Source organism: Poecilia reticulata, chromosome 15 (assembly GCF_904066995.2).
Source record: "Poecilia reticulata chromosome 15, P_reticulata-male-v2, whole genome shotgun sequence".
Classification (NCBI taxonomy): Eukaryota; Metazoa; Chordata; class Actinopteri; order Cyprinodontiformes; family Poeciliidae; genus Poecilia; species Poecilia reticulata.
Genome location: NC_088844.1, coordinates 5,565,638 through 5,782,537, shown reverse-complemented (window position 1 = coordinate 5,782,537; position 216,900 = coordinate 5,565,638). Strand labels below are relative to the sequence as shown.

At 39.1% G+C, this 216,900-nt stretch overlaps 5 protein-coding genes across 16 annotated transcripts; 3 read left to right on the top strand and 2 right to left on the bottom strand.

Moving 5' to 3' along the window:
* Positions 1 to 4,797: 4,797 nt before the first annotated feature.
* On the top strand, positions 4,798 to 82,664 carry ltbp1 (latent transforming growth factor beta binding protein 1). 4 transcript variants are annotated; one of them, XM_081616108.1, is made up of 29 exons: positions 4,806 to 5,631; positions 14,464 to 14,534; positions 25,113 to 25,437; positions 34,472 to 34,623; positions 38,363 to 38,533; positions 45,507 to 45,713; positions 46,493 to 46,794; positions 48,756 to 48,858; positions 51,459 to 51,518; positions 52,454 to 52,576; positions 54,766 to 54,933; positions 57,139 to 57,312; positions 59,721 to 59,804; positions 60,005 to 60,130; positions 65,098 to 65,217; positions 65,702 to 65,821; positions 66,496 to 66,618; positions 67,544 to 67,669; positions 67,849 to 67,977; positions 68,980 to 69,108; positions 72,928 to 73,065; positions 74,165 to 74,326; positions 74,693 to 74,782; positions 76,669 to 76,797; positions 76,888 to 77,028; positions 77,818 to 78,000; positions 78,650 to 78,811; positions 80,737 to 80,886; positions 80,967 to 82,664. In XM_081616108.1, the coding sequence occupies exons 1-29, from the start codon at positions 5,291 to 5,293 to the stop codon at positions 81,131 to 81,133; spliced, it is 4,476 nt and encodes a 1,491-aa protein (XP_081472234.1). In that variant the 5' UTR covers positions 4,806 to 5,290; the 3' UTR covers positions 81,134 to 82,664. The 4 variants fall into 4 exon arrangements, with proteins under 4 accessions (XP_081472236.1, XP_081472234.1, XP_081472233.1 ...); XM_081616107.1 differs by having other exon boundaries at positions 4,807 to 5,631; positions 59,718 to 59,804; XM_081616109.1 differs by lacking the exon at positions 54,766 to 54,933 and having other exon boundaries at positions 4,807 to 5,631; positions 59,718 to 59,804.
* Positions 82,665 to 85,357: 2,693 nt separating this feature from the next.
* rasgrp3 (RAS guanyl releasing protein 3 (calcium and DAG-regulated)) lies at positions 85,358 to 114,140 on the top strand. Of its 6 annotated transcripts, XR_535491.3 has the most exons (18): positions 85,358 to 86,102; positions 94,621 to 94,772; positions 94,897 to 94,999; positions 95,276 to 95,338; positions 95,627 to 95,758; positions 97,462 to 97,609; positions 98,705 to 98,878; positions 101,292 to 101,408; positions 101,599 to 101,877; positions 102,133 to 102,213; positions 106,009 to 106,122; positions 106,237 to 106,352; positions 109,080 to 109,227; positions 109,956 to 109,992; positions 110,182 to 110,331; positions 112,360 to 112,730; positions 113,663 to 113,734; positions 113,811 to 114,140. XR_535491.3 is itself a non-coding variant. In XM_008428993.3 (17 exons), the coding sequence occupies exons 2-17, from the start codon at positions 94,703 to 94,705 to the stop codon at positions 113,681 to 113,683; spliced, it is 2,124 nt and encodes a 707-aa protein (XP_008427215.1). In that variant the 5' UTR covers positions 85,358 to 86,102; positions 94,621 to 94,702; the 3' UTR covers positions 113,684 to 114,140. The 6 variants fall into 6 exon arrangements, 5 of the variants coding, with proteins under 5 accessions (XP_008427215.1, XP_081472601.1, XP_008427216.1 ...); XM_008428993.3 differs by having other exon boundaries at positions 113,663 to 114,140; XM_081616475.1 differs by lacking the exon at positions 113,663 to 113,734 and having other exon boundaries at positions 85,359 to 86,102.
* Positions 113,894 to 145,875, top strand: LOC103476546 (cadherin-1-like). 3 transcript variants are annotated; one of them, XM_081616472.1, is made up of 22 exons: positions 113,894 to 113,978; positions 114,346 to 114,453; positions 116,072 to 116,384; positions 117,737 to 117,809; positions 118,460 to 118,537; positions 118,827 to 118,956; positions 121,879 to 121,967; positions 122,316 to 122,486; positions 125,833 to 125,967; positions 126,143 to 126,298; positions 126,560 to 126,707; positions 133,822 to 133,994; positions 136,528 to 136,656; positions 138,746 to 138,931; positions 139,592 to 139,842; positions 140,252 to 140,394; positions 140,748 to 140,839; positions 141,540 to 141,672; positions 142,502 to 142,723; positions 144,584 to 144,714; positions 144,916 to 145,059; positions 145,203 to 145,875. In XM_081616472.1, the coding sequence occupies exons 5-22, from the start codon at positions 118,487 to 118,489 to the stop codon at positions 145,413 to 145,415; spliced, it is 2,697 nt and encodes an 898-aa protein (XP_081472598.1). In that variant the 5' UTR covers positions 113,894 to 113,978; positions 114,346 to 114,453; positions 116,072 to 116,384; positions 117,737 to 117,809; positions 118,460 to 118,486; the 3' UTR covers positions 145,416 to 145,875. The 3 variants fall into 3 exon arrangements, with proteins under 3 accessions (XP_081472598.1, XP_081472600.1, XP_081472599.1); XM_081616474.1 differs by lacking the exons at positions 113,894 to 113,978; positions 114,346 to 114,453; positions 116,072 to 116,384; positions 117,737 to 117,809 and having other exon boundaries at positions 118,117 to 118,537; positions 118,842 to 118,956; XM_081616473.1 differs by lacking the exons at positions 113,894 to 113,978; positions 114,346 to 114,453; positions 116,072 to 116,384; positions 117,737 to 117,809 and having other exon boundaries at positions 118,117 to 118,537.
* A 532-nt stretch (positions 145,876 to 146,407) lies between these two features.
* On the bottom strand, positions 146,408 to 163,577 carry LOC103476549 (cadherin-1-like). Of its 2 annotated transcripts, none has more exons than XM_008428996.3 (17): positions 163,143 to 163,577; positions 161,868 to 161,976; positions 161,209 to 161,297; positions 160,138 to 160,344; positions 159,812 to 159,934; positions 159,318 to 159,473; positions 158,835 to 158,982; positions 155,280 to 155,452; positions 152,928 to 153,056; positions 152,504 to 152,689; positions 151,641 to 151,891; positions 151,260 to 151,402; positions 150,170 to 150,261; positions 149,891 to 150,023; positions 149,376 to 149,597; positions 147,864 to 147,994; positions 146,408 to 147,433 (listed from the first exon to the last, which is right to left on the bottom strand). In XM_008428996.3, exons 1-17 carry the CDS (start codon positions 163,188 to 163,190, stop codon positions 147,359 to 147,361), a joined length of 2,415 nt encoding a protein of 804 aa, XP_008427218.2. In that variant the 5' UTR covers positions 163,191 to 163,577; the 3' UTR covers positions 146,408 to 147,358. The 2 variants fall into 2 exon arrangements, with proteins under 2 accessions (XP_008427218.2, XP_008427217.2); XM_008428995.3 differs by having other exon boundaries at positions 149,376 to 149,600; positions 163,143 to 163,576.
* Positions 163,578 to 170,084: 6,507 nt separating this feature from the next.
* Positions 170,085 to 196,099, bottom strand: cdh1 (cadherin 1, type 1, E-cadherin (epithelial)). Its single transcript, XM_008428998.3, has 18 exons — positions 195,739 to 196,099; positions 193,207 to 193,312; positions 192,688 to 192,776; positions 191,306 to 191,503; positions 186,936 to 187,070; positions 186,606 to 186,761; positions 186,221 to 186,368; positions 179,869 to 180,041; positions 177,380 to 177,508; positions 175,475 to 175,660; positions 175,057 to 175,307; positions 174,767 to 174,909; positions 174,428 to 174,519; positions 173,325 to 173,460; positions 172,774 to 172,992; positions 171,295 to 171,425; positions 170,935 to 171,084; positions 170,085 to 170,847 (listed from the first exon to the last, which is right to left on the bottom strand). Exons 1-18 carry the CDS (start codon positions 195,787 to 195,789, stop codon positions 170,635 to 170,637), a joined length of 2,706 nt encoding a protein of 901 aa, XP_008427220.2. The 5' UTR covers positions 195,790 to 196,099; the 3' UTR covers positions 170,085 to 170,634.
* Between the last annotated feature and the right edge of the window lie 20,801 nt (positions 196,100 to 216,900).

Sequence of the window (216,900 nt, the reverse complement as noted above, 5' to 3'; positions counted from 1 at the left end):
AGCCCCGTGGTAGGGACACTATGGCAGTCCACTAGCTGCTGCTGGGCATTTTGTGTTAAAAAAATGTTCAAAGTTACAAAAATTCTGAGGTGCCCAAGTTGAGATCATAATTTGGAAATAATAGCATATGAAGCCAAAGGGGAGGTGCAGGGACAGCCTCACACCCAGTTCAATGTGTCAACTATAGAACTAGGTCAAGCCGTCTTTACTGTCACCGTTACTTGTAAAAAAAATCTACTCAAAATAAAACACTTAGCCTGGTGGGGGGCCAAGTAAAGCCTGGTGGATTGCCAGGCTTATATTACACTGGGAGAAACCCTGGGTTCTGTGTCCCAGAGAGAAGTTTGTTTTGATGACACACAAGAGCAGAAAGCCTTGTGAGGATGTTGAGGTTGGCAAAACTCCCTGACTGACATCAGCTTGAAAGGTCACTTGGTGAGGAAGAAGCCATTAATCTCAAAACAGACAAAGTCTGATTGTAGTTTTAAGGTCCTAATTTTTTGTCTTGGTTTTCCTATAATGACAAATGTTAAATTTCAAGGAAAAAGCAGGAAGTGTACAGCCCTAAAAATAATTTTGAAGTATTGGGTGGCAGCATTATTTTTTGATGCTGGAATGTTTACCGTCACAAGTAAGGCAACTTATGTTGGACTATGGAAGCAACATCTCAACCCGGAAGGTAAAGATTGGACCCAATAGGGTTTTCCGAAGAGGCAATGACTCAGTATACAACCAAATTAGTTAGAAAAGTCACAAGCACCTGATCTCAAATTTACCTTTGCACATAATGTAAATTTGGGTGATTAACCAGTTCTGTCAGGAGGAATGGGTCAAATCCATTATAATCTTCCAGCAGTCAGGCTGCTCTCTGAGCTCCTCAGTTCCAACACAGTTAGATCCACTTCCACCTTCCAAAGCTTTGGCAGGAGGAAGCTCTCTGGATCTCTGTTTATTGGATCATGTATGTCCATAGAGCCTCTGCCTCTGCTGCCAAGATAGACGGTACTGCAGCTGACTGATAAAGATGACTGCTTTTTGTCTCGGGTCAGATTACACAAGAGCTATTTATGAAGCCATTATGCAAAACCGAAACAGGTCTTATTATAGCATGAGGAAAATAAAAACCGTGCAACAAATAAATCCTGAATGTTGCTTCAAGTCGACAGTTTGAGCCATTTACTAAGGCAGATCTCAGCACAGCAAACTCTGACATCCAGGTAAGGTTCATTAAGTCCTTAATTCAAGCCATTTCATTCATCGCCACATTATATCTCTCATAAAGCACGAGCGACTAATCTCCTTATTATAATTTAATTTCCTGAAGGCTATTCTTGGATAAATCAGGTGAGAGTGATTTACTGCGGTTCTGTCATCGTCCGGAGGAGCGCTCCAATAACAGGACACAAAGCTTTGCCTGTTCTGCTTCACGGTACCTCCAAAACATTCTTGATGTTCCTCAGAGTGTTTCAGACATCCTCACGCTCAGATCCTTCTGTACAGCAGGTGAAAGTGGGAGGAAGGCCAGTTAGTGCCGGACTATCTATGCTTTAAGGAATCCAAATAAGCCTTTATTGTCATTGTACAGAAACATCGTCCAAAGAACAAAAAAAGGACAGAGGAACAGCATAGGTAGACGGGAGCCTGAAGCTGCAGCTATTGTGGGAGGTGCTGCCCTTTCTTTAGATGAGGAAAAAAATTATAAAATGAGGACAAGATGAGGAAAAAATAAATACAATTTCTGCTTCCATCAGGAGTCCATCCAATATGTCCCAGTTGTGAGTAAGATGTAGAGCCAGGGGTGAAAGTAAGCTGTTTTTGGTTTGTAAACATGACGGTAGTAGTTTTAGGCGTGTAACACCAACAGATAGACATAGCTATTGATCCGTGCTATGGTAGGAAAATCTGACAAGGTACAGATGGTCAAAACACTGGCAAGAATTTAAAACTACTTTCACCCTTGTGTAGAGCCACAGTAAGCAACGATCTCTCTCTCTCTTCCCTGCATCTACAACTACTTCTCCCATTGTTTATAGAGGAATTTTGTCCCATTCCTCCCTCAGCTAATAAAATGTTTGCTGTATTAGTAGAACTGTGTTCAAAATAACAGCAGCCTTTGAAACTTAAAGCTTGAAATTATTCTAACATCCTGTCTTTCAATACATTCAAGTTCATCAGGAAGACTTTTTTCATTCTGCTCCAAGAAAATGTGAAGAAGAAATTTCAGTTTAAGAAGATATTTCCAATCTAAAGAAGGAAATAAAAAAAAGAAAAACTAGTCTGCACAAAAAAACATCCCGGTATCACTTTCTTTACAAAAATATTTTCTGGATGAACTGAAAAAAGATTCCTCTTTTGCATCCAGATTATTTTGGATGCATCCCAATGGTTAAAGTCACCTCACCTGTTGTCTCCGTAATGTTATCACTATTGGTCTGGAACCAAGATGGTGTGACATGATGTATTTTATATATCATTAAAAATGCTGTATTTAAATTATCCATGATCCCTAGTATGCCATAAATAGACATACAATATGAGGATTCGAGGCTCAAAGTTTTAGAGCAATCTGTGGAGGAGATTCTTTTGTATCCTTTCATTTGGATCTTGCAAGGAAAGAAGAGTGAGTTTGTGGGGGAAAAGGAAACTTCATCTCCATGGAAACAGGTCCGCATATCTTTAACCTAACTGAGTATGTATTTAGATTGAAAAAAACGTGACTGTGCAGAATTAGCTTCAATACAGGCTGTAAACAGGATTTATTCATATTTCATTAGACAGTAGAACTGTCAGCAGGAAACTCAGAAAATTCTGAGCGTATCTCTGGAGGATGATTTTCTCCAACATGTTTATTATGAACGAATTTAGTCTCTGAGCCATTAAATGAACTCTCTGACCACATTTAAAAAATGAAAAATATTTCATCATCTGATTGCAGTCTTCCTCTGAGGCATGCTGTATCTTTCTACACTAGCTTGGCAAAGCGCTTGTGCTGCCTCTGTCTTATTTCCCTAGAAAGCTGTGACCCAGTCGGTCCTGGCTTCTGCTTACACTCAACCTTCAGGGTTCCACGTCCAGCAGCTGGGCCCACCGCCAAGATCCGCCTAACATGCTTCGAACTATCAGGAAGCAAACATGGAGGAATGTGCAAACAGGAAGTTGTTTCCTTAAAAACTTTCTCATGCGGCCTAAATAAGATCACATGACATCACAGTGATAACTGTGAGAGGTCAGCACAAATAAGACCAGTTTTCAACCAGGAAACATGGCTGTCCTGACTGTTCTATTGAAAACGTGCCTGTATTTTAACTACTAGATTCTTCCTTCACTATGTTCTAGTCGTCTAGTATAAATGGGATGCGAGCACAGATGATAAGCCAGTTGACATCCAGAGCTATTGCTGATGCAAAACTGTACTCAACCATTAGAAAATTACCAAATCACTGCTTTACAGAATTAGGGATGGAACACATGTATTTGTCTTACATTTCAGATTAACATGACTTCCCAGAAGTGTTACAAAATTCTAAATTCTAAACCTATTTATTCCTCCCCTAAAGCCTCTGCTATTCACCCTTCTGCCTGCCCATCTGTCTCCAATGGTCTGGTAAAGAGAGAGGTAGAACGCTGGAGTCAGGTAACTGGAGTTCTGGGGTTCACCAAGCCGGTGTCAACAAGTTTTGTGGAATTTTAAAATAGCTTTTCAACCTTGGTCTTAGTGAGTAAATCCTGCCTTAATGATATTGCCAAAGATCTGTTGTACCTGTCACCTACACACTCTAGACAATCGACATGCAACTTTGGAGTGTCACGTATGTTTTTTATGCATTAGAAACATAGAAATTAAATATGTTTTTATTTCTTGCTTTTTTTTTATCAATAAACAAAGAAAAACAAAATAATTTGACAATAAATTTGATCCATCAGCTTCTTTTAGTATTTCAGAAGTTAGCCAATATGCAACCCACAGGGGATTTGGTTACCAGTTGTACCTGATTGTAGCCTGGTAAAAACCAGGCCCTTGTTCTCCTACACCTTGTGCTTCGTCGTGTACCCTGCTGAGGTTTACCCAATCACTGACGTTTGCCTGTGACATATGGAACTCACCAGTTCAACGCTATGAAGCTTACCAGAAATTGCTTTCCCCCACCGCAAAGAAAGAAGTGCAAGCCGAACAAGATGTTCATTTGCCTGCGTTCCTCTGTTCCTGTCATCCTGCCGAATTTTGCTACCTGCAGGTCTTTCCTATCACCTGCTGCCCATGTCATTATTCACCTTGCCTCTGTGTGTATGTAGCTCCCTGGATTCATTGGCCTTCACTGTCTCCTTCCATGACATAATCTGATTTCCACCACTGTTGTTATTCCCATTGTTTTGCCTGTTTCTGTCCTGCATTTCATACTTGGTCTTCAATAATATTCATTATTGAAGATTTTTGCACTTCAATTTCTAATAATATTTTAGTATGTAGAATATTAGTGTTTATTAGAGTGAGGACTGTAGAACCTTTCTATCACAATATCAGCATTGGCAATTTGCATGACACTTGAGTTGTTGACTCTTTGCCACATGAAACGTTTTAGAAAGAAAATAATTTAAAGGGAGGTAAATGAACTACAGCAAACACTATCTGGAAGTGTCTGTCTGTCTGTACCTGCTCAGTCTTGACCCAGTGAACATTTTTCAGTGACGTTTCTTGGGAAGAAACCCACTCGCCAGTTATTTTTTGCTGATTTGCTGGGAGTTAGTATCACATTACAGAGACATGGACGCATGTGGGTAGGTGGTTTGATGGGGTGGGTCCGGTCTGTGTGGGTGTGGGCTTTTGGTTCGGTCCGGGTCCCCTGACACTCCTGGGCCCCTAAGAAACTCCCAAAAAGCGTTCTTGGGGTTAGCGTGTAGGCTCCCCCTCCTGACGTCATGTCTGGAGGCAGGCTGCGCGCGCCCCTGCTGACACCGTTCACCTCCAACTGAGGAACTTTGCTGGAGTTCTCCTCTCAGCTTCTCTGGCTGCAAACCGAGTCAGGCCGTGTTTAAAGAAGACAGGCGGCGCTTCTACAGCCCAGAGTTCTTCTGGCCGTACATGTCCTGCTTCATTTAAAACTTTTTTCTAATAAGCAGACACTTTCCTCCCCCCCCCACCAGCCCCTGGAGGAACGGTAACTTTGGCTGGAAGTCGCTGCTTACCTGAACATACTGAGGAATACCCAAGTTTCCCCGGCTCGCCTAAAGTGAAAGGAGTTGGAACCGGACTCAGACTAACTTCTTCTCCTCTCCCCGGACAGTTGTGGACATGGTTTGGGTTATATGGGGCCTCCTCTTCTCCGTCGGCTTGTTCCTCTCCCCTGTCTGCGAGTCGGTGGAGCGGCAGCAGAGTCGCAGCAGCTTCAGGAGGCTGTACGTGCTGCAGCCCGGGCCGGGGTCCGGCCCCGCTTCGGCTCCTGGGGAAGGCGGGGTGCGCCTCAGCTCCATCTCTACACGCCACGGCCCGTCCGGACAGCCCATGGCTTATAACGTGGATCTCACGGGAAGCTTTGGCAGCCAGGTTCGGAACCGCAGGATGGGGAATCCAGCGGCTCCAGCCCCACAACTACAGGACCAGAACCAGCAGAACCAGCTGATGAAGCTGTCCGGGTAAGAGGAACTAAACGGAAAGTCCAGGACTTGTTTCCAGCTTTTTACCTTAACCCACACAGTTAGGAACAGCATCTAACACTCCAGGGGAACAGCTGTGCAGACTCATGGATCGGTACCGATTAAGTTTGTTCCCGTTTAATTCTGATCAGAGCAGGAGCTTCAAAAACCCACAATACTGTTAACGCTGCATTTCTCTGATTACACCAACTATATTTATACTAAATTATATAAATAAAAAGTTGCTTTTTCAGCGTCTCACAGCAGACCATCTCTAATGATCACACTACCGCACGACCGTCACTGTGTGAATGATCGGCAGGCCAAATACCAATAAATCAGATTTCTGTTCAAGCACTTAAATCTTCCATCTCCATCTTCTTTGGCCTTTAATTGTATCAACAGATGATTAACCCCTTAATGCCCGAATTGTACAAAACAAGAAAAGGCCATTTGTTTTTCCTGTCAAACAGATGTTTTTAGTATTTTTAGTTGACATTATGTAAACATTACACTCAGCATTAGTGTAAATTTCAGCTATGATGCTTATTAGCTCCACCAGGAATGAAACAAACAGACTGTTTATTCTTAGTATGCTCACTTTGTTGATGCTGTTATACAAAAAAAAAAGACTTTGAACTTGAATCAAAATATGTTTCTGAACAGTTTTTAAAATAATGCAAAATCTTTGCCGTACTGTCCAAATAACTCCAAGCCTCTTTTTTGCAATATTAAATCATTAATCCATTATCTAACGCACTTATGCCTTTAGGTGCCTTTAAGGGAAGCTTTTATTCCCTGAATATAATAATAATAAATACAATTATATCTAAATTTTTTATAGTACCATTTAATATTAGTGTTGCTCATTTTAATTCCTCAAATGCCTAGTGTGTCCAAAAAGCGTCACACCCAAATTTAAAAATACCTTTTAGCATTTTGTTTACATGTTTTAATTAATGATGAAATGGGGATAAATGTTGCCATCCATACACATTCTGTAGGATTCAAAACTTCTGGCTCAATCAAGGAGCGTGCAGTTTTTTTTTCTTTAAAAGGTCTTTTAAAGAAAAAAAACCTGTCTGTCTGTGACAGACTGGTGACCTGTCCAGGGTGTACCCCGCCTCTCGCCCGGAACGTTAGCTGGAGATAGGCACCAGCAACCCTCCCGACCCCACTAAGGGACAAGGGTGTAAAGAAAGTGGATGGATGGGTGGTTTTTATGATATTTAATTCCTGACTTGAATGTCACAGTGCTAGTATGTATTATTTGCTTCTAACATCAGCAGGTCAGACCTTAAAGAAAAACATTAAATCAGTATCTTCTGGTAAAATCCCAATCGGCGTGTCTGTAGTCTGCATGGAGCTCTCCTGTGGTTCAACCTGTGTGACTTTGCTTGGGCTTTCTGCACCTGGCAGGACAAATATTTGACTTTTTTCACATTTGCTCTGACAAGTTTCTATGTATTTTTATTTTTTTATATATATATATTTTATTTTCGTATTTTTAGTATTTTTACATTCATTGTAAATGTCATGATTTATGGTAGTTGAGTGGTGAGGCAGATGCAGTAGACCCAGGTAATGGAGAGTAAATGGAGATTTAATGATGAAAAATGCAGAAATCCAGGCAGCACAGAGTGAGCAGAGCTAGTAGCTAATCTCTGGTAGTAACTGGTAATCAACTGACAGCAGGCAAGACAACTAGACAAGCTGACAAGGACCCAACAAAGAACACAGGTGGGTTTACACAGTGAGACAATCAGGGGAAACAAGGAACAGGTGTACTCAATCAAGGGATGGCTGGGACAACACAGAGACTCCACAGAACACAGAAACCTAAATAAACACACAGAACAACTCAAATCCTCACAGTAAATCAGATTCTGCTGTGAGCAAGCTGCTATCCAAAACTATTTTGTGATGTTTAAATACAAAACCAGCTTCCGTCAGGGTGGGAACCTTTTTACTGTGTAGGCTGGATGGTCTCAGTATGATTTTATGATCCACTTGAGAAAAATATTCAAACATGCATTTAATTACGTTTTTTAAACTGGAAAGCAGAGATTATAACATCTGCACTGCTAAAATAACTTGGTAATGAACAGCCACTGATGTTTTTGGTGGGCCTGCTGCAATAAGCAATAAATCTATGAATCTGTTTCTCTTTCTACCGAAAATTGGATGACAAAACTCTTCAGTCCGGTGCTCTGGTCTCAACTGCTCCATTTTTCAGGGAGAGTTTTGTCTATAGAGATTTATTTGTTGTTTTCTGTTCTGTTTACTTATTTTGGATATTTAAAATGTCTTCCAGTTTCAGCGTTAGATGTTCATTAGAATTTAAAGTAGATTCTTCTTTGAGAATGTGCCCCTGCATTATCATGCGATTTTTTAAAAATTTATTTATTCATTCATTTCATTTAGTACAAAAAAAACAACCTAACACGTTTTTTGATATACTAAAAAATACATCTCAATCCATATGTATTTCAAAATTTTAAAACAAAATGAAATGAAAGGCGGCAGAAAGAAGAAAAAAATCTTATAATATCTGCCCCTTTTTTCTCAACTCTTAATCAAAACAGGGGGAAAAAAATGGTTATCTTCTGCAACAAAAAAACAAGTCAGTCGTCTATCTCAATTAAACAATGTTAATATGAGCTCACTTTATACTGTTTCATACTTCTTCAAGAATCCAATCTTTGACAATCTCTTAAACATGTACAATGATTCAGCATTTTTAACATCATTTTGTAGGTCGTTCCACAATTTGACTCCTTGAATTGAGGTGCATCGTTCTTTCAAACTGGTTCTGAATTTGGGTTTCTTAAAAATCTGTATCCTCTTAAGATTATAACAGCTCTCTCTTTTTTTTGGATGTTTGAGGGTAATGTGTTTAGGTGTGCCTTATACATAACTAACAAAATATTATAATCAACTAAATCATAGAATTTCAATAACCTCAATTTACAAAACAATATATTGGATGGATATTTGCCATGTTTTCGGGTAATAACTCTTATAGCCCTTTTTTGCATGCCTTTTTTGTATTACATGCCTTTCCCCATACCTCATATATAATTATAATTATTATAATTATAACATCTCAAAAGTCTTCTCAAAACAACAGTATTTTTGCTTATCGCAGTAACTTCTGGGACAATTCCAACAAAATTTGTTATTCTAACAGGCCAAGTAATTGATAGTTTTTAAATACTCACTTTACACAACATTTAAACTTTTTGCTTTTGGTAGAGTAACACAAGGATAACCTGCTGATATCCAACTGTTGATAACTGGGACTATCTGCTCAGGCAGCCAGAAAGTGTGTTTTTTGTTGTTGTTATTTTTTGTGGCCATAGATATTTCAAAACATCCACATTGTCTCTTGCGAGAGAGGGAAAAAGTGTGAGATGCTTGATCTTTCAGACAGCTAGCTTCACAGCAACATGTGGGGGAAGGACAGTCGTCCAGACTTTCTCTGACATCTCATATTTAGTGACACATATGTGGTTTAGTGAAACCATATGAGCTCTGTGGTAGTACATTTTTGTGGTTTGGAAGTGTAACTTTTGACTCTCTACCCACCTGTAACCAAGGCCAGCCCAGTTCTGCTCTAGCAACAATCTGAAAAGTGATTTTTATGTAGCGTTTGGTTTGTCACGTCGGTCATGATCTGTATTTTCAGTCTTGCCAATCCACAGCTACAGTAGGCAAATGGAAATGAGAGCTAATGAGACGCTAACAAAGTATCTGAGGCCGTGTCCAGATGCTGGTGGTGCGCCTGCGCCACAGCTGCTGGGTTTGGTTGTCTGGCTGTGGTTCAGGCTGTGGTACCACTCTGCTAATTTAAACTAGTGCTGCCACTTTGATTTCTATAGATTTATATGCACAAAGCCCATTTAGGAAAGATCAATTCTGTTATACGTTTTCTTCAAAGTAGTCCAGAAAGGTGAAATGCTAAGCGCCACCTGGTTGCTGCCGTTGGATTTATGAAAGAAGAATGGATCTGAAAATTTGAAGAGGAACATTTTTCACTTAAAGAATTCCAAGTTTCTGTTTCCAGAGTATAATGGAACCAGTCTTTGGACTGGAACACTGAAGCTGGCACAATGGTTTCTTTGAACACCTCCAGTCTCTATGGCGACCATGCATCTAGAGAGTCATTTTTCTGGTGGAAAACATACAATTATCCAACAGTCCAAGAAAGCATTGCTCCTTCTCCCCTTCATAGTTCAGTCTTTAGAATTAGTTTTCATGTGTTGCTTGATAGTTATAAAAAAAAAATAAATTGTAATAAAATTGATGTTGAGCCAGACATGAAGGAACCCTTGAAACATAACTCTAAATTCTTTTGAATTTCATCATTTAATCAAGAAAACGCAGTTTTTGCATTTTGTTGCCAGTACTTAACATTGTTGAACATGTAACAGTCTTAATTGTGTAGTATCTCTTTAAGACATTCTAGTATCTCAGATGACGTCATGTATGCGTCGCTGTTTCTTTTTAGAGAACGTCTGAGAAACCTGCTATAGTTGGATACTGTAACAGTCGTTACAAATTGTTACAATACCTGGACTGAAAAGGACATATAACTCTCTTATGTTGGTGACGTTACAGGTTGCTTTGAACTCTGCTTATTTCATGTGCGAATGTTTAGCAGCCGTTCAACCGGGCTTGTAAGGTTGGTGAAGAGCGTTTTATTAAAGGACAACACTGTGGAATTCTCAGTACCAGTGTAGTTGTGAGTTTCTAACCGTTCAGTCAAGTCTACCGCCTCCTCTCCTCCCTTAAACACAACCTGAAGCATTACAAACAGATTACCTGGAAAAAATAATTAGTTATACAAACCAGATTCCAAAAAAGTTGGGACACTAAACAAATTGTGAATAAAAACTGAATGCAATAATGTGGAGATGGCAAATGTCAATATTTTATTTGTAATAGAACGTAGATGGCAGATCAAAAGTTTAATCTGAGTAAATGTAACATTTTAAAGGAAAAATATGTTAATTCAAAATTTCACAGTGTCTACAAATCCCAAAAAAGTTGGGACAAGTAGCAATAAGTGGCTGGAAAAAGGAAATTGATCATATAACAAACAGCTGGAAGACCAATTAACGCTAATTAGGTCAATTGACAACATGATTGGATATAAAAAGAGCTTCTTAGAGTGTCAGTGTCTCTCTGAAGCCAAGATAGTAAGAGGATCACCAATTCCATCATTGTTGCGCAGAAAGATAGTGCAGCAATACCAGAATGGTGTTACCCAGCGTAAAATAGCAAAGACTTTCAAGTTATCATCATCAACCATGCATATCATCATCAAAAGATTCAGAGAATGTGGAACAATCGCTGTGCGTAATGGTCAAGGCCGTAAAACTCTACTGGATGCTCGTGATCTCTGGGCCCTTAAACATCACTGCACCTCAAACAGGAATGCCACTGTCAAGGAAATAACAACATGGGCTCAGGAATACTTCCAGAAAGCATCGTCAGTGAACACAATCCACCCTGCCATCTGCCGCTGCCAGCTGAAACTCTACAGTGCAAAGAGGAAGCCATTTCTAAGCAAGCTCCACAAGCTCAGCCGTTTCACTGGGCCAGGAGTCATTTAAAATGCAGTGAGGCAAAATGGAAGACTCTTCTGCGGTAAGATGAGTCACAATTTGAAGTTCTTTATGGAACACTGGGACGCTATGTCATCCGGACCAGAGAGGACAAGGATAACCCAAGTTGTTATCAACGCTCCGTTCAGAAGCCTGCATCACTGATGGTGGGGGGTTGCACGAGTGCTTGTGGCCTGGGCAGCTTGCATGTCTGGAAAGGCTGCATTAATGCAGAGAACTATGTTCAGGTTCTAGAACAACATATGCTCCCATCTTGACGTCATCTCCTTCAGGGAAGACCTTGCATTTTTCAACAACATAATGTCAGACCACATTCTGCAGCAATCACAACATCATGGCTACGCAGGAGAAGGATCTGGGTGTCCAGCCTGCAGTCCAGATCTTTCACCTATAGAAAACATTTGCGCATCATAAAGAGGAAGGTGCGACAAAGAAGGCCCAAGACGATTGGACAGTTAGAGGCCTCTATTAGACATGAAGTGTAGAGCATTCCTCTTTCTAAACTTGAGAAACTGGTCTCCTCTGTCCCCAGACGTCTGTTGAGTGTTGTAAGAAGGGGAGATGCCACACAGTGGTAAAAATGGTCTTGTCCCAACTGTTTTGGGATTTGTTGACGTCATGAAATTTTGAAACAACATATTTTTCCTTTAAAATTATACATTCTCTCAGTTTAAACTTTTGATCTGTGATTTGTGTTCTATAGCGAATAAAATATTAAATGTTGTCACCTCCACATCATTGCATTCAGTTTTTATTCACAATTTGTGTAGTGTCACAACTTTTTGAAATCCGGTTTGCACTTACCAATAGGGCTGGCTAACACATCAATAACAATCCCTATTACAATAAATACATGAGCAATGTCAATAGATATGTCTGATAGTTCAATAGTTTACTGAACTCCAATCCAGAACCACACAGCATTCTGGGAGATGTAGGCAGAGGAAATGCTTTAGCTGCTCAACCTCTCATGGCCAGACAAGCTAGGTGAGTGTCATCAGCTAACTCACTCCTCTTTGGTAACCTAGCAACAACCTTTTGAGTAGCTTGGTTCATGTTTTGCCATTGTTCCTCATAATGGCTTAAAAAAAAACAATGGCATGGAGTAAATGAGCATAACAGCTTGAGACCAAATTGGGGGTAATACAGGTAATGTCCCCAGTTTGGCAATATTCCAAAACAAAAGTAACCTAATGATTATCGATATTGACTGATATAAAACAATATCGTGATACATTTTTCAGCCATATTGCCCATCACGTTTAGACAGACTGAGGTCTCATTAAAGACACAAATGTCAAAGCAAGCACATGGCACAGTGCAGGTTTTCACAACATGCAGCACAAAAATAGACCAAGGATTACTTCAGCTCAATTTAAACTAGTCTCGGCTTCTAATAGAAAAAAAGTTGACAGTTCAGGCCCAGAACTGAAACTGGTTGAAGTTTCAGTTGATCAACTTAGACTTGAACTGCAGCTTTAGAGGAAGATTCAGTACAACTATAAAAGTTATTTCAAGTAATAGTAATGTGATTAAAAACAAACCTCTCTACACAGATGTCTTTATTATTCCCTTCATACAAATCAATCTGATCCGAAGTTTGGTCTGAGGAAGCTGAAGCAAAATGACTGTGACATATAATACAGTAGCATGACCACAATGACTTATTCAAGGAAAGTAAGTTTCATTTTGATTGCTTCAGTCTTTATCCTTAAATTTACTTGTCTACTTGTATATCAGTTGGTTAAGTTGTGCTTAAGCTGAAGCATAATCTTTCCTTATTGGAGACGCCCATCACTAAAAACCAATAATTTGGTCCAACATCTTTCAGTGTCCTCAGTCAGTCAGCCCTGCTGACAGAATCTAGCAGCTCACGACTGTTAGATTCTTATCTGCAACCAGGCATATCTAACCTGGAACAGGGTTGTAATAAAAATCACATACTAAGCTTATGAATGTCCATTCAGATGTGACACAAGCAACAGAAATAATTGGAAAATGGAAAAGAAACAGCCTTTCAACAAGGAAACAACAGGCAGCATGAACCCTGGATCTGCAGTGCCACATTAACAGGAAGCAGACTGTTGAGCAGGTACAACATGAACACACCCCGCCAGATATCTGCAGCACCGTGGAAGCTGGTAATGACCCCGACAAGAGTCATTTGCTGGCGATGGGGGCGACAGAAACTCCCAGCTGTACCTTACTCACTTATCACACACTAAAACATTCTACCAGACTGCAGACTGAGCAGCTGGGACCAGACTGCTGGACCACACACAGCCTGCTGCTGCTTTTTCCCTTCATCTTACTCTCACTGAAGACTTCACATGAAAAAATGCAACTGGTACCACCTGGTAAAACGATTCAGTTTACAGGCACACTGGGCACAACCGTAATACTTGCTTAATATTTTTGAACTGTGCATTTCGAATGGAATGCGGAATGTACTGAGCTACATTCACACCTGGCAGTCTGGTAGTCACTAGTGAATCCTCCTCTGAACATATTCTGATCAGGTGTGACTGCTGTCGTCCTTGAGAATGAATCCTTTCACAACAATATGAGAACTGAGAGTTCTTGCTGGTAAAAGTTTTACTAACGGTTCTAAAAAAGTTCTGAATCATGATGGGGCTTAGTTCTCAACACGATGACACTGTTTTTTGTTTTATGTTAAAATAGTCTTTATTAAACGACAGCATGGTTAATATATTTATGTATTTTTTTTTATTCTGTGCTTATTTTAATATACTTTAAAAATCAGCCCCATCTTGCATCCACTAACATTGTGTCTTTAATTACCTACTGAATGGAAGTTACATCAGAGTTCCTGCTTACTGAATCCGGTAAGCATCTTTCTCTGACTTAAAGTCTTAAAAATCTTTCACGACATGCCTTGTGAACTGAGGACCATCCAGTGAGATGTGAATATGCAATACATTAACAATATGCTGTAGAAACGGATCCTGTCATGTGTAAGTCAGGTCAGTACTGGTGAACTGAAATTACATCTTTGTGAAGCTCAAAGATTACACAAGCAGAGTGAGGTGAAGTTTCTCGGTGGACTTAAAACACAACACTGCTGTTGACAAAATGCTGAACAAATGACCATAATTCTGCATGAACGAGCCGATGTTCCTCTGTGCTGGTGTTGTTGTGTGTTTGCAACAGTGTGACTTTCTCTGCTTGTTTTGGTGTGCAGGGTGAATGTCTGTGGAGGGCAGTGCTGTCACGGCTGGAGTAAAACTCAGGGATCGCAGCGGTGCACCAAACGTAAGTCTACACTAAATCCCCTATTAGTATGTAAATGCTGTTTTTAATGTACATAGCATATGATTTACAACATCTCTGAATAAATTTTAACACTGATGGTCATTACTTCAGTGGATGTGTCTTTGACAGATGGAAGAAATAAAAAAATCAAAGATCCTGATCATTGTGGAAACGAGCAAAGCTTTCACCTTTTGCTGTTTTGTATAATAGTTTGGGGTTGAGTTAAACTCTAAAACATTTTTAGCAGAGAGTTAAAACTGGATTCTCTGTTTTGCACGTAATGTTGCAGGTCTTTAAAACAAAATTAGGGGAAACACTTTTTAACACCTTTGTAAAACCATCTAATGTTCTGCTGAACCAAAGCTATCTGCTTTGTGAAACAGAATAATAATAAATGTTGACCTCTGGCAACTGATCTGTTAAATTGTTTTTCATTCACACCTTAACTCACACCTTACAGTTTCACTCTTGGGATTAATAAACATGGTTTATTAACCCCAAAATGTGGTCTATTAAAAAAGTGAAATTCAGAATAATAAAAATAGAAAAAGGGAGAAAATAAAATGGATTTCACGGGGCCCTACAAAAGACCTTTGCAGGAGCTGCAAAAACCCATAGCTCAGGTTGGAGAATGTGGACTTTTTGTAAGAGTAGCAAGAAGAAGGATGTTATTGAAATGAAGCCATGAGAGGTTCTGTTACCAGAAACCATTTAAAAGATCCAGCTGGAAGAATGTGCTCTGGTCTGTCAAGAACAGCTTTGTTGGCTTACACGCAAAAGACTGACTGGTGGAAAACAAACACCTCATATCCTCCTGATCACACCATTCCCATCCTAAAACACTGTGGCAGTAACTAGTTGTACTGCAACTTCTCTGCTGGAGGTGGTGCAGCTGAGTTCTCTAAGCTCATTTTTGGTTGATGTCCCATCTACTGCTAGTTTAGCACTACAGCACCCTCTTTAGTTGAATTTTTATCCATCCATCCATCCATCCATCCATCCATCCATCCATCCATCCATCCATCCATCCATCCATCCATCCATCCATCCATCCATCCATCCATCCATCCATCCATCCATCCATCCATCCATCCATCCATTTTCTTCCGCTTATCCGGGGTCAGGTCGCGGGGGCAGCAGCTTCAGATGGGACTTCAGACTTCCCTCTCCCCAGCCACTTCTTCCAGCTCCTCCGGGGGAATCCCAAGGCGTTCCCAGGCCAGCCGAGAGACATAGTCCCTCCAAAATGTCCTGTGTCTTCCCCGAGGCCTCCTCCCGGTGGGACGTGCCCGGAACACCTCACCAGGGAGGCGTCCAGGAGGCATCCTTACCAGATGCCCGAGCCACCTCAACTGGCTCCTCTCGACGTGGAGGAGCAGCGGCTCTACTTTGACTCCCTCCTGGATGACTGAGGAAGTCATCCAGGAGGGATGACTCCCTCAGTCACCCTATCTCTAAGGGAGATAGGGTCAGAATTTTTATGTGTAAATCATATAAATTGTTCTATCATAATTGACAGCTGGAGCTCCTTTCCTGGCACAATGCACCGACTAAAGAGGCGGTGTTCGTTCGGGGTTTCACAGGCCAGTACCATCTGCTGTTGGTCAGGTGGAATTAAATCTCACATGTAAGTGCCAGACTTTGTAATAAGCCAAAAACATGTTGGAAAGTAAGAATCTTTGCTGCTTTTTTCTATCGTCTCAGTCTTGCTCCCAGCCGCCTCACACACTGTTAATAAAAATGAAGTAAGTATGTAATAATATTGTATGTGACTCTACAAAATAACTTATATAGTTCACTTCATTATTTACTGTTCAGTCACACATAAATGGCATATACAGTCATATTACATACATTTGAAAATTATTGAAAAGTTTATATATTTCAGTAACTTAATTCCCCAAGTGAAGCATATTAGATTAATTCCACACAGAATGATCTGTTCTGACTCTCAGCTTATAGTTAATGAAAACATGACATTCAGGGCTAGAATATTACATCAGACTAATAAAAATTATGTTTAATGCAGAAATGGGGGTTTTATAAAAAACATTTATGCCTGCTTAAAGGTTGGTATTTTATAAAAGGTACTTTTAAACTTACAAACAAGCCTCATTTAAGGCATATTGTAATTGTTGGAGATGCTCTTGTTCTTGCAGAGACTCTAGATAGTAAAGGGAGGCATAAAAGCCAGTGATAACTTTTACACTGAAAAAAGTATAAAAGCTACCATCATCCATGATCGCTGCACCACCATCCACGTGTGGACGGTCAGTTGTGTTGTGTCCTCATGTGACCCCTTTGAAACAGAATCGCCCCCTAGCCCCTGTTGTCCGGCATGTTTAATCCTACTCTGCTGCAGATACAGGAGATTTACTGACCGTTCTAAATTCCTCATAAACATCAGACTGTTGGTCTACATCAAGGCTCGCCAAGTTTCCAGTGCTTCTTGGCTTTTCAGCCACTGCTGCTTAGTTCAGCCTTCATAAGAACTTCATTTGCTGTTTGTCTGCCTCAAAGGGAAAATCCCTTCAAGCAACAGTTTTGCTTACATTTTCCATAGATGCCATGGACGTACCTGCCGTGTTGCTGAGGTGTTAAACTGCCACCACAGGCTAGCTGTTTTTTATTCCCAGGCAGCATTGTTCAGGAGAACTGCAGCAGGGAGCTGGCATCAGGGTGTCTGCAGGATTGCTGTGTGGGATTATGTGCCAACCGAGGAATATGAAAAGGTCTCAATTTGACTCATTTTAAAGCAAATGAGGATTTAAAAAAAGAAATAAGTTTTGGGGTGTTGCGTGGTGCAGTGGTCAGGCCGGGCATACACAGAGGCTGCAGACCTCAGTCCTGAGTTCCACTCTGACCTCGGTTCCTTTACCGCATGCCTATTCCTCCATTTTCTCTGCCACCACCGCATCTCTCCAAGATTCAGGTTAGGACTTTGGCTAGGCCACTCCAAAGACTTATTTTCAGAGGTGGACTTGCTGGTGTTCTGCATCGTTGTGCTGCTGCAGAAGCCAAGTTGCTTTCCGCTTGAGATCACCAGCTGATGACCGGACGTTCTCATCCAGGAGGTTTTGGTTGACAGCACAATACATGGTTCCACTTATTCCATGAAGTCTTCCAAGGTCCCAAAGCAGCAAAACGACCCTAGACCATCACACTGCCAACACCATGTTTACTGTTGGAATGTTTTTATGGCAAATGTAATGGGACACACAGCTTCCAGAGAGTCCAACCATTGTCTCATCAGTCCACAGAATGTTTTCTAAAATTCTTGGGAATCATCAAAATCTGTTCTGGAAAAACTGAGACCTGGGAACTCTGCCATGCAGGCCATTTTTGCAAAGTCTCTCTGTCCTGGAGTGGAAGTAAGACCTCTGACCTTAACTTAGCCAAGTGAGGCCTGCAGTCCATTGGGTGTTGTTGTGGGGTCTTTAGCGACCTCTTAGATGAGTCATGGCTGCATTCTTGGGGTAATTTTGGTGTAGCAGCTTCACCACTGTTCCACGTTTTCATCATGTATGGGTAACAGCTCTCACTTTGGTTCAGTCCTAAAGCTTTAGAAATGGATTCATAAACCTTTCCAGGTTGGTAGATGTCTATTTTCTATTTTTTTCTGAATTTCTTTGCATTTTGGCATAATATCTAGATTTTGAGGATCTTATTTCACGAGCCTGGGTCTGGCTAGAGACAGTGAACTCAATGTGATAAACCACAGTTATGTTTTAACAGCGGGAATAATCCCTTTTTAACACAGCCATGCAAGTTATTTTTTCTCCATTAATAATTAACTCCATTTAAAAACTGCATTTTGTGTTTACTTGTTTAATCTGTGACTAATATTTAAATTGGTTTCATGTACTGAAACATTTAAGTTTGACAAAAATACATAAAATCAGGAAGGGGGCAAACGCTTTTTCACACCACTGTATTTTGAAAACTAATCTTATGAGAACTGAAATCATTAAGTCAACATTTTATTTATAATTCAGTCTTTGTGATATTTGCACAGACTGATAGTGGTAACGTAATTGGGAGACTGTGCAGCAGCTCTAAGACAGATAACGATCATGTGAAGACCACACCACGCTGTGAGGCTGTTCACATCTGCAACAGAAGTTGTGTCATTCTTTTAAATTCCTTCGGTTATTTAATCCTATTTGCACAAGAAAGCACAGAGATTGTCTTTTGTGCAAAGTAATGCTGCATGACTGTGCATGTGGGAAACAAAAATGCATCAGTCAGCAATTTGCAGTTATAGAATTGTTTTATTGGGTTTTCCTGCAGATCTTTTCGACTGCACAGCCATTACCTTTGTGTGTAACTGCAGTGGTTGATTGTCGCCCTCACACTTACCTTTTATAATCAACTTATTTTGTTACGATTTTATTTTATGTGTCTAAATCTAATTTTGACTACCTCTGTGGAACTTATCTGAAGAAAGCTGCTGATGTTTGGTTTATACTAGGGTCACATACTGAGGTAAGAAGCACCTAATGTGATAAGCAAAGCATATACCCGCCCCATAGCGAACATTACTGCGGTTAACCTCATTATTGCTCGCAGTCGTGATGTTCTAGGATTTGGTTTCATTTTTATTTCATCACCTACATCTTCCCTCCACCTACACTTGGTTTTTCTTCAAGTGGAAGAAAGTGGAAGACCAGGTAGCTCAGATTTGTTTTCCCAAACTATGCGACAAAAATAAAATAAAATTGCTGATAAAGCCATGTGCTTTAGATCCACGTTGCTCATCAGATTCAGAAGCTTATCTAGAAACTTTCCCATGACTCCTCCATATTGGTGGGAGTCATGCAGCGTCAAATAGTTGAATTGGATGAAATAATAGCACTTTGTCAAATTGGCCTAATTTATGTCATGAACATGTTATTGACAAAAAAGCTGTATGTGGTGGAACTGAAACAGTTGTTTTAAAGCTAAATAATGTATGGATTCCAGCCATACGTTAGTTGGCTGGAACGTCTTGTTGACGTTGAGGAAAATTAAAAAGTATTCTTTCTTTCAGAGTTTTTGTAGAGGTTTTGAGTCAGACTATCTAAGATAGTTTGGGTTTTAGTTTCTTTTTTTTTATTATTCAACAGAACTATTACTCCCAATCCTTCAACACAAACGTATTGAAAACCATTGATCTAAACCAGACCAGAAAGTACACTCACTGACAAAAACTGTTTTAAACCAGTTTAGGCTCCCAGCAGGAACAGCATCAAATAGACTTCAGTGGGACTCATCTCATGCTTTGCTTGGACTCAAGGTTTGCTGAGGACCACAACCTTCTCTTTCTTCTGTTTTATAATTATATTTCAAATAGACTACTTTTTTAAAAAAGGTTTATTAACTCTAGTGGCCTTTATTTGATAGTGAATTGACAGGAAAGAGGGTAATGAGAGAAGGAGGCATGCTGCAAAGGTCACCAGGTCGGGAATCGAACCTGCGACAGCTGTGTTAAGGACTAAGGGACCTTATGTGGGTTGTGCTTAACCTCTGCACCACCACAGCACACCCAACTACTTTTTATTGTCTGTGGTGTTTTCTGTGTGTGTCTTGGTTATTATGTGACATCATCAGAGTATAGTCTTTAACAAATGAAGAGCTTTATTTATTTATAGATTTTTAAAATTTTTTATAAAGTCACTCTTGTCTGGTGGGAAGATAAGCATTTCCTCCATCAGGAGCTTTAATGAGACACAGAAATTCTCAACAGGCGCTCTTATTTTTGGGTCTATCTGAGCTCCTGGGGGGCCGGCAGTGACTCATAATATGGAATTCAATACCTCATACATTGATGTCATATCTTTCCCCCTTCTACCTACTTTTGAATTCAGCAAACATCTGTCCTCGCCACACACAAGGTGAAACAGGCTGTTGTATTTGCTCCAAAGTCTGAGCAATTTTCCCTCCTGTTCTTAAGAACATCAAGCTGTTGTACCAGGGCAATGACATTTAAAACAACCATCAAAAGTGGCTTGATGCATTTCCAGTCTCAAGCTAATTACCAGTCCATACTGCTTCCCCATCACTACCAAGCTGAGCCTTTAATGTCGCTGACCTGAGAGACTGGGCCCAGCAGCCTGAGGGTGGGTGGGGAAAAATATTTACATTAGACGGAGAAGAAAGGCTTCAACCAAGGTGGAACAATTTACAGCACTGTTATTTCAAAATATTAATGTAAAATCAGAGGGTGGATTGGGAGTTGTGGGGGATCCACAGCAATGAGGTCATTTTTAATTTTTGAGGTAATCCTGTTGTGAAAGATGGGTGTAACCCAACTGTCCTGAAAACACAGACATACATTCTTGTTGAGCTGCAGCTGCATCTAAAACTTTAAATGTTATACCTTTCAGTGTCTGTCTATCTCTGCATAGTTTTAACCTTGTTAGCATATCCAGACAATATGTGTGGATTATTTCCAGAGACCAAAAAAAAAGAAAAATCTCTCTGAGGTTTGAACTATTATCTCTTATTTGAATAGAAGTCAGAGAGCAGAGGGTCAAACTGCCCCCTGTTGTTTCGACCTGCAGTTTTTTCTAACATATCTGGACATCGGCATTTTTTAAAACAACATTTACCGATACTGAAGAATTAAGAAGACTTGAAGATTTTCAGTAATGAACAAATTATCTAAAGCATTCATTTATTCCCACAGATAAATCAGGTTAGGCACATTATGATGAAAATATCATCCATGTCCACTTATCCTTAACTGGAATACACAGACTCAAAAAGAAGCCATTTTGCTGAAAGAACAAAATCAGGACGGCAATTACACCAAAACGGTGCAAAAAATATATACGTTTTTCATTTAAGATAAAAGAAAAAAATATTAAATATTAAAAACCTTCAAGCACAAATTATAAGATAGTGCCACCTAACAGCTGTCAGTCCTGTCAGGGATTCTTCACATCACCAGTCTGAGAACTTTGCATGTTTTAAAACACTTTTTGCTATGCAGCTGTGTAAGAGCTGCACTCAAACATGCTGTGGTGCAGCATGTTTGAATTTTAATCCTAATGTGCCTTGTAACTACAGGCCAATTTCCAAATTACCTTTTTTGTCCAGGATTTTAGAAAAGGCTGTTTTTAATCAACTGCAGACCTTTTTAAATGCTCATAGTGTTGGCGAAGAATTTCAGTCTGGTTTTAAATTCCACCGTAGCACAGAGCCAGAACTGCTAAGAGTTCTTAATGATGTCCTCTTAACTATTGATTCAGGTCGCTCAGTTGTTTTAGCTCCTTTAGGCCCAAGCGCTTCCTTTGGTACGGTCAATCACAGAATTCTTTTATCAAGCCTGGAGAACACTGTCGGTCTCAATTGTAGTTTTAGTGTGGTTTAGATCTTATCCGGTCTTTTGTTTTGTGTCTATGGGAGAATATTCCTCTTCTCCAAAAGCCATTTTTTGTGGAGTACCTCAAGGATCCATTCTTGGTCTCAATTTATTTTCTCTATACATTGTCACTGGGTTCTACTTTTGGAAAGCATAATATTTATTTTTCTTGCTTTGTGAAAAACACATCTGCTGAGCTCGTCATCCAAACTACCACACTCCAAAGAGAGGTTATAAACAGCATTAATGGACAGCATGGAGAAGCCTTGTTGTGATCATGTGACGGGGGAGTGTTGGAGAGGGTAGAGATTCTTAAAGTGTCAGATGATGCAAACAGGGTTTCCCCCAGTGTATTATAAGCGGGACACCAGGCTTTACATTCCCTCAGGCTAAAAGCTGTTTATTTCAGATGGTTTTTTTTATACACCAGTAACAGTAACAGTAAAGATGATTACTGGTTCATAGTCGATGCATTGAAATGTGCTCAAAGGGGGTGCACACCCGTTGTACCATTCCTGCACCTGCCAGTTGCCCTCACACACTGTTATTTCCACATTTGGATGCCTGTTTGTGAACAATAATGAATTATTGTCTTAACAGACAAACATTTGTTTGGACTCAGTTGCACAAATAAAGATTTAGGGTCTATGATAAATATTTTATTTTAGCAATACTGTTCTTTGCTTACTATTTTTAAACATCTTTTTTTGTTGCAATTACTGTAGGCTACTGTAGGCTGCACAGTGGCGAGGGTTGGTAGCATTGTTGTCTTGCAGCAAGAAGGTTCTGGGTTTGATTCCTGGCCTGGGGTCTTTCTGCATGGAGTTTGCATGTTCTCCCTGTGCATGGTGGGTTCTCTCCGGGTACTCCGGCTTTCTCCCTGACTGTCAGGTTAATTGGTTTCTCCAAATTGTCCCTAGGTGTGAGTGTGTGTGTGTGCATGGTTGTGTGTCCTGTGTGTCTCTGTGTTGCCCTGCGACAGACTGGCGACCTGTCCAGGGTGTACCCCGCCTCTCGCCCGGAATGTTAGCTGGAGATAGGCACCAGCACCTCCCGACCCCACTAAGGGACAAGGGTGTAAAGAAAATGGATGGATGGATGCAATTACTGTAGTTATAGTTGAACTATGCTGATGAGTGTGTATGTGTTATAGTCCTTAAAAAGCAAACTGAAAGTGACCAAATCAGGACCCAGCAGGTGAACTTTCAGAGAATATTGAAAACCATTAGGTTCCAAAAAGACTGACTGGTGCAAACCAAACCAAACCAAAGAGGATCTGTGCTTCCAGATCTCCTCAGAGTACTCTGGTTTATTACTGCTGTATTCTTACACACACTTAGACACACTGCTGCTCTTCAGTGGGAAATTGCCTCATACAGGCTACAAACCCAGGGTGGAGTTTCATTGCTTAATTACGCTGGAACTTCCCACCCTGCTTGTAGCCCATATTACAGTTCATATTCATTTTTGAAAAAAAAAAAAAAAAAGTAACGCTATTACTTTGCACACAAATACTGTACGCCAAAAATCCAGAGCGTCTCAATGGTTGGACTGCTTCCTGTGGCGGGTGACTGTGGGGAAAACTGGAACACGTTTATCAGCTTTGATCAGACTGAGGCTTCAGAAAAGGAGGAGCCCAACTGCAGAGGGAGTAACTTTGTTCATTTGCCAGATGTCTCTCAGCAGCTATTTAGTTTTCCCTTCATTAATCATTTTCACAAATCTCAATGCCACCAATTAGGCTAACAAGCCCACTGTGGGGTGACACACCCCTGTGGGAGAGAGAGGAGGGCCTAGCTCTTTCTGAGTCATTCCTCCTGCTGACTTCAAGCACACAGTCATACCTTTTTGAGGTTGCTGACTTGAAAGGGTGTTTTCCAGTTTTCATTAAAATCATTTCATTGAATGCTTTGTGTGGTGAGGAGGTTTCCTGAATCCCTCCCGGGTTAGTACAGGAGTTATGGCTTTAGTTAGGAAATGACTGAATTTTAGACATTTGCAATGAATAGTAAGAGGTTTTGCAGGCGGCTATCTTTTATCTCCTTTTCTTTGTTTAGTAGAACCAGTGTGTGAACGTCTGCCATGTCGTCTGGTGAGATTGGCTTTGTAGTTGAAAAATGGATACCCCTATAATCTGCCTGGGGAGAGTAGAGCTGCTAGTAATTGCAGACTCTATGCTAGTCTCCCATGACACACACACACAGATGCACACATAAGCCCAAAATTTCATAACAGGTACTGCATAGCTACAATCAGTTAGTAGTAGTGGTTATGATTTCCTGTAGTGAGTTTGAAGTTGTGGGATCTATGCTTTTCATTAATCAGTAGATGAGGACAATTTCAGAGATGCACATAATCCGGTTCGTGTTAAATAAATAAGAATATCATCAAAAAGTTGCTTTATTTCACTTTCTGAGATCCTTTCAGACACAAACCCAGCAGGCATTAATCAGCATCAGAAATTATGAGTTTATGATGAATGCGACCATCCCAAATGTAGGAAACATCATGGAAAGGGAACAGGACAAAGCGTCCAAATATATAGGACTCATCTAAGAGCTGGAGAAAGCCGGGTGACCCCCAGACAGGAGAAGTGGATCAAACAGACACCTGGAAAAAAATGATCAGAGATCTCAGAACAGCACAGATTTAGGGACAAGCAGAACATAGTGTATAAAAATCACTTAAGGTCCTAAGTATCCAGATATATCATAAATCTGCAAGGCCTGAATGCATGACACTTGAAATATAGCGATTCATCATATTGTGCTGTTCTAAAAATGACTAATGTATATTTTCCAATGTATTAGTAGAGTATAAAGAAGTCAGACAACAGCGTATATCACACTGATTAAACGGTGAGAACACAGCGAAAGTACATGATGGATAGGAAGGAGAGCTCCCAGAATCTCACTATTATTACAAATTATGACAGCGACAGCAGGTCAAATGGACAACATGATTTAGGAACAGTGGATTAATAAATAGATTTGGTTTGTTTGTATGTACCTTCATTTTCAGAAGATTTGAGGAAGACCTTTATTTTGCTTCATGTAAAATCAAACTGGTTTTATCAGTGGAAAGTAAAGCTGTCCATTTGTATGGATTGTATAAAATCATTGTGAAAGTGTTTTGTATCTTGTAATTTTCGGTGGATAATCTCCTACCATCCTGACTCAATCTCGTTCGTTCTTTTTCTCTCTGCTTCTGCTCTGTTTCCTTCCGTATTGCAGCCAACTGCTTCCCTCCATGCCAGAACGGAGGAATGTGCCTTAGGCCCCAGCTCTGTGTCTGCAAACCGGGCTCCAAGGGGAAGGCCTGTGAGCAGACCCCGGTGCCAGCTCACTCCAGCCCAGTGATGCCTGGGAACGAACCCACCAATGATCACACTTACGGTCACACCAATGGAAACAATGTGGTGCCACAGAGGCCCATACCTCAGCAAGTGCCACCTAACAGCTACACCTCCACTAATAACTTGGCCCAGATGAAGTTAACTGTCAAGGCGGGCCCCCAGTTTGTCAGACCCCAATACATCCAGCATCATATCCAGCAGCAGTAAGTATTGCTCTTTGATTTAAGCTTTATTATGCCATGTGCCCCCTGTAGTACTTTACCAACTTCAACACTTTCACTTACTGACTTGTCGAGAAATTCACTGTAGTCGTCCACTGTTAAACTTACTGCTGAAGTAAGTGCTCACAGTTATGTTCAGTTACATACTGCAAATTCAGATTTGCGGTATGTAACTTTCACAAAAAAAATTAAAACTGTCACCATGGTGTGACAGTATGATATGAGACAGACAATCTCATTCAATGAGAAATCCAGTTCCTCCTGAAGTCAGACACCCAAAGCAAAAAGTAATGCCTAAGGGGTGAAGATGATTGTGCAGGTTGTGTTTCCATTAACAATTGTTTTGTGCTTATTTTGAAGTGTAGCATTAGAAAATTTAAAATAACTTCCTCAGTTTATGATTTGCTGTGGTTTTTGGCTTTTCCTCAAAGAAAGTTGATGTGCAAAAGGGAAGAACTTTGCTGAATAAGTTCTGACGTACTTAACTTTCCCACCCACAGGTCTGTGCCTTATGAGAGACATGAAACTTAGAGAAATGCCTAAGTTTAACCAACCAGTCCGGTGGTGAGAGCCTTTGCTCTGCGTAGACTGGTTGTTCTGTTTCAAACCAGTAATGGAAGCACTCCTAATTTGCATTTTCTATTTTTTTTTTTTTGCAACATCTCAAAACTTTGTTTGAAATTTGTATGATAATTGGCAGATTTTTGACAGAATTACTGCAAGAGTGGAAGGATTTACTAGATGTTAATAAGACCTACTGTAGCGTATGATTTGGAGATAGTGGCACAAAAAGGACAGCGGAGCTGAAGACGTTCAGGTTTAATCGGAAGGGATTAAACCTTAGGACATGGAGAGGGTTAGTATGGCAGAGGGGGCAGGATGAGATGACAGCAGAAGATTTGCTGCTGTGACCCCTAAAAAACACAGCTGACAGAAGAAGATTAAATATTGACAGGGAATTTATGAGCTGGTATGTAGAAAATAATTTACAGCTCAAAGCCTTTCTGTCACAGACGTCGCCTCCTGCTGACATCAGGCTTCATCTCTGGATTTCAGCATGGTGTCAGGTAGGATGGTGAATACTGCAAATGCAAGCTAGCTGTTGCTAATAGAAGCACAGAGAGTATTTAGTTCAGTTTTTTATAACCTGGGCTGTCTTACTAAGGTTGACCTGCCAACTCATTTCATCATCCATCAGGGCTAAAACAGGCTCCCCGCTCTTTCACACATGGAGCTGAAGTGCTATTAGCTCCTGCTGCGGTTAGCTGTTGGTTTGTTTTGACTGTAAGTAATGCAGATGAGTGGAGAGTGTGCACGGTGAAAATGCTCCAACATCTTGTCAGGTCCAGTTTGTGGACGTAGTGGGTGCAAAAGCAATTCCCCACTTTTCTGCTCCGAGCCGGTTTGTTAATGGAAACATTGTCAGGGACCCGACGCGGTGTCTCATTAATGCTGGCACACATCACATGATGATGTGAAGCATGTGGATGAATGTGATTTCTGTGTTCTGAGATTTCTTGGTTTTGTACAAGGCACAAATAATCGCTACCAGATCTGGTTGAAAGCTGCTCCTTGTTTGTAGAGAAGATTTATTTCACACAGAGAGCAGAAGTTCCCTGTGTTTTATTGTAAAAAACTCCAGACAATAACTGGTAGAAAACTTTTCCTCGGGATAATGTTTCAGTCAGGTAGTAAATTCTTGGCCAGATTAAAGTGTCCTGTGTTACATTTACTAACTTTTTAAAATCCGTCTTTTGCAAGAAAAGTTGTACAATAAGTGAGTGAACAGCTGTTTAACAAGGTCTGGGACAAGGTTAGAAACTACAGTAGCTGTAGAGTACTGAAGTGTTTTTAGGGTTCAGTTGGGGTACTCTCACACCTGGTAGTCCAGAAGACTTGGTTCGATTGGGGATCAAAGTCGCAACATTTGTTTCTTGTGGTGGTGCTGCGCCAAAAACCACTGAAGGAAACGACACAAAGACCTCTGGAGAAGACACAGAGCGCAACCTTCTTCTTCAGAAAATATAAACATAAATGCAATCGCATCAGATTTTAGTGGTTGTTTTGTCTTTGGCAAAAGACAACAAGCCTTTTCTCCCGCTAGCGCTAGACACGTGTTTGTTTTGGCTGTATTTACCCAGAATGCCCTGTAGTTGGCTTCCTGCTTTCGGAGTGGTCTCCAGCCTGTTTGGCATTCACGCATTCCCTCAAACTGCATCAGAGTTCACTTCAACCGAACTGAGACTTAGTTTTGTAGGCGAGCCAGAGTTTGTCTACTTTAATTGCACATTCACACTTCAGCAAACAACTGAACTATCTTAGGCAAAGGATCTAAAGTTTGAACAAGGCTGGTGTGAATGCACACTTAGTTTTACAGTCGCTTTGGTACATTACTAGCAAAACACAAAATACAAATCTTTATATTAAAAATCCCCAACTAAAATAATTAAAAATAACTGAAGCACCCTGAGGAATCACAGGTACAGCTCAGTGCCCAGTAGTATATTCCTAGCTGGATTTTTCTGTGACGGCACAAAAACTTACAATTTGTCTCACCTGCAGGCCTCAAAGCAGGAACGATGCAGAGGTAGTAGACAAAAATAAAGATATTTAAGAAAGTAAACCAAATCTTGAAACAAAGACATGAACAGAAACCAGGACCATGAAGGAGACAGCAGAAGGAATCTATAATGAAATACAAATGAATGTACATAAATACTAAATCCTGGCAAAGATCTGAACCCACATTCACAAATATTCTCAGAGTCCTCTTGCAGATTTCCTGTCTTTACCTAAAAATTCCTGCCAAGGAGTCCTGGCTTCAGAGGGATTCAGTCAGCTGCTGTTGACCTCGTTGCTAGGTGTGGTTGACCTCGTTGCTAGGTGTGGTTGACCTCGTTGCTAGGTGTGGTTGACCTCGTTGCTAGGTGTGGTTGACCTCGTTGCTAGGTGTGGTTGACCTCTTGCTAGGTGTGACATTGACTTCTAGGAACTGTGATTGGTTCACCCTATTCTTCTACTTCTGTTTAATGGTGTTTGGCAAACAACGTAATGGACCACTACTGTCACCAACTTTTAAAGAGGTGTGGACCACATCCCAACACTCCAGGCCCTAAAAAAACCTCATGTCATTGTTCATACAAATCACATAGCTTTAAAAATAGAATATGGCCTGATAACTTTTACGTCTTTTGTCTTTTTGAAATGATCAGTAGAGTTAATAGACTGCTGCAGATACTAAAGAAATGTAAAGAACAGTCGCTCTTAGTTCTTCAAATAGAACTTGTTTTTATTTTGGCTTTATCTGTTTAATATACAATGATAAAAAACATTTGAAGTTAGACTTAAATAAATTCATAACCTGGTAAAGAACAAATGCTTTTTATTTTGTACTAGTGTCCTGAAATTGAACAAAGGTGTACTTTCTTTTTACGATAACTACCTATTGCATATATGTCTCATTCATTGAGAGTTTCCTCTCGGTGGTCCAAGAGTAAGTTGAGCCTGTACATTACTAACATTTGGAGTCATTTTTCAAACAATATTTTGTTTCTAACTCACTGGTCAAGGGAATAAAAAATGTTTGGCCAGCAGTTAGGAAAAAGAAGAAAGACTGTGAACTGAAGGGTGAAGAAAAAATGTCCAAGTGTTTTGTGTCAGCACAAGCATCAACAATTATCCTGAGCTATTGGTGGCACTCTAATCCAACTCCCATTTGGTTTTGAGTGGTTATGAGGGTGAATGTGGTGAAGAATGCTTCTCAAAGATCTCCGTCCAGTCCATAAATCATGGGTGACAAGCTAATGATTTTGTAATGGCTGTCACTTTGGTTCAGCTGCACGAGTCAAATCCTACAGCTCAGAGTATGGGCGCTCATTCATTCATTAAAGCTGAGAACAACCTGCTTCTATCTCCCACCAGAATAAAACATTGACTTGTTGCTTGATATGGCCTGCGGCTTTAGGACAATTATTTGTACAAAAGTCTCAAGCTGCAGAGTTGGCCTTTCATGAAAGCTGCTCAGTAGTGCTGCAAAGATCAGTCCAATTTTAAAACAGAAAATCTTTTAAGAAATCTGGATTATAAAAACTTGACAAGTGTATGAATTTTTGCTACGATGACTTCTTCCTCCTCTTCTACCTCTTGTTTAACAGTGGTCAGTATATCCAGTTTTGGTGCATTTCTGCTTCTTGTGATTTCATGTCTTTGATGGGATTCAAAAATAAAATTAAGCCATAAATGAGCTGTATTGTTTAGAAACTATAAAATATTCAGATTGAAATAATTTGTTGGCAAAGACTATAAACTGGATAACTCCTTCTTACTGGAGTTCTTGATCTCTAACACTAACACGTCCGCCTATATAGATACCATTTATACTTATCAACATGGCCGTCAATGCTTTATGTGGTTATAAAATGATACAAATTTGATTTATCCTTAACAAGTGATCTCGCAAAACCAAATGGCTCCTCTAGGCAGTGCTTTACTTCACATCTCCAGTCCATCTGATAAAACACTCAGAATCTAATAAAACTTGACTTGACATACCTTTACTCTTGTTTTCTAAATTATATCTACCCACTAAATAATTTTGGAATTTTTAAAAATTACCTATTCAGCTTTTTAAAGTTACCTATTCAGGTAATTCAACTTTAAAAAGCTGAATAGGTAATTCAACTTTTTAAAGTTGAATTACCTATTCAACTTTAAAAAGCTGAATAGGTAATTTCAGCTTTTATATATATATATATATATATATATATATATATATATATATATAATATTTAAGCTATGACAGCACATGTAAAACGGTGATGGTGAGGTGAAATTTTGACATAGCATTTTCCACCAACCCCCATTATTAAAAATCCAATATGGATGTCACGTAGAGACTGTAGTGATGGCCACACCATTAAAAAACCTGTCAGTTTCTATCTATTTATGAACCTGTTCTTTTAACACAGCCCCACAAATCTAGAGAACTATGTTAGACAACAGAGTAGCTTATAATGTTACCTTGGTCACAGGACTCAGCAATTAGAATAACATACTGGTTTGGAGAGTTGGCCCTTCCTGTTCTGACTTGACTGTCCATGGTTGCATAAATTTAGGTCCATAAAGACAAGAATGAGCCAGTTTAGTGAAAGAACTTGACTGGCCTGTGAAGACCAGTCAAGTTCTGATAGAATCTGATAGAAAACCTTTAAGAACGATTAAATCTGAGAATTCAGGCCTTCTGGTTCAACATCAGTATGTGACCTCACAGATGTGTTTCAGACAGAATGGTAAAAAAGCAAAAACAAACAAAAAACACACTTCCCAGAAGAGCCGAAGCTGTTATAGCCACAAAGGGATTGCTGCCATTACATTACACCCTATGGATTAGAAATGGGTGGTCATTTAATTTATATGCCTGAAGATCGATTAGTGGGTGTTTTAGGGAATAATGTGCAGCTTTTTCTTAGTTGTGAAATCCAAACCTGCTCCATGTGGGAGAAAAAAAAATCCACCCAGGGTTATCCTTAGTGTCTTGCATCAACACACTTATACCAGGACTGCTGAATTAATCTCTCAAGGGTTTTTGGTCATATTAGGAAGCTGGATCATGTCAAAGACCTTCAAAAATTGAAGAACTCTGAAGAACTCAACCAGGCTTTCAGTGAAACAATGAAAAAACTGACACTTCCTCTGTCGGTAGCTTTGAAGTGTTGAGATCATGTTGTGAAGGGAATGGTTAGCTTGTAAACTGAGGTAATAAAAACAACCATCTGTGCTTTGTGTCTGAATATAGAATCTTCCACCATCATACCGTAGGATCCTAGTCATCGCATGCCCATAATGCACTTGTTCTTGCATTTGATCACCCGCAGTAGCCATGTTTCCATCAATGTTTTTTGAAGTATTGCATTATCGTTGATGGAAACTGCTAAATTTGAAGTAACTTCCTCAGCTCCACAAAAATGTTTTTATGCTTGTTTTAGTAGAGTTAATGCCCTAAAGGGGAGATGGAGATACATTTGCTGAATAACAGAATATTTACCTCACATGACCATGACCAGCTGTTTCCATTAGTCATGTGTAAATTTTTTTATCAGCTTGAAACATCACCAGTACTAGTTGACATGGCAAAACAATGACAACTTGCCCAATGGCAACACATTCCTGAGAACTTCTCTCCATTTCTGAGATGTGTGAACCAGGCTTAGTTTGCAACCTCTACTTCCTGTTTATAGCCACCATGTTTAGTGTCAACATTTGATGAAATTACACTTTACATAGCCTGGTTGATTAGTTAAATGCTTAATTTGCATATTCTTTTTCACGACATTTTTAAAGTTTGCTCAAAATTCACACAGCAGTGGGATGGAAACATAGCTAGAGTGATGTGTTTTTCAACTTGATTAAGACTCCTTGTCTACTATATCAACTCCTTTACCAGAAGTTGTATCCTTAGAAAACTCAACATGTACGCTAATGGACACCATCACACTTTACACATGGGTTAAGACGAATAAAAGTCCCTTTAAACACACTGACACTATGTAGTCATATGAATGCTATTATCATACAGTACATACTATTGTCATATGCATTAAGACAATTCATAGATGGATTGTATTATATCTGTGACAGTTAAGAGCAGTGAAAAGTACAAATCAGTCAGATGGCTACAAAACCTCAATTTATATAGACCAGGATTTCATGCAATTTCATGCAATGCAATTAAAGTCTGAAACACCCAAGTGAGGTGAAAACTTTTTACATGCATGGAAGCTGTCACTTTCTGTGGAATTGGACTGTCATAATAATAGCATATGAAATGTGTTTAAAGAGTTAAACCTTCCTGTGTTAGGTCAAATATTCAGATATAAAATATAAAACGTTCTCTGATGTAAACGTATGGTCTCATAACCTTTGTGAGGTGAGTGGATTTGTGGAAGAGTGTTGAGATTAGAGTTGTCAGAGAATCTCTGTATGTTTTCCACAATAATGTACTTCCTCTTTTGTTTGATGAAGGGATGATGCACACGGCCAGTCACTGTTCACATCCTCATCCACTGGCAGCGGCGCAGGTTCCCCCGAACATGGGCTATCACTCTTTCCCACCATTCAGACTGAGACTGATCTCTGTAACTAAGTTGAGATAAGCTGCTTATCTCCATTAATGTCATGAGTGCATGATCACAATTCAGAGCACATGGTCCGTTTGGCTGAGCAAAGCCCTGGCATCCAGAGTGCAGCTAACAGTCAGTGTGTGTAAGGCCTGTGTGACCTGACTGAGAGGAGAAAGAGTGGGAAACACCTTGTAGCTCTGTATGGGCTTAACGCTTAATAGTAGAGGAGGAGGATGAACTCAGACGCTAGCTGTGACCACCAACAACTGGCCTAATGTCAAAAGGTGCTGTATGTAACCATATTTCAGTTGAGCATACCTAAATGTAGATAATAAAATTCAATCTGGTCCCTAAAAGGGTGTAAATAAGATCAAACACAAGCCAGACGTACAACTTAAAATCACCCGCTCATAATTCTCTAGATTCCTCCTTGACACAGTGAGATGCCACAGAGTTGAAGAGAGTCTTGTCAGGGCCTGAACCTCTCTAGGAGGAAACAAATATGTATCTTGTCACCTCTGTACAAAGGTGACAGGCTGTACCTGGCTGAAAGTCATATTTTAGATCATGAGTTTCAGGAGGAAGGGAGTGCAGATTACTGACATCTGTTGAATGTGCAGGAAGTTTTTCTGCCAGGATATCATTAAAGCTGTTTGCTTTGTGAATTCACTGCAGAGACGAAGCTACTAATATGCTAAAAACATTCTGTGGAAAAAAAGGAACATTATTACTTTATAGTATAATCTTTAAATGTGATCTTAGCAATCATAATTTCCACTCAAATCATGGTAAATAAGGGACAAATAGAAATACATACACAGTAAAAGATGTTGGACAAGCAATTAAAATTGCTCTGTTAATTTAACTGGTGTCGCAGAGCATTCAGACAAACCTGGATGGAGTGATACTTAACTGGACCTTTGGTATGTCCATGACTCCTCAGCTCCTTAGCAGCTGCTTCCTCATACCATTCTAATGTATCCTTTGTAGAACATATTGCTGAGGTTCTGTTTGCTGGATCTTGTCAGCTTTCTCAGAGTTAATAGATAAAGCTGATGTTGATGTAACCTGGTCACGTCCTTGTTAAAGGTGCAGATTCACTCTAAGCATGTCTTCTGCTTCACCTACAACATATTTGCAAGTTCTGCTTTATAATGGAGTCATTGCTGCCGCCCTCAACCCAAAAAAAGCCTAAGGTTTTCACAGTTTTAAATAGAAACAGTTTGCATTTTATTGACATGTCTCACCTCTTATGTTTTTGATTAAATCCCTAATTAACGGGTTTCTTATCTCTTACTTTTAGTCTCTTATTCTGTCATACGCACGCACGCACGCACGCACGCACGCACGCACGCATCACACACACACACACACACAGCAACCTGGCATGGTTACGGGTTTTGGTATCTGACCTTAGATGCTCCACTATGTGTAAGGACTGAGCTCTTAGCTTCTGTTCTGTCTTTGGTCCAGATAACTTTCTAAATCCTAAGACTGAACAATTAAGCATGGTGACACTGCTGTTGGAAGAATCAGAAGAATTTAGCAACTCTTGACAAAGTGATTATGCAGTAATTGATGATATCCAACTCATGGTGAAGAACTGCATTCTTTAAATATGGAAAAGTCTCACTAAATGGAAGTGTTGCTGTCGACTGGTCACTGATCACAGCTGTGAGTGCAGCTCACAGCTGTGATCTGGGAAGTGTGTCCACTGTCACAACTAAAACACCTGCTTTATTCAGATTCACTGTTTATGTTGTTGAGGAAAATCTACATGTAACTTAGTTTTGTTTATGTTGCTCTTAAAATTTGTTCTTTTTTGGTATCTCTATGCACTCGTAAATGGATTATCTGCTTCTGTTTATTTGTGTTCTTATTTTAATTTTTTTTTCCAGAATCCGGCCGGTGCCGATCCACTCTGGACAGAACCAGCAATACGTCATCAAGCCCAAGTACTACCACACACACACCACACACACACAGATGCATGTTCAGCCCCAACCTGAGCGCCCCATCCCTCTGACGGTGGGACACAACTCTATCCATGGTGAGCAGGTCCTCTTCTGTCTGCTTTTAGTGTTTTGGTTTGTTTTATACATGAAAACTAACTTTCAACAGGAATTTCAGACAGTTTGCTTTGTGCTTTCTAAGCTGCTGCTCTTCATAAATCCACCACACAGTGTGATGTCTGTTGTTTTTAACGTTTCAAAAATTTTGACAAGTATTTTTGATCAAAGATTGGTACACTGCAAACAGGAATTGTAGGGAGGATTTATGAACACCCGCAATTAGATTTTAGATAGAAATTGAAACCTGAAATTGAAATTGGCCTGGGAACGCCTTGGGATTCCTCCGGAGGAGCAGGAAGAAGTGGCTGGGGAGAGGGAAGTCTGGGCCTCCCTTCTGAAGCTGCTGCCCCCGCGACCCGACCCAGGATAAGCAGAAGAAAATGGATGGATGGATGGATGGATGGATGGATGGATGGATGGATGGATGGATGGATGGATAGAAATTGAAAAAAAAAAACTTAATTGGGCCACTTCAATTAATTTATTTGCTGTCTAAAATAAATTTGAGACAAGTCAAGACCTTAAAAAGAAGAAACATACTTCTGTTCTGTTGTACATGACTGTCTTTTGCTGTAAACAATCATCCTCCACTGTGAAGAGAGAAGTTTCGATCCAAACTAGGTGGCTATTAATCTTAGTTCAATATTTGGAAGCGTGGCCAACACGGACTCAACAGCTTCGTTCTCTCCCTCCACTGCCATTGCTAAAACTGCAGGCGAACTGCAATTCTAAAATAGTGCAGAAAATTAACATCATTGTTCACAACTTCTTCTCCTTCTGTTCACTGATTGGCCCGGTAGAAGTTCTACCAGAGGAATACAGCTTAATGTGAGGAATCCCAGACGGAGATGTGAAGGGAAATGAGAATCAAGCAGACTTCTATTGGAAAAAAATGGCCAGATTAAGACATAAAGGAAGCATCTTTACATCAGTCATGCTTTGAACTGTGGGAGGATCTCTGTCTTTCCTACTTGTTTTGTTATCAGCTTTAAGATCAGGACACTAACTGAAGCCTATAGACACTTGGCTGTATCTTAGCCTTTTTACAGTTTCTTTGAGCATTTTATTGTCTGACCTTGTAGTCTTTCTATGTCCACTATTGACAATATTGGCAGAGGTTCACCGTATTTTCACTTGTACCTTATGTTTTCCCTGTTGAATGGTGGAGTTCATTTTTGCTGATGGTAAGCGTAATTTGTTTCTTGGGTCTTTGATGATGTCTTTCCCTTTTTGGCATTGTGTTAGCACACACCTGTACCTGTAAGGTGTCACCTTACAGAAAATTTTATCAAACTGGTCACACTTGTTGATTATCAATTACTCAAATTCAACTTCTAAAGCAATAAATGCACTAGAGAACACCAGACACATTTCTTCCAGACTTCTGTAAAGGGATTTCTCTTTGCTTTCTCTGCTCGCTGCAGACTGGATGGATCTCATTGTGATCCTTTCTGTTCTCAACTTGGCTGATGTCTGTGTTTTTGTCTGAGATACTCTGCTGACTTCCTTTCCATATGCTTGACAAGGCTGACAGTCTGCAGGAGGCGTGTGCAAAACCTACATAGTTACAGATGTGAAATCAGTAGATGGGGAAGTTTTCTCATTGCTGTGGTCAGAAGTATTTCTGACATGTTGTCACTAGGAGAGCACAAATCTGCCTGGGGAACTGCTGACACACCTAATTATAGCTCCATATTTTTCATCTAGAGAAGTTTAGCAAATTTCAAAGACAGAATTTAGTACGAGAGATAAACACGACTGTTCTGATTGTGTCCCAACCAGTCAGCTCTGTCTCCTACAGATGGCCGAGCTGACTTAGCCAACAAAGATGCTGGTAAATGTTCACTCATTCTCTCAGTTTTATTTCAAAATGGCTACAGTCCTGTGGGAAAGTATTTGCCCCCTGAAAAGGTGCTGGCCTGTCTGTGCCAGACCCAAAACTCCTACAGCCATCAGCTTCACTCCACGATTGTGCTGTGAAACAGCTGAAAGGCACAAACAGAGCAGAACACACTGGAGTTGAGACGAGAGAAAAATAAAATAAATAAACTGATCAACACAGTATTTATTGGGATTTTCTACTCTTTACCCCTTATTTTGAAAGAGAAACAAGAACTCCACATACAAAGCTTATATTTAGCCAATAATTGCTGGTCTAGATGCAAAAGAAGTGTAAATAAATGTAAATAAATAAATTAACAAATGTTAATGAGCATGCAATTATTTTTCCACTGAAGATGATTGAATTTAACAAAAAAATTAGGTAACTAATTTAGTTACATATTTTAGAGATAAAAATTCCAAAATGATTCAGTAAGGAGAAGACCTCTAACTCCAGTATGTAGAGATGAAGAGTTGTTAAAAAAGCACTTTGTTTGATTTATTCTGAGATTTCACCTTAACAAGTACTTTGTTTCTACGATTGTTCATTAAACATTAATACTTTTGTTCCTGTTAGGATAAATATTAGATCTGACTAATAATTTTCAAAATAACACACAGCATCCAGTTTGCTTTTTTCCACGATGATGAAGTGTTAAAATAGGCTTAAGAACAAGCAGTACAAGTTTGAAATCCCAGCCGACAGCAAACCAGACTAAATTACATGCGTTTGATGAGGAAAAGTTTTTTAGACCTGACAAAAACCCACTGGAAAAAAAACAACAACCTCTGGCCTTGAGAATAATTAGTGATTCCAGTGTGTGTTATGAAAATCATTTGGTATGTTTGGCCTGTGTGTTGTTCCAGTAAAGATCTCACCTGTACACATAGTGTTTAAATCATGGAAGTATTTCCATAGACATACGTTGCAGGCATCCTCCTGTAAATACTGCATAATACTGGGTAAAATGTTCCTCTGGCTGCTCGACTTGATTCCATAATTGTGCTGTGAACCAGTTGACAGGCGCAGACACAGCAGAGCTCCGTGGAGACAGGGTTTTGGACCCGGAACACAGAACCCAGGAATCAGCGCAAAGGGAACAGATTTTTAATAACGCAGAGAGACGGGAAGATAACAGAGAGAATTAAAACAAAACTTAATAGAACAAAGAACACTTTGATGCTAAAATGGGCAGAAAGACAAGCTGTGAACTAACTCTGAGGTAGATATTATATGCCTTCAGGTATCTTTTCTTCCAGCCTTTTGTTGTGTGGGCTAGCATTCTTGAGGGTGGGGAAAAGACGATGCAGAAGGAGAAACAAGTCGATAAGCTCTTCCCTGTCTTATTTCCGGCTTGCTTTCAGGATGAGCCGTTCAGTCTTCATGTGAGATGAAGAAGTTCTGAGGATAGTTAGGCAAACCTGAAATAAAACCAGATAGAGGGAACAGGCACCAGAAGAACGAGAAGTGTGCATACAGGGGCAGAAGTTGCTCATCGTTTTTGTCCAAGTCTTCTGAGGAAGGATTGGACCACAGCCCAGAGTTTTGTTTGTTAACCTCACCCACATATTTTCTTTTTTCCTTGCGTCTCATTCACATTTCGGAGGCGCTGTTGGATTAAGTGGAGAGGGAGGAGTAACGCGAGCCCTTTGAAGGAGGATCCACATGCTGAAGTTTTTCAGAAATGTTAATGACAGCATAGTTTAGTTCACTGTTTTGACTGGAGTCTCGGCAGTTCTGAGGGACCAGATTCAACCGGAGAGTAATTCGGCTGCTTATGGCTCTAACAAGACTCCTGCTCTCCCTCCTCCTGGTTTGTGCCGTTTTGTCAGCAGCACTGGGGAACCAAACAGGAAGGATCAAGGTGGTCTTCACACCCACCATCTGCAAAGTGACCTGCGTAGGAAGCAGATGTCACAACAGCTGTGAGAGGGGAAACACCACCACCATCATCAGTGAGAACGGCCACGCCACAGACACGCTGACAGCGCCAAACTTCAGAGTAGGTAGGTGATCCTGACTCTGGCTGCTTCTGGTTTTCACCGTCATCAGCGATCATTGTCTTGTCTCTAATCATAAAACAAAGGTTTACCTCAACGGAAGAAAAGTATTTGAATTGTGTGGACGTTGCTCAGAGAATTTGTGAATGATTGCCGGTCTCTGATGTCGTAAAGCTGTGAGATGCCAACATCGATTTTAACTGCTTCGGATTTCTCTTTTTAAGAAACGAGTGCAACAACTTTCAAATATGCAAATATAATCTATTTCTACTTTTTGCATGGATCAAAAACTGAATTGCCTTTATGAAAAAGTGTCTGTGAGACAGTAACTGACAAGAGTTTACACAGCTGCCTCTAAAGGAATTACTGAGACTACAAAAACAGTAGTTTTTAGATTAATCTAAAGCAAATCTTTCATGCTAGACCACTCAAAGCCCCCAGCATAAGGAGTTGTTTTTTATTTGCACACCTCAAAATATAAAAGTGCATTCTGCCAAAAATATATATTTTTTATCAGATTAATTTCAAATAATAATAATAATTTTAAAAAATGGTCATACTGTGCTAGAAAAATCATTGTTTTACTTTCTGCAAATGCGGGAGCTTTAAACAGCCTTACTATCAGGACCAGAGGCGAAGTCACACTGTGTGTGAGCTAGAGCAGTCACTGTTACTGAAGAATTGTATTATTAGTTCAAACCATGATAACATTACGAATGAGATATCTTAAACAGTCTTAAGTGTTTTATGTCAACCATTAGTAAGATTAATGCAAGTTGCCTGGTTACCTGTTCTGACTGTGTATGCTGATTCAGGTGGCCAGCTATGTTTTGGCAGCATCTCAAAAGAATCAGTCTTAAAAGTTTCTATATTAGTCATGACTATGCCACTGCTCAACAACATAAGCAGCAAGTGTTCCGTGTGCAAAGAACCAGTCAAAGTTCAGCTGCGACTCACCTGTTTTTCTAAGTTAAAGAAGCCAATATACAAGCACACAATGTCAGATTTCTGCACAAAGTGACAGTAGAGGACTGAAAGAGTATTTATAGAATGGGCATATTGGTAGCAGCTCAGTACATAGTACCATATATCTGATTCTATATCCCTTGCCTTCCCTGCATTACTTTGGAGCAGAATGCTTTAGATACTACCTTTATTCATTTGTTATTTTGTGGCACTGATAATAAAAGGAGGAAATGTGTTTTTGATTGTGGGTGTGAGTGGTGACTGGATTTTTCTCCTCTCATTGTGTCCTTGTGTCTGTACTGTGACATGTTGGCATAGATGTATTCACAATAAACAGTAGAGAATTGGATAGAATAGCATTCTAAAAGATCAATTTCCAGATGTATTTGCAGGCATGTGAAAGAATTATTCATTTCTGAAGAATTTTTCCTTTGATCGCATGACGAGGCAGACTGAACCAGACTTTCTGAGAATTATTTACTCACCAGCTGCCACAAGAAGCTTTACAACCACAGAGGATCTCCTTTGGGGTCAGAGTTGGGGGCCTTTGGATGGGATGGGGGTTGACTCTGGAGGCTGACTAAGTTGCTCCTCCACTTCTATACCTGATGAAATTATAGTTGTTATTTTTGGTTGAAATGATCTGGTTTCTAGACAGTCGTGAGCAGCGACCATCCTGAAGCTGACTCTATCCTGAAAGTTTAAACCGAAGATCCCATGAAGCAGCTTCAGTGCTGTGGATGCCATTACATGCGAGTACTGTTGCATGGATTCAGCAAACTCTGTCTCAACCTGCCTCTGTTTGAACAAAGGATAGCTGAGTGTTGGAGCAGAACAAGCTGAATTCTGCTCTGACTCAGCTGAACAAATGATTGGGCCTGGATTAATGCAAGGTTTAAAAACGCTGTTAACCCTGCATGAACCAGGGAATTAATTCCTTTCATGTTAAGTTCAATTTTACTGTACCAAATGTAATGCACAACTAACGTCATTAACAACAGCTCTAGTGCATCACTTCTGGGTGTACACATTTTCCGTTTTAAGTTGCCATAACTTCATGTTCAAGAATAGAAAATGAGAGCCATTAAAAAAAACTAAGACAACATTAAGTGAATATCATAACAATTATTATCATTTAAGATATGCCAAAACTGTTAAAGTTTGTGGAATAGAGTTCACAAACTCTTTTCCACAAATAGAGTTTCTGGAAACCATTAATGTGTTTTTGTGTCATTTTGATATATGCTGTTCACTGAACTGTTTATTCTTTATAATCTGAAATATCTGCTTCTTACTGAGGATTATTAAACCAAAAGTTCAGTATTCTGTTTGATCATATATTCCTTTAATGATAAATCCTCTTGATAATTCACGCAGCTGTCCTTAGACATGGCGTGGTGCAACTGTTTATCCAGTAATTGTGTAGACATGAATCTCCTCTCTAACAGAAGAAGAGCACAGTCTGACAACCTATGCTGATCTGATAGAACACCGGACAAATTCCGAACATTTGTGCTCTCAACATTTCTCTCCAGAAGACTTTTGTCATTTGTACGAGCAAAACTGGCAAACTCTCTAACAGGTGTTTGTTACCTTAACGAGCTAAAAACAAATGTTGTGCTGACAATTTTTTATCCACAAAGCGCCTAAACCCTGCTGCCGCTGAGTAGAGAGCGAAAAAATCAGGGAGAAACATCAGACAGTGCAGGAAGCTCTTTTAAATATTAACAGAACTCTGCGGCAGTAGAATAGGCAGCACTACTGCTGCCCCGTTTACGTCCACACAGGGAGACTGGTCACAGAGCTGTAGAAGTACTTACCAGATCACACAGTCTGACCAGAGGTATGTGCCATTTATTGTTTAATTTTGGAAGCTAAAGGTGGCAGGAGTAGCAAAACACCAGCTCCTCTTCCTCAGTTTGGTCCTCCTCAACTTCATTACCTCTTGAAGATGTTTTCCCTCCAGGTTGATTCCTACAACTTTGATTGATTTGAATGCACTCTAGTTCAAATTAAAAAAGCTTAGTGACGTTACTCAGCGCTGTTTTGGCTGGACGGATCTAGAACGGTTGGACCATTATGTCATTTACCCAGAATACATTGCAGCGTGAAAAACATGGCAACGTTCACGTGACAATATTTTATTAAAATTAATAAAAACTAAACTGATTACAGTATTATTAATGTATTGCTTTTACATCTAAAATAAGTAGTTCTCAAATAAAGTGTATTTTTACAACTAATCATGGATCCTTTTAAGGGACTTTGCATATTATACTATTAAATCAAAAATGTGAAGTCAATCGGCCTGTTGCTCTTAAATAATAGAAGATTCAAACATAAAAGTAGTGGTGATGATGTCTTTGTCTCTTCCTCTAGTTCAGTGGTTCTTAACCTGGGTTTGATCGAACCCCAGGGGTTCGATGAGTCGGTCTCAGGGGTTCGGCGGAGCCTCTGCCGTGGAGGTAAAGACACACTTGTGTAAAGTCGTGATGACGCCCCGCTTTGCCATCACTTGCTGCAGAGGATCAAGTTACATTGCTTAGCTAATCATAGCTGCGGAGGAGCGCTGATTGAAGGAGTTCCACTGTCAGCATGAATTTGAACTTGTGTCTTTAATTACTTCAGCAAAGCTCACAGTTTTTTACCAAATTCTGTAGCTTTCAGTGTACTTCTAAATCTGCTCCTTAGTCGCATCTTTTCGGGGTTGATACTGCCTCTAGTGGTGTTGGGGAGGTAACACAACTATTATAATTACATTACTAAATCAGAATACCCCAAAGTCTTTATTATTTATTATTCATTTTTCATTCTCTTAAGAATGTAGAGCTAATTAAATGATCTAAACAAGACCTTAAAGTGGTTCCAGTTTCTCTCGATGGCCAACCTGTTGAAACTGTGGCAAATTTTAAATACCTTGGGCCGTTCCTGGACAGTCAGCTCAACTTTGCTGAAAACACTGACTATATTTTGAAGAACTGTTCTCAGAGACTCTACCTTTTAAGAAGAATTAATGATCTATGTCTTGAATTTGGGGGGGAAAAAAATCATATTTTATTTATCACTACAGAAGGGTTCAGTGAATGCACATATGAAACTGGTGGGTTCGGTACCTCAAAAAAGGTTAAGAACCACTGCTCTAGTTACTAAGCTCTGGAATAAATTTCCAGCCAACATTAGAGCCACTCCAAGTATGGGCTTTCTTTTTCAAAATACATTTTAAAGATGTATGTCTTCAAGTCACCATGTTGCAGAGAACGGTTCTTTTTTTCAGTATCATGGACATTTCAAGGACATCCTCAGCTCTGTTTTTCCTCCAGGTTAAACCACCTCTATGCTACCTAGACACGCTACATATCCTGGTCTTAATGTTTAGATCCACACTGCACTTTGCATATGTTCAGAAGCAAAGGTGATGACTTGTGTTCCTGCCCAGGCTTGCTCTTGTTCCCCCCTCTCCCTTACAGCCCTTCTCCCTCTTTCTGCCATCTCGCTCATCTGTTTAAAAATGAGCAGAACTGAACCAAGACAATGGTTTATCTGAAATCCAAACCGAGCTAAAGGGAGTGCAACAAAATAAATCACACTATGTTATCATACTTTTGTTATAAGAGAAAAGAGGAATCTGAAATGAGTCGTGATTCACTGAAAGCAAAAAGGTGGATCTGGTTGTACTCCCTTTTAGTCTCTAATGTTCTTTACATCTCCTATCAGAGTTGTCATGACCACATGCTCTGAAAGATCAAAAGTGAAAAAGTTTAAACATAACCTAATAATTAACATGGTCTTCTAATATTCATCCAAAGTGATCACTGTACAGTAAACCTCCATTTTACACCAGATCTTGTGAGCCTGTAGACTGGTTTGATACTGAGGCATTTAACCTGATAATCAGATGAAGAATGATAACAGTGGCAGCCTAGTTCTTCATCCATCCGTCAAGTGTTTATTATGCTTTAAAACCTGAGGACTGTTGCTTCTCTGTTGCATTCAACAACTTTCCTGTCAAACATCCAAGTCTATTGATGGAGGCCAAATGTGTTTCCTCTGTAGAGAATTTAGAGGGAACTGGGAAGACGGTGGAAACCTGATCTTTACTTCAATTTATCTTCCACAGGATCGTGCTTGCACTGAGCCAGAACCTGTTATAATCTTTAAAAGTCATCTTGAGAAATGGTTCTTCTGGCTTTCAGGGGGGCTTTTAAACATTTCTTTTGACGTTTTAATGGATTTCCAGTCCAACCGTTTTCAGAAGGAAGCTAATGTTTACAGCTGTTCAGAGAGTTAATGTGATCCTGCTTCAAGGAAACTTTGTGTTCGTGATGGCTGGGCCTGCTCAGCACAAACAGGCCCAAACAGGAAGTTTGTGCTGAGCAGCTTGTATTCCATAAAACAAATAGATTCCCTAAAGTAAAACTCAATAGTATCACAGTATCAACACACAATTTTAAAACGGAAATGTAGAACCTCTAAAACAAGAGGCATCAATTGTTATATTGCTGTTGCTAAAATAGTATTCACAATAATGTTGTGATGCTTATTGTTATTTGTGTTTTCAGACACAGCCACAGAATGACAATGAAGGAAAAGAATGAGTTCTGACATTTTATGTAAAAGGAAAATCATCCATTTTTTATGCCTTTAATTGCTCCATTTTGTATCTGTTGCTACATGGAGAACGAAGTGACCCTTAAGCAGGAATTGTGTTTTTAATGTATAATAATAATCTGTCGAATTTTTCCTTCTCTGTTCATAAACAGTCATCAGAAAAACTCAGCTTTGTGAAAGATCTGAAAAGTATTTATTTTTCTCCTGGTATCCTGAATGTTTCTAATTAAATCTGATGATTAAGTGGTGATGAGGGTCATGGTTTGGACAGGAAGCTAATTCAGTGATGCCTTTGATGACTTGGTTTAGTCTGACATGAGTCACAATGACTGTGCTTCTGTGTGTGAATCATTTCTCACACTTACCAGACACTTTCTGTCTGGTAAGTGTGAGAAATGAAACGGCGAGATTGGGGTGAAGCTGGAATCAGTGTTAAACCACGTCTGGTTTGGCTGTTTTGTCTTGAACCTCATCGGACTCTGTTAGATAAGTCAGAAGTAGAAACTTTATATGTTTATATCTGACCTCTTGTTTGGTATGTAATAATTATATTTCTGCAATTAATGGCTGGTTTGTCTGTTTTCAATGTAGCATTTTCTGTTTGTACATGCAGTGTTTGGGAAAAGAAAGTACACCTTTCTTATCTTCCAGTTTTACAGTTTTACATGGGCAAAGGTAATATGGTTTGTGCCAGAATTATTTAATTCCAATGTTGTTAAACAAATTTGAAATCAAAATGCTAACACTGTGTAAGAAAACTAAGTACACCCCATATTTTTGGCAACTCTTGAACTACCAATGACTTCCAGTAGTCATTTTTGGGTGACTATGTCAGCCTCGCGTGTTGAGGATTTTTGGCCCACTCTTCTTTTTAGTTATTTTAGTTTATTTTAAAATCACACCACTACATTTTACTAAGAGTAACGTCTGGACTTTGACTGAACCATTGCAGCACCTTTAGGCCTTCAGTTGTAGACTTGATCCTGTGACTGACATCATTGTCTTGCTTTGTAGTTGAGCAGATGATCCCATATTTGACTCTATAATACGTTGATATACGTATGAGGTTGTGGCTGTCAAGGTGGCTATAAGGTGCTGACTGAGGAAGCTCATACAACCAACCGTCCACCACCACATTGCTCCAAAGTGGTCAAATCCAAACATTGATTTCATCTATCTTCTTTAAGAAGTCTTGCTCTTACAGAAGCCTTGTGGTCTTTGGACAGAAATAAACTTTTCTTGTGGTAGCTAAATGTACCTCCTTAATTATCAGCAAACAGTCTTTATTGTGGATGGTTGTCAATATTAAGAGACATTTACTCTATCAGCTCTTTATTTTTTACTCTAAGAGGATTGTTCTACCAACAGTTCCTGCTCTAACATCTTTTTTCTGTTGTGTCCTCAGTGGTGTGTCACCTGCCGTGCATTAATGGTGGTAAATGTAGCGCCAGGGACAAGTGCCAGTGTCCCCCGAACTTTGCTGGCAAGTTTTGCCAAATGCCCATTCAACATGGACACCAGCAGCACCAGCAGTCGTCTGTGGCCTATGGCCAGGCTCAGATTGTCTCTACACATACCCTGCCTCTCACATACAGCCATGGACAGATGCCTGGTGAGTAGACACTACTGTTATGTCAGTTCTACTTTTAAAAACTGAGTGCTTTGTTATTTATTTCAACTCTTGATTTGCAGACCATTCCTATGTGATTGTGAACGAAGGATTTTAATGATTCATTCTTTAGTGGTCCAAATCAACTATGTGAAGTGCAGCTTGTAATGACCAAAGCCTTCTGTTTCCAGAACTGGAATAAAAATAAAAATAAAAATCATTTAATTTTTTTTCTCTCAAACTTTAGCCATTATCAAAACATTAGTATTTTTTAAATGCTATTAACTTTAAGGGATTCTCTTTTCTGTTACCTGGTTAAATTTCTAGTAGAGCTTTAGAAGGTCTGTATGTTTCTGTGTCCACTACAGTTATCTGGTATAGACAAAAAGGATTATGGGTAATTTAGTTGATGCAGCCCCATTTCCTCACTTTGTCTCACTTTGCTTCCTTGTAAAAAAAAAAAAAAAAGATGCATCCCTGCTGACCAGAGCCATCTGTCCCACCTTTAGGGAACGGGTGAATGATGGGAACCAGCATATGGAACCAAACAGAATTAGAATAAATTGTGTTGAATTTATCTTAATATAGCTGGATACCAATTTGATTAGGTCAAACATAAATTTGAAAGAGATTCATAATGGTAGTATAAGACTTTTAGATTAACTGAGACATATTCAATGGCCAACATAATATTCTCCTGATCTCTGTTGGTTTTTAGACTCCATTTTTCCTGCTATCCCTTAAAGCCGTAACTGTAATATCCATCTCTTGTATCTCACCAGTGTTCAACCCAGGCATTGTTAACATCCACATCAAACATCCCCCAGAAGCCTCAGTTCAGGTTCACCAAGTATCCCAGCTGGACAATTACTCCAACAATGGGCACCAACAACAAGGGTCCCACTCAGGCTCCTCTTCATCCAGCAGCTACAGCTACCACCACTCTGAAAGCAGCCAGAAGGTTCAGCAGCACGGCTACAACATGGTTCATCCCAACCACCATGGCTACAAGGTGCCCCATTACCAGCCCGTCGCCTCCAAGAACACCCTGGGTCGCTGCTTCCAGGAAACAGCAGCCGGTCAGGTAGACCGTCAGAGATCAGTACTACGAGTTACCGTCATGTCACACAGCAGGCAGTTTTTCACTCTTTGTCTGTGTATGTATCCTAAGAGGAAAAAAAGTTGTCACATGTTGGAGTGTAACTGTGTTTAGACTGTTTCCAGATTACCTTGATTTCAGAGAAATAATGTGAAAAACCAAGATTCACTTATTTATTTAATTTAGGGTAGTTTGATTTAAATACATGCCCGTTCTACAGGGTCTCTGCGCCTTGTCAGTCTTTGTCTCGCTATGTTTTCATCCAATTGTGATGCAAAATACGACCTCGTCAAAAAAGAAAATGATTGTTAGGCGTCTTTCTAATAATTAGTTAGAAGCGAATCAATCAGGCCACGCAAAGCGTAACTTCGTCAGATGTTTCCGTTACAAATTGCTGAGAAAAAAAAAACAAATGTAGAAATTTTCAGTTTCATGCCTCTAGTGAGGTATACATACATTCAACAGTCCATCATAATCTATTTTTACTCATCATCAGGCTGAACAGAGAATCCACATCATGAAACCACGCATCAAGCACATACATGTAACCCTCTTAAATCATAAACATAGACATGGATTACCAATTTGTCTCAGAGTTTTGATATTAATCTTGACGCTGAGTTCACACTCTTCTTCCCCACTGGAGACTGGAATTGCAAGTGGCAGCTAAAGTTTTGAAATCAGGGAACATCTCTCAAATTGAAATGATCAGAAATTGGCAAGATTCTCTGAGCGAGGGAGTATGCGCTCATTCTGCATCAAGCGCTCTCCAAAACCCCCATAACTTTTCAACGCACTGTCAGCTCCTGGATGGCGAGAACTTCTTTGGAAAATGTGTTTCCATCTCCCTTTTTGTGCATTAACTTTTTTTTTTTTTTTTTTTTTGCTAAATCCAAAAACCATCTCAAGTGAGCATAAAAACGTTTTCGGAAAGTTAGGACATTTTTCAAATTTTGCTGTTTTCCATCAATCTATTCTTATGCGAAACTTCAGCTACTGATGTTTAAAAAAAAGTTCCTTTACCAAGGACAGATCAGCAGGTTGTGGGAGAAGCCGGAAACAGTCACAACCTGTCATCTGCTAGATGACCACTTATGATAGGATGGCTGTGAGAGTCGTCATGATGTATGATCAGAGGTGGTGGCAATTTCAAACAGACCTGAAAAGAAGGACTTGTTTTCAAAATGTTCAGTTCAGGATGACCAGGCTGACAAATTTAGAAAGGCAAATCTCAAATGACTCAGGCATGAGCAGAGGAGATTAGTGAACATTTTGGACAGACGATGTTGAATGTAGAGCTGATGGAGAGGAAGAAGACGATGTGGCAGTGAAGGACGTTGGTGAATTAGAGGAAGCAGAGGTGGAAGCAGGTGATCTACAGCGGCCCCCCTAAAAGGAACAGCTGTACGAAGCAAAACATCAAGTTAGAACCTAAAAGCAAATGTCTGCATGGAGTTTGTTTCTTCCAGACTACAGCCTGGTTTGACCTTCACATACCAGACGTAGTAAAATTCTTCCACTGAAACGTGTTCCACATCTGTCAAGCCAAGGTTAGCACAGACACACCACAGCAGGTTGTTAAAATGGACATCTTTATTGTGTCACTGCCCGAGCAATACAACCTGAGTCCAGTGGATGGTACTGATATCAGGTCCTAGACAAATAAAGAACAGATTCGCTGGCTGATGTGGAAAGAAATATCACTCTGCTGGGTTTTCAAGACTTAAATAGTCATGAGCAGGTCACATTTTGTGAGGTTGTTTTTGCCATAAAGATAAAGAGTTGGTGCGGGCTGAAGAGGAGAAGCATCACAATGATTTAGAGAGGTGGAGGTTTAAATGTGTTTGACTGTAAATAATCAGGGATGGAGAGAAAGTTGAGCACAGACGCACTTTGTGCTTTTCTTTATGAGATAAAATAATAATCCATCTTCCTTCCATCTGCAGTGTGGAAAGGCTTTACCGGGTCTCACCAAGCTGGATCAATGCTGTGCAACAATTGGGACCTCCTGGGGCTTCCACAAATGCCAGAAGTGTCCAAATAAACCCTGTAAGTACAAATGTTCAAGAGTAAACTGCAAAGACCTTTTTACCTTATGTGTCCTGTTTAGCCTGTGTGTCCTGGATGTAGAGATTTTAAGTTTACAGACAAAATAAGAGATGAGAAGAAGATCCAGGTTGTAGGAGTTGAATCATTAAGCAGTTATGCAGGCTTTCCCCTGGTGTATTATAAGTGGATCACCAGGCTTTACTTGCATCTTGCAAGGTCTAAGGCTCACAAATGGTGCCATCCTCGTATGCTCTTACAATACCTGGTAGTGCACCTCTGAATTTTTGTACCTCTCTGCAGATTGAGTTACTCTGTTCGTAGTATATTTCCATATAATTTTAAAATCGGGTTAATTTTTTTTCTTCACTCAGGAAGATGGACGTGACATCGGTGACTTTATCTCCAAATTATTTCATTATTGCAGTTATTCTGGCAAAACTCAGCAAATGGCAACAATTGCAATTTCAGGAGAAGCTTTACTTCAAATGCAATTTTAGACTGTCAATTTCACAATGGGACAGAACTAATTATCCAGTTGGCCACCTCATGCTTAGTTTTCACTTCGTGGTATGACACGGGTCTTTGCAGTTCGATTTGATATTTTATCCGTTTTCAGGAGAGCATTTCTACCGCCACGCGCTACAAAAAACATTTATGTGTGTTGTTGTTGTTGCAAGTAGTGAAATTTTTCTGTCCTTCAATTAATGGAGAGTGTTGTGAGTCCCAACTCTACCGTACCATTATTAACAACTGAAGGAGGCCCAGGAATGGTGTGGTACATAAAGGTTGGTTGTATTGGCTGCTTTTACTATGGAAACAGACTGAATAGCATACCGTACCGCACCGACCTTTGCTGTTCCACTCAGAGGAAACAAGGCTTTTAATGTCTGTACGTTCTGAGAGTGTAAAACCAAAGTCAGATACCTATTTTTGTGAATACAATTTTGACCAATGAAGTTGATCCTGATTCTGGTTCCAATAATAAAAACTAAAGCACTGAAACATGCTTTATATATTAACACACAGGTTGCTCTGACCACAGGAGTTATTTCCAGAGAGGAAAGGGACCGGATGCCATGGTGGCATGTGGTGTCAGCCCTCGCCTCTCTGCTCTTTTTATAGAGTTATACAGAGTTGTGAGGGGGAGCTATGAAAGGTCCTGTCAGTCTTTTTATGTAGCAGCTAGCTATTCAACACTACTCCTTTTATAGATGGATGGAAGCTTTAAAGCCAAGGTTCACCATGTAAACCCACAAAGGCTCAATTGAAACTCCAGTAAGGGATTTTGATTAAAACTCCTTCCCTTGCAAGGTTTTAATTGAAACAGCTTGATTGCACCTGCGTTTTAATCCAGTTGTTCCATTTTAACATAAAAGGTAAAGATGCTGATAAAAACTAAAGGTTTGGTTCATAATCCTTTGTGGTTCATTACCGCAACTTGAACCAAGGATCTATTTTCCCAGGTTGGAATCATTAACTCCTGAGAAAAAGTTACCGTACTCTCAGTAGGTGAACAATTCATATTTTGCACATTTTCTTCTGATGGATATTTGAAAGAGTTTGTCTTTAGTGGTAAGTAGTTAAGCACTTTGAGATAAATACTTATTTCATGTACATACAGTGGGAGGTATTACACATCAGAGGATTTGCCTGTTGGTTTTTTCTCTGCAGGAAAGGAAAAGGTTTAAGTTCAGACATTCTTTTCCCTTTTGTTTTACAGTTGAATGTGAAACAGTCCATTGTGCCTTAGAGACATTGGTAACTGGTAGTTAACTTAGCTTTCTTGGTCAAACAAATGTTGCTTTGTTGTCTCCCACAGAACAAAGCCTCTACTTGCAGGTATTTGTGTACCAGTTCCCGCTGGTGGCCTTATCCAGCAGTGGGGAAAAGCTTGGTTTCAGTTTCGACTGCAACAGAAATGAGCTTCTCAGAGCAGCATTTGACTCACTGGAAGTTGTATTGCTTTCTGATCAATATTTACATGTGTCATTCATACCTGCCTGGTCCTATTCTAGGTTAGGATCCATCCGGTTATCATTGAGTGAGAGGTTGGGGTCTTCTATCATTTTTACAGAGATTCAATCATTCTTTGGACTATGACTTACCAAACAACCAGCACCTCTGACCGATGTGAAGGGAATGACTGAAAAAGCAGTTTTTATGCCATTCATATGCCCATTTTTCACCTCATCTTTCTAGATCTGCATAGTATTAGGAACTTCTAATATTGGAAAATGATTGTTGAATATTGCAATGATAATACCAGTTTCCTTTTTTTATCCATCCTCACAGTGTCCCCACCTCTCTTGCTCAGCTTAAAGACTTTAAAGATCTAAATGAGCTGTTGACATAAGACAGGAAACCAAAGTAGTCAAATTTACTATAAGCCAGTAAGGCAAGTGAAATTATCTGAGAATTGCTACAAATGACAACAAATGACAATCACTGTGTCTTTACTAGACTTTAAAGATGGTTTCTGTTCATTGTAGAAAGTGTGTGCAGTTCTAGAAACTCATTTAGATGCTCATAAAATATCCTAGTGTCTGGAGATTTATGAAGCTAATATTCCAGTTGCTCACTTCCGGCTCCTGCTTCCTCAGCTATCCCTCTGATAGACTGTCCTCTGGGATATAAGAGGATCAACAGTTCTCACTGCCAAGGTAAGAGCTTCACCTTTTAATTATCTTTTAGCCGTTCTAGTTGTTGACCTTTTATTTCCAACTGTGAATCTTTTGGAAAAATTTGAACAGTTTGAATGAATTCAGTGACGTTTAGTACCAAACTAGCTGCAGAAAAGACACTTTACATGTGTGTAAATTTATGGCTTCAACATGACAAACTTGGATGACTTCATATAGAACAAAATAAGACATTTTATTTCATTGTTTGTTGCTGCAGCATAAGTCTGCGTAAAATTTAAAAGGAACTGAAAGGTGCATATTTGACACCTTGTCATGGTTCTGCCTCGTCTCTTGGTACGAGGCCGCCCAAAAGCTTCAACAATAAGGTTTTGTTGAGCGCTAGGGATGAGTTAAACTTGCGCTCTGATTGTGAATTTGAAAAATCTATAGTGATATAAGTTGCAGTGCTGAAGTGATAAATTTTAAATGCCTATTTCCATAACTCTGAACTCACTTTGCTGTGGTTTCATAGGAAAAAAGCATAAAAAAATCTTCACTCTGGAAGATGAACGTAACATAAAATAAAGCAAACACATTTTTACCCAAATTCGTTTTCTCTGACCTGTTAAAAACCTGATAATATTTAGGTTACTGATGGTGTTTGACAAAATGAAATGTCATTTAAAAACAATGTGTGCATTGTTTTTATATGACATTTAAAAATGTGGCAATGTGTGCAGATAACAATGACGGTTTAGAGCTGTTTGTTTATGCACATTATAGCATAAAGATTTTACTAAATATGTTAGCTCCTAAAGGCATATAAGACCTGAAGTTGTTCAACATTTTGATAAACACCAGTAGAGTCAACTAACTCTGCATCTTAAAGATTGTTTCATTGTTCTCTGAAGTGATTGAATCTTCAAAAGAACTCCCCTCAACTAAACATGTTTTCCATTTTTACCGACTGACAGATGTGGATGAATGCCAGCTGCAGGTCGTTTGTCCTAACGGAGACTGTCTGAACACGATGGGCAGTTACATGTGCACATGTAAACCAGGCTATGCCCCCGACACCTCTCTCACCAACTGCATCCGTAAGTCCTCCAGTCTGCAACTCCAGTGGTTTCCGCTGCAGCAACCAGTAGCTGCATTTCCATAATAAATATGTGCAAATCTGGGTCTGTATTCTGTTAATGTCAAAAAACACAATTTGCCATTAAATAAGAAATTCAACTAAAATCACACGTGAATAAGCTTGTTCACATGATAGTCATTAAAATTCGTGACACCGATGGATGTGAACGGTTAAATGAGATATATTCATAACTCAGCCATGGCGCTAGCGCTCATCACGTTGGTATCTTATTTAGTCATTGGAGTGACAAGCCTGTTATTCTTGGGAGTGGCTACGTATGTGGCATTTTGGGGAAATTTCAGTCTGATTTAACAGAAGAACTATGGATTCAACACCTTAGGATGACACACAACTTTTTATGAAGTGTGATGCTGTGAGAGCTCTGGTGGAGCCAGCTGCACATTGTCTGAAAAAAACAAAAAAACAAAAACAAACCATCATCCTACTACCACTTTCTGTCATTTTCTTTTAGGTTTTTGCCAGTACTTGCATCCAGTTGTTGATCACGTGACTTGCACAATGTCCAAAAAAAAGTCTCTCTATTGCAATTTTGAGTAATACATCTAAATTAACATGGCCAAAATCCCCCACCTCATCCAGGAACAAAAACTTTCCATGGAAAACTTTTTTTTTTTCCAACATTGCTAGGTTTCTATTAAGCGAATTTATTTTTACATGTTCATTTTGCACAATTTTATGGTAAATGGAAATGCAGCTGGTGATGAACTCTAAGTTTGGCCAGTTTCCATACCCTTTGAAGTTGATATTTCCTACCACACTTTGACAACAAAACACTGTCTGATACTGACTCACTGCCAGAAACATATAGAGACAACATGGGTTTGTTTACCAAATTACAGTAAAAAAACCAAAAAGATATAAACATAATTTTGATAGTGAGCGTGTGTGTCGAGCACCAGAGCAGAGTGCGTGTGTGAGTGTGTGTGTATGAGTGCTTGTCTGTTTCAAAGATTAAGACCAAATAAAACCTTAGTTTTCATCACTCTTCTCTTTAGTATGTTTTTGAATTCCTGACTCATATTACTATTGTTTTTGTTGCATTTATTGACACAGTTAGTGATTTGCTGAGCAATCCATTTCTGTATTCATTCTTGAAACTTGGAAATCGTCAGTGGATTTAAAATTTTTCCAGCAGCACAGCTCTTTGTCTTGTAGGATGTTCCACAAAGCTGGAGGCTGAATTACCTCTTCAGCGTGTCATTAAGTTTGGCAGAGGCCTGGTAATGAGCCATTCGTTTGATTCAGGTGTGTTGGAACAGGGAACAGCAGCTGTCGAGGACTTGAGATGGCGACCCCTGCTGCATAAGATTCAGATCTGAGAACTGAGATGACTGAAAATTATTTTGTCTGGTGAAGCTTTTCTGGGCTGATTTGGTCAGACGTTTTGCTCTACATCACAACCTCTAGTGAGTTTTCTTTCTAAAGCCATTTTATAGTTATTTAAATTCCTCTGCTACTTCAAAGACTTCATTCAACATCGTAGAGCCTCTACCTTACCTACCTGTGTGTATTGTGGTTTTTTACGGGTTCATCTTTTAGATCCACCTTTAGTGTGTGTTGACTAAGCAAACACACAGTTCCAATTAAGGTCCCGGTAGAGTTTAACAAATTCAGTGTTTACATGTCTTGGTGAAACAACAGGAATGTATTTCCTAGCAAGCCTAAGTAACTGTTTGGTGTGTAGATACCATCTGGTGACTTCAAAAAGCCGCTTTTTGCTGTTGTCCTCTTAACAGTGACCTCCTGCATGCCTTGAACTCAGCCAGCATCTGTGTGTTAGTGCATGACGTATTGGCATTTTTCTTATTTTCTTCCATCTTGCAATCTTTTCTTTGTTTTGTTGACATATGTTTCTATTTTTTTTTAGCTTTGATTGTTTAGATACCAGTGATGGGTTTCTGCAAAACCACAAGATGTCATTGTGAATAACCCAGCAGTAGAATGCTTGTTTATGTGTCGGGGGTTGTGTTTTTGGATTTGTGGGCGAGAGAAGGTTTACGCTGGTGAAGGGAACTGCTTTATTTCTTCACGTTTTGTCCTCTCTCTTCAATATGTGTCTCCTACGCTTTGGTCTACCATTTCCTACACCTCCACGTTCTCCGTCCTCCTCCTGGTGCTGCTCTTCAGCCAACACACCTGCCGTCCAGGAAGAAAAGGGCGCTTGCTTCCGCTACGTCAACTCAGCGAGGCAGTGCTTACACCCAGTGTCTGCCCAGCTGAGCAAGCAGCTTTGCTGCTGCAGTGTGGGCAAAGCCTGGGGCCCTCGTTGTGATAAATGCCCCCCTCCTGGAACAGGTAAGGCTCCCAGCCTCAGAGTATTTATCGCTAAGGAGCGTTACCACTGGTCCTTCCTCCCAGCAGCTGTGTGACTTTATGACCATCACTGCTGTATGACCATTATTAATTAATAAATTAATCCAAAGTTGATTGATCTTATCGGTCGACTAACAATTAATTGATAAGCGGCCATTTTATTAAAAACCTGAGTTTTCTTTTGTGTCCACAGGGTCGACCGTCTTTCCATAAGATGAAGGGCTACATTTTTCATATTATGCTGAATTTTGTTTTAAAAACAAAGCACATTGTTATATTCTAACACATTTTTTTGAGCTGTGTTATGCTGAGTAAACAGAAAATTGCGGTTTTCTCATATTATTACACGTTGCCATATTTATAAAATCTAAGAAAACTGGAACCTCTTAGGTTGCTAAATAGAAAATTTTAAGATGAAAAGAGTAGAATATGTGGAACATTTAATTTCCCATGAACACTGGGATGTTCGTATCAACGAAGTGGAGGGAAAATTATGTAGTTCTCTGCTGGCATGTCAGTCTACAGTCAGTGGTGAGAGCGATGCTCTGTGCTGTTGGTCATGCTTTTAATTCAGATTCCTTTGTATTGTAGCGCCTCCAAGCAGGTTGTTATGGTTACTCTCTGATCAATCTTAAAGCTTCACTCACTACAGCACACAAAATCAACCGTGCTCATTGGCATCACATTTTTCTTCCCCATCATGTTAGTTATTCTGTGTTATTCCATCTGCTTTGCTCTCATATTCTCCTCCTCTTTGCAGCACATTCAGTTTGGAAGTTGCTGAATAAGCGCTGTTAAGGTGAAACTTAAAGAGTTTGTCGAGTGTTTATATTTCAAAACAGAACCGGCTGTTTCATTCTGCCGTTCTGGAAAGCTTCCATAATTATTATTTCTCTTACAGCTTGCTCTGCTTAAGGATAACGCCCTCTTTTGGATGGCGCTGCGGACGTTACTAGTTAATTGATTGGAACTAATTTTAATCTAAGAAACCATTAATTGTATGTCAATTGTATTGTATATCAGTTAATTGTATGTTGATTAATTGTTTGCATCCCTAAGACCCTGCTGCTGGCTGGACTGTTTTCCCATGTCTTTGAGGAATATACTTTTCTGTCATACATTCAAATATATGTTCATATTTTATAATTAAAAAAAAATAGAAACAAAAATATATATTTACCTCAGTCAGTTACATGTTTCTTTGCTCTGATTTTACTTTTTAATAAGTCCACAGAGTTTTCTTTTCCCTATCCCGGAAGCTTTCCCTTACTGTCTTATTGTTTTCTGGTTTTATATTTTTACTTTAATGTAAGTCTATATGATCTGCTGATTTACGGTGCGTTCACACTGCAGCCTGAAGTGACCCAATTCCAATATTTTGGCGATTACGATTTTTTTGCCGGGGCCGTTCACATTGCCAGTAAATGCTTTCTGCAGTGTGAACGGGCAAACGACCTGAAAGTGTCCCACATGCGCACTAGAGGGCGCAATAGCATCAGCGTTCTCAGTGTTCTGCCAAATGCGACCTAACATAAAAAGAAGTAGTGCTCAGTGTTTGCGGAAGTAAACATGGAGGCTAACGGTGGAACTTAGCTTACATATTTGAAGTTGTTGCCCAGCCGGAGCAACATATTAACAACTTCATCCTCATATAGTCCGTCATTGTTGTTTTTCTTCCCGCTTGCGCGTATCAGGATGCAGAATAGTGAGATTTGTTGAGAATCAGTGACGTTCAGTTTGGATGAATGCGACCTGGACATTGGGTCGCATTTGAATCGGATATGGGTCACATTCGAAAAAGAATCCGACCTGTGCTGTTCACACTGCCATGAAAAGATCGGACACAGGTCGCATTACTTAAAAAAAAAAAAAATTGGAATTGGGTCACTTCAGGCTGCAGTGTGAACGCAACCATAGTGACAGACCTGAATTCTCCCATTGGGGGATAATAAAGAATGTTTCTATTCTATTCTATTCTATTCTGTCCATGAGAGGTATGCTGCTTGACTTTTTTTTCTAGGATTTATTGCTAAATGTATCTTTTAATTATCCTAATATGTTAACAGCAGTTAAACTTTCAACATTGGTGTCATAGTTTTGAATTTGCCAATAATAGTTAACATGATGCTTTTACTTATTGAAAATAATGATGGGATGCTTTGTTGCCTGTGCTTGTGTTGTCTGTAGCCTTGTTTAAAGAAATCTGTCCCGGCGGAATGGGCTACACCGTTTTACCAAACCCTCCAGTAAACAAGCCAGTAACCGTTTTCCAGGAACCAGTTGACCTGTTACCTCTGCAACCCCTGCCAACGTCAGAGAAACCAGTGGAGGCCTTTGGGACACCAGAAGAGATTCTTCCAGGTCAGGGTTTATTCGTTTAGGATTAAAATCTGCCACGGGAATGAAAATCCAACAGCTTCATATGTTTTTGTCTCTGGCAGAGCTCTTAACATTCTGTGTGTCTGCTGTTCCAGAAGGTCTTGTCCTGTTGTCAGTCCTGACTTTTCTTTGGTCATGCATGCTTTAGTATTGCATGCATTGTTAAAACTTAAATCAGGGTATCATTCTCTTTTTATAGCAGGAACTGCTCAAGAAGGAATCTTCTTGTCATGCACACGCTGTATGGGTTGACTGGTCATGTTTCTGGAACTATTTTAGATTAAAATATGTGTTATCTGCATCCACCATTTACATATAATGACACATATGTAAATATGTCATCATATTTACCCCATTCTCTCATATTGTAGCACTCAAGTCCTTTAATTAACATGGATGTTACTGCAGTATCTCTAAGAAGCAAAATAAATCCTCACAGAACCAAGACAAGCTTTCTTCAGTTTTGGTTCACTGACCCAGAAATTTTGATTTCTAGGTCTAATACTAGACCTGGTGTTGGACCTGGTGTCATACAGCGATCTGCCTCATCTGTTTTCCAGATGGAGCACTTTAAGGTGACCAGGCAAGCTGAACTTATTTGGCAGCTCACCCTCATGCAAAATGGAAAAAGATGATTTCTGCATTTTTAGTACAGATAAAGATGCTACAGGATGGACGCTACAAGACCTATTCTGTCTTGTTTAGTGCTTTCTGTTTGTTACTATAGTACTGTGGGTTAAATACTCACTCTGGCAAATTACAACTCCGGTGTAGCATTAGAAAGTCTAATTTGGGAGTGAGAGTCTGCATGAGAGTAGGATGATGAATCCTAACAGAAACATCCCTCATATTTCATTAGGGGAAAGATTAAACTGCTTTAGCTCGGTGTGGGCTCAGTTCACACACGGCTCGGCCCAGCGGCCTGCAGGTCAGGCCTGGTGGGGGGTGAAACCTGGCTAAGAGAAGGAGACCAGCTTAAGCTGTTCCAGCCCTGGTTATGAGCCAAGTTTGGCAACCCACATGAAAAGAGAAAACTTTGCAAAGTGAACCAAAATCCTGCAAACTTTGAATGTTGTGCTGTAAGTCGCAGTCAGAAAAGGCAAGATGAGGATCTCATCCACTGAGCAGTTAGTATTATGAAAGTTATTAGCATGAAAATCATAGCCGATAGGCTTTTATTGATGCTGTAAACCTTTACAGTGCCACAGTGTGTTTTTCTCTGGTGGTTGGTTGCAACTCAACCATGTGGTAGGGGGAAGTTTTTCCTTGTCAGGGGGCTTTAAGACCCCGTTTACACTGAGCTGTTTTTTTCAGTGAAACCGTAACATTTTTGCCGTTTGTAGTTTACACGTCGCCAGTAATTGGAGTCTCACAGAACTTCTCTGAAACACTCCATGCAGATGTGTGAATGCACATGCACCGAATTAATGTCTGCAGGGTTTGCTCTGCACATGCTCGGGCACATAGTAAAAAAAATGGCGGATAGCATTGTACTATGCTGCGCAACCTGTTCAATTTAACACATATTCTGATGTGAAATATGTATGTGTTACATGGAAGTTGGTTCATCGTAAATGGAAACGTACTTTGCGATTGATCCAGATACTTCACAGACCAGTCAGGTGAAGAGTTACAGTCGCATGCTAAGCTCACGTGCCATCTAGTGCTGTGGCATGGCAACTACAGCAGAGTCAAGGTGGCTTGGCGATCTTGTCTAAACATGGAACTTTTCCCCATCAACATGTGAATATACTGACAGCGGTGTCTTGCAAAGTCTTAGTTTCAGATGACATGCAGGGCTTTTGTCATCCTTTTAAGTTAATTTTTTTTTAACATAACACTTGCTGCAGCAGCACTTCTGCTGCATTTAAATCTGAAATTGGTGAATGATCCACAACCCTGGGCAGCTGGGATTGCTTTTTTATGTTTATTCAGCAAATAAATTGTAACTTCACTGGCTAAAATATATTTGAAAAGGCTTTAATGATATTGTTACTTAATCTCGGTCTTCAAGGAGATGTTAGAATCCTTTATTTAAGTATTTCCATAAAGGACGGCTAATTTTATCAAAATATTTTAACGCAATCTCTTTAAAATACTGAGATTGTTGTCGTGGGTAATGGGGTTTGAAGGCTATTTCTGTCTTATTTGGCCTGGGATTATGAAGCTATGTTACCCTCTGTACCTTTGATTTCATGTTGAGATGTGGCACTCTGGTCATGCTTATCTACCTGTGCTTGTGCACAGTAAAGGAAACCCTGCACACCGAACTAGATATTTTCCAATAATGCCTGTCTCTCTATAAGTTGAGTCTCTATATATGTTGTATTGTTTAAAAATGTCTATGGTGGTGTGTCCTTTGTTTTTTTTTTTTCTTTATTTGATAGAAGTTGTTGAGAAAACGTCTCCTCCTGCCCCGGTGGAGATTCTCCCATCCAATGCGGGTCAGGACATCGCACCCACTCAGTTAGCTGGTCAGTTTCCTGCCTGACTGGTTTTCATGTTTTTTGATGGTTTCATATCACTGTGCAACATTTAAAAGACAAATATTGTCAAACATTATACAAATGTTAGGCCAACTGTATACCGCTGGTATTTCTTTATAATAGCAAATTGCAGTATGTTGTTTCTTCCATTCCTGTGGAAGCAATTTATATTTGCCTGTTTTTCTCAGAGGTGGATGAGTGCCAGATCAACCCTTCCATATGCGGGCAGGGGGTTTGTTACAACACAGCTGAGAGCTACATCTGCCACTGTGAAGAGGGATTCCACCTGGATGGCAGCCAAAGCACCTGCGTAGGTAAGGATGGAATGAGGGAGTTCGTCTGAAACACGTCTAGAGCTGCATGTTTTACTAGAGAGTTCAGAAGGGATCGCATGCGGAGCTCAGCAGATACATGCAGTTAAGGTTTTGTTTCTAATCAATGTGAAATCAGTCTTCTTTTTCAAAAAAAATCTCCAACAGTTTGTGAAAAAATGAATCTTTTGCATGTTTGGAGCATCCAGCTTCTTGCAAATTGCAGTGTGAAAATACCACAGAAACAAATTCAGTTCAACAAATGCAGAACAAATCATGATTGTTTGAAAAGTTTTGGTTGATGTTGGAGAAATTGCTAAGACTGATACTGAAGGTTGTCTACAGACGAAGGGTTTCTCTTTTGTCTGTGGCAAAAGACCAGGAGCCATTTCTCTATCGCTAGACAAATATTTTTTTTGTGTGTGTATTTACCCAGAATGCCCCGAAAAGCTTGACATACACACATGCATTCGAAATGGCACCAGAGTTCACTTCAATTGAACTGAGACCTAGTTTTGTAGAGACGGACCAGAGTTTGCTGTTTTGGTCCGCATCAGAATTCAGTTACACATTCACATCTCACAAAGCAACTGGACTTTCTAGGCAAATTATTCAGAGCTTGAATAAAGCAGATTAAACAGAGGTGATGTGAATGCACCCTAAAAACACACAACTCTTTTTTTCCTGAATGTATAACAATACATCTGACTGGAAGTGTCTTATTTTTGAATATCAAAATAATGAGAGAATCTTGACAATCTTTATCTGAACCAACTGAAGAATGTGTTCGGTTTATTGGTTTTGTCCAAGCTGTCATCAACCGGTTCCTTTTTATGCTTGAGGCCTGAGGTCCTTTTCATCACACGTCTAGCATTGCTTTGCTGGAGTTTACTGTCTACCTTCTTCCTGTATATCTCATTATTGTTTCCAGTCTTCATTCATTCATCAGGAATTTGCTGTCTTCCTCCCTGAAGACTCTTTTTGGTGAGGGAGTTCTTTTAGGTCACTGGTGATTCAGGGTTTGTGATTGAGGAATTTACTGACCTGATGGTCAAATTATGATGATAGATTTATGGAACAAATTGCCTCCTGATAGACGCAACCATACAAACAACCACAACTTCCAAAAAGAACAAATGTTCAGCCTAACTAAATATTTTGATATTAACAGGACTTATAAATCAGTGGAATTTTGGAAGAGACTAGCAATCAGGCTGTTACTAGTCTGTGCACCCACTGGCCTCACCACTCTTGTGTGGACATAAATACAATTCACTCTATCATTATGTGGTTTCCTGCCATTTCAGCCCAGCACTCCCTGCCCACCAAAACGACACTGAATCAGTGCTGCCTGGGCAAACTGGCCTCATGATTATTTCCTCGTAGCTGCGGTAAAATCTCATCTCCGTCTTTGTGGAGGGAGAGGGATCGCATTTAGATTTCTGTATAGAAAAATAAAAATAAATGTACAGAGCTTATTTATATGCAACCACAATATGTATTAACAGGAATAATAGAGAAAACACACTGAGAAGAATATGGTTTGAGACATAGTTGGGATCCTAGAGAGAGAAACACCGCATTGTGGTGAAACATGTGGTGCAACGTTTATTCAACTATCATGTATGCACGTGCCAACTAAAACTTCAGCTTACACTGGTTTAACCAGTGTGTGCCCCGACATTTACTAAATGAAATACAGTTTGAGGTATGTGCACTAAAAGGTGAATAATTGTTTCTCACCATTATGCAAAGTTTATTTATTGCCAGTTAGAGCCGTACCATACTGCTACATGTTAGCTGACTCTAACTATGTGCTGTTTTCGCCCTTAAGACCCCAGTTCAGAACCCTTTGCCAGCCACACCCATTTTTCTTTTTTTACCTTCAGGAGGATCTCAGACAGTATCTGCCATGTTTCAAACTTAATTATTGTTGACCTCTCCAACATTGCCTGTTCTGTTTGGGGGCACCGCGGACACTTATCCACTAGTGAATAAACAAGTTATAGAAGATTTTTTTTTTTTTGGTCCTGACAATGTTTCCAATGCAGAAACATGTGTTATACATTTGATGATGTCCAGGTACCATCTGCCAGCATCCAACTCATATCCACCATCTCATTGTAATATAAGGGTAAACCAACAGCAGGCTTGATCTTGCTGTGTCTCATCTATATATATCGCAGGGTATATTGCTCTCCTGTAAGATGATTGGACAGTCTGTCAGTATATTTCTAGAGCTGTGAATGAGGCTCTGCAGCCGGTCTGTGAAGGCATGGCCAAATTGCTTGTGAAGCCTCTGGAGAACTTTGTTTCTCTTTTGTAGACATATCTGCTATGATAATAAGGACTTCACTTTTTTTTGCCACTCACGTAATTGCATTTTCATCTCTAAGGTCCACACGGTAGTGTTTCGAACTAGTGAGCTCAAGAGGAAAGTGTTGCTTGGACATGACAATTCTGTCGTTCTCCATGTCTAAAATAGTTCCTGTTCTCTTTAGAGACATTGTGTTCAACAATAAAGGAATATCAATCACTTCAGTTTCAATGTGGCACTTTCTTTGCCCGATCTTGGCTCGAAGGTTCATTTTTTCTGTTGTAGTGTACCAGGTGACCATCTCCAGACTTGAAAGGTCTACAGCATTTTGTCAATTTGGCTTTAGCTTAATTCATTTATGCAACTATCCTGCTACTTGCTACCACTTACACATGCATGCAGTGTCAATGACAGCTGATCCCAGTGATTCGGTTTGGAAGACCTCAAAGTCTCTCATTACCTTAGTAAATAATATAATGCTACATTTATCCATATTTTCATCTTCTGTCAACTTTACTTCACTTCTCTGATGCAGGCAGTCTTTGGCCTAATGGACAAATGCCCCATATTTGTCAAATGGATTTGTACTTTGCTGAGACTGCAGCTGTCTGCTCTGAATTTGCCCGGTGGTCTTTGCTCTTAAAAAAATAAATAAATAAAACAAAACGCGGCATATCGAGTCTCACTTCCATTTCTTGCTCTGATTTTTTTTTTTCTCCAAAAATCTGCTTCAATCTGAACTTGAACTGTGTTCAAGGATTTGACAGAGCAAGCTACATATTCTGCTCCTCGAGACATGCCATGTCCAGGAGTTTACATGCCAGTGTAGCATCAAGGAGGGTAGTTGTACTTCTTCATGTGGTTGTGTCGTTGCTCAAAGTCTGTTATGTAGAACCCCATGGACATTAAACTGTATTGTTGACAGCTAGAATCCAGTACCTTACCACCATCAGCATGTGAATGCATGTGTGTGTAGGTGAATGACTGAATGTAGCGTAAAGCACTTTTGAACTCTGGACTGGATAAAGCGCTAAACAAGTACAGGCCATGTACCATTTTATGGATGTTTCCAAAGCAGTCTCTCCAGCTCTACCTTTGAGCCCCAGCGCAGACGCAAGTGTCTGCTTTTTCTTGTCCAAGTCCGTAGCAAGTCTCCAATTAGTAACTTCATTTTTCATGCTCTTTTAAGGCCCGGCTTCATCAAACTTCAGCGCTACTCTGTCATTTGAAACCGTTCTTGGCTACCATGAAAATGCCAAAAAACATGTTCTTAGTCTCGCAAAATTTATTGCATCTCTATCTTTATTGCAGGGAAAAGGTAACAAAACCTTCTCGCAGACTCTCATGATGACACATTTCCTTCCAGAGGACTTTAGCAAATTTGTGGGCTGGTCTAATTTTAGCAGTCAATTTTCCTAAGAACAAATTGATTGCTAAGGGCTGAAGAAGTTTGTTTTTTTTTCCACAGCAGAATTATTTCACAAATATAGGAGTGCTATCTCGATGAAAAGAAACTAACATTATGAACTCTTATAATTTTTTTTGCAGTTTTCTCTTGACTAATGATCATGTCTATGAAAGCTGATAACTGCACAATTTGAAACCAGCCTTAAGCCACAGCTTGAACCCAGTGTCATACTTAATGACCTTTAGAGACAGAAACCTGAAAGAAAGAGAAGGGAGAAGACGAGCAGTACAGGAGGGGAACAACAGATGACTCTATTGTGGACTAATACCTTCCACTGAGTCACAGATCCCTGGAAATATCCTGTTTGAAGATTTGATATATAAGCAATAACAACATACGCAGATCTCACAAGAAAACTGTTATTGTCACCAACAGTGTCAGAAGGATTTTCTCAGAATTGTCTCACAAAATCCCTTAACTATTGGAAAATGTGTCTGTGGTTGAGGTACAATTTTAAGTAATTTCTTGAATTGTTAGTTTTATTTGCATCTGACATAGCTGTGGCTTCATGTATTGTTTTCACTAAAGCATCTCACAGATCATTTCAAGAAATGGCCAAAAGAAAAACAATAAGGAAAGCAAAAGTGACCTTAGAAATAAGTAATTTAGCAATAAAAGTAACCCTCTATCTGAAATAAACTAAAAAATAATATTTTAAGGAATTACAGTGTTTACATTTTTAAAATTAGAAAAAAGACAAATGACTCCAACCCTTAGTTAAAATTTTCCAGCTCGAGGTGATGTGGTGGCGCAGGGATTAAGCACAACCCAAGGCCTTAGTCCTGGACGTGGCCGTCACAGGTTCGATTCCCGACCTGGTGCCTTTGCTGCATGTCTTCCCCCTTCTCTTATTACCCTCTTTGTTTGGTCAGTTATCCATAAACATAAGCTTTATGTCCCCCGTGCCCTGAACAACTTTTTTTTTGCTTTTACATTTGCATGTGTCCTCAAAGGGGAACTCAGAGTGTCTGGTGAGAGGTGTCTCCTCTTCTAGCAATTATATAACTACCGTAGTCCAAATGCTAGCTTACATCTGCACTACTATTTGATCTCAAATAATTCCCTGCAGTTCAATTGGCTGCTGACCGGCAGAAGGAGGAGCTCTTCAAGAGCGCCGTTCATACAGGAGCTGAAACTGGACACAAAATCACAGCTGTCTGTCTTTCTTTTGTCTCTTCTTCACAGACATTGATGAGTGTGAAAACAGGACAGTGTGTCCTTCAGGTATTTGCTACAATGAGCCTGGAGGTTACAGCTGTGGTGCCTGTTCTCTTGGCTTTGTAGGCCAAGGAGGTCGCTGCATTGGTAAGTCTGACTCCTTATGTTCACTGATACTCTGTTATTGTAACTAATATGATGTAGGACTGCTTGATTCTTACTAAAATGTGAAGAATAGTTCCTTTGTGTGAATAACCTCAACACTGAACTGGATCAATTCTCAGATTTATATAGCTTTACATAAACGTCAAGGTGAGATAGTAAGATGGTGGCTATGTCTTGTTATCCTGAAACATAACGTTTCTGTCCATTGCGCCCTTAACAAGTTTTCTTTTTATTTTAATGCACATGCCGTCAATGGGACTGTCTGTTGAGAGGCATCTTCTGATTGCTTCTGGGAATGATATAACCAGTCCAAATGCTAACAGCATTGTATCTCAGATAATTCCCTGGAGTTTAATTGGCTGCTGAGCGGCAGAAGGAGGAGCTCTTCAAGAGCGCCATTCATACAGGAGCTGAAACTGGACACAAAATCACAGCTGTCTGCTTTTCTTTTGTCTCTTCTTCACAGACATTGATGAGTGTGAAAACAGGACAGTGTGTCCTTCAGGTATTTGCTACAATGAGCCTGGAGGTTACAGCTGTGGTGCCTGTCCTCTTGGTTTTGTAGGCCAAGGAGGTCGCTGCATTGGTAGGTCTGACACTTTGGATCAACCTACCATCGCATTGGTAGATTGATACTCTGTTATTGTAACCAACCTGGTCTAGGACGGCCTGATTCTTACTAAAATCTGAACAATAGTTCCTTAATGTGAACGTCAAAATTTCCTGTCATTGGTTAACATACCTGAGTTTAAATATTATTGCTCTCTGCTTTAGTACATAAGTTTAATATTGACCAAACATGAAATTCTTCATTTTGTGTGATTGTAGCAGAAGCTAAAACCTCAACACTGAACTGGATCAATTCTCAGATTTACATTACTTTACATAAATGTCAAGGTGAGACAGCAAGATGTAAGATTAGCCTTGTTTTAAAACAAGGCTATTCTGGACACAAAATCACAGCTGATTGAAAACAGAAATGTAAAATGTTCCACGGTCTCAGGTGCCCATTGGACAACAAATCTCAAATGTACTAGTTAAGTATGAAGAATTCTTCAAAATGTATTATTTTGTGTGATTGTAGCTGAATTTTAAACCTCAGCTTTGAACTGGATCAGTTCTCAGATTTGTCTGAATTGACTGTGTCAGAATTGGCTGCTGAAAAAGAATACTGAAAAAGCACACTGTTTATGCAATAACACATAACAACGATTAACACTTCGTTGATGATGTACAGTGCAAACCTTTGTATCTTTCCAGATGTAGACGAGTGCCATGATGAGCGGGTGTGTGTCAGAGGCCACTGCCTGAACACTGAAGGCTCGTTCCTGTGTCAGTGTGAACCCGGGTTCAGAGTGTCATCAGCTGGGGACCAGTGTGATGGTTTGTATTTATCACTCACACTTAACTGTTAATCATTCAGCATGAGTCAGGCTCTCGCTTTTATCTATTAATCAGTGGTTGATGTGCAGGTATGTCTCTCCGTATGGTAGAGCATCATTGAAATAATTTTTTTTTATATTCAGAGAGTAAAACTCATTACATAGATTTATTGCTTTCAGGATGATGTATTTTATCTACACAATAATGGAGAAGACCGCAGAAATCCACCAAAAGCTGGGCTACAATTGGTCACAGACTGCTGTAGTCAAGTATGTTATTGAAAAATCGAGTGGAAGGAAAATGTGTGGTAAAACATATATATATAAGAAACAGAAACAACCCAGCTTTGAGAAGATTACAACCCTAAACATAAAAACTGAGAGAAATAGATCGATAAAACTGAGTGAGACTTCCCAATAATTTATTATTTTCATTTCACTTTTTAAATTGAAGTGCAGAATACATTTTTTTAATGATATTGTGAAATGCAACTGTGTTCTGGATAAATTGGTCAAAAATCAAAATCTAAAATGTTTTCATAACTAATTAGTTTCTTTTTAATAGCCTGTCTAAATGTGGACAGAAACTCTCTTTACCCTTGTTCTGTGTCTTTCACTGAATTAGATAATCTAATAACTTCTTTTTACTAAAGTATACTCTGCAAACTATGGTGACTGTGATAGTTTACGGTAGATGCATGACTAGTGGCTTTTATTTCTTTTGTCTGTCTTCCTTTTTTGTTTTTAAATAACAAAAAAGGATACGTTGTTGTTATGTTATCTGGATTCAAATAACAACATGCTTATCTGAATCCAAACCTGGCATGTTAATACTTAATGCGGCAAATACACCCTCCAGTTTTACTATCCTAATCGATAAAAATAGACCAAACAAACTGACTTTTCCTCCTGTGTTTACAATCCAGATGTGGATGAGTGTCAGGAGGAGGTTTCTCCATGTGTGTCTGTGGGAGAGTGTGTCAACAACATGGGCTCCTACACCTGCACCTGCCCCGAGGGCTTCAGGCAGATCAATGGCACCAGCTGCATAGGTGACGAGTCACGCTGCTTTATGTGGTTGCTATTGTTTATGTGTTTTGAGGTTGAAGTTCCTCTTTGAACTGATGGGGCTTCAACATCTTAGCTGCTGTAAAGCTGCCAGACACCTCAGTGAAACTAGATAAAGTTATTTAAACTCCATTCTCTGCTGGCTTGGCCTGTCACTTCCCAGATGTGGACGAGTGTGTGGAGGAGGCTGAGCTCTGCTCCCCTCATGGTTCATGTCTCAACACCGAAGGCTCCTATCTGTGTGTGTGTGACAGTGGGTTCACCGCCAGCCTCCATGCGCCCTCTTGTGATGGTAAGACATCTATACATACACAAACACACCAATTGTTTGGGAAGGATAAATATGCTTAATAAATATACCTAATAAATACCATTTTAAACCGTAGGAACGGTGTGATTGTGGAACACTTTGGTTTATCCTGATGCAGAATCACATTCAGTGGGTTAAGTTACAATGTATAGAAATAACTACATATTGTTTTCTATTGTGTGCACCTACAATAAATTTTCTTTCCATTCTTTTATTAAAAATAATCATTTCTGGAATCCTGGTTGGTTTCCATACACGTGTTGTTAACTTCAGCCGCTTCGCGCAATATTTCTGTTGGATTCCAGGCACCATTGATTTATTCAGATTCAACCATTTTCAATGCCTCAGGTGCCGACAGCTCTCCAGAGCAGTTGTCAAGGCAAACAACAGCTATGTGTCACCATGTCTGCCCTGGTTTTCATCACCCTATTCTGTATCTCCATCACTCTGAGACACTCGGGGGATACGGCAGATGAGAAGAATATCAACAATTTCCTTGAGATGTGTTGCCCCAGCTTTCAGCACCGTGGAGGGAGTCCAGGGCTGTCTGTCAGAGCTGCTTCATGCTCCCTCTGTTACCTCCGAAAACCCGAGAGGAACAGGAAGAGAAGCAGACGGAAGACTTTAAGCTTGCTGTCTAGACTTGCAGGAATATTTGTTGACCTCTCTCTCGTGATTTATGCAAACTCAGACTCCAGTGAGAATGTGTGTGTGTGTGTGTGTAGCAGTCTGGGTGTATATTTTTTATGGTGGGTCCTTTAGTTATAGAGCATACCAGCATTCATTACAGTGCACTATTCCTCTTTCACTCTTAATGCTGCAGGTTTTAATGTGTCTCCAGAGGAAAGTGAGGAAAGGCAGATGTTTGGTCAGATATTTCATTCTTACACCTCATAAAATACAAAACATAAAATTGAAAGGCTAACGTTGAGGCATGTGAGGGGTGCCGTCGTTGAGCTTTTTTCTGATTCCTGCTGTTTTCAGACATTGATGAGTGCGGGCTCAACGAGACGCGCTGCGGGCCCCACGGCTACTGTGAGAACCGGCTGGGCTCCTTCCAGTGTCTCTGTGACCAAGGCTACCAGGAGTCCCAGGACGGCCACGCCTGCGAGGGTGAGTGTTTGGCTCACATCGAGTGTGTATCGCAGTGGTCCCCAAACTACGGCCCGCAGGCCACATCCGGCCCGCCTCCACATTTGGTCCGGCCCCCTGAACAATACCAGAGAGCATTCAGATTTTTGAATGCTCTCTGGTGTTGAGAGCATTCAATACCAGAATATATAGTATTTTATGGTTTATATTTAGATTTTTCTTCAACCACCAGGGGGCTCTTTAGCAGGAAGTGTGTCCTGTAAACCAGCGGTCCCCAACCTCCGGTCCGTGGACCAATTGGTACCGGGCCAATCAAGAAATAGTGAAATATTTCCGTTTTATGTATTATTTAAGTCTGGAGGATCTTTTATTTTGAAAATCCTTTAACCGGATTCTCTCGGTTACTTGCGCGCCAACATTGAGGCCACAAACAGCAAAATGAGTAAGAAACAGATCAAATGTATTTGGAAAGTTTCTTTGCGAAGGGGAAAAGGCCCAGAGAAGAGACGGGATGGATTTAACCTGGACCGGTAGGTGGCTCCGACATTACAAACCCGCTCTGCGTAACATGCGGCGACCGACTGCTAATGAGGCAATGAAGCTTCAAGCTGCTTCGCCACGTAGAGACCAAGCAGGCTGTGGATATAAGCAACACTTTGGGTGTCATTGTCTCCCATCACTCCCAGATGGGACCGTCTCATTGCAGAGAAACAAGCTCAGGGCTCCCGTTAGTCAGTGTCGTGAGTTAAAATTTTCACGAAAGTAAAATATTCGTTTTTGTGGCACATCTGTATCTTATTTTGAAGGGATATTTCAACGTTACCATAGCGACCAGAGTTGGAGCGTTTGGGCAGTGGTCGAGAGAAGAGGAGTAGAGCTTGTGAGTCTTAAGTCTGGTTTAGACGGAAAGATTTAAGAATTGTCGGCCGATTCTCCAAACCTCTGTGACCACAGAGCTGATGAAAGTACAACGGGTTCGATCGGTTCGTGTGTCCAAGGCAGGAGCAGCACACCACACCAACCGATTCCAGTCACGAACATCCCGATTCCAGAGGACAATCCAGCAAAACCCCCCAACATAGCGGGAATTTAGAATAACCAAACACGGATGACTATGTAGAAGCAATAGTGATAGTTTGTGGAGTCATTTTAAGAGATAAAAGATGTAACAAAAAGAAAAGCCAGTGGATAAAAGACGACGGGAGCAGCCGCTCTGTTTGCTGCTCTATGATTTGGAGGTGAATATGTTTTTTCATAGTTAACATTTTTAACTGAATAAACATAATAATGACCGTTAGATTTAATAATAAACATTTCCACATATCATCTCCGATATCCACCAGACTCAGTTGCTCGATATGTCAGCTGTTTGGGATTCCCCTCTGTTCTTGCGTCACCGCGCTTTCTGATTGGCTACCTGTCACATTCAGCAGGTCGTATTCTCGTTCCCAGACAGGAAAAACCCCACAGGCTGCGATAAAAACTCCAAGACAACCCAAATTGGGCATATTCAGGATTTAGCGGGAACACCAACACCGCCTCTGGAGTTCCGTGAATATTTTTTTAACCATGGGCCAACTGAATGCTTTGTGCATACTGGTAATATTTGTGTATGTGGAATATGTGCCTCTTGGCTGCTTTTCTTATTACTGCTTCTCCTGCCATCCCTGACAGATTAGGTGGATCCATGCTTTGGTAAGTCTGCAGCTGGTAATTGGTTGCAGTAAACTTTACTGAGGGGTATAAAAGTAAAGCGAGGTAAATAGAAATCCTTGCCACGTCATTAGGATTTCATTGTGAAAATCTGTGAATTTACTTTCCACTTTACTGTGACACATTGCTTTATGTTTAGTCTATCACATTAAATCCCAATAAAAGAAACTCATGGTTACGGTTCTAAAGTGACAAAATGGCTGTACTTAAAGCTGCTCTCCCTACACAGCTTTACTGCTTTCCTGTCCTGGACTCTGTATTCAGAAAGAATATCAGAAAGGATATCAGAGCAGTCGGACCATGCGGGTTAGCAGTTACAGTTTGCTTGTGTCATCTTTGGCTATAGCAGTGACTACAGATAAGATTTGGAAGCCAGAATAATGAGCATAATAATGCATCCCAGTGGAATGGAAGGACATGGAGGTCAGGCTGAAAACCAATGGTTTTGTTCAGATTTGATTTGGAGAAGCTGAAAGGCTCCATGCTGTTCCCATCTAGTTTGATTTCCTCCAGAAGGACAGCTTGTCACAACCTATTCCCAGCCACTACACACAAATACACACACACATGCACACCCGCCCACAATATCCCTACCCATACCCCAAACCATCACATACTTCTAAACCTAACCCTCATCAAAAGTCAATTCACACCTTAGTCCTAAGCCTAACCCCTAACCTAAAAACATTATTTCCCCGCATGGGGGCCAAGAAAATGTCCCCACAAGGAGCAGTGGTCCCCACAGCCCCACATTGCAGACATAAATAGGTCCCCAAAAGGATATAAAAACCTGGTACACACACATGCACGCAAACACGCACACACATGCACACTTAGTGGGCAATGCCACCAAAACACACATTTTGTTTCCAGACTTAGAATACAGTATTCGCTGCATGCCCATTTAAACACAATTGCCATCTGTTCCTTGGCACGGTTTCCTGGTCCCACCCGAGTTCAGTCCAGCCAGCTGCCAAACCGTCCCTGCACTGTGGCCCTTACACATGGAATCACTTACACACAAACACACAGACTGGAAGCCAACAGCGGTGGTGTACCACTAACCATTTAGAATGAGTGTTATTTCACTTTCTTCCTCTTTTCCAGCCCGGTCTGCTGTCTGATCAGCCAGCACCGTCTGTTTCCTCTCCGATTTCAATCTGTCCTCCCCTTTAATTGTGTCATTTCCCTCCAACCAAAGGGAACTTTACTTCTTTTTAAACAGGACTATTTAACAATGTGTCCTGTTTATCATCACCCTTGTTCTGTTTGTACTTTGCATATTTTTCTTTTTACCCTAACTATTGACCTAGGGATTACACTGAAATGAATTTACACATGACTGTTTAGGATTTTCAGTGAACTTGCTAAATCAAACATTTATTTGAACTTTGTTGCCCTGACAGATGCAGGATTAATAAAAAATAATAAAAATAAAACTTTACAAATACTGTTGTTTTACAGCTTGTAGTTAAAATAAATAAATAATAAATTGGAACTCAGAGAAAAAAAATCACACCAAACTTAACCATTCGTAGCTTTAAGTTTGAGGTAAACTTAAATCAGACTTTAGCTCTAAGATGATCATCCCACAATTCTTTGGTTCCCATAAAGACTATCAAAGGTAATTAAAAATACCAGATGAGACCAAAAATGGGCCATATAAATAATAAATTAATCTCAACCATAAATGTGAGGCTTGAGAGTTGTCACTTTCCTCATTCGCCTCATAAAGCAAACACTTAATTTAGAGTGTGCATTTATACTTCTTTTTAAGAAACATATAGACCAAAGTAAGTTTCTGGGCTCAATCCAAAATGTGTATGTGCACATAATACATGTATTATAAAGCTAAAACTATGTGTCGCCAGGAACACTGATGGTGAAACATGGTAGTGGCAGCATCATGGACAGGGAAGCGAGTCCAATTTATTGGAAGGTGGATGGAACTAAATACTGGAGTATCCTGGTTAAAAAAATAAATCTAGATTGCCTATTTGTACAATGCTTAACCTGCAACTGGCTCTGGCTGCTAAACGTCATTATTTCACATACTGTGTTATATTAAACTACCACATTTCTCAGTTCAGATTCTTCATCAAAAACTCCATGTGTGTTCTCCCACAGACGTGAATGAGTGTGAGCTCCTGAGCAGTGTGTGTGGAGAGGCCGAGTGCATGAACGTGGATGGCTCCTTCCTCTGTGTGTGTCCCAATGGTCTGGACTACAACGTCATGATTGCCAAGTGTGAACCCACTCAAACAGGTAACCCACACTGACACCCACAGCTGACAACGAGCCCACAGCACTGCTTTCATTCCAAAGACTGATCGGATTTCATTAGCTTAGAATTTCAAGCAGCATCTCATTAAGAACTGATCTATGAAAATAAGTTCTGATCCAGTGACTAAAGACAAATAATGGATTTTTAAAACTTTTTATTATAGATTCTTTCAGTTTTGTTGTCAGCTTAGACTGCCACCTCAAAGCTTGCTAAGAATACGTTTTCTTGATTCTTCCATCTTGTTCATTTTGTTCTAGACTATGTCCTGTTCTTCACAACAGACTTTCAGTTAAACTGACATATAGTTCATAAACGTAACGCCCTTCTAGCTTTAAGGTTCTACTCATCCAGACATGTTTATAAAAATCCACATATCATACAACGTAATTATGATGTGGTGCCTGAACCACCTTTACTGTGACTCCATAAGATTAAAACCTGGTCTCCTGTTCCATCACGTGGATAAAGGTAATCATTTAATTCCCAGTGAATTCCTCTGTATGCCAAAATAATCTATCGTTATCAGTGAGGCTGTCACTCTGAAAGCTACTGGAAATTATCTTAAAATATCATATGTGTGAGCATATGTTTCAAAAAGGGTGTTCCTGAAGTCTAGTCAAATTCCAGCCTGGCTGGAATTAAGCCTCACATATTAAGCAATGAATCAGTTAGTGATTAACTAAAATTATCTCAACAAATTCCATCATAGGTATTATAGTCCATTTTATTCATGGTTTTGGTTTTAAGTTTTGTTTTGTTTTTCTCCATTTTAGTTATTGTTTTTGGTTGTGATGTTGTATTTTGGATATTTAAAAAATCTTCCAGTTCCAGAGTTGATTATTCTTTATAAGATTAAAAATTATCAATATGGTGTGACTTAAAAATGGTCAATAAAAACAACAATATTATGGTTTATTACAATAACCTTAAGGACAATTTATTCTCCAGCGAGATTTGTCATCATGACAGGCCTAGTTAGAATGCTGGTAAAATCCCTCAATAAGCTTGTTTAGGCTTTAAAAATCTGTTTGAAGATCAGTTACAATTTCAGTTTATGTTTTTCTGTTGGTTTTTTTTCAGCGCCTTCAGTGGAAAGGAAGGATTGCTACTATCATCTTAGTGACGAGAACCTCTGTGAGAGTGTGCTGAGCAGCCACGTCACGCTGAAGGAGTGCTGCTGTACTCTTGGAGCCGGCTGGGGGGACAACTGTGAGGTGTACCCTTGTCCTGTTAATGGCACAGGTGAACTGGTGGATCAGAATGCCTCCAAGCCTCTCATTTCTAACCTGCGTCTCCATATAGTGTGTTGTTAAGGTTGATCAGCTTTAAAATCAAACGACAATAATCTCCCAGTTAGAAAATAGTTGGAGAACTTGGTTAGAAGTCAGTGTGAGTCCTTGGTTTCCAATAACATCTATCCATCTGTCCCCATGGAAACCCTATCCATGAAGATCTATCACAAAAGTTTTGACTGTTTTCCTCCAAATGACTGTATGTGTAGAGAGTGGGGTCCCTGCAGGAAGCAGCAGCAGTATGTAACTGTATTTATGGAAACAAGCTGCAGCAAATGGCTTTATCCTTGGATCCTCCATGTCTGCTCTCTTCTAGACCAGTTCACTGAGATGTGTCCATCCGGAAGAGGTTTTGTTCCCGCAGAAGACCTGCTATATGGAGTAATGTTCTCAAACAGTTACAAAGGTAAGACAAGTGGAAACAGTTTACCCTGATCTAATTTAAAGGCATGATATATTTTAAGGCAGGGGTCCCCAAACTTTTTCCTGTGAGGGCCATATAACTTTTCCCTTCTCTGGTGGGGGGCTGGAGTCAGTTTGTAACAGAAAGTGTTACGATTGTAGGAGTGCCTAAATGTAAAAATGTATTGTTTTCCAAAAAGCACAATCAAATAACCCTCTCTGGGTTCTTCACAGAACAAAAGTCTGGAAATAAATAATAACACTATTAATGAAATAAATAATAACCAAATGACCCTCTCTGGGTTCTTCACAGAAAAAAAAATCCAGGAAGGATTACAGTCTGTATTTTCCGAACTATGAGCCGCACCGGACAACCCCAAAGTTTTTTGTTTTTTTTAAACCAGTAAACCGCAGATATCTCTGCCGCTCCAGGTTTTCCACAACGATGCAGCAGAGGGCTGGCGGACAGCCACAATTTGAGTCCTAACAGGTCAACTGAATATCACATTTATTACGGTTGAAAAAGAAAAAGTTGCCAAGATTAAATTTAACTGAACTGATTACGGTAGTTTCCGAACGGTAACTGTAACAGTAAAAGTGCTGATCCTTCGTGTCTGATACTAGCATGTGCTAACAAAAAATGGGCGCCGTCTTCTTCTTCTTCTTCTGTTGCTTCTTCTTCTTTAGATTTCAACAGGAGCTTGCATCCATTATTGTTGCACTACTGCCATCTACTGGATCCTAATATCTATACCTCAAATTCTCCAGTATTTAAAAAAAAAAGAAGAAAAATATTATTTTTCCCCTCAATGCTATGGTTGTTGAATGATCAACAACATTCTCAAATTTCAATTCCCTATTAAAACCTAATTCTGTTTTAGTGGGCGCTTTCTTTTATTTCCAATTTTGACTTCCAATGATTCACTTCCTGCTAAAGAGCCCCCTGGTGGTTGAAGAAAAAGCCACATATTAAACGGCTTATAGTCCGGAAAATACGGTATATGAAAAAAAATCTGAATGCTCTATTGTTCAGGGGGCTGGACCAAATGTGGAGGCGGGCCGGATCCACTGTTTTAAGGTGTTATCTAGTAACGATGATTTTTATCATCAACTCTTCATTTTGTACGCATCAAGCTCCATCTTATTGTTTCTGTAGCAGTTTTTTTTTTTTTTCTCCCTACAAGCTGAATAAGTTCCACTAAATTGAAATCCTCTGCGACTGTAACGATCTGATTGGGCCTCGGTCAAGTGTGGGTGATGGGTTTCAATTTTGAGTTTTGTGATGCATATTTTTGCATGTGCAGTCAGTGAGGAGGCAGTGCCCCTTTGTGTTGAACAGACTGCTGACACAAAGAATGCTAGATCGCTAAGCACACATCTGAGAGGACTTCCTGGAAATTGGTTTTTAGTAGACAAAGCTGTTAGGTCGTGTCTACCATGCTGAACCCCACAGCGGTGCATTTCTTTAGATGGCAATAGTAGCTCAGGGAAGAGGTGGAGGAGATCCAATTTTTTTTTTTACATGTACGTCTTATACCATATTGTCATGACACAATGACAGTTTTAATAAAAGAACATATTTTTGTAAAAGTTACACACTGCAGCTTTAAGCAACAAGCAGATGGAAAGTTTGTCAAAAGTCCATCTTCGCAAACTGGAAAACAGTGGATGTTTGCTTCATGGAAGGGAACAGCGCGGCCAGGTGGGGGCAGAGTTAACTCATGGTGCTGAAGGAAGTTCTTCCCCAAGGCAGTATACATTAAACAACTGCTCCCCAGCCCTCTGCAAACCTTGTTGAGCTTTGAAAGCGTGTTTTGCTGAGAAGTTTAGATGCACAAAGATGAGTTTTTCAGAAGTGATCAAACAGACCATGTTCTGTTCTGTTTGCAGACGCAGATGAATGCAAACTGTTTGATAAGGAGGTGTGTAAAGGTGGCTACTGTGGGAACACAGAGGGAAGCTATGAGTGTTACTGCACCAGTGGACACTACTACGACCCGGTCAAGCTGGAGTGCACAGGTCAGTAAAACAGAGACGTATGCTAGAGAGTCAAACGTCTCTGATTCATCGTCTAACTAGTGAATCTGTGTCTGTCTCACCGTTCTGTAGATGTCAATGAGTGTTTGGATGAGTCTGTTTGTGATGGAGGAGAGTGTCTGAACACAGACGGCTCCTTCAACTGCTTCTGTAGACCCCCCATGGTGCTGGACCCCAACAGTAACCACTGTGTTGTGCTTCCTCAGCTGGCTGGTGAGAGTTCAGTTTTTTCATTAAAGTCTCTGTATTTCAAAACTGTTTTAGTACAAAAGAAGAAATATGTGAACAAAAAAAAAATCACATTTACCCATCTTTTAAAAACACATCAGTTCAAATAAACCAATCATAGCCTTGGGATTGATTTCTGATTCCAGACTTTGTAAAGCTCTGGTCTGCTTGTGCAGGTTGTAGACACTTCTGATGTCTGTATGCAGCAGGCTGGACAGTGATGCAGCTTAAAGCGTTGTCTTCAATCCGACTTTTACTCCGTTGATGCATACATGCATCGTAATTCTGCACCAGGAGAAGCCAGACACGTAAACAATTGACACGTAAACAAAAGGTGAAAAATATGATTATGAAAATTATGATTATGATAATCCCACCACTTTTCGACCGACTTTGCATCTAGACAGACCTCTCTACAGAAGCTGCAGTCAGTACATCACAAAAGGCTGTGCTTTCTTTTTTAGCTTCCTTTGTCTTACAATCTTATCTCAACACTAGACAATACTCTCTTGTAAAGGCACAGATGCTCCATAGCAGAATGATGTATGAAGATATGAAAAGTAAAATCTCTGGCTGAAAAGTGAAATCTATTCCCCAGCAGCTCAAAGGAAACTTAATGATTCTAATTACTAGCAACCACTAATACTAATAATTGACACTTTTTGTATTATTTGCATATGATATTCCAGTTGATAACATAATTTTACAGTTGAGTGCAAACAGAGCAAATAGGGTGTGGTTCCTTCTCGATAGTAAGACTTGCTGTATTTGTAGAGCAACAAGAGATGGAGATGGAGCATTTGGACTATCAGGGGATCTGCTGGCAGACAGTCACAGAAACCAAGATGTGCATGCGGCCCCTGGGGCCCAACAGGAAGATCACCTTCACTGAGTGCTGCTGTCGCTTCGGAGAGGCCTGGGGGATGGAGTGCGCCTTGTGTCCCCTCCGACACTCAGGTACTCGACTCAGACACACATTATTATGATGCACTTGGTATGTCACAGCTCTGCGACATACCAAGTGCATCTCCTCCTTACAAAATATTTTGACACTTAAGGTGTTTTTTTTTTTTATTCTTAACCGTGGGAAGAATAATGCTGAAGTTGACTTGCCTGTTATTTTTTACTGTTGATGTAAAGTTTTAATACAATAAGACAAAGTTTTAGTATATTTTTAAAGTCCTAATTCTGCTGAGCAATCTTGATAACTCATTAGTTGACGATTGGGACGATGGTAGAGACCTAGGTAGAAGTTCGTCATGCAGTTGCCGGTTTGATCTTCGGTTTCAGACATTGTGACTTTGGGCAAGACACTTCAGCTCCATTTTACCTGCTGGTGGCGGTAAGAGGGCCGAACAGGTGGCGCCAGCGCATGGCAGCCTGCCCTCTGTCAGTCTGCACCAGAGCAGCTGTGGCTACTATCCAATAGCTTCAGCATGTGAATAGGTGAATGACTGAATGTAGTGTGAAGTACTTTGGGACTTGATAAAGTGCTATTAAAGTACAAATCATTTTACTCCTACAGGAGGTTGGAACCTCACTTATTTCTCAGAGATTTCTTATTCTTTAGTTCTCGTATCCACAAACTGTTTTCTTCTCTCCTCAGAGGACTATGCATCCATGTGCAACATTCCTTTGGGTGGGAGGCGACAGCCTTATGGCCACGATGCCCTGGTTGCCGGTCCGGTTCATGAATATGAAGTGAGCCCAGACTACATGACGTCACCCGATGAGCAGCATGTCCACAACTTTTATGAAAACGAAGAGCGTAAGTATTTACCATTCAGACATACATTTGTTTGATCAGATGACTGAGAACCTTTATTAGAGGATTTGTCTTGGGGGAGCAGCTTCTACTGACAGACAGGATGGCAAGCTTGAATGAAATGGGGAAAAAAACCCCACAGGGAACCAAAAACCTACATGGCTAATAATGGTATCTATTTAAAAACAGTTCCATGTGCTATGAAATATCCATTTGATATTTCATCTTCACTAGTTCGATACCTGAAAAACAGAAGCAAAGTTCCAGCAATGTTGGGTAGAATTTCACATATGTAATACTCTAAAGTACTTCAAATAAAAATTACATTTTTAGAAAAGCTGTGGTTTGTATCAGGTAATGTATGTTTCCATGTTGATTATTGAAGAAAATCCATTGAGAAGGGCTCCAGCGTAATTATCTGAAAAACCGGAAAATGTAGCTTTCTTGCTCAAGTTTGGCTTATACTTAAAAAATCAGTTCTTTTACTTTTTCATGTGGAAGTCTTATTTTCCACCAATGTAGATTTAATTTGCTAGTATCTCAGATTAGTAATACTTACTTCATTTTCATAAGGATATGGTGAGGTAGAAAGATGCCTGCCTTTAATTGATTTTTAGTGATACGTTGATGTTATGATCCCTTTTCTATCTTTTTAATACGAAATAATAATAAAAAAAAGGTTTGCACATTGCAGGACTTGTTTAGTTACCACAGGAATGCTTTAAGCTGCTCCTTCTTCAAACCAGAGGAGATGACAAAACCAAGAAGCTCCAGGAGGATGTGAGGATGTTCATGTCTGGCTCTTAGTTCCCCTCAGCTGCATCCATGTAGAGCTGCTGTCCTGGCTGAGCTGTTGATGAGATGATCAGATTAGACTGATTCACCTGCCAGCATTTTTAACTCAGAGACCCAAACGCAGTGGGGTTTGGAAGCACTTTGCTGCCATCTTGTGTCACAGGAAGATGAAAGCGGAGCTTTCATCTTCCTGTGTGTAAGCATACTATAGACTGCATTTATTCATTAGTTACTCCCTTGACTCTTAAATGTTGTGATTAAGTTATATATGAACAGCACATCCTACAAAACGTTTGCTTTTTGTTATTGCATGCATTCCTGTGGAATGTTGTTGCTCTTAAAGATGACAAAGAAGGAGGAGGAGCTCCACAGCTCCTTTTACGAAAACTGGAAACACTTTTATCATCATATAGAAATGCACATTTCCCTATTGTTCATTATTTCTACCTACTTGTTGGCTCTCAATCATCCTGGACATGCAAAATCTAAAAAAGTTTTAAAAATAAAGCAGCTTAACAAGTTATAACTTAAATAACACGACTTGTATTGACAGCCATTGCAATAAATCTTATTAGGAGTAGTTATCCATTAAAACTTGTTTTATTCAGAGCCTCAATTTTTTAAGGTGTAGCAGAGATTAGTGACACTGAACCAAACTCATATCTAAACAACAGTTAAGTTTTAGTCTGACTTTTATGGGTCTCAACAGTTTGTTTATTGAGAAAAATATGCTTGATGTTCATATCAACTTGTTAGTCATTTTCGGTCCTGCAGCTTGATCACATTAAAAACTTTTTAAGCCACATTTTAGCGTTACATTTAACTGTATATTCCCCCACAAATGTGCGCTATCATCACAGCTAAAGGCAGTCCAATGAAATGTGTGATCTTTTTTTTTTTTTTTATGGTGGGAACCATATTTGTGGCCAGGCAGTGTATTCTCTAACATCAGGTCTGAGATGTTAGGATTCTGTGGTAATATCCACGTGTTAAGTTTCCAACTTTACTACTGCTGCTGTTTTCCAACGCTGATCAGATGATGTAAGGCAGGTAAGTTTATTAACGGCTCCGATCTGTACTCACACCTGGTTTAACCGGTCAGGCGTTGTGTGTGGTCCATGCTTGTGCTGCAGGTCGCTACAGCGCCTTCGAGGGTTTGCGAGCTGAGGAGTGCGGGATCCTGAACGGCTGCGAGAACGGCCGCTGCGTCCGGGTTCAGGAGGGCTACACTTGCGACTGCTTTGCAGGATTCACCCTGGACCTGTCCCGCATGGCCTGCGTCGGTAGGTGGCCGCTCGCCGTCACGTAAAAAACCCGCCGTACCTTTCCTCTGTTTCACGCCAGCACCTCTCTCTGCGTGCAGATGTGAACGAGTGCTCGGAGCTGAACAGCCGGATGTCGCTGTGCAGAAACGGGAAGTGCATCAACACAGTGGGCTCCTACCGCTGCGAGTGCCTGCCGGGCTACAAGGTCTCCGACAAACCCAACTACTGTGTGAAGACGGACAAACAGCAAACATCCACACAGTGAGAGGAGGCAGAGACCAGAAGGGCCACAAAAACCACACGCACAAGCTCATAATACTATACTTGTGAGGACATCCACTGACTACAGTCGGGCAAATGAAAAATTGTCGGCAGCAATCGAATTGTGAACATCCTGCAGCTCAGCTGACCGTCGGCGCGGAGCAGGAGGAGCACAGGGAGCAACAGTCTCCCTTTCCTTTAGCATAACCGAACCACGTTTCATTTTACTTATCACATCCCAAATATTTCTATATCATTTTTATAATGGACTGTTAGATTGTGTTGTCAACAGCGTCATATACACCAGCTGCCTTTTTTTGTCTTTATACAATTAAATTATTATGCCTGAGAGGTAAATTACTGGTCAGCTGGATAAAAGAAATTACTTTCTAGTTTCACTCTACTGGCGCAATATGTCTGACCGATGGTTCTGATTTATTTGTTTTGTTTTGCTTTAAGTGATTTTTAGTCCAGCCAGTCGATGGGATTAATGTGAGCAGTGAACTGGTCTTCCTGTTTCCAGTCACCTGCTTTGAATAATCCTTAGGAAATGTCTATATAAATACTTGTTTTGCGGCCAAAGTTACATAAATGCCTGGCGGTTATCAGAGACCCGGTCGGGTTGATTATAGGCTAATGTGTGGATTTCCTGGAAGTAAAGAGTTGAGGTGCTTTTTAGATCCGAGAAGAGTGATCAAAATCAGCTAGTCCATGACACACACACGCAAATACACACACACGCCTACACACACAAAATCGAATCCACTATATTCAACACTGTATAAAGAAAACACATTAGACAAAGATGAATTATAAAGTTACTTGATGAAGCTTATTTCTGGGAGTGAGATATGTAAAAGAAAATATGTTTGTTTATATCTTTTTTTTTTCTTGAATTTGTCTCTAAGTGGTGCTTTATGAGGCAGCAGAGGTGGATCTGCTCTTTTAGCTTCCTGACAAACCCAACATATGGTTTTATGCTGGGGGATCCTGTCGTGCTTCACAGCACTTCGAATACATCATTGAATATTTCATACCGCAAGGATTCCGGCTGTCCGTTCCACTCCTTCCTCCGACCTCTGACCTCTGGGAACTAGCTGTCATCACACCACAGCACCATCAGGCCGTTTAGCCTGGAAGTTTTTGCCTGAGCTGACGAAAGTCACTCAGCTTTGGAAAGAAGCTTTCCTCGGGCTTTTCTTTTCGATGTGTAACAGCTGTCAGATGCAATCAGACATCTGCAAAACACAGAACAAAACTCTGCTTCATGTTTTCTACAAGAGCTGCTGCTCTCTACATCTTCAAGAGACTCTAACCGTCTTTTCCTGACTCTGTTTCACTCAAAAGTCTTGCCAGGTTGCGATGCTGTTGTGGGACAGTAATGGGAGAGAAGAACCCAGTGTACATTTCTACTAAAGAGTGAAGAGAATAGGCTGTGTATTTGTAATTTGTACATGAACAAATGGCTTTTTCTGTGAATTCATAACAATGTACATTAAACCCATTGGTAATAAACCACAAATTGTTTTATTTAATGGTACTTCTTGGTCCTTTATTTCTCATCTTTAAACATTTACTGAATGTGATTATAGGCTGAGTTATACTGAATAACTCTGCCTGTCATACCCACCCCAGCTGTAAAATAAAAATGTTTACAAGTTTGAAATGTTTATTGTTTTAACTTGGAATTCTCATATTAACACAAATTTTCCTATTCTGACTTTTCTTAAAATTTTGCTCAAATTACTTGAACAGTGCAATAGTATAATCTTGTCCATCTTTGAAGTGTTCTAGGTGTTGTACTTTTGGAGGTAGAACAGTTATAGTGTGATCCAAATGCATAAAAAATACTTTATGTCCTTTATGACAAAAATCAGATAAAGGTTTCACAAATCAAGAACTTAGTTTTAAATATACGGAGAAAAAATATTCCCCATTCCCCCTAGGGGGCACGTAGAATTGCATCTTTGAAGTAACCCTGGATCCAAACTAAATATTCAGTTTATTGTCTGGGTGCAGTCCCTCTGAGAAATGAGCTTTGACCCTCGACTTATTTAAAATTCTGCAGAAAGAACGATTGAATTATAGATTCCCCAAAATAGACATCCCTTTGATGAAACTCATTTAAAAAGCTGCTAAAAACATTACTGTTCAATTTCTTGCTTCTTTATATCAACCAAGAAAAGGACTTACTGACTCCCATCATCTTGGCCTCTGGTTTTGTCTCTGCCACATCTGTTGCAACTCGTTCTTCTAGCAAAGTTCACATTACCACGGTTTTCTATTGGGACAAATCCAGTTCATAGTGTAGGTGTGTGTGTGCGTGTGAGTGCGTGTAGGTGTGTGCGTGTGTGCGTGTGTGTGTGTGTGTGTGTGTGTGTGTGTGTGCGCGTGCGTGACAGCCCCAGTACCTGTTTCCATGGTGAACTAACAGGAGCCTTTCAAACAAAGCTTTTATCTACTGTGTTTTAGTTTTGCAGGAATAAAGTTCTGAATGTGTTTCTGTGCTGAGAATCGGATTTATTCAGACTGTGTGTTTCAGTAAGATGGTCACTGAGAAATGTTGGCTGGGCTCTCCTGATCCCAGACCATGTTTCCAGTAAACTCAAAGTCTATTCATAGACTGAGTCTCTCTATGTCTCTATGTTTCACTCGCTCTCTCACTTTGCGTCTGAGCTACTACTACTACTATTATTATTATTATTATTATTATTATTATTATTACAGTTGTTGTTAGCCATTATCTGAGTGAGCCCACGTATCCTCTGATAGACCAGGATCTCAGTCTGCACGGCTGACAGTCATTCTGTTTGCCTGGATTTCTACGAGCTACGTCGTTCACACACAACTTGTTTTCTGTGCTTTTCCTTTAAATGTTAATACTTTGTGTGCTGTGTTTTCTTTGATTATGTATCTAGAAAGTAACTCTGTTCTCTTTCAGTGTCATACTTCTGAGAAAGTATCTGCTCATGCTCTCTGCTCTGTTTCTGTTTTCCATGAACAGCAGTGAGTGGTGGTTTGGAAGTAGCACAACATCAAGCTGTAGTCAGCTTTTGCTGAACGGAGTCAAAGGTCACAGTGTGACTAATCACATGTTAGGTCCAGGTTTGGTGTGGAAGAGCACCAACAGACCGAACAGCAAAACCCAAAGTAACAAACCCAACTGGACACTCACTTGACATTCCCAGCATTGCTAATGCGGCATAATGAGAAAAAAACAATACTACCAATATAAATGTTACATTTCACTTGCTGTTGCCTCTAAAGAAAAGGTGCACAATGTTTCCACTGCAGACGAGATTAAAAATGAAACAATTAAAAAACAGAAGAATTGCTCTCATGTGTGCTGTCCAGGGGAGCTTTCTGTGTTCTGCATTTAGCTTATTTCTTACAGAACCATCACAGCATCAAAGCCAGAGAGTTGGCACACCTTATTAACCTGGAATTACTGGTGTGCTCTGTACTGCCAAAGCCATTATACATTTGGTCTAATTATTCTAGCCTAGCCACTGCCTTCAGGCGCAGTTCCGCTCAGTTCTCATCTCCCTTCAGTTCTTCATCTGGGATTTCTTCCATTGAGCTCAACTCCTCCCATCGAATTTCAACCAGAGAACTGGAGGAGGAGTTGTGAACAACAGCTTTTAGAAATATAGTCTAGTTATAGTTTTATTAATGGCAGTGGAGGAAATGAACAAAGCCATGCCTTCCATGATGATCACACTTCCAAATATTGAGCAATTAAAGTCGGATCAAGAGAAATGTTTAAGGCATTTTATTGCTGGCAAAAGATGTAGTTTGGCTCAGTTCTTCTCTCTTTGCAGTGGGGAATAGTTGTTTACAGCGCAGGCTTCATAGCCGTCATCGAAGCAAAGAGTAGAATAAGAGACTGGGTTTTACCAGGCTGTAATTATTCTGATACCGTCACATAAACGTTCACACACAGATTTCTACCACTCCATCTAGGTTCATGTCAGTGGCTTTATAACGACAGCTAAATTTCACCATGGTTGTTCTTTCATTTTCATTCAAATATTGAATATGAGTACATTTCCGGAGATCTCGGTAAAACACAAGCCATTGTCTTTGTGGAACACGGTCTCACCACACTTCCAGTAGACATCTAATCAAACCTGAACCCCATGTCCAACACCGTGAGACATTTCCATAAACGAGACACCAGATTCCCGCACGGTGGCTGTGGTGCCAGCTGAATGTGTGTGAAACAATCAAAACTGGAGCTGAATTCTTTTTGTGCAGCCAGACAGCAGGATGTGCTGTCAGTGCTTTTGTTTAGGCAGACCTTTTTAGAAGCCCAGAGACAAAACAATGTGTACAACGTCATCGGAGTGGAATATAGGATGGGTTGACCCTCAACAACAATGCAGCAGTGCTCACATGGACTGGCTCCACCCTGGCTGTCGGTCATCACTCTGAGAGAAATCCAAAAACAAATCAAACGCTTGCAACACTGTGTTGCATTCACCGAACAACGTTCTCCTGAACTGTTTTTGGAATCTGCTGCAGGAAGATACAAAAGAACAAAGATGAACATGCTCACGAGCGTGTTGTGATACATTTCCTGCACAGCTTTTTTTTTTTTTTTCACTTTGCCTTGTGTGAGTACTATATTTAGCCTGGCTTAACTCAGGCAGGAAAACTAAGTTGGGAAAGAATTGAAGGAAGTCTAGTGGTCATTTAGACAAACAAAGCTCACACACAGGGCTCTGCGCTGGCTGAATACACAACATCAGTACGTGTAGCTGTACAAAACAAAGGACTTCAGATGAGAGAATCTGAGAAACCATCTGAAGAGAGGAGCTATGCTGGCCGGAGAGAGAGGTCTCCTAGTTTTAACTGTTTTAACTGTTTTTTAAGTTGTAGGTCTGAAGATAAAAAGGAAATTGGTCGACCCATGGACATCTTGAAAGGCTGCATCTATGACTTGTGTGGATAGTTCCTGGGTATAAAGTGAGGTAAGGTGCATGTGTAAAACTTCAGCAATGATTATAAGTCGCAATTAGGATTGTTTGTCTGGCTGTGAAGTTACTTACCAGCAGTTTTCTCTTGCAGTCAAAGCGACTGCTTGTCTGCAACTGAGAAAACCCCATAGTTTTATAGTTAGTCTTTTATATTGGGTTTGTTCAAATCTGCATGTTTACTGTGTTATCAGGTATTTTACCCAGACACAGTTCAATTTAGATTGAATTTGACTTTACGTCTTTTTATTCTTGATCGTTGTGTAAGTCCAGGCTTAATCTCACAGAGGCATCAGGGTTGTGTCTGTCCATTGCAGGACTTCTTCTTCTGCTGGTACATATTTATACCAGAATGACGTGACGTAGAACGTAAAGAAGATGAAAATGTGATTTAAAAGTGAATATCTCTGTCAGCCATTGAGGGAGAGGCAGGTACATGCTGGACAGGTTGCTGCTCTACCACAGGACAAACAACCACACACACAAGGGAATTTCAAGTGATCATTTGAGAGAGTATCCATATTTTTAGACAGTGGAATGGAAACTGAAGCAACATGCATGCAGAAATGCTCCTGGCTGGATTTCTACCCCAGGGCAAGGCAGCAGTGATAACAACTTGCAGCCAACAGGACAGTGACTGGACACTGACCGGTGGCCTTACATGTAACACACTGGTGTACTTTTAAGCCTCGACTGAAATCAGAGCAAAAACGTCTCACTGTTGTGGCCAGTGTGCTGCATTTAGGAAGAGCAGCACCAACTCCATTGCATCAACTAATTAGAATAATTTCTTCATTGACCTGTTAGTTGTGCACATGCATGGAGCAAACTGATAGTAATCCGACTCCACTCTCTGTTTGTGTCTAAAAGCTCTCCATTTAGTCATCAGCAGTTATCACCTTTAATAATTAACTCACCCTGGCTGCAGCAGGACTCCACTTTCCCACATGGTCCAACTACGACCTGAACCAGGTTTCTTACTGGAGTCTTGACATTTGTTGCACAATATGACATGTGAGAGAGTCTGTCGGAGACTTCTCTTAGATTAGTCAGTTGTTTTTGTTTTTTAAACACCTAAAACTCTTTTTGACCATTGATTCCAAAAAGACATGCAGTTTTTTTCTCAAATAGGAGGATGGCTCCTACAGTTGCAGTTTCTCTATTGATCAATGACATCATTATTTCTAAATGCTGAGCAGGTGAAGATGAATAAAAAAAAAGAAATGTGATTGTATCAGTGAATACATTTTACAAAACCAACTTTTAGAGCATTTTGTCTTTGTATCATTTGACTCATCGGGCCTCTGGGTTTATTACACAGCCTTCCAAATGTAGCTAAACCCACTGTGAAATCAAAATGTCACCCCTGAAAAAAATCCAACAACATGGTCGGTGTGAAGAGACACTGGAGCAAGTGGTTCCCCTTCTCTGTTCATCTGAACTTTTCCCTCAGCCGTTTGCTGCCAAAATTGATTAACAGATTCGAGTTGGTGAAAATATCAGATAACTGGGTTTCAGTTCAGTCATTGGAAAACAGATCTTCCCTTCATCCATGTAAGTTGTCAGACATATCTGACTCTGATCCCATAATTCACAGCAAAGTCAATTAGTAACACTGCTAAGAAAGTACTTGAAAATACCACCTGTTATCTTCTGTTTATATAAGATCAAGAAGGAACAGATTGGATATCCATCCATCCATCCATCCATCCATCCATCCATCCATCCATCCATCCATCCATCCATCCATCCATCCATCCATCCATCCATCCATCCATCCATCCATCCATCCATCCATCCATCCATCCATCCATCCATCCATCCATCCATCCATCCATCCATCCATTTTCTAACACACTTGTCCCTGATGGGGTCATCAGTGGTGCTGGTGTCTATCTCCAGTGGTCAACAGGTGAGAGGCGGGTTTACCCTGGACAGATTGTGAGTCCAATGCAGCAGATTAGATATATAATATTAATTTTCTATCAAGAAACAGGACTTTGATATAATTAGTCACATTGTATTTGTTTTTCACAAAACCAATCATTTTTGTGTTGGGAATTATACCCGTCTATGTGTAGATGATCCCATTTGTTCTCATTCAGAATATAGATCTAGATGTAGAGCGTATCATGAAAACATGGCTGTATCAGTCTGTGGTTCCACCGGCTGAGGAAGGAAGCTGCAGCACAGCGTGTTCTTGATGTGCGTCCTCGTCTTTGTGGGAGTGAAGAGCTGGTGCTCCAGTCCAATTAATGAAGTCTATCAGTGTGTCCCAGGTCCATTTGGCCGACATACAACAATGTGTCCTCACTCTGCAGAATGTCAAGTGGTTGCATGAAAGGCCTGATAGAGGAAGAGTACACACTGTACATGTTGTTATTGTGAATATGCGTCACACTGCTACACGTTTTGCATAAATTAATGATATGAGTCTATCAAAATCTGGCTTGCTGGTCACTTTTTATCCTGTGTCTGTTTTATTGAGTTTGATCCCAGAGAATGGGTCAGCAGAGTTCAACTTGTTTTTACCTGTAAATGTGAGACACGCTGATGTCTCAGTTGTACCTCAATCCTTTTCTGCCCCTAATCAACTCAACCCCTCCTCCACTTATGTCCCCATTTCCTGATTTCCCAACCTGTAGAGGCTCAATCTACGTAATCATGAACAAACTGAGACAAATTAAACAGATACGTAAAGAAAGTGCTTCATGATGGAAACAGATAACAACTTTTTAGCTCAGTTCCATCTGTTTTCTTGAACCTAACTTCTTTAAAGTCAGTTTGATTATTTATTGAGCCTTCTCAGTGTGCACATAGCCAGGGTTAAGATGGGGGTATCTTGCTGTTTACCTTCAGCATCAATACAATTTAACACAAGTTGGCGCAAAGTTTACGCTATGGCCCTGTCCCAATACTCGCTCTGCCACCCTGGTCCTTCAAATGCGCGATCACACCGAAGGGTTCGAGTGAAAAGTGTGTCCTAATTCTCTGGAATGGTCTTTCGCCTCGCCCCTGATTCACACTTCAGTTCAACCCGCATTCTTGCTGACATCAGCAAAGTGAATTTACCCACAATTAATCGCTTCATGCGATGTTTTGTATTAAAAGACAGAAATATGGCCGTTTTCACTGTGCAAGCTGTATTGGTCATGAATTTTTTATTTTATTTTTTTTCAAATTTAAAGCATTGAAATACTTTTAGTTTCACTCCACTGTAGAAGTGTGAAAGCGATTGAATCTTGCTATGCCTGATTGTACTCAGTAGCACCAGGTCTCAGGTCCCTCACTGCTCAGGCTCATGGAACAGCATGCATGAAAACACAATTAGCATTATCATTTACTTGTTTGTAAATCTGGGTTAAAAAAAAAAGATTTTTCAGAAGATCTTGGTCAACAACAATCTCAGACACTTTGCCTTCAGGCCATTAGCACATCGATGTTAACAGGTGTGGTTGTACTCTCTGAGAAATACACCTTTCATTAGACAAAAACACTTTTGCCTGGTGAGGACATTGGTCTTCACTGACTTCTTAAATAACAATCTGTGACGTCCAAATGGTTAAAAACTCTCTGAATTATTCATGCGTTCTGACTCTTCACTCTGGTTCACATGTTTAGGCCAGAGGCCAAAATATCTTCAGCCTCTGCATTTAATAATTTCCATTTTCTTGTCTTCCAGCTGATACTTGCACAACAATAAAGCAGCTTGCATGTACTTTTTATTACCAAAGATGATCTTTCACACTGTTGAAAGCCACTGGCCAAAGAATCTTGCTGGGTTCCATCTGGGAACATTTTTTTGTTGACGGTTCAGTTTTTTTTTCCGCTCGTTGCATCGCCCGCAACAAAATCGACTATGAGCATATTTGCAAATATCTTCAAGTAAAAGTACTACCAGATAATGTATCCAACTAGAAAATGATTTTGTAAGACTGACACTCATTTATATTAGTGACTATATAATTTAGTCAAGAGTCATAACGTGATCTATAAGCAGTTTTTAATGATAGAAAGGTGGTTCGCCCAGGGCACCCAACAGGCTAGGAGCACTGCTGGGAGGGTCATGTAATGGAAACAGTAGGCCAGTGAGGCAACTGTCATCTACAGCAAAATGTCTCCTTGAGATAATCCTAAGACACAACTTATGATCCGGTGCTAAAGGTTGCATCTCGAAGTAAAAAGTGATAAAACTCAGACACTGTTTCCACAGAGGAAACAACAGTACATGTTTAGATCTATCCCGTCTTCTTAAATCTCAAACTAGGTCCAGCCCAATTAGATAAAGTGTCTGATATTATAAGAAACACAACTTTGCTCTCTTTCCGTGGCTCTCTTTGTATGTGTGTGTGTGTGTGCGCGTGTGTGTGCGTGTGTGCGTGTGTGTGTGTGCGTGCGCGCACATGATCACATGGAAAACTGCTGCTGCTCCAGGCTGCTGTGTTTACCAACAAGAGAAGGAGGAGGTGGCGGAGGAGGTCATAGAGTGGAGTAGCTCCACCATGGGAGGCTCTTTGTGCTCGTCAGCCAGCAGCAGCCTGCAGCATGCAGCAGAGCTGGATGTATCATTAACAGGACTGATCCTTAGCCTGGACGTTTGCATAAACGTGACGGTTTAACAGGTAAGACTTGACTCTGAAGCTTTAAATGATGATCGCTGATGTGTTCTTTAAGCCTCAACAGAGTTTAGTGGAAGTTTTAAGATGATTTGACTTTAAGCTTCTGCGTGTAGCTTTACAGTGGGGTGCAAGCAACAAAACATCATGTTTATAGAGCAGAACAGTGGATGTGAGTTTATTTGTGTGAACCTCAGAACTAGTAATAGTAGATGCTCATTTCATGCTTGCCACTGGGCATTAAGTGATGCAGCTGAACCAGAGGAACCAGAGGGAGACACATGGCGACCCTCTGCCAGGGCAGAAACAGACCAAGTTGTCGCCACATCATGCTGCCGAGCCACGAAATCAGAGGCAGGAGTCAGAAGCAACACACAATATGAAACGCATGAATGTTGGAAAAGTTGCGCTGAGTGTGTGACGTTCACAACAGAGGAAATGAAAGAGAATGCTGTTAAAATAATCTCTGTGTTGTCTGTGTCACACTGTGTTCCACCACACAGAACTGTTCATTTATTCTAATCGCTGCATTAGACAATATATATATTTCAACAATATATATATTTCAGGCTGGGTTCATTTTTAACTCAAGTTAACATTTTACTGAAGAAAGACACTTCCAATGCTTTTGAAAATCCTTATCCAGTACGAGGTCGGTGTTAGTCCGAATGGACAGTTTGTGTGTCTGGATTGCTTTCCTCACATCCAGTTCAAGCACAGATTGGAGAGCCCTACTTTAATGATCATTTATAAAAAGGAACATTCACTAAACATGTTTTTGCAAATCCAAATAGATCCCAAAGAATACAAGGATGAATCATGGCCAACGTGTAGCTCCAGTACACAACCTATGTGATCTCATGTCACTGCAGGGGGCATATAGGTCCATTTTATTGCCATTTTGAAACCAAAAGTTCACATAAAATATGAAATAAGACATACATCTTTTTTCTCACTATCTAAAGTTGAATTATTTCTTGTTTTAGGTCAGCTCCATTTGCCAAAGTGATTTATATTTGCTAAATGCCAGGATATTGAGTGAGAGATTGTTAGAAAGTTTATTTGGTCATATCTTCAAAGTCAAAAAATCTACATACAGTAAACTTTTGAACTGGTAGTGTTGCTTTCCAGCTGTATGATTTGGGTCAAAATCAAAAAGGGTCAAAAAGGGTTTCCTTTCACAAAACTGTCACCATAGTGAGTTGGAGTTCTGGTCCATTCAGAAAGATAATAACAAATAAATCTCCGGTATATTCTACATAATTTTAGCTGATTTTTAACTAGAGAACTTTGGTCTGATTTAATTTCAGACCGTGAAAAATAAAAGGTTGTGCCTTTTAATTCGATGTACATATTCTGTCCAGTAGGGAGCAGTGAATCCACCAAGGCCTGGTTAAGAATGGTGATGTTAATGGTTTTGGTGCAACTCTATTTTTTGGAGATGAATAAAACAGTAACATCAAAGCATGTCTGGTACGTCTGAAGAGACATAAAAAATAAGTGAATGCCTAATAAAAGAAGCTAAAAGACTTTATAACATATAGACACAATGGGTTTCACTGATATATAGACAATAAATCAATATTAGAAATGACTCAATGGCTATGTCAACAAAATACCCAATGAAATATGAAAGGTAACAATATTGTTTAATCTTCAAGATGCAAACAGTAGATAATCAACTAATGGATATTTGCACTTCTCAGATCCTGCTTCAGATGTTTCAGGTTTTTTTAGTCTCTTTTTGTGTGTTTCCCTACAGCTTAGGCCAAGTTGTGTCGCCACCTTAAGGTCTAGTGAGGTGGGTCTGGTTGCCTCTACTGTGTCGGGACAGATTCTCATCCTCCCTACATGAGAGGGAGAAACTGTTGAATAGTTTAGACTAATTATAGATTAACATATTAATCTACATGTTAACATAGATTGACATACTTGTAAATTCTAGATAACATATTTATAAATTAACAATTAACATATTTGCATGTGTATGCTTATTTTATTTATTTATTTGCATATATTCAGTCATATTTAAATTACTTGCATATGTGTGTGTGTGTGTGGGGGGGTGTGCGTGCGTGCGTGCGTGCGTGCGTGCGTGCGTGCGTGCGTGTGTGTGTGTGTTTGTCTCTATAAATTTTATAGACAAACATAACAGAAATCAGGACAGGTGTTTTTATCAAGGCTGCCTCATCCTTAAACAATAAAAAATGTGGATGTTTTTAAGTGCACAGCTTTGAGATTTGAAATTGGATTGATTAATTCATTCAAAACATTCATTTGAAGATAAAAATGGTGGTTAAGCTTATCAGATTGTGCAGTTATTACATTAAGGACCTTCTGAGCTTTTCTTGCCATCACTTTATCTGGTTATTTTCACAAATTGAGTGACAAAGCTCTCTGGTTTCCCAGTGCACTTTGTTTATTGAGCGCTGCATGTGAAGCACCATCTGCTGGAACATGGTTTAAAACAACAGGATTTTAGTCAGAGTTTGAACAATGAATCTCACTTGTGATGTGTTTTGTCGTATCGGGGTTTGAACACGAGGGAAGGATGTGTGCTGTGATATGTGCAACCGGCGATGTTTAGTCATGTCACTGTTCTGTCACATCATCGTGTTATTTAGTATATTAAAGGATCACTGGACTGTTTGGTGGATTAAAGTTCAATACCTTTGAGTGCCTCCAAGTGTTTGAATAACTGCTATCTTAATTTTAAGTTAGATTGTGTGTTTGTCTAGACAGCAGCAGCTGCAATCAACATTTTTAATGCATATTTTGGAAGCCTTGCTTTGGAAAAGATTGATGGAGATAGCAAAATAAAAATAAAAAAAATCTTTGTGAATTTTGCGAAAACGTTTTTGCATTCACTTCAGGTGGTTCTAAATATGTACATTTTGTGGAAAATTCTCAAAACAAACCACAGAAATCTGAAAATCCAAAGACACCAGCAACAGCTGAACTACTGACAAAACAAGAGGGAATCAAACCGTCGTAATAAAAAAAAATTTGCACAAAAGTATTCTAGTTATCCAATCACATTTTCACACAAATAGACTGACCAATTGAACCTAAGTAGGCTCATGGTTGCTAGGTGGCCAGACAATATATCTAAAGGCTAGATCGTCCAATTTTATACCTGCTCTCTTCTGCGTTTTGTGTTAAATAAATCAAAGAAACGGTTTGCAGTGCTCTTAGAATACTGTCTGGGGCCACAAAATTTCAGTTGAGAAGTGAACTTCATTCAGATTTAAAATCATGCAGCTGAGTCCATCCATTATAAGTCATTATAACATTAGGTCAGAGTCAGTGGATTCTAAAGTAAAAGCCTGTTCTGAGACAAACTCCCTTTTAAAAGGAGGAAACATTCAGCAGAGCCTGGCTAGGCATTAGCAGCAGTAGAGAGACAGTAGCAAACACAGAGGCCGGGTCAGCTGTGTACTTTCCACAACACTGGAAAAACATACAGAACACATGCTGTCTGGATGTGTTTATCTGCATCAACACATTCAGATAAATAACAGGGTGTAAAGACAGCAGGGTGAGGAAAGGGGTCAGCATGTTGTCTAGAACAATGGTGCCCAAAGTCGGTCGGCACCCTGTATGGTTTAGTTTTCTCCCTGGTTTAACACTCCTGGATCAAATGATGGCTCGTTAGATGGCCTAATAAAAACATTGACAAGCTGAGGAGATTGTTACTACCACCAGGGAGGAATTAAAACATGCAGGAAACCGGCCCTCCAGGACCGACTTTGGGCACCACTGAATTAGAAGTAGCAGTTGAATATATTTCTGGTAGATTATTCTGTCATTTACCACTAAGTTTTGTAGACATTTTCAGTTGTGCTTCCAAAGAGGCTTTCTGTTGACACAGTGATCCTTGTTTTCTCCTCAACTTCTAGGGTTTGCCGTCTATCTGCTGTTGCCAGGAAAGCCCTGAAAGGCAGAGCGAGCTGAACTCTGCATTCCCACCACTGTGGAACTATGGGATCCTCCACTCTGGGCAAGGCGGCTTCTCTCGATGCACTGCTAGTTGAATGCATTCATGCATTTGGTGAGAGACGCACAACATCTTAGTTGATGTGAAGAACTGACGTTTTGTGATGGGCTGTTAGCGATGTCATTATTTCATGGTAGTTTACATCTTATGCTATTCTGGGACTTCTTTCTCTTCACAGATGATAACGGTGATCTCCATGCCAACCTGCTCCCTCGCACCCTGCTACTAATGCATCGCTGGTATGCTACATCCTCTGAGCTGGCAGGAAAACTACTAATGATATATCCCATCTGGCAGGACAAAAGTCCTTAAACATTTTATTTTTCTTCAAATATTATCACAAGTTATCTTTATAAAGGAGGTTTTTCCATACAACTGCCCAGAAAGAGTTTGCTTTTAGGACCAACGCACTGGTGGGCGTCAATGCACCTTTACATGTTATATGTAGTTGAGTTTAGTAAGATTACATTTTTGTACCAAAGACCAATCTGTGAACCTGCAACCAGTTTCCTTTTAGTTTATCTATTTTTGTCATAAAATCCTTAACCAAAATCTACGTACCGTGACGGCAAAGAAGACAGCTGCAGGATGACCAGGCTGAAGATTTGCTATTTCATGAGGTAAAGAAATAAACACATTTCAGACTCCAAGGAAACAATGTCCAATTCAAAATTGTCTTTAATTACATAAGTTTTACTCCACCTAATTATGTTTCCACACTTTGTATTTTTAAGACTTAAAGTCTCTCTCAATGTTTTGTGTTTTTGCAATATTTCTTACTGATTAATGTTGTAACTTTAAATAAAGTCAGAGACCTCCAGGGTTTTAGAAGAACAGCTCATTGGATGAGGGCAGTTCCGGGGCCTTTCTGCACCTTAACACCCGGTAATGTGAATGTGCACATGTAGGTTCTGGACAGTGACCTTCCCTGCAGAATTCAACCTGGATTTGGGACTGATCCAGATCACAGAGGAGTTCAGGGAGGTGGCCGCTCAGCTTGGTTGTGAAGAGCATTTTAAACTCATCGACATCTCAGCCATGTAAGACACCAAACACACACACGCACACGCACTCGCACACACCTGCACACACACCACTGTAGAATTGTTGCTTCCTGACAATAGATCTCATTACAGTTGAAATGCTTGATTATTTCCGATGCATATTTTGGATGAGAAAGTATGACTATGAACAGCAGCTCATTCTGTTACTAAAGCTTCTCTAGTCTCTTTTCTTGGACTGGGTGGTTTCATTAGGAGAATTGTTTTGATTATGATTCTTATCGGATTGACCACACGCTGCCGAGGAAAGGCATCTGATTCTTCACCCAGGATTTGTTGCGAGTTACCCAATATAGTTATGTTCGTCATTCTTGCATGAATAGCACAATGTCTCAAGTGTTCAGTGGGGCTAAAGCCTGGACTGTTCGCAGGATCTCTAATCTTCTTTTCTCTTTACAACTTTCAGTCAAACTCCACTCTGTCGAGGCAAAAATTGACATTTTGTGGGATAGAGTTCAGTCTTAAAGAGAGCAAATGTGAGATTGACGCTGGTTTCAGAATTTCATCTCCATCTTGACAGTAAACCTTGTTTTCATAGAAAGGAAAACTCCATCCTACACCATCACACCACCTCTATCAAAAAACTGTCTTGCATTGCATGGGAGGATTCAGTTTTCACTGATGTGACCCATATTCTCAACATCTGGTGCTAAAACTAGTGTATTTTAGTACTTTCAGGCTAACATCAATAAGAAACTGTTTTTTTGCCTGGTAACAAAAAGGTTAACTAACCCTCTTATGAGTTGTCTTTAGAAATGTGTATTAATGTATTTATGAGGTATGAACAGACTTTTCAACAATAAGATGTCTTGCCAAGAATAAGAGTTAAAACAATCACATTTCCTTCTGTTACATTTATATTTGCGATCTTACTATTTTACTGGAATGAAATTCCTACTGAGTAGTTTGGAATTTCCAAGTACAAAGTAGAAAAACAACACATAGAAAGCCCACTGAAGTTTGAATCTGACGTCTAAAGCTTAAAGCTGTGCACATCCTTAAGTTCAGTTCTGCACATAAAACGGAGTGAAAGCTGGAGAAAAACGGTTACAGTTTTTATGTTTTCTGTCCTGTTAAGCCATTGGCACACATTGCACCTTAGAATCTCTATTCATGAATTTATATACTTTCTATGTATGTTTAAATGCAGAAAATCAGGACAAATATTAGCAAATATAATTGATTTTGGACCCAGAACTGACTCTATTAGGAGGTTAAATGAATAATTCTCTTTAAAAAAAAAAACCCAACATGGCTGGCATAAAAGAATACTGAGTTTTATTTACATTATTAGAAAGTAATTGGACAACTATTTATTCAGCTTTTATATGTTTAGTTTACATGATTGGTTAAAACTGTGTTGGCTGTAACAACAGTCATCAATCTAATCACATGTTTGTTCATCAGCCTTGATTTTTGTCCAAATAACACAAAGCACATTTAGACTGCTTCGATATTCAAGATACGAGCTGCTCAACACCAGTAACAGTAAATTCAGATGTACAGAAAAAATACCACAACGCATTAATAACACTGAAGATTTCTGTAAATAAAATTATTTGTTTTGTTTGTTCCTTACTTCTTTCTGGCTGTAAACATTGTCTTAAATATCCCTAAACAGAACCTTCCTGCTGATTTGACTGAGTTCAGTCTGCCAGCTTATTGACCTGATCTCCTTACAGACCGTCATATGATTGGATGCGGAAGTTGACCCAAAGGAAGAAACAAGCCAAGAAAGGGAAAGCATCACTGCTGTTTGACCACTTGCAGCCTGTGGAGCTGGCAGAGCATCTCACCTTCCTGGAGTTCAAGTCTATCCGGAGGATATCGGTGGGTCAACCTGTCAGCCTTACCTGAATCCTCTTAAACTGATGGTTGACGCACAGAGATCTCTTTATACAGTCATACTGAATAAATCATTGAACAGTTATCTCAGTAACTCGGTTCACTCAGTGAAACACATTCCACACAGACTGAAGTTTTCAAGCCTTTATTTTCTGATGATTGGTTTTCAGATAACAGCTAATAAAAACATGACATTTATGATTAGAATGTTAAATGAGACCAATAAAAAAAACATTTGAAAATATTTTTGATGTGGGCTTAATGATAAATGTATTTTATGTTATTTTCAAGAAATTTTTATTTAATTTAATTTTAGTCTGACAGATTAGCCTCATCAGAACTCATATCATAATTCATAGAATGATTCTGCATTTGGCAAAACGTTATCATCTGTGGCAGTAGAAACCAACTGTAGTGCAGATATGTACTGTGTTGTATGAAGAGGACTTTAGTCAACATGTTCAACATCATGGGAAGTTGCTCACCTGTTGCAAAGGCTGGATGTTCTCAGGGGAAACTCATCATTTTCCCTCAGCTTGATTGATTACAAATGATGTCCACAATAATGGAAATATCTGGATTTAGTGAATTCAAAGTGAGAAAACTGAGACAATCTAGAATAACACTGGAATGTTTTCAGTTGAAATGTAATAGTGATGAGAGAAGACTGCTGCTTTAGAGAGTAATCCACTTTTAAGTGTACAGTACTGTACTTACACTCCTGAACAGGAAGTTGGAACATTCCAGATCACATATAAAACTTTTTCCAAATATAGAATTGTAATTAAAAAATGACAATCAAATCCTCTCACTTTATTTTTCATGTCTAGTTAATAATTGTTGCTTCATCAAATAAATGTTGCCTAGATTTCAAGAAAATAAATGACCTTTTTTTTGACCCGTACATTTTTTTGGTCCCTACATTTTCAGCAGAATCCTGTTTCTTTTAAATTTTCCTGTAATTTTACAGTAAGCAGTTAGTTTATCTTTCATTTAACTGAATATTAAAATCCACACAGAGTTAAGTTACATTGCATGGCATATAAATGAATCTTGGTAATAGTTCTCCTTTGTCCTCAGTTCACTGACTATCAGAGCTACGTGATCCATGGTTGTCTTGTGGAAAATCCGACTCTGGAGCGCTCCATCGCTCTCTTCAATGGCATCTCACAGTGGGTCCAGCTGATGGTGCTCAGCAAACTCACACCTCAGACCCGAGCAGAGGTCATCGCCAAATACATCCACGTGGCTCAGGTAACTCCTAAAATAGGCTACTCACATATACAAACTGTATTTAACACATGTTTCAAAAACAAGAAAGAATAGCTGCAGATTTTCTCTCTGTTTATTCAAAACCTTGGAACATAAACAGATTAAGATTATATCCAGAGATGCTAGAATGCAAGAATAAAAACATGTTTCAAGTAGCAACAAGCTACTGCATCATATGGCAATGATTTCTGATAACGTGATTATATTATTTAGCACATTTTATATAAGTAAGAAACTGGTCATCTTGGCATTTTTCATCATTTCATTCATTCTTTTTGTCTTGAAAAGAGCCCAATGGCAGTGGTGGGAAGAAACGAAGTACAAGTACTTCGTTACTGTACTTAAGTACAGTTTTCGTGTATCTGTACTTTACTGAAGTAGATTTAATAATGGGGACTTTCTACTTTTACTTCACTACATTTTACAGTAAGTATCTGTACTTTCTACTTCACTACATTTCTACAAAAGTGTCGCGTTACTCGTTACATCCAAGTCGCGTTGCTCTTTTCTTCCGTTAAAATGTGAAGTTCAGGGATTTAAGGTGGCGCCGTAAAATCCGAGCAATAACGTGACTTAGTGTCTGTTGTCACCCATCGGCTCCACCTTTACTCGCACTCGGAGCTCCAGACATGCGCAGTGCTTTCCTCTGAGCGGGAGGAGATGTTTGTCTATAATATAAAAGCGCTGCATAAATTGATATGGCGACATGTAAAATCAGCAGCGCTTCGCTTTCACAGACGGGGGACTTCGTCCAACTTTTAGCGTCACTTGGAAGGAAAGCTTAAAGAAAGGTAAGATCTGTGCTAGCAAAGCTAGCTGTACTGAGACACATGTTGCATCTGATGAAAAAAGGTTGTCACTCATGCGCTGAATTATTGTGTGGAGGTGTTGACTGAGGTGTCGCATATATGGAACAACGCTGTGACCAAAGTCTGCAATATAGTGATATGACATTCAGGAACGATCTGATTCTTCTGGACGGATCCTAAGGACTGAAGCCTCACTGAGAGCCGTTTATATATATATATATATATGTATATATATATATATATAGACATTCATTTAATCGCTGAATAAGTAAAAGTTGAACGTATGAACACAGAGTATGCTCATTGCTCATTGATTGATTTCGTCTCCTGTCATGGTGGCAAACATCGCAGTGGGAGGGAGGATGAAAACAGTCACGGTGCTCATTCTGCTTAGTTACTTGTTGCGCCGTTGGACAGTGTTCATAGTTGAACGTTATTTACCGTTAATTGCAATGTTTCAGTTGTGGTTTCTGACATATGCAATATGGGCAACCGCCCAGGGCGTTATTTTTCTAGGAATAGCAGGAGACCTCTGCGGATTGTAGCACAGCGATGAAAGCAAAACAGAATGAAGTGAGTTTTAATTGATACTGGTTAAATATATTTCAGCTCTAAGTATTTAATATCTAGGTGTTTTTTATGGGAATGTGGATCTTTCAGATCAATCTGAAAACCAATTTTGATAGGTAAACTTAATGTTATTGTGTCATTTAGCGCAGGGCGCTGGTCTTGGTCTTGGGTTCGGTGGTCTTGACTACAACTCTGCTACATGGCTCCTTGGTTGCATGTCCTCCACCCCGCCCGCACCTTCTTTACATCCCCTTTCAGTTAGATTTCTTTCTAAATAAATGTGACTAATGAAGTTCATGCTATGTTAGGACAGGAGACAAAATGTTTCCATCCCTGAAATTATGACTCACAGAATCACATATCTAAGTCTAAACTGTTACAGAGAATAAACAAAATAAAAACATGTTTAATCTGTGGTAGTGTTCATTAAAATGGCACATTTCTGATGTATTAAAATTAAATACGATCGGCACACTTAATGATATTAGCGATTGGGTAATGCATTCAGCGAGTACTTTTACTTTTAATACTTAAGTATTTTTAAAAGCCAGGACTTTTTTACTTTTACTTAAGTAAAATGTTAATGTGGTACTTTGACTTTTACTTAAGTACATTTTTGACTGTGTATTTGTACTTTTACTTAAGTAAATTTTTTGAGTACTTTCTCCACCACTGCCCAATGGGAATTAAGCCATGTTTAATGAAGGGGAAATTATTTACAAACTGTACTTGAATGCACCGTGAATCTTATGTAGCTAATAAGAATCTTCTGTCACTATAATAAACCAGCTGTCACTGACAAACATTTCCAACCAACTTGGTTGGTGGTGATAAATATCTCATAGCAAAACAACCAACAGAATCTCTGCCACACCAAGTCAACTCAAGTGACTTTGGGCTAAAGGAAGCAGATGAGCAGCATATCTTTTTCAGAGTTTTATTACAGACCATGGCACTGTGATCTCTGATGAACAATGTTAAAGCCAAACATCTTACCCCCCCCTCTGTTTTCTCAGAAACTGCTGCATCTTCAGAACTTCAACACTCTGATGGCGGTGGTGGGAGGTCTGAGCCACAGCTCGATTTCTCGACTAAAAGAAACTCATGCTTACCTGGCGCCAGAAGTTTTGAAGGTACTGAACATGGGCCAGGCTATGCTATTCCTCACACTGATTTCTTTGCTTACATCAATATAAGAACATCTGAGCCCCCATTAGCCTCTGCAACTGGTCTATCTATTTACCCATCTATGTCATATGAGCTGCCACAAAAATGACTGTGACTTATTCATTACATGATGCTGTTTTCCTATTGCTGTCCAAGATTTGGAGCGAGATGACAGAGCTGGTCTCTTCCAACAACAACTACTCCAACTACAGAAAGGCCTTCAATGAATGCAGAGGGTTTAAAATCCCCATCCTGGGCGTTCACCTGAAGGATCTGATCGCAGTGCACGTCATCTTTCCTGACTGGGTCGGTGACGGCACCATGGTGAACCTGGTGAAGATGCATCAGCTGTACATGACGTTCAATGAGCTGGTGTCACTACAGAGTGTGGTATCCCAAGTGGAGCCCAACATGGACCTCATTTACCTTCTGACGGTGAGGGCAGCTATTTGCTTCAGGCCTCAAATTTTATATAGCACATAGAGAATATAGGTTTCACAGTAAGCTTCATCTGAGATGATTGACTTTAGAAATGGAATCTAACACCAGGAATTATAGTTGGTTTCAAAAAGCATCATGATGTGTCAAATATCTATCAGCTCTGTCTATATTTCACTAAGCCTCTGTGTTAGGGTTTGGCCATCATTATGGTTGTTTTATGACTTTTGCCTGAACGCTCATATTTTTCAGCTTTCTCTTGACCTTTATTACACAGAAGATGAGATTTATGAGCTATCGTTGCTGAGGGAACCACGTAACCCAAAATCGCAGGTAAAGTTCTATTCAAAGTTCTATTCAGTTCTATTCTGAATTAAACACACTGTATGCTGGTAAAAGTCTGTGGCTGTTATGGTGAAATGAGGCCAGCTCACAGTGAGCAGCTGCCAAAGAAGGTTTTATTTCCATATGATATCTGTCATACTCAGACTCAATGACCCCAACCGCCCCCGAAATGTATTCGAAGTTCTGCCGGAGATGGGAGTTAAAGCTCTGTCTCACAGGGGACTCCGCCAGACGTTCCCAGCAGACCCTCACTACACGTTTGGGCCTGCCAGGTCTGACCGGCTTCCTCCCCCACCACCGGAGCCAACTCACCACCAGGTAGTGGTCAGTGGACAGCTCCGCACCTCTCTTCACTCGAGTGTCCAAGACATACGGTCGCAGATCCGTTGAAACGATGACAAAATCGATCATCGAATTGAGGCCTAGGGTGACCTGGTGCCAAGTGCACATATGAACACCCTTATGCTTGAACATGGTGTTCGTGATGGACAATCCGTGATGAGCACAGAAGTCCAACTACAGAACACCACTCGAGTTCAGATCGGGGGGACCGTTCCTCCCAACCACGCCCCTCCAGGTCTTACTGTCATTGCCCACGTGAGCGTTGAAGTCCCCCAGTAGAACAAGGGAGTCCCCAGGAGGGGCACCCCCTCTAAGGACTCCCAGAAGGATGGGTAGTCTGAACTGCTGTTCGGCCCGTAAGCACAAACAGTCAGAACCCGTGCCCCCACCCGTAGGCGGAGGGAGGCTACCCTCTCATTCACCAGGGTAAACCCCAACGTACAGGCGCCAAGATGGGGGGCAACAAGTATGCCCACTCCTGCCCGGCGCCTCTCACCGTGGGCAACTCCAGAGTGGAAGTACGTCCAGCCCCTCTCAAGGAGACTGGTTCCAGAACCAGAGTCATGCGTCAAGGTGAGGCCGACTATTTCTAGTTGGAACCTCTCAGCCTCGCACACTAGCTCCGGTTCCTTCCCCACCAGAGAGGTGACGTTCCACGTCCTAAGAGCCAGCTTCTGCAGCCGAGGATCAGACAGCCAGGGTGCCGCCCGTTACACAACGCACCCGACTCCTTTGGCCCCTCCGACAGGTGGTGAGCCCATTGGAAGGGGGACCCACGTCTCCTCTTCGGGCTGAGCCCGGCCAGGCTCCGTGGGTAAAAGCCCGGCCACCAGGTGCTCGCCATCGTGCCCCACCTCCAGGCCTGGCTCCAGAGTGGGACCCCGGTGACCCGTGTCCGGGCGAGGGAAAACCAAGTCCAATGTTATTACTCATCATAGGGGTCTGAGTGGACCATGTGCACTCAGACCCCTATGATGTGCCTCCATTGCAGAGGCGGTTTATCGGAGCTGTGGCCGCAAGGTTATTGGTGCCTGTCGCTGCGGCAACCCTCGAACCTGTTGGTGGACGCCTTCGGTGAGGGATGCTGTCAAACTGAAGAAGGAGTCCTATCAGACCTTTTTGGCCTGTGGGACTCCAGAAGCAGCTGATGGGTACCGGCAGGCGAAGTGGCATGCGGCTCGGGTGGTCGCTGAGGCAAAAACTCGGGCGTGGGAGGAATTTGGAGAGGCCATGGAGAAAGACTTCCGTACGGCTTCGAGATGATTCTGGTCCACCATCCGGCGTCTCAGGCGGGGGAAGCAGTGCAGCACCAACACTGTTTATAGTGAGGATGGTGTGCTGCTGACCTCAACTAGGGACGTTGTGGGCCGGTGGGCGGAATACTTCGAAGACCTCCTCAATCCCACCAACATGCCTTCTGTTGAGGAAGCTGAGCCTGGGGACTCTGGGTTGGGCTCTCCAATCTCTGGGGACGAGGTCGCCGAGGTGGTCTAAAAGCTCCTCAGTGGCAGGGCCCCGGGGGTGGATGAGATCCGTCCGGAGTTCCTTAAGGCTCTGGATGTTGTAGGGTTGTGTTGGCTCACACGACTCTGCAATATCGCATGGACATCGGGGGCAGTTCCCCTGGATTGGCAGACTGGGGTGGTGGTCCCCCTGTTCAAAAAGGGGGACTGGAGGGTGTGCTCCAATTATGGGGGGGTCACACTCTTAAGCCTCCCTGGTAAGGTCTATTCAGGGTCCTGGAGAGGAGGGTCCGTCGGATAGTCGAACCTCAGATTCAGGAAAAGAGCAGTGTGGTTTTCGTCCTGGTCGTGGAACACTGGACCAGCTCTACACCCTCAGCAGGGTCCTGGAGGGTGCATGGGAGTTCGCCCAACCAGTCTACATGTGTTTTGTGGACTTGGAGAAGGTTTTCGACCGTGTTCCCAGGGGGGACTTGTGCGGGGTTCTCCGGGAGTATGGGGTACCGGGCCCTTTGATACGGGTTGTCAGGTCCCTGTATGACCGGTATCAGAGTCTGGTCTGCACTGCCGGCAGTAAGTCGGGCTCGTTTCCGGTGAGAGTTGGACTTCGCCAAGGCTGCCCTTTGTCATCGATTCTGTTCATTACTTTCATGGACAGAATTTCTGCAGATCGTGATCTGCAGCTCTCGCTGGAATGGTTCGCAGCCGCGTGTTAAGCAGCCGGGATGAGGCTCAGTGCCTCCAAATCCGAGGCCATGGTTTTGAGCCAGAAAAGGGTAGAGTGCCTTCTCTGGGTCAGGGGGGTTGTCCTGCCTCAAGTGGAGGAGTTTAAGTATCTGGGGATCTTGTTCACGAATGAGGGAAGAAGGGAGCAGGAGATCGACAGGCGGATTGGGGCAGCGTCTGCCGTGAAGCGGGCGCTGTACCCGTCTGTCGTGGTGAAGAGAGAGCTGAATAAAAAAACGAAGCTCTCGATCTACGTTCCCACCCTCATCTATGGTCATAAGCTTTGGATCATGACCGAAAGAACGAGATCCCGGACACAAGCGGCCGAAATGGGTTTCCTTCGCAGGGTGGCTGGGCTCTCCCTTAGAGAGGGGGTGAGAAGCTCGGTCATCCAACTGGCTCCTCCACGTCGAGAGGAGCCAGTTGAGGTGCCTCGAGCATCTGGTCAGGATTCCTCCTGGACGCCTCCCTGGTGAGGTGTTCCGGGCACGTCCCACTGGGAGGAGGCCTCGGGGAAGACCTAGGACATGCTGGAGGGACTATGTCTCTCGGCTGGCCTGGGAACGCCTTGAGATTCCCCCCGAGGAGCTGGAAGGAGTGGCTGGGGAGAGGGAAGTCTGGGCCTCCCTTCTGAAGCTGCTGCCCCCGCGACCCGACCCTGGATAGGTGGCAGAAAATGGATGGATGTATCTGTCATATTCAAATAGTTCTTCCTGATTATCTATCGTCTATTGTGAACATGCATTGACATGTAACTAAACTGTTCTGTGAGTTTTCTCATATTTAGATTATTGGCAACCTTTAATTTTATGACCAAGTGATATTAGCATTTTGGAGCACCAGAGAACTTGAATCTTTTAGAAAATTTCAGAAAGGAGTTTAGATTAGTGGTTGTCAAACTCCACGTCTGCAAGGGCTAGTCGCCTGAAACCTTTAGATGTGTCCCTGGTCCAACATACCAGAATCAAATGGTTAATTTCCTCCTCAGCATGCAGTCGTCCTTCATGCTACAAATCCAAGTATTTTATTTTGGTGTGTTAAAAAAAAAAAAAAAAAAAAAATATATATATATATATATAAAGGTTGTCCAACACTGGTGCTTGAGGGGTGGATATTAACACCCCTAGCAAGAGGGTTTTCCACTCTCAAAGTCTTGGAATCATAACCAAAGATTGTCAAAATATGATTGGAAAATAAACTTATAAATAAATATTATGAGTTGAATGAAATTATACTGACTCTCTCTTCTCAGCCTACATCTCCAACTACTCCCAACAAACCCTTAGCCCCACTGGACTGGGCCTCTGGGGTTACCAGCAAACCAGATCCTTCTGTGGTCAGTAAACACATTCGCAAACTAGTAGAGGCGAGTAACTCTTCCAATTTCTAATAATGCCTTCAAACAAAAACAAAGATAATTGACATTGTGTGATGTTACATGATTTCATATGACATTAATTACTTGTTTTCCTTCAAATAGTCTGTTTTCAGGAATTATGACCATGACCATGATGGCTATATATCACAAGAAGACTTTGAGAGTATTGCAGCTAATTTCCCATTTCTGGACTCATTCTGCGTTTTGGATAAAGATCAGTGAGTGTGAAAAACAACTTTGATGCATCTTTCTTCTGTCATAGCAAATCCATTTCCCTAATTTAGGAACGATTTGGTGGATTGTGGAAAACGTGTAACGATTAGTCTATGGTTTACTTAGAGTCTGCAGTAATGCTCAAGGAAGATCAACGGTTTGCTTTTTAAAAATGACTTCATGACTGGGATTCCATTCAGAGCTGAAAATTAGTTTGCATCCCCTCATCACTAAACTCAAAGTAATGTACATTTTGGGTGATTAAACAATTTGTCTGAGACATTCTTCTTTCAGGAAATGCCATATTTGATGTGTGTTTGCGATCACTTACTAACTGGTACACTCAGCTGGATTGAAGGTTTACTCATCAGACACAAGCTTCAGATAGAAACTAGACAGAATGGGAACAGCCCAGAAATCACAAAGGCACAGCCCTATCACAAGCTAGCATATTTGGTGTAAGTTTAACATCAACATAAACTAACAGGATGTTTGTTTATGTCAATATCAGGCTTTCAAATCTTATAGGTACGATAGCATCTTGCTGAGGGTCTGAACAAAGATGGATGACTATAACAAAATATTTAAATTTGAATCACCAGAACAATGACTCCAATGACGACTGCGGTGTGACTCGTGTTTTCACTGCCAAGTGAACACAAAGAGTGTAAACCATGGAGGAGGTTTGCAGCCTGAAATCCACAGACAGATACAATCAATGTTTAAACAGATTTGAAAAGGACATACGAACTCTAAGGTTATGGTGACTGGAAAGTGCATAGAGTAACATACACATAGGCTACCTGTCCATCTTAGTTAGCAGATAAAAGGTAGATTAGGTAAGAAAATGTTGTTAGTTCGTCAACAGTAAATATCACTGATATTTATTTTAGTATTACACAGAGGTGGGAAGAGTACTCAAAAATTGTAATTGAGTGATAGTTGCAGTGTGCTTATATTGTTTATAAGTTAGGAGGATGGGAGAGTTGGTTATGTTTGTGGCTTGTTTATTGTTGTCATAGCAACTGCTTGACAAGAGGGCTGTCGGTTACAAGGTTCACGGACATGGACATTACATGAGAACTACGCACTAATGTGCACAAAATCTTTTTGTACTGTGGGAGGAAGCCGGAGTACCTGGAGAGAACCCACTCATGCACATGGAGAACATGCAAATCCCATGCATAAAGAACTCAAGCCAGGATTCAAACCCAAGACTTTCTTGCTGCAGGCAATAGTGCTACCAGCGGTGCCACTGTGCAGCCCTGATGTTTTATTTTTGATATTTTATTCATGAAATTTATTTTTTATTGACACCTAAAGAGAATTTAGAGACCAGTTGGCCTAACAGTCATGAATTCAGACTGAAATCAACTAAATGGAAGCAATTTTAGACAGGCTGTTTTTTGACAGGCTTCAAAGGAGCGCAGTTGTTGTTTTGATGTCCATCATGGCGGAGTGGACAGATTTCTGAAGAGCCAGATGTCATGTGCTAAGGGTCAATACATAGTTCCCAACAGTCTGAACAGGAAGTGATTGGTGCCATTTTAGCAGGCAAGCGTATGTACAAAGAATAGTGGGCTCATGGCTCCAAGACCAATAAAAAGAAAGTATGTGGGCACTCTTGACCAATGTGTGAGAAAAAGATACAAGAACAAAATGGCTGCTGTCGGGATCGATCTGTATGTTGAGACTGAGAAGGAAAATATGTCAGACAAGCTGCCTCTGATCTCCTACATCATTATAGTTAACTCGCGTATCGTCTCCAATAACAGAAAAAAGTTGCTGTGAATTTGTTGCTCATCATTGACACTAAATTTGATTAACACCAAATTTGTTTAGTTTTCTAAAAGTAAATAATTGTGAATAACTGCACAAATATTGATAAGGAATTGCCAGCATTAGAATTTATTTATTACACATTCTTTGATATCTTGTGTTGATCTGTGATGTTTTGTAAATAGTTGCATGCAAACAAATGAGGGGTTGCCTTCATTTTCTTGTTAATAATTTTATAAAACTGTGTTGCTTGCAATATTTCTACATAAATTTTAAAAATGTGCAGTATACACCGGCATTCTAAATGATGAAAGCAATATTGACCATGTCTATTGGGAAATATAAAGATAAAATATAAATTTGCCAAAATTAACCATATGTACCCCAAAGGGTTAAAGTTGCAAATCATGTGGAAAAGTTGTAGTTCAGATTTGGTAAGGCCAAACCTGAACTCTTTGGAGGTCATTATAACTCCAAGCCAAAAGTGAAGCAGGTTGGAACGTCATGGTGCGGGCCACCTTACAGCCTGGCTGACTGTTTATTAATGAAGGAAAATTATTGGATAAATGTACTGAGACATTCTTGATGAACAACTGTGGATTTTCATGCTAGGTGGTAGTTCCAAAACGAAAAAGAAAATTGAGAAAGGTAGCCAAAGTACTAGAATGTTCTCTTCAAATACATTTCTAAATCTATGGGAAAGCAACAGAGCTGAATATTAGAATTCATGGGGAAAAACAAAACTCTTATACCTTTCATAAACTTCATGAATTGCAGTAATCATGTTCGATAACTCTATTTTAAAAATAAAAGACTCCCTGCCCCCAAAACAATGAATATTTATCAATTAAAAAGCCGCAAAGTTTATGGCATCACTGCCATGAATTTTGTCCATGACTAAAAGATCTCCAGCTGAGCTGATGCTCCTGTTTCCTCCTCCTTGTCTTCCTCAGAGATGGATTGATCAGCAAGGATGAGATGGTTGCGTATTTCCTCCGGGCCAACCCTCTGCTCCAATGTAAGATGGGACCAGGATTCATTCACAACTTTCAGGAGATGACCTATCTGAAGCCAACCTTCTGTGAACATTGTGCCGGATTTGTACGTATTTCAACAGTTGCTGGATGTGTCAGAAGTGAATTATGTCGATTGATGCCAAACATGCTGAATGTATTAAAACATAATGTCATCTTTTACTTTGGAATTACTAAATTACAGAAAACCAGGTATATATATATATATAATATATAAATAACAGCTTATAAAAATGCAAAAAAGGTGAAGCAGGTGAGAAGCCTGTTGAAGTGACAGGTAGGTTCTCTTATAAGTCCCGATTCCAGCAGTGTTTGTTCACAGACGTTGCTTGAAGGGAAGCGTAAACCACCAGAGGGCATAAGCAGAACCTCTGGCGTCCAGTAGGTGGCAGACGGATTACAGGCACAGGATAACACTTGGGTGCTGCTCATCAATGCTTCTGTAATAAGGGCAAAAACTGTGGAGATGAAGACTGATCATCTTATTAACCCAGGTTTGAGGATGGATGGATGGAATCTATCACATTATGAGAACAGTTTTGCATATTTGTGAGTTCTTTGGATCCTAAATTAGAGAATTTGACATTTCACCAGAGTACCACACTCTGTGTAAGAAATGAGGCGTTCTTCTGGGCCCCCTGGTGGCCTGTTTGTCCTAAGCAGCTTGTCAGTCCGCTTGTGTTTTCTAACGCCTGTTCTGGGCTCCCAACAATTGGCATGAAACCCAGTAGACTACTGGGACTGTTTTCTCTGTCCATTATGTAACATTTTCATCTTCTCCTTCCACATGTGCAGCTCTGGGGAATCATCAAACAGGGATACAAGTGCAGAGGTGTGTCTGCTGCTTTATTCTGAGAGTGACTTTCATGGATATGAATTCACTTGTTTGTGTCTCCTCTCTGTTTGTTTTTTGACACCACATTTATTAGCAGTAGCTATAATTATTATTATTATTATTTTTATTGATGCTGCTTCAATACCGCAGTGATGATTTGAGCCAATAAATGTGTTTGCTTTGCAGACTGTGGAGTTAACTGTCATAAACAATGTCGGGAACTGCTGGTTCTGGCCTGCAGGAAGCTGATTCGCTCAGGCTCTCTAAGCAGTGGCTCTCCAGCCAGGCTGACCCACAGTTCTCTGCCCAACAGCCCAACGCTGCCCACCTGTAAAGGTTGTTTTCAGATACTGTTACTCATAAGCAATATTCTGGTGTTATCAACATTTGGCTGAATGTTGTCATGAGTTAGCCTTTTCATAAGAGTAAATAAATGTAAGTATGCAGTAGTGGTACACTGGTAAATCAGCCCCATTGTTCTTAATTTTGCGTGATCGGCCGATACATGTGAAGCCAATATTATCTACTGATCTTATCTTATCTGCGAAGGTCTAAAAATGAGCCACTGTCCTCTTTTGCTCTGCCAAGAGAGAAGTTTGACCTTCAGCCCCACCCAACAGGTCATGTCTGCAGGTTTGCAGTTGCCAATAATCACCCCTCTGCCTCACTCTGTTACCAACTCAATGACTTTCTTGCTATATTCAGCAACATTTCAGACAAAAAAAATAAAATCAGTATCAATTTAGCAGGTCAGGATTTTCAAAGATCATAATCGGTAATCGGCAATCAGCGTGAAAACTGCAATCGGTGCACTCCCAGTCCTTAGTAACAGCTTATTGTATTCAGTATTAAGTTACGGAACATTGAGGTACTGGACTTTAAGTCAGTAGAAATAGAAACACTGTGGCAAAACCATCTCTCTGTTATTTTTGTTCAGTTTGTGTTCAAATTTAATGTGCAACTGGGAAATCTATTTCTCTTTGTAAAGCTGAGATATCTACTTTTTATCATTTGCATGATAAAAGTTGAGTTTTGGTTTAGATGTAAAGAAAATAGTTGTTTATTGCCTTTCAAAAACCCATCAACAGTTATTTGATGTTTTAAATAGGGCTTTCAATCAATTAAAATATTGTCCACAGGATTCATGGTTAACTTTCCATTTCTTGAAATTGTATTAGATGTTTTTAAAAATGTAATGTACCTTAACACATTTTTTTTGTTATATGATATTCTTAGCATTGGTGTAGATAAATATGCTTATTTCATGCAAAAATATGTTTACTATAATTGCAACAACACCAAACACGACAAATATTATCAAAAATATTTCACAAAAAAATCAATAATGGTACCAGATTCTCTAAAAAATTGCCAGAGCTACTAGGAAAGTAAACAAAACGCAATGTATGAAATGTAACAACGGGGAATGTAATACAGAACTAGGACTCTTCCTTTAAAGTGTTGTTAAAATTAAACTTATGTTTGTGCCGTTTTCACATGTTGTTTATTTGATGCAGCCCCAAAAAACAAGAAGAAGATCTGACTTTCAAACGAAAAATCTAATAATCATGACGGGTTTTTCTGAGAAAGTTTCATTTGGAAATTATTAAAACCAAAAAAGTTTAATTAGTTTACAGATTATTTCACATTAGCAAACCTTTAACACTTTTGATTGTCTTTCAAAGTATAGGATGCAGTGACAGATGTAATAGGCTGAACATGGGATAACTCCTCATGTCTTTGTTGTTTTTATATTTATCATTTTTCATTTGCTTACATAAGTTAAGAGTTACTTCAGTTGTGAATATTGGCACTGAGTGGCGCTCTCAGCTGCTCCAATCGCAGCGCTCAAACAGTGCAGAGGACTGATGGTGGTCTGCATTACAAACCACCATCCAGGAGGAGGAGTTTTCAAATATGACTTTTTATAAAACTAGAAATTAGCTGAAACAGAGAAGGAAGTAATGCTCAAACTACAGCGCAGGCTGGGACCAAAGCTATGGAGGCTTGGGTGTTAACTGCCGTTAAAAAATGACCTAATTTAAAGTTATTTGCCTTTGCATTAACTTTGACAGTCCTAGTTTTAAAATACAGCTGGTCTATTCTATGCAGTACAGAACAGATCACAGTTCCATTCATTTAAATGAAGTGGACTCACATCTTAAGCTGTGCAGATTTGGACAGTGTCATTGTTCATCATCAATTTAAAGCTGTGTGGCACGCTGTTGCTGTACATTGTTTTTGAACAGAACATTTTATTTATTACATTTTATGTGTTCCTTTTAGCCATTCACTCATTCTCGTGGCTTGCTTTTATTTGGCAAGAACTAATTCACATATTTCCCGTTGTGTTCCCTTCTCCAGACGAGGACGATGTGTTTGAGTTCCCAGCTGTCGCCCCGGCAGGTCCAGCTCCGGATCCCCAGTCCATCACCCTGATGACCGGCTCGGCTCAAAGGATATCTGTGCGCCTGCAGAGGGCCACCACTAGCCAAGCCACACAGACTGAGCCCCTGTGGTCTGATCTGGGCTGGGGGTCCGCAGACAGCGGCTCACACACGTTTCCTAAAATGAAGTACAGGACTCACAGAAAGGCGTCTAAATGCCCGGGTATTGCCAGCTGGGAAAACCACAGCAATAGACAGAAGCACGGAGTTTCCGCTCAGAACTATTTGAATTACCAGAACAAACCCGGCATCTGTGAGGGACGAAACGGAGAAACAAACACGATGGAGGTAATGAAACTACACGTTTCAGATACTTTTAATAGTAGCAAATAAAATGAGCGTACAGTCCACGCAACATTTATGCCTCATTTCTTGTTTTACAGCGCCCCCTAGGGGAAGTGATGCAAGAAAACACAAAATAGAAATAATCACAACGTAATCTATATGTATATATAAATATTAATGCACTATAACATGAGTTCCACTGGAGGTTGAGATCTGGGCTATTTATTTATTTTTTTTGGTGATGGTAGATTTTAGGTTGTTTCCAGGAAAATGCATTTTGAATTTTCAAAATTAAAATTAACAGACATAAACATTTTAGATGTAATGTAATATGAAATGGTCAATTAATGCAATATCTGAGTTACACTTTTTGAATTGAATTACTGGAATAATTCAAATATTAAAATATTGAGCTACACTTAATATGGCTGCTATTTTCTTATATTTTGAAGTGTCAAATGTCCTTGTTAATAGTTAGATAATTCTAAAAGCATAGCAAAGTATGTAATTGAACCAATGAGCTTAGACTGTCTTGTGGCCAAACAGAAGTATAGAAATCGGTTGCAGGTGTGAACCATTGTTCCATCTGTATTACAAACCAGCATCACTGTCAGCTTTGGCTGCAGAGATGTTTTTGTTTTCATTAAAATACATGCAAGTTACTGTTTGTTTAATCTGCATCAAGTATTCCAGTTGTTGTTCGCCATTGTGTGTTAAATTTGTTAAATAAGCGCTGCTGTTTCTCTGCATTGGAAAACAATGTGTAATAACAAAGCCTCAGTGTTATTGCACTTAAAGGCAGTTCACAGACCGCAGACTCAGAGTACAGCTGGTAGACCTACATGCATAACGGTGCAGATGAACTGCATAAGGGAAAATATGAATGGCAGAAAGGGAAATAATGTTTCCTTCACCTTTGGTTTCCTTAAGGACAGCTGACTTGGCCACAGCAATGAAGGCCGGGAGCACAGGACCTCTAGGACCACTAGGACCACAGGGAGCAGGAGGTTCTTCTCACTGGGGAAGACCTTGGGATGCTTCAAGTCCCCATTCAGTGACTTGAAGTTCTCTCATCCTTTCTAGACACTGGGGAGACATATGGCTGCTACCAGGGAGAAGCTCAGTGGACCATGAACACCTGATGAGAATCAAATCCTGAGACCAGAGAAAGCTTTAAAGGCTCCTGAAAAGACAACACATGAGGATTTACAAGTGAAATGGAAGCTAAAGAAGTGTGCTTCGGATCTGTGGGTCAGTCTTTAATTAAAACTCAGAGGTTTGGACAGAAAACATACCTCAAAGAGTGAATCACCAACCTAAATGAAAGAGCCTTGAAAAGGCTGATATCTCTGGGCACATATGTACATAATGTGTTTATACAGCGGTGCAAATAAAGGGAAACTATTATTCTTATTAATAACAATCTTGTTCTTCAGATGATTTTGAAGCTTGGTTCATTCCATTCAGTCCAGTTCATTCCAGAACAACTCAGTTCACTCAGATTCAGAGTTAACCCTGCATTTATTGTGATTATTATAACAATAATTCAACTTCATGTTAAACTGCATGGAGGCTGTGTGTTACGAATTAATCTGCCTTATTTTTTCACCGGACGCAGCTGAACCACGTCGCTTTCCCGGGCACGGGCCCCTTTCTCGGGGCGAACCCACCACTGCACCTGACCTACAAGAGAACAACCACATCCCCAACGCATTACGCTCATCATGTGCGTGTCACTGTTGCATAAAAACACCACAAACCTAGACCACACAAATACTGCCCATATTCGCATGGTTCACAAAAACAGCGGATCCAATCGCTGTTTAAAAATATAGTAAATGATAAAAATATAGTAAATGATAAAGATAGAAAAGCAAAGCCTATCCCTATGATCCACAGGAGGTGGAGGATGGAAATTCCCAGGTTCAAGTGACGTCTGAGACTTTCACTTGACTCCCCTTGCGGGAGGGTTGAAAGTGAACTCGACAATAGCTTCACTGCATAGTCATATGTAGCTAATAGAAAGTGTCAGGTTCTGGATGGAAGTTGGGGTTTGTTGTTCTCCACTAGATGGAGCCCTGGAGGCGGCTGCACGGGGGACAGACCTTTGACGTCATCTACACACCGGTCGGCAATGGACCTTACCACAGGGCCCACCTTTCATTGGTTAATGCCCATTTTACGTCACAGCGCAGATATCACGTGGGTTACCAGCTCACAAACTCATGCTAATATACATTGTGGACTACCAGACCGACAGAGAGTTTTCGCGTCAGGACTCGAAAAAAAATGGTTCTCCGTCAGTGGGGTATCTGTACAGGTGATGTCGGGGATCCTGGTCGTGTTTGTGGAACTAAAATTCACAGATTTCCAAAATCTGAAATGGAATGTCTTGCTTGGATCAAAGCTTGTGCACGACCACATTTGCAGCTCAGCCGTCGTAGGATCAATAAGAATAAAGTGTCTGCTGGCGTAAGTATTATTGCTTTGCTTTCTTTGTGTTTAGTGAATGAAAAAAAAGTCAATAATAAACACATCCATTATAAAAACCTTTTAGCCAAGTACAGCATAATGGCAGTACCGATACAACTTCTACATCCTGAAGCCTGTCTGTTACAGCCTTACGTTAGCTGAACAGATCAATATGCAATGTGTACCGTATCTGACATACATTAAAGGTTTTATTTCACCTGAAAAGGCTTTTTACTAAACTGTAATCGTGTTAGCCACACTAGCACCAAGTACCGTGTATAAGTCCTAGGCACATTCGAACCCTCAAAACCATGAATGCCCGACTTACCCAACCTTGCAAGAACAATAGGCATCAGTGATCTTGTCCACAGCTATATTTATGCTGAGGGTCTGAGGATCTGCTGTTTTCCTCATCGACTGGTAGCATTTAGCTGCAACTCGCACAATGTTGGAGGCATTGCGTGGCTAAAACATCTTGACGTCGTCCAAAAAAGATGACATGAACTTGTTGGTTCCCTTGTCCATTGTCGTGGCTGATATTTTGTGAAAATCCGGCAGAAATGCTAAACTAATCGACTCAAAAATACTCTGCAGAGTCAGTCGAAACGAAAAATCCCATAGATGCTAAGCTCTGCAAGGAGGTTAATGTGAGACATGAAGTCATGTGGGACTTTCGAGGGGCGTTTCTGGGCAGAGCTTAGTAAGGTCCATTATGTCCTTACCTGCGGCTTAAGAGAAGCGGTTTGCCAACACTTCGACGCCAGATTATTGATTAGTGACGGTACTCACTTGGCCCCAAGCTCTCGTTGATTGCTGTGTCTCCCTTGTTTTCATCTCCGTGTAATCTGACTCTCTGATCTCTGTTCTTTTAGGACTTACCCGAGCATCCAGATCTGGACATCCATTCCCCGTTCGCCCCTCGTGACGCTGGCGGTAGTTACCCGCTAGATGGCCGAGTCTCCACTGCAACCTTTACAGTTCAGTCCTTCTTCAAACCTCACTCAAATTGGCAAACTGTCCGCTCAGCCGCTCTCCAAGCCCTGGCCGACCTGTCCATCCTCCAACGTCGCCACACCAGCTCAAATCAAGCTGCTGCTCCTTGCTTCCGTCAAGTCTCAACGTTTCCTGGCAAACGCCTCCGTAACCAAAGAAAAGGAAACCCAGAACGTCTGGCTCCCTCCAAAGGTGTCACATATACTACTACACATGTAAATTCCTCCTTTCCTCTCTGAGAACAACGCTAATTTCCTACAACCTAAAACTCATCTCCCATGTTGGTTTCCTTAGTGTGCTGTTGGTGCTGCTGCCCGCCGCTCGAACCAGTTTCCCTCCTGCTCAAACCTGTTAAACTATCTGTGTTCTTGCATGTGGGTTAATCGAATTACACCCGACATGACAGAGCGACAAGCTGCCAAATAAAGTAAACTGACCAACAACATTTAGGTTTAGGACGGACATACCCCCGCAAACTCACACAGATGTGTGCTACTTACAAAATGTTTTGACGCAAATACCGTTTTTTTGTTGTTGTTTTTATCTACAATGTTGTTAATAGCAAAGATGGTTTGATTTTTTTTTTCTTTTACCTAAAAGGAATATCTCAAGGTAAAAATATATACTGTATATATATATTTTTTAGCATAAAAAGTAGGGGGGCCGATTTATCAGTGCCAATTTCCTTAATTTTTGGAGTTCGGTGATAGGCCGATTTTTACATATGAAGCCGATCTTGTCCACTGATCTTATCGAGCTTGGCAAATGTGTAAGAATCAACCTCTGTCCTCTTTGGCTCTCTGGTGAGAAGTTTGACAGACAGACCGGCCCACTAAGTTTTGTCTGCATGTTTACAATTAACAATAGTGACCCCACTATTGCCAACTCAACTTGCTATAATTGAGCAACACTTTCGACAAAATTGGTATCGGCCAAAACCGGAATTGGTCGGTGAGGCTTGTTAATAGATTGGTAATCGGCGCGAATGGCCAGAAAACTGCAATAGGTGCACCTCTAATAAAATGGTAAGCCTGAAATACAAACTTCTGATAGTTTCTTAAAGCCCCGATCCTGCTGGTGTTTATTTTGCTGTGAACAGGCAGCAGATTACTGGTGATGCTTTGTAAAAGGCAACACTCGATGGAGCTCTTCCGTTAAAAGTTAACTATTGTTACTTTTATGTTATATGAAGCCAGAAAAATGTTAGAAATTTGCAGTGATGCACAATTGTTTTGTGAAGGCGGACATACACACCTCCTAGACTGTCATGGTGCTCTTCTTGATTTTACTTAAGATTTGTTTGGGCTCCAGTGGCCTTTTATTGAACAGTAGGCAGAACAGAAATGGGCCGAAGAGAGAAGTGGAAGCCATGCAGCAAATGGTCCAAGACTCGTAATAAAGTCTTGGATTACGAGTCCAAGACTTGATTGCGAGTCTTGGACTCATAATCCAGTACAACCATATTGAGGACCACAGCCTGCACATGTGGTGCATGCTCACCACTAACTGAGCCACCAAGTGTCCCTCCTCTTCCTTTTTGCCAGGTTGCCACATGTGAGAGCTTCAAGATCATCTGTTGCATTAGATACGCTGATGATATGAATCATCATCCTGACAGTAAGTTGCAAAGTGAAAATAAAACTGTGGCTGGAAAATATTCAAATAAGTGTTCTACAGCTCTCTTTTGGTTTCTAGTGTGTGTGTGTGTACAAGGTTTTTATATCCTTATGGGAACCTATTTCTGTCTACAATGTGGGGTTATGGGGACCTTGTGGGGACATTTTCTTGGTCCCCCTGAGGGAAATTGTTGTTTTTGGGTTAGTGGTTAGGTATGGGATGTATTAATAAGATAAGGGTTAGGCTGTAGAAATTAATGGAAGTCAATGTGAAGTAACCACAAGTGATGAAAACAGGACTCTCTCTCTGTGTGTGTGCGTGCGTGTAGGTAGGCGTGAACGTGTGGGTGTGTGTGTGTACTTACCTGTGAGTAGGTGTGCAATACTTGTTTCCTTATTCATGCATTAAATACCTACAAACCTTGTGGTACCTGCCACTTAAGGTTTGCTCTGTTTCCGTGACCATAAAAAGAGTCCGGAACAAGTTCACCTGTAATATGATAAACACTGAAACCACCCACAGCAGCTCATCCACACACTGAAACTTCTTCAGAAGACACAAAGAGAGAGACTCTACATATCAAGTTTACAGATAAGAGCTACAAATTTATTTTTATTTATTTTTTTCTTCCTTCCTTTTTATTTGTGAAGAGTTTTGACAGAAGGCTTTCCACACAAATGGGAATCAATTGGCTCATTATTTGGAGCGTTGCGATCACTTTATTTCAGGTAAGACTTCCTCTTCCACATGAGATAATTTATTCACATAAAGAAAAAGGAGGCATTTCCTTCTAACTCATTTAAAGGTAACAGTTTGCTATTACTACTTCTCTTTTGTGTTTTAATGAATGCTACTGTTCTGACTTTTGATACAAAACATTTCTTCCTGCCAAAACAGCAGTTTCCATATTTTTGTCTTTGCGTATTTTTTCTTCTTTTACTGTTTAAATATTTTCTAAAGACAATTTCAAACGTTCTTTGTTTTAATATTATTTCATTCACTGCCAAATATGTTCAGGTTTCAGTTAAGGAGGTCTCCACAGCCTCGACTGTAGAAGAGTCATCATGTGTGCCTGGTTTTGAGTCCAAGTTGTTGATATTGAATGTGACCAAAAAGCACCTGAGACATGGCACAATACTGGGCAAAGGTGAGAACATTTCATCAAGTCATCTGCTCACTCACTCTTTTATACTCACATTCTCAAAATAGTTTATATGCTTTTATCTGAATTAGCTCAGACCCTATTATGAGCAAGCAATCATAAGGAAAGCCATAGATCTCACGTCAGATTTTATTTTGTACTCATGCTTCAACGCTTCCTCCATCAGGGTAAAACATGTTGCCAAACGTGTTTTTCAGGTTTTGCTTTTAAGGGTTCAGGATGTTAGCTGCCATAGCCCCAAGCAACAGGCATCTGAGAATGTACATATAAACTGTACTAACAAATACCAGACAGCTATTTCTTGAATTATCACTTAACCATTTATTTGTTTGCGTACATTTTTTCTCCAAAATGAAAAGACATGTACTCTACTATACTCTACAGTGCGCTTATGATAGATGGCATTTTGCAATCTTTTTAATGAAATCGTTTTGCATTCAAACGATAAAGCAGACAAGTTGTTGTTGTCTATCTGCTTTTCACATTCTTTCAGAGCTACTTTAGTTGGAAATACTTTGATCATTCCTGTTCCGGCACATTGTTGTCTCAGACTCTGCAGTACCTTTTTACGTGCATGATTGTAATTTCAGATGTTGAGTTTCTGTGGTCTATACTTCACTTCAGTCATACTAGTTCAACAAGTTTTAAAAAGAGAGTATCAGTTAAATTTTTTTATTATTTTTTTCCCACTTTAAAATGTGTTCCTTTTAAAATAAGATCAAGTAAAATGTTATGGTCTGTTAGAACTTTTAAGTTTCACCTGTGTTACTTTGGTCTTAGTTCATCCCTTAGTTTATTTCTTCTGGAATCTCTTTGTAGTTTATCTCCTCAGCTTGTCTCAGAGTGTGTGTGTGTGTGTGTGTGTGTGTGTGTGTGTGTGTGTGTGTGTGTGTGTGTGTGTGTGTGTGTGTGTGTGTGTCTGTGTGTGTGTGTGTATATACAGGTCCTTCTAAAAATATTAACATATTGTGATAAAGTTCATTACTTTCCATAATGTAATGATAAAAATTAAACTGTCTTATATTTTAGATTCATTGCACACCAACGGAAATATTTCAGGTCTTTTATTGTTTTAATACTGATAATTTTGGCATACAGCTCATGAAAACCCAAAATCCCTATCTCAAAAAATTAGCATATTTCATCCGACCAATAAAAGAAATGTGTTTAAATACCAAAAAAGTCAACCTTCAAATAATTATGTTCAGTTATGCACTCAATACTTGGTCAGGAATCCTTTTGTAGCCTTCAATGCAGCGTGGCATGGAGGCAATCAGCCTGTGGCACTGCTGAGGTGTTATGGAGCCCAGGATGCTTCGATGGCGGCCTTAAGCTCATCCAGAGTTTTGGGTCTTGCGTCTCTCAACTTTCTCTTCACAATATCCCACAGATTCTCTATGGGGTTCAGGTCAGGAGAGTTGGCAAGCCAATTGGGCACAGTAATACCATGGTCAGTAATACCAGTGGTTTTGGCACTGTGAGCAGGTGCCAGTATGTGCTAAAAACTGAAATCTTCATCTCCATAAAGTTTTTCAGCAGATGGAAGCATGAAGTGCTCCAAAACCTCCTGATAGCTGCTGCATTGACCCTGCCCTTGATAAAACACAGTGGACCAACACCATCAGTTGACATGGCTCCCCTGACCATCACTGACTGTGGGTACTTGACACTGGACTTCAGGCATTTTGGCATTTCCTTCTCCCCAGTCTTCCTCTAGACTCTGGCACCTTGATTTCCGAATGATATGCAGAATGTGCTTTCATCAGAAAAAAGTACTTTGGACAACTGAGCAACAGTCCAGTCCAGTGTTGCTTCTCTGTAGCCCAGGTCAGGCGCTTCTGCCGCCGTTTCTGGTTCAAGGTGGCTTGACCTGGGGAATGCGGCACCTGTAGCCCATTTCCTGCACACGCCTCTGCACGGTGGCTCTGGATGTTTGTACTCCTGACTCAGTCCACTGCTTCTGTAGGTCTCCCAAGGTCTGGAATCGGCCCTTCTCCACAATCTTCCTAAGGGTCCGGTCACCTCTTCTCGTTGTGCAGCGTTTTCTGCCACACTTTTTCCTTCCCACAGACTTTCCACTGAGGTGCCTTGATACTGCACTCTGCGAACAGCCTATTCGTTCAGAAATTTCTTTCTGTGTCTTACCCTCTTGCTTGAGGGTGTCAATGATGGCCTTCTGGACAGCAGTCAGGTCAGCAGTCTTACCCATGATTGCTGTGTTGAGAAATGAACCAGGCTGGGAGTTTTTAAAAGCCTCAGGAATCTTTTGCAGGTGTTTAGAGTTACTTTGTTGATTCAGTTGATGAGGTTAACTGCTCATTCAGAGAACCTTTTCATAATATGCTAATTTTTTGAGACATGAATTTTGGGTTTTCATGAGCTGTATGCCAAAATCATCAATATTAAAACAATAAAAGACTTGAAATATTTCAGTAGGTGTGCAATGAATCAAAAATATGACAGTTTAATTTTTATCATTACATTATGGAAAATAATGAACTTTATCACAATATGCTAATTTTTTTAGGACCTATATACTGTTCTACTTCCTTGTCGGATTCTCTTTCACAGTCACACCTGTGTTCTGCTTTACCTGTTTCTCATCTGAGTATTTTCTTTTCATTGCTTTATTTAACTTTCTGTTACAACCACCATCAGATTTCTACATACCTGTCTGCGATTTTGACTTTTCCCATTCATATCATGGGAATATTGGTGCATGAATTTAGTGAATTTATTAACTTTAACTTAACATCAATGTGTTAATCCCTTTATCAATTAATACAATTATGTTTTTTATCATTTATTTTTTATTTTAATCCTGATGTAATTTTCTAACAGACATAATTTTCAGTTCCCAGTTTCCAATGTACATGTTTAACATTTTGTTATTTTCTTGATTTCCAGTTGGCTTCACTGACTGTACAGGCCGCACAAGATTCCTGTTCAGCTCTGATGACAGCCGTTTTCTGGTCCGGACAGATGGGATGTTAATGGTGAGAAAAGAGGCAGAACCCAGACAATATATAATCATCTAGAAGCCTTAAAATAACTGGATGATTTTAACTGGAATAATTTTGATCCTATCTGTAGTTCCATCACTCCATCCCAAGAATCCCAAGAGACTTTAGTTGGTCTAATCAGCTGTCGTTTTGCCCTAAGTAGAACGACAGCGTGCCCTGGTTCCTGTAACACTGAGGGGCTAATGTAAGGTGTAAAAACAGTGTTTCATTTTGAAATATTTTTGAATTGTTTCTGTACAGTTAGTTTGGGAACCCAGACTGGTAAAAAATTTGTGCTAACAGGACACTGAGCTGATGACTGTGGTTCTTGACCTAATCCAGGTAAAGAGACGGGTCATTCTTCATGAGAGCCACCAGCGCTTCTCCATCCACTCCTTGAATGCACAAGGTCAGAAGCTGACTCTTCCTGTCATGGTTTTGTACCAACGGATTCACCACAGGAACAACGAGCCACTCAGTCAAACTGAAATGAGTTCCACCAATAACACACAGGTAGGTTTAGAGAGTCCTTACATAGTTCAGTTCCCTCAGGTTAAAATGAAACAATTCATGTTCATAGTTCAAAGCTTGAACATAACCTAGTGATTCTTCATCCATCATCTTATCTCAACTAAAGTCTGAACATATCAATTGTCGTCATGCTTCATTTTCACCTAAAAAATAATTTACCGGTAGGTGAAAATACATTTTAATAGGAGTTTCACATAACTTAGAAGATGGTGTAAAAATAATGTTTGTTTTAGCCACATAAATAATCATGCTCAGCAGCAAATTAATATATCGCCAACCACAGCTTAGAGTAGCTCATTGATACATTAATGCAGTTGCCATGTAGCCTGATGAAAATAAATTTTGCTAGACACTGTCAAACATTTATAAGCTTTAATTATTATTATCAAACGTTATCAAACATGCCGTTTTGAAGCCAAAAAACTCTGAAATCTTTAGAACCAACCATGAGAATCAGTTTATTTAAAGTTAAAGCTCATTTTCATACAAATACAAGATGCTAGATAAATGTTTGGCTGTTGAACTGGACCGTTCATGTTGCTATCTAGCTGTTTGTATTAGCAGCTCCACAAATCTTTCTGATAAATATGACATTAATATGCATGAAAACAAACCTTTATCTTGGCTTTTTTTTAAATTCTTCCTTTTTGCTAACTTATCTTCCACCGGAGCTTTGAAGGTTTGGGCACACGTTGCACCCAAATAGGTAAATCGTGACCTACCGCGGCCACCAGGGGGTGCCCAAGAGCAATTATTATTTTTCTTTTTCTTTTTGTCCATATAAGAATGAATTCTACATACATCATCAAATATATATGATTGTAAAAAAACAAATCCCAACTTTATAATTGTGCGTTTTTGTTAATATAAGCACATAGAAATCATTACTAAAAAAATCACTTTCACTTTGAATTTGCTTTGCCTTGGGCTGGCCCTGAGAATCATGGCAGAAAAATGGATGAATATGCACTTTAAAGTGATATTAGTTAGAGCTGTTGTAAAAGAATATTTTAGTAATTAAGTACTCTATAGATTATTTTTGTGATTAATCGAGTAATCGGATGTTTCTGTCTCTCGTTTTTGCTCCGAAACGGTGACGACAGCAGAAAAGCTGTTGTACTCCAGGCATCGCGCCACACAATTTAACAATGCTTATTTGTCCCCCAAAACCTGATTAAATGCTAGAAAATTCAACCTCATGATGCTAGCTCTTCACAGCAACTCATAGGTGGAAGTCATGTCACAAATAATGATCTGGGAGGAACACGGTGCACTGAATAATAAAACATAATTTTAAGCTTCGAGGCAGATACATTTTCCTTGAGGAATTTTAATAATCAAGGTACTCAAATCATTCGAGGAATCATTACAGCCCTAATATTAGTTTTAATTTGTACCCACATAGGCAGCAGATTTTTTATTCTGTTTCTTCCAACAGATTTGCTCGTTTTTCTGTTTATTGAACAGAACACATTTATTAAATGATTTGTTATGGCCATGAGCCTCTGTTTATGAGTGTGTATTTTGATGTGGCCTTTTTAAAGTAATAAATGTTTGTGTTCAATATTCCTCTATGTTTTGCTGTTTGGGATAGTGCTATCATCCATCTCTGGGTAAACGTTACAAATGTTTATGATTTGCTGCTGTCACTATGTGGACGAACATGTAGTGGCCGCAGACAATCAGCTGCATTCTGTCGTTGACTTTACAGTAACTCCTCGTAAGAGCATGCATGTAGTGACAGTGGAGAGGAAAACCTCCCCTTTAAATATAATGCAGAGAAATCCTGGAGGACAATTTGCTTCCATCTGCTAGAGAACTACAACTTTGGAGAGCATTTATCTTTCCAGCAAGACAATGACCTGGAGCATCCAGCTAAAGTTACACAGAAGTGGTTTGAAGACAACAAAGTGGATGTTCTTGAATGGTCCAGTCAAAGGCCTCAGTCAAATAGAGAACTTTGGGCTGTACTTAAAAAGGGCTTTGGCACTACCACTCTGTTACAATCAGCGCTTTCGCTGCACCCGTCCACTAGACGGCGCATTTAGCAGATCTTCCAAATTCCTAATCTTTCGTATGAGCCCAGCAGCATGTCTTGATAGTTTGGCTGAAAACTGGCCTTTATGAAAGGGCTAAAGTGATGTCACCAACTGTGAATGTGATGAGTGGAGGCCTGTAAAGAGATGTAGAAAGTCTGATGCAGCTGTGACCTTGTAAGTGGAAGTTATTTCACCTTATTTTTCATGGTCAGAACGGTCAGATTTTGAGGGTTTGCCACATGCTTTGATGTACAAAAAAATTTTAATAATTTTTTATCTTTAATGCCTCAAAACTCTGCTGAGTGATTCTGGAGTCAGTATGTCAGAAGGAGTTTGCTCAGATACATGTCTAAAAAAGACTAAATGGTGGCTTTGATCCAAAATGGCCGACTTTCTGTTGGGTTTGGACCATGGCTTCAAGAGACTTTGTTAGTACCTTAACTTTTATTTAGCTATGCATTATGAACAAGCTGGTAAAGTTGGAAACCGATAGATGGAAATTCCTAGGACGAGTTTGCTCAAATGTAGAGGCTCTAATAACATGTAACATGGTGATAATGCAGTAAAAATCGGAACTTCAATCCAAAATTGTCGACTTTCTGTTTTGTGTTGAGTAATGCCTGCAAGAGACTTTTCTGTAGGTCTTGGGGAGTTCTAGAAGAGGACCAGATTGTATGCCTCCACAATAAAGGTTAATGTGCACAGTGTTTTGAAAGTTACAGAGTGATGCAGTTGAGCTGTTTCTGTTATGATTTTTGTGACAATGTTAAAATGCATACATTTTATGTAGGCCTAATGCGTCCACCAAATCTGGTAAGTTTTCAGATATGTTTCGGCCTCCAAAAGCCAATTCATTTGACTGAAGCATAATGAAAAACAGAGATTACAAAAGGCCACAACAGTGCATGGCTGGTCAGACCTAAATATAAAACATACAAGGAAGTGAATACTTTTTATGGGCTCTGTACTTGTAGTACTGGTAGTGTGAGGGTTGTGTGTTGTGTTAAACAAATGCTTTTAATGTAGAGATGTTTTTCTGTGAAACACTGCCACTTTGTGGCTGTATTTAACATAATCTGCTTCCATACTTATTTTTTTTGTACCATCTTCATGTCCCACATTTCTTTTTATGAGTGATTCATTTGAACTTTTGGCCCAGAGAAAATTTATATTAAGAGTTTCATGTCAGACGGCAATTTTATTGTTAAATTTGAAGTCAGGATTCATTTGTTTTTCTGGAAGCCATTTAGTTTCAGTTGTTTTCTGATTAAAACATATTTGTTTCTTAGGATGCTCCACAGGCTCCCATTCTGTATTTCCCGAAATCTAATCCAGGACTGAAGAGGAGAAAGAGAGACTGGGTTATCCCTCCTATGAATGTTGCTGAGAATTACAGAGGAACTTTTCCCCAGCTTGTTGTTCAGGTAAGAGAAATTAAAATGAATGCTGGTGTATGTATGATGTATGATGCTAGAAAAATGACATTCAGTGTAATTCTATTTGCTATTTAAATTATACATTGTACTTTAAGATGTCTTCCTCTATTTTTTGTGCTTTGCTTAAACATGTCTCAATATAACCTTGGTCTGTGTTGTCCAGATTCGCTCTGATAACGATAAAATGAAGAAGATCCTTTACAGCATCACTGGTCCTGGAGCTGATCAGCCTCCGGTTGGTCTTTTCATCATGGACAGAAACACTGGTCATCTGTATTTAACACAGGGACTGGACAGAGAGAAAAAGGACAAGTACACGGTCAGTGTTTTCTCTTGTAGCTTTAAGCCTGATGCTTTTCTGTTCGCTGTTTGTTAAAGATGAAAGACTAAAGAAAGTCAAGAAACAATTTTCTGAAACAATTCTCAAGTTTACAAGAAATACTCAAATAAAAACTGTCATCTCTGATTAAATACACTGAATATTGTCTATAAAATAGGAAAGATAAAATATAAATTTTCTTGCAACATCAAATCAAAAAGACCATATTATTCTAATATGCTAAAATTATCGTTCTTACAGCTTAAAGCCCATGCTGTGACAGTGGGAACTACTACAAGTGCAGAGGAACCTATGGATATTATAGTCAATGTAATTGACCAGAATGACAACAAGCCTATTTTCAATAAGACTACATATATGGGAGAAGTTGTGGAGCAGTCAGAAAAAGGTAAAGTTTCAGGATGATGAAAATTCAAAAAGAAAATGTTTTACTTTTTACAAACTAAATTATAAGTATGCTTGGAACTTTTGGCAGGACCCTTTGAACAATTTTAACACTATGTAAAAATTGGTGCATATATATTATGCAAAAATTACTTTTTGTATTTCCATTTGGGTCTGTTTCTAAAAACACTCCAAGTGCTTAAAAAATATGCACACAGACGTTTTTTGGGAATAAGTTAATGTTTTTTGGTGTCTGGAGAATGAGCAGTTTCAAAAACCTCCCAAATGTTGATTCACAAACCACGGGCTGGGGTTGTCCAGCAACCCCAGCCAGACACAGCCCCATCATCTGGTGACCCAAGCTTAACTTCAGGACATTTAGTCAGCTGGATTTACTGCTGTATACGCTGTACAATGGCTGCTGGGAAAGATGAGTGTTTTGTTGTTGACTTATCATCCAGAAACTACACGCTGCATTCTTTCTGGTTGATCTGGAGGCTCTTCTGCTTCTCAAAGATGCACAATTGTATAATTGCACATCTGTTTGCAGACTTTTGAGTAAACCATGATTTGTGGGGCATGGCCAGCAGCAGCTTATTTGGATTTTAACTGACAAGAGACCCTAAAACAGCTCATTCTGAAAGGAGATGAAAATCTTATCCAAGAAGGATTTTGTGTTTTAAAAATAAATGTAATGAACATGATGTATAGCTCATAGACCTAACCCATTCAAGCAAACATAATAGGTAACCTTTAAACACCAGAATACTTTAATTTGGTTAATCTTCTAGTCAGGGACGCCTGCAGGATATTATCGGAGGTACGCACAACACTGTCCTCTAACCCACAAGAGCACAACCACATCTCCAACTCTCATCATGTGCGTGTTGCACAAACCTAAACAACACAAATTCATGTCGCATGCGCATAATGCGCATGGGTCACAAAACAGTGGATATAATCCGCTTTCTTTCTTTTTATTTTGTTTTTAAATTATACTAAATAACAAAGTCAGGAAAACAAAACAGCGTACAGAAAGAGCATCAAGCCGCCAAATAAACAAAAGTTAACTGACCAATAACATTTAGGACGGACATGTGACCACTACAGTCTTGCACAGATGTGAGCTACGTCCAAGATGTTTTGACACAAAATAAGTTTTTTTTTTTCTTCTCCACAATCTTGTTTCTGGTAAAGGGGCTTAGATAATAAAAAATCCAGTATCTAATTGAAAATACACACAGGACTTCTGCAGGACTTCATAAAATAGCAATCACCTACTAAGAGAACACTTGGGTGCCTCTAATCTTTTAAGTGTATGGATTTTTTTATTAATTAGACATAAGCAGACATGAAAGTAAGCCGGTATGGTCCGGTACTGCGTACAGGTAAAATATTTTGCGCTGGTATGGAGTACTAGGAGAACTGCTGCACTTTGAGTCAGAATAGATCTGCTAGCAATAGATCTATTACGACTTAAACTGTTTATAAATAGCTTTTATTTTCCTCACTCCGAATTACAGCAATAAATGCTAATTTAACTAATTACTTTCCACCCAATAAGAACCAACATATAAATTTTTTCCACATTGTGAAGTGCTTCTACTTCTGTGTTATCCATACAGGCAGTATAACCCTGGTGAAAAAGAAATATACTAAGCATGTTAAATCTTAGCGTGCTTGAAGCCAGAATAATCATCATTATACTTCAAGTTAGTTAGTTAACTTGAAGTATGTTATTTTGGAACAACTAATTTCATGCTTGGTATATTTTAATAGTAATTAAATTGTAGAAAATCAAAATTTAAAGTGTACTAAGTGTACCATCACATGCATTTTTTGAACTAAAGTTATATTTTGTATACTTTATATATCTTTTTATGTCATATAAACATGCTTGATATCTTAAGTGAACTATTTTTGTGATTGAATTACATTTAAAATATAGTTAGAATGTATTTTGTTAGAATGTATAATGCTCATACTTTAAATATGAGCATTATACTTGTATATATTAGTAGTGTGATCTCTATGCTCCAATTACACTTTTGGTTTATTACAATTCCTAACGAAGTACACTTTTTAGTTATTTAATGTCTTATTATTCTTTGCCACTTTGTACATTACATTACATGCTTCATGCAAACGTATCAGGCTACCAGAACACAGAAGGATCAATTACAACAGTTTTCAGGTGAAACACATTACTTTGTGTTCAATATATTCATATTTTTCAAGAGTACATTGCCAATATACTACTATCAGAGAATTGTACAAACTGTCAATATATTAAAAGTTTACAGAAAATATGCTTATGAAAATTAGCACAGTAAAAAAATAGAAACACTTTAGAGGAAATATGAAAAATACTTCACCAAGGATAGAGTATTATAATTAAATGTAACAGTATTCAATCAATCAACTTTATTAAAGACGCAGAATAGGTCCATAGTGTGAAGATCTAAAAGAAAAACAATAATAAAAAATTTAAATACAGCAAGCACAAAAGCAAGTCACTGAGTTGCCATAAGGCTACATCGCCAGTGAGTCCACATCTTGGACTTACACCCAACTGAACTCTGTGAGATATCTGTTAGTGACAAGATAATGTTGTTTGTAGAGACACAAAGCCTCCCCATGAACCTGTACATAAGAGATCGCAGCACAGCATGAAAAGTGGAGACCCCAACACCGATAATTATCTGACTAGCACTAGTCCATCTCGGCATCCTGAGCAGCATCCTCATTCCGTCATTGTAGGCCACCTTGAGCTTCTGTAGAGTACTTTGTTTATACTGTCGCCAAAGGTGAGCAGTATACAGTGGGGTGCAGAATGCCTTAAAGAGAGCCACTTTAACTGAAACTGAACACATCCGAAACTTGCGTAACAGCATGTTGGCTTGTGCATACATTAGACCCCGTTGTCTGTTGATGTCCATGTCATCAGTTAAATCATCAGTTATATAATGACCCAGATATTTCACGGCAGTACAAACTTTAAGAACAACACCTGATAAGAAGAAATCTGCAGCTTCTGATCCTCCTTAGTCCTTGCAATCATAATATTACTTTTCAGTGCATTGTACTGAATGTCATACTCCTGGCCATAGTATGAGCAGGTCCTCAATAATTGTTGAAGACCAGCACTACAAGGACTGAAAATAACTAAATCATCTGCATACATGAGATGGTTAATTATAGACCCACCAACAACACATTCTGTCCCACATTGCTGCAGCCACTTTGATAAATCATCCATATATACATTAAACAGAAGAGGAGACAAAATACTTCCCTGTCTAACCCCATTACTTATTTTAAAGGGGGCTGACACACAATTACCCCATCTTACATACACCAGTTGATGCGTCTACCAAAAGGATAAAATTCTGACAATAGATCCAGGGACCCCTCTGTTTTGTAGCTTATGAAATAACTTGTCATGATTAACCCGATCAAATGCCTTTGAGGCATCAATGAAGCACATAAAAATTGTGGAGTTATGTCTATTATACAAGTCTAAAATCTCTTTCAAAGCAAATATACACATGTGAGTGCCATGCAGCGATTTAAAACCAAATTGGTTTTCAGAAGTAAGAAGAAAATGCTCAATCTTATTCAATATAATCTTCTCCAGAACCTTGGATAATACACTGGCTAGAGCTATGGGTCGATAATTATCCCTATTATTTATTTTCCCAGCTTTAACTTTTAAAATTGGAACTAATATAACGGCTAAAAGTGAATCAGGTAAAATACCATGAACTAGAAACCCATTAAAACACATGGCAAGCAAAGGAAAAAGTTTTTTGCTTGAGAGTTTTAAGTGCTCTGCAGAGATCTCATCCATACCACAAGCCTTATTATTCTTTTGGGTCATGACTGCATCATATGTCTCATGAACTGACACTTTCACGTCTTCATCATGTGCAATATTGCCCATCCTTAACGGGGAGCTTTTAACACAGTTGAATAAATCATAATAGTGCTTCTTCCACAGCTGAGTAACTTCTTCTGCCCCACTAGCATTATCAATATCGGTTGGCAGACTTATCTGATAATTATTCATAATCTTTATTTCCTTCCAAAAATCATGCGAGGAGCTATTCTGCATTTTCCTTGCAAGCAGATTAGACTTCATTTTATTCTCACGTGTTTTTATGAAGCGTAAAGCATATTTAAATTTCGCGTTTGCTTGTTTTTTATACTGAAATAGGAGACCTTGCTTTTGTCTGCCTCCAGCAACCCAAGCCTTAAAGGCCCGCCTGGCCTCAGCATGAAGCTCCTTCACATGTTCATTCCAACCTGGTCTTGCTTTCTGTAGCTTAGTCTTACACAATGCCCTACTGGAGCCACGTAGAGACTTCACAATATTTTCATACAAACTGCATAGCTGTATACCATGCAGTGGATCCTTACAATTAATATCACTACACGCTACTGCAAGTTTTGGCAGCTCAATGCAACCCAGCTGGGTCTCAGTTTGATCGAAATACATATTCAGGTCATTTTCTGTAGCATTAGACCAGTCTAGTTTTCTACCATTCATGCGCCTATGAACAGGCTGAACAGCTGGCATGTTGCCAATATTCACAGAAATTGACAGAGGCATGTGATCACAAGTCGAAAGCCCATAATTAATGCTCATAGATTTGATAGATTGATGAGAATCGGGTGTACTAATGCAGTGATCTAACCATGAGGTTGTGCCCCATGCTTCACTAACATATGTGAAGCTGTTCTCAGGTAGAAAAACCTTACTAGATAAAACCAGACCGTTATCAAGGCAGAATTGCATCAAATGATTTGCAAATATTGAACCTTCATCAGAAATATCTGCATTCATGTCCCCCACAATTAAAAAACAGGATGAAACATTTTCCTGAATAATAGTCATAATATAAGATAACCTAAGAAGATATTCCTCTTCATTCCTGTGGGATTCATACGGTGTATAGATGTTGAGAATTATCACCCTCCTGTCATCATCATTAAACTCAATTCCAATGGCCCAATTGACGTCTACTCTGAGCACTTTAACCAAGGGATCATACTTTTTATGCCATAAAATAGCAACACCACCAGGTATTCTACCATGAACTATTCCATCTCTCAGATCAGTTGTAGATTCACCCACACCATAGAAGTCTTTATGTAGAAAGTTGAGTCCTTCCAAGTCCTGCTTTGGTAAAAAAGTCTCTTGAACACACAAGACATCACAGTTCTCCAATAAAGTATTTACAGTTAGACGGCATAAATAATCCGATTCCTTAGTCCCAACAGGCAATCCTCTTGCATTGTAAGAGACAATATTAATGTCCATCTACTAGTAATGACTCGATAGCTCCCGGACTTTCTAACCGCGCGTCGGACACAGTGGGCAACACAGTGGGCACCAAACGCTTCCGAGACTCACCAGAAGACCTTTCCTCGGATTCTCTGGACCTACGTGCCTCAAAGAAGCGACGAACAAAAACACCAGCTGGCCACAGATGTGGGTCAAACAAATCCATCATATCTTCGCATTCAGCAGTAACATGAAACGAGCTGAATCTTTTCTGGATGGATTCAATTTTACGACATGTCACGGGCTTCCTCAGTTTATCAGCCAGATACGAGCGTAGAGTATCCGTTTGAAGATCAGGTGCAAATCGAGTTGCAAAAACACTCACCACCCTAGTTTTGACCACTGGGATGTTGTTATCCACACTGGTTCCTGTTATTGCCAGCTTCTGGCGCCGTTTTCGTGACGGGACCTCTTTGAAATCTCCGATCCCTGGCTTAACCTCTGTATTCCGATCTTGACGTGGCTTTCTAATCCCTTTCTTTACCACTTTGGTCCATGGCGGAGATTTCGGCAGGTCCTCCGCCAGCTGCACTTGTGAGTGGTGAGCAGAGGTCCTCACCTCCTGCACCGCGTCCTCGCCATGCGCTCCTACCCTGGTCCGATTCGCTTGTCTCGTCGAGTCATATTCCTCAACTGCGGTCAGCCGGTGGTCCAGAGTTGTGACGACCGCTTCGAGATTCTCATTCACAGTGGCTTGAGATTCCATGACATCCTTAAGCGAAAGACCTCCAGGCTCACCTGCTCCATCCTGCTAAGTAGAGCAGAAGCATCCATGTTGCCGAAACCAACTGGCGGAAGTACATCCAGATAGTGCGAGACGAATCTCGGAATGTTTTCACCACACTCGTTAAGCACCCTGAGACAGTCCTTTATGTTGTTAAGATCCTTTTGAGGTCCTTTGTATTTGATGCAGCGAATCGAAGTTGTGCACAACTCAAACAATTGGCGCTTTGACTCCTCAATCCACTCAGAGGAGAAATTATTTGAGGCCAATAATACAATTTCCTCCTGAGATAAAGTTCTCATTTTCGTAACAATGAAGCTCAGAAACTCATCCTCCACTATCACTTTCCCCTCATCGGTTTTATAAATGTAGATTTCGCTCTTAATTCGAACCTATTTTCCAGTACGAGACACACCCATATGTCGCACAGCCGCCTTTTTCTTCTGTAAATTCCAATATTACTCCAGACAAACTGACATTTCTCCTTTCTAAGAACAGTTGAGGATCAACAACAGAACATTCCCATTCACTGCACTTAACAGAAACCTACAAGAAAGAACAATAGAGCAATTAAACAGAGAAAGCAGTTGTATTTTAAAGAATACAGAGAAACGGCAAAGAAAAAAGTATGACTTATAATTTTAAGACATTGTAGACGCGCTATGGTATCATCAGAACTGATGATGATTGGGACCAGATGGTGGAGTGAAGAAACATTTCAGGATGTCGTCTTTGTCTGTATTTGTCAGAAGTAGAATCAGTTGTGTGGTTTAAGTGTGGACTCCTCCATCCATCCATTCATTCATTATCTGATCACCACCAGCCCCCTCACCATCTTGCTGATCCAGCTCATCTCCATGGGCACCACTGGTGGTGTATTACCACCAGTTGGTGGTGCCATGGGCTGGCACCACCAGCCCATGGGGATGGGCTGGTGGTGCCCATCTCCATCAGTCTTCAGATAAGAGGCGGGGCTCTTAGTTCATCTTACCTTCACTGTTAAATCTTAATAGCTGCTTCTCTGACTGTTTGTTTCCTCTTGATTAGGTACTGAGGTGATTCAGGTTGAGGCCACAGATGCTGATGAGCCAGATACTGACAACTCTGATATTGGGTACCGTATAATGAGTCAGAAGCCAGAGCAGCCCAGTCCCAACATGTTTACTATCAACCCAAAAACTGGAGTCATCAGAGTCAACGAAGCTGGGCTGGACCGAGAGGTGAGAATTCTGACAGTTTTGGTCCATCTGACTAAAATCAGAATTGGGCTACAATTAACATGTATTTTTCTTATGAAATGCAAAGATTTGGGAAGATGATGTAGAGTTCCAAAAGCAGAAGTTATTGTCAAATTTTTTATGCAATTTTAGTTAAATTAAACTGAAGTTTGAAACTTAAAATTAAGATTAAATTCTCATCGTTGTAATTATACTGTTTTGATTGATTGGTAAAGTGTAGATGTTTGTTTGGTGTCCTTTGCAACTAATGGAATATTGTACATGCTGTTTGTGAATCATTTTCACTTTTACTCCTTTAAAGATGCCACAGACTAAGTGTTCTTGATTAAATACTGTTTGAATTAATAAACTCAATTTGAAGATTTTGGGGGGTGGGGAACATTTAGGAATATAACTGAGAAACGCTACATCATATCAATGGTATTCTACATTCTTTCGTTCTCAAATAAATGAAATAGATTTAAGAAACTCCCAATATGAGGAAAGATGTGAACTATCCAGACCAGCCAATCTGTCACAACCACTCCATATTCAAGTCACTGAAAATAACTTGTTTTAGGGGCGCACTGATTTATCGGCCAGTTGATTTATCAGTACCAATTTCCTTAATTTTGGGAGATCGGTGATCGGCCTATTTCTACATGTGAAGCCGATCTAATCCGCTGATGTTATCAACCTTGGCAAAGGTTTAAAAATCAGCCACTGTGCTTTTCTTTTCTCCTGTGAGAGAGGTTGGACTGAAATCAGAACATGTCTGCACATTTACAGTTAAGAACAGTCACCTCACTGTTGTCAATTCAACAACTTTCTTGATATATTGAGCAACATTTCAGTCAATAAAATGGCATGGGCCAAAATTGGAATCGGTAAGTTAGGTTTTTTAAAAGATTGTTAATCGGCGATCGGTCAGAAAACTGCAATTGGTACACACCAACTTTTTTTCTCCCTACTTTAATGGCAATAATATCTTTTCAGCAAGTTAGTTTTAATAATAAATTAGATTATTAACAAAAAGTTAATGTATTTGAGTAACTCAGCTCACAAGTATAACACATTTTGTACCTGAATTATTGACTGAAGTTTTACAGACTTTGCTTCTGTTAGTGATTTTTTTGCTTACAGCTAATGGAACCATGACATTGAAGATTAGAATATTACACCAGACCAAAAAAAATCTTAATTCATAAATATGGGTTCAACGAAATATTTTTCAAACCTGCTTAAACGTTATTTTCAAAAAGGTACTTTTAATCTGACAAATGAGCCTCATTGGAACCCATAGTCTGATTTTATTAAGGATGACTGTAATTAGGAACATCTCAATAATGTCTCAAGACAGAGTCAGATTGTCTAGAAATAAAAACTTGCTCTTTGCAGTGACTGCCATAAAACCAAGCAAATTACAGCATCAGCTTGAAGTGGGAGCACTGCTGCCAACTTAGTGATGTTGCTGCTGTATTTTGCAACTTTTCAGACCCCTCCGGCAGCGTTTTTCTAAAAGAGTGACTAGCAACAAATATGGCAACTTTCTCTAGTTTATCGGGGACTGCATATTCCTGACAAAATGATGGGGGGGAGGGGGGATAACAAAACTGCAGTGAGAGCTGCTCTGATCTCCTCTCACCTCAGAAACACTGTCAGGCTGCCGATCTAACAGCAGGCAAAGCAGTAGAGCAAAGAAACACACTCCATTCCTTTTGCACATTTCAATGGAATCACTTGTGCGCAAAGCTGCCAGAAATCCTGCTCTGAATTACAGTAACAACAAATGGAAAAAATGCATATCCCATTGACATTTAAGCACATGCATTTAGTAACAAAGCTTGAGTAAAATAGAATGACTTGATTTCTATTTGACTAATTGGTTCAACTAAATCATGCTCTGTCCAGACTATTTCACAATTCAACATTGTCAGGCATTTAGGAATAGATCATTCAACAAATCCTTGTGAAAAACCCCAAGAAACAAAAAGTTACAATATTATTCCTAAACATTATGACTTACCATGCTGATATTTATACCTTATATTTAACTGAAGTTAATATGAAAAGTTGAGGCATTTCTTAAAAGTACGAAAACAGCAGTCTTTATTAATGACTTAGTTCTTCATTTGAAATATTAGTTTTTCAGGAAATGCACTTTAGCAGAGCGTAAGGCTATTGTATTGTTCATCGTTTCCCCACCCTCCTGCAGTGTCCTGTATCAGATTCAATGCTTTAAGCTACAAACACATATCTGTTGCAGATCTAATTTATGAATTGGCATGATTTCAATCAAATCTTTTTTTATGTCATGTTATTATTTCTCTACTTGAAATCTTCTGAACAGAATGAGCTCTGTTCTGTTTGTTGGAACCTAAAATACTTTCTAAAATGGAGCTTTTGTTAAAGGCTCTGCAAGTGATAAATGAAGATTAAAATGGTGTTGAATATTTTAGAAAAATGATGTCCTACAGTTTAGTGACAGCAAAATGAAAGTGTCTTGTTTAATTAAAGTCAACATTTCATTCAACAGAAAATCCCTCAGTATGAACTGCAAGTACAGGCAGCTGACAGGAAAGGAGAAGGTATGACTGCATTTACCAAAGTGATTATCAAAGTGACGGACAGCAACGATAACGCTCCAGTCTTTACACAGTTGAAAGTAAGTAGAACACCACTTAAAAAAAAAAAAAGACTTTTGTTAATTTGTTAATGGATGGCTTTCTTTGAAAATCTTTATATATAAATTAGTTGCACTTAAAACTTGATTTTTTTTTAAAGAAGAGAACCACTTTATAGATATAAAGTTTTTCATATTTTTTAAAATTATTTTCTATGTTTTATGCCTGTTTGTCCAAAAAATTCTCATTTATGAAAGAGAAAAACCCAAAACATGCTATATTTTTCAAAAATAAACAGCTAAGTTGAATATTTTTGCATTTTTGATGTGGATGTTTCAGCCTTGACAAAAATACTTATGCATTATTTTTGGAGTGATGAAAGTTAAAACTGACACTCGTCACATTCATATATATATATATATATATATATATATATATATATATATATATATATATATATATATATATATATATATATATATATATATATATATATATATATATAGTACAGACCAAAAGTTTGGACACACCTTTTATGTCCAAACTTTACATCGACATTTTGATGAGTTTTCTTCATTTTCATGACTATGAAAATTGTAGATTCACACTGAAGGCATCAAAACTATGAATTAACACATATGGAATTATATACTTAACAAAAATGTGTGAAACAACTGAAAATATGTCTTATATTCTAGGTTCTTCAAAGTAGCCACCTTTTGCTTTGATTACTGCTTCGCACACACTCTGCATTCTCTTGATGAGTTTCAAGAGGTAGTCACCTGAAATGGTCTTCCAACAGTCTTGAAGGAGTTCCCAGAGATGCTTAGCACTTGGCCCTTTTGCCTCCAGCTCACCCCAAACCATCTCAATTGGGTTAGGGTCCGGTGACTGTGGAGGCCAGGTCATCTGTCGCAGCACCCCATCACTCTCCTTCTTGGTCAAATAGTCCTTACACAGCCTGGAGGTGTGTTTGGGGTCACTGTCCTGTTGAAAAATAAATGATGGTTCAACTAAACGCAAACCGGAAGCAATAGCATGCCACTGCAAGATGCTGTGGTAGCCATGCTGGTTCAGCATGCCTTCAATTTTGAATGTAGAGTCCATCCGTTCACCTTTTCTGCGTCGCACAAAGACACGGTGGTTGGAACCAAAGATCTCAAATTTGGGTTCATCAGACCAAAGTACAGATTTCCACCGGTCTAATGTCCAATCCTTGTGTTCTTTAACCCAAACAAGTCTCTCCTGCTTGTTGCCTGTCCTTAGCAGTGGTTTCCTAGCAACTATTCTACCATGAAGGCCTGATTCACACAATCTCCTCTTAACAGTTGTTGCAGACATGTGTCTGCTGCTAGAACTCTGTGTGGCATTGACCTGGTCTCTAATCTGAGCTGCTGTTAACCTGCGATTTCTGAGGCTGGTGACTCGGATGAACTTATCCTCCGCAGCAGAGGTGACTCTTGGTCTTCCTTTCCTGGGACGTTCCTCATGTCAGCCAGTTTCTTTGTAGCGCTTGATGGTTTTTGCAACTGCACTTGGGGACACTTTCAAAGTTTTCCCAATTTTTTGGACTGACCTTCATTTCTTAAAGTAATGATGGCCACTTGTTTTTCTTTACTTAGCTGCTTTTGTCTTGCCATAATACAAATTCTAACACTCTATTCAGTAGGACTATCAGCTGTGTGTCCACCTGACTTCTGCACAACGCAACTGATGGTCCCAACCCCATTTATAAGGCAAGAAATCCCACTTATTAACCTGACAGGGCACTCCTGTGAAGTGAAAACCATTTCAGGTGACTAACTCTTGAAACGCATCAAGAGAATGCAGAGTGTGTGCAAAGCAGTAATCACATCAAAAGGTTGCTACTTTGAAGAAACTAGAATATAAGGCGTATTTTCAGTTGTGTTACACTTTTTTGTTTAGTACATATTTCCACATGTGTTAATTCATAGTTTTGATGCCTTCAGTGTGAATCTACAATGTCAATAGTCATGAAAATAAAGTAAACTCATTGAATGAGTAAGTGTGTCCAAACTTTTGGTCTGTACTGTATGTATGCAAATGTGTGAAGATAATTTGGAATTTGTTGTGGTGACCAACCTTAAAAATGTTTCTGTCTCCTCTCAGTATACGGCCACAGTTGAAGAGAATAAAGTAGATGCTCTAGTTGTTAAGATGCTGGTGACAGACAGTGATGAGCCTCATACTGCTGCCTGGAATGCAAAGTTCAAAATCATTGATGGCGATCCAGGAAATCTGTTTACTGTGAAAACGGGAACAAACAAACACGAAGGAATCATCACTACTGCTAAGGTAAGAGGACCAGCAGAATCTTAAGGAATCTTAATACTTCATCCAAAACCGAACAGTCGACGCTTTGTCACATGGTTTCAGCACACACCTCTCACAGAGCGGCACAGGCCTTTTGGGGGACGTCCTCATGCTTCAGTATACGTCACGCCCCTACCCACTGGGAGTCTCCCTCCCACCCTGAATTCTCTTTTTACTTTTACGAAACAGTCTCAAAGAGGGCGCCACATGTTTCTGCAGACAACCTCCTCTGTGAACAAAAACCGGATAGTGGAAGCCAACTAGCTGTAGAAAAAATGTCAATACTGCTGCCTGAGTGCATTTCAGCATAAAATACAACAACAAACTTCTGACCAATCAGACAACACTTTGCACAGAGCTCTGTCAAAATATTCAACAAGGGCCTGGTGTCGAGTTCTGCATGTGGATGGCTCTCTGAGAACAAAAGGACATATTCGTCGCACATCTAGGTCAATGAGAGCCAAATTTACCACTTTGGATGAAGTATATAGGAACCTTTATTGTATTTATGAGGGGTAACTCGTTGCTACATTTAATACAGTGTGTTGTAATTCTGCTATGGATTGCACTATGTCTGTGTCAAAGCTTTAGCACTAATGTCTGATCAGTGGATCTATGATGATCTTTCTTCTACTAATCCAGGGTCTGGACTTTGAGAAAGCCAGTAAGCACACTCTACTGGTCACAGTGGAGAATGAGGCTTCTTTTATTGCTTCTGTTTCGTTGGTAATTTCCACTGCTACAGTGGTGGTGACTGTGGAGGATGTCAATGAACCTCCCATCTTTGAATCAGAAGAGAAGCATGTGTCCCAAAGTGAGGCCCTTGCTGTGAACAGCCCTGTGGCACAGTACACAGCTTCTGATCCAGACACTGGACGCAAACAGAGAGTCATGTAAGAAACATTTTAAACTTTACATTCCATCTGTTTGAAGGGAAATTTGCTACACTTTTTTATTTTAGGGTTTATCAGATCTCTTTTCCCAGCAACAACTGAGCAAACATTAATCTTGAAAACCTCATTACAGTCAATATTTCTTGTTAATTATATGACCAAACATCAACTCCAAATTAACAAATTCAGTCATATTCTGTCCAATCCAATGTAACAGTAATCATAATGCAGAACCATCAGATTCAGTTGAATCTGAATTACATATTAGTAAGTAAGTGATCCATAAAGTCTGCATAAACTAGCAGAGTCTTATCTAATTTGTCACGTTGTCTCTCATTTCAACATGTGCTACTTTGCTCCATATTATGACAATGGGGTCATGCTATTTTTTTCCGTCCTACATGTGCAGGTATAAGGTAATCAAGGACCCAGCTAAATGGCTCAATGTCGACGAGGAAACCGGAATAATCACAGTGAAAAGCCAAATGGACAGAGAATCTCCACTTGTCACAGAGGAGAAATACACAGCCCTGATTGGTGCATATGATGATGGTAGGTGTGAGGTTAATTGATTTGTACTGCAGCAACTACATAAGAGGACATTTTGGAATCAAATGTGAAGTCAAACCTAATAGAATAACTTCATTGATGTGGTCGGCTGTGAGCGGAAATCAAACGTAAGACCTAAGAAGTTAAGGGTCCTTCACTTCTGTAGCCTTAGGAAGCCTTCTCCTTTAGTTGGCTTAGTGGGACTATTACCTTGAGTATTACCTTGCTTAGTGGGAGATACTACAAGTATTGCAGTTTTAGATTTCCTAACCTTGTCTCAAGAGTCTCAGTGGATTGTTGAAGCCATCCGTATGGATTATTCACGATTTCTTGACCCATGTCTGTCATCTCACCAGATCAGATCCCAGCTACAGGAACCGGAACTTTGATTATCAAGCTTGAAGATGTCAATGACAACCCCCCCAGCATTGTTGAGCGTGTATTTGAGGTATATGTCAGCAGAGCATTCGTTGTTGCATATTTTTCAGGCAGATAAAATAAAATGGAAATATTTGTTTATCCTTAAAGTACTTAAATAGGATTTTTTTTTTTTACTTAAAAAATTATCAACTATTTACAAGTAATGGTGACCCAACACCGATGCCAGCATTATGTAGTCATACGATCAAAAACAAGTATAGGTACTCCGAACCAATACCACTTTTATTCTGGGTGTTTCCTCTTAAACTGGGTTAGAACAAACCCCATACCAGGTGGTGATGGTAACAAACTAACAAGTTATTTTCTGAAGAAAAAAATAATAAGAAAAGAGAAATTAGGTGGCAGGAGAGGGTAAAAATGTCCGTACTATAAGATATTTGAAGATAAAAATGGCAGATACTAAAATAAATTATATTTTGTTATTTATCATTTTTGTTATTATTATTTAGTGTGTCATGCTGTAGTTTTTATTGGTTTGTGTTTGTAAAAAATGTTTTGTGATGTATAAAGTACAAACTCATTAACTACTCGGTAGTGGTTCTTAGAATCTGTAAGAACCACTACCGGATAGTGGTTCTTACCTAAACTACCTAAACTGAAGCAGTAGTACTTGTACTCGGTCTGGAAAAAACTGCTATCGGGACATGCCCACTTACAAGTGAGTTGTAGCATATTCACCAGTGTTTCAAGTCCATATTTCTCCACAGATGTGTAACAAGAAACCAATTCCTCTCGTGCTGAGTGTAACAGATAGAGATGGAATAGGTTTTACTTTTCCATACAGTGTCAACCTACGGGACGCTTCAAAGGCTAACTGGACTGCTAAGATGAACGAGACTGGTATGTTTATCCTTAATACTAAAATGATTACAAACCTGTTCCTAAGAACAGGAAACAATCCCAACAAATTGAATTAATTTAATTCTTTCACAAATCGTCTGTCACCTGCAAAGATGTCCCATAGAGACCAATTGATCTGTTCTGTGAACCACTGAAGGTTTGTCAGGCTCACCGCCCTGCAGGATTTAGGTGTTTCCTTGCTTCAGCCAGGGTGATTGATCTCAATTCACAGGTTTTTGCGGAACTGCAATCAGATGAATCAGGCGGAGAAACATCTAAAACATTCAGGACCTTGAGGGCCAGGGTTGGGAAACACTGTCTTAAGGGACACAGATGTTTTGATGGATCTGCTTTTGTCCATTAATAAATCACACAAAGTGTCAAATAAATAAATGAGAAATAAATGAGAGCCAGATGAAAAATATGGTCAACTTGGAGCAGCTTAATGAGTCCCAGCTGATCAGGAGCATCAAGATCAGTCCACTTAACTTCATGTTTTGTTAGATATGCTAAAACATGTTTTAATTTTTAATTAGAGTTTTTTTCAGCTAAAACTGATGGGTCACTTCTGACTCACTGTTTTTGCTTTCCTCTGCTCTTTAGTTCCTACAAACCTACAAAATAACAACTTTGTCTCACTGGCAAAGGAACTAATTTACAATGTAATTTAAGTTAAATTTGCTGATTTGTTTTCTAGTGCCCCTTTAGATCTAACCCAGACTGCAACTGGCTTTTTTTTTAAGAACATCAGGATCCATTAAAATGAAGATGAGAACTTGGAAAAAAAAATCAAATGATGGGGAAATTATTTGTTTTTTTTTGTTTACAGGCACAGGCATTATCATGAAATTAAAGTCTAATATTGAAGAAGGAGACTACAATGTGGCCATGAATGTTCAGGACAGCCAGGGTCTGTCACAGGTCAGCACCGTCACAGCTAAAGTGTGTGACTGCACTGGAACACCAATCTGCAAGATAAAAGGACCAAGAGTTGCTGGCTCCAATATTTGGGTCATCGGGGTAGTTCTATTATTGGTGCTGGTGGGAACTGGTGAGTTTTAAATGTTCGTTTACGCGCAGATAGAAAAATGTTCTCTTTAATCATGAAACACAAAATCACAATCCACATTGGGACCAGAAAATAACCAACAAAATTCAGTGATGCTGAACAACAAGCAAACAACAAAGAGAAAGCAGGAAAATAGGTTTCAGTTCTGCAAATTACAATCACAGGTACTGGATAAAACATATTTATATTTGTTGTTAAAATGCTGACTCATTCAATAAATTTGAATATTATTGAAAAGTCAGTTCATTTCAGTAACTCCATCACCAAGTGACACACATTAGACAAAGACTGTTTTAGCCCCTTTATTTCTCTTAATCATGATGAGTTTCTGCTAATAACCAACAAAACTTTTTTTTTAAACAAAAATGTGGCTTTAATGAAAAGTATATTTCATACCTACTTAAAGGTCATCATTTTCAAACAAGACTCATTGGGAAATTTTTGAGTGTAACTTTACTATTCATGATGGTTACATGGTTATAGTCTTGAACATAAACCAAACTAAGTTTGCATAGTATGATAAAGCTGTTGCCTTTCCCACACAGATATATATATACTGCTCAAAAAAATAAAGGGAACACTTAAACAACACAATATAACTCCAAGTAAATCTAGCTTCTGTGAAATCAAACTGTCCACTTAGGAAGCAACACTGATTGACCCGACGAGGGTCCCCATTGTCAAAAAAAAAGAAAATGCAAAAGAAAAAAATGCAAAAGAAATACAAAAACAAAAAACTAGAGACCAAACTCCAACAGGTTCTAAGGAATCACCTCAAACCAGATTTTGGACTGGATTTTATTTCAATATCATTTGTGAATGTTAGCTCCTCACTTTCAACAGTGGAGCTATAAAGGTTGAAAAAGGTTGTTATTAAGTCTCATCAACATCAATATTTCCACTAAATAAGAGGCAAAAATAATAAAGTTTGATAGAGGAAAAGCCTGCCAGACTCTGAGCTCAAAGCAAGATGCCAGAGAGCATCAAGCTATTTTTTATATTAGACAATTAATCTAATTTCACATAATTATTGCGGTAGAAGCCATAACCCGAACAGGTGGTCAACTCAAAACCACTCACACCTTTTTATTCTCCGTCTTTCTTTGTCATTTAATCACACCCGTTGCCGTGGCAACCGACTGCGCTCCGCAAGCCCAGCAGAGATTACTTTAAAAACATAACATTCAGTCCGTTACAATATTAGCTTTTCAGGCTTGATATTTATTTTGCGATCATTAATTAGCCTCCCTGAACACAGCTGTGGTTGATTAGTTCATTTTAAACTCCTGCTCTGCTATTTTGATAATGGAACCGAAACGCACAGAATTGCGCAACACCTTATTGAAACAATTACTGAGATTATTATTTTTGTTGGGTCATTCATTTGAACATGTTTAGTTGATTTTTTTTTTTGTTGTTATTTAATAAATTTGCAGATGTTTTGATAAGCCGGTCAGAGGAGGACGTGCTGGTCTCAGAGTCCTGGAGACTTTCAGTTTGTCACTTAATGCTGAGATCAACTCAAAACCTTCCGCGATCGACGTATTGCAGCCCTGCTCTATAAGCACGAACAGTTCAGAAACAATATGAAATGGAAACAAAAGCTATTTATTAACTGATTAAGTCGTGTTTTATATTGTTCTTGAAAAACTAATCAGTCACGGCTGCACAGTGAACCCATTGATTCTTTACAGCAGACAGTCGCTCCCTTCTCCTGCAGGTACTGCGCACCCCGCTAAATCTTTTAAGTGCACACAGTACCCGACCGTACCGGCCTACTTAAATCCCTGTATGTGGGGCTTGAGGGTCTGGCAAATTTACCATTTGTGCTCTTGTTTTTAGTGATTGCCTTGGGTGTGTTTTTAAAGAAGAAAGGAAAAACTGGAGTGAAAGTTGAAAAAAGTGATGATGACGATGACAGGGATGAGCTTGTTCTTTCTAATGAAGAGGGAGGTGGAGAGAGCATTCAGCAGGTAAACTGTCACTTGTCTACACAGTTGAAACATGTAACATTTGTTAAAATACACAATTGTGATTCCTACATAGTAGTAATTAAAAAACAGAACATTCGACTTGGCATATTTCTTCTTAGTTCAAATGGATCAGAGGATGACTGCAGATTGGAAAATAACCCAATATGTTTCTAACAATATAATTCTTCCCCTCTCTGTCAGAATTATAGTGAGAGTGTTCTCCACTTTGCTCTGACCAACAAGCCCGACATGTCCAGGGTCGTCATGGCTCCTCCACTTGAAAGCGGTCCCCGGTACAGACCTCGGCCCACCGACCCAGATGATATCGGCGGCTTTATTGACTATGTGAGTGAAACCCTTGAGAAATGAGAGCAAATGCTTGTCATTGTGTTATATCTAGTTTTAAACAAGTGTTTGATTTGTTTGTTTTTTCTAATTCACAATCAACACAATAACAGATTTCTGAACTTTTGTCTTTCATAATTCAGAACCTGAAGGTGGCAGATACAGACCTGACTGCCCCCCCCTACGACTCCCTGCTGGTGTTCGATTTGGAAGGAGGCGATTCTGAGGCAGAAAAACTCTCCTCTCTGTACTCCTTGAGTGACGGCGACCAGGACTACGATTCCCTCAAAGAATTTGGCCCTCGCTTCAAGAAGCTGGCCGACATGTACGGAGGAGGAGATGATGACATGATGTAAATGTTCCCACACTGTGAGAAAAATGGCTGCATGCATGCAGTCTAACTGTGACAATGTGTGAAATCAATATCTGTGTGATGTGTGTATTCAGTCCTATTTTTCCTCTGTAAGCTGTTCATCAGGATCTTCAGGTTAAAGCCTTACATTAGTTTTAGTTCTTCATTTATGATTCTATTCTTTATTATATTTATGCACTTGAAAGCTCAGTTTTGCTGGTATGACTTGTGGAGAACGTAACCAATATAGTAAGTACTTGTTTTTTTAAAAATTATTATTAATCTTTCCATCAGTGTTTATTATTTTTCAGTACATTAGAAAGTTTGACAGCCATTGTGCCATTAACAAGAATTGATGAGATTAATATTTTTGGGGTTTTTTGTACAAAAAAAGATGTCTGAAATATTTGAAGAAAACATATGACAAATGCTTTTTAATATTAAATTCTTTAACTAATTCTATATTCACTGGCCCTGTGATGGTATTTATGCTTAAGAGAGTGATTTTGCTCTTTTTAATGCATAATGACTATCCATCCATCCATCCATTTTCTTACACCCTTGTTCCTAGTGGGGTCAGGAAGGTTGCTGGTGCCCATCTCCAGCTAACGTTCCGGGCAAAACGCGGGGTACATCCTGGACAGGTAGCCACTCTGTCTAAGGGCAACATAGAGACAGACAGGACACACAACCATGCACACACACACAAACACAGGGAGAATTTTTTAGAAACCAGTTAACCTGACAGTCATGTGTTTGGAAGCCAGAGTATCCGGAGAGAACCCACGCATGCACAGGGAGAACATGCAAACTCCATGCATAAAGACCGAGGCTGGGAATCAAACCCAGAACCTTCTTGCTGCAAAGCAGCAGCTCTACCAACTGCACCACTGTGCAGCCCCTGCATAACAACTATAATAAATGTAACACATACTTATAGTTGTGCATGCAGTCACTTTCAATAAGTTATATTTTTGTTAGTCCATTTATTTTAGTAACAAATAAGTGAAACACATTCTGCAGATTAATTCCAAAGACCCGTCTTTCAAACCTGTTTTTTGTTAATGATTTTCTGCTTACAACTGATGCAGAGATGACATTTTAGACTAGAATATGATTCATCAGACCAATGAAAAAGTAATGGAAAATATAGGCCTAATGAAAATTGTCTGCTTAAAGTTCCTGCTTAAAACTTTATTTATATAGTGCCTTGAAAAATTAACACAAAGTGTTTCAACAACAACAACAACAATTAAACAGAAAGCAAATAAAAATATTTGGTCTATACAGGAAGCCACTGGGTCAGCTGATCTTAGTGTCAAAGGAAGGGAGTCTGAGCTGTAGAAGAAATTTTAAATATATAACAGAATTTTTTAAATTGGCATTAATGCAATGAACCCTTTGTTATAGAGGCTTTGCATCTTTTTTGAATGTTTTGCTGATTTATCATGAGTGATGGTAAAGAGGCAATCCTGAATTGCCTCTTTACCATCACCCTAATCTTTTGCTCCCTCCACAGATTCCCTTTTATATTTACAAACAAGCCTCTCCAAAAATGTTATGTCCAGACAGTAGAAACATGGTGAATTTTGAAGATTACTTTAAAACATTTTTGTTGTTCAGTGCTTGCTTAGTAGCACCAGCAATGTAGAAAACTAAGTCTATGTATTGGGGGGGGGGAATATATATAACAAATGTTAAAAGTTTCACCTTTAAAAAGCTTTCAGAAAGCTAACTGCCCAAATAGTGAACAATCGAAAACATCTTCCTTGATCTCTCAACAAGATGTCATTACAATTAATGAAATTAAACTAAAACAGTTAATTACAAAATATCCCAACAACCACGAAATGTTCAACATGTTAATATAGACATATTTAAAACACATGCAGCAATTTTCTTTAAATGTACCAAACATACAGTAAGTTTTCGTCTTGTTCATTATTATCAGGCAGTTTCTGAAAGTGGGACCCCTTCAGCCAGATATTCGTATTCCGGGTCTTGTGGGTCAGAACCGCCTCCCTTACAGTCAAACACCAGCAGGATGTTTCAGGCGGGAGCAGTCAGGAAGAAAAGAAGGAAAAAGTTAGCATAACATGGAACAGGTTATCTATAACAGAATTGATGCACATTATTTTTTGTTTAGTTTTCACAAAGAATAATGCTGAATGTCTTTAAAATTTTGTGAAAGGAGAACAATAGCATTGTTGTGTTTTTACTTCACATACAGTATAACCTCACTGGATGATCACAGCTAAATCAGCTGAAGAACTAAACAAGATAGAAATTTTTTTTATATCCATTAGCTTATGTTTTGAAGAGTCTCCTGGGGACATAGACTTTTTTCCATTAACAGTTAAACTTCAGTAAGACACTTTGTTTTTGATTCATATGGTCTAGAAGATGTTTATGCTGACCGTGTGAGCAGAATCAACCTGTATCAAATGTTCACCTGAATGTCCTCTCTGTCATTCCTCTCCTCCTCCTCAAACATGTCATCTGCCATGTTGAGATCTTTGAGTTCAACAGGTTTCTCCTCTGCTCTCCTTCGTCTCACAAAGAGAAACAATGGCAGCCCCAGCACTAAATGAAGAGCAGATGACTTTAATCATCAAATTGTTAAAGCCCAACAAAATTCCATGAAGTTGGAAGTATCTCGGGATCTTGTTCACGAATGAGGGAAGAGGAGAGTGGGAGGTCGACAGACGGATTGGAGCAGCGTCTGCAGTGAAGCGGGCGTTGTACCGGTCCGTCGTGGTGAAGAGAGCTGAGTCAAAAAGCCAAGCTCTTGATTTACCGGTCGATCTACGTTCCGACCCTCATATATGGTCATGAGCTTTGGGTCATGATCAAAAGGACGAGGTCATGGATTCAAGCAGTCGAAATGGGTTTTCTTCGTAGGGTGTCTGGGTTCTCCCTTAGAGATGGAGAAGCTCAGTCATCCAGGAGGCACTCAGAGTAGAGCCGCTGCTCCTTCACATCGAGAGGAGCCAGTTGAGGTGGCTCGGGCATCTGGTCAGGATGCCTCCTGGATGTATACAGAAAGCAACTAGAGCTCAGTTAAGCAAATGACTCCCATCCATCTATTTTCTTTACACCCTTGTCCCTTAGTGGGGTCAGGAGGGTTGCTGGTGCCCATCTCCAGCTAAGGTTCCGAGCGAGAGGCGGGGTTCACCCTGGACAGGTTGCCAGTCCGTCGCAGGGCAGCACAGAGACAGACAACCATGCACACACACATTCTCGCCTAGGGACAATTTGGAAAAGCCAATTAACCTGACAGTCATGTTTTTGGACTGTGGGAGGAAACCAGAGTACCCGGTGAAAACCCACGCATGCACAGGGAGAACATGCAAACTCCATGCAGAAAGACCGGGGCCGGGAATCGAACCCAGAACCTTCTTGCTGCAAGGCAACAGCTCTACCAACTGCACCACTGTGGAGCCCCCAAATGGCTCCCAGTTAGTACTAATTAGCTAATGATGTAGCTTAGCTTAGGATTTTATTTGGAAAACATCCGTTTTATTATTATTTCCATTAGTCCTGTTTGTCAGATGTGGATGCAGTTGGTATTTGTACCTTTGGAAATGAGTAAAGCAGATATCGGGCCAACAGGAAACCAGGAACAAATGACTTGGTGAGGCAGGCAGCTGGCTGTGCCTGGTTTTCACACCAGACTAATCTGTGCTCTAATGAAGAAATCTATTCTAGGGGTTGGACAATTTTGATGCTGCTGGAGCTATTGAAGTTAAAATTTAGTGTGTATGAATAAAATATTAGTTTTAGTGAAATATTTATAATGTGTAAATTATTAAATGTCCAACTTGTACAGTATGTTTATATTCGTGCGATACTACAAAGTTTGCAGATTCTCACAGTTTAAACTCATTCTTGGTCTCTCAAATTAAAAGCTAATTTGAAGAAGGCTTTATATTCATATAGCAACGCAATCACATTTCAAACTCACTGATCAGCAGCACCACAATGGCCTTCAGTATTCCCAGGATGACTGGCGGGTTGGAGCCACCAACATCTTTCTCCCGACAACTCGCGTCTTCTCCACTGCAGTCACACACTCTGGCTGTGACTGTGCTGACCTGAGACAGACCTTGGTTGTCTGCAATGCTCATTGTCACAGTGTAATCTCCAATCTCCAGCTCATGGTTTAAAGTCAGGATAATTCCCGTTCCTGCTAAATAAGAGGATAACAAACAATAATTTATCAGGAATTCCACCAGTTTTAAGTTTTTGGGGTAAATGCTTAGATCATTTTTTGCAGTTTAGATTATGTTAGTGGTCAGTTTCTATTTGCCAATTCCTTCCTCTTAGTTTCGCTTTGTCTGTGTTTAATTCATTCATTGGCAACTTGATGTGCTCAAAGAATGAACACATTCATTTTTTGCAAGCATATCAAAGAATGTGCTTGAATGAGCTAACCCTAGCTCAAGATTATAATCAGTTGGGAATAAATGGTATACATACTGGTGCTGGTCATCCTAGCAGTCCAGTTAGCCTTCATAGAGCCAATTAGGCTGACATTGTATGGAAAAGTAAAGCCTGGTCCATCTCGATCTGTCACAGTCAGCAGCTGAGGAACTGGTATCTTGCTGCACACCTGTAGAAATAAACAAAATTTGAAACGTCCACTTTAATACCAAATTATTTTTTATTTCAGAAGTTAACAATTTTGTATCAAGTATATAAAATTCTATTTTAAAGTTTATATTCAAAACAATTTTAATTGTACCAAAGACGACATACTGTGAATTTGCGTTCCTCAATAGTAGGGGGGTTGTCGTTGACATCCTGAAGATGAATAACCAGAGTTCCAGTTGCTGTAGCCTGGATCTGATCTGGTGAGATGACAGACATACAGCAGTAGCAGGAGCCATTCTGGGGACGCCTTTAGCAGTCTGCTGAGGAAAACATCTAAACTTTTCAAGAGCTGAGGAAATCATAAGCTGTCAGAGTAAGTTTAAAGAGCTCTATAAAGTACAATTAAAAGGGAAGTATAATGTAAAAATCAACTTTATTGAGCTTCAGCTCATGTTGTAATGTGATTCCCTCATCCAAACATTTAGGGTTGCTCTGATACGTTCATGTATGTTTGAGGAATCATTTAATATCCCATGGCAACTACTTATGGGTGCCTAAACACTGGCTCATTTAAAACACAGACGTTTTACTTTTCCCATTCTGCTCCCTCAGACTAGCAGCAGCAATTGGCAAACACCTGGTGCTGCTGTACGTCCACTGAGCTCATCACACAAACTACTTCTCAGTCCAACGCTCCTAAGAACAGTTGTAAATGGCATAATGGAGTAGCATTGTTGTGATGACGTGCTGAAAGCAGAGTGTAGGAAAGAACAGGAGCTTCTTTGAAATTGAACGAAATTTCCAAGAACAGGAGCTTCTGTTCTTGGAAATTTTTTTTCAATTTCTTGAATGAAATTCAAATTTTGTTCAAGTTATCTTTGTAACCTTTAGTTGTTATAAAAACTCTGTACATATCATAGTTACGTGTTATATAATGGCACTATGTGCCTGGAAGTCATCATATGGATGGTATCCTCTCCATTCCCTTTAACACAAAAAGTCATTTATAATACTTTACAGGAAGTAATAAACTAATGAAAGACTACTTTCAGACTAAGAAAACCTCAAATGCTATTGCTAGCATTCCTGTTAAATGCTCTTCTAAAGCTGGATAGAGGAAGTTTCTTCAGAACAAAGAATCATAACTTTAGTTTTTCCAAGTTGTCCCTTGGATCAACCTACATTTTTGTTTCACATTCATGTTTAAGTTTCTCTCCTACAGCTGCAAAACAAGACAGTAAACTCTCACACCTACTATCATCATATGCACCAATCAGAGCTGTGTATTTATCCTCCCTGACAAAGATGGATTCTCTGTCCATTTGGTTTCTCACTGCTATCACACCAGTGTCCTTATCAATGTCAAGCCAGCCAGCTGGGTCATTGAGTATTTTATACCTGCAACAATAAAGACAAACCATTAAAACACATTCAAGCATCAGTTCCAGCTTTATGATGTGGGACAGTGAGATGCATGATGGGACAGGAGACAATAAACAACTTTCATGAAGTAAGAAGTCTGCCCTTTCTGAGTATTCCTTAAACAGACAGATCTGCAATATAACTTGATTAAAATAGCTGTGTAAAAATGTGAAATTTCATTTTCTTTAAGTGACTTTTTCTTTAAGTGGCTTACATGATTCTCTGTTTGCGTCCAGTGTCTGGATCAGAAGCTGTGTACTGCACCACAGTGTTGTTCAGATCAAGGTCCTCACTTTTGGAAACATGCTTCTCTTTTGGATCAAACATCAGAGGTTCATTGACATCCTCCACAGTCACCACCACTGTAGCAGTGGAAGTAACCAATGAGATAGAAGAATCAAAAGGAGCCTCATTCACCACTGAAACCAGTAGAGTGTGTTTACTGGTTCTCTCAAAGTCCAGACCCTGGTTTAGTGGAAGAAAGAACATCACAGATCAACTGATCAGACATTAAAAACTCAGGCTGATGAATTAAATTAATTACATTTAACCACCAACAAGTTCAATAAATGATACAGTTAGGCCTGTCACGATAACAAATGTTACTGGACGATAAATTGTCCCAGACGTTATTACAATAAAAGATGATATTGTTGCTTTGACACAATTTTCTAGCAATATAATGGTAATGGCATAATAATGCAAGAACACATTCTCAAAGATGAATAAACTTTAAGTCTTAATAAACATTTATTACTGAATCTGAAAAACATTTTAATGTCCAAAATAAACAACAGAAAAAAAACAAACGAAATGAATTATGAAGTCTGTGTAAACAAAATTGTCCTTCAAAAAAAAGGGCCAGTAAAGACCAAAACACCAGATTGAAGATTCTTATCATCCAGTTTTTGGTAGAAAGAGAAAAATGATAAATTATGCAAATGAAAATTATTGAACTCGTTTTAATTTATAATGCAATTAACTGATTATTAATCAGTAATTAACTTGTACTGTGACAGGCCTAAATACAAGTTAAACAAACATATTATAGCAGTAAGATTCTACTGGTCCTCTTACCTTAGCAGTAGTGATGATTCCTTCTTGCTTGTTTGTTCCCGTTTTCACAGTAAACAGATTTCCTGGATCGCCATCAATGATGCTGAACTTTGCATTCCAGGCAGGAGTATGAGGCTCATCACCATCTGTCACCAGCATCTTAACAACTAGAGCATCTACTTTATTCTCTTCAACTGTGACTGTATACTGAGACAGAAGATGTGGAAGAGATACACACATGGTCATTTTATGATCATCTATCATTTTATATCATATGTTTTGTACTTTAACGACTCACTAATAGAATTCAGAGTGATTTACTACTTTACTGATAATCTGCTGCACAAATCAACTGTGATAAACAGATTTGAATATAATATTTACAAGTAATTACTAAGTGACAAAATGAATAACGAATTAATAAAAACAGTCGTGTTATACTTACAAAGGGCTCTGTAAAGACTGGAGCGTGATCGTTGAGGTCCGTCACTTTGATAATCACTTTGGTAAATCCAGTCAAACCCTCTCCCTTCATGTCAGCTGCTTGTACCTTCAGTGTGTACTGAGGGACTTTCTGTTTTAACAAACATGAACTTTAATCATATGAATCAACAGCTTCAGCATCACTCAGGTTCAGCCTGTCTAAAGATGGCTCACATTGTTAACTTCGGTGCAAAATTTGAACAAGATAAGTTTTTCCAGAACTTTTTGTGGTGTTTAAAATGTAGGAAGTCTAAGAAAAATCCGAAATATAACTAGAACTGCAAGCAGTTATTATTATAGGTTTCTTACCCAACCCAGCAGGTCTCCCACATGTAGACAACACTAGACGTGGGATTTAATATGAATTTAATATCTGGATTCAAACCTGTAGCTTTCTGATTCTGATTCCATTGGTCTACTCGGTGAGCTATTTCACTCATTCATGTTGTCAGTGAAACCGAATTCAAAATTACTTTATTGATCTCACAAGGACATGAAATGAAATGAGTCATTGTGAATGAGTGCTGGTCAGTCACAATAAGGTAGATGTGGATTAAGCCATTTAAAGTTGATAGAAGTTGGTATAAATACTGGGCCCTGGCACCGTGACTGGGATTCTATACTGTTGTTGACCCAGATAAGGTGGGTTTGGCACCATCTTGTGGCCAAATAGGATGACTACACAATGTGGTCAGATCACACACACTGCTTGTAATTGGTTTTCACATATATAAATATTGAAAATTACCCTAAAATGTTCTAGTTTTAGCTAAAAATTACACCAAATAACAAAACTTGCTTCTCCTTTACAATGTACTTCTATGCTGTTCTGTTCAATCAATCAAATTTTATTTGCACAGCACATTTCAACAGCAAGGCATTTCAAAGTGCTTTACATCACATCAAACACAAAAACACAAAGTCATGCAACATATGTTGTTCTGTTGAAGTATATAAAAAAACAACATTATACATTATGAGTGAAATTATGAATGTGAAAGTTTGATTTGCTGTTATTCAAACAAAGAAGCTCTGTTTCATATCAAACTCTGAAGAATGACTGAGGCTGATGTGGTTAGTTGGGATTGGCAAAGGATTGTGGAAGATACAGATTTTTGTGCTGCAGTCAAACTTTTGAAAAAACAGAGTGAGGCATATGAAGATGGATCCGTACACATAGTGGATGAAATGTTCAAAACAATTCAGAGAAAGCATTTGGGTCAATATGTGATTTAAAGAAAAAAAAAGAAAGTTTGGAGGTCAGATGAATAATTTTTCACGCTTTTTTTTTTAAATAACTCCCCCACACTTCAACCAACCACGACCATATTCAGCATGCAAGTAAGGCCAAAGGCGTGGAGGTAGGTGCAAAGTTTGGCGAAAATCCGATCAGTGGTTTTTGCATAACAAATTTCGCCATTTTACAGTGCCACCTAGTGGTGTACGTCGACGAAAACTAGCTAGACATGATTGATATTGTATTTGTAGTCAGTTGTACGAAGGAAATTGTAAAACTTTTTAGGTTCCCAAGTTATGGGCAATTGAAATTTGCAACTATATACGTAGCTATGTTATAGATGCTTGATAAATGTTATAATTGGGCAAAAAATCCAAAGTCTGCCGTGATAACTTTTTTCTTTCGTCCTTAGCATATATTGTGCTAGGTTTGATTGGGCTCAGAGTTGATCCTAAGGGGCATGTTGGTTTTGGCTAAATCAATGTTCATTCTCTCTGATGAAAAATAATTCAGACCAAAAACATTTGCACAGTGACTCGTATGTTGGAGAATTTTTTCTAGGGAACCTTGCCTTTATCAGTGTTGTTAATGGGACGTGCCATTTTCGAGTTAGAAGCAGAAACGCGTATTTTCTGCAATAACGCCACCTACAGGTGCACATGCCTGAATATGTACATCTCAGTAGTGGTGAATACTAAATAAAAGTTGTAATAAGTTCCGGGGGGTACAATGCAGCATGAGTTTAAGCTGAGAAACATAATATTAAGCATAATGGAAAAACACAGCAAAAACAACAGGGTTCCCTGATCCGCTGGCCTTGCATTGGTCATCCAACGGGCTCAGAACCCTAACAAGACATTTTAAGCTGAGCTTTTAACTATTGAATATAGAATCTTAGTTTAATCAAACGTGTCTTAAGTTATTCTCAGGCTCTGTATGAAGGCGGAATTGTGACCAAAACCCACACATCGCCAATAAAGGAAATCTAACAATGAGGATTTAATGGGACATTAAAGGCAAGTTATATTTAGGTTGTTCCTGTTTTCTATCAAACAGAACTATTGTCAGAATTCTCACCTCTCGGTCCAGTCCAACTTCATTGACTCTGATGACTCCAGTTTTTGGGTTGATGGTAAACATAGTGGGACCGGGCTCTTCTGGCTCCTGACTGACAATGCGGTACTGGATGGCAGAGTTGTCAGTATTTGGCTCATCAGCATCTGTGGCCACAACCTGAATCACCTGAAAACCTAATCAAGAGGAAACACAAAGCAGATCAGTGAGAGCAGATTCATCAGTTTATCAACAGAGATTTAATAGTGAGGCTGAGCTGAGCTGACAGGATATTAGTGGAGCATATAAACTGAATGTTGCTTCTCCATGTTTGACTCTGGTTCTGGGAATGTATGACTGAGAACTAGTTCGCTTTGGATCTGTGAACTTAGTTCAAATTTGGTTCAAAACTGGTAACCTACGAACATAAATCAATTCAATGGGGTTACTGGGTATTGTTAAATGCAGATAATTATTTGCCACCAGAATAAAATGTATTTATGTTTACCCCGTTTAGGGCAAATAATAGGGATACAAATTTAACAAGATTCCATTGTTGAGGCAGAATTGGACTTAAAATAAAATGTGAAATAGCAGATTATTTACAAAATATAAATATTTCTGAATTATCCGATGCGGTAGTTAAACAATTAGATAAGCCCATTCAAGAAGAAGAAATGAAAAACGTTATCTTATCCCTTAAAAATAATAAGTGTCCTGGCCCCGATGGTTTCATAAATTAATTCTATAAATGTTTCATAGACATTGTTACTCCACTTTTGTTGGAAGCATACCACTTTTCTTTAGAAACTAAAACAATGGCGCCATCCTGGTCTGATGCTGCAATAGTTGTGTTACATAAAGAAGGTAAGGACCCCACTGACTGTGGGTCATATGGGCCGTTATAGATGCTTAATGGTACGCATTCTAACTGGTATTCTGAAGAGACGACTAAATGTCATATTAAACCAAATCATACATCCAGATCAAACCGGATTTATTGTCGGGAGGCATTATGGAAATAATCTGTGTCGGTTATTAAATATTATGTCTCACCAAAAAGAAACAAAGCTAAGACGGCTGTAATATCTTTAGATGCCCAAAAAGCTTTTGATCGTGTGTCATGGAAATACCTTGTTGAAACGTTAAAGAGGTTTAAATTTTGGCCCAAGTTTATAGATTGGATACATACATTATATTCATCCCCACAAGCGGCTGTAAGAGTTAATGGTTTCAGGTCGGCAAGTTTCAAGCTGGAGCTCGGATGCAGGCAATGGAGTCCTTTGTCACTCCTTCTGTTTGCAATTAGCATTGAGCCATTGGCTCAGCTTATTAGGGACAAGGATGAAATTAAAAGGATTTTGATTGGCACAGAGGAACATAAAATATCTCTTTACGCAGATGATGTACTTCTGTGTCTGTCTGATCCTACTTTATCAATACCACGTCTGAGGGACATGATCTCTGTTTGTGGTCATTTTTCTGGCTATAAAATAAATGTTGATAAGGCAGAGGCAATGGATGTCGATAGCAATATTCCACTAGGGGATTAAACAACAAAGCGGCTTTAGGTGGCCTAGGGAGGGCATTAAATACCTAGGCATCAATATTCCTCTCTCATTAAATGATTACTATCATGTCAATTACAGCAAAACACCGGATATAATTAAGAAGGACCTAGAGCGGTGGTCAGCATTGCCTTTGTCCCTCCTCGGTCACATTGAAACCATTTGTATGAATCTGTTACCCAGATTATTGTATTTGTTCCAGATGTTACCTGTTGGCATACCAAAGTCCACGTTTGTTGAATTGGATAAACTGATATCAAAATTCATACGGCAAAGCAAGCACCCTCACATAAAATATAAAACACTAAAAAGAAGTAAGACAGAAGGGAGTTTCAATCTTCCTGTTTGAAAATACTATTTTTGGGCAGCTCATTTAAAGCCTTTAATTTCATGGATAAAACAGGATTCTCAATCAAGATGGCTGAGCATTGAGCACGCGAAGTGATCAGTACCATTAAAGGTATTGCCATTTTCAGATATTCCAGAATAAAGGAACTGTCATTGTGGACACACTTGACATTTGGAACAAAGTACGAATTTCTTTCAAGCTACCAAGAAGTTTATCAATATTAACAAGCATTGGACATATTAAATCCTTCACACCCAATTTCTTAGACAAAAAGTTTTCTAAATGGGCTGAACAAGGACTTACATTTCTTCATCAGTTGATCGACAGGAACAACCTTATGTCGTTTGAAGAGTTATGTAGGAATTTTCATCTCCAGAAAAGTGATTTCTTTAGATATTTACAGTTACACTCTTTTTTGTCAGCACACAGGGACTGGGAAAGAGTACTAAATCCCACACCAATAGAAAACCTACTAATCCATTTCCAGAAAGGGGAAGGGGGTAAAAAAATGTATAGTAAAGTTATGTAGGGTGTTTCTGTCAATGAATCTTAACGAACCCACTTGGACAAAACAAAGATGGGAGGCAGAGACGGCCAAAATAATTTCTGACATGAAACATGGGAGGGAGTCTGGATTGAGGCACACATAGTTACAAACTCAAATATGTGACGGGAATATAAATGGAAAATTATTAGCAGATATTTCAGCAGAAGCTCTGTTGATGTAAATGAGTCCAGCAAGTTTGTCTTTTGGCATATGGTGTTTAGCTGTCCCGCCCAAAGTGTATCTTTATTTTAGGGTTGTATGGTGATGAGTCTACAGATGTGATGCTGAGGTTGTAAGATGCCATGCAAGATGTTTTATTTTTTTATTTTTTTTTGAAAACTTCATATTGTCAACACTTGTATTATGTACTGCTGATATATGGCTGTATAATGTCTCTGTAAAAATAATAAAAGTGTAAGTTCTAAAAATAAATAAATAAATAAATAAATAAATAAATAAATAAATAAATAAATAAATAAATAAATAAATAAATAAAATGTGATCTTTTCACCATAGAAATATATTTTCTCACTGAGCTTTTCAGACAATGTGTGAACCTATATCGGTTAATGTGTTGAATGTTGGATTAAGCATTTTGTTCTTATTCTTTGGTCTTAGTCTTATTACTCTTAGTCTTTATTCTCTGAGAGGACATAAACAGTTTTATGGATTTCTGATTTACATATGCTCTGTATGTCAATAAATATAATACCAATGTAATACCATATTTAAGTTTCTTAATTAAGCTTACATACAATTTCAAGGGTATTAATGCCCTTCGAAGGGGTTATTAATGCCATTTTCTTTAAAGTGCCCATTAGAACTTTGATGAAATACTCATCAGTGTTCTAATTTTGTTTACGTACTGAGTTTATCTGAAAGTTTTGCTTCCAAGCAGTTCAATAATCTGGTGCTAAACCCTTCAAATCCATGGATAACAATGATGTTGGGCCACAGATTTAACCATTAATTGTTACAAATCATCCTCGGCCTAAATGTTTATGATAAGAAATTACATTTCACCAAACTTATAAAATATATTTTATGTGTTACAAACAGTTTTATTTGTAAGATATTATTTATGTGTATTTAATACCTGAAGCCAGGGACTTTACCTTTTTGTGAGGCCTCTGAAACTTCTCCATTATAGGCAGGCAGACTGAAAACAGGTTTGTTGTCATTCTGGTCAATTATATTGATTATAACATCCATCGGCTTCTCTGCTTTTCCGTCGCCTCCCTCTGCCACAGAATGGACTTGAAGCTATAAATATGGTACAGTTTTCCATCACCAAGACATTCTTGTGTTGCGTGTTGCTGCTTTCAGTTCGTATTTATTTTTAATTGTGTGTTTTTATTTATATTCAATGTCTATGAATGACCATAATCCAGAGCTCTAAAACAGATAGATTCTCTTGTGAGTCACATGAAAACATTGCAATTTTATTTATTAAATCTTTGATTTCAGATGTTTGAAATATTGTAGAAAGATTCACCTGTTGGCAAGAATCATGCTGCCATAAAAACATGTTGAAATGTTCTAACAGATTAAATTGGACAGAACAGCATCAAGTTTAAACTAACAGAGAAAACACTGACCATGTACTTGTCCACTTTCTCTCTGTCCAGTTCCTGTGTGACATGCAGATGACCAGTGGTTCTGTTCATGGTGAAGAGATTAACAGGATTCTGATCAGCTCCAGGACCACTGATGCTGTAATGAATCTTCTTCACTTTATCTTCATTAGAGCGAATCTGGACAACACAGACCAAGGTTCAGCTTACACAACTTTAGCAGTTATTGGTTGCAAATGTCTGATTCTTTATTAATTTAAACCTGAGAGAGATGGTTTAGTTAAAGTATTGATTTTATTTTAGTTCTGGCATAAAAAAAGCATAAACAATAGGTCAGAAAACAAATATCTTTTTTCTTCAAGTCTGGGTTGGAGCAGGAATTAAACACAACATGAAATATAGAAAGTTTGAGGTCAATTTAAATTATCATATAAAATATAATATAGAAGAGATTGGGTTACATTTTCCCTAATTCTTGAAAACAAAAACAAACCATAGGACATTTTACTTCCTCCTACCTCAGCAAGAAACCGGGGAAAAGGTCCTCTGCTATTTTCAGGAATATTAATAGGAGGGATAATCCAGTCTCTCTTTCTCCTCTTCAGCCCTGGATTAGATTTGGGGAAATCCAGGATGGGGATCTGAGAATAGGAAATATTAGATACATCCAGGGAGGATCAACATCTCACAGACAAACATTTCTAAATATCAAACCTTTTTAAAAAAGAAACGCTGTTCAGAGGAGATTAGATGAGTTTATGACAGGTAAGATGCATTTTTTTTAACTTCTTTCTAAAAGAACAATTTTACTTTCTGGTCCACCTTGCAGTCACTCTGAACTTACCTGCTGATTACTTGCAGAGTCCAGGTGATCATGATGGTTGCTGAGTTTGTGAGCCTCATGATGAAATTCAGCATCCAGACGGTTGTTCATATAATGATGATCTTGATACAGCAGCCTGACAGGAAGAGTCATTTTCTGACCTTGTGAATCCCAGGCATGGACCAAGAAGTTCTGGTTCCCCTCATGAAGGACAACCTGTCTCTTTACCTGGACGGAGACAAGTGCAAAGGTCATTAGCCTTGTGTCTCTTTAACTCTCAGAAATGATGAGATCATGTGATTCTGTTGAAAGAAAAATGTTTCAGCCATTTATAAACCTTCTCTTCAGGAACAATGACAAGCGTTTCAAAAATGCTAAACTTAACCACCTTTGCCAGTTAACATTTTAAATTGTAATAATGTTGATCATATATTATTAATATTTTAATTAAAATTCATATTTTATTTTATTTTACGGAAAAAAGGGAGCTTTTTATGATAGTTAAGTATTTTTACTGGCCACTATCATTTCCTCCTTTCAGATTCTTAAAAATACACCAAATATTTTCTGCCTACGGACAATTTAGTAATTAGCAGCTCCTGTAGAGTTCCACATTAAAAATAGGATGAGCACAGATATTATGATTTGATTTCTATATTTTGGTCAGCTGCAGATTATAAATAACCTTTTTGTCAACCAAACTCCTTCCATGCAGTTTTTATGGTATAAAACATTATTTAGCTTTTCAGAAGTAAATGTTTTGTTTTGTTACAAAATGTATTAAAATATAATATATTGAAAATGTTTCAAAGGCACTTAAGCCTAAAACAACAGTTAAAAATGACTGACCTGCTCAGACAATATTTTTGTCAGATGCCATCATTGTTACTTGATTGTCAAATAACAAGACATGTCAAGGCAAGACATGTGACATCAGAACAATAATAATGATAATGCATTTCATTTGGCAGCACCTTTCAAAAAACCCAAGGTCACTTTACAGTATTATGTGAGAGTCATGTGTCACACATGTGAGAGTCATGTGACATGTCGTCCAATAACAATATGGGTTTCCAGTAATGTGTTACTCACAGTTATTATTCCTTCAGTCTCTACAACTAACCGGCTGTCATCAGTGCTGAAAAGAAATCTTGTGCGGGTCGTGCAGTCAGTGAAGCCAACTGGAAATAAATACACTTAAATAAATTAATATATTTAAAATACAATGGATTCAGTAAAAACAAAGAACTCTCAGTTTTGTCCACAAATACAAAGTAAGGTAATACTAACTAGAAGTAATAGAAATAAGACATATTTAGAAAACATAACCTACAAAAGTATTGTGAAAATGTAAGCACCTTGGAAATTTAAAAATCAAGGCATTTTAAAACATACATAGGAAGGTAAATTTTGTTCAGACCTCAGATTTTCAGGCAGATAGTTCCTAAGCATTTATTCTAATCCAGTGACCCTAAAGGGTCAGAGTCCTGCAACTTTTACATGTGTCCCTTGTCCCAGGTGAAACTGCCTCACTAGCATGCAGTCAAGCTCTGCAGAGCTCTGCTAATGAGCTAATAATGGAGCCAGGCGTGCTGAAGCAGAGACATGAGTGGTGGAGTGATGGAGCAGATGGAGGGAGGGAAAGACTAACCATCTCTGGGTTAAACTCTCTCCCAGGCAGTAAGCTCCCCTGCTGACCCCAGTAGGCACCCTGGTGTTTAGAGATCCATCAATGGAGGGAATACTGATACCTTTGCCCAGTCTTGTGCCTGGCTTCAGGTTCTTTCTGCTCACTTTTAATATAAACAGCTCTGACTCAAATCCAGGTTCACATGATGACCCATCTGCAGCAGCTGAGGTCTAGAAGAGGAGACACAATGGATTTATTTATTAGATGAATTCTAATCTGTAGCGTCATAATGTTGGTCTCAACAGTTTGGTTTCATAGATTGTTGGAAACATTTCATTTTCCTTTTCGTGGGTCATAGATTGAAGTTTCGTAAATGTACTCATCTGTGAAAATCTTCATTGGTGACAGCAGAATATTAGTACAATAATCAAATTAGATGTCAAATATTTCAGGGTGGGCTGCACAGTGGCACAGTTGGTAGAGCTGTTGCCTTGCAGCAAGAAGGTTCTGGGTTCGATTTCCAGCCCAGGGTCTTTCTCCACGGAGTTTTCTAGTTCTCCCTGTGCATGTGTGGGTTCTCCCCAGGTACTCCAGCTTCCTCCCACAGTCCAAAAATATGACTGTCAGGTTAATTGGCCTCTCCAAATTCTCCCTAGGTGAGTGTGTGTGTGCATGCTTGTTTGTCCTGTCTGTCTCTGTGTTGCCCTGCGACAGACTGGCAACTTGTCCAAGGTGTAAACTGCCTCTCACCCGGAACGTTAGCTGGAGATGGGCACCAGCACCCCTTCCGACTCCACTAAGGGACAAGGGTGTACAGGAAATGGATGGATAGATATTTCAGGGTTTCCCCCAGTGTATTATAAGCTTGACGGGCCACCAGGCCTTACTTGTGCTCCCAACAGTCTAAACATAGTTTATAAATTTGTCGTTTTAAAATGTTTGCATTTTTAAGATCTTATAGTTGGTGTTCAAGTATTAACCTTCCCGCCTTTCAATATTTTCAAATGACTGCCCAAGTGCCCAACCACCAGGCTTAGCAAGATTCTGGGTAAAACCTTATATTTCATTACATTTTTAATTGATTACAGGACTACTGAACAAGAAAATAAAAACAACCTTCCCTCATTAGCATTAATGGAAACTTGATGAGGTTAACACCAAACATTAAAATAAAACTGTTTGTGTAGTAAGTAAAACAGACCATATACTGTCTGAGCTAAATGTTAGAACCATGTATCGTTTTGGCCTTAAACCTAATATTCACCATTTTTTTATCAGCTACTTTTACAAGACATACATAAACAAGCATGGTTTAAGAAAGCTTAAATATTAGAAATTCAGAATTATTTAAATTTAATGAGTTTGTTAAGACTGTAAAGATGGGAAGAATTCTTACCTGACACAAGATCCAAACACACCAAACTACAAACCAAGTGGTTCCCATTTGTGGACGTTCTCCTGATTTACCTTTATGACCAAAATCTTTTGGAAAAACTAAGAAATCAGCGTCTGAATCAGTTCAGATGAACAATTTCCCTGAAGATTACTTTACATGTCTGCAGTCTGCGCACAAACCACCAGATGTGCAGACACAAAAACCCACAGAAAACAAATGAGAAGTAGAAGCAAGAAGAATCAAAAGTTCCTTTTTTTGTCTTTTGTCAGATTCATCACTTTAAGTAGGTTTCATTTCTTTTGTGTCCATTTTCAAACTTTCCCAGCTGCAGCAAGTGAGTTCTGGTAAACCTCATGTGAGAGGCCGAGTAAAACTGAAGTATGTGTATCATTCAAAATGTAAAGATGTAAAATCAGTATGCTTAAACAGAATCTGACAGAGCTTCAGACCTTCCTTTTTTCACATCCTCTTTCAAAACCACAACTGACTGAACAAGTTAAAAATCCTCACGTGTGGAACTGTTTCACTTTAAGATGATGTGATATAAACTGTGAAGATAGTTTTTACATTTCAAAGCCAAGATCTATGAAGTTCTTAGCGGAAAACATTTGCTGATCCCACCCCACAGAAGGCTCTGTTAAAACATGTTAGTGGTGAAATTTCCATAGGAATTAAAAATTAACCAGATGTTAATTAACTAAACACTGCAATGTCAAGTTTGACACTCTATATTGCAGTGTTTTGTGGTTTTGACTCCAAAATGTAATTTTTCTGTTTAATGAATTCCCACAGAGCTGTTGCCTTGCAGCAAGTAGGTTCTGAGTTCGATTCCAGGCCCCGGTCTTTATGCATGGAGTTTGCATGATCTCCCTGTGCATGCGTGGGTTTTCTTCGGGTACTCCGATTTCCTCCCAACGTCCAAAAACATGACTGTCAGGTTAATTGTTTTTTTTTTGTCTGTCTAAATTCTCCCTAGGTGTGAGTGTGTGTGCAAGGTTGTTTGTCCTCGTTGTGGCCCTGTGACAGACTGGTGACCTGTCCAGGATGTACCCCGTCTCTTGCCCGAAACATTAGCTGAATGTACCCCGTCTCTTGCCCGAAACGTTAGCTGAATGTACCCCGTCTCTTGCCCGAAACATTAGCTGAATGTACCCCGTCTCTTGCCCGAAACGTTAGCTGAATGTACCCCGTCTCTTGCCCGAAACGTTAGCTGAATGTACCCCGTCTCTTGCCCGAAACGTTAGCTGAATGTACCCCGTCTCTTGCCCGAAACGTTAGCTGAATGTACCCCGTCTCTTGCCCGAAACGTTAGCTGAATGTACCCCGTCTCTTGCCCGAAACTTTAGCTGAATGTACCCCGTCTCTTGCCCGAAACGTTAGCTGAATGTACCCCGTCTCTTGCCCGAAACGTTAGCTGAATGTACCCCGTCTCTTGCCCGAAACTTTAGCTGAATGTACCCCGTCTCTTGCCCGAAACGTTAGCTGGATGTACCCCGTCTCTTGCCCGAAACGTTAGCTGAATGTACCCCGTCTCTTGCCCGAAACGTTAGCTGAATGTACCCCGTCTCTTGCCCGAAACGTTAGCTGAATGTACCCCGTCTCTTGCCCGAAACGTTAGCTGACTGGCCCCCTCACGTTTATCACCTGCGCTGCTGGAAACTGTTGAGCAGGTGGGGTGTTGGGGCGTTTGGGCCGAGTTTCTCTTTTAATTTTTACCCAGGAAGCACATTGGCTAAACCATGAGTCAAACAGTCACTGGGACTGACTACTATATATTCCATTGAGGGACAGTAACTTTACATACACCTTTCTGAACAGGCGAGGGCGCAATTTCTCCGTCTATAATCAGACATTAAAGCAACTTGAAACCATTCCTCCCTCCCTGGAACCTTCAGACACTGAAAGTACATTCAGCCATTTTCTTCAGATGCACCAAGCATGTAGAACATCTCTCTTAATCCTCTTCTCCTTTATTATCAGGCAGTTTCTTAAAGCGGGGCCCTATTTTTCAGATATTTGTATTGTGAATATTGCGAGTAGGAGCCCCCTCCCTTAAAGTCAAGCACCAACAGGATGTTTCAGGCGGGGAGCAGTCAGGGAGAAAAGAAGAAAAAACTTAGTACAGACAAATAAATGTGGATATGAGATATTTATCAAAGCATTTAAAACTTTTATGCACCTTATTTAGTTAGCTTTATAAAAAAAAACTGCATGTTGAGGATCTTAAAGTCTAATGACTTGATGTGGAGAGTAATATAATTATTAAGTTTTTACAAGGAGATAGATTTGTGGTGCAAAAGTATTAGTGGATTGTAACTGTGAAATTGAATTTATGGTAGGTATTGCTTCAGTCTTTACCTGTCTTGGAATAGGGCCATTTGTCCATTGATGTCCAGCTTATCACTCTTTAGGACTGAAGTCAGTTTTGAGGATAAACAAACAATGAAATAATGGTTGTACAGTGAATCCTCATGTTTTCATCGGGAATGACCCCAGCTTATGCACCTTTTGTCCATGAAATGATCTTGAATCCCTCTCCTATTGTTGTTAGTCAATAATAAAGTTAAAAAATTGACTTGATAATTATTTTGTAATCAACAGCATGTCAATGCACTAGAATAATATTGCCTGAACAAAAGGGCCTCAACTGTGCAATGTTGCCCTGAGGCAACAAACAAAAAACACAGTTTTAGCATATAAATTATATAAAAAATTGAAATAATCTACAATGCTTCTTTACATACTCACAGACATGAGAATATTTTTAGTTAGAGTTACCCAAAATTTAAACATGAAGAAAAATAATCTATAACTTACAAGCAGGAGGCAAGGTGTTGCATGCACCTCTGCTTCATAAAAAGGACTGCTCCTCTTCCAATTAAAAAGTCACATGAACTTCAATACCTTGTTTATTTGGACAAAAATATGTCTGGAGGTATTTCAAATCATCCTCCTCAAATAAATAAAGGAGCAACGTGAGGTACAGATATATGGTTTGTTGCCCGAGGGCAACGCCATGCCATACGACTTAATATAGTTTTCTTCATAAACTTAACCTGGTTTTAATTAAGCTCAGTGTGCTAAAGAGATTTTCATATTGTGAGGCTGTTGTTATAACTTGTTCATCATTGTTTTTATCTTCAACATATATTTGCAGTCTAATCAAATTAAGATGAAAGAGGAAGCCAGAGATCAGGTATTAGGAAACTAAAGACTTTCCTGTCTCAGAAGAGGCTCTGAGCCACCAGATCACCAACCAGTTCTGAGGATGAACTTCCACATCGTCTTTATGTGATGGACTGGTGACCTGTCCAGGGGTGAACCCTGCCTCTCATCTGATGACTGCTGGAGATGGGCACCACCAACCCCCCTTCCCACCCTGCAAGGATCATTGTGTTCAGATCATGGATGAAAAGCTTTTAAGGTAGTTTATCTCCCTTAAGTTCACACTTAAAACAGCTCCATAGTTAATGCCAAATCTATGATATTGGTATTAACTGTATCATACACTTATGATATAGTTAATGTTATGGCATGATTCTATGATATTGCTGACTTATTTTTTTCTACTTCTAACATAAACAGGCAAAGAAGACACCCAGAAATGTTTTTCCACCGGTCCCAATCATTATCAGTTCTGATGATGTCACATGCACAGCGAGTCCACGTCTTAAGGTTGTAAGTATTATTTTTTTTCCCTTGCTGTTTTTCTGTACTCTTTAAAATACAAATACTTTGTTTAATTGCTCTATTGTTTTTTGTTGTTTTTTTTTGTAGGTTTCTGCAAAGTGCAGTGATCCAGTGAATGGGAATGTTCTCAGTGGTGGGAAGTAACGAAGTACAAGTACTTTGTTACTGTACTTAAGTACAATTTTCGTGTATCTGTACTTTACTTAAGTAGATTTAATAATGGGTACTTTCTACTTTTACTCCACTACATTTTACAGTAAGTATCTGTACTTTCTACTTCACTACATTTCTACAAACGTGTCGCGTTACTCGTTACATCCAAGTCGCGTTGAGCTTTTTTTCCCGTTAAAATGTGAAGTTCAGGGATTTAAGGTGGCGCCGTAAAATCCAAGCAATAACGTGACTTAGTGTCTGTTGTCACCCATCGGCTCCACCTTTACTCGCACGCGGAGCTCCAGACATGCGCAGTGGTTTCCTCTGAGCGTCAGTAATATAATAGTACAGAAGCGCTGCATAAATCATAAGATATGGCGACATGTACAATCAGCAGCGCTTCGCTTTCACAGACGGTGGGACTTCGTCCAATTTTTAACGTCACTTGGAAGGAAAGCTTAAAGAAAGGTAAGCTATGTGGACGTGATGCTAGCAAAGCTAGCTGTATTGACTGAAACACATGTTGCATCTGATGAAAAAAAGTTGTCACTCATGCGCTGAATTACTGTGTGGAGGTGTTGGCTGAGGTGTTGCATATATGGGACAACGCTGTGACCAAAGTGCAATATAGTAATATGACATTCATGGACGATCCGATTCTTCTGGACGGATCTTGACTAAAGTCCTATAGTGCTGAAGCCTCAGTGAGAGCCGTTCTTTGTTCTTGTAATGCTCTGCGTACACTGCAGTAGCTATTTTATTTCATTAAAATATCTTTATATTTAATTGGCGAATAAATAAAACAAGAACATAGGAACACAGAGCATGCTCATTGCTCTTTGTTTTCGTCACCTGTCATGGTGGCAGACGTTGCAGCAGGAGGGAGGATGAGAACAGTCACGGTGCTCCTCCTGCTTGGTTACTTGTTGCTTATTGGGCCTTGGACAGTGTTCATAGTTGAGCGTTGTTAATTGCTATGTTTAATGGTGCAATTTCTGACATTGGCAATATGGGCAACCACCCAGGGTGTTATTTTTCTTAGGGATGGCAGGAGACCTCTGTGTATTGTGGCACAGAGATGAAAGCAAAACAGAATGAAGAAGAGTTTGAATTGATACTGGTTACATTTATTTCAGCTCTAAGTATTTAATATCTAGGTGTTTTTATGGGAAAGTGAATCTTTCAGATCAATTTGAGAAGCAATTTTGATAGGTGCACTTAATTTTATTGTCATGTAGCACGGGGTGCTGGTTTTGATTTGGTCTTGGGTTCGGTGGTCTAGACTACAACTCTGCTACGTGGCTCCTTGGTTCCATGTCCTCCTCTGCTAGTTGGATTTCTTTCTAAATAAATGTGTGGCAAAAAAAGTGAAGTTCATGCTGTGTTAGGACAGGAGATGAGATGTTTCCATCCCTGAAATTATGATGCATAGAATCACATATCTAAGTCTAAACTATGTTGCAGAGTAAACTCAATAAAAACATGCTTTATCTGTGGCATTGATCATTAAAATGGCACATTACTGATGTATTAAAATTAAATACGATTGGTACACTTAATGATATTAGTGATTAGGTAATGCATTCAGCAAGTACTTTTACTTTTAATACTTAAGTATTTTTAAAAGCCAGTACTTTTTTACTTTTACTTAAGTAAAATGTTAATGTGGTACTTTGACTTTTACTTAAGTACATTTTTGACTGTGTATTTGTACTTTTACTTAAGTAAATTTTTTGAGTACTTTCTCCACCACTGAATGTTCTGCTGATTCTCACTGTTCTTAGGAAGGAGAAATGCCAGTTTGTCTGGACTAATACTGTGATTACTGCATTAAAACAATACTCTGTCCTTGGTGAAATATTTTTCACGTCCTCTAAAGTGTACCTATTGTTTTATTGTGCTAATTTTCATAAGCATGTTGACTGTAAACTTTGAATGTATTGACAATTTGTACAATTCTGTGATAGTATATTGGTAATGTACTCTTGAAAAATGTGGGTACCACTTTGACGGTTTGTGCTTAAGACTGACATGATAGTCATAAAAATGACACCTGTTAGAAACATATTAACAGGTGTCAAAAGTGTCATTCGGTAAATAATGACACTTTTAATGAGAAGTTGCTTTAAAAGTTGGATTAAAGGTCCATTAAAATCCAAACTTTGCATTATTTTGTGAACACTTTAAATGCAAAGTTGGCACTTTTAATGGTCCTTTAATCCAACTTTTAGTATTTAGTGATCTAAATAATACTGAATGTAGTCAGATTTCAGTGTATTTGAGTTTTAACGCTTTGTAGTTTAATTTTGTTCACAGAAAATGTTCGTGTGGCTGCCACACATTTTCACACCCGGGAAAGACGCAAACTTTGACTCAAAATTTGTTTTTATACATGCCGATTTGTGCATAAAATATGGCACCGCACATTTTTTTGTGCTTATGCACTTTATACATGAGGCGCCTGGTCTAGAGACTGACTGGGCTAATCCAAGTCCTTGAAATGTTTATGAAGCGACTCCTTAGTTGCCCTGGTTGTGCGTTTTGGTCATTGAAATGAGACCCAGCCTCAGTCCATCTTGGTGCCTTTTGTGCCTGCGGGAAGACGCAAAAAACTAGCAACACATGGTCCCATCCATGCTCTCAATATGGCACAGAAAAGCACCCCAAAGCAACAAGTTTCCATTTTATGTGATCAGATTCGTCCTCCTTTCTCTAAAAGTCGAGTTTATATCACAAAATGTTATGTTGTCAGACCACAAACAGCTGGTCAGTGACAGATCCCAGACGAGCCTGTACTTGTGCAACACTTTTCTGAAGTCCAGAAAAAAGAAAAAAAAAGGACTTTACATTCAGTATTGATGCATAGATTCACATGCTGATGTCAAAGCCACAGCTGCAATGCAGTTTTCCAATAATTTCTTTGGGAACTTTTTAGTTTTCATCTTGCCATCATTAGTTATGGGCCTTTGAGAACCCAGTTCAGAAAAAGTCGTTCTAATGGATTTTTAATAAACATTGTTAAAATAAAACCCATGTTCCAACGGCTTGATTGTTGCAATAAAAGTAATTATTGTGGAAAAGACAAACGCCACACAAATCTAAAATGTATAACTTTATATAAAAGTAAAACATTACATTTAAGCTTTTACATCAGAAATTATTGCATCAAGATTTAAAGCAGTAAAAGAGGCATTTATTATCAACTCAAATGTAGTTCAGAGGTCGACTCGCCTTAGGCTGGCTACCAGGATTTCATATGATTTCTGAAATGTTACTAATCTATCCTTGAAACAGAAATATAAAAACAGTATACAAAAAAAGAAAAAAAAAAGGATAAAAAGTACCTTATTTTACCAGCTTCACACTATTTTTTTTAAACCATTGATACTACAAAATTTTCAGTGTCTTGAGATCACCATACCAGTAAGATACAAATAATAATAAAAAAAACTAAAATTTTTGGCAAGCCTAAAAAAAAAATAAAAATAAAGGCTTAGAAAGACCTCCAATTGAGAAAACTCATAAAACCAAACTCTGCTGTGGCTCAACTACCAATGAGCCTGAACTAAAATTCACAAAACATCTCACTGATGTCAGTACTTCAGCACACTTAAACTCATGCGGCTACTTTTCCTCAGTACTGATACATTTACATCATGTCATCATCTCCTCCTCCGTACATGTCTGCCAGTTTCTTGAAGCGAGGGCCCCAGTTGCTGAGGCAGTCATAGTCCTGGTCTCCATCGCTCGATGAGTTCAGAGACGAAATGCTTCCAGCTTCAGAACCGCCTCCTTCATAATCAAACACTAGCAGAGAGTCGTAGGGGGGAGCAGTCGGGTCGTTATCTGCCGCCTTCAGGTTCTGTGTTGTAGAGTGAAATGCGTTATAATGCTTACAGGCTTATTTTTCAACAAAAGTACTTTTTTTTTTAGTGGGTGTTCAACTCACATCATCAATGAAGCCGCCGATATCTTCTGGGTTGGCGGGCCGAGGTTTGTACACAACAGGCCGTGACTGAAAAACTGGAGCCACTTCATCCCTGAACACATGGGGACGGTTGTCCAAACCACGGTGAAGAACACCCAGATCAAAGTAGTCCTAATGGAGAATAATGCAAAATAAAGCTTCCTTTTAGATTACAAGTCATGAAAACAGTCACTGGATTAAACCACCAGAAGAGCTCGTTGAGAGTGAAGTAAGATTTAAATACGTTCTCATGAACAGTTATAGTCATCAGCCCCATGTAAAAAATATTACATGTAAACAATGTTCCAGAGTATAAATCTTGATTATATAAGCAGCATTTACCTGGTCCTCCTCTCCACCTCCCTCCTCATCATAAAAAAAGATGTCGTCTCTGACATCGTTATCTTGGAGTAAAGGTTGTTCCTTCTTTGGCTTGTTTTTATTTGCCAACAGCAGCAGCAGCAGGACCAGCACTGAAAGAGCATAAAGCTGACATGATTTTTCATTTCAAGAGCAAATTAATCCCATTAAGCTGGAAGGTGACCACTATGGACTGAGTGTGTCTTTAAACACTGGAAAAGTAGATTAATGATACTACCAAAATATGTCCTGGGTGACCTCATCAAGTCTGCACATATAATTACTCCAGTCAAGACTGAGGGAGACCAGCATTCAACTGAGAAACTAATCCAGACGAAAGTAGCTCATGTCACCTTCAAAGTGAAAATATCTGACATGACTCTCTTCAAGTAGCAAATTCAGTAATTTATTCTTTTAGTTAATTCATAGTTGAACTTTGTCATTTAGAGACTGAAAAGATCAAAACCAGGGGTCCTCAAACTTTTCCTGTGATGGCCACATAACTTTTCCCTTCTCTATTGGGGAGTTTGTAACAGAAAGTGGGACTATTGCAGGAGTGCCTAAATGTATCGTTTTCCAGAAAGCACAATCAAATAGCATTCTCTGGGTTCTTCACAGAAAAAAAAAATCCAGGAAGGATTATAGTCCGTATTTTCTGAACTTTGAGCTGCACCGGACTATAAGCCACAACCCCACAGTTAAAAAATAAAAAAATTTAAAAAATCAGTAAACATGCACATATAAGCCACAGATATCTCTGCCGCTCCAGGTTTTCCCACAACGATGCAGCAGCAGCAGAGGGCTGGCGGACAGCCACAATTTGAGTCAATTGAATATCACATTTATTAGGGTTGAAAAAGAAAAAGTTGCCAAGATTAAATTTAACTGAACTGATTACGGTGGTTTCCGAAGGCAACTGTAATAGTAAAAGTGCTGATCCTTCCTGTCTGATACTAGCATGTGCTAAATGAAAATGGGCGCTTTCTTCTTTAAATTTCAACGGCAACTTACTGAATCCTAATATCGATACCTCAAATTCTCATGATCCCAGTATGATAAAAAAAAAAATATAAAAAAAAATGTTTCCCCTCAATGCTATTTAACTGATCAACAACATTTTCAAATGTCAATTCCCTATTAAAACCTAATTCTGTTTTAGTGGGCGCTTTCCAATTTTGACTTCCAATGATTCACTTCCTGCTAAAGAGCCCCTGGTGGTTGAAGAAAAATCCACATATAAGCAGCTTATAGTCCTGAAAATACAGTATATGAAAAAAAATAAATCTGAATGCTCTCTGGTATTGTTCAGGGGGCCGGACCAAATGTGGAGGCGGGCTGGATCCGGCCCGCGGGCCATAGTTTGGGGACCACTGATCAAAATCATTAGCAATTTTTCTTCAGACCAACTTTCATTGAAATAACCCATATTCATCTAGAACTGTGGTAAATTCTCAAACTCACTAAGTAGCAGTAGGACGCCACCAAGTATTCCCAGGATCACTGGCAGGTTGGAACCAGCACCACGTATCTGTTTGCAGCTCACTTCTTCTCCAGTGCAGTCACACACTTCAACTGTGACTGTGCTGACCTGAGGCAGGCCCTGGTTGTCTGAAACCGTCATGATCACCTTATAAAATCCACTCTCCAGCTCACGGATCAAAGTCAGAAAAATACCAGTTTCTGAAAAAGAAAAATATACAATAAACACTGTTACAAAACTAATTCCTACCTTGCCAATTGTTTTGTCAATACAAGTTTCTTTTCATAAAGCTTTATTACATTCTCAACACAAACATTTAGATTTGTTTTATTCAGGTGATCTTTAAGCAATATTTCTAATTTACAGGTTAATGCAGGTTTTATTTGCAGACGTAACTTTGGCTTGGTCAGCTTCGGTCTGCCAGATTAGCAGAAAATTCAACAGGTCTTTGGAATCATTTACATCACCATTATAAAAGCAACACATTGTGATATAATTGTTAGTTCATATCACTCATTCCTAGTTTACATACTGTTGGGGTTCATCTCAGCGGTCCAGTTATTCTTAGTAGAGGAGTCCTTTATGAGGACGCTGTATGGAGAAGTAAAGCCTGGTCCATCTTTATCTGTTACAGTCAGCAGCTGACGAGCTGGTTTCTTGTTGCACACCTGTGGAAACAAAATGGATTTAAACCGCTGATGGGATTATGCTACAGTATATTTGTCATTTTTTATTCAACAACTGAAAATTAAGTCAAACTGGTTAACTGAGGTGATGCTTGGTCAGTGGCACAAGAAGTGGGGATGCACTGTACGCAACGCATAGGGGCACAGCACTAGAGGGGGAACTAAAACGATGTGGGGAAATTTTTTTCTTGTCAGCATTTTCTGTATTTAACAGCTGTTTGTGCATGTATGAAATGATCAATAGAGTAACGGCACTGATCAGATGTCCCTCTTCTCCTACACCTCTTCTCGCGTCGCTCTCTACTCCCACATAAGTCTTTTGGGGGTGAACCCCTCCGAAGCCGCGCTTATTCCCTCCCCCTCTTTTTTAAATCTGAATTGTTGTATACAGTGCACTTGACAAAAGTGAGGTAAAGATGGAGCAGCAGAAGGAAAAAAAAAATAGCTCTTTGGGGCACCAAACATGGAGAGGGTTAAAGACATTGGAGAAAAGCTTTTCAAAATGACTGAGACAGTAGGTAAGTATAGTCAATGTTTAGGGTTGCCACCGTCCCCTAAAATACAGAATCTTCCTATATTTGACTGCTGAATGTTGCGTATTGAACGATACAAGACGTAATTTGTTTCGTATTTCTATAAATGAAATAAAATTTCACAATAGAATTACTGTATTTTATAAGTACATGAATAAGGGAAAGCTGTATGGACATATTAAACCTGGGGCTGGAGGGAAGAGATGGGGGGTGCTGTGGGGTGGATGCCCATGGTGTGTTCACATACGCCTTAGAAAGAAAGTATGTAGTAATGCCCCTATGCTTGGTGATGACGTAATCAGCCGGAATCAAAACAGAGCAAGCAGGAAGCAGAGTAGTTCTCGTTTTGCACCCATTTAAAAAAAGGTAGGAGCAAAACAAATTATCTGGACCTGGTTTGGGTGGAGGGTACATACTTGAAATGAACGATCCTCAACAACTGGGCCGTTGTCGTTGACATCCTCAAGTTTAATGATTAGCGTTCCAGTTCCTGTAGCTGGGATCTGATCTGGAGACATGGAAGAAACAGTAGTGAAGCATGAATAGTCATATTGACCCTTCAATGATCCAATCAGGAAGAAGTAGAAAATCTCTACAATAAAAAGTGAGAAATTCAGAACTGCTACAGGTAATGATATTCTATTCAAATACTTAATGATTTGAGTTTTAGCTCAAATTATTAAATTCCTTTCAACTTGCACTGATTCATAAGGATTTCTTCCAAAACCATTAAGACTGTCAAATCTCACACCTACCATCATCATATGCACCAATAAGGGCTGTGTATTTCTCGTCCTTGACAAAGCTGGATTCTCTGTCCATTTCGGTTTTCACTTTTATCATGCCAGTATCCTTATCAATGTCAAACCACCCAGCTGGGTCATTGAGTATCTTATACCTGAACATCAATGACAAAAACTGATATAAACAACACAAAGCAGGACTTTGCAAGCAGTATGATGAAGAGATTAGTATTTATCTACAATATAAATTTAGAATATGCATTCTGATATTCCTCAAGTTGTAGAATTTTCAGGTTCCTTACATGACTTTCTGTTTGCGTCCAGTGTCTGGATCAGAAGCTGTGTACTGCACCACAAGGCTGTTCACAGCAAGGTTCTCGCTTTTGGAAACATGCTTCTCTTCCGATTCAAAAATGGGAGGTTCATTGACATCCTCCACTGTCACCACCACTGTAGCAGTGAAAGTGGCCAATTGAACAGAAGGAGCAAAAGGAGCCTCATTCTCCACTGTGACCAGTAGAGTGTGCTTACTGGTTCTCTCAAAGTCCAGACCCTGGTTTAGTGGAAGAAAGGTTTAGTGTCAACTCAGACATTAACAGCTCAGGGTGAACTTCAGATCATAAATGTAATAGGAGCTGAATTTTGTTTAAAAAAAAAAAAAAAAAAAGCTCTACAATAGTTAAATTTGGTCCAACAATCAGAACCTGCTGGTCCTCTTACCTTAGCAGTAGTGATGATTCCTTCTTGTTTGTTTGTTCCTGTTTTCACAGTAAACAGATTTCCTGGATCGCCATCAATGATGCTGAACTTTGCATTCCAGGCAGGAGTATGAGGCTCATCACCATCTGTCACCAGCATCTTAACAACTAGAGCATCTACTTTATTCTCTTCAACTGTGGCCGTATACTGAGAGGAGACAGAAAACATTTTTAAGGTTGGTCACCACAACAAATTCCAACTCATCTTCACACATTTGCATACACAACTCATCCTTTAACCCCTGGGGATTCTTGGCTGACCCAAATGGGACATCCTGCTTTACTACTTTGATTCTCAACATCTCAGTCAGATTAAAGGTTAATTCCATGGAACTTGACCAAGACTTTTAAGTTTCCTTTTAAAAAATTGTTGTCCCTGTGATTATAAGTTATGCAGAACAAAATATATGCGTTTTGTGCACACACAAGACCTTTTGTTTCATTTTGGTCCCATTGACTGCTATTATAACCACATATTTTCAGTGGACAGTTATTCTAGCATTTTAAAATAACTTTTCAATAAAAACCATACTAATCCAAGATTCTGCCTTCAAAATACAAGGAAAACTTGTTTTGGGTGTGATAACCTCCCTGATGTTACCACAGGCCCAGTGCATTTATTCAATCAAGTTTCAATGGGGAAAAAGTAGTCCTGGTGTGTTGGCAATGATGTAAAGGAATGGTGTGAATGTGATGTATTTTATGTGTGTGTGCGTGCGTAAAATGAAGTATGTTTTGTATATGTTTTCTCTATCACAGGAAAGGCCCATGTGTGGTGTAGCATCTTTGTATAGGTGCAGCTGGCAATCAAAGTTAAATTTGTTTAAGTTTCTTTATCAAGAGAAAGAGACCGCTCTCCTACGGGCTCTTTGCACGTCTGCTTCCACATTCAGGGTTAAGCAGCTCTGTCGTTTCCAGTCAATTGAAAATGGCATTTTACACTGGTGTTTGCAGGGTTTGCCCAAGGCAACAATTAATGATGTACATCAGTGGTCCCCAAAGTCGGTCCTCGAGGGCCGGGATCTTGCATGTTTTAGTTCCCTCCCTGGTTCAGTACACCTGCATCATATGATGGCTCATTAGAAGGCCTAAGGAGAACACTGACTTGCTGAAGAGATTGTTACTACAATGAGGGAGAGAACTAAAATATGCAGGATGACTGTTCAGGTTGGGAGTTGTTGCTTTTAGAAAAAATATGGCCGTGTTCCTTAAGGTCTCCGTGTTATTGTGTTTTATTACTTATGCATGCTTCTTGTGAAGAGCTCAAATAGGATGGTGTTAACAGCAGCGTGTACAGGCGGATCAGTTGCTCAGCTGTCTGGCTGTGATCTGCTCACTCGTTCCCATACATTTGCTCTTTCAGGCTGAATACAGAAGTGATTCCATGGAAATAACACAGGGATGGCTCCTTTATTTACCATCCGTCTCCCATCAGTAGTATTGGGCTGACGAAGCTGATCCGCAGTGAAGTGAAGTACATCTTTTGTAAGATGTACCGTTTCAAGTCACATATGTAAAGTGTGTCAGTTTTAACTCATTAATCCAAAAATAATGCGTAAACATCAATACTGTTAATATTTTACCTGGTCAAGGCTGGAACATTCACATCAAAAAGATTAAATTTTGCTGTTTATTTTTGAGAAATATTGCATATTTTAGGTTTTTCTCCATCAAAAATTATTATTTTTTTTAACAAAACAGGCATAAAACAGAAAATATTTTTAAAAATTGAGTAAAATGGTCCTCCATTTTAAAAAATATTTGTGTTTTAAGAGCAACTAATTTATAAATGGAGACCTTCAAACAAAGGAACACATTAACAAAGTAACAACAGGTCTTAATAAAATATACGTGGTGTTCTACTTACTTCTGACTGTGTGAAGACTGGAGCGTGATCGTTGCTGTCCGTCACTTTGATAATCACTTTGGTAAATCCAGTCAAACCTTCTCCGTTCATGTCAGCTGCCTGTACTTGCAGTTCATACTGAGGGATTTTCTGTTGAATGAAATGCTGACTTTAATTAAACAGGACACTTGTAGTTTGCAGTCACTGAACTGAAGGAAATTATCTTCCCAAAATATTCAATCCTCATCACTTGCAGAGCTTAGATGCCTTTAAGAGAAACTTAGTTTAGAAAGTATTTAGGCTACAACAAACTGTACAGAGCTCATTCTGAGAAACATATCAGAAGATTTCAAGTAGAGAAATGACATGACAAAAAAAGATTTAATGAAATTATGCCAATTCATAAATTAGGTCTGCAACAGGTATGCTTTAGAACATTGACTTTAATACAGGACACTGCAGGTGAGGTGGGGGAAATGTTGGACACCAGGAAGAGCAAGAACAGTTGTGCATGTGGAGCAACACCAACCGACAGAAACAACACAAACCCAAAGGACACCAGAGGTTGGTACACAGGTAAGTTGGCTTCAATTTTAAACCTTGCTGACTTGCTGGAGGGATTTTACAAGGCTATAAACTGAAGGAATGACTTGTGTTAATATTAGAGAAGTAGTTATCCGTTACTAGTAGCCCTGTTTGCTGAGCCGCATGAAGCTGATCTCAGTGAAGAGCCGAAGACCAAGGTTTTATAAGACAGAAACAGCAGTCTTATATTGTGACCTGATGAATAATATTCATCTTCAGACATCCTGGCAGCTTGATATGCTTCAGCTGTCAAGAGAGGTATTGGAAGTCATCCACTCACAACATGGAAGCCGATGCAACATTAAGCTAGGAGCTCCTAGAATATCCCACTGTCATCCCAGTGGGATCTTCCATTTAAACTGCTTGTTTGCAGTTAGCAATAGTCACTTAACTGTTGTCAACTCGGGTCAGAATTTTTAAAGATTGGAAGGAGAGATCGGTCAAAAAACTGCAATCGCATGACTGCTATACATTTGCTGTACATTGCAAAAGTGGCAGATGTGAGCATTTAGTAACCAATTTTCTGCAATTTTTCTGAAAAACAGTAGCAGTCTTTTTTTAATTTTTCCAGTATTCTTTGCACACACAGAACGATATGAGCGCATTGCATCTCTGCAGCAATCACAATCTTGATTTGTAATTTAAAATTTCTGAGATGGTGTTGAGAAGCTCTTGCTCTCTCAGGCACTGATTAAAATGACGTAGGTAATGAACTTTAATAAATACACTTTTGATATAATCCAGCATATTTTCTTGATAATTATAATAACCTTGTGCTCAGTGCATTTCCCGAAAAATTTATATTTCAATGAAGAACCAACTAAAGACTGCCGTTTTCGTACTTTAAAGAAATGCCTCATCTTTTCATGTCAACTTCAGTTAATTATAAGGTATAAATCTCAGCATGATAGACCATAATATTTAGAAATAATATTGTAACTTTGTTTCTTGGGGTTTTTATTCTTGGGAATTATTGATTGATATATTCTTAAATATCCGACAACATTGAATTGTGAAATAGCCTGGATAGGGCATGATTTAGTTCCAGTGACTAATAAATGTGATATTTAATTGACCTGTTATGACTCAAATGTTGGGTGTTGGGTGTTATTAAAAACAAGTTTTTGTCCAAATTAAGGTGAATTCATGGTTCCCTTTTCCACATAATGTAACCGGTAGTGTTTATGACAAAAAAATAATTATGTGATCGGTATCGGTGATCGGCCCTCATGGGTGATCGGTATCTGTGTCGGCAGGAAAAAATCTGATCAGCACATCTCTAGTATGTTTACTGGTTTAAAAAAGACCTTTGGGGTTGCGGCTTATAGTTAGGAAAATATGGACTATAATCCTTCCTGGATTTCTTTCTGTGAAGAACCCAGAGAGGGTTATTTAGTTATTATTTCATTAATAGTGTCATTATTCATTTCCTGACTTGTTCTGTGAAGAACCCAGAGAGGGTTATTTAGTTATTATTTCATTAATAGTGTCATTATTCATTTCCTGACTTGTTCTGTGAAGAACCCAGAGACGGTTATTTGATTGTGCTTTCTGGAAAACAATACATTTTTACATTTAGGCACTCCTGCAATTGTCACACTTTTTCTGTTGCAAACCGACTCCGGCCCCCCACCAGAGAAGGAAAAAGTTGTGTGGCCCACACAGGAAAAAGTTTGGGGCCCCCAGATCTACACCTCATCAATTAATAAAAACAGTACAACATTAAGAATTTTATCTTAATTTTAAGCTTCAAACCTCACTCAAAGAGTTCAACTAAAATGGCATATACAAAATTTGACAGCAACTTCTGCTTTTGAAACTCTACATAATCTTCTCAAATCTTTGCATTTCATAAGAAAAATGCATGTTAATTGTAGACCAGTTCTGATTTTAGTCAGGTTGGCCAAAACTATCAGAATTCTCACCTCTCGGTCCAGCCCAGCTTCGTTGACTTTGATGAGTCCAGTTTTTGGGTTGATGGTAAACATGTTGGGACTGGGCTGCTCTGGCTTCTGACTCATTATACGGTACCCAATATCAGCATTGTCAGTATTTGGATCATCAGCATCTGTGGCCTCAACCTGAATCACCTCAGTACCTAATCAAGAGGAAACGAACAGTCAGAGAAGCAGCTATTAAGATTTAACAGTGAAGGCAAGATGAACTAAGAAGCTCCCCACTTCCAGATAATTTAGCATCAATATCAAAGTTTTTGTTGTTTATTTTAGATCAGTAAAGGATTTATTTTAAAACAATTAACATTTTCATTATTTTTACAAGCAGACACCGACTTCTGATTTGAGTGTCAACGTAAATGACCACGCTGTAAACGGGCTCCCAAAATATCTAAAAAATTTGAAAACAAAGCCCCATCAAAGCAACAAGAATGTATGCAAAGAGGTGAAAAGAGACAGGGGTCAGCGAAATACTCCAAAACTTATGCTTCGAAGTAGGGGTGTAGCGATACACATCGTATGGTGAAATTATTGTATGAAGATATTTGTTGAGCGATACAATTCGCTGCGATTCAATGCATTTTTACGATTTTAGTGACATTTTGTGTTCCACAGACTTGAATTTAGTTAACTGAAAACTGATTAAAAGCACCAACTACACAATACCTGACTGATTGGACAGTCTAACAGAAAGCAGCTGGACAAAATGAATCACAGATGTAGTAAGAAAATTTGTTTCAGTCATTTAATTCATGTTTAATTAAAGTTTAGTTCAATTTGACATAAAACTCAAAAGTTTAAACTGTAATCCAGGAGCAGAGTGGGGAGATTATCAGCCTCTGTAGACTCTCAATATGCAAATGATTGCACTTATGTTTTTTTTCTTTTGGACATTGTTGCTGCATTTTGGAATAAAAATGCATCCACAAATGCAGTCTTTTGGACTATGGAGAAAAAGGCTTTTCTACCTTGGCTCCCGGAGTTAGCTGTGGCTATAAGCTGCTTTCTTCTAACTGCTAAAGTAGTGGCTCCGCCTCACCCCGTAGTGATCCAACTCCTTGCAGCCACGCAGCACCGCTATTCCCCTACTTGGTTCTCTGAGTAGTTGCCTCTCAGACTGCCAGGATCTCATAGTACTCTCGGTCTCTGATACTCTTTCATTTTCATTTTATTTATTTATTTCGGACAGACAGAAAAGACAATCAAGAAAAAAGAAAATGGCATGAAACAAACATAAGAAATGAAAATGTAAAACAAATTCTGCCCACGTGACATGCAAATGTTATATTCTGTTTAAAAAGAAGCAGGTCTTTGACTGTTGCTAATAAAAATGATCAGCCGTTGTTATCTATCCTCACTGTGCCGCGGATTCCGGCTGGGAGTTTTTCTTTGTCTTCCTACTCAAAACACAACGCCGCTGCATCAGTTTTGGATTTTATCAACTGATGTTCATTCTTCAGGTAATCTTTATATACGCTTCTCTTTCACGGTTACTTGCGCAACTTTACCGATTCTCACCAACAAAATACAGAACATTGTTATTTATTAAAGATTTTACATTTCCAAAAACACAGGAATCTAATGTTTCGTTTTGTATGTTTGGAAGTAGGCCTGTCACGATAAATTTTGCAGAACGATTGTCTAAAAAATTATTGCAATAAATGATAACATTGTTTCAAGACCTTTTGACACCGATTTAATGGAAATAACTAATAATGCATGCGATTTCTTGCCATGGATAGATCCACTTTATTTTCAAAAACACATAACACTGGAACCAAAATTAAATCAGTTTCAGTGTTAATGGATTCTCGGTCTCAATCAACAAAAAACGTACTTGAATAAAAACTAAACAACAAAGCCAAAGTGACTGATTTTCATTCAGTCAGGACTTTACACTGACTCTAGCCACATGCATCACAGGTAGATTCTAGTAAAGCATTGATTAATGCCTGATTTTAAAACTTAGTTAACTGGTCTTATAGCCATTATTTTGTGCCCATGTGCCTGGACGCCACGACAAACCTGATTGAACCGTTATACCAAGGATTTCTGTCGGCTAATGTGTGGTCTGGTTTTGAAAAGTGGAATATGGCTGAATGGGTAATGGGGTTACAGGATATAAGAGGCTTTTGACAGGAAAATAATGGACAGTTGGGGGAAAGACAAAGAAGAATATCTAAAGATGAACGCCAGACTTATGAGGCAGAGTTGGACTGAAAAAGCGGAGAAAAGGACTTTGAACATTGAGGATGTCGTCACTAAAATAATAAAGTTACAGATAAAACTGGAGGATAAACTAATGGACCAAGAGAGCCGTGCACAAAGAGAGAACATGAATTGCATAACAATGGATTTATGGTGTACCCAATACAGCACTACAGGTCTCTCCAACAATGAGGTGACGCCAACTTTGGTTTCCTATTGCAGCTTCTGATTCGGGAAATAGCTAAAGGGCGATTCCTAACTGACCAAACTACAACATCAGCTGACCAAACTACAACATCTAGACTCTTCAAACATGGAGTGAATTATTCTCAACTAATAACAGAATATTTAAAACCAAGAGAAGGATTTGTGAAACTCGAATAAAGGGCAGTTTCCACCAGGGAATCAGGCATTCCCTGAAAGACTTTCCTGTCTCAGAGGCTCTGGCTCCACCAGATCACCAACCATTTCTGAGAATGAACCACCACATTGTCTTCATGGTGTAAGGACCTTTTTGTTCGTTTGTTTTTAACTGAGCAACTGGCTACATTTTTAACAGCAAAAACTGATGTGTTTACAACACTAAGTCCTTAATAAACATGATTTGAAAATAATTGGACAAAATGTATTCCCCTCGTTATTCTACCATTTCTTTTTTATACATTGTCCACAGTGAACCCAGTCTTTCATCTGATGACTACTGGAGATGGGCACCACCAACCCCCTTCACCACCCTGCAAGGATTAGCAAGATGGTGAGGGGGGAGCTAGTGGTGATAAGATAATGTATGGACGGATGGATAAGTCCACATCTAAAAAATATTCATAGTTAAGGCCAGCATCAACTGATATGATATTGCGGACCACTTTTTCTATTTCTAACAGATGCAGGCAAAGACAACACCCAGAAATGTTTCTTCACCCCAGGCATCTGGTCCCAAACATCATCAGTTTTGATGCCTTATACATAGCAAGTCCACAACGTCTTAAAGTTGTAAGTCTTAGAATTTTCTTTGTTTTATTGGACTCTTTAACATACAACTGCTTTCTCTTTTGAATTGCTCTATTGTTCTTTTTTGTAGGTTCCTGCAAAGTGCAGTGAATGGGAATGTTCCGTCGTTGATCCTCACTCTTCATAAGGAGAAATGTCAGTTTGTCTGGAGTAATGCGACACCGAATTAAAATGAATGAATGAATTTAAATACTCTGTCCTTGAAGTATTTCTCACATTTCCTCTAAAGTGCTTATTTTTTTTAACTGTACCAATTTTCATAAGCATATTTTCTGTAAACTTAATATTTGACAATTTGTACAATTCTCTGATAGTATATTTTCAATGTACTCTTGAAAAATATTAATATATTGAACACAAAGTAATGCGTTTCACCTGAAAACTGTTGTAATTGATCCTTCTGTGTTCTGCTAGCCTGATATGTTTGCATGAAGCATGTAATGTAATGTACAAAGTGGCAAAGAATAATAAGACATTAAATAACTAATGTCTTATTATTAGGAATTGTACTTCATTAGGAATTGTAATAAACCAAAAGTGTAATTGGAGCATACTGAGATCACACTACTAATATATAAAGTGTATAATGCTCATATTTAAAATACATTCTACATATATTTTAAATGTAATTCAATCACAAAAATAATACACTTAAGATATACTAATGAGGCATTTTTATTTTTACATAAAAAGCAATATACTTAAAGCATACCAAGTATACCCTTAGTTGGTTCAAAAAAGCATGTCATGGTACACTTTAAATTGTGATTTTCTACAATTACTATTAAAATACATCAAACACATATTTAGTTGTTCCAAAATAATATACTTCAAGTTAACTAATCCTCAACTAACTTGAAGTATAATGATGATTAGTCTGGCTTTAAGTACGCCAAGATTTAACATGCTTAGTATATTTAAATTTCCACCAGGGTTATACTGTACCATAGGCTGCCTGTATGGATAACACAGAAGTAGAAGCACTTCACAATGTGGAAAAAAAATATATATATTGGTCCTTATGGGTTGGAAAGTAATTAGTTACATTTGCATTTATTGCTGTAATTACAATTTGTTTAATTTTCCTTTAAGTTGTTTACAAACCATGAACTTTACTTTTCCTTGAATTTGTTTTAAATAAAGTTATTACATTTGAAATTATATCTGTTAATGAGTTAAGATAAAATATAATAAAACACCAGAAAAAACAGCATTGATCTTTCAGCTGGATTTGTATTAAGATCTCATGGTGTGACATCAATGGGAAGACAGAGGAGCAAGAAAAATCTATTAAGTTTAGTTCAAGTTAAAGTCTGTGAAAAAGAAAACCCCTCGCTGTACTTAACGCATCAATTTAACTATAAGTGTGAGAAAGGCAGCAGCTTTATCATACATGGTAAACTTGAAAAATATTTTAACAAATGTAAATGTCAGTTTTATCAGGTTCTTGTTATGATTTGTATTGACTAAATTTTAACAGGAAATCAGGTTTTGGAGTCGGTTATTTAAAACCATTAGATAAAATATTATAAATTAATGTCCCATTAAAAATACACAATATTTTGTGTTGCTTTTATATTTATAAATGTTTGAGGCCAATATGTTCTTATTTTCTTTATGATGAGCTGGACATTTGCTCATCACAAAGTAGCTAAATTAACGAGTAATGAGGTACTTGTTACTTTGAATATTAGTAACTTTACCTGTATTTACATGCACTTTTTTTAAAAAAAAGATTTTTTGGCTCTCAAATAAAGTGGTCTTTATTTGAGAGTTAATCGACAGGAAAGTGGGTTATGGGAGAAGGAGAAAGCATGCGGCAGAGGTCCCTAGGCTGAGAATCAAACCTGTGACAGCCGTGTTGAGGACTAAGGCCTCCATATTTGGGTGGTGCTGAACCCCTGCACCACCACAGCAAACAAGTGCATTTTTTTAAATATAAACTTCAACATTACCGTTTTTTCTCTTGAACAAATTAGTAATTGTTGTCTGCACTTTTATCAGGTTTCGATTTTGCTTGAATTAAAAATTCCCACTGTGTTATTTTGAAGTCTCTGAATGCTAAGCGGTTTATTGTTCATCCTGTCCCAGTGCAAGCAGCATTCTTTTATATCTGTGTACCACCTGCGTAAAATGCCCCAATGCTTAAATCAAATGCACCAATCTGATCAGTAACTACTGTCTAAGAGGAAGACACGCGTTCTATGTGCCATCGTTTAATGAGTGAAATCTTGGTCATAAGTTAATAAGCAGTTGTTTGAGGTGTGCTGTCCTGTTTTAATTGAGTGAAAATAACAAAAAAATACAACTTGATACTTTCCGTTTGTTTTTAATTGGGATGTTTTGTAACACGCAGACAGATGTTATAGCAGAGAATGGTTTGAAGACTGCTGACGAAAACTACAAGCTCTGGGAGGGAAGATGGAGGGCAGAGAGAGGCTGGAGGAGTAAAGGCTCCACTCAGCATGGACAGTTCAGAAACAATTCAGAATAAGAAAGAGAAAAAAGCTATTTATAAGCAGTTTAAATGCATATATTTAAAAGATTAGAGGCACCCAAGTGTAGGTGATTGCCATTTTATAAAGTCCTGCAGCTGTTCGCACTGTGTGTACTTTGAATTAGATACTGGATTTTTTTTATTATCTAAGCCCCTTTACTATAAACAAGATTGTGGAGGGAAAAAAAATGTTTTGTGACAAAACATCTTGGACGTAGCCCACATCTGTGCAAGACAGCGAGTGTCGTCACATCTCCGTCCTAAACCAAAAATGTTAGTCAGTTTACTTTTGGTTTATTTGGTGGCTTGGCGCTCTTTCTGTAAGCTAAATGTGATCCACCTCAGGTGGATCACATTTAGACATGCACTGTGAAATATCAGTCAAATATCAAAGTCACATCCTGATTTTGATATTTAGTATAATAAAAAAAAGAAAAAAGAAAGCAGATTAGATCCACTGTTTTGTGGGCCATACAAAACAGGCCCACAAAACTTTTAACATTGTTTAGAGGTTCCAGCCAAAAGTTCCAAGAATACTTATAATTTAGTTTGAAAAAAGTAAAAATTTCTCTTTGCATTGTCATTATCTGAATCCTGGGACTTTACCTTTTTCCGAGGCCTCTGGAACTTCTCCCGTATAGGTAGCTTTAGTGAAAATAGGTTTGTTGTCATTCTGGTCAATTACATTGATTACAATCTCCATAGGCTCCTCTGCACTTGTAGTACCTCCTGCTACCACAGCATGGGCTTTAAGCTGCAAGAACGATAATTTCAACATATTAGAATATGGTCTCTTTGATTTTATGTTGCAAGAAAATGTATATTTTATCTTTCCCATTTTATAAACTATATTCAGTATTTAAACAGAGATGACCATTTTTATTTGAGTATTTTTTTGTAAACTTGAGAATTGTTTCAGAAAATTGTTTCTCGACTTTCTTTAGTCTCATCTTTAACAAACAGGCTTAAAGCTCCAAGAGAAAACACTGACCGTGTATTTGTCCACTTTCTCTCTGTCCAGTGCTTCTGTTATATACAGATCACCAGTGTCTCTGTCCATGATGAAAAGACCAACAGGAGGCTGATCAGCTCCAGGACCAGTGATGCTGTAAATGATCTTCTTCGTTTTATCGTTATCAGAGCGAATCTGGACAACACAGACCACAAAGTTATAATGAGACATGTTTAAGCAAAGCACAAAAAAATAGAGGAATACATCTTAAAGTACAATGTATAATTTAAAATGCAAATAAAATTACACTGAATGTCATTTTTCTAGCATCATTCATACATACACAAGCATTAATATTAATTTCCTTACCTGAACAACAAACTCAGGAAACTTTTTTCTGGAATTCTCAGCAACATTCGAAGGAGGGACAACCCAGCCTCTCTTTCTCCTCTTCAGTCCTGGATTAGATTTCGGGAAATACAGAATGGGAGCCTGTGGAGCATCCTAAGAAACAAAGGTAACACTTAATTTGAAGGCGGAGGTCAACATTAAATAAGAGTCCTTTCAATGCTTTTGCAAGTAATTTAGAACATGCAACATCCAGGTCCCTCAACACCCCCCAACAAAGAATGTGTAGGCTACTTTGCACTGACTATTATTTTATTATTAATATTACTATCACTATTGTAGATGTTTTGATTTTTATGCTAATTTCTGTATTTATCAAGATAATTTTCCAGAGAACATGGGAATAGAAATTATTTTCACAGGCGTCTACGAAAAATGCAATGAATATTCAAGTTAAAATTTGTAGGCCTAACAGCAGCCAGAGTGCAAAAGATTTGTTCTTTGACCATTTTCCAGTTGTTAAATCTTCCACAAAATGACCAGATAAAAGATGTACAACATGCCAGTTTAAATTTGATCTATTTGCAAAACATCTGAGCTCTGCAACATTAAAACATGGATAGAACTGTAACTACATTAATCATAGCTCTTCTTTTCAGCGTTTCTGGTGGTGCAGCTCTGTGCTGCCTTCAGGAGAATGGGACATGAGAGTATCATCCATAAAATTTCCCCCTCATGGCATTTACTGTGCAAACCAGAGCTTTCAGTGGAAGAACAAAAGTTCTAGGTCCTTTTAATGCCATACAAATATGAGGAAGAAACATGGATTATATCTTTACAAAGACCTGTCTATTGATTATATAGTTTTACAGAAATTACAAAGAACAAATCTTGTTCTTTATAAAATCCTAATGAGTCAAATTGAAAGTGTCATGGAGTCAACAGCCACATGACATTAACATTGACATAAAAAAATAATATTGAAGAAATAAATACATCAAATCTAATTAAAAACATAAAAATAAGCGATAAGTTATTTACTGTTATGTTCTGTAAGATATATTTATTCTAAGTACTAGATATGGTCTTAAACCCATGGCACTTCAACAATATTTTTACCTTTTCTCTGGAAATAGTGTCTGTTTATTCTTGCCATACAGTTCTCTGTATTAAGTATTGCTTGAAAGGTCTTGCAATACCAGTTTATTCTTCTGTATTTATTTTAGTTTCTTAGTTTATTCTTGCATTTTGTTCTTCATTCATTTCCATTTAGTTTCCTTTGATTAGTATTATCCTCTCTTGGTTTATTGCTATGTCCACATTAGTTTCTTTCCTGTTGCTAGATTTATTTTATCGTTTATTGACCACCAGTAATCTTCACTCATCACCTGCTGCGCCACCGAATCGTCATGCGTTTTACATCATGTGTTGATTTTTCACTGTTCAGCGTTGGGTTCTCCATTTTTATGCCATAATTCACAGTTCGTCGCACCGTTTTATGTCCCGCTTCTTCTGTTTTAGAGTTTTGCGCAATATGCGCCTCGTTTTTTGTTTTTTTTTAACCCCGTATGGTGCAGTGCGGTCGGGAACCGCATCGATGGGGAAAAGGCAGACTGACAAACTTTTTAAAACAAACAATTTCGGTATTCTTGATTATTGAAATTTAAAAGTGCTGTGGTTCTGTTGTTCCATCACACCAGTTTCATACCGGACCACTTACAGCACCGGTGTTAATGCTATAAAATGAATGCTACAAAATAAAGTTTTAGCAAGTTGCTCAAAGTCTAAACTGGTATTGTTGTGATTGTAAGGTGTAAAGTTTACCTTCGACCAAACGCCCCCCAAAGGAATCCCAGCGCCCCCATTTTGCAAAAATTTCCACCAACTTCCCGTCTCGTCCCCTTTCCTCTAGCCATGCCCAGCGCCACTTGTTTTTAAATCTTTTCTCAAGTAAACACGTTTCTTTACTGGGTGAGACAAACTCCATTTTCTTTCATATCGCGTTTGATTAAACCGCCAAAACGAACGCATGCGCTTGTTTTCTACAAACCGTTTTACAGTCATTGGTCAAGAACACGGGAGCTAGAATTCTGATTGGCAGACATCTTTGTTGACGGAGCTCTTTAAGCCCGGAGACTATAGTTTGGTTGAGGCGGACTGTTTGTCAAAAGCCGGAAATCCGGCCCCCGGCCGGAGCTCTTCAAGCCTACATACCATGAACATGAATAAGCTTTCATGAATATTTAGGACTGTTGTCATAAAGCAGGGGTTCCAAACTTTTCCTGTGAGGGCCACATAACTTTTCCCTTCTCTGGTGGGGGGCCGGAGTCAATTTGTAACAGGAAAAGTGTGATGATTGCAGGTGTGCCTAAATGTAAAAATTTAGTGTTTTCCAGAAAGCACAGTCAAATAATCCTCTCTGGGTTCTTCACAGAAAAAAAAATCCAGGAAGGATTATAGTCCGTATTTTTCTTACTATAAGCCGCAAACCCAAAGTTTAAAAAAAACAACAAAAAAAAACAGTTAACATGCACATTTAAGCCACATATATCTCTTCCACTCCAGGTTTTCCACAACGATGCAGCAGCAGAGCGGGGCAGACACCCAAAATAGGTCAATTGAGCATCACATTTATTACGGTTGGAAAAGAAAAAGTTGCCAAGTTTAGATTTAACTGAACTGATTACAGTAGTTTCCGAACGGTAACTGTAGTAAAAGTGCTGATCCTTTGTGTCTGCTATTAGCATGTGCGAAATGAAAACGGGCGCTTTCTTTTATTTCCAATTTTGACTTCCAATGATTCACTTCCTGCTAAAGAGCTCCCTGGTGGTTGAAGAAAAATCCACATATAAGCGGCTTATAGTCCGGAAAAATACGGTATATGAAAAAATAAATAAAAAATCTGAATCCTCTCTGGTATTGTTCAAGGGGCCGGACCAAATGTGTAGGCGGGACGTAGTTTGGGGACCACTGTCATAAAGAGTCATTCGGTAAATTATGACACTTAATACAAAGTTGACATTATACAAAATGTCTTTATGATAACTTGACATTAACCAAGAAATCATTACCGTTTAAACTTTACCTTTAATAACATAAAGTTACCAAATTTTTAAAGTGCAATCAGTAATACCTTTATATCAGTAATGATTTCTTTGTCAACTTTGTATTAAAAGTGTCGTAATTTACCGAATGACGCTTTATGACAGTCATAAATATTCATGGAGGCTTATTCATGTTCATGACAGTGTCATGTCAGTCTTATTCACCCCCTTCAAATAAAGTGTTACCGAAACAAATATATTTTAATCAGAAAACAGCTGAAATGAAATGGCTTCCAGAAAAACAAATGCATCCTGACTTCAAATTTAAGAATTGCAGTCTGACATGAAGCTCTTAATTTACATTTCCTCTGAGCCAAAAGCTCAAATGAATCAGTCATAAAAAAAAAAAAAAGTGGGACATGAAGACAGTACAAACTAACAAAAAAGTATGGAAACAGATTATGTTAAATACAGCCACAAAGGAGCAGTGTTTCACAGAAAAACATTTCTGCATTAAAAGCATTTGTTCAACACATCACAGGTAGAGTGAGGGTTATCCAAGTACAGAGCCCATAAAAAGTATTCACTTCGTTGGATGTTTTATATTTAGGTCTGACCAGCCATGCACTGTTGTGGCCTTTTATAATCTCCGTTTTTCATTATGCTTCAGTCAAATGAATTGGCTTTTGGAGGCCGAAACATATCTGAAAACTTACCAGATTTGGTGGACGCATTAGGCCTACATAAAATGTATGCATTTTAACATTGTCAAGAAAATCATAACAGAAACAGCTCAGCTGTGTCACTCTGTAACTTTCAAAACACTGTGCACATTAACCTGTGGAGGCATAAAATTTGGTCCTCTTCTAGAACTCACGAAGACCTACAGAAAAGTCTCTACAAGTGTGTATTTACCTCCGCGGCAGAGACTCCAAACCCCTGAGACCGACTCATCGAACCCCATGGGTTCAATCAAACCCAGGTTAAGAACCACTGCTTTAGCTGGATGCCTTTGGTCGTCTTTTAGAAAATGTCATTGTCTGGCAGATGGAAACCAACTGTCCTCCAGGATTTTACTGAGCTCTAATTAAATTGTGCTAATCACTTTAAAGGTGGTGAATATTTAAGCAATCACTTGTGATCTTGTAGAAATCAGTTTTCACTTCGACATTTAATGGGGTTTTGCCAAAAAAGCCAAAATGTTCATCATGATTTATTTAAAAGGGGAAAATTTTGGAGGGGGTGAATACTTTATAGAAACAGTGCGTCAGTAGTCAGATTTTATATGCTCAACAAAAAAAGGGAAAAAAAAATACATTTTCTGACCCATGTCTATGCCTTTCCTACCTGTTTAGTGGCTGAGTCCACCTCAATCTGATCATGAAGCTGGATGTTGTGGTGATGCTCAGTATTCAGATTGTTATTCCCATGATGATGTCCATCATACAGCACCATGGCAGATACAGTCAACTTCTGACCCTGTGAGTCCCAGGAGTGGATGAAAAAGTCCCGGTGACCCTCATGAAGGACAACTTGTCTCTTTACCTGGAGTAGGAAGACCACAGTAACTTCAGCACAGCACAATGTCAGAACAGAGTTTGAAAAATAGGACCTCAGGAAGATAATCTTAAATCTATTGTTTTCTTAAGCTTGAGACTAGCAGCCTCACAAGAAGGGTTGATTTTTTTTTATCTTACTTTTAAACATTTACTTAGCATTGTAATTTTGTCAACACCTACCTGCATATCATAAACTTATTTTCAGAAAAGTTCAAAATGACTTGAATAAAGGCTGAGTTGCATTTCCACACAAAGTGTTTCCAACAGGTAGGTTATATATCTTGAAAAAGTGTTCAGATATGGCTAAACTAAATCCACAAATATTTCTGATAGCTGTCAGGATGTTGTAGCTGTCAATACTATGTTTAAGAGGGTTTTCTGGCTATAGTGGCCTTTTTTGATAGTATTCACACAGATGTCTTATTAATTCCAATTTCTGCCACCTTTACAGAACTACATTTTAATAATAATAATGATTGTAAGGCATTGTAGCCCCTAGGGGGAAGTACTGAGCTTCTAAATTCAAAGGAAATACTGTGTCTGAGGCAGGGTTAGTGTACCGTTAGAGCATGGGTGGCAGGGGATGGGTGTTAAAAGCCTGTCCGAAAATGTGATTTTCTTGTATTATTTTGATCAATTTTGAAATCCACAAGAGGAATACTTCATTCTACAGTTTGTTTTTGTAATTTTCAGCCAATACATATACTCACTGTGCATGCTAATTTTTTTTTACCCTTTACACTTAAAGCATTTTTGACTGCAAAAAAATTAGCTGAAGAAAGTTGATTGGATTGGTTTTTATTTAGGGATATTAATACAACAGCATACCACACAGTTCATAACTGAAAACCATGCAGTATTTCTGTTCACTTCCCAAGTATGCTCTATTTTGCTCCCTAAAATACTTTTTGTTTTGAGGTTCCAACCAACCAAAATGAGAAAATGTTCAAGGGGTATGCCTACTTCAGCAGGCAAATGAAACAAAATGGCTTACGAAAGGTTGGATGGAAAAAAAATGTGATATTAGTGTTTTGGTTTTTTTTCCCCAAACTACCCTGAAGTGTTGCATCACCCCATACTTTTGAATCAGTACTGAAACTCAAATATGTAACATTTTGTAACTTGTGCACCTGTAAGGATCTTTATGTAAACATAAACTGAATATCTCACCGTTACCAAGCCATCTGTTTGGACCACAAAGCGGCTGTCATCTGTGCTGAAAAGAAATCTGGTGCGGTCCGTGCAGTCACTGAAGCCAACTGGAAATGAACAAAAATCACAAATGTTCACAAACAGAAATAGTGCATGGATTATCACAATCAGGGCCCAATATAAAATGATTCTGCTGTAACAGCAGGTTAACAAGTCAAACAAAGTGATAGCTAAAATAAATGTTGCAACAAATAAGCAATAGTACGTACACAAGACAAACCCAGAACCTAACTCTACTTTGTGCCAGCTTTTATTCAGTGTTTGCCGCACCATTTGAAAAGCCAGCAGAACAAGTAGAAACCTGACTGAAGATTCCCTGAGCTGCAGAAATGAGTACAACACAAGAACTGAATAACTAATCAATAGCTTCACAAAAAATATCCTTCAAAGCTAGAAAACCAGTATTATTAGAAACAGTTAATACTAGCAATAAAAATGAGACATTGACATATTCTGTTCATGAAAGGCTCACCATACCTTTGCCCAGTCGTGTGCCTTGCTGCAGGTGTTTTCTGGTCACTTTGAATATTAACAGCTCTGACTCAAATCCAGGCGTACATGATGACTCCTCTGCAGCCACAGCCTGGGAGATGACAATGAGCATTTCATTCAGGCCTGCAATCCTGGGTGTGTAACAGCAGAATGCACACACACAACTACTAATGGTTCTAAGGTAGTGGGAAATTGTCAAATGATGGTGGACGAAACAGAATTTATTTTAGGACAGCTTGAGAAAGCAAAGAAATGGCCAACATGTTGCTCAAACAGAAAGTGCTTAACAGTGAATGTTGTGTCAACATCTTCATTTTAATAACGCAAGAGAAATAGCTTCAGGACTAGAGAGTAAAAATATATTTTAAGATATTATAAGTAATAAGTGCTCACAATCACCAGATGATACAGTTGTGTTTTTTGAAGCCATGTTTCAGAGGTGGTCAGAATGAACTCTAAGGCCTCAGGATTATCAAAAGAAATGGTCATGACTTTTAAAAGTCAGATATTGAAGTTGTCAAAAGTTCCTTTATCTTTTGGTAGGTAAACATTAGCATAGAAGTTACAGAAAGGTGACAAACTAGCCACAGCGATTAAAAGCTGCCAGCCCAGTTCCAGATGATTTCAGCCATTTAAAAAAAATAAATAAATAAATGTTCATATCCATGGCATTAGTAGATTTTAACCCTTTACATTTTCACAAGAGACCATCGTTAGGTTTGTTGTTTTTTTTTCTTTCAGCTATACAACTTTCTTGTATTACTATGTGGCTTGATGTGACTGAGGCATAATGCATCAAACACTGCATCAGCTGTGATCCAAGTCTGTTATATATCCGCAAAGAGCAGAAGAAAAGAAAAAAATCAATCTGCCAGTTGAACAAAAGCATAGATGACACTATAGATGCGTTACAGGAATGTTCCAGCTACTACGACTGATAAGTAACAAATATTCTACAGAAGAAACAGCAACAAGCATAACAGTCTTGTTAGGCTGTAGAAATATAATATCTGCAGCGCATTACACAGGTTCAAATTATCCTTTTATTTTCAGCATGCAAGAGCTTCTGTTTTGTCTTCAGCAGTCAGTACCTACAAAAATAAAATACTGATAATTTGGGAATCTATATTACAAGCAAATAACATGCATATAAATACAGCCTTGCTTTGCACAGCAACCCATTTATTAGGAAAATCTACAGGGTTCTAAACTGCTAACAGAGATCTATGAAAGGTAAAAGAGCTTTAATAACCTAAAATATTAATAGATTAAATTATTGATTTTTGTTACAGTCAGTTTAATAGGTTGGGCAATATGGATTTACAACTTTAACATTTTTAATTTATATGTATTGCAATAATAAGTTTGCTGATAGAATTTTTAATTCACCATTTTAATTAGATCTCTTTATCCATCTTTGCTTAAGGTGCAGAAGCTCAAAAACTGAATACTGCTTCAAAATCCAAACGAACTGGTATCAGTTTCTCCTTTCAATTTCATCCAGTTGTGAAACTAAACAGAACAAAATTCTTACATTCAATCTTATTCCCAAATGTAGATACAGGTTATATTTCTAACCATACCATTGGTTTTGGATTAGTAAACAGACTCTAGTAAATTTCATTACCAACAGCTAGTGACTGACTTCTAATTATTTTTTACAACATTAACAGAATCAACTGCAAATCCCCTCTTGTTCTAATGTGTTTTAGGTCTATAAAACAAAACAATACACTAGCCTCTCAACAATACAGCCAGCCTCTCAGAATGCCTTCCACTATAAAGCTGTTTGCAATAAAAACTTCATATCTCGTTTATAAAAGAACTTCAATTTTTATCAAATATTTTCTTCACACAAAAGCAGCTTAAACCTTTTTTTAAAAAAAAACAATGTTAACTAACCATTGTTCGCATTTAATATTAGCTATTGTTTTCCAATCTCATGTTTGAAATGTTTTTACAGCTTATGAAGATCTCGAGTGTGTGTAATTTGTGCTATACAATGATTGTTAACAGTCCAAACAACAGATTTCTACAGTTTTAAAGTCAATAGTGACGTCATATGCCCTGTGGAAGAAGAACCTGAAGGGACCTCAGTTTTAATTTATAAAAATCCAACATGGCGAGTCAGCCTGCAGTCAACGTCACCGACGGAAACAGGGCGAGGCACTACTTCACCGTTGTACACCGCAACGACAATTATCCATAAAGCAATTAGTTTAGAGCAACCGTGTGTGTGTGTGTGTGAAGTCAGGATAGTTTTCATCCACCTTCACCTTTAACTCTTAACATTCACCCCAAGAACCTCCTTATTGCTACCCACAACATCCACAAGAAGCAGTAACTAAAACCAAATTAAATTTACCAACCTAAACGCCTTTTTAAACGCTCTTTGGAAAACAGGATAGCCACACAAGTAAATAAACAGTAACATTAGAAATAACAGATATAACAAATAGCAAAACATGTCGAAGTAATATTTAAAATAAAAGTCAAAACAGCGGGAAAAAGTCCTACCTGGAAAATGACGAATAAAACGCCCCAAACCGCAAACCAGGCGGTCCCCATTTGTGTTTGAAGCCGCTTATAAAATCCTTCTGGTAGCTAAAACGTAGAAAAAACAACTTTCTTTGTATTCCGGTGCGTAGCGTCTCCCCTTTTGCACTCTGTAAGTAGTTTCAGCGTCTGAATGTGATCAGTCCCGCGAGCTGATTCAGGTACTCTCAGTGTGACGTCAGCTCACAGGTGCGCCCCGTTCCGGCTTCCTCATATGGTCATAAAGCGCCACACCTGAGGAAGGAGAAACCAGAAGTTTCGATTACTTTTCTCTTCAGGACAAGCTCGCAGATTTACATAAGATAGCGGTCTGTGGCATCCATCCGATTCACTATAGACAGTGAGCCATGTGTAACTTCGGTGAGCTGCTCTCCATTTAGTCTCATTTCCTTTAACTGACAATTTGTCCAACGAAGATCCCCTCCCCCACCTTCTCTTTCTCTCTTTCTCTCTCTGTCTCCCACACATACACGCACACAATCACAATCCTATTTCTAACTAACCACATATCAAATCAGTCCTTTAAATCTGCATTTAGCATGTGAACATAATGTAAATATAAACAGAACAATAACTGGGTCATCAGACTCATACTTAAAACTATGAGCATATTGACAGCTGTCAAAGTAGCTTAGGTTTCAAGTTCCCCATTTTCATTAAACAAAGAAAAGAAGCATACTTTTTGACATCCAGGAAACGTCCAGAAAACAAACTCAGAGCTATCATTAAGTTTCAGTTGACTAAACTTATATTTACATAGAAATCACTCATCCATAAGTCAAAAAAAAATGGATGAACATTGGTTTGTGGAACAATCTTGTCCATTGGGACTGCTCTGGAGTGGCAGTCATCTGTAAAGTATTGCTGGGGCAGAGGAGTGTTTGGTTGTTATTGTGGAGTCCTATTGGTGTTCTGTATGGCATGGTTTGTGCGATGGGGTTGCCAGTTCAGTGACCATTGCCACACTTGCTTTGTTGTCGTCCCTGGTTTGAGTTGTGTTTCTTGTCCTTACAGAGATTTTTAGGTGTTTTTGACCCGATTTTCTCCTTCTGACAATCTTAAGAACACACACACACATTATCGGAATGGTTCTTCTTATGATAATTCCTGCCATGTCACATATTAGTGATCTGGTTCACTCGGAATGACATTGGGATCTAAAATCTGGAATATTCAACAAGTTGGATTGTCCTGATCTGATATCACATCGGAAGTCCCCTGAGGAGAAACAAAAAATGCACCTGTCAAATGTCATGTGTAGCCAATCAGAAAGTGAGGCAACTGAATGGCACCCCAGAAAGTCCAGTTCAGTTTTTCTCCATTAAACATGGTCCATAGAACTAGTTCTTTTTAAAGTCTCCAAAAACACCAGGAAATGTAAGTTACTGTCTCTCCTCTAACTTTTTTTGGAAAGAAAATACAAATAACTTGACATGTCTGAATACTCACCAGACCTGTTTGTTGGCAACACTGCTCAACTCAACATTGAAATACACCAGAGAGTTTTTTTTGTTTTGTTGGGGGTTTTTTTTACACCAAAATGTCATTATGTTTGTCTATTAAAATATAGAAATAGAAAATGTAAAAAAAGTGACCATTTTACTTACAAAGTACATGTGGCATGGACTGAGAAAAAGGCTAAAGTATAACATTTACATTTAGATCAGCTCACCTCATGCGGGCTGACGGATTGGGTCTCAAACTTGTCATTTCAGAGTGGGTATAATTATGGGGTGATAGAGACTTTCAGTTAGAATTAAGATTTCTGAGGTTTACTATTTCAACATTGTGAGTTTGGAGAGTCCATTTGGAAATCGCTGATGGGAATGTTGCTACCATTATTAACCTGTTGAACACTGAAAATCTTCAAGTGAAAAAAGGGGAGTTTTCGGAGAGCAGTCAAGTTACACAATCACTCACCAGTCATTCCTCTTCCCCTCACACGTACAAAAGAGTGTGGGGGAGACGAACAATCAATCTAAAGTCATCACCACTTAGACAGATTGAGGAAGATCTGACGGGAGAGGGACAAGACAGGAGGAGGAGGAATGAGTGGGAAGAGTGGGAGGAAGACAGCAGTGTCAAATTACAATTTAGAGCTTCTTGAGTTTAAAGGTTCAGTGATTCACTTCCTTTTAGTCTAAGCATGTAAAAACACATCCAAAAATGTCTATGCAGCAATTTCTTTTACAGTCCTATAAATATCCCATTCTTAACCCTCTATGGCATGGAGTTGCCCGAGGGCAACAAACCATATCTGTACCTCACGTTGCTCCTTTATTTTATTTTTGGGGGGAAATGATTTAAAATACCACCAGACATATTTTTGTCCAAATAAAAGAGTTATTGAGGTTCATGTGACCTTTTACTTAGAAGAGGAGCAGTCCTTTTTATGAAGCAGAGGTGCATGCTACACCTTGCCTCCTACCATAAGTAAGTCATACATCACTTTTCTTCATGTTTAAATTCACAGATATTTCCATATCTGTGAATATGTAAAGAATCATTGTAGATCATTTAAAGACATTTTTATTATAATTTATATGCTAAAACTGTGTTATTTGTTTGTTGCCTCAGGGCAACATTGCACAGTTGAGGCCCTTTTGCTCAGACAATATTATTCTAATGCAATGCTGATTGATTACAAAATAATTATCACAGCCATTTTTTAAAAACTTTATTATTGACTAACAGCAACAGGAGATGGATGCAAGATCATTTCATGGACAAAAGGTGCATGGTTCATAAGTTGGGGTCATTCCCAATGAAAACATGAGGATCCACTTTACAACCATTATTTCATTGTTTGTTTATCCTCAAAACTGACTTCAGTCTCAAAGGGTGATAAGCTGGTCATCAATGAACAAATGGCCCTATTCCAAGGCAGGCAAAGACTGAAGCAAAACGTGCCAAACCCAAATATTCGGGTCTGCAGGGTATTTTATATGGGTGGTATAGAATGTGTTCCTTACAACTTGAAAATCTACACAGGTCAAGTCATACTAAAACCAAATCTACTAGATATGGAAGCTGGTGGAAATGTTTGCTCAAATTCTACTAAAAATATCAGAACTACAAACTCTTAAAAATGAACTGTAGCCCTAACTCCTGTCACTGATGTGAATCTGGTCGCTACAACCCATAGATAATCAGATAAACAGATGGTGATTCACAGGTACGCCTATAATCAAGTGCCAAAAACACTCTTTTTCACAGCAATTCCTTCCTGATGTTTGACATATAATAGGGAATAATCACTGTAGGAACCTTGGCGTTCTAGACCCCTTGTAGCACAATGTTGCCCTGAGGCAACAAACCCAAATCCGGTTCCGGGAGGTGTCAGGATCCAATTTTATGATTGATATGTAATTAAGGGCCAACAAGCTCCCAAAGAATGCAGAAAAATATTTTTTCCCCAAAAAAATAAAAAGTCATGCGATGGAGAACAAAGTCCCTAAACCTAAACAAATGTATCTATTTATCAATTTGCACCAATTTTAGAATTATGCCAACTGAAACAACTTTAAAATAAGATTTTAGATTTGATATTACCAAAAACAAGCAGCATTCATTTGCAGTCAAATTCAAATTCAATTTGATTCAAATTCAATTAAATACTTGCATGTTAAGGAATCTTATTCTTTTGAATTTAAGTGTTAGTGGCAGTATTAGCATAAAAAAGTATAATCGGAAAGGCAACGCTGTAAAAGTGAGCACTTTACTGTACTTGCTGCTGTCTTAAGTTCCACATACAATCCATTTCTAAGTCGTTCCATTTCTAAGAGTGGAGTAATTGCAATATTTTGATTATTAAAAAAACATAAATAAAGAAGAGAAAAATGTTGATTCATGGGATCAACATTTTCATCACAATAGCCAAAAAATTTTTTGAAATTGAATGTTTATATCTAAACCCATGCAGGCCTGTTCTAAATGGATCAATAAGATTTACTCTGGTCAATATAAAATAAAAGATGCGTCCAAAATAGTTGAATATTAAATAGCAATATAAAATATATGTACACTGACAGACAGACAGTAAACCCAGATATGATACAAAAATAATTTCTATTGACTAAATGTCAGAAAAACAAGAGATTGATTTTTTAAATGTTGCTTTCTAAGGTTTACATTTGCATGACCTTTTCTTGCTCTTTGAATGAGTTCAGTTTTAAATCTGGTCTTGGTTTTATACTTTTCATCGTTAATAGTTACATACCTTCCCCATGATTATTTTGTAGTACCACACACACAAATCATACTGCTACTCCCGTAGTTGATCTGACGAAGCTTTAGGTATTCAGATTTCACTCTTTTTCCTCCAAATGTAACATTTATTGTTGAAGCCAAACAGTTACATATTTGTTTCATGGACATATTAACAAAAATTAAAGTAGGTGTCTCTCAGGTCATTTGCAAACTATAATCTGTCTTTTTATGTTTTTTAATAAATGGCTTTTGAATAATTGTTTTCTTCCTCTCTGATTAACCTGTCAGCCCACGTCTCTCTCTGGAACACATACCCCGTCTCGTTCCTGAAAAGGAGATATGACAACATTAGGCTGTCAAGAATTGGAAAAAGCAGAGAGAAATTGTGAAATTGTCTGTTAGGCATATTTTATGCTTTGTAGTTCTATGCTCTTAGATACAAAGTTTCATTTTCTTTTTCTTTTTTTTCCAACTTAAAAAACTATTCATGTTGCTGTGATTAAATAATTCCTGATTTCCATGATTACCACAGTATCAGTACAACATTAGCAATGTTAATTGAAAAAATAATAATAATTTCAATGTAATGATTGGGCTTTTAAAAATCACCTGAGTTTTTTGATTGTCTAATAAATGCATCGTCTCGGACGGGTTGCAGCAGTGAAGTAAGGCGTGGATGTCAAAACCAACAAAGACCATTGAGTTCTATGTGGAGATGAATTATGAACTTTGCAAAAGCACAAGGAATGAAAGAAAACATGGCAGCACGATGTAGGTTAGCAAAAAAAATACATCTGATTGTCCATGAAGATAATAGCATGGTTAGAAACCGGTAAGTCAGCAGGACAGTGACGAAAGGCAGCTATTCTTCAACAAATTGACTCAACAAAAAGATTTAAGGTGTTGCAATGGCGTAGTTAAAGTCCAGACCTCAACCTGATGTGAATGCTGTATAAACTCTCTGTGAGGTGAAGCATTGAAGCAGAAAGAGCAAAACTGCCTCCGATGTGAAGGATTCATAACAAAGTAGGGAAAACAGCAAGTTCAAGGTCTTGCCAGATCGTTTTTTTTTTCCATGACGAATTCTTTAAAATCTTTTTTTCTCTTTGTAACATTAAACAAATGTCAATAAAATTGCTATGTTTTGAGAAACTAAGCAGAAAAATGCAACATTTTCACCATTAGAAGACTGATTTTACTCCTTTGCTACTGTAGCACATTTGGTACATGAAATCATTTAATAATGCTCAAGTATCATTAAACAAAGGCCGTTAAATTAACAGAAAATGTTTTAAAATAGTAAAGTTTTACAGGTTAGTGTAAACCTGCACTATGTAACTTTTATAAAGAAGATGTTTTATTTGCATATTTGTTAAAACTGTCACTACGTCGTGACAGCACAGTACGAGGCTGATAATGTACAGGGCATTTATCATTTCTTCAGATGGCGACAGCGACTCAGGGAAGAGGTGAAGGAGCTCGATCTTTATACAGATTGTCTCTCATGCCATTCTGTGACAGTTTCAGCAAATATGAAAAAAACCCTGATTTTTGTCTAAGTTACATACTGCAGATTTAAGTGACACTGTTGAAAAAACTTGGCAATTTGTTTTCAATCCATCTCACATTATTGGCAGAATAAGATTTTTCAAACAGGTTTAGGTTTATTTTTATTTTGAGAAAACTTATTCTTGTCATCACTGATTATTTATAATTTTATTTTTTTTAATAGCAAACACATCAACATTCAATGAAAATAGGTTGTGTTTACTAAAATCTATGCAAACCAATTTTGTCTGCATTATATAAAAACAAGTGAAGCTATGATGCGCGAATTAAGAAGTGCAAACCTAAAATATCTTGATACATTTTAATCGCACATGATGCATTTGATTTGTTGTCCTACATACATACATTAAAGAACCATGGTAACATCAGAACATATTATATTTTTCAAAACTAAATAATCAGTTGTGCAAATGTTCAAAGCGTTCTGCACGTTTTGCTTGAGCAGAAATGGAGCACCAACTGAGCGTGTCCTAAAGTTCAATGTTAAAGCTGCTGAGGTTTGCATAACAGTTTTTTCTGCTTACAGTTGTATGAATTTATTCAGAGTGAGACTTCGCTAATTGTTGAAAGTATTTAATTTTTGTCTGTCGACTCAAACTTTGATAGTCCATCATATCAAAGTTTCAGCGTTGGTTGAAGCCTGCAGAACCACAACTTCTACACTCCGTAGATCGCACACACAAAGCTGACCTTGCATCTGCTTGTGAGTCTCGGTCCAAATTCTGATAATGACACATTCCCTCTATCACCATTTTATTCTTCTCCCTTTATACCTCCCTTCACTCCTCTTTCTTTTTTCCCTTCAATAAGCCACCTTGTCCTTTCACTATCACTCTGGAATGTGCAACAACAACCAGACTCCAGTTGGATTTCTTCACGGTTTATTAACACACAAGGCAGCAGGGTCGAAGTAGGGCAGAGTGTGTGAAAATTTTCTTCATGCTTTAAGATATAAATCCTTTATTAGAGGAACTGAGAGATAACCAATACACTGATAGTGATAAAGTTATGTTCACTGTGGAAGGCAAAAAAGTGAACAAAAACAAACAGAACACAAACCTTTACGTTGTTATATTGTACCAATAAAACACGGATCCGTAAGACTTCATTGAACTCTGAACCCATATCTTGTCTTGATTTGGGATCATGTTTACTTCGCACAATTCTTCAAACAGTGTTTCTAATTCACAGGCACCATTTCCTGAAACATGTCTCACTGTGCAACTTAGATTATTTTTGCAACAGGCTTTCACCAAAACTCTCCATCAATGAGTAACTGCACAAAGGTCGCCTCGGGAGAAACGGGAAGGGACTGTTTTCACTTTTACTTCTGGGCAACAGAACAAATTTTTTGTAGTACACCTAAAAAACACATCAGGAATAATGTATGTATTTCTGATGGACTAATGATGCACGGTGTAATCCCATAGCTCTCCCTGAGCTTCTCAGCCTCAGTTCATCTATTCTCTGTTAGAGATTTTATTTATTATTTTTAATTTGGTTTCAATTTGTGTCATGTGAAACATTATGACTGATCATTTTCAGCCTCTGCTTCCTGAATACTGATGTATAACCAGAGCGTTGGATCAGGATCTGAAACCCTACAGTTTACTCCCAGGTTTTCCACTGCATGTGGGATTCTTTCTCTCTGTCAAGGCCATTAGGAGGGCTACCACTCAGATATCATGTCAATTATTAACCGGCTGGCCAATGATTAGAAGCCTGCAGTTTCTGCTTTAAACAGAGAACAATTGCATGAACTCAGAAGCAGGAAACACCACTAAGAGCTTCTCTTCTTACATGCAGAACATATTTTGAAAGATATGCTGGGCTGTGAATGTGCTAGTTTGTAAAACAGAGTTTTTACTAAACCCAGTGAATGTTGATTCCCTTTTTAACACCCAAGTTCAACTCTGATAAAGTCAGAAATATTTTTGTTACCTATACTCTGTTTTCGACTTTATCTTTTGCACCTGATTTCACACCTGCGCATGTGAAAATATATACACATATCTGATACACATTCACATTCATGGAGATTAGTTTTTCTTCCTGTTTTTTTTTTGTTTCCACAAATAAGACACTTCACAACATGAGGCGAGACATGTGAGGTGTGGCAGGAAGCCAACTCAAACTGCGCTGCTGCAGTTTGAGTTGGCCTCAAACTGCCAACTAGTGAAAATCTTCACTAACTAAAAAGTGAAGTTTTTCACTTTAGTGAAAAACTAACTAAAAAGTTAGTTTTTCACTTTGTCGGCTCCTCCTACAGTCGTAAGGATGTTTCTTCTTGTAATATTCTCCTTATTTGTTTTGTTTTTTTGTGAAAAGCATTTCTAAGACTATATTCTGTGCCTCATTAACATGTATTTGAAAATGTCTTTTCATCTGTAAAAAAATTTACAAATATATTTTACTTTTTTGTTTGTTTTACCAACCCTAAAGTAATACTGTATTGCAACACTGTTTAGTAAAATTGTAGCATTCAGTCTTAGAGGGATTACATGTGTCATTAGTTATTGATCATGTGATCAACCATAAGGTTCAGCTGTCCTGGTTGGATTATCCTGTTTTCTCCTTGCATCCTTTAGCTGAAGCCAAGGTTTACAGAGATGTTACAAATTCGCCACGGAATTTGTCATCAGACAGGAGTGTCTTAAGAAAAGATCAACTTCAGTAATTGGAAAAAAATATGGGTTAACCATAACACTGCTAAAACCTTCCATAACTGATAAAAGATAACATAGAACGTGCAGGGAGAGACAGAATCCTATTATTTGACAGAGACTGTTTGGTTATGGTACATTCTCATTTAACTTAAACCACACTCTTCACAGGGCTAAAATTAAAATTTATTAGATTTCATTTATTAGATTTCATTCCCCGTAAACAAGTGTTTTAAACTTGTTTATATTTGTTGGCTGAAATATCTTACTTATCATCCTACTCTACTTTTTTAGTTTTACTAATTTATTCTGCATATTTTTCATAGCTTTAGCTGACAAAATAGTCATGCAAAAAAAAACAGCCAGGCCTCACTAAAATCCCCTAAAAACCATGCAGAAAAACATGTTATGGTCTGATGAAACTAAACTGGTATTTCTGGCTACAGTTCCAAACAATAATGTGTTGTCTGTTCCAGAGGACAAAAAAAAAAGAAAACACAAGAGTGAAACATGAGGCTGGTAGCATTATGGGGTTACTTTAGTAAAGAATGACTACACCTTTCGGAAGAGGAGGAAACAATTAACAACACTTAACTGATCAGTTTTGGCCGAGAACCTTCAGGCGTCTGCTAGGAAGGAGAGACTGAAGATTTGAGTCCAAGCATATGTCAAAACCAAAAACAAAATGGTTTCTTTAGAAGAAAATGAGGCCTTTGGAACGGCACCAGTCAGCAACTAAATCTGACAGGAAATCTGTGGTCACATGAAGAAGAAACTGGAGAAGAGGCGTCATCACAGTCTGAGAGGCAAAGTGGGCAAATGTAACCAAATCAAGACAGAGCATTCTGACAGATTTGTACAACAGACTGAAAGCTGAAATTAAATCAGATTTTGGTTTAACAAAGTATTGGCTTAGGTTGTGCAAATGATGTACAGTTGCAGTTATATTAATTGTTTTTGTTTAGATTATACCTTTTACAAATTCATCTGTATTTCAGATGCATTTTACTGCATATATGTCACATTAATGGCAGTCATCTATCATCTACTTTCTACACCTACTTGTCCTTGCAGGGTGATGAGGAAGCTGGTGCCTATCTCCAGTAGTCATGCACCCTGGACAGGTGGCCAGTTTGTTTACAGGACTACACAGAGACCCATAGGGTATATGTGAATCCTTTTGACATGTGTCTTGATGTGATGATTTTAGATTGATGCTTATTTTATGTCTCAACCTTGTTAAATATTAAGCCTTTTCATGGTAAAATGTATCTTTATGTTGTTACTATTGCCACATTTATCTCTCAGGTCTTGGGATCAGTTGATTCACTTTCAGTAAATCTTCACTTTAGAGTTGTTTTCTCTGTAATTGTCTTCACTAATTCATAGAAGCACTGGAGAACTTGTAAATAAAAGCATAACCAAAAAGCTAAACATTGCGAATTTATACTTTTATAAAAATAGAAGGGATACATTTGCACTTTTGTGAGAAGTGACTGTGCATGTAAAGTGCCCATTTGGTGCCTAGTGATGTTTGAGTGAAGAGACGTTGCAGAAAAAGCTAGTGGGGAAGTTCATGCATCCACATAAAGGGACATATCTATACATCTCCAGCTGACAGGAAGATAAAAGCACTTTGATCATCCAGTAACACAGCACTTCCTGTTAAAAGCTCATCATTAGGCTCCTCGCAAGCTTTTAGTTTCCATCAAAGATTCAAGGCAGCGAAGCAGTTTCCATTATCAGTGGTTTCACCTAAACACAGTTACATGACCTGAAGGCAGGAGCGCACAGAGACGAACAGCGGTCAGAAGAAGGGCTGCAAGTTGAGGCAGTTAAAACCGTGATATGTCTGACGTGAGTCAATGTCAGGCTGGGTTGTTTTTTTGCGCCAGACAGGCCCAGTCAAAGTCCGACTGGAATGTGTGCATTCTGCTTTGTGCTGCCGGCTACATTAAACTTGTGGTGAACATAGTACAGAGGAAGAAGAAATAAGAGCTGCTTCTAGCAACTGTTTCAGCCACTCCTTCTTTATATGGCTAATCGACATGTGATAAAGTGTTCCTGTTATCCTAAAAGCCTCTGGCATAGTTTCCCACCATCTTTCTGTTGTTTTTTTTACTCCTTGTTTAATCCAAAGTTACCGGAATCCGGAGTCATATAAATAACATCTGATCCGATGAAGGCGATTAGTGGGAGTTTAGTTCTTTGGGAAAATGGTAATAGATTAGTCACAAAGTAGATAAGGATTTTAATTCAAATAAGTTTTGTCAATTAATTAAGAAAAGTAATCTCAAAGAACCCTGTTGTCCGATTCATATTCAGTAAAATGAGAATGTTCAGTTCATACACATACATAACCACACTAATCAGACAGACTTATATCTAATTAAATACAATTTAAATTAACATCCATCCATCCATTTTCTTTACACCCTTGTACCTTAGTGAGGTCTCCAGCTAACGTTATGGGGGGGAGGCGGGGTCACCCTGGACAGGTCGCCAGTCTGTCGCAGGGCAACACAGAACAAACAACCATGCACACACACACTCACACCTAGGGGCAATTTAGACAGACCAATTAACCTGACAGTCATGTTTTTGGACTGTGGGAGGAAACCGGAGTACCCGGAGAAAACCCATGCATGCACAGGGAGAACATGCAAACTACAGGGAGAACATGCAAACTACAGGGAGAACATGCAAACTCCATGCAGAAAGACCGGGGCTGGGAATCGAACCCAGAACCTTCTTGCTGCAAGGCAACAGCTCTACTAACTGCGCCACTGTGCAGCCTAAATTAACATGATAAAAATCAAATTGCAAAGCAAACAGCTGTGCAGGAAATCTGCTCTTAATTTCAGGAATATTCAGTTTTTGCAAAAAAAATTAAGAGCCAGTGTCTAAAGGGAATAAAAAATGGATAATGATGTTATTCTGGACCAGTGGTGGAGAAAGTACTCAAAACATTTACTTAAGTAAAAGTACAAATACACAGTCAAAAATGTACTTAAGTAAAAGTCAAAGTACCACATTAACATTTTACTTAAGTAAAAGTAAAAAAGTACTGGCTTTTAAAAATACTTAAGTATTAAAAGTAAAAGTACTCGCTGAATGCATTACCTAATCGCTAATATCATTAAGTGTACCAATCGTATTTAATTTTAATACATCAGAAATGTGCCATTTTAATTAACACTACCACAGATTAAACATGTTCTTATTGTGTTTATTCTCTGTAACAGTTTAGACTTAGATATGTGATTCTATGAATCATAATTTCAGGGATGGAAACATTTTGTCTCCTGTCCTAACAGCATGAACTTCATTAGTCACATTTATTTAGAAAGAAATCTAACTGAAAGGGGATGTAAAGACGGTGTGGGCGGGGTGGAGGACATGCAACCAAGGAGCCATGTAGCAGAGTTGTAGTCAAGACCACCGAACCCAAGACCAGCGCCCCGCGCTAAATGACACAATAACATTAAGTTTACCTATCAAAATTGGTTTTCAGATTGATCTGAAAGATCCACATTCCCATAAAAACACCTAGATATTAAATACTTAGAGCTGAAATATATTTAACCAGTATCAATTAAAACTCACTTCATTCTGTTTTGCTTTCATGGCTGTGCTACAATCTGCAGAGGTCTCCTGCTATTCCTAGAAAAATAACGCCCAGGGCGGTTGCCCATATTGCCCATGTCAGAAACCACAACGGAAACATCGGAATTAACGGTAAATAACGTTCAACTATGAACACTGTCCAACGGCACAACAAGTAACCAAGCAGAAGGAGCACCGTGACTGTTTTCATCCTCCCTCCCACTGCAATGTTTGCCACCATGACAGGAGACGAAATCAATCAATGAGCAATGAGCATGCTCTGTGTTGATACGTTCAACTTTTACTTATTCAGCGATTAAATAAATGTCTATATATATACATAGCTACCGCAGTGTACACAAGAACAAAGAACGGCTCTCAGTGAGGCTTCAGTGCTTCAGTCCTTAGGACTTAGTAAAGATCCGTCCAGAAGAATCGGATCGTTCCTGAATGTCATATCACTATATCGCAGACTTTGGTCACAGCGTTGTCCTAAGCAACACCTCAGTCAACACCTCCACACAATAATTCAGCGCATGAGTGACTTTTTTTCATCAGATGCAACATGTGTCTCAGTACAGCTAGCTTTGCTAGCACAGATCTTACCTTTCTTTAAGCTTTCCTTCCAAGTGACGCTAAAAGTTGGACGAAGTCCCCCGTCTGTGAAAGCGAAGCGCTGCTGATTTTACATGTCGCCATATCAATTTATGCAGCGCTATTATATTATAGACAGACATCTCCTCCCGCTCAGAGGAAACCACTGCGCATGTCTTGGAGCTCCGCGTGCGAGTAAAGGTGGAGGCGATGGGTGACAACAGACACTAAGTCACGTTATTGCTCGGATTTTACGGCGCCACCTTAAATCCCTGAACTTCACATTTTAACGGGCAAAAAGCGCAACGCGACTTGGATGTAACGAGTAACGCGGCAGTTTTGTAGAAATGTAGTGAAGTAGAAAGTGCAATATGCAATACACTTCTCCAGGTCTTCATAGCGCGTCCTGTCCGTCTCCTGCCCAATCTTTAGGGGTTCATAGTAACTGCATGGAGTTTGCATGTTCTCCCCATGCATGCGTGGGTTCTCTCCGGGTACTCCGGCTTCCCTCAAAAGTCCAAAAGCATGACTGTTAGGCACCTGATGATCCTACCCATGGGATCACTAATCACATCATTAATCGCGTGTTTTGGAGCTGCTTCAGACCAGCCACAGCCACAGAAGCAGCCACCAGTATTCAGACACGAGGTCGGAAACTTCTCCACTACACTTTTGAAAATGCAATATGCAATACACTTCTCCAGGACTTCATAGCGAGTCCTGTTGCTCTCCTGCCCGATCTCTAGGGGTTCATAGTAACTGCATGGAGTTTGCATGTTCTCCCCATGCATGCGTGGGTTCTCTCCGGGTACTCCGGCTTCCTCCCAAAGTCCAAAAGCATGACTGTTAGGCACATGATGATCCTACCCATGGGATCTATGACTAATCACATAATTAGTGATGTGATTAGTAATCACATATATATATATATACACATACACTGTGTATATATATATATATATATATATATATATATATATATATATATATATATATATATATATACACAGTGTATGTGCTTTTTTGAGCACATACACTGTGCTTTTGTGTATATATATACACAAAAGCACAGTGTATGTGCTTTTTTGAGCACATACACTGCTCAAAAAAATAAAGGGAACACTTAAACAACAAGTAAATCAAACTTCTGTGAAATCAAACTGTCCACTTAGGAAGCAACACTGATTGACCACGGGGACCCTCGTCGGCTTCAGTCCTTAGGACTTAGTAAAGATCCGTCCAAAAGAATCGGATCGTTCCTGAATGTTATATCACTATATTGCAGACTTTGGTCACAGCGTTGTCCCATATTTGCGACACCTCAGTCAACACCTCCACACAATAATTCAGCGCATGAGTGACAACTTTTTTTCATCAGATGCAACATATGTGTCTCTGTACAGTTAGCTTAGCTAGCATCACCTCCACAGATCTTACCTTTCTTTAAGCTTTCCTTCCAAGTGACGCTAAAAGTTGGACGAAGTCCCACCGTCTGTGAAAGCGAAGCGCTGCTTATTTTACATGTCGCCATATCTTATGATTTATGCAGCTATTATCGATTAAACAAACATCTCCTGCCGCTCAGAGGAAACCACTGCGCATGTCTGGAGCTCCGCGTGCGAGTAAAGGTGGAGGCGATGGGTGACAACAGACACTAAGTCACGTTATTGCTTGGATTTTACGGCGCCACCTTAAATCCCTGAACTTCACATTTTAACGGAAAAAAGCGCAACGAGACTTGGATGTAACGAGTAACGAGACAGTTTTGTAGAAATGTAGTGAAGTAGAAAGTACAGATACTTACTGTAAAATGTAGTGGAGTAAAAGTAGAAAGTCCCCATTATTAAATCTACTTAAGTAAAGTACAGATACACGAAAACTGTACTTAAGTACAGTAACGAAGTACTTGTACTTCGTTACTTCCCACCACTGTTCTGGACAGCTTTATCTACTTAAGACAGAATATAACACAATTAATGTCATAAAAAGTAGAATTCTTTGGGTCTGTTTGTAATAACACTTGTCTTTCAGATTCGATAAAATGTGTTTCTTTTTTTTCTTGTGTCCAGTTTCAGTATTTCAGGCCATGAAGAACCTGATTGCGTACATGTTCCAGAGCAGCTCTACTCTGCCGAAAAGAGAAAGGCGACGGAGCAGTTTTCAGCAACAAAGCAGTTTAAAGAGCTTTACTCTTTAAAGTTCTTTAAAGAGTAAAGTTCTTTATGTGATGAAAACATCAGAATCATTACTCTGTGGAGGCACTGTAAAGAAAGTACAGAAAAGATCACAGTTTAAAACAAACCACGTTCCAGTTATTGTTGACCAAACAAATGGGATGTTAGCCTTGATTTAAAGCATGTTGGCCCAAGGCCAGGCCTCAAGTTCTACTACCTTCAGCTTTCAGAAGTTCTCCGTTCTCCAGTACCCCTGAATCTAATGGCTCATCAGCATCGTTTAGCTCTGCGGAGGCCTGGTGACGAGCCACTCATTTGATTCAGGGTGTCGGAGGAGGGACGCATCTTAACATTGTAGGACAGCAGATCTCAAGAACTGGACCTCTAATTTAAAGAAACTACGTATTTCAGATGTTTTGCAGTTTTCTGGAAGTTTGCTCCAAATTAGTGTGGCACAAAAAACTGAATGCTGCTTCCGTGCTTGGTTCTAGTTCTGGAATCCAGAGTAAACTTGAAAAAGTGATCATGACATCATAACTGCCTAATTTACTCCATGAAATGAAGACCGGCCACATTTTTGTGTTTGTACGACCTTGAGTCATTTTAACTATTTAAACAGTTTGGTGACTGAATGTGTATTTGTGTGCCGAGGAGATGTGTCAATGTACCCATAGAGGATGTGTGTGCAATTAATTGCCACTTGGAGATGCAAAGTTGCTACAACTGTGAGATGAGACAGGTAGAAACCAGGAAGCAGCAGGGAGCAGTTAACTTTGGCTCCAGGAGGCTCCTGGAGGCAACAGTGGCCCCAGGCAGACAGACACCATGGACCCCCACAGAGCAGCCATTCCCCAAACAAAGAGGCAGCGTCAGGCCAAAGAGACAAACGCCCCTATGAAGCCCCATCCAGTTCTGTTGAGGAGGAAACTGAAAATAGAATTCTTGAATTTGCGAATATAAATGCAAAATGTCTCTGGGTCTTTTTTGTAGGCATCTTGGAGCTGACCTGACTGGACTTTTATTGAAATAGACTGAATTGGAGTGAAATCTGGGATTACTGAAAATATTATGCATATCTCTATTTGATATTGCAAACATAAGTATTACCATAATAGGGTAACTTGTAAATGTTTTATTTTCATGTTTCAGTTGTTTGCCACTGCAAAGTATGTATAAATTTAACATGATATATCTTTTTTTTCCTGTGCTAATGATAGTGTTTATTTAACCAATGTCTTTCATAATGATCCTGTGTTATAATCATTGTCACTCTGTGTTATGAATAGAAGAACAGGGACAAGGATTTCAAAATGGTGTAAATTCTTTGTGCAGTTCCAATTCTATTCCCTCTGACAAATAAATCCCCAAAAATATATACATTTATTTTATGTAGATCTTGAAACTAGCTGGTTTTATTTTTGTCTTACTATGTGAAGCACGCTGGTCAAATGAGATTCCTTGAAATGAGTTTTCACAACAAACCTTATCCCGAATCCTCTTGTGAACAGTCAGGGCCGTCAGAACAAGAGAACAAGCTGATTGCTGCCAAGTTGTTCCTGTTATTTTAAATTAATAAATAGATTTAAAAACCTCATCAGAACATGTGTAGAAATTCTGTGGTAAAAAAAAAATTCCCAGAAAACTTGTAGGTCACAAATGAGTGACCTTCATATGATTTGATGACAGTCTTTCTTTATGCAACTTCCTGTGTGTCTTTTGCCTTGAAGGCGCTTGTGATTCTGAGTCTGTCAGTCATGCTGTGTGAACCGAAAGTTCCTGCTTTGTTTCTGGGCAGTGACTTCTCTTATTTCAACCAAATAGATTTGTGCTGTATGTGGTTCCTACCAGAGACGTTACATTGTATTTTTCAGTAGGGAGTATACGATACATGTTGTCTCTGCTGAGCATTTAGCTGAAAACAAGCAACATGTTTTAATGATGAGTCAGAAAAAAATGAGCTAAAATGAAAACTGAAAAAACATCAGCTGTAAACGAACACAGGTTTACCAAACAGAACCATTTTATTTAAACTAGTTTTATGTTGGAAAAGTTTTACAGTTCAATTTGTGCAACATGAAACCCTGTGTGAAGTGATTCCCGACGTCAGAAACAAGTTAGATGAAATCTGATGACTGACTCATGTCTTCCTTTAAACAGATCGTTCAGATGATAATCAACAGTCAGTGGATCAGCTTGCAACAAAGAAAGAGGAAGTAGAATTACCGGCCCCCATTTTGTAAAAGCATAAACAGACCGTGGCAGTCTATCGCTGGGATCAATAACATTAAGAGATAAGTTTCAAGTTAACAAGCAGGTCCAGCCCAGTCAGTCAGATTAATGTTCCTGAGGCTGAGCAGAGGGTGGAAAAACTTAAAAATATGGAAATGAACCAAGCTTTCATGTTAAAAACAACACCTCTGAAATAGAAAGTAACTGTGTTGCAGAACAAGTGATAAATTCAATAAGGTTATGTGGGTGAGAAATGGCAAAAAATTATATTTGGTTTGTGTTTTATTTTCATAATTTTTTTTACTCATGTGGATGCTTCCTTTCTACAAAAACAACAAATTATATGTGCATTAATATTACACATTATACCTGTAATGTTCAATATAGAAAGTTAATTTTTTTCTAACTTTCTGACATTAAGCTTTCTGATTCATCAAATTTAGATAAAATGATTTATCTTTGCCAGATGCCAGAACGAAGAGAGCAATCACTCTTCTAGTGTTTGTTTTTCTTTGTGTTTTTTTTTTTTTTTTACTTTCTTCACATTCAGTAATTTCCATCCATTTCCTCAATATCTGGTTTAAACTGGATGGACTTGGATCAAACAATGTGGGTTTCTTTCCACCAATAGTTTGCCGGCGTTCTGGCCAATGCATGACACGTTTTGGGGTTATAGGTCAGGTTAGAGGTTGGGTTAATACAACAAAATCTTCAGCATAATTTATGCAAAATGACAACAAAGACAACAGAATTAGACCATATGCTTTATATCCGGTGTCCAGGTTGTAAATGAGGCCACAGGTTCCCATAATGTCTCCTGACCTTTACCAAGTAATGCTGATGTCCTTAAGACCTGCCATGTGACACAGTTTCTGTTGAGCATTGTCTTTGGGTCAGGATCCTCACTCAGGCTGATGGACCTGGGTTTATGTTTTACCTCATCATTACATTTTAACCAAACATTTCTGGGATGTGAGTAAAGTGTGAATGTTCTTCTCTGGACCAGAACTAACCAGAGCAAAACACGAGCACGTTTTGACAAGATGTTCATTTTTATACATTTCTTGACATTAAGAGGGATTAAATTCATTCCTAACACATCATTTATCAGAGTTAATATTTAAAAACAAACAAATTGGTGTTAATAAATGTTAAGCTGTTAACCGCATAGACTTTGTAAAAGCTCCAGATCAGTGTTAATGTGGATTTGTCATTTTTTCAGAGCAGTGAAGCCCAATCCTTATATTTCTGTTTGAGGTCATGGGACACTGCGCCATTATTTCTATTAGGTCATCTTACTTCATGATGTCATCTATTTTGTGAAGTATTCCAGTTCCTCCCACAGCCAAACACCCACACAGCATGACGCTCTCTCCCTGCTTCCTGGTTGGGACGCTGCTCAGAGGTTTTGCAACTTTTCCCTCTTTCCTCCAAATGTAGCAATGGCCATTTTCATTTTGTATAATTGTGTATCAGTGAGGTTGATGAAATTGAGTACAGGGCTGCTGCAGACAACTTTGTCACATGGTGTGGGCTGAACCACCTGCAGCTCAATGTGACAAAGACCAAAGAACTGGAGGTGGATCTGAGGAGGAAAACCAGGACCATTGATTCCTGTTTCCATTCGTACTGTATGGACCATATATGAAGACCCAGAACACCAGTGCTCTCTACAAGAAGGACCAGAGTCACCTTTATTTGCTCAGGTCCTTCAACATCTGCTGGACCTGGCTCAGGATGTTTTATGAGTCTGTGGTTGCCGGCGGTAACCTGTATGCTGTGGTACGCTGTGGCAGCAGGCGGAAGGTGGAGGACACCAACAAACTGAACAAACTGACCGGCAAGATCAGCGAGGTTGTTGGAGTGAAACTGGACTCTAAACAGTGGTATCAGAGAGAAAGACCCTGACCATGGTGGAGGTCATCTTGGAATTTTTAGAAATGCTGTCTCACTTATTGTTATATTTGTACTTACTAATATTTAACACTTTGGATGGAGTAGCTTGTCAACAAATAAACATTTTCCCTCTGGGGATCAATAAAGTATATTCTATTCTATTCTATTCTATTCTATTCTATTCTATTCTATTCTATTCTATTCTATTCTATTCTATTCTATTCTATTCTATTCTATTCTATGACCAAGAGCTTGAACTATACTTTCATTAGATCACAGGAATATCTTTATAAATCGAGTGTCCGTTGTTTGTTCAAGCAGGATCTACTAACAAAATGTTCTGGTTCTATGCGATCAACTGTTCATTGTCGCCACATGCTTGCACACATATGAATATAGAGAATGTGGCTTAATTGTCGTATTAAAGTACCTTGAGATGATGAATGAGTTTATGCTTCATACTTGTACTGAGTGAATTGAAAACATGATGTGCGTGAGTTTTAAAGTTTTTATGTCCACTTGCACTTGCAAATTAAAATAAGTCCACAGTTAGAGAAACCTGATGCTCACCAGCCCAAGTTTTAATAACCAGAAGCTAAAAATTAGCATAAAAGTGAAGAGATTTATCTACTGTAGACACAGAAGTGGCTTTTCTTAGGACCACAACTCAAAGAGCAACTGAGAATTCAGACAAGTCTCAGCAGGTTTAATAATAAACATTGGCAAATATGGCTGCCTTCAGTTCAGAAACTGTTTATTGCATGATGTGGGTGTCTGGTCTTATCTTAGCCTGCTGCAGATGGAAGGCTGACTGGACTCTGTGTAAAGAGAAAAAAACTTCTGCAGTCAAGCAGCAGCTGTTTATTTTTGTTTAGAATAATCAGTAATCAATGCCAAGGTGCTAAAAGGGTTTTATGTTTTCTGTGTTTAAAAGAAAAGAGTTTGACAAAAAAGATAAATAAAATATGGGTATATATATATATATATATATATATATATATATATATATATATATATATATATATATATATATATATATATATATATATATATATATATATATATATAATGATGAGGAAATCTAGTTAAATCATTCTTTCATTTTGCAATAGATCTAAAAAGGATCTCTGTAGAATGTTTTATTTGCGGTTTAATAAAAATTACATTAAATAATAGAACATTAAAATGAAGTCTGGCCTCTGCAAATGAAAATGAAATAAACAATTGACTGAACATTTTAATGCAAATGTATGAAAATTACTTCCCATCACTTTGAAAACCGATTTGACAGACAAATAAAGAAAAACATCAAACAAATGCTGACAAAATAAAACAGTTTGGTTCAAAAATCTATTTTAAAGTTTGAAGCAGATGTGGAAACCAGAGTTATAAGCAGAAGCTGAGCTACTTTAGGTTAACGTATTTAACCACATAATGTTTTACCTCTTCCTGTTTATGAGGTGCTTCAAAGTATGTGTGTGTGCGTGCGTGCGTGCGTGCGTGTGTGTGTGTGTGTGTGTGTGTGTGTGCGTGTGTGTGTGTGTAGGTGTGTGTGTGTGTGTGTGTGTGGGTGTGTGCGTGTGTGTGTGTGTGTGTGTGTGTGTGTGTGTGTGTGGGTGTGTGTGTGTGTGTGTGTGTGTGTGTGTGTGGTGGGGGCTGTTAGACTGATAGGACACCACACACCTCAAATAAGTTGCAAAAACATAAACTCACAGGACTGAGATGAATTGTCTGATAAAGAACACATTTTAATGTGAAGCATGGCTCTATTTATTTCAAGACCGCAAACGATGAAGATGACAAGAAAGTGGAATGAGAACTGAAGGCTGATGGAAACCTTCAATCTTCAGCAAAGGGAAATAATAACAAAGTCTGATGTCTTCAATATCTTCATGTTGTCAGGCTGGGCTGAGCGTCCAGTGCTTTGGGATGCTAACACTGCCGAACCGGTGACCCACTCAGCAATCCACTCATTACCCACTTACAGATGTCAAACCTCCTGGTGCAGAGAAGCTGACTGATGCACATACAGCTGAACCTCTCATGCAAACCTTTGTTTATCAATGCTAACCTGCATTATGTAGCATGAGATCAGGTTGCGTTAGTGTCAGCTCACTGACATGACTATGCAAACGTAGCAGTGGTGAATGTGTGCAGAACATATGATATTATCTCGAAGGCGC

Excerpts from the sequence above, each read along its gene's own strand:
- LOC103476546 (XM_081616472.1), top strand. The coding sequence starts at position 118,487 with ATGGGAATCAATTGGCTCATTATTTGGAGCGTTGCGATCACTTTATTT. Across the intron at positions 118,957-121,878 it reads TGGCACAATACTGGGCAAAG|TTGGCTTCACTGACTGTACA; the intron begins GTGAGAACATTT and ends CTTGATTTCCAG. Across the intron at positions 138,932-139,591 it reads GAATCATCACTACTGCTAAG|GGTCTGGACTTTGAGAAAGC; the intron begins GTAAGAGGACCA and ends CTACTAATCCAG.
- ltbp1 (XM_081616107.1), top strand. The coding sequence starts at position 5,291 with ATGGTTTGGGTTATATGGGGCCTCCTCTTCTCCGTCGGCTTGTTCCTC. Across the intron at positions 34,624-38,362 it reads GGGACACAACTCTATCCATG|CACTGGGGAACCAAACAGGA; the intron begins GTGAGCAGGTCC and ends TTTTGTCAGCAG. Across the intron at positions 54,934-57,138 it reads ATGCCCCCCTCCTGGAACAG|CCTTGTTTAAAGAAATCTGT; the intron begins GTAAGGCTCCCA and ends TGTTGTCTGTAG.
- rasgrp3 (XM_081616475.1), top strand. The coding sequence starts at position 94,703 with ATGGGATCCTCCACTCTGGGCAAGGCGGCTTCTCTCGATGCACTGCTA. Across the intron at positions 98,879-101,291 it reads AATACATCCACGTGGCTCAG|AAACTGCTGCATCTTCAGAA; the intron begins GTAACTCCTAAA and ends CTGTTTTCTCAG. Across the intron at positions 102,214-106,008 it reads CACGTAACCCAAAATCGCAG|CCTACATCTCCAACTACTCC; the intron begins GTAAAGTTCTAT and ends CTCTCTTCTCAG.
- cdh1 (XM_008428998.3), bottom strand. The coding sequence starts at position 195,789 with ATGGGGACCGCCTGGTTTGCGGTTTGGGGCGTTTTATTCGTCATTTTC. Across the intron at positions 180,042-186,220 it reads TCCAGAGGCCTCGGAAAAAG|GTACTGAGGTGATTCAGGTT; the intron begins GTAAAGTCCCAG and ends CCTCTTGATTAG. Across the intron at positions 174,520-174,766 it reads TATTGGTGCATATGATGATG|ATCAGATCCCAGCTACAGGA; the intron begins GTAGGTGTGAGA and ends CCATGTCTCCAG.
- LOC103476549 (XM_008428995.3), bottom strand. The coding sequence starts at position 163,190 with ATGGGAACCACTTGGTTTGTAGTTTGGTGTGTTTGGATCTTGTGTCAG. Across the intron at positions 161,298-161,867 it reads AGGCACAAGACTGGGCAAAG|TTGGCTTCACTGACTGCACG; the intron begins GTATCAGTATTC and ends ATTTATTTCCAG. Across the intron at positions 152,690-152,927 it reads CAGTCTTTACAGAGCCCTTT|TATACAGTCACAGTTGAAGA; the intron begins GTAAGTATAACA and ends CTTCTGTCTCAG.